The sequence below is a fragment of the Hyla sarda genome, chromosome 3 (assembly GCF_029499605.1).
Source record: "Hyla sarda isolate aHylSar1 chromosome 3, aHylSar1.hap1, whole genome shotgun sequence".
NCBI lineage: Eukaryota > Metazoa > Chordata > Amphibia > Anura > Hylidae > Hyla > Hyla sarda.
This window is the reverse complement of record NC_079191.1, coordinates 398,443,513-398,662,829: the sequence shown is the minus strand read 5'-3', so window position 1 is coordinate 398,662,829 and position 219,317 is coordinate 398,443,513. Positions and strand designations below refer to the sequence as shown.

At 43.2% G+C, this 219,317-nt stretch overlaps 1 protein-coding gene across 5 annotated transcripts; it reads left to right on the top strand.

The window, feature by feature from the left end:
- Positions 1 to 85,858: 85,858 nt before the first annotated feature.
- On the top strand, positions 85,859 to 213,632 carry STON1 (stonin 1). Of its 5 annotated transcripts, none has more exons than XM_056568061.1 (4): positions 85,859 to 86,102; positions 195,983 to 197,881; positions 206,153 to 206,355; positions 213,202 to 213,632. In XM_056568061.1, exons 2-4 carry the CDS (start codon positions 196,003 to 196,005, stop codon positions 213,274 to 213,276), a joined length of 2,157 nt encoding a protein of 718 aa, XP_056424036.1. In that variant the 5' UTR covers positions 85,859 to 86,102; positions 195,983 to 196,002; the 3' UTR covers positions 213,277 to 213,632. The 5 variants fall into 5 exon arrangements, with proteins under 5 accessions (XP_056424036.1, XP_056424038.1, XP_056424035.1 ...); XM_056568063.1 differs by lacking the exon at positions 85,859 to 86,102 and adding an exon at positions 129,991 to 130,055; XM_056568060.1 differs by lacking the exon at positions 85,859 to 86,102 and adding an exon at positions 141,133 to 141,226.
- Positions 213,633 to 219,317: the final 5,685 nt, after the last annotated feature.

Genomic DNA, 219,317 nt, shown 5'->3' with positions numbered 1-219,317 from the left:
CATCATGATAAACCACCCCCTGCCTTTATTTTTATTATTTTTTTCGTTTTCTACCTTGATATTGCTCGGTATTTTCTGCTCAGCCTCAGTCAAATTCACAGACTGGGAAGGGGCGTTCCCCAGCAGGCGTGACATCATCTGAAGCCATACAGGGGAGAACTTTCTCCCTCACTCTGCTACACACAGCCCAGAGCAGTTCAGTGTGAGATGAGCTATGATTGGCTAAGGCCGCGCCCCCCCCCCCCCTTATTGGGCAAGTAGGGAGACACCTTGTAGCAGCTTTTTTTTTTTAACACAATTAAACATAGAAAAGTAAATTTTGTTAAACAAAGTACATTAGAAAGATTTTTTGTAGCAAACGTTTTTTAATGAGAGTGCCCATTTAACATAAAAACCAGATTTAAACAATAGGTAATTTTCTGATGACAATTTTCCTTTTAACCCCTGAATGAAGCAGCACTTTTTTTTTTGCGCTTTCATTTAAAATCCATAACTCTTCCAATATTCAAACAATTTTCGTTAAATAGGGCTTGTTGTTTGCAAGACATTGTATTTTGTATTAACGTCACTCATTTGACAAAAAAATTTAGTCGAAATAAAGTAAAAAAAATTATTTGCATGCCATTGATCAGTGTTATCTGCGTTTTGCTGCTCTAGCCTGGCACAGAAGGCTGGAGCAGCAGAGCTAACATCCGTTGGCACGGAGACCTCCAGCCGTTATGTAAGCTGATTGGTACCCCGCGATTACCTTGTGGAGGTCACAATCAGCTTATCATACCAACCGCCAGCACCTAGCAACCAGCTTTAGGTCCCACGATCAACTTTGATTGCGGGATCTAGCCTTGCAGTGGCAGCAGGCTAGTAGCTGTGGCCCCTGGCTGACAATTCCAACCAGGGTCCGGACAGCATTAAAAAAAAAAAAAAGCTGAACACTTGAATGTAAAGTTTTGCACTGGACTCATGAAACTATAAAAATTCCTTCAGATACCAGAGGTTTAAATGGGTTCTCTATGCGGCTGAAATTTCAGTTGTTCAGGTGAACGGAATGAAAGGCCATCGATTTATAAATCTCAGAAATTGCGATTAGCTTTGAAAGGAAAAAAAATCCATCTACCTTCATATTAAATGAAATCATTACCTGGATAAGTCTGAGTGTATCTGTCACCAGGGGCAGCACAGGCCTCCATTCAATATTCATATCCGAATATTCATAAGAACTCAGTCTACAGGGAGAGGAACAGGAGAAATGAAATAGTGTAATGTACATGACATGACTCTGGATCTAGCTATTTACTGTATTTATCTAAGTTATCTATATAATCTGTCTCCATTACTATCTCTGCTAAACACCTAATCATCAATTCAGATTACAGGGTCAGAATTTGGTGTAAACAACATGAAAGTATCGATCCATCCTGCCTTGTATCAGCAGTTTAGCCTGGTGGTGGTGTAATGGTGTGGGGGACATTTTCTTGCACACTTTGGGTCCCTTAGTACCAATTGATCATCATATAAACACCATACAATACAGGACAATGAGGTCACTGGGCTCCAATGGCCTCCACAGTCACCAGATCTCATCCAATAGATCACCGCTGGGATGTGGTAAAATGGGAGATTCTTATCATGGATGTGCAGCCGACAAATCTGCAGCAACTGTCATCATGTCCATATTGGGGAACTGTGTGATGTCATCATGTCCACATGGAGGAACTGTGTGATGTCATCATGTCCACATGGAGGAACTGTGTGATGTCATCATATCCATATGGAGGAACTGTGTGATGTCATCATGTCCACATGGAGGAACTGTGTGATGTCATCATGTCCACATGGTGGAACTGTGTGATGTCATCATGTCCACATGGAGGAACTGTGTGATGTCATCATGTCCACATGGAGGAACTGTGTGATGTCATCATGTCCACATGGATGAACTGTGTGATGTCATCATGTCCACATGGAGGAACTGTGTGATGTCATCATGTCCACATGGAGGAACTGTGTGATGTCATCATGTCCACATGGAGGAACTGTGTGATGTCATCATGTCCACATGGAGGAACTGTGTGATGTCATCATGTCCACATGGAGGAACTGTGTGATGTCATCATGTCCATATGGAGGAACTGTGTGATGTCATCATGTCCACATGGAGGAACTGTGTGATGTCATCATGTCCACATGGAGGAACTGTGTGATGTCATCATGTCCACATGGAGGAACTGTGTGATGTCATCATGTCCATATGGAGGAACTGTGTGATGTCATCATGTCCACATGGAGGAACTGTGTGATGTCATCATGTCCACATGGAGGAACTGTGTGATGTCATCATGTCCATATGGAGGAACTGTGTGATGTCATCATGTCCATATGGAGGAACTGTGTGATGTCATCATGTCCATATGGAGGAACTGTGTGATGTCATCATGTCCATATGGAGGAACTGTGTGATGTCATCATGTCCACATGGAGGAACTGTGTGATGTCATCATGTCCACATGGAGGAACTGTGTGATGTCATCATGTCCATATGGAGGAACTGTGTGATGTCATCATGTCCACATGGAGGAACTGTGTGATGTCATCATGTCCACATGGAGGAACTGTGTGATGTCATCATGTCCACATGGAGGAACTGTGTGATGTCATCATGTCCATATGGAGGAACTGTGTGATGTCATCATGTCCACATGGAGGAACTGTGTGATGTCATCATGTCCACATGGAGGAACTGTGTGATGTCATCATGTCCACATGGAGGAACTGTGTGATGTCATCATGTCCATATGGAGGAACTGTGTGATGTCATCATGTCCATATGGAGGAACTGTGTGATGTCATCATGTCCATATGGAGGAACTGTGTGATGTCATCATGTCCGTATGGAGTAAAAATCTATGTTTCAGCACCTTGTAGAAAGTATGCGATGAAGAATGAATGCAAAATGGGGTCCAACCCAAGACTAGCAATGTGTACCTAATAAAGTGTACAATCATTGTGTATATTGCAATGAACAGCACAATTCAGCAGTCTGGCCGTATCACTTTCATTCTTTATAGGCCTGTTCTGATCTGAAATGTCAGGTGTCGGTAAGGGGAGAGAATACGGTAAATGGAAAGAATGGCTACTTTTATTTCTAAAGCATCTTCCTATCTTTTGAACTTTCTTTCTTATAAATGAAGCGGCTATAGTGATTACAATTACGTCTCTGGCGCTTTTAATGTCCACCAGTTCCACAAGGTGGCATAGAGAGACAATGCAACCTTGACAGCGGTTCTATTTCTGTGAAGCGGAGGCTCCAATGTTTCCATTAAGAAGTCTTATCTGCCTACAGTCCCCGCTCATAAATCATTTCTGTAATTGGTGTGCAATTCATTTAACCGGAGTCTTTCTCCCAACGAAATTGTTTGTTAAGCGGGAGGATAGAAAAACATTGCTTTGAAATGTACAAAATTGGAAAATTAATGAATCCAGGAAGGTTTTGCAACTTAATCTGCTTGAACTGCAGTTTACGGCTCATCACAAACACGCCATACCCCTTACAATTCCGTCTTATAACCTGATACAACGCAAGCTGAACTACGCCACGGAAAACAAACATTGTCGACTTATTCTGAGGAAACCACTGTTTCTTGGGTGAATTCTCACTAGTAATCCTGCTGTATGATGTCACCGCGGTTTCCGATAGGTTTCTGAGAAATAAAATTTCAGGTAGAATCTTGGTCTACAGACAACAATGTAGGAAATATACTAAACTGCAAATCTGCATGCTACTGAATTTCTTTGACAGAGTTGTCCAGAGCTCTAAAATGGTATGACAGCCCTAGCTTCCAGACCCTCCACTTCCGTGTCCATGCTGACAAGGTCCGCTTTCCTTCCAAACGTTTACTTTAAGGTTTTCACGTTATTGGGAAATGTAGTAAGTCGGGGCAGCACAGACACAGAATTGAAGGCCGGGTAGCAAGAATTGTCATAACGTGTTAAAGCCCTTCACAACCTCTTTAAAGAAAACCCCCCAGCTGTAGAATATGCCCAGAGCTCAAAGAGAGTCAAAGAGGCTGTGCGGAGTCCCAGCTTGCTCACCTACTACCCCCATGCCCCTGCCTTGACTGATTGACGTGCATGGCTTGATTTCCAACACTGACTTGTGCATGTCAAGGCAGGGAGGGGTGGGGGAGGGAGGAGGCAAGCATGCTGAGACTCAGCACAGCTTCTTTGACACTTGAGCTCTGGCCATGATCTACAGCTGACAGATTCAATTTAAAGCTATGGCTGCTTTCTAATGAGGATAATAATGATAATACACCCAATGGTTAAAATTAATCAAGTAGTGTTACAAAAAGTTTCAGCATAGCCCTGGCCTAAAACTGAGAGCTCTTTTACAGCTGCTTCCTCCTACACTTACATTTTCATGCCTTTTATCTTGTTTTTGTATCTGTAGGGGCAGACTCTTTTTTTAGCTATAGTTTATTGAATAACAGTTATTATACTTCTTCTGTGTCTGCATTTCTGCTCATGGTAAGAAGTGAGCCGTCTGCACTACCGCCCCTCGAATTAGATTACAGATTCTTAATACAATTTGGGACGAATTGCTTTTGTTGTCTTAACTAATTCTAGGACACTGGAATTCTAGTTGGGCAAATATCCGAGTCATATTGACACAGCAGCCAGATATACTGTATATATATATAATATTTATATAAAGCTGTTATGGAGGTTCCTTCTCTTTAAGATGTTGGGCATATGTCGGTGAAAGGGTTTATTGACAGGGATAACGGATTGGGGGGGGCAGTCCAAAATAAGTCAATCAGCGGCCAAGACACACATGTGCCCTGGGCTCTGTCATTTCAAGACTCCTTTGGGGTATTGAAATTCAACCTGATGAATCCTTCTTTTCCTCCGACATCCGTCATGTGGCTTCCAAACAGAAAACATAGACATCTTGCCGTAATCAGCTCTGCCAGTTCCGCCAACTTTTCTCTAATAAATACGAGGGCCCTAAAGGGGTTATCTTTAGATCAAATTTATCCTCTGTCTAATCAGTGGAACCCCCACTGATTCCAAGAACAGTTGCCAGTGGTCCCCTAAACTAATGGAGCAGGATGCAAGCATGGCCAGAGCTTCATGCATTCTTTATGGAGCTTCCAAACATGGCCAAGCTCAGCAAGGTGTAGTTTAAAAAAAAAAAAAAAATTATAATAAAACATTGTTGCTGCTTTAAAAAAAAAAAAAAAAAATATATTAGTTTATGTGCTTGTGTCTCCTAGTTCAGAGCTGTCTCTTCAGTAACCACGGCTACGGTGTCCATTTTAGGACAGCATCATCCGTCAGCTGTACCTTGCTCATCCTTCAGCGAAAACGGCGTTCTGCCTCCTCCCTCAGACAAATAGCTGTCAGTTCTCAGCCGTACCTCCCTCATCCTTCTGCGAAAACTGCGTCCCGCCTCCTCCGTCAGGCATCAGGCAAAACCTTTGTCAACCTAAACTTGGCTGCCAGCACAGATACTGTGATTGGTTGATGGGAGCGTAGGTGTGTGCAGTACCGCTCCACTGTTTAGACACACTTCTTTACAAACCCTAATCCTCTCATCTACCCAGCTTTTCCCGATTCCTGCAAAACAAACCTATTCTCTAAGCTTTTCCCCTATTCCTGCAAAACCTACAGTTATGTACTCAGCTTTTGCCGATTCCTGCAAAACCTACAGTTATGCTAGCTGTAGTTTTTTCAGGAATTGGGAAAAGCTGAGTACGTAGCTTTTCCCAATTCCTGAATAACCTACAGCTATGTACTCTGCTTTTCCCGATTCCTGAAAAACCTACATTTATGTACTTAGCTTTTCCCGATTCCTGCAAAACCTACAGTTATGCTAGCTGTAGGTTTTTCAGCAATTGGGAAAAACTGAATACATCGCTTTTCCCGATTCCTGAAAAACCTACAGCTATGTACTCTGCTTTTCCCGATTCCTGCAAAACCTACAGTTATGTACTGAGCTTTTAACAATTCCTGATTAACCTACAGCTGAGTACATAACTGTAGGTTTTGCAGGAATAGGGGAAAAGCTTAGAGCATAGGTTTGTTTTGCAGGAATCGGGAAAAGCTGGGTACATGAGAGGAGCGGGACTGCACACACCTACGCTCCCATCAACCAATCACAGTATCTGTGCTGGCAGCCAATCACAAACTGTGCTAGCAGGTCTGCCGAAGCTCTGCTGACTCAGCACTTTCATTTTCATCTGAGGTATGACAGACTTAAGGATGACAAAGGTTTTGGCTGACACCTGACAGAGGAGGCGGGATGCCGTTTTGGCTGAAGGATGAGCGAGGTACAGCTTGACAGCTGATGCTGTCACCGTACACAGCACTTGTGTCCAGCCTTGGCATCACAAACCTGGGCTACTGCCAGTGCTCTGTGCCCACTGACAAGGTAGTTCTGGACGAGAAGGCCACTCACAGAGGACTTTGCTGAGGTAAATGCATGGTGCAGAGAAACTGTCCATTATAATAAAGAGGACTGGGAACCTCATGACTGAGCACAGTATTCCATAAAAAGCAAAAAATGGTCAGCACATCCTACACAACTAATATATATATATATATATATATATATATATATATATATATATATATCACGTACACAGGAGCAAGCTGCTGCAGCTGAACTACAAGTACAAATGCTAAGCTAAGAACCTCTATTTTTCTCCATAGCAGTATTGCAAGGAATTGCAAGGCATATATCTTAGCGCTAGCAGCGTGCTGCTGTAATTCTTTTGTTTGTACTTGTAGTTCAGCCGCAGCAGCTTGCACCCGTGTACATATATATAATAGTTGTTGTGTTGGCTGTGCTGACCATTTTTTGCTTTTTATGTTACATATGTGGAGGGAGTGGCTGACTCCATCTTGGTTCTTGCACTCCACCCATTCCACTAGGTATTTTTAAGTAGGGAATAGCTGGATCTTACATGCCCAGATATTGATGCTCAGTCCTAGCCCCCTTCCATAGACTTGCACTGAGGGGGCGGGGCTGTGACATCACGATACTCCGGCCCCGTGATGGCGAGTCATCAGACATGGAGGGATCTTTGCTCTGTAAGGCTGATGATAGTGGGTGCTGCATGAGAGATTGTGGGGGTCCCCAGTGGTGGGACCCCCACGATCAGACATCTTATCCCCTATCCTTTGGATAGGATAAAGGTGTCTTAGGGCCGGAGTACCCCTTTAAGATCCTTTAACCTTTCCTGTTAAGTTTTGTCCTGCAATCCATGTACTAGTTTAGTATCTTCTCTGAACTCTCTCTAGAGTATCTATATCCTTCTGGAGATACGGCCTCCAGTACTGTGCACAATACTCCAAGTGAGGTCTCACCAGTGTTCTGTACAGCGGCATGAGCACTTCTCTCTTTCTACTGCTTATACCTCTCCCTATACATCAAAGCCTTCTACTAGCATTTCCTGCTGCTCTATTACATTGTCTGCCTACCTTTAACTGGTTAACGACAAGGATGTGTATACAAGTCCTTGTGCCGTTAACGGGGTATGGTGCAGGCTCCCAACTCGAGCCTGCATCATACTGTCCGGCGCCTAGCTGATTCATGTAGCCGAGGGCTGACATAAATAGCCGACATGCGGTAAACGCTGTGGCCGGCTATTAAACCTTTATATTGCCGCTGTCAAAGCTGGCAGCAGCATCTAAAGGTACCTTTAACTGCTCCCTGGTGGTCCAGTGGGGCGGATCGCAATGCCCGCAGCGCGATCGCGGGGGGCGGGATCCACTTCTGAGGTAGCCTGAGGGCTTACCTCTCCTCTTGTGTCGGCTGCTGCGCAGCAAATGATAAAGCTTGCCAGGACCAGGCTTTATCAATCGAGCGCAGAGCACACAGATGAAGGTGGTTCTGAAGAACCACATTGTTCTGTATGAAGAATCAAATGATTCCTCCTAAAAGTCCCCTAAGGGGACTAAAAGTGTAAAAAAAAAGTTTAAAAAAGTTTAAAAACACACATATTAACCCCTTCCTTATTAAAAGTTTAAATCATCCCCCTTTTTCCAAATTCCATATAAAAAATATATTAACATAATAAAAATATGTGGTATTGCCGAGTGCGTAAATGTCCGATCTATAAAAATATAAGATTAATTAAACTGCACGGTTAATGGCGTACATGCAAAAAAATTCCACAGTCCAAAATTGCGTATTTTTGGTCACTTTGTGTACTCTAAAGAAATGTATAAAAAGTGATAAAAAGTCAGATCAAAACAATCATGGTACCGATAAAAACTTCAAATCACGATGCAAAAAGTGAGCTCTCATACCACCCCGTATACAGAAAAATAAAAAGTTAAAGGGGTAAGAAGAGGACAATTTTAAACATACAAATTTTGGTGCATGTAGTTATAATTTTTTTTAAAGTAGTAAAATAAAGAAAACCTATATAAATTGGGAATCATCTTAACTGTATGGACCTACAGAATAAATATATGGAGTCATTTTTACCGAAAAGTAGAATTGGAAGCCCCCAAAAAGTTACAAAATGGTTTTTTTTTTCCAATTTTGCCCCCCAAATTTTTTTTTCTGGGTTCCCCATATATTTTCTGGTGAAATGATTGATGTCAATACAAAGTACAATTGGTGGCACAAAAAATAACACCTCATATGAGTCTGTAGGTGCAAAATTTTAAACATTGTGATTTTTAGAAGGTGATGAGGAAAAAGTGAAAGTGCAAAAACGGAAAAACCTGTGGTCCTTAAGGGGTTAAGTCTTCTGAAATAATTACTCCTAAATCCCTTTCCTCAGATACCTCAAATATTCTATATTCTGCCCGAGGGTTTTTATGCCCCACGTGCATTATCTTGCACTTATCCACATTAAATTTCAGTTGCCAGAGTTCTGACCATTCTTCTAGTTTCCCTAAATCCTTTTCCATTTGGCATATCCCTCCAGGAACATCAACCCTGTTACATATCTTTGTGTCATCAGCAAAAAGACAAAGACGTTACCATCAAGACCGTCTGTAATATCACTAATGAAGATATTAAACAAAATTGGTCCCAGTACAGCTCACCACTAAGCTCTTTTAATAATTTTTGGTGTATCCCATCAGGCCCCTGTGACTTATTTGTTTTAACTTTAGACAACAAACGTAGAACCTCTTCCTCTGTAAAGACACATGCATCAAACGATTCATTAGTCTTCCTCCCTGATTGAGGTCCTTCTCCTTCTGTAAAAACTGAACAGAAGTATTCATTAAGGCAGTCTGGTAGCCCTTTATTCTCTTCTACATACCTTCCTTCCTCTGTTTTTTATTTAGTTATTCCTTGTTTTAATTTTCTTTTTTCATTTATATATCTGAAGAATGTCTTATCCCTTTTTTTCAAAGACTGAGCTAGATTTTATTCTGCCTGCGCTTTAGAAGTTCTTATAACTTGCTTGGCCTCTTTTTGCCTAGTCTTGTAGTCTTCATTGCGCTTTTTTTTATTTTTTATTTTTTTTTATAATTACTAAATTGTAGCTTTTAGTTTTTTATGATTTTGGCCACTTCTACCACAGTGGTCTCTTCCTTTTACTGACAAGTCTAATGCAGTTTTCTGTTGCCTTCAATAATGCATCTTTTAAGTAGTCCCATTTCTCCTGGACTCCATGCAATTTGTTCCAGTCTGATAGGGACTCATTTATGACTAATCTCATTTTTGAAAAGTCTGTTTTTCTAAAATGTAAAACTTTTGTTTTTTTGTGGTGTGGCTCCTTCACTGTTCTTATATTAAACCACACTGACTGGTGATCACTAGATCCCAAGCTTTTGCCTACAGTAATATCATATACCAAATCACCATTTGTGAATACTAAATCCAAAATGGCCTCTCTCCAGGTTGGCTCCTCAACCACTTGTTGTAGAGATAATCCCAGTAGGGAATTTAGAATATCTGTACTCCTGGCAGAACTTGCTATTTTTGTTTTCCAGTTTATGTCCGGAAGATTGAAGTCTCCCATAATGATAACTTCTCATTCCATTGTCATTTTAGCTATTTCCTCAACTAGTAGATCATCTAATTCTTTAACTTGGCCAGGTGGTCTATATATCACACCTACACGAGTTACTGCATGATTACCAAACTGCAAGGAAACCCAGACTGACTCTATGTTTACCTCACTAACTTGTGTTAGGTTAGATTATCATCAATCATTTGTCCCTAGATGGACAAAAACATCAATTTCCCCTTCCTGCTTTGCTTGCTTAACAATATTAAGTATACACTGGAACAGGCACTGCTCGAATGAAGATCAAGAGGTGTTTAATGTAAAATTTGGTGTTTATTTATATTAAAATAAATAAAACATGATACATAAAAGCAATAACATGTTTCGGGATTAGCATATCCCTTCTTCAGATTGCAAGTGTAGAAGCCATCCTCTCTTTACCTTCAGCTTTTTCACAGATGGCATCAAGTTAGCATCCAAAATTTGCTGAAATTTTATTGAATCCATTTTTCCTTCTACTCGTGAGATGTTCCCTGTGCCACTGGCTGCAATACAACCCCAAAGCATGATTGATCCACCCCCATGCTTAACAGTAGGACAGAGGTTCTTTTCATAAAATTCTGTTCCCCTTCTTCTCCAAACGTACCTTTGCTCATTCTGGCCAAAAAGTTCAATTTTAACCTCATTGGTCCACAGAACTTGTTTCCAAAATGCATCAGGCTTGTCTATATGTTCATTTGCAAAGTTCCAACGCTGATTTTTGTGGTGAGAACGTAGAAGAGGTTTTCTTCTGATTGACTCTTGAAGACCATGTTTGTACAAGTATCTCTTTATAGTGGAATAGTGTACCACAACTCCAGTGTCTGCCACTGGAGGGATTGTGCAGTCAAACATGTGTTTTGAATTGTTTTTCTCACAATCCTGTGAGCTGTTCTGTCTGATATTTTTCTTAGTCTTCCAGATCTTGCTTTAACTTCCACTGTTCCTGATGACTGCCATTTCTTAATTACATTCCGAACAGAGGAAATTGACATCTGAAAACGTTTTGCTATTTTCTTATAGCCTTCTCCAGCTTTGTGAGAGTCAACTATTTTCAGTTTCAAAATTCTAGACAACTTCTTAGAAGAACCCATGGTGCTGATTGTTGCGGCAAGGTCAGATGAGTCTGGGCATTTAAAACTTTTGAGAATGACATCGCCTGGTCTTCCCAGATGATGATTGAGAACAATCCATGACACTGGCAGGTCTCAGCTTTGCAAAGGGGGCAGTGCATGCTATAAATTCTGCAGGGTGCCCAAACTTTTGCAGATGCCATTTTTTTGTTTTCTGTTATTTTGAAAGTGTAAATGATGGAAATAAAATCTAACTTTTTTTTTACATAATATAAGAATGTCTAATCTGTAATTTGATGCCTTTTAGAGATTTTTCCATCTTTCTTTGGCTTCTTTATGCACATTAATACAAATTCTTACCTGGGGTGTCCAAACTGTTGATCCCCACTGTGTAAATAAATATATATATATATATATATATATATATATATATGTAGTGTAGATTATTAGGATAGGTGGCTATTGGGGAATGTTCGTGGTGCGTGTTAATCTACCACACTCCAAGGAAAGCTGTTGCCGGTCCCCAAGTGCCAGGAAAATAATTCCTCATATGTTAGGTTATAGGTAACCACTTGAACTTCACTTGGGATAATTGCAAGATAACAAGGTAGACAGTACGTTCCACAGATTTAAGGCAGACTTTTTGGCAGTGGATGATAAAGAAACCACAGTTGCTCTTATGGGCTTGCTGAGACTTGTATTCTTGGCCGACTTGACTATGACTTAGACTTGACTAGACTTGACTATATAGGAACTAACTAACACTGACTGGAATGCCAGGGTGAACTATAATGGACAGATGTGGCCTGAGGATCTTCACACCTTTATCCTTTGGCACTAGGGGGCGCGTAAGATTTTTCTATTGTCGACAAAGCTTGAATTAGACTGGACTGAATGACAAGACTGACAACAAGGTCTGTGTGAGGAGTGTGTAGTCTTTCTGGAACCAATGTTTAGCAACTGACTTAGATTAAGGCCTGTTCCGATGTTTAGATAACACAGGAGAGGTCTAGTCTTAACACTGGTTAGGGCCAGACTAATCTACTGACTATCTGAAACTCACCCCTGTCTGGTCAGACCAGGGTGGAGGAAGGGCTGGAGGGCCCTGATTGACTGATACCGCTCATGTGGTTTCTTTACTCATTCTTACAAAGAAATATAGTTAACTCTTCACATGCCACCAAAGGTACAATAGCATCAAAAATGGGAAACACAATTAAAGCATTTTTTGGCATGAAATACATTAAGCCATTGAGTTGGTGTAACAGAAGCGGGCAACTTAAATAACATCTACCTGAGAGAGCAGGTAGACAAGGGTGTTCTACTCCGGGACACCACATATCTAGCTTCTGTATTTAGCTCACAAATCCCTCTATTCTGCTGTTCACTCATTCTGACATCCACTGCTCAGTAGAGGGGGTGTCCAAGGCAAGCACTGACCCCGCCCTCACTCACCATGTATTAACTCCCTCCCTAAATCTGCTGTGCTGTGCTGGGTCTCTTTATCCAATCATTGCAGGCTGGTCTGTAACCCCCTCCTCCCAGGCAACCCCCTTTTCAAAATTTCCCTCTTCCAATCAGAGTTGAGATAATTTCTCTCTCTCTAGAGGACCCAGTCTTCCAACAAATATTACTGCTCCCACAATGTGTAGGAGAAGAGACAGATGAGAGTAAGAGCAGAAGCGAGAAGAATTAGAATAAAAAATATTTTAAACAATGACCTTAAATCCATCTAGTATTTTATAATAAAGAGTATAATAATTACCTGCCGGGATCCAGTCGCCCGTGGCCCAGACTTCGGTGCCCTTATTCCAGCAGTAGGATATTTGATAGATACATTTGATACCAGCGCTGCCCACACTGGCGTGTCATGATAACCCTGGTAAACCATCAAGCGACAGAGCATTAGGCTTGAAATGTTCTTCTGAAAATAATGTGCACGTAGGTGTTTGTCACTGAATAAGTGCATGCATTAAATCCTGAGGTAATCACTTTTATTTATTCCCATTGAATGTCCTAAAGAGCGGTAGATGCGTAAATATAAGTTTTATTCAAATCATCTCTTCTTATTCTACAAAATCTAAAAAAGAAAATATTTTTGATACTTGAGAAATAACAGTTAAAGGGCTTCTCTACTCTGGACTGCTCCTGCTTAAAGTGGATATCCGGGAATAGAAAAACAAGACTGATTTTTTTCCAAAAACAACACCACACCTGTTTTCAGGTTGTCTGTGGTATTACAACTTGGCTTCTTTAACTTAATCGTCACTAAGCTGCAATTGTAAAGCCAACTGTTACTGAAAATGTACGGCCTCCTTTACCTGCTGGAGGACACAGGGAAACAGTGTTAGTCTACTCAGATACGTTATTTTATGAATGTTCCTCTCTGTACAGCATTGTCTTGTGAAAAAGATAGGAAGTCGGCACCACCACACAAGCTCCTTAACTGTGTACAACAGGCACCAACCTCCTAATGGGAGTCTGTAGTAATGTAGAAGAAAAAGGAAGACGGTGTACGGTGCCTCGTGTATCACCCTTAGACAAGGTGGCTAGAGTGGTATTACGGACAATAATGCCCCTTTTGGGTGGCCGCTCACCTCAATAAAGAGGTACACTGATGGAGTTTGCTGCTTGGCCAGATGGTCTGCAGGGATCAGAGTAATCTGTCCTACTGAAGTATGCAAAGCCAATGTAGAAAAAGACCTCACATTCCAGGCTCTGCCAACTCAGAACATCAGAGTCCAAAATGATTAGTGTAGAAGATCCAGGCTAGGATCACGTTTATTTAAACTATAAAACATTTAAATTACAGATGATGCGTTTCGAGGGAGGCACCCTCTTCCTGAGATCAGACGACCTCCTTGAGCAGTTTCTGACCAAAGTGGGGACCAGCCTAGAATGGACCCTCTCACTAAAAAGACCATATAGTAGCTGGCATAGAGCAGAGCTTTCAAACTTTTCATGTTAGTAACTAATCAACCCTTCTTCATCACCCCCTGTGTCATTTCATCCTCCCTTGATTCCACCCCCCTTGTGCCACTTCATTCCCACTTTTGATCACCCCCCTGTACCACATCATTCCCCCCTGTACCACATTATCCCCCGCTTGTTTTCCCCACCGTGTCATTTCAAACCCCCTGTACCATTTTACTTCCCCATCATTGCTCCCTGTGCCATTTCATTTCCCCCTTTATTACCCCCTGTGCCAAATCACTGCCCCTCTTGATCCTCCCCTGTGCCATTTTATCCCCTCTTGACCACCCCCTGTGGCAGATCATTACTCCCCCTTATTTCCTCCTGTGCCACATCATTCCCCTCTGTGATCCTCACCTGTGCAATTTCTGCTCCCTCCTCTTGACCACCCCCTGTGCCACATAATTCCCCTTCCCTTGACTACCCCCTGTGCCACATAATTCCCCTTACCTTGACTACCCCCTGTGCCACTGAATTTTCATCTGGCCTTTGTGTCTTGGTGCGCTCTGACAGGCACAGGTGGAGGCTTGGCATCTTGGCAGGTCTGAAGAGTGACGTCCTCCTACACAGCTCCTCTTTAGTCCCAGCAACCACTGCAGCAGGGCCATGCCCACTTAATAATAGTGACCAGTGGAGGCTGCTGCTGTGGGTGGGGATAGTCCCGCGATACACCTGGGGACTGCCACTAACACACTAATGTGTCATGGTACCCAGTTAGGAAAGCCCCGCCTGAGGCACAGTCTCTTTTAGTCTTGAAGGTTAAAATAATACACCATAAATGTCTTTCATGTTAAAACCCCTTTGGTTTAAGGTATTCTAAAATGTCTGGTACCTTGAAGGCTGATATTAGAACATTCTAAAGGCCATAAGGGGCCATTTCCTGTAATTATATAATACAGTGACCCCCCGACCTACGACGGCCCCGACATACGATCATTTCACCATACGATGACCTCTCAGAGGCCATCGCATGTTGAAGGCAGCATCAACATACGATGCTTTTGTATGTCGGGGCCATCGCATAAACGACTATCCGGCAGCGCTCACTGCTTCAGCTGCCACCGGATAGCCGTTTATGGTGCCCCGTGTGGTCCACTGACGATCACTTACCTGTCCTCGGGGCTCCGGCGCATCCTCTTCGGTATCCTCTGCATCGTCGGTGCTCTCCATCGTCTTCATCACGTCGCTGCGCACGCCATCCCGTCATCCAATAGGAGCGGCGTGCGTAACGACGTGATGGCGGAGACGGAGAGCGAGGATGCCGGGGAAGCAGAGGCCTTGCCGGAGCGTTGGGGACAACCCGGGGACGTGGCGACAGTGATGGACGGCGACATCCAGGGCAGCGGTGATGAGCGGTGACGGTCCGGAGCGGCGTGGAGAGGTGAGTATAACCTCCAATACCAGTGATCTTCAACCTGCGGACCTCCAGATGTTGCAAAACTACAACTCCCAGCATGCCCGGACAGCAGTTGGCTGTCCGGGCATGCTGGGTGTTGTAGTTATGCAACGTCTGGAGGTCCGCAGGTTGTAGACCACTGTCCTACACTGTACATTGCACGGATCACTCAACATACGATGGTTTCAACAAATGATGGTTCATTTGGAACGGATTACCATCGTATGTTGAGGGACCACTGTATAGGGAAATTGTTATTTATGGAAATCTCTAATGGGGGAACTTCACTTGGAATTGAACCCTGATTTTTTGCAGATCTTAGCAGTCCCCTTGCCAGGAACTTCACCTTTCCCAAAATGCTGGTAGAATTGCTGCTCCTAGGGAAAAACAAAGCATTACAGCCCATGAGCGCTGCATCTATGCGGAGTTTAGTAATCAGCATCCGGCACACGTCTGGCGATACAGTAACAAATACATAAATTGTAGAGCAGAATGTTAATTGTTACAAGAATATAACTTGGATTACATAATATATTCACAAATTGATATTCACACAAAGCCAATTTACCTTCATAGAACTTTTCCTGCTCCCTCGAGATCTGAGAAACTTCGAGTCACTGGGTAGAAAATGCTTTTTTTTCTCAGATAACTTTACAATTCTGATAATATCTGCATCGTGACCTGCAGGGGCTGTGAGCCAGGGGCCAGTGACTCAACCCATCCCAATCCCCCCCCCCCCCCCAGACTCTGGCCTATTTTTGGTCTTTTGTACTACAATTGAACAATAAAAACCTTTAACCCCTTAAGGACAGCCCATTTGGACCTTAAGGACTAAGACAATTTTATTTCTACGTTTTCGTTTTTTCCTCCTCCCCTTCAAAAAATCATTGATCTTTTATATTTTCATCCACAGATTAGTATGAGGGCTTGTTTTTTGTGCGACCAGTTGTCCGTTGTAATGCCATCACTCACTTTACCATAAAATGTATGGCGCAACCAAAAAAATACTATGTGCGTGGGGAAATTTAAAAGAAAACCGCAATTTTGCTAATTTTGGAAGGATTTGTTTTCACGCCGTACAATTTATGGTAAAAATGACATGTGTTTTTTATTCTCTGGGTCAATACGATTAAAATGATACCCATGATTATACACTTTTCTATTACTATTGCGCTTAAAAAAAATCGCAAACTTTTTAACCAAATGAGTACGTTTAAAATCCCCCTATTTTGAAGACCTATAACTTTTTCATTTTTCCGTATAAGCGGTGGTATGAGGGCTCATGTTTTGCGCCGTGATCTGTACTTTTTATTAATACCATATTTACTTATACAAAACTTTTATTACATTTTTTATTACATTTTTTGGGAATAAAATGTTATAAAAAAAAGCAGCTATTTTGGACTTTTTTTTTTACATTCACGCTGTTCACCATACGGGATCATTTACATTTTATTTTAATAGTTCCGATATTTATGCACGCGGCGATACCATATATGTATATAAAATAATTTTTTTACACTTTTTGGGGGTCAAATAGGGAAAATGGGACAATTTACGTTTTTATTGGGGGAGGGGGTTTTTCACATTTTTATTACTTTTTTTTTACTTTTATTTTTATACTCTTATAGTCCCCATAGGGGACTATTTATAGCAACCATTCGATTGCTAATGCTGTTCAGTGCTATGTATAGGACATAGCACTGATCAGGGTTATCGGTGATCTGATCGGTGAGGGGACCTCCGTCTGCCATGCAGGATGATCGGATCGCCGCGGCAGCTTTAAGTACCACATTACCAGGACGTACCTTTACGTCCTGCGTCGTTAAGGGGTTAAAAAAATTAAAATCATTGGTTTTTGCATTCACATTCTAAAATCCATAATTCAGTGTAGCCATATATTGGCTTATTTATTGCTGGCAAGTCATGTTATTGAATTAAACCATTTTTGGGTGCACATGAATTAGTGAGTAACCTTATTTTATTTGAGGCTAGATGTTGTTTTTTTTGTGTTTTTATGATGGTCCCAGTTACAATAACACATTAACTTGAAATGTTCACATTTGTTACAAGTGCTGCTATAACATCTGTGTAATTTTAAAACACTTTTACAGAATAAATCCACTTTAAAAAAAATACTCATTTTCTTTTAATCATCTCTATTAGACATTTTCTTTACTTTATATGAATTAATGAAATCCTTGGTTTAGCAGTAATGCTTGCTCATGTGGTCCAAGTGTTTAATAAATTCCCAGCACTCACCATTGCATATCCTTCAGATCAGTGCTGGGGCTTTATTTACACTGTTTCTGGACCTGATCCACCACATGCACCACCCCCAATGGAAGTGCCGACCAACTTATATACTATGGTTGAAGTGTTTGGCTGCAGTGTCACACGAATGACATGTATGAAATCATCACTGCACGACCGGCAAGGAGCAGCAAGGTGGCACTTTATGAAGTGCCCTATTTTACATGGGCCAAAGCATACAGTGTGATCTTGGCCTATTCTGTTGATAATCAGCCCATGTAATAGGGATCTAACCTTTACCTCTCTGCTTTGGCAAATATTCCTGCAGATCCATTTCATTTGCTTAGTGACTATGACTAGAGTCAAATTGTGATAGTAAAACACCTGATTTCAAACAACTTCCTAATGGTAGGTATTGTGGGGTGTTCCAAAAAGTTGTTCAAGGAAAGACAACTGGTGAACCAAGGACAGGGAGGAGGATTCCCTAGGATCATTGATGCTTGTGATGGGTAAGCCCATGTGGTCCAGTCCCTCAGAAGAGATACTGTAACAAAATGATGAAAATGTTATTACTGACTATGACTGACTATGTAAGAAAACACACAGTCCATCACAACCCTACTAACTGCAGACCGGTTAGAGCACCTATGTTGACCCCTGTTCACCACCAAAAGCACCTGAAAATGGGTCCTAACTCACAACTTACAAGACATAAAGGATCCGCTGGTAATATCTAGAGGTCACCTTCAGATGCAGTGTGCGTAACTTGTAGCTTCTGGGCCCCAATGCAAAATCTGGAACCGAGCCCCATGTGCCATTTATAATACTGGCAGATGTTGTGCCTTGGGACCCCTGAGACACTAGGGACCCGGAGTGACTGCTACCTCTGCACCCCCTAGAGTTACGCTCCTGTTCAGAGGTCTTGTGGGTTCCATGCCTCAATGGCTCAGAACTGTTTTGGCAGCACGAAGGTGACACAATAATTTTTGGGAAGATCGGTATACGTGCCTACTGTGTAGTATTTGGGAAACAGAGCTAAATATAACCGAGGCATTATCATCATGCTCCTAAAATATATACTTTGTTCTCTATAAAACATATCTCTTTGCCCAGCACTGGCAGGGTCTCATGTGGGCGAATCAGTTCCCCGCACTGTGCTGTGTTCTATACCAGTGCTATATAAATACCAGGAAATAAATAAAACAGATTCACCTCCGGGATCTCTCGACTTTCATCACCATTTTATTCAGTTAGGAAGCTTCTTGCGTTTTGTATTTTTCTTGTAGCTGTCAGAGATTCGCAGAGCAGCAGAAAACATGTTTGATTCTTGGCAAAATAATTAAAGGAATATCAGTGCCACTCAGGAAATAGGTTAAAGGGATACTCCAACCCTAGACATTGTATCGGATAGGGGATAAGATATTTGATCATGGGGGTCCCGCCACTGGGGACCCCCGGGATCTCATCTGCGGCACCCGCTGTCATCACTGCACAGAGCAAACTCGCTCTGTGCCTAATGACGGGCGATACAGGGGCCGGAATATCGTGACGTCATGACTTCACCCCCTCGTGACATCACTGCCTACCCCCCTTAATGCAAGTCTTGCCACGTCCCCTCCCATAGACTTGCATTGAGGGGGCGGGGTGTGACATCACACGGGGGCAGAGTCGTGACGTCACGATACTTCGGCCCCGTGGTCATCACGCTGCACACTCGGAGCCTCCAGCGCAGTAGAGAGCTCGCATAGGCGGGTGCTGAATGACAGATTGGGGGGGGGTCCCCACTGGCGGGACCCCCACGATCAGACATCTTATACCCTATCCTTAGGGGATAAGATTTATTAGGGCCGGAGTACCCCTTTAACAATTCACTGTCCTGAAGATAAATGGCTGTGAAAGAGGAGCAGAGCAACTTTTAGAAAAAAAATAATAATTAAAATTAAAAATCTGTATTGTGATAGCCTGGGGGAGTAGGGTATGGGGAGTGTAGCTGTGCGGTGACTTAAGGGTGCTTGTTAACCCTTGCTATTCGTGATGCCAAGGTGAGGGCTCCTCAGTAATGCTTGTCCTACCGCCACCCTTCCCAAGAGCTATAGGGAGGTAGATAATAATGGAATGTCCACAACCGGAAAGTTTGCTGAGACAGTTGTAACTTTTACTGAAGATTTTATGCAAGCTTCTTAACCGGAACAGTCTCTGTACGTGCAAGCTTTCTTTGGAGGTTGACAAAGGTTGAGACTTTAGCAATTTAGAGTCTTTAGGATAATATGCGCTGTTCCACTGGATTTAGGGGATTTAGTTGCAGTCCAGTAGTCACGCTAGCTATAGCGGGGGTAGTTTAGAACTCACGGTTTAGTTCTTCTGAGGCCGGTAGGTTTTCAGGCCTAGCATGTCTTTGCAAGTTGCGCAGATCCCTCCTGCTAGCCCGGCATCCATGAGAGCAGCAACCCAAGAGAACGATAATTGGCTACAGCTCCTTTATATGGGCAGGGGCTGGACTAGAGCTAATTGGTCCAATACTTGTGTCAATCACTATTAAAAAGGATTATGGGTAACACGTGACCCAAGTACCTCCAAAGGTCCTCCAACATACCATAGAGGATATTAACATGGTCACATGACCGAAGGTCCTGTGACGCTAAACAAGGTAAGTACTATACATTATATTAAATATACATTATTATTAAATCTGTACATATATTAAGACTGTAGAATTAGAGTAGAGAAGAGGTGACTAGGGGCTGTCCCACCTGGGGGACCCTACCTGAGTGTAGTTACTCTGACTTTGGGGACTGCCACACTAGGTACGGTATGCAATACGGTACCGCCGGGACACCACAGTATAAACTAATGAACAACTTTCAGTGTCAGGTTTAATGATCCCATTTGTCAAGGTAAAGGAACTCAAAATCCAGAAATTAATGATAAAAAAAAGAACACGATAAACACTGTCTGAAAACCCTGGAAAAAAAAACTTTAAACAAATTCACCAGCAAGTAAATTTTTCTTATGTTTTCCATCAGTTTTTTTTACAGAGGGGTGGGGCTTAGAGGAAGGGGTGGGTGTAATTTTTCTGAGGTCCTCATGTGCTAATTTTTCTTCTTTTAAATATACTGTCCTCTTTTACTGTATTTAAAAGTCTCTATCATATCCCCTCTGTCTCTTCTTTCTTCTATACATGCTAAGATTCTTTAATCTTTCCTGGTAAGTTTTATCCTGCAATCCATGTATTAGTTTAGTATCTTCTCTGAACTTTCTCCAAAATATCTATATCCTTCTGGAGAAAAGTTTTCCCCAGTTCGTAGGTGTTCCCCTCTAGGTGTTTGCCCTAGTTGGTAGGTCACTCACCCAGTTGGTAAATGCCTCCTGTAGCTAGTTTCCCCCAGTTGGTAAGTGCCCCCCTACAGCTAGATTTTTTTCTAGGTGGTAGGATCCCCCTGTAGGTAGTTTCTATCCAGTTGTTAGATGCCCCTCTGCAGCTAGTTTTTTTTTTCAACTACTAGGGGCTCCCATGTAGCTAGTTTCCCCCAGTTGGTAGGTGTCCCCCTCTCCAAGATTAACCCCTTAAGGACCAAGCCCATTTTTACCTTAAGGACCAGAGCGTTTTTTCACATCTGACCACTATCACTTTAAGCATTAATAACTCTGGGATGCCTTTACTTATGAATTTGATTCCAAGATAGTTTTTTCGTAACATATTCTACTTTAACATAGTGGTACATTTTTGCCGATACTTGCATAATTTCTTGATGAAAAATTTAAAAATTTCATGAAAAATTTTAAATTTAGCATTTTTCCAGCTTTGAAGCTCTCTGCTTGTAAGGAAACAAGACATACCAAATAAATTATATTTTGATTCACATATTCAATATGTCTACTTTATATTTGCATCATAAAGTTGACATGTTTTTACTTTTGGAAGACATCAGAGGGCTTCAAAGTTCAGCAGCAATTTACCAATTTTTCACAAAATGTTCAAAATTAGAATTTTTCTGGGACCAGTTCAGTTTTGAAGTGGATTTGACGGGCCTTCATATTAGAAATACGCCATAAATTTCCCCATTATAAAAACTGCACCCCTCAAAGTATTCAAAATGACATTCAGTATATGTGTTAACCCTTTAGCTTATTCACAGGAATAGCAGCAAAATGAAGGAGAAAATTCAAAATCTTCATTTTTTACATTGCATTTTTTTCATTGCATGTTCTTGTAGACCCAGTTTTTGAATTTTTACAAGGGGTAAAAGGAGAGAAATCCCCCAAAAAATATGTAACCCAATTTCTATTGAGTAAGGAAATACCTCATATGTGTACGTAAAGTGTTCGGCAGGCGCAGTAGAGGGCTCAGAAGGGAAGGAGCGACAATGGGATTTTGGTTTTTGGGGGACATTTTTGTGTTTTTATGATGGTCCCACAGCAGTTACAATAACACATTAACTTGAAATGTTCACATTTGTTCCAATTGCTCCTATACCATCTGTGTATTTAAAAAAAAAAAACTTTTACAGAATAAATCCACTTTAAAATAAAAATACTCTAAAATACTTTAATCTCTATTAGACATTATTTAACTGTATATGAATTAATGAAATCCTTGGTTTAGCAGTAATGCTTGCTCATGTGGTCCAAGTGTTTAATAAATTCCCAGCACTCACCATTGCATATCCTTCAGATCAGTGCTGGGGCTTTATTTACACTGTTTCTGGACCTGATCCACCACATGCACCACCCCCAATGGAAGTGCCGACCAACTTATATACTATGGTTGAAGTGTTTGGCTGCAGTGTCACACGAATGATATGTATGAAATCATCACTGCAAGACCGGCAAGGAGCAGCAGGGTGGCACTTTATGAAGTGCCCTATTTTACATGGGCCAAAGCATACAGTGCGATCTTGGCATATTCTGTTGATAATCAGCCCATGTAATAGGGCTCTAACTTTTACCTCTCTGCTTTGGCAAATATTCCTGCAGATCCATTTCATTTGCTTAATGACTATGACTAGAGTCAAATTGTGATAGTAAAACACCTGATTTCAAACAACTTCCTAATGGTAGGTATTGTGGGGTGTTCCAAAAAGTTGTTCAAGGAAGGACAACTGGTGAACCAAGGACAGGGAGGAGGATTCCCTAGGATCATTGATGCTTGTGATGGGTAAGCCCATGTGGTCCAATCCCTCAGAAGAGGTACTGTAGCAAAATGATGAAAATGTTATTGCTGACTATGATAGAAAGGTGTAAGAAAACACACAGTCCATCATAACCCTACTAACTGCAGACCGGTTAGAGCACCTATGTTGACCCCTGTTCACCACCAAAAGCACCTGAAAATGGGTCCTAACTCACAACTTACAAGACATAAAGGATCCACTGGTAATATCTAGAGGTCACCTTCAGATGCAGAGTGTGTAACTTGTGGCTTCTGGGCCCCAATGCAAAATCTGCAATCCATGTAATAGTTTAGTAGCTCTTCTCTGAACTTTCTCCAAAATATCTATATCCTTCTGGAGAAAAGTTTGCCCCAGTTCATAGGTGTTCCTCTCTAGGTGTTTCCCCTAATTGGTAGGTCACTCTGTAGATAGTTTCCCCAGTTGGTAAATGCCTCCTGTAGCTAGTTTCCCCCAGTAGGTAAGTGGCCCCCTACAGCTTGTTTTTTTCCCAACTGCTAGAGGCTCCCATGTAGCTAGTTGTCCCCCAGTTTCTAGGGGCTCCCTTGCAGCTAGTTTCCTCCAGTTGGTAGGTGTCCCCCTCTCCAAGATTAACCCTTTAAGGACCAAGCCCATTTTTACCTTAAGGACCAGAGCGTTTTTTGCACATCTGGCCACTGTCACTTTAAGCATTAATTACTCTGGGATGCTTTTACTTATGAATTTGATTCTGAGATAGTTTTTTCGTAACATATTCTACTTTTACATAGTGGTAAATTTTTGCCGATACTTGCATAATTTCTTGGGGAAAAATTCAAAAATTTCATGAAAAATTAGAAATTTAGCATTTTTCTAACTTTGAAGCTCTCTGCTTGTAAGGAAAATAGACATTTCAAATAAATTATATCTTGATCCACATATACAATATGTCTACTTTATGTTTGCGTCATAAAGTTGACATGTTTTTACTTTTGGAAGACATCAGAGCGTTTCAAATCCAGCAGCAATTTTTCCCAAAATGTTCAAAATTTGAATTTTTCAGGGACCAGTTCAGTTTTTTTAATGTCAAATATGTTTTTATTATTTTTTACAATAAGAACAGCAAATGAACATGTAATTGGCAGTCGCAAGCATAAAAAGATAACATTTAATGTAGATGTGGGTAGAGTGGGTGGAAGGGTGGAAGCGTAGCGGAAGAGTAATAGTGAGGGAAAAGGAAGAGGGAAGCGAAGGAGAGGGGGTAAGGTAAGAGGAAGAGAACGTATAGGCATGAGCAACCAGTTCAGTTTTGAAGTGGATTTGAAGGGCCTTCATATTAGAAATACCCCATAAATTACCCCATTATAAAAACTGCACCCCTCAAAGTATTCAAAATGACATTCAGAAAATGTGTTAACCCTTTAGGTGATTCACAGGAATAGCAGCAAAGTGAAGGAGAAAATTCAAAATCTTCATTTTTTACACTCGCATGTTTTTGTAGACCCAGGTTTTGAATTTTTACAAGGGGTAAAAGGAGAGAAATCCTCCCAAAATTTGTAACCCAATTTCTCTTGAGTAAGGAAATACCTCATATGTGTACGTAAAATGTTCGGCGGGCGCAGTAGAGGGCTCAGAAGGGAAGGAGCAACAATGGGATTTTGGAGAGTGAGTTTTTCTGAAATGGTTTTGGGGGGCATGTCGCATTTAGGAAGCCCCTATGGTGCCAGAACAGCAAAAAATATAAAAAATAAAACACACATGGCATAATATTTGGGAAACTACACCCCTCAAGGAAAGTAACAAGGGGTACAGTGAGCCTTAACACCCCACAGATGTTTGACGACTTTTCGTTAAAGTTGGATGTGTAAATGACTTTATTTTTTTTTACTAAAATGCAGTATTTTTCCTAAATTTAAAATTTTCACAAGGGGTAGTAGGAGAAAATGCCCCCCAAAATTTGTAACCCCACCTCTTTTGAGTATGGAAATACCCCATGTGTGGATTTTTTTTTTCCTTTTTTTTTTTTCAACTCCTACCTGTCCCTGTATTGGAAACTCACCCTGATCTATTGGACACTGGAGGACACTTCTTCAGCCCTGAGGGGCACAGATCTTGGCAGAGGAGGGTTACCTGGCTCCTTCTCTCAGCTCTGCCTGCTGACTGAACTCGGCGGGCTAGCAGAGCTGTGAGAAGGGGACATTAACCCCTCCTCTGCCAGTTGCCATTGACCACCTCCCCCTAGATGAAGGAAGTGATTGGCGGTGTATACTGTGTAGTACACCGCCGATCACCTTCTAATTCTACCTTCTAACGTGACCCGTATGACCGGAATTGCCACAGATTGCTGAAATGGGGGGGGGGGGGGGGGGTCTGGGCATTGTCACAGGATGCCTGCTTAATGATTTCAGTCGGCATCCCGGTCTAGTCTCCGTTTGACTCGCGGCAGGGGCTGAAATTCCCATGGGAACTTAAGTACCAGGGCGTCACACCCTTGGTCCCTAAGTGGTTAAAAATACATAAATAAATAAATAAATGTATGTATATTAATTAATTAATCAATCAATCATAATTACCTTCATCCCACACAGTGCACTGGCATCCCCTCTTAGGCATATAATAAATCTAGTCATTGTGAGCCTGAGCTGGGTGGAGGAGCACAAAAATGCCGGTGCCTCTGGAGGAAGTGGAGAGACAGAGAACATCTCACAGAGTACAGCGGAACAGGGAGAAATGATTTGGACTACCCTCTGCTTGCTTTAATACTACGGTGCACACCCAGCGTCAGGTAGCACTGTAGTAGTAAGTCACACAGGGGGGAGGGGAGAAATAAGTATGGAGTGTTTCCCCCTGCCCTTCTGTGCTATGTAAGATGCACAGTGCTCTGCAGATGATTCAGGGCAGTAATCCTTTTACTCAAACCTTTTTTGCAGAGATGCCCCTGGTGAGCAGCAATGCACACAGTACTGTATGCATCACCATTTAGTACATACAGGAATAAAGAGCCTGGCAAGACACAGAATTAATAATGCAGCGCTCCACAGAAACAGAGCAGAGTGCCACGATGTGTCTGGTGGCCCCTACATCTGTATTTAATTTTTATAGTTTCCTGTTGCTAATAAAAGGCCAATTTGAGGTGCTATGCAGAGATTGTTATCATTCACATCATAGGCACTTCTATAGGAAGCCATTAAGCTATCAGTTTTTGCAGCTGTCTCGTGAACTGTATATTGACAGTCCTGTGTAAAATGGTGTGATTGTATCTTTAAATAGATTGTCGTCCTCCACTGAAGACTCACCTCCCGCCACTCACACGCTTATCTCTCACGCTCTATAACAATGTATACAAACATAAATATTCCTGACTAAGTAAGAATAAAAAGGAATTTGGCAAAATAGGACCAAACTGTCAATCCTTATGTTCTCCGTCATTGATACGTTGAGAGACAGAGCTGCAGGCGACCAAGAAGCAGAACATAAAATCTCTCCCAGTCTATGTAGAAACATCTGCTCTGCTTCCTGTACACGGGCTGCGTTCTGCCAGCTCCACACCTTCTCACTAAGTATGGTCCTTGTTATTTTCCTCTTAATGTCACATTCAATTCTGTCTCTGATATCTAGATGTTATTTTCACCAAGCTGCGCTGGACTTCATTTGGTCTGTAATTTTCTACTTATTAAAATGTATTGTTGAACTATATACTGGCCCCTCAAGTTACAATATTAATTGGTTCCAGGGCGACCATTGTATGTTGAGATCATAACTCTATTGAAACCTGGTAACTGGTTCTGAAGCCCCAAAATGTCATCGAAAAATAGGAAAAAGTGAGGATTAAATAAAAATATGTAGAAAACTAATAAAGATAAAACAAGTCCTTATATATATATAAAAGTAAGAAAGATCTGCTGGGAGCTGTAATCACTGTCTATGTAGAGGACAGGAGCTTCTTCAGGGTCCTGTACTGTACACAGTGTCCTAAAAAAGTAACATGGAGCCGCCCTCACCTGGTGTTCAAAGGAGCAGCTAACCCTGGCACAGGTAAAGAGTAGTACAGAATATGTAGTACATCCTTATACTGTAGGGGGTGCTACCAGACACCAGTCAGTGCATGCACTTCAGTAATACAGGAGTTTTACCAGTGAATGCCCATTCTGATTGGTCAGTTCTTCCAGCCATTGACACGTTTCACAGATCTGGAATGTATGTAGTATTGTATGTTGAGTATGGATTCAACTTACAGTGGTCCAGAAAAGACTATTGTATGTTGAAACTATTGTATGTTGAGACCATTGTAAGTTGAGGGATCACTGTACCTGTAACATGGGGTGATACTCTCTCACAAGGTTTTGTGTCATGTCTGCATCCAGTTCTGCTGCTCCTGCAGAAGGACAACATGGTTTCCTGATGTACAGTACAGGCCACAGGTCTACTCCTTTTATACATGGGCGGCTGTATTTTTACATTAAAGAGTACCTGTCATGATCTTGATAAATTTTATAATCCTCCCAGTTCACTTCCCCATCACAATATACCATCCATTCCATTATTCTTATTATTTTTTAATTTCTACCTTGAAATTGCTCTGTATTTTCTGCTCAGTCAGCTCCATAGACTGGGAAGGGGCGTTAATCAGCAGGCATGACATCATCTGAAGCCATACAGGGGATAACTTCCTCCCCCATAGCCCAGAGCAGTTCAGTGTGAGATTTACTGTGATTGGCTAAGGCTGCACACACCTCCCTCAGCAAAAATATTCAGCTCTATAGACTGTGCTGAGCTAAGGTTCCACCTGCATTTTCTGACTATTGTCTCCGCCAGGCTGCTACAGGAGACAATCTGCAAGCAGGAGGACCCCTGGTGGCCAAATATTTAGGGCTGTCAGGATCCGGATACTGTGAGGATACTGGTGGTGGATCCTCTGTGTCAGTGGGGTGATGACGTGGGCCGTACCAGGGGAACGGAGTCTAAGGGGTTACTGGTTTTCACCAGAGCCCGCCGCAAAGCGGGATGGACTTACAGCGGCAGGTAACCCCTAGGTCGTTACACCCGATAGCGACTCAACCCCAACTGATGGCTGAGATAGGGATTAGGCAAGAGCAAGGTCGGACGTAGCAGAAGGTCAGGGCAGGCAGCAAGGATCGTAGTCAGGGGCAACGGCAGAGGGTCTGGAACACTGGCTTGGGACATACAAGGAACGCTTTCACTGGCACAAGGGCAACAAGATCCGGCGATGCTGGGAAGGGGAAGTGAGGTAATATAGACAGGGACACAGGTGAATTCACTAATTGGGCCAGGCGCCAATCAGAGGCGCACTGGCCCTTTAAATCGCAGAGAGCCGGCGCACGCGCGCCCTAGGGAGCAGGGCCGCATGCGCCGGGGCTGAACCGACGGAGGATAGGACTGGTAAGGAGACTGGGATGCGAACCGTGAGCGGGCGCGTCCCGCTTCACGGGTCGCATCCCCGCCGGTGACATTAATGCAGCGCTCCCGGTCAGCGGGTCTGACCGGGGCGCTGCAACAAGGTGAACGCTGCGAGCGCTCCGAGCAAGGGCTTAATTTAACACATAAAGTTACACAATTTTATTAAGAAGTATACAAGAAGGGTAATTCAAAAAGGATAACCTATAGTACATAAATTTTTTCTTTTAAACACATTTTATTTAAATTTTCATATATATATAAACAACAAAACAATGGTGCGCTGTCCAAGTAAAAAACAGAAGAAGGATGTGCACTTTGCATGAAAGCAGATCAGACAACAAGGTTATCACAAATAAAATGACCGCATAAATGACTGAAAAGAGAACAACATATCAGGGTCGGGAAGAGAGTTGTAAAGGCCCTAGTGAATTTCCCAAGACCCCCAGACAGTACCATTCTGTTAAACTAAACGGTTTTACAATGTCTTCTATTTCTGTGGCTGTGTAATGAGAGATAATAAACACCTTCCATTTAGCAAATAATTTGTCCGTGTTAGTGTTCTTATGATGTTCTGTGTCTAGTCTGTCAATCCCACAGAGTAATTTGAGTTATGTAATTACCATAGGAAGAGCGGGGGTGGTTAGGGATAGCCAGTTGGCAAAGATGCATCTAAGCGGGACCAGAAGAACAATGTGCACCATCTGGGGTATCCTGGGGGGATGCTGATCGTTTGAGTCAGGGGGTCTAAATTGATGGAAGAGTAAAGCCCTCGGTGTATGAGGCAGCGAAATTGTATGCTTGTCCCTAATGTAAGACAGGATCTGGCACCAATACGACTCAATATGAGAGCAAGTCCATACTCCGTGCCACAGATGGGTTAATGGGATAGAGCATTTGGGGCAGGCAGTAATGCGATCCAGGAAATCAGGGGAAGGAAAAATATAAAATCCATATAAAAGCCCTGTGGGCCAATTTGTAATAGGTTACATGCCACTTCTCATTAATAATACAGCGGCTAACAATATTCCACCCATTTAGTATGCATTCAGAGATGTCGTCACCCGGCACCCAAGTGGACCAAGAGGAGAAAACAGAGGTCGGGTCAAATTTAAGGAGTGCTCGTCTGCGGGATGGTTATATCATTGATATTGTTAATTTGTGGGGTCTGGAACCAGATTATCTAGCTCATGCTCCCTAGCCTCGGTAGTTAGGTCACGCAAACGATTAGTAAAGAAGGAATTTGATTATGGGGTAAAGCGTGAGGTGGAGGCAACTCATGTAGAGACAGCAGGGATTGCGGTGAGAGCCAGCGCCTATGTCTATAAAGTGCCAAGCTGTTGTCAGACCCTTCTCTTTCCAGAGGTCAAACACCTGTGACGGAATACTCTGAGGGAATTCAGGGGGTTTCACCAATGGGAAGTGTATGAATACCATAAATGGCAGTATGAATAATTTCCGGACCGCCTTCCATGACACCACCGTGTCTCTCAACAAGATGGAACGCTTCACCAAGGGGGGAAGTTTCGAGTAAGATTTATGCAGAAGGGCTGCCAGATCCCAAGGAGCTGCCAGTTCTCCTTCTAGGTTGCAGATGGTATGGAAGGAGGTAGATTCAATCTATTACAAAACGGAATAAACATGAAAAGTTATAACCCCGAATATTAGGAAAAATTATGCAAAAATTATGCAATTATGCATTTATGCAATTCAGCCTTGATTTTGGTAAAGAGGGGTGGATAGTTAAGATTGTGAATCATGTCAGGAGTCCTGCCTATATTAATACCCAAATAAGTGATAGAGGAGGTCGCCATGCTAACACCCATGTCTAGGACATCTGGGAGCCGATGCGGCCGGGTGGAGCCCAAGGGAAGCAGTTCTGATTTAGAAATATTGATTTTATAACCAGAAAATGTCCCAAAAGCGGCTAGGTGATCAAAAATGCCTCGAAGGGAGGCAGCCGGATCATCAAGAAAGAGCAGGACATCATCTGCAAACATAGTGAGTTTCACCTGTTTCTCTCCCACCTTAATACCAGAGTAAATGTCTGAGGACAGTAGGGATAGGGCCAATGGCTCCAGCGCCAAATCAAAAAGGAGGGGAGAAAGAGGGAAACCCTGCCTTGTTCCTTTAAATAAGGGGAAGGGGGCCGAAGGGACCCGGAGTGTGAATTCTAGCAATGGGGGCAGCGTAGACACCCGAGATATAATTACGAAAGGGTCCATGTAATCCTATTGTGTCCAGCACCAGCCCCAGCCAGTCCCAACGGACATTGTCAAATGCCTTTTTGGCATCCAAGGTTAACAATGGCGGCCTTTCCCCCGGGAGGGGCTGGTGCTGTAAACGGTCTAGAACCGCCATGACCGTTCTTAGATTCATAGTGGCCGATCTGTTCCTTATAAAGCACACTTGGTGGGATCCGATCAAGGCCGGCATGAAGCGAGACAAACGGTCCTCTAAAATCTTGGATAACATTTTTATGTCCTGATTAATTAAAGAAATGGGGCGATATGAGCTTGGGTCACTCAAGTCTTTACCTGGTTTTGCCAATAACTTTATGTAAGCTAAGCTTATTTTATGTAACCGCAGCGGAAGCTTTTATGTAAGCTTCCTTGGACAACGAACCTGAGGTCAAAATTTACTTAAATACATCTTGTAAGACTGGGGAGATCTGAGTTAAGAGAGATTTATAAAATTCTCCCATGAAGCTGTCTGGGCCCAGTGCCATACCATTAGGGACGTGCACACATAGGAGTGAAAGGGGGCTGGAGCCCCTGCCCTTTTCCTCACCTGCCCCTCTAGTGCCCTATCAAAAGGAGGTGCAGACTCTGGGTGACAGGAGCAGTAAAATGATCTTTTGTTGGGGAGATTTGTATGTGGTTTGATGCAGGGTGCTGCGCCCTCCCTGCAGGAAGGGGGCACCACTTACCCTGTCATAATCTGCCATTTCTCTGCTTCTCTCCACATGGAGGAGACAAGGGCAGAGGAGGTAGAGAGAAGTCCCGCCCACTGTCTGTCCGGCCAAGAATCTCCAGCCTGTGCAGAGAGGCATGGGGCCCTTACTGTAAGTGATTGTGTATTTATGTGAGTGATTGTATGTCAGTTTGTGTCTGTATGTTGTGTCTATATGGGTGTTTGTGTGTGTATGTGTGTCTGTCTGTATGATGTGTCTATGTGTGTGTGTGTATATGTGTCTGTCTGTATGATGTGTCTATGTGTGCACCTCTATGTATGTGCCTGTGCAGAGGGGGATAGGGCCTTACTGTTAGCATGTAAGCAATTCTGTGTATATATGTGAGCAAATGTATGTCAGTGTGAGCAAATGTATGTGTGTGTCTGTGTGTGAGCAAGTGAATCTATGTATGTCTATATATGTGAGCAAGGGAATATATGTATCTATGTATATGTGTGATTGAGATATATATATATGAGCAAGTGAGTCTATGTATGTGTGTATATATCTGTGAGTGATTGTATGTGTGAACCTGTATGTATGATGTGCCTGTTGGCTATATCTTTTTGTATATATTCCATGTTATATGTGTGTCTGTGTATTTATGTTTCTATATGTATATTTGTACCTGTATGTATGTGTCAAAGTGTCTCTTTGTATGTGTGTATATTACCTATGTACTGTATGTGTCTTTATGTTATGTGCTTGTATGTAATGTATGAAGCACATTATTAGGGAATTATTAGAGAAATGGAAGCACAATTATATTGGGAATTAATAGAGGAATGGAAGCATAGTATATAGGGAATTAATAGAGAAATGAAAGCATAGTATATAGGGAATTTATGGAAGCACAGTATATAGGGAATTAATAGAAGAATGGAAGCTCAGTATATAGAGAATTAATAGAGGAATGGAAGCACAGTATATAGAGAATTAATGGAAGAATGGAAGCACAGTATATAGAGAATTAATAGAGGAATGGAAGCACAGTATATAGAGAATTAATAGAGGAATGGAAGCACAGTATATAGAGAATTAATAGAGGAATGGAAGCATAATATATAGGGAATTTATGGAAGCACAGTATATATTTCATTTATATTGGAACATTATTTTTTATGTATGCTGGCACAATGTATAGATCATTAATGGTGGCACAGTATAGTTAAATAATAGTGGCACAGTATATAGTTCATTAATGATGGCACAGTATATAGGGAATTAATAGATGAATGATGGCACAGTATATAGGGAAATACTATTAAATACTGTGGAACCGCTATAACTTACAAAAATATCGTGATATGCATTTTTGGTCATACCGCCCAGCACTACTAATGGGTCAAGCACCGTGTTAAGGTCGCCCCCCAGCAATTTATTCGCCGTCCCATCATTCTGTAACATATCTGTAAGATCCACAAATAAACTTTTGTTCTCCCTGTTGGGGCCATAAATATTGTAGATACTAAGGAGCGCCCCATTATGTTCCAATTGTAGGTGAGAAATCCTACCCTCATCATCTGCAGTGTGGGGGATGAACTTATATGCAAATAACTTATGTATCAGTGTGATAGCCCCTGCTTTCCAATCTTTGGCCGGTGGGCCATAGACATGCCCAACCTATTGCTGCTGCATCCTATAGAAATCAGATTCAGGGAGATGGGCTTCCTGAAGTAGGACAATGTCCGATGGAATCGTTTCAGATAACGAAGAAAGAGTCGTCGTTTCTGTTGAAAGCACAGACCCTTAACATTCCACGATACTATGGTAGCCATAGGGACAACTTAATTTGGAACCTCCCAAGGGAGAGGCGAGCAGATTAGCCAATAGTAAGACATTAAGGATACAACAGGATTTGCAATAACATGGAATATGCAAGACAAAATAACGCACCATAAAACATACAGTAACCCATCCCTGATGCCAGGAATCAGACAGTGAAAACAAAAAAGAAACAGAAAATGAAAAGAAAAACAATACATTGAACAATGAAAAAACCCTGGATGTGCCACTGGAACATCAGCACTCCTTAATCGGCTAAAGGACCTCATTTTTTCAGACGACATAGGGAACAAGGAAGTACAATTCTCAGTAATTTAACGGTGTGAGATGGTCCCCCTTCCCCTAATGGAAAGACTACTATATGTGTGACGAACGGTAACCTTATGTGTGCTTATAGTCCAAAGAAATAAAGGAGACCCCCTTAGACCGTGAAGCCCTAGGCAACATACACAAACAAAGAAAAACCTGAACTGCATCCATGGGAGCTCAGTTCCACCAAGAGGAGTGCGAAGGCAACAGCATGAGTCTGTAGACTGAAGATCCTCAATCAGGAGAAGACTGCCGGTCCCTTCCATAACCGCATCTGGGAGAGCGATGACGTCTGTGACAGTCCCTCTGGCTAGGTGAGTATTCAGAGTCCCTGGTGACCGAGCGGGAGCGATGAGTTCCTCTTGGTGAACGGGATCTGTGGGCAGGGGTCTGAGCAGATTGCTAGGAAAAGGAAGACAGGAGCTGGTCCAACGAATATGAAGCAGCTTCTGGAGTTTTGTAAACAGAGATAGTCCCATTAGGACTAGTGAAGTACAAATAGCGCTAAAGGCCCTCCGGCTTTTCGCAACCTCCACAGAGAAGTTCTCAAAAAGTAACAGGCGCATGGCTTGAATCACCAGGGGTTGTGAGAGGCGGTGGTAGGCTGACAGTATTTCCATCTTGTCGTTGAAGTCTAAAAGACATAGAATAACCTGGCGGGGATAGTTCTCTAGCGCTGCTGGTAGCCCACATGACGAAGCCGGAGCGGGGCCAATTCTATGGGCACGTTCCATCCGGCAGGGGTGAGAAAGTCCAAGAGATTTAGGGAGACCACACTGCGCCACTGTCTCCTTAACGCCCACTATATGCAGGTTATTGCGCCTAGAGCGGTTCTCTAAGTCCTCAAGCTTTTCACTCATTCTGGCTAATTCCGATTCTGCAACCTGCAGGTGTCTGGTAGTCACTGTCTCACCATCTTCCAGGTGGGAAGTTCTTTGTTCCATTTCAAGTATACGGCTGGAGTGATCCTGCACTTCTAATTGCAGATTCTGAAGGGTTGCTTCAAGGACCTCCCCCAGTATGTGCTGCACGTTAGCCAAGCGTTGGTAATCAATATGTATAGATGCCTCTGTGGGCATGGGAGAGAGTGCATCCTGTGGAGCTGCTGGGTCATGGGTGCCAAGGGAAGAGGCTGGTACCTTATGTGTGAGGTCAGCAGGCATACTGACCTCCATGGCTTCCTCTGTGTGTGCCTCTTTCATTGGTGGCAGTGCAGGGGTCCCTGAAAAGGCAGGCTGATCTGAAGCCGGCACCATGCTGGTTGCGCCACGTGACGCCTGTGCAGAGAGCGCAGGTGGCACAGAAGTTGTAAACAAATATTAAAATACAGCAAAGGCAATGAATATTAACACAAAGCTTTTGCAATGCTCTGCGCTATACCAGTAATGCTACTGTACATGTGACTGCAGGTTTAAACTAGGGAAGTATATACGAAACCAATAAACCGTACAAAGGGGAAACACAGGAATGAGACGTCTTGTAAACTAATATTGGAAACATTTCAACAGCTCTGAGGTATGATCTTTACTCGAACATAATGTTATACATTCCTATGTAATTATATTTTGCCAGGAAATGTTAGAAAAAAAATGAATTTGTTTCCACTTTATCAGCTACATACTTTTATAAACAGAAAAATTCTTGGCATGTCCATTTTTTCATTCTTGGTTGTAAACATAGGAAGGTTATTCATTTGTTGTCATAACTTAATGTACTGTACATCTCGGGTTGTTTATACTTGATAAGACAGTGAATATGTCTATTCTCTACATGACCACAGACGCTACCAAAGGCAAAAAACCAAGGCAGTGAGGATGAAGGGTATTTTGCTACTGGGGCCAAGTAGGGGAGTTCAAAGTCAGCCAAAGCCAGCTGAGTCAACAATGAACTATTCCCATGGTAAAAGAATGGGTGTGAAGAGTCTCCGGTATATAGCTAGAGCTGGAGGATTTTGAAGCTTTAGTTATACAGAGATGAGTCTCTCCTGCATTGCATTAGCGTTAAACAATGTTCCAATCGCCCCTAGTACTAGGCCCTGTTACTCATTCTCTTCATGCACAATGTTAGTTTACAGTTTTGGTGGTTTATTATGGTTCTCAATAAGAAAAAGTTTAAAGAAGCCTTTTGGTTTCTGTAGTACTGGATTTAAATTTTAGAATTCTATAGACAAATGCTATTCCCAATCCACAGGATAGGGGATAACTAACTGATCGGTGGGGGGGGGGGTCCAACGACTGGAAACTCCATTGATCCATAGAATAATAGAAAAATGTACCTTGAACAAATGGAGCTCAGCTCTTAGCAATGTTCGGAAGGCCCAGAGAGCATGAATGGAGCATCATTATTTGGATCGGTGGGAGTTACAGCAGGCGGACCCCCATCAATCAAATAGTTATCCCCTATCCTGTAGGTACAGGATATAGAGGATTATTTGGGATCTCCTTGGGAATGTCCCTGATAAAGTGACTACAATGGAGGAGATTTATCACTGGCTGTTCAGCTACACACATTTTAAAAACTATCTAACCCGGCTGAAATTATGTGTACATGCACCTAATTTATCAAAAATGAATTTGACACGCGTGCGCATGTGTGGGATTTTTGCTTCTGTGAAGGTGTAAAAATGTTTTGTAAGTAAAAGGTTGGTGGTAAATTTTTTCGAGAAAAGACGCACATGATAAATTCACAATCACTGCAAAGTCAAAGGACAAAATTGCAAAAATCACTTCAGGAAAAAAAGTTGCAAAGCCATTGATGCACCAAGTTTGCGCTTTTTGTTGCACCAACCTATAGATCACCAAAGGTGTTCCAAAAATACCCTATTTCCCATATACTAAAATTATCCTTTATTGATTACTTCACACAAATAAACAAACAGTTTAAAAATCCAGTGTTAAAGGGGTACTCTGGTTCTTACACATCTTATCCCCTATCCCCTAAGATGCCTGATCGTGGGAGTCCCACAGCTGGGGACGCCCATGATCATGGATGTGGCACCCTGTTTCTAATCAGTCCCCGGAGCGTGTTCGCTCCGGGTCTGATTACGGTCGACCGCAGGGCCTTGCATTGAGGGGCGGAGTGTGAAGTCACACGGGGGCGGAGGCGTGACGTCACACGCCGCCGGTCCTGCGGTCGACCGTCCTGCCGGTCCTGCGGTCGATCACGCTCCGGGGACTGATTACAAACAGGGTGCCGCATGCATGATCACGGGCGTCCCCGGCTGCGGGACTCCCGCGATCAGGCATCTTATCCCCTATCCTTTGTATAGGGGATAAGATGTGTAAGCACCGGAGTACCCCTTTAATTCACTCCGTTCATATAGCTGTTTTGGTGCCTGTCCTGTCACCTGTACTGTAAACTGTAAGTTCCGCACACACCTGCAGTGTGCTGAGCGGATTGGGAGTGAACACTGTTTTAATAACGATTCAGGTAGATATTCAGGATAGGTAGATCTGATTCACTGACGTGTCCGCGCAGTGAACCCTGCGCCGACACTTAGTTCATTTGAACAGTGCTGCGCGATGACACCTGCGCTAGCACTTAAACTTCATGCAGGGAGCTCCGTGCTGCAGACCTCAGCTAGATCGCTCACACTGTGCTGCGCTGTGAGACCTGCGCTAGCACATAGTGTGAAATCAAGAGACTCCGAGCATACACATGAGTTCTCTTGTCCTGTTACGCTATATCAGTGTAGCAAGATAAGTATTAGTTAAGCTGTAGATCTAAATGAAGCCAGGAATTTTGCACTTCTTATATGTATCATATTGCATTTGCCCATATGTTTCTTATAATCATCTGAGTAATTTTGTAGGCAATATATCAGTCATATCAATAATATAGATTGGATTATTCTATAGATCACTGTTTCTGGTCGCATGTTAATCATCTCTTGATGGTCACCTGGATGGTTGATTCAAATAAAACTGTCATATGTGAATAATGTATCATCAATCACTGTATATTTTTGCTTTTATCAATTTTTTATTTTATATCCAGATAACAACTATCTATTTGTGTATTAGAGACCAGTGTATAGTTCCTTTGCTGTCATCCTTGCAATCATTGTATTGTGTTTTGACATCTCAGATTACATTGCCTGTCTTTTTATGCCTGGATTGGAAAATGTTCTTTCCTTTCCATATGAATACATCAATTAATTGGCTATTGTGTTAACTAGAATGAAGTGTCTGTTGTATTTATTATTGATGATGGCCGAATTTTAACATTTTTAAATAAATGCGGAAAAAGTGAATCCTTCATTTAGCCCCAAGGGGCTCAAGCTTTTGAGCCTCTGAATCCATTTGGCCTCCTCCCGGAGCAGTTTTTTATCGAGGTTCCCTCGTCATCTTCTGCTACATCCTATTCATCTGCCTTACAAATCACTCCTTTAGCTCAACAGCCAATGATAACCAAGGCGGTGCAGATGATAACACCAGGGCAGACACAGAACACTGTTTAGTCTTCTTTTTTAGGGGAGGGAGTACAATTACGCGACCGAGACAAGTAGTCGTATCCATCCAAGACCAAGTGAACAGTAACAGTGAGGACGTAAATAAAATGCAGATTTGTAATATGTCATCATATACGCTTACAAAGGAACAAGAAATCTTATTAAGGAAAGGATTGTCATATACCCCTACACCTCGGTATGACACCTTTGAATGGGTCAAAGATATAAATTTGTTTGCGAGGAAGCTTGCCTTGCACAAGGTACACAAACATAATGAACAATACCAAGTATCCAGATATGATGAAAAGGCATTGAGTGACATGTGCCAGTTACTTGAAGAAAATGAAAGTGGAGTCAGCAGACCCACCCCACCTATTTTCCAATTTAAAACCTAGATCTCGGACCTCTCCCAATTTTAGTCAATTTGATAATATTAACATCTTTGTACAGATGGTGTGTCAACAACTGACCAAATTACAACCCAGAAAGGGATCCAACAACTTCATCTCTGATGAAAAACGTGCTCTTATAGAACTAGGATAAACAAATTATCAAGCCCTCCGATAAGGGGGGCAATATTGTTATAATGAATAAGAGCGACTATGTGGAAATGGTCCAGAGATTGCTACAGGATACAACAACGTATAAGCGTTTGGAGTCAAACACCACTGAACAGTACTTAATGGAATTAAGAACAGTATTATCATAGACCAAGACAAAAGAATTAATTACGGATGATGAGTTCAAGGTCATGTTCAATTCAAAACCAACATTGGCACCAATGTATGTGTTACCAAAGATCCACAAAAAGAAGATTCCAATTCCAGGACGTCCTATTATTTCTGGGAATGAAAACTTAACGGAAGGGATTATTCTATATGTCAACCAATTGCTCTCTCCTTTTGTATGTACACTGCCCTCCTTCATCAGAGACACAGGTGATGCTGTCTCCAGGTTACAGGAGATCTCTTTTCTGTCCTCCACGTATATAGCAAGCCTCGATGTTAAGGCACTTTACACTAACGTTAGACATGATTTGGGTCTTAGGGCGGTAGAACATTTTTTGTGAACTAGAAGAACACAATTCACTGAGCACAATAATTTCATTTTGACACTTCAATTTCTTCTTACTCACAATTATTTTATTTTTGACGGTCACTTTTATTTACAGCACAAAGGCACAGCAATGGGCATGGCGTGGGCACCAAATTTGGCCAACTTATTTCTTGGGTAATGGGAGGATACTATAGTTTTCACTGACACCTATGACAAATTAACTAAGCACGTTTTATTTTGGGGGCAATTTATTGATGATATTTTGTTATTTTGGAATGGCACTGTCACTTTATTTAATGAATTTGTATCTGCACTTAACACTAACACTATCGGTATGCTTTTTAGTTTTGAGATACACGAGAATACCCTCAATTTTCTGGACCTGGAGATCTCTCTGGAACCTGGGGGCAGCGTCAAAACCTGCATATATCGCAAGCCCACATCAACTAATAGTTTCCTTGAGTGGGGCAGTTACCATCTTAGCCCCCTCAAGAGAGGAATTCCGGTAGGTCAATACCTCCGAGCCAAAAGGAATTTCTCAAATGATACAGAATTCCTACAAGAAAGTCAACTTCCATACAGACGATTTGTTCAGAGAGGATGTCCTAAGAAAGTCCTCCACAGGGCTTTTGCAAGGGCAAGAGACACCCCAAGACAACCATTGTTGATGAAAAAACTGCGGAATATTCAACAGCCTCAAGTGGTACCCTGTATTGGCACCTTTGATGAAAATAATAGGCTGGTGATGAACATACTATGCCAATACTGGCCGATATTACAAGCGGACAGTGACCGGAAAGAGGTGATCACACCTCAACCATCTGTAACTTACAGAAGAGGTAGGAACATAAGAGAGCATTAGGTTCACAGAAGGAATGTACCTGGTTACAATCCATAATTAAGGTATCCCCCCGTGTGGAAATTGTACATTCTGTAGGCTTTTACCTAGAATGAAAGAATTTATCAATCCTGTAGAGAATCGGAAATACGAGATTAGAGAGATTATTAATTGTCAAACAGCAGGAGTTATATGTATCGCCCAGTGCGGATGTCTCAAACTCTACATTGGGAAAACCACAGAACAACTTCAGAGAAGGATCTCCAAGCATCTGAGTACCATCCGCACTGGAGCAGATATGCCTTTAGCTAGGCACATACATGATGTGGAGGAGATGTAACAACCCTAAAATTTTGTGGGCTTACCAAAATGACCCTTGGCCCCAGACGAGGGAACCTCGATAAAAAACTGCTCCGGGAGGAGGCCAAATGGATTCAGAGGCTCAAAAGCTTGAGCCCCTTGGGGCTAAATCAAGGATTCACTTTTTCTGCATTTATTTAAAAATGTAAAAATTCGGCCATCATCAATAATAAATACAACAGAAACTTCATTCTAGTTCACACAATAGCCAGTTAATTGATGTATTCATATGGAAAGGAAGGAACATTGTCCAATCAAGGCATAAAAAGACAGGCAATGTAATCTGAGATGTCAGAACACAATACAATGTTTGCAAGGACGACAGCAAAGGAACTATACACTGGTCCCCAATACACAAATAGATGTGACCATCAAGAGATGATTAACATGCGACCAGAAACAGTGATATATAGAATAATCCAATCTATATTATTGATATGACTGATATATATTGCCTACAAAATTACTCAGATGATTATAAGAAACATATGGCAAATGCAATATGATACATATAAGAAGTGCAAAATTCCTGGCTTCATTTAGATCTACAACTTAATTAATCCTTATCTTGCTACACTGATGTAGTGTAACAAGAGAACTCATGTGTATGCTCACAGCACTGAGTCTCTTGATTTCACACTATGTGCTGGCGCAGGTCTCACAGCGCAGCACAGTGTGAGCGATCTAGCTGAGGTCTGCAGCACGGAGTTTAAGTGCAAGCGCAGGTGTCATCGCGCAGCACTGTTCAAATGAACTAAGTGTCGGTGCAGGGTTCACTGCGCTGACATGCCAGTGAATCAGATCCACCTATCCTGAATATCTACCTGGAGGTGGATCTGATTCGCTGAAATCGGCACTTCGTTCATAGGTGTATCTGCCTGTCAGCCTGAATGATTGGACTGAATGCAAACTGCCCTATCAGAATACAACCTTTTTGCACTTCCTCTCCTATGAAGTCATCATAGGAGGTTTTAAAACCCCTTATTTGGCGTTTTATTTCTCGGTGCCCGCTGTCCTCCTGACAAAGCTGCGATGGCAGCGAAACATGTCCAGGAGGGCTGAAAATCATTTTTAAAACAGTGTTCACTCCCAATCCGCTCAGCACACTGCAGGTGTGTGCGGAACTTACAGTTTACAGTACAGGTGACCGGACGGGCACCATAACAGCTATATGAACGGAGTGAATTAACACAGGATTTTTAAAACTGTTTGTTTATTTGTGTGAAGTAATCAATAAAGGATAATTTTAGTGTATGGGAAATAGGGTATTTTTGGAACACCTTTGGTGATCTATAGGTTGGTGTAGTTGACATTACCCACCATATACTGGTCTCCAGTGCAATTGCGCTTTTTGGTACACACCAAAAAAATGTGTAAAATGTTTGATAAATTCCTCCCTTTTGTGTCCTAAAAAAATTATCTATTTTTTAAAGTGTTGCTGTCATTCAGAACAACTTTTCACATTTGGTCAGTCATAGGTTTTTCCTTTTACCAATAGTGCTTGCCCTTGTCCCTCCCTGTGTCTAGTGGCCTATAACACACAATGGAAGCAGGTCACAGGCCACCATTATTTTCCAGCTCTGCCTTAAGCGTCTTGGGCAAGGATCACACTAAAGCTTCACAGGTTGTCACTGGAGTCCTCTTCCTCTCCTCCATGACGGCATCATGGAGCTGCTGAATGTTAGAGAACTTGTGCTCCCCCACCTTCAGTGTGAGAATACCCCACAGGTGCATAATAGGGTTTAAGTCTGGAGACATGCTTGGCCAGTCCATCACCTTTACTCTTAGCTTCTTTAGCAAGGCAGTGAAGGTCTTGGAGGACTTTCGTTGGGCTTCATCTGACGAAGATCCTTCCTTCTGGGACGACTGCGCTGCAAATCAATTTGATGCAGTGTGCGGCGTATGGTCTGAGCATTGAAAGGATGACACCCCCCCCCACACACACCTTCAACCTCTGCATCAATGCTGTCACGGTTTAAAAAAAGACATATGTCCATTGAGTTTGACCAAGGAATAAAGTGAGGCCTGTTCTGAGTGGAATCTGTCCTGTAAAACTGCTGTATGGACTTGCCTGCCATTCTGCAGCTCGGATTAAGGGTCCATCTTTATGTAGAGCAACAATTTTGTTTTTCAAATTCTCAGAGAGTTCTTTGCCACGGGGTGCCATGCCTAACTTTCACTGACCAAGATTAGAGAGTGTGAGGATGATAACACCAAATATAAGACACCTGCTCCTCATTTACACCTGAGACCATGTAACACTAATGAGTCACATGAATTGGGCCCAATTTGGATATTTCCAATTAGGGATGGACTCACTTTTTTTTCAAGGTTTAGACATTAAATGGGTGGTCTAGGAATAAAAAAAACAGAGCTTATTTCTTCTAAAAAAGTGCCGCCCCTGTCCTCAGGTTGTATGTGGTATTACAACTTGTCTCCATTCCCTTTAATGGAACTAAGCTGCAATACCACACACAACCTGAGGACATTGGTGACACTGTTTTTGGAAGAAATAAGCTCTTGTTTTCTATTCCTGGATAACCCCTTTAATGGCCATGTGTTAAGTCATATTGATGGGACACAACATTAACCCCTTAAGGACTGAGCCCTTTTTCACCTTAAGGACATTTTTTGCAATTCTGACCACTGTCACTTTAAACATTAATAACTCTGGAATGCTTTTAGTTATCAATCTGATTCCGAGATTGTTTTTTCGTGACATATTCTACTTTAACTTAGTGGTAAAATTTTGTGGTAACTTGCATCCTTTCTTGGTGAAAAATCCCAAAATTTGATGAAAAATTTGAAAATTTTGCATTTTTCTAACTTTGAAGCTCTCTGCTTGTAAGGAAAATGGATATTCAAAATAATTTTTTTTTTATTCACATATACAATATGTCTACTTTATATTTGCATCATAAAATTGATGAGTTTTTACTTTTGGAAGACACCAGAGGGCTTCAAAGTTCCGCAGCAATTTTCCAATTTTTAAAAAAATTTTGAAACTCGCTTTTTTTCAGGGACCAGTTCAGGTTTGAAGTGGATTTGAAGGGTCTTCATATTAGAAATACCCCATAAATGACCCCATTATAAAAACTGCACCCCCCAAAGTATTCAAAATGACATTCAGTCAGCGTTTTAACCCTTTAGGTGTTTCACAGGAATAGCAGCAAAGTGAAGGAGAAAATTCACAATCTTCATTTTTTACACTCGCATGTTTTTGTAGACCCAATTTTTGAATTTTTGCAAGGGGTAAAAAGGAGAAATTTTTTACTTGTATTTGAAACCCAATTTCTCTCGAGTAAGCACATACCTCATATGTCTATGTTAATTGTTCGGCGGGCGCAGTAGAGGGCTCAGAAGGGAAGGAGCGACAAATGGTTTTTGGGGGGCATGTCACATTTAGGAAGCCCCTATGGTGCCAGGACAGCAACAAAAAACACATGGCATACCATTTTGGAAACTAGACCCCTCGGGGAACATAACAAGGGGTAAAGTAAACCTTAATACCCCACAGGTGATTCACAACTTTTGCATACGTAAAAAAAAAAAAAAAAAAAAATTCCCTAAAATGCTTGGTTTCCCAAAAAATTTACATTTTTACAAAGGGTTAAAGCAGAAAATACCGCCCAAAATTTGAAGCCCAATTTCTCCCGATTCAGAAAACACCCCATATGGGGGTGAAAAGTGCTCTGCTGGCGCACTACAGGTCTCAGAAGAGAAGGAGTCACATTTGGCTTTTTTGAAGGAAATTTTGCTCTGGGGGCATGCCGCATTTAGGAAGCCCCTATGGTGCCAGGACAGCAAAAAACCCCACATGGCATACCATTTTGGAAACGAGACCCCTTGGGGAACGTAACAAGGGGTAAAGTGAACCTTAATACCCCACAGGGGTTTCACAACTTTTGCATATGTAAAAAAAAAAAAAAAATTTTACCTAAAATGCTTGGTTTCCCAAAAAATTTACATTTTTACAAAGGGTTAAAGCAGAAAATACCGCCCAAAATTTGAAGCCCAATTTCTCCCGATTCAGAAAACGCCCCATATGGGGGTGAAAAGTGCTCTGCTGGCGCACTACAGGTCTCAGAGGGGAAGGAGTCACATTTGGCTTTTTGAAAGCAAATTTTGCTCTGGGGGCATGCCGCATTTAGGAAGCCCATATGGTGCCAGGACAGCAAAAAAAAAAAAACATGGCATACCATTTTGGAAACGAGACCCCTTGGGGAACGTAACAAGGGGTTAAGTGAACCTTAATACCCCACAGATGTTTCACGACTTTTGCATATGTAAAAAAAATAATTTTTTTTTTTACCTAAAATGCCTCTTTTCCCAAAAATTTTACATTTTTAAAAAGGGTAAAAGCAGAAAATACCCCCCAAAATTTGAAGCCCAATTTCTCCCGAGTACGGTGATACCCCATATGTGACCCTAAACTGTTGCCTTGAAATACGACAGGGCTCCAAAGTGAGAGCGCCATGCGCATTTGAGGCCTAAATTAGGGACTTGCATAGGGGAGGATATAGGGGTATTCTACGCCAGTGATTCCCAAACAGGGTGCCTCCAGCTGTTGTAAAACTCCCAGCATGCCTGGACAGTCAGTGGCTATCTGGCAATACTGGGAGTAGTTGTTTTGCAACCGCTGGAGGCTCCGTTTTGGAAACAGTGGCGTACCAGACGTTTTTCATTTTTATTGGGGAGGGGAGGGGGGTTGTATAGGGGTATGTGTATACGTAGTGTTTTTTACTTTTTATTGTGTGGTAGTGTAGTGTTTTTAGGGTACAGTCGCACGGGCGGGGGTTCACAGTAGTTTCTCGCTGGCAGTTTGAGCTGCGGCAGAAATTTTGCCGCACCTCAAACTTGCAGCTGGATACTTACTGTAATCCTCCGCCCATGTGAGTGTACCCTGTACGTTCACATTGGGGGGGGGGAACATCCAGCTGTTGCAAAACTACAACTCCCAGCATGTACGGTCTATCAGTGCATGCTGGGAGTTGTAGTTTTGCAACAGCTGGAGGCACACTGGTTGTGAAACACAGAGTTTGGTAACAAACTCAGTGTTTTGCAACCAGTGTGCCTTCAGCTGTTGCAAAAGCTACAACCCCCAGCATGTACGGACAGCGGAAGGGCATGCTGGGTCTTGTAGTTATGCAACAGCTGGAGGCATACTACTTTGGCTGGGGATGCTGGGGACTGTAGTTATGCAACAGCTGGAGACACACTGGTTTGCTACATAACTCAGTGTGCCTTCAGCTGTTGCAAAACTACAACTCCCAGCAGTCACCGACAGCCAACGGGCATGCTGGGAGTTGTAGTTATGCAACCAGCAGATGCACTACTACAACTTCCAGCATGCACTTTAGCTGTTGGTGCAAGCTGGGAGTTGTAGTTACACAACAGCTGAAGGTACACTTTTCCATAGAAAAAATGTGCCTCCAGCTGTTGCAAAACTACAAGTCCCAGCATGCCCATAAGGGCATGCTGGGAGTTGTGGTGGTCTGCCTCCTGCTGTTGCATAACTACAGCTCCCAGCATGCCCTTTTTGCATGCTGGGAGCTGTTGCTAAGCAACAGCAGGAGGCTGTCACTCACCTCCAACGATCCTCGCCGCACAGGTCAGTCCCTCGTCGTCTGCGCCGCGGCCGTCGCTCCTGGGGCCCCGATCCCAACATTGACGCCGGGGATCGGGGTCCCCAGCACCCGGGGTGCACGTCCCGCACCCGCTCACGTCCTCCGGAAGAGGGGCGGAGCGGGTTGCGGGAGTGACACCCGCAGCAGGCGCCCTGATTGGTCGGCCGGTAATCCGGCCGACGAATCAGGGCGATCGTGAGGTGGCACCAGTGCCACCTCACCCCTGCAGGCTCTGGCTGTTCCGGGTCTGGAGACCCGATTGACCCGGAATCTGCCGCAGATCGCTGGACTGAATTGTCCAGCGATCTGCGGCCATCGCCGACATGGGGGGGCATAATGACCCCCCTGGGCGATATGCCCCGATGCCTGCTGAACGATTTCAGCAGGCATCGGGCACCGGCTCCCCTCCGGCTAGCGGCGGGGGGCCGGGATTTGACAGGACGTACTCAAACGTCCTGAGTCCTTAAGGACTCGGAAAAGGGGACGTTTGAGTACGTCCTGCGTCCTTAAGGGGTTAAACACTGTAATACAGACTGTTTCCATTGTAGCAGAGGGTCATTTCTTCAGTGTTGTCACATGAAAAGATACAAAAAATATTTGCAACGTGTTTTACATCATGAATATAGAGCATAATGCAAAATGTACCTCTCTAAGGAACATCTAAACATACTACATGTCATATAACAGAGCTCTAATTCATAGTTCTAAATACAGTTTAAGGACTTTGTGAACTTTGGGCAGGAAATCTGATGATGGATAGAAAATAACATTGCAGTTTTTTTTGCCTTAGAGGTCAAAGTAAACTGAAGGACAAAAGCGAGCTGTTCTCAGATCATCCAAGATATGAGATGTGCCGAGCAAAAATCTGAGTTTTTCCATTATTTGAAGTCTAGACAGAAAATTATTTATGAGTCATAAGTAAAGCCACTCAGTATGTACCAACACAGGGCACCTCTTGACTTGTTCGGTTCTCAACTTCTTAGAGGCTCAACAAACTGGAAATTTTCCACTACACACCAATAGCAAAAAATCTAAAATAAAGAACTGAAGTAGGCCAGATTTGCAGAAATGCTTATGTCTTCCAGAGAGTAGGTCAAGCCAGGTAACTCTTCAGTTTTCGTTCTCATATGCTGTAGCTATGTTATAACTCAGATTTTGTCAGGAGACTCAGAACCATAGAATGAAAAGATTTTTTGGTACTACATTTATAAAAAAAAAATTATCTACAGGACGGACTAGCTACAATTACCGGTGAGTTAGTCATTAAAAAAAAAAAAAAAAAAAAAAGGAGCATTTACCTGAGAACATTACCAATAAATATAATAAGAGGAGTTTTCTTCTTCTATTAAATCACAAATTGTAATTTGTTTGTACCCAGCTATGTATATTTCTGAGAAAATGAGGGGTCCTCTAATTTGAATCCTTTGCAGTTCCCATTTCAACACTAATGGGGTCTTTCTCAAGCTAGATAAAAAGTTTAGTTGGGCTTGAAAGGTTGCATATATGTTAGTGAATAAAAGCTTGTAGGCATTTTGTCAGGCCACTATATAGTGCTATATTTTGGAAATATTCTCCTCTAGAATACATCTATATTACAGCATCTGACAAAGAATGCCACAGTTTTTTTTACTGTATGGATTTGACTCCAAAACATCTGTCTCTCTCCATATTAGAGGAGCAACAATATTGTCCCATAGACCTCTTACATTCTCTTGAAAGGATGATCTGTAACTCTGTGATTGATGGTTTATTATCAGCATTGACCAACAATATCTGATCACTGGGGTGCCAGTCGGCAGACCTGATGCTCCCCGGTGTACACAGTGGACAGACCCAGAAGCACACGGCTTCATTTATTGAGCAGTGGTCTGCTGGGTTGGCATGGCCACCACATGATGGATGGAGCAATGTACTTACATTCCCTATGTACATCCAGGCACAGCTGATGTGCAAAGGTGACAAGTGTCAGACCCCCACCAATCAGATATGGATGGTCTTTCCTTAGGATTGGCCATCAGTCACAAAGTCCTGGAAAACTGCCTTAATATGGCATGTATGAGGCACTTATAGAAATAAATACATAAACTAATTTTCAACTATTTTCACATCTTTCCCAAATTTGAAAGGTAATTGGGTTTCATTGTAATACATCACGTGGTGCACTTCTGGTGTTCCTCCTGGCCCCATATCCTTTATAAGTGGGAATTTTCCACTTCAATGTTCCTCCTTTGACAGTCATCTGATAAATAAGACATAATTAATTTGCTGATCGTTCAATGACAATCCTTCATAAGACTCAAGAGACACCGCATCCCAACACTGATCCATGATTATGATAGATGCCATAAAGAGATGACAAAATGATCATTATACTTCACAAGTCCCCAATAACACCCTGTCTGTCATTGCCTTAACATAGGTCAAAGAAGTAATGTGCTTGATTGAGAGCGGGTAAGATGATTCGCTCTGAGGAAGGACGTGATAAACGTTTAATCTCTTCGCCCTTTGAACAGCATCATTCTTTATCTTATTTGCTTGGTACAGTTCTTTTAACTTCTTAGATCATTGATGTATTCTCTTAAAGGGCTTGTCTTGTAAAGACAAAACCCTTGGCTATTGTTACCCCCACTAACATCTGTAGATAAAATGGAAGGAAGGAAAGTATCTAGCTGATCTTTGTGTGGCTCTCCACTTTCTCATAGAAGTGCTCCTTAAAGGAGGTGTCTATTCTTTATGATGTCAAAATGCCTTAATCGGACATATGGAAAGGGGTTGTCTTCATTATTCAACCAGTGATTGATCCATTATTCTTAGGTAGGTCTATGAAGTTAACCAGATCTGTAACTTTGGGAATCATGCAGAAACCCCAAAAGAATGTATGGCCTACTGAGATCCCTGACTGGCAGGATGATGAAAGTCGTCCTCTGTCATGGTCTGTCCATGGTGACTGAGGTCTTCTCCACCTAACCTCCCACAATGCCAGGGTTGACACAGTAAAGAGGAGGTTACATTTAGGACGATGGTGGTAATAGTTCCCCTGGACCATCCCTGTTTACTGTATTGACTGGTGGTAGGCGGTGGGGGTTTTAGAGGCATGAAAGTAACATTGATTGAGTAATTCACAGGTTTCTTTACATGGCAGCAAATTCCAGAACAGTCCCAAACAAGATGGAGCCACAAAGTGTTAAATACAGTGGTCCCTTACCTTACAATGGCCTCTGGCTACAATATTTTCAACATACAATGGTCTTTTCTGGACCATTGAACCATGAAACCAGACTTAATATACAATGCTACAGACAGTCCGGATCTGTGAAACGTGTCAATGGTCGGAGGAACTGACCAATCAGATTGGGCATTTAACAAGTAAAACACCTGTATTACTGAAGTGCATGCACTGACTGGCTGTTTGGTAGCGCCTCCCTACAGTACAGAGGTATTACATGTTCTGTACTACTCTTTTCCTGTGCCAGGGTTAGCTGCTCCTTTGGACACAAGGTGAGGGCGGCTCCATGTTACTTTTTTTGGGACATTATTGCGTGTACTGTACAGGACCCTGAAGAAGCTCCTGTCCTCTACATAGACAGTGATTATAGCTTCCAGCAGATCTTTCTTACTTTTATAAGTAAGAACTTGTTTTATCTGCATTAGTTCTCTACTTATTTTCTCTTTAGTCCTCACTTTTTCCTATTTTTGGATGACATTTTGGGGCTTCAGAACCAATTACCAGGTTTTCATAGAGTTATGGGGGAGATTTATCAAAACCTGTCCAAAGAAAAAGTTGCTGAGTTGCTCATAGCAACCAATCAGATTCCTTTTTGTTTAAAACTAATGAAAGTAGCAATCTGATTGGTTCTTGCTATGGGCAGCTCAGTAACTTTTCCTCTGGACATGTTTTGATAAATCTCCCCCATGGTCTCAGCATAAAATGTTTTAAACATACAATGGTTATCATTAACCATTTATACAGTTTTACAACAAAGGCCCACTGAGATAGAGCAGGGTTTCCACAGATTTACCTAATTCTCAATTTCTTGTAGTCTAATTTAGCAGCCAGCTTTTCTAAGTACAATGGTGGAGATCAGTCATAACATCAAAACAGCATCATATTTTGTTGGTCCCTCTCATAGACTCAAAAGGACCTTTGATGGTGTTATGTGGTAGGTGGCACCAAGGTGTTCCATACTTGTCAAATTAACAATCACATGAATTCCAAGAAAATGGTCCCCTAGTCTTTGGACCAAACCATATCCTTTCATTGCTCTCTGGTCCAGTTCTGATAGAAACATAGAATGTGTCGGCAGATAAGAACCATTTGGCCCATCTAGTCTGCCCAATAATCTGAATACTATGAATAGTCCCGGGCCCTATTTTATATGAAGGATAGCCTTATGCTTATCCCATGCATGTTTAAACTCCTTCACTATATTTGCACTTCTGCAGGAAGGCCATTCCATGCATCCACTACTCTCTCAGTAAAGTAAATGTTTACGTGTCCATGGTAAGCACTATGGGCACGTCACTGAGGGCAGTAAGGGGAGAGTTATCGAAATCTGTTTAGAGGAAGAATGGTGCAGTTGCCCATAGCAACCAATCAGATTTCAGCTTTCATTTTTAAAAAGGCCTCTTAAATATGAAAGAAGCAAACTGACTGGTTGCTATGGGCAACTGCACCCCTCTTCCCCCAAACAGACTTGGTAAATCTCCCCTAATGCCTTAGTTGTGTGCGCATAGTGTTTACAATGGACATATGAACATGGACTGGACCAGAGAAACTGGGGCCCAGAAACTTCCAGTTTCTTTCTTAGCTTTTCTACGATGACTTTTCACCTCTAAAACTATTTGACCAAACACCAGTTCCTTCAAGTCTTCAAGTGATAAAAGTACCATGTGAACTGCAGTTATACAAATAATGAATGTATTCTCGCTGAGTCAGCATGCTTCCTTGCACAATGTTCCCCTTTCTACCGCAAATCTTGTTTCCTTTTCCCATTTTTCTTTTGTCTTGCAGTTTTGTGATGGATTTCTCACAGAATCTAATTACAGATGCACTTTGGTAACCTATCCGGTGACATGAGACCAAATAGATTGTCAGTCCAAAACAAGAAAAATTGTCCTGAGGGTACGTTCACACGGGTGGATCCACAGCATATTTTACGCTGCGGATCCGCCGCTGAAGGACCGCTACATGATGCCTTTAGATGTGCCTGCTCAGAGTGGCAATACACCGATACAAGCAGACACACAGCAGTGCGCATGCGCAGTGTACATCGCGGCGGCTCTCAGCCTAGCTCATGGAGCAGGGGGAGCGGCCGCGATGTGCGTGAGTACACCGCGCATGCTTGGCGACTCGCACATAGCTTCAGTGTGTCTGCTCACACGACCCAACAAAATTTGTCGGGTTTGCAATAGTAAATGAGGGCCATTGAGTTTTATATATAAATAGATTTTTATAGAATAGTGCGCTGAACATGTTCAAGCAGAACTGTAGCTGCAAGATGATGGAACAAACGCATGAGGACTGTGAAAGACAGAGATTACTGACCGGTACTGATTCCAAGACCATTCCGCTGATAACGTTAATCCATTCCATTGTAACAATCCTATGCTTCCCATACCTCAGCCATTTTTAATCTGACATATGTTTGCCCCTAGACCTAGTGCATTCATCTTATGTATTAATCTCCTATGAGAAGTGCTTGAAATGCTATAGCAGAGTGTACGGAAATGACATAAAATCCATTTTTCATGATGAGGACTTGATCAGATAATCCGCAGTGAGTGACCTATCAGACAGCCTGCTGAGGCTTTAGGGGGATTTTTATGAATATATTTTCCAGTTATCTCTTCAGATTCTATAAAATTTATTTTGTCCATTACTGATGTCAGGTTTACTGACTGGGAGGGGGGGTCTTCTAAAAGAGGCATTTTTTTTGGGGGGGAGAGGTTTTATTATATATGATTTTACTCCATTTTTGCTTATTTGGATCATATAGGCCACCAGCCAATGCAAGACCAGAATTCTCATGCTTTGAGAAACATTGATGCATGTATAACATAGTGAAACTAATCCAAGAGATGTAGATGAGACACACTTACTTATACTGACATACCGCCAAACAGTACCACAGTATGTCATTACAGTGTAGTGTGCAGGTGTAGTGAGTGTGCATATGAAAGCAAAACTGGCAATGACAGCCACAAGTACAGTATAACAGGTACTGTCATTATCATTGCCTGCTATGTGACCACCACACAACAATACCTATAACATGAACCCAAACAGTGCTGGACACACATACCTTGTAACAGTATCATCCACTGGACAGGGACAAATGGAGACAGCACGTTTCTGTCCTAGGCAGGATTAAAGAGCTCACCACGAGGCCTACATACTCAAACCGAACAGTCGCCAGATTCCAAGCAGAACCTGGATTGGCCAGATTGGCCTGGATGGTGGGCAGTTTCTTGAAACAATCATACTGCTTCTCCAATAATAAAGTCCAAAAATGAGCACTCAAAGTCTATCAACAGGGCATGTCTAGCAATCAACTATCGCTCACCAAGAGGTACACTACAAAAAGTAGCCTCTGAGAGTGAGGAAGCATTTTATGTCCTCTTGGGTCAAGACCCAGTGTCCAATCAGACCATACCTGTGATCATTTACATATCCACATGTTGAGATTTATCGCAATTCCACATTTCTATCTGAGTGCATATTTTGTCTATGCATGTTCTTAAAGGATTCCAATGAACGGAATTGAAAAAAACTAAACTCAGATCAGCATAGGATATTAACCTTGCATCTATTGCCGCGTTTTTCTGCCCCAGTCCCTTGGCCCCAACACTTGGAATGTTACTAAGCAACCATTCCCATCCTGCTTTCATCTGCCGTACTATATAGCAATGATTCACAAAATGGGGGCCTCCATCTACAAGACTACAACTCCCAGCATTCCCAAAAAGTCAAAGTCCATCTGTGCATGCGTGGAGTTGAAGTTTTAACATTTTTAAACAGCTGAAGGCACCCGTAAAAAAAAAAATATATATATATCATTTAACATGCTATATAAAAAAATACCATATTTTAGTATTGCTATTTTTTGTGTATTAGATAGATATCTGATTTTTAAAGAGTTTATTTGCAAATTATGGTGGAAAATAAGTATTTGGTCGATAACAAAAGTATTAGGTCAAAAACAAAAAATAAGTATTTGGTCAATAACATCTCAATACTTTGTTATATACCCTTTGTTGGCAATGGTCAAACGTTTTCTGTAAGTCTTCACAAGGTTTTCACACACTGTTGCTGGTATTTTGGCCCATTCCTCCATGTAGATTTCCTCTAGAGCAGTGATGTTTTGGGGCTGTCGCTGGGCAATACAGACTTTCAACTCCCTCTAAAGGTTTTCTGTGGGGTGGAGATCTGGAAACTGGCTAGGCCACTCCAGGACCTTGAAATGCTTCTTAAAGAGCCACTCCTTCATTGCCTGGGTGGTGTGTTTGGGATTATTGTCATGCTGAAAGACCCAGCCACGTCTAATCTTCAATGCCCTTGCTCATGGAAGGAGGTTTTCACTCAAAATATCACGATACATGGCCCCATTCATTCTTTTCTTTACACGGATCAGTCATCCTGGTCCCTTAGCAAAAAAAAAACAGCCCCAAAGCATGATGTTTCCACCCCCATGCTTCACAGTAGGTATGGTGTTCTTTGGATGCAATTTAGCATTCTTTCTCCTCAAAACACGACGAGTTGAGTTTTTACCAAAAAGTTCTACTTTGGTTTCATCTGACCATATGACTTTCTCCTAATACTCTTCTGGATCATCCAAATACTCTCTAGCAAACTTCAGATGGGCCCGGACATGTACTGGCTTAAGCAGGGGGACATGTCTGGCACTGCATGATTTAAGTCTCTGGCGGCGTAGTGTGTTACTGCTCTCCAGCTCTCTGCAAGTCATTCACTAGGTCCCCCCGTGTGGTTTTTACTCACCATTCTTATTATCATTTTGACACCACGTAATGAGATCTTGCGTGGAGCCCCAGACCGAGGGAGATTATCAGTGGTCTTGTATGTCATCCATTTTCAAATAATTGCTCCCACAGTTGATTTCTTCACACCAAGCTGCTTGCTTATTGTAGTTTCAGTCTTCCTAGCCTTGTACAGGTCTACAGTTTTGTTTCTGGTGTCCTTCGACAGCTCTTTTGTCTTGGCCATAGTGGAGTTTGGAGTGTGACTGTTTGAGGTTGTGGACAGGTGTCTTGTATACTGATAACAAGTTCAAACAGGTGCCATTAATACAGGTAATGAGTGGAGGACAGAGAAGACTCTTAAAGAAGAAGTTACAGGTCTGTGAGAGCCAGAAATCTTGCTTGTTTGTAGGTGACTAAATACTTATTTTCCACCATAATTTGCAAATAAATTCTTTAAAAATCAGACAATGTGATTTTATGGATTTTTCGTCTCATTCTGTCTCTCATAGTTGAGGAATTCCTATAATGAAAATTACAGACCTCTCTCATCTTTTTAAGTGGGAGAACTTGCACAATTAGTGGCTGACTAAATACTTTTTTGCCCACTGTATATTTATATATATATTATATATAATCAGTGTTTCCCAACCAGGGTGCCTCCAACTGTTGCAAAACTAAAACTCCCAGCATGCTCAGGCAACCAGAGGCTGTCCGGGCATGCTGGGAGTTGTAGTTTTGAAACAACTAGAGGCACACTGGCTGGGAGTCACGTTGTAAAGGAGGCCTGGCTTACCAGAGAGATGCTGCAGTAAGCCAGACCCAAGAGCAAGTTGCAGGCTCTGAGGTCCCAGCCTCAGAGTTAGCATGGTACAGGTCTCGGAGGTAACTTAGCTGACTATAGCTCTGTTTCATAAGAGACATAAACAAACAGCTCTGCTTTATAAGAGACACACACTGCTCTGCTACATAAAACACACACATACAGAGCTCTGCTTCATAAGACAGACACACAGCTCTACGTCATAAGAGACACAAACACTAACACACACAGCTCTGCTTCATAAGACAGATAGAGAGAGACACACACACACCTCTGCTTCACAAGAGACACAGTTTGTCTCATCACACATCAAGATCTCTCCTGCTTCCCCCACATTTGACACAGGATCCTCTTCTGTCTCTCCCCCGCTCAGCTAAAGATTTCTGCAGCCAAGTCCCTGGCCTCTAAACTCCCTCACTCCCTCAAAGTTGGCAGATCTTTCTTCTGTGCAGATGCTTCTAGGGGGCGTGGATTACATGAACTCAGAGACAGAACTGCAAGCCAGGCCCCATAGACAGCGTAAAAGTCACATGGTCTCTGTCTCCAAGGGTGGGGGTCAGAGGCAGTTAGGGGAAGAAAGACGAGACAGAGTGGACGCAGGATAGATCATTTTGCTGCATTTCACCTCATTAGTACATTATAAATCTCTGTAACAGTGCATTATTTATAAATACTTGCTGGGGAAGATATATTTATCATTATGTGGTGACCCACAGTGTATGGCTGGACCACGGGGTGTAGCGGTGTAGGTGGAGGGGCAAGATGGTAAAAACCCCATGGGGCAAGGTGTTAACCCCTAATATTCATGACAACAGAGTGGTTTTTGGGTACCGGAACCACACGAAGGGTATCTCTGCTATTCTATTGACTAGGCAGTGAAATGAGAGAGTCCACAACCAGGTTATGGTTTAACGGATGCTTTACTGAGGTCAGATAGATGTTATTATCTTCACATGTAGGCCAGAATCCCAGAGAGGTGGCCAGGAACACAGAAGGACCTCGCAGCTTGCTGGGACCAATTAGACTTGTAATAGACTTTAGATAAATGACTTGAGGCTTGACTAGACTGTAGATAGTAGTGACAGCAGACATAGACTTTGACTTACTGGAATGACTGTAGATTTGAGGCCTTCCAGGTTCTGGACACTAGCACTGAGATCTCTGGTGTTTGCTGGTCTCAGTAAAGTGTTGATGATACAAGAGCAAGAATTGTAATGGCCGCCCCCTTATATAGAGGGGGGCTGAGCCAAAGCCCATTAGTCAAGCTGCGGGTCATGTGTTAAGCTGGTGCCCTCTGGGTAACATGTGATAACATAAACACAACATGTGACATCTCACAGGTCCTTTAGATGACTTCTCACAGGTCCTTTATACTGACTATACATTAATACACTGACTACAATTCTATTACAATAAATGACTGTATAGTAAAGGGGAGACTCTGCAGGAGAGCCCCAGGTCACTGAGGGACTCAACCTGACAGGGCCTAAGGGTAGTACAGAACCATGTCCTGTACTGGGACATCACAATTACATGAGGGAATTAAATAAATTATATTTTACTTAACTGGACCACCCCTTTAAGGACTATTCTGATGAATTGGGAGCTGACATACAATGCTGGCGCATAAAGTAGAACTTAAAGAGTAACATTAGTACAGACAGCTCCATTTGTCTTCTATTACCCTTCCTAATTGTGCTGTTGTGTATATTGTGAGTTACTTTTTGTTAACCCAAGTTCCTTTTCTTAAGCATACGGCCCCGGCTCATCTATCTGAACTATATGCATGTAATCACCCTGCAGTCACCCATTACTCTGCTTATAATATACAACATGGAAAAATGCATTTGAAAATCTGCTCCAACAATATTAATGACCCCATTAGAAATGCATTTTATGTAGCAAATATCGCATAGTCCTTCCAGCTGTGTCAACACATCTCAGAGCCGCGCATGATAATAAAATCCATATTTATACGGTTTTATGAATATACCACATGTCTTAGTCTCATACCACATGAGGATAATACAAAGAACAAGCTTTTTCGATTCTTCATGCTGGCATATTTATTTGGTTATGTCGGTTGCCTATGCCAGATTTAGTTTAGCCTCCGTAAGAACAAATACACTGCTCGGGCCTCACTGGGGTTGTCTGTAAAACAGCATTAATTGTGGCAATGCCAGCAGGACCACATTGTTTCACGCACATGGCATGACACTTGAGACTTTACCAATTTACACTTCATTGTCATTTTGGCCTACCCATGGTATGGTAAGTGCAACAGTACTGTTCCTTCAAGGGACTGTCCAGCTATTTTTTTTTAAACATTTCCTGGTCGCCATTAAAAAAAAAAAAAAAAAAATTCTCAATACTTACCTCCCTTGGTGCCCCTGTAGCCTCTGGTATTGCTTCCAGTCCCTGCAGTGTTCCACTTTCTAGTGTTGAGTCCTGAGATGTCATTGTGCCGCTCAGCCAATCATCATATCGCTATAGGTATCGCAGATCAGTGGCACCACAGCAACATCCATATGGCCTCTTTCTTCATGCAAGACTTAAAGGGGTACTCCACTGGCCAGCATTCAGAACTAAATGTTTCAAGCTGTTTTCGGGCTGCGGGGGTCAGCCACACGTCTCGTGACATCACGGCCAACGTCACGCCCCCTCCCATAGGTTTGCATTGAGGGGGTATGGCTGTGACTTCACGAGGGTGTGGCCAACCCCCCACAGTGTGAAAACAGCGTTCCGAACATTTAGTTCCGAACCCTGGCCAGTGGAGTACCCCTTTAACTGGCGACAATATTTCTATGCCATTTCTTATTCCTTGTAGTAATGACAAGCATGGTCCTGGAGTAGAAAAAAGTTATTTGGCCCATACGAAAAAACAGCACCATGCCTCTCCATGGCCTTGTCTGGTATTGCAGTTCAGCTCTATTCACTTGAATAGATATAACCCCCTCTATGCACATATTGTACAATACTTGTCACAGTTTAGTCCAAACATTACAATTTTTATTTTTTACATGTAAAAATAGTCGGTATCAGTGTTTTTTTCCTGTTGCATGCCTGTCCAGCTATCAGATTAAAGCTAGCGCAGCCTTGGACCAGCTTCCTGTGCAGGTCAGTGAACTGTGTGAGTAAGAGGAAGGGCCATGATATATTGTTTTCCGGGACAGTGAGGGTCGGGGTCAGAGAGGAGCCCAACATTTATCTTTGGTAACTATTTGGTAGCCACATGAACAAATGGAGGTAAGAAATATAATATATATGGAAATCATGTGATTGCAGATATTGTTGATACAAATGTGAATGTTAGATATGACTTATACCTAAAGGGATACTCTACCCCCTAGACCTCTTATAACCTATCCAAATGAGGTGGCCCAGTGCAGGAATTGCACCCCTGTACCATTGCTGCCCTGTCAGGTGGACTCTATTTTAGTGACCACTGGGCCCCCCCTTCACCTATGTTCCACTTAGAACAAGAGAGGCGATAAGGGGAGGGAATTTTACATTTTTACTTTTTGTATACTTTTTGTATACCTTCTGTACACTTTCAATTATTATGTAAAGTGTATTATATTATAAGCAATCTTTATATGTCTTATATTGTTTAATGCAACTTTATTGGATTGTGTTTGGAAAACACAGATGAAGACACTGGACAGGCCATATTACTTTATCATAAGAGCAAAGGAAATTCAGATACAATGAATTATAAAATAATCCGGCTGAAGTACATAGAATTTTCTGGGGGTTCACTTAAATTTTAATAAAATGTAGAAGAAAATCTGTAGCGCTAAGATCTACAAAAATTAAGTTCTCAGGTGCTTGACTAACTTGGTATTAACCACTAAGCCACTATAGACCTTTGGGGATATTACGTGAAAACTACCGCTAACCTCTAAACTGCTGGCTAAAAAAATGGTGTGATATAGCCAAAAGAAGATGTAGAAACTTTGTGAAATGAGCTTAATCGGGCATTTTGCTAACTCTGTCGCTGGCACCAACACACTCAGAACCCCTCCTTGTAAGTTCTGTTTTTGCTCATCTCCAGTAATGCTCTTCATCTCATTGTCAAAACAGAAATGCAAAGAAATCCTTTCCAAGCCGAGGAGGAAGGAGAGAGGGAATACAGTTCACATTGTATGAGAATAAAAGTGGCGTGTAATGGAATATTTTGACAAATTGTGAGGTAAATGTCATTTATATCGCTGATGCGTAATACCTTGACGGCGGATTTCCCTGTATAATGTAATCATCTTCACGGGATGATGATGGATAATCCAGTGTCGAACGCAGCGGTGAGGTCCACACATGAATAAGAACACCACTTCATTATATACTACAATCCGTTCTATGAAGCGCATATACCTCCACACTCAGCGCACCTTGTTATGTATGAGAATAAATGATCATATAGTGCAAAGTAGATGTACTTCTACATACAGGATAAAAGGGAAACGTCATTTTTTTTTTATTACATTTAATAAATTAGATAACTTTTTTTTTTTTTGCATATTTTAGATGTCCACTAACTACAGCAGAGAAATAGTTGTCATGTGGGTGTAATGTGTTTTAGGGCCGTTCACATTACGGAATCTCCGCCCGGAGAACATGAACATGTTTATTCTTTTAGTGGAGTTACATCCATTTACCTATAAATCTATCTATCTATATATCTCTATTTACCTATAAATCTATCTATCAATATATCTATCTACAGTGGGGATCAAAAGTTTGGGCACTCCAGGTAAAAATTTGTATTAATGTGCATAAAGAAGCCAAGGAAAGATGGAAAAATCTCCAAAAGGCATCAAATTACAGATTAGACATTTTATTTCCATCATTTACACTTTCAAAATAACAGAAAACAAAAAAAAATGGCGTCTGCAAAAGTTTGGGCACCTGCAGAATTTATAGCATGCACTGCCCCCTTTGCAAAGCTGAGACCTGCCAGTGTCATGGATTGTTCTCAATTATCATCTGGGAAGACCAGGTGATGTCAATCTAAAGGTTTTAAATGTCCAGACTGATCTGACCTTGCCTCAACAATCAGCACCATGGGTTCTTCTAAGCAGTTGTCTAGAAATCTGAAACTGAAAATAGTTGACGCTCACAAAGCTGGAGAAGGCTATAAGAAGATAGTAAAACGTTTTCAGATGTCAATATCCTCTGTTCGGAATGTAATTAAGAAATGGCAGTCATCAGGAACAGTGGAAGTTAAAGCAAGATCTGGAAGACCAAGAAAAATATCAGACAGAACAGCTCGCAGGATTGTGAGAAAAACAATTCAAAACCTATGTTTGACTGCACAATACCTCCAGAAAGTTCTGGCAGACACTGGAGTTGTGGTACACTATTTCACTATAAAGAGATACTTGTACAAATATGGTCTTCATGGAAGAGTCATCAGAAGAAAACCTCTTCTACGTCCTCACCACAAAAATCAGCGTTTGAACTTTGCAAATGAACATATAGACAAGCCTGATGCATTTTGGAAACAAGTTCTGTGGACCGATGAGGTTAAAATTGAACTTTTTGGCCAGAATGAGCAAAGGTACGTTTGGAGAAGAAGGGGAACAGAATTTAATGAAAAGAACCTCTGTCCAAATGTTAAGGATGGGGGTGGATCAATCATGCTTTGGAGTTGTATTACAGCCAGTGGCACAGGGAACATCTCACAAGTAGAAGGAAAAATGTATTCAATAAAATTTCAGCAAATTTTGTATACTAACTTGATGCCATCTGTGAAAAAGCTGAAATTAAAGAGAGGATGGCTTCTACAAATGGATAATGATCCTAAACTGAAGGTTTTGACATGGCCTTCACAATCTCCTGACCTCAACATAATTGAAAATCTAGGGATAGACCTTAAAAGAGCAGTGCGTGACAGACAGCTCAGAAATCTCAAAGAACTGGAATACTTTTGTAAGGAAGAATGGTCAAAGATACCTCAAACAAGAATTGAAAGACTCTTGGCTGGCTACAAAAAGCGTTTACGAGTTGTGATACTTGTAAAGGGGGCAGTACAAGATATTAACTCTGCAGGGTGCCCAAACTTTTGAAGATGCCATTTTTTTTTTGTTTTCTGTTATTTTGAAAGTGTAAATGATGGAAATAAAATCTAACTTTTGTTGACATATTATAAGAATGTCTAATCTGTAATTTGATGCCTTTTGGAGATTTTTCCATCATTCCTTGGCTTCTGTATGCACATGAATGCTAATTTTTACTTGGGGTGCCAAAACTTTTGATCCCCACTGTATCTATCAATCAATCAATATACTGTATACATATCTATGAATTTATATATATATATATATATGTATATATATATATATATATATATATATATATATATATATAACACTCATATCTATCTGTCTCTCTCTAGCTGTTTATCTACTTTATCTATGTATCGCTCAGTCTAGTGTCTATCTATCTCACATATACAATATCTTCCATAAGTGAGTCCACCCCTCACGTTATACACAGTATCTCCCATAAGTGGCCTGACGAAGCACCGGAGGGTGTGATACGGTCTGTGGCCAGCGTCTGAGAACTCTGCCACGCGTTAAGGCTCTCTCCTGCTATGCTCCTTATGGATTGATGGTGACCCAAGCTGGGATCCCGTGGTGACGGCGATCGACTCCGGGTGAGTGCGTTCTGATCTCTACGAATGTACCCTTCTCCCATAAGTGAGTCCACCCCTCACATTATATACAGTATCTTCCATAAGTGAGTCCACCCCTCACATTATATATACAGTATGGTATCTCCCATAAGGGAGTTCACCCCTTACATTATATATACAGTATCTCCCATAAGTGAGTCCACCCCTCACATTATATATATAGTATCTCCCATAAGTGAGTCCACCCCTCACATTATATATACAGTATCTCCCATAAGTGAGTCCACCCCTCATATTATATATACAGTATCGCCCATAAGTGGATCCACCCCTCACATTATACACTGTATCTCCCATAAGTGAGTCCACCCCTCACATTATATACAGTGAGTCCACCCCCCACATTGTATACAGTATCTCCCATAACTGAGTCCACCCTCACATTATATATATATATATATATATATATATATATACACACACAGTATCTCCCATAAGTGAATCCACCCCTCGCATTGTATACAGTATCTCCCATAAGTGAGTCCACCCCTCACATTATATACAGTATCTCCCATAAGTGAGTCCACTCCTTACATTATATATATACAGTATCTCCCATAAGTGAATCCACCCCTCACATTATATACAGTATCTCCTGTTAGTGAGTCCACTCCTCACATTATATACAGTATCTCCCATAAGTGAATCCACCCCTCACATTGTATACAGTATCTCCCATAAGTGAGTCCACCCCTCACATTATATACAGTATCTCCCATAAGTGAGTCCACTACTTACATTATATATATACAGTATCTCCCATAAGTGAATCCACCCCTCACATTATATACAGTATCTCCTGTTAGTGAGTCCACTCCTCACATTATATACAGTATCTCCCATAAGTGAGTCCATCAGTGTGTGTGTCTGGAGCATTGGAGGCCTCAAGCCTAAAGTCTGCAGCCACTTGTCAATTGCAAGTAAGCCAAAGTCATCTAATTGTCAGTCATCAAGTCAGTCAAGTCAAGTCTTCTGTTTAGTCACTGTGGCCTGCACCAAAGTCTGTCTAACTACTGCAAGTCCCATCAAGCCAGCGAGGTTCTCCTGTGTCACTGGTAACCTGTCTAATCTCAGTAAAGCTACCGTTTGTCCACGTCATTGTCGGTGTCATTTCCACCGTGCCTAGGCCAGGACCAGCGGTATTACCTTCGGGTGGTTAAGACTAAACCATGCCCTGGCGTCACGACAAGAAGGGGTTAATAACATCTGCCCCTTGGGTTATCACATCTGCCCTTCGCCTCACACCCTGACGCCACAGCTTTTTGGCTTTTCCTGTCTTGTGTTCAGTGTGAACAGGGTTCTATATTTATATCCTGTTGTATCCGTTTTCTGTGTTATCACTCCATGGGGACATTCCTGTGCCTATTGGAGGCTCTGATCTAGATGTCGAGTTTACTTTTGTCCGTGGGGGTTTAGATAGTATTGTTATTCCTGTGTCTACTGGAGGGTTTTCTAGGGGATTAAGCTTATGCCTGTTTTGTTCTGGAGTCTGTTCAGACTAATCCGTTTTCCTGTCTGGTGTGTTGAACTTTATATGTTTTTTAGTTCTTTATTCAGATCTTTGGAGTTCTGTTCATGTCCGCTTGTTTATAGTGTCTTCTGTTCACCACCACTGAGTCCTCTGTTCATGTTTGCTGATATAGTGTACTAACTCTCTGATCTGTGTCTTCTGAACTTTATACTATAGAGTTCTATGTTCCTGTTATGTTTCTGGTTTGTGACCGACTATTTATTAGCATGTGTTTTTATTAGGCCCTGGCACTTTAGTTCAGGAAGGGACTGGCGCCCAGTTGTCGATCCACCGGTTAGGGTGGATGGGCAAGTATGCAGGGAGAGTGGTATTAGGGTCAGTTTAGGGCTCACTCTCCCTGTCCCCTGTTCGGTCCATGAACACTTTACTGGCCAGAAGGTATTCCTGTTAACCCACTGCGCACGTACAGTAAAAAAAAAATAAGGTAACAAATGTCTAGGGATGTCTAGTGATATACATAGAGTTCTGGGTAGAAATATGTCCCCCGAGGGAACCCGGTAGCCAAGGCATTGGTTAAAAAGCCTCAGGCAGCCCAATCCGTCAGAATAGCATCTAATGTTATGTATAATATCTTAGTCATATCCTTCAGTAGTCAAACAGTTAATAAGTCTTTTTATAGTTCAGAGCGTGTATGAACATTTTATAATACATGGACTCTTTGTCTTCATCTGCATCACACCTGGACATGGATGTTGTTTGAAATGCCCCAGGAACTGTCTGTGGCCCCTGTGGTCATTACGGTCCTCCGCCCTCCAGGACTGGGCGTCGAAGAATAGTGGAGTTTGTGGTGGCCCAGTATGGGATGGGGTTTCCCCGTACTTCTCCTGCCCTGTCAGGCAGAGTCTCTCCATGTCCTCAGGGCCCCCTTTATGTATTATCCCCTGTGTATATAAGTTGTGATATTAATAGTACTGTTTCTTAAATTGTTATACCATGTGATTGTTACCCAGGAGGCACTAGTGACCAGGTGACCCCCCCCAAGTGACCTATGGGCTCCTAGCACAGCCCCGCATATAACCAGCGGAGGGGGTGCAAACTCTTTCTTAGTTTCAGAGGTCCAGTGCAGTCAAGTTGTCTCAGTGTGTGTCCGGAGCATTGGAGGCCTCAAGCCTAAAGTCTGCAGCCACCTGTCAATTGCAGGTAAGCCAAATTTATCTCATTGTCAGTCATCAAGTCAGTCAAGTCTACTGTTTAGTCAACGTGGCCTGCCCCAAAGTCTGTCTAACTACTGCAAGTCCCAGCGAGCCTGCGAGGTCCCACTGCGCACGTACAGTAAAAAAAAAATAAGGTAACAAATGTCTAGGGATGTCTAGTGATATACATAGAGTTCTGGGTAGAAATATGTCCCCCGAGGGAACCCGGTAGCCAAGGCATTGGTTAAAAAGCCTCAGGCAGCCCAATCCGTCAGAATAGCATCTAATGTTATGTATAATATCTTAGTCATATCCTTCAGTAGTCAAACAGTTAATAAGTCTTTTTATAGTTCAGAGCATGTATGAACATTTTATAATACATGGACTCTTTGTCTTCATCTGCATCACACCTGGACATGGATGTTGTTTGAAATGCCCCAGGAACTGTCTGTGGCCCCTGTGGTCATTACGGTCCTCCGCCCTCCAGGACTGGGCGTCGAAGAATAGTGGAGTTTGTGGTGGCCCAGTATGGGATGGGGTTTCCCCGTACTTCTCCTGCCCTGTCAGGCAGAGTCTCTCCATGTCCTCAGGGCCCCCTTTATGTATTATCCCCTGTGTATATAAGTTGTGATATTAATAGTACTGTTTCTTAAATTGTTATACCATGTGATTGTTACCCAGGAGGCACTAGTGACCAGGTGACCCCCCCCAAGTGACCTATGGGCTCCTAGCACAGCCCCGCATATAACCAGCGGAGGGGGTGCAAACTCTTTCTTAGTTTCAGAGGTCCAGTGCAGTCAAGTTGTCTCAGTGTGTGTCCGGAGCATTGGAGGCCTCAAGCCTAAAGTCTGCAGCCACCTGTCAATTGCAGGTAAGCCAAATTTATCTCATTGTCAGTCATCAAGTCAGTCAAGTCTACTGTTTAGTCAACGTGGCCTGCCCCAAAGTCTGTCTAACTACTGCAAGTCCCAGCGAGCCTGCGAGGTCCTCCTGTGTCACTGGTCACCTCCTTGGGATTCTGGCTGCATTGCAGAGACTGTGTCATCTTCCTACCCTCAGTAAAGCTGCCGTTTGTCCGTAACCTGACATCGGTGTCTTCATTGCCTCCGTGCCTAGCCCAGGACCAGTGGTATTACCCTTGAGTGGTTAAAGCTAAACCACGCCCTGGCGTTACAACAAGAAGGGGTTAATAACATCTGCCCCTTGGGTTATCACATCTGCCCTTGGGTTATAGCATTTACCCTCACACCCCGATGCCACAGAGTCCACCCCTCACATTATATATACAGTATCTCTCATAAGTGAGTCCACCCCTCACATTATATATACAGTATCTCCCATAAGTGAGTTCACTCCTCACATTATATACAGTATCTCCCATAAGTGACTCCACCCCTCACATTATATATACAGTATCTCCCATAAGTGAGTCCACCCCTCACATTATATACAGTATCTCCCATAAGTGAGTCCACCGCTCACATTATATACAGTATCCCCCATAAGTGAGTCCACCCCTCACATTATATATACAGTATCTCCCATAATTGAGTCCATCCCTCACATTATATATACAGTATCTCCCATAAGTGAGTCCACCCCTCACATTATATATACAGTATCTCTCATAAGTGAGTCCACCCCTCACATTATATATACAGTATCTCCCATAAGTGAGTCCACCCCTCACATTATATATACAGTATCTCCCATAAGTGACTCCACCCCTCACATTATATATACAGTATCTCCTATAAGTGAGTCCACCCCTCACATTATATACACAGTATCTCCCATAAGTGAGTCCACCCCTCACATTATATACAGTATCTCCCATAAGTGAGTCCACCCCTCACATTATATACAATATCTCCCATAAGTGAGTCCACCCCTCACATTATATACAGTATCTCCCATAAGTGAGTCCACCCCTCACATTATATATACAGTATCTCCCATAAGTGAGTCCACCCCTCACATTATATACAGTATCTCCCATAAGTGAGTCCACTCCTCACATTATATATACAGTATCTCCCATAAGTGAGTCCACTCCTCACATTATATATACAGTATCTCCCATAAGTGAGTCTACCCCTCACATTATATATACAGTATCTCCCATAAGTGACTCCACCCCTCACATTATATATACAGTATATCCCATAAGTGAGTCCACCCCTCACATTATATATACAGTATATCCTATAAGTGAGTCCACCCCTCACATTATATATACAGTATATTCTATAAGTGAGTCCACCCCTCACATTATATATACAGTATCTCCCATAAGTGAGTCCACCCCTCACATTATATATACAGTAAATCCCATAAGTGAGTCCATCCCTCACATTATATATACAGTATCTCCCATAAGTGAGTCCACCCCTCACATTATATACAGTATCTCCCATAAGTGAGTCCACCCCTCACATTATATATACAGTATCTCCCATAAGTGAGTCCACCCCTCACATTATATACAGTATCTCCCATAAGTGAGTCCACCCCTCACATTATATATACAGTACCTCCATAAGTGAGTCCACCCCTCACATTATATACAGTATCTCCCATAAATGAGTCCACCCCTCACATTATATATACAGTATCTCCCATTAGTGAGTCCACCCCTCACATTATATACAGTATCTCCCATAAGTGAGTCCACTCCTCACATTATATACAGTATCTCCCATAAGTGAGTCCACCCCTCACATTATATATACAGTATATCCCATAAGTGAGTCCACCCCTCACATTATATATACAGTATCTCCCATAAGTGAGTCCACCCCTCACATTATATATAGTATCTCCCATAAATGAGTCCACTCCGCACATTATATACAGTATCTCCCATAAGTGAGTCCACTCCTCACATTATATATACAGTATCTCCCATAAGTGAGTCCACCCCTCACATTATATATACAGTATCTCCCATAAGTGAGTCCACCCCTCACATTATATACAGTACCTCCATAAGTGAGTCCACCCCTCACATTATATACAGTATCTCCCATAAATGAGTCCACCCCTCACATTATATATACAGTATCTCCCATAAGTGAGTCCACCCCTCACATTATATATACAGTATCTCCCATTAATGAGTCCACCCCTCACATTATATATACAGTATCTCCCATAAGTGAGTCCACTCCTCACATTATATACAGTATCTCCCATAAGTGAGTCCACCCCTCACATTATATATGCAGTATATCCCATAAGTGAGTCCACCCCTCACATTATATATAGTATCTCCCATAAGTGAGTCCACCCCTCACATTATATACAGTATCTCCCATAAGTGAGTCCACCCCTCACATTATATATGCAGTATATCCCATAAGTGAGTCCACCCCTCACATTATATACAGTATCTCCCATAAGTGAGTCCACCCCTCACATTATGTATACAGTATATCCCATAAGTGAGTCCACCCCTCACATTATATATAGTATCTCCCATAAGTGAGTCCACCCCTCACATTATATACAGTATCTCCCATAAGTGAGTCCACTCCTCACATTATATACAGTATCTCCCATAAGTGAGCCCATCCCTCACATTATTTATAAAGTATGTCCCATAAGTGAGTCCACCCCTCACATTATATATAGTATCTCCCATAAGTGAGTCCACCCCTCACATTATATATACAGTATATCCCATAAGTGAGTCCACCCCTCACATTATATACAGTATCTCCCATAAATGAATCCACTCCGCACATGATATACAGTATCTCCCATAAGTGAGTCCACCCCTCACATTATATATACAGTATCTCCCATAAGTGAGTCCACTCCTCACATTATATACAGTATCTCCCATAAGTGAGTCCACCCCTCACATTATATATACAGTATATCCCATAAGTGAGTCCACCCCTCACATTATATATACAGTATCTCCAATAAGTGAGTCCACCCCTCACATTATATACAGTATCTCCCAAAAGTGAGTCCATCCCTCACATTATTTATAAAGTATGTCCCATAAGTGAGTCCACCCCTCACATTATATACAGTATCTCCCATAAATGAATCCACTCCGCACATGATATACAGTATCTCCCATAAGTGAGTCCACCCCTCACATTATATATACAGTATCTCCCATTAGTGAGTCCACCCCTCACATTATATACAGTATATCCCATAAGTGACTCCACCCCTCACATTACATATACAGTATCTCCCATAAGTGAGTCCACCCCTCACATTATATATACAGTATCTCCCATAAGTGAGTCCACCCCTCACATTACATATACAGTATCTCCCATAAGTGAGTCCACCCCTCACATTATATATACAGTATCTCCCATTAGTGAGTCCACCCCTCACATTATATATACAGTATCTCCCGTAAGTGAGTCCACCCCTCACATTATATATGCAGTATATCCCATAAGTGAGTCCACCCCTCACATTATATATAGTATCTCCCATAAGTGAGTCCATCCCTCACATTATATACAGTATCTCCCATAAGTGAGTCCACTCCTCACATTATATACAGTATCTCCCATAAGTGAGTCCACCCCTCACATTATATATACAGTATATCCCATAAGTGAGTCCACCCCTCACATTATATATACAGTATCTCCAATAAGTGAGTCCACCCCTCACATTATATACAGTATCTCCCAAAAGTGAGTCCATCCCTCACATTATTTATAAAGTATGTCCCATAAGTGAGTCCACCCCTCACATTATATACAGTATCTCCCATAAATGAATCCACTCCGCACATGATATACAGTATCTCCCATAAGTGAGTCCACCCCTCACATTATATATACAGTATCTCCCATTAGTGAGTCTACCCCTCACATTATATACAGTATCTCCCATAAGTGAGTCCACCCCTCACATTATATATACAGTATATTCCATAAGTGAGTCCACCCCTCACATTATATATACAGTATCTCCCATAAGTGACTCCACCACTCACATTATATATACAGTATCTCCCATAAGTGAGTCCACCCCTCACATTATATATACAGTATCTCCCATAAGTGAGTCCACCCCTCACATTATATACAGTATCTCCCATAAGTGAGTTCACTCCTCACATTATATACAGTATCTCCCATAAGTAAGTCCACCCCTCATATTATATATACAGTATCGCCCATAAGTGAGTCCACTCCTCACATTATATACAGTATCTCCCATAAGTGAGTCCACCCCTCACATTATATACAGTATCTCCCATAAGTGAGTCCACCCCTCACATTATATATACAGTATCTCCCATAAGTGAGTCCACCCCTCACATTATATATACAGTATCTCCCATAAGTGAGTCTACCCCTCACATTATATACAGTATCTCCCATAAGTGAGTCCACCCCTCACATTATATACAGTATATCACATAAGTGAGTCCACCCCTCACATTATATATGCAGTATCTCCCACAAGTGAGTCCACCCCTCACATTATATATACAGTATCTCCCATAAGTGAGTCTACCCCTCACATTATATACAGTATTTCCCAAAAGTGAGTCCACCCCTCACATTATATACAGTATCTCCCAAAAGTGAGTCTACCCCTCACATTATATACAGTATCTTCCAAAAGTGAGTCCACCCCTCACATTATATACAGTATCTCCCATAAGTGAGTCCACCCCTCACATTATATACAATATCTCCCATAAGTGAGTCCACTCCTCACATTATATACAGTATCTCCCATAAGTGAGTCCACCCCTCACATTATATACAGTATCTCCCATAAGTGAGTCCACCCCTCACATTTTATATACAGTATCTCCCATAAGTGAGTCCACCCCTCACATTATATACAGTATCTCCCATAAGTGAGTCCACCCCTCACATTATATACAATATCTCCCATAAGTGAGTCCACTCCTCACATTATATACAGTATCTCCCATAAGTGAGTCCACCCCTCACATTATATACAGTATCTCCCATAAGTGAGTCCACCCCTCACATTTTATATACAGTATCTCCCATAAGGGACTCCACCCCTCACATTATATATACAGTATATCCCATAAGTGAGTCCACCCCTCACATTATATACAGTATCTCCCATAAGTGAGTCCACCCCTCACATTATATATACAGTATCTCCCATAAGTGAGTCCACCCCTCACATTATATATACAGTATCTCCCATAAGTGAGTCCACCCCTCACATTATGTATACAGTATCTCCCATAAGTGAGTCCACCCCTCACATTATATATGCAGTATCTCCCACAAGTGAGTCCACCCCTCACAATATATATACAGTATCTCCCATAAGTGAGTCCACCCCTCACATTATATATGCAGTATCTCCCACAAGTGAGTCCGTCCCTCACATTATATATACAGTATCTCCCATAAGTGAGTCCACTCCTCACATTATATACAGTATCTCCCATAAGTGAGTCCACCCCTCACATTATATATACTGTATCTCCCATAAGTGAGTCCACCCCTCAAATTATATATACAGTATCTCCCATAAGTGAGTCCACCCCTCACATTATATATACAGTATCTCCCATAAGTGAGTCCACCCCTCACATTATATATACAGTATCTCCCATAAGTGAGTCCACCCCTCACATTATATATATAGTATCTCCCATAAGTGAGTCCACCCCTCACATTATATACAGTATCTCCCATAAGTGAGTCCACACCTCACATTATATATACAGTATCTCCCATGAGTGAGTCCACCCCTCACATTATATACAGTATCTCCCATAAGTGACTCCACTCCTCACATTATATATACAGTATCTCCCATAAGTGAGTCCACCTCTCACATTATATATACAGTATCTCCTATTAGTGAGTCCACACCTCACATTATATATACAGTATCTCCCATAAGTGAGTCCACCCCTCACATTATATATATACAGTATCTCCCATAAGTAAACATGTGTCTAAAATATGGTGATTTTTATTTTTTTATTTATTTATTTATTTCACATAGCTTCAAAACACTGTAACAAATACAACCAAACAATTATAGAAAAAATGTGAGGAAATCCAAATCCAGGATAACCCAATATACATAGTTTGGGTTGCCCGGGAATTATATCAAATGTATCTCTAATAATTTTTAATACAGAAGATCAGTATTGCATTATGGCAGGACAGGACCATAACATGTGAAGCAAATCAGCCCTAATTTGAGAACAACGGGGGCACCCAAAAATTCTTTCTCCAATCTATTTTTCTAGAGAAAGGCGGGAGTCTGGTAGATCCTATATAATCAATATATCTAGGATAGATGTCCTCCCTCCCCCAGCGATTGATTCAATACAGTCTTTAGCACAAAATTCCTTAGAATTTCTTGGTGACACTTAGAGAAAATTGACATCAAGTAACGGACAAGAAATTTAGTAGGCAGAAGCTCGTACATTTTGGAAATAAAACCAGAGGAGTGCTTACAATAAAAAAAATAAAAATAAAAAAAAATCTGGTGTTATCGCTCTCACACTCTCTAATACTGGTCACAGGAAATTCAACATGGCACCTGATAAAGAACTCTTTTTTTCCACTTGTTTTCCCCCGGGGTTCCCCTTTAAAGCAGTGCTGCAAAAAAAAAAAAAAAAAAAAAAAAAAAAACGGTGGCCATACAAAATATTGACATTTTGGGCCCAATTTGTGGTGACCCAGTACAGGAGTTGCCCTCCTGTACCCTTTTCCGTCCTGTGTGGCAGACTCTATTTCAGTGCCCGCTGGGCCCACCTCTATTTTACAGACCCTTAAATGATTAACAGTGCCTAATATTAGTTATTTATTAATTTATCTTTCTGATGTTAATGTAACTTTAAATGTGGTTACTAAGTCCTATGTAGCCAGGGAAGGTGTCAGTGACCAGGTTACTTGTGGGTGACATTTGGGAGTCCTCCAAATTGCTCCCTTATATAGTAGGGAGGAGCTAGGAGCTGCAGTACAGTCAAGACCTGAGAGTGTCTGGTGTCCTAAGAGAGACCAAGGCATAGTCACACAGCCGCGCTTCCACCAACCGTGAACCCCTTTAGGTAAAAGTCAAAACCTGGTAAGCAACCACAGAGAAGTCTAGTTAGTCATAGTCAAGTCTAAAGTCAGCGTGGGATTGCATTATTCAGTCCAAGTCCACTACAAGTCCCAGCAAGCTCACAAGTCTAATAAAGTCACTGGTCATCTCCTTGGGCCTAACTGAGCTGTAAAGACTCTAACACCTGTCTTCCTCAGTAAAGCTGCTGTTATTCCGTAACCTTGCATCAGAGTGATTATTTGCCCCATGCCTGGCCCAGGAACCAGCGGCCATACCTCGGGTGGTGTAGAGGATAACCACACCCTGGCATCACGAACACAAGGGGTTAATGCCATCTGCTCCTAGGGTAATAACATCTGCCCTTCATCACACCCTCACCGCAAATTAATTAGATATGAGATTGATAGATGGAAGGATAGATAGATATTAGATAGGTAGATGGAAAGATAGATAGACAGGAGATAGATAGATAGATAGATAGATAGACAGACAGGAGATAGATTGATTGATAGATAGATAGATAGATGGATATGAGATGATTGATAGACAGATAGATAGATATGAGATGATAGATAGATAGATATGTAGATATATAAGAAATAGATAGATAGATGGATATGTAGATAGAAAATTATGGTGTGAGACCATCGAAATGTCGCTGCTGCACATTTGAGATGAATAAATAACCTCACCTTAGAGATAAATAAACACTCCAGACTTAAGTTATGACTCTTGATCTGTAGGGGGTTTATGAAGTGGCACAGGGGGGTAGCAGCAGCATTTGTAATGCTAATACTGGATACTGGTATCACGTTGTGTGTTGTATGCAGGGCCGTCATCAGGGGAGTACAACTCATACACCTCTAAGGGGCCCGGAACGTCAGGGGAGCTCGGCCGACCCTGTCTTTTTTTTTTTTTTTAGCTTGTCAGTGAGTGACGTCATTGTCATCGCCAGCGCCGCAACGCCAACGTCCTGTGCGGCGTGTGCGATGATGTCACTTATAGTGCGCACCTCTGCCAGGAAGTCCTTGCAGGCAGATGTAAGTAGCGCAGGCCATGTGAAAGTGTGAGTAAGAGTGTGAGTGAGTGTATGTGTCAGTGTGTGTGTTGTGGGGAGGGGGTGCTTCCTAATGTGTGGAATCTATGCTACACTACCTAATGTGGGGAATCTATGCTACACTACTTAATGTGGGGAATCTATGCTACACTACTTAATGTGGGGAATCTATGCTACACTACCTAATGTGGGGAATCTATGCTACACTACCTAATGTGGGGAATTCATGCTACACTACCTAATGTGGGGAATCTATGCTACACTACCTAATGTGGGGAATCTATGCTACACTACCTAATGTGGGGAATCTATGCTACACTACCTAATGTGGGGAATCTATGCTACACTACCTAATGTGGGGAATCTATGCTACACTACCTAATGTGGGGAATCTACGCTACACTACCTAATGTGGGTGTTACGTCGAGCGCTCCGGGTCCCCGCTCCTCCCCGGAGCGCTCGCGGCGTTCTCCTCTCCGCAGCGCCCCGGTCAGACCCGCTGACCGGGAGCGCTGCACTGACACTGCCGGCGGGGATGCGATCCGCATAGCGGGACGCGCCCGCTCGCGGATCGCATCCCAATCTACTTACCTGTCCCGGTCCCCGCCTGTCACGTCCTGGCGCGCGCGGCTCCGCTCTCTAGGGCGCCCGCGCGCCAGCTCTCTAAGATTTAAAGGGCCAGTGCACCGCTAATTGGTGCCTGGCCCAATCAGTGTAATTAGCTCACCTGATCCAGGCCTATATTACCTCACTTCTCCTTCCCTGCATTGCCGGATCTTGTTGCCTTGTGCCTAGTGAAAGTGTTTCTGTGATTGCCTTACCAGTGTTACCAGACCTTCTGCTGTTACCCTTGACTAAGAACCTTGCCGCCTGCCTTGACCTTCTGCTACGTCTGACCTCGCCTCTGTCTAGTCCTCCTGTCCCACGCCACTCTCAGCAGTCAGCGAGGTTGAGCCGTTACCGGTGGATACCACCTGGTTTCTACCGCCGCAGCAAGACCATCCCGCTTTGCGGCGGGCTCTGGTGAATACCAGTAGCATCTTAGAACCGGTCCACCGGTACGGTCCACGCCAATCCCTCGCTGACACAGAGGATCCACCTACAGCCTGCCGAATTCTAACAGTAGATCCGGCCATGGATCCCGCTGAGGTGCCACTGCCAAGTCTCGCTGACCTCGCCACCGTGGTCGCCCAACAAGGACAACAGCTGTCACAGTTGTCCGCCATGCTACAGCAGCTTCTGCCTCTACAGAAGCAACCATCTCCTCCGCCAGCTCCTGCACCTCCTCCGCAGCGAGTGGCCGCTCCTAGCCTCCGCTTGTCTCTGCCGGACAAATTTGATGGGGACTCTAAACTCTGCCGTGGTTTCCTGTCTCAATGTTCCCTACACTTGGAGATGTTGTCGGACCAATTTCCCACAGAACGGTCTAAGGTGGCTTTCGTAGTTAGTCTTCTGTCTGGAAAGGCCTTGTCATGGGCCACACCGCTCTGGGACCGCAATGATCCTGCCACAACCACTGTCCAGTCCTTCTTCGCTGAAGTCCGTAGTGTCTTCAAGGAGCCAGCCCGGGCCTCCTCTGCCGAGACTGCTTTGCTGAACCTAGTCCAAGGAAGTTCTTCTGTAGGCGAATACGCCATCCAGTTTCGTACCCTTGCCTCTGAGCTAGCCTGGAACAACGAGGCCCTCTGCGCGACTACAAGAAAGGCTTATCCAGCAACATCAAAGATGTACTGGCCGCACGAGAAATTCTGCTAACCTGTTTGGACTTATGCATTTGGCAACCCGCATCAACATGCGTTTTTCTGAAAGACACCAGGAGCTCCAGCAGGAAAAGGACCTTGATCTCTGGGCACCTCTCTCCCGGAATCCTTTGCAATCTACCCCTGTGCCTCCTGCCGAGGAGGCTATGCAAGTGGATCGGTCTCGCCTAACCCATGAAGAGAGGTCTCGTCGCAGAGATAAAAATGTATGCCTGTACTGTGCTAGTACCGAACATTTCCTAGTGGACTGCCTTATTCGTCCTCCGCGTCTGGGAGACGCACGCACGCAGTTCACGTGGGAGTGGCGTCTCTTGGTGTGAATTCTGCTTCTCCACGTCTCACTGTGCCCGTGCGGATTTCTCCTTCTGCCAACTCCTCCTTCTCAGCTGTGGCCTTCTTGGACTCTGGTTCTGCAGGAAATTTTATTTTGGCCTCTTTCGTTAATAGGTTCAGTATCCCAGTAACGCATCTCGTCAAGCCGCTCTACATTTCTTCTGTCAACGGAGTAAAATTGGACTGCACTGTGCATTACCACACAGAACCCCTGCTTGTGAGCATTGGACTGCATCACGAAAAAATAGCATTTTTTGTTCTGCCCAACTGCACCTCTGAAGTCCTCCTCGGTCTGCCATGGCTCCAACGTCATTCTCCTACCCTTGACTGGACCACCGGGGAGATCAAAAATTGGGGTCCTTCTTGTCACAAATGATGCCTCACATCTGCTCCCACTTGTCTAACTCCTGAGGTTCCACCCATACCGGTCCCTCCCAAGGTTTACCAGGATTTTTCAGATATTTTCGACAAAAAGCAAGCTGAGATCTTGCCTCCTCATAGCCCCCTTCCTGGTAACACTCTGCCCCGTGGCAAGCTTCACCCTCTGCCCCCCCTCCCCATTCCCACTTCTTCTGAATTGCCTGCTGTTGATTAAGTTACCCAGGACTTCTCTATCATCTGGAAGGAAACTCAAGAGTCGCTCCCAATGGCCTTGTCTCGTATGAAGGGACAAGCAGACAAAAAGAGGGGGAAACCTAAGGGGGGGGGGGTACTGTTACGCCGAGCGCTCCGGGTCCCCGCTCCTCCCCGGAGCGCTCGCGGCGTTCTCCTCTCTGACCGCTGACCGGGAGCGCTGCACTGACACTGCTGGCGGGGATGTGATCCGCATAGTGGGACGCGCCCGCTCGCGGATCGCATCCCAATCTACTTACCTGTCCCGGTCCCTGGCTGTCATGTTCTGGCGCGCGCGGCTCCGCTCTCTAGGGCGCGCGCGTGCGCCAGCTCTCTAAGATTTAAAGGGCCAGTGCACCGCTAATTGGTGCCTGGCCCAATCAGTGTAATTAGCTCACCTGATCCAGGCCTATATTACCTCACTTCCCCTTTCCTGCATTGCCGGATCTTGTTGCCTTGTGCCTAGTGAAAGCGTTTCTGTGATTGCCTTACCAGTGTTACCAGACCTTCTGCCGTTACCCTTGACTACGAACCTTGCCGCCTGCCTTGACCTTCTGCTACGTCTGACCTCGCCTCTGTCTAGTCCTCCTGTGTCCCACGCCACTCTCAGCAGTCAGCGAGGTTGAGCCGTTACCGGTGGATACGACCTGGTTTCTACCGCCGCAGCAAGACCATCCCGCTTTGCGGCGGGCTCTGGTGAATACCAGTAGCAACTTAGAACCAGTCCACCGGTACGGTCCACGCCAATCCCTCGCTGACACAGAGGATCCACCTCCAGCCTGCCGAATCCTAACAGTGGGGAATCTATGCTACACTACCTAATGTGTGGAATTTATGCTACACTACCTAATGTGGGGAATTTATGCTACACTACCTAATGTAGGGAATCTATGCTACACTACCAAATGTGTGGAATTTATGCTACACTACCTAATGTGGGGAATTTATGCTATTGTGGTAACGTCTCGGGGGTTGTAGGGTAGTTGGGGTGTTGCTGTTCTGAATAATAAAGGGTGCTGTTAACCCTTGTCACTCGTGATGCCAGGGTGAGGGTTAAATACTGTAATGTTGCTGGGCCTATTGCCACCCTTCCCAAGAGCGATAGGTGAGTGCGTAATAAATGGATTGTCCACAACCACTGTTTAACTGAAAACTTGCAAGAACTTTTACTGAAGATTTTCTGTAGCAGGCAATATCAATAACAGTCCAGATAACAGAGTCTATTTACAGTTGAGCAGCGATTGACAGTTGGTTGGGATCAGATGAGCTCAATTTAGCTTTTAAAAGATTCCGTAGCATAGATCCGCTGGATTTAGAGGTGCGTTTAGGTCCAGTGATCTTGCGGAGAGTAGCAGGGAATTGTAGAAGTACAACAGCTTTGGTACAGGCTGAGGCCGCAAGGCTTTGGCCTAGTAAACGTACTTGAAAGTTGCGGAGGTCCTACCTCATTCAGTGACAGCAACCCAAGAGAGAGCATAATGGCCGCAGCTCCCTTGTATGGGCAGGGGCGGGCCGTTTTGGATTGGTCCATAACAACTGTCACTCACCGTTACATGGCATTGTGGGTGAACACGTGACACAAGAACCACCTAAGGTCCTTCAACATACCATAGAGTTCTGAGCAACGTGTCACATGACCTAAGGTCCTGCAACGCCAAACAAGTGAGTAATGCAATATACATATTTACAATGATAATGTGGGGAATTTATGCTACACTACCTAATGTGAGGAATTTAGGCTACACTACCTAATGTGGGGAATCTATGCTACACTACACCTAATGTGGGGAATCTATGCTACACTACCTAATGTGGGGAATTTATGCTACACTACCTAATGTGGGGAATCTATGCTACACTACCTAATGTGGGGAATCTATGCTACACTACCTAATGTGGGGAATCTATGCTACACTACCTAATGTGGGGAATTTATGCTACACTACCTAATGTGGGGAATTTATGCTACACTACCTAATGTGGGGAATTTAAGCTACACTACCTAATGTGGGGAATTTAAGCTACACTACCTAATGTGGGGAATTTAAGCTACACTACCTAATGTGGGGAATTTATGCTACACTACCTAATGTTGGGAATCTATGCTACACTACCCAATGTGGGGAATCTATGCTACACTACTTAATGTGGGGAATCTATGATACACTACCTAATGTGTGGAATTTATGCTACACTACCTAATGTGGGAAATTTATGCTAAACTACCTAATGTGGGGAATTTATGCTACACTACCTAATGTGGGGAATTTATGCTACACAACCTAATGTGGGGAATTTAAGCTACACTACCTAATGTGGGGAATTTATGCTACACTACCTAATGTGGGGAATTTATGCTACACTACCTAATGTGGGGAATTTAGGCTACATTACCTAATGTGGGGAATTTCTGCTACACTACCTAATGTGGGGACTTTATGCTACACTACCTAATGTGGGGAATCTGTGCTAAGGCTACCTAATGTGGGGAATTTATGCTACACTACCTAATGTGGGGAATTTATGCTACACTACCCAATGTGGGGAATCTGTGCTAAGGCTACCTATTGTGGGGAATGTATGCTACACTAACTAATGTGGGGAATTTATGCTATGCTACCTTATGTGGGGAAACTATGCTACCTAGTGTGGGGAAACTATGCTACCTAATGTGGGGAAACAATGCTACCTAATGTTGTGAATTTATGCTGCCCAATGTGGGGAAACTGTGCTATGCTACCTAATGTGGGGAAACTATGCTACGCTACCTAATGTGGGGGAACTACGCTACCTAATGTGGGGAAACTATGCCACGCCACCTAATGTGGGGAAACTACGCTACCTAATGTGGGGAATCTATGCTACGCTACCTAATGTGGGGAAACTATGCTACCTAATGTGAGGAAACTATACTACCTGATGTGGGGGAACTGCTGCATCCCTCTATATGGGGGTGCAGCTCCATCCCCTGAAAGAAATCTCTCCCCTGCCAGGCTGGTCTATCACCCCCGCCCTATTGCCCGCTTGCCGCTTTAAAAAGAAGCCTTTAAGACACACACAGCATTCAATATGCACCGGCGGCTGGAGTGACAGGAAGGAGCCAGCAGCTTCAACCTGTCACTCCAGCCCAGGCTTCCTGTGTGGCAGCGGCTTAGCAAGAGACTGTCCGCACAGGAAGCAGAGAGAAGAGGAGCGACAGGCACTGCAGGGGAACGAAGGAGAGGTGAGTGATTTTTTTTTCATGCTATCAGGGGATAATATATGATGGGGGAAATATGAGGGGGATAATATAGAAAGGGGAGCAATATGAGGGGGATAATATACAATGGGGACAAAATGAGAGGGATATTATACAATTGGGGGCAATATGAGGGGATAATATACAATGAGGGCAAAATGAGGGGCATAATATACAATGGGTGCAATGTGAGGGGCATAATATACTATGGGGTAATGTGATGGGCATAATATACTATGGGATAATGTGAGGGGCATAAAAACCTATGGGGGCAATGTTTGGGTCTGCTAATTTATAGGGACAATGTTGGGGCCAAATACTATACAGCTGCACAGAGGGATCTAATACTATATGGGGCAGTGTAATACATAAAGGGGGTTTGTATAGATTTGAGGATTTTGCTGTAGCGAGAAGCCTAAAATGTTTGTCTGGCAGATTTGGTGAAGACAAATTGTTGTGGTAGCCCTTGGGGGGTGTATGGTAGTTGGGGTGTTGTTTCGGTAGATGAGGGGTTCGTGACGCCAGGCTGAGGGCTAGTATGCTGAGGTAATTCTCCGGCCTATCGCTGCCCTTCCCAGTAAGGATAGGTGCATGCATAAAATGGCTGAAGGTCCACAAAGTAGTTGAACTTGAACTTGGATAACTTTACTTAAATGCTTGCGGTACATCCAATGCACAACAACAGTCTCATTCCAACAGTCTCTATATAGTTCAGTGACTGACAGTTGTTGCGGACCTTGAATTGTATTATAAGTCTCTGAATTTAGGGTAATTTTGAAGATCCGTCCGGATTTAGGGGATAGATAAGGTCCGGTGATCTTGCAGGGTGCTTAGGGATTGATACCCTCACGGTTTAGAAGAGATTAGCCGTCGCCGCAAGGCTAGGGCCTAAATTCACTGATGACAGCAGCGCAGATCCTTCCCTGTCAACAGCATACGAGGAAAGAGAGCTAACAATGGCCGCCGCTCCCTTATATGGGCAGGGGCGGGGTTGTTCTGATTGGTCCGAATATCTGTCACTCACCGTCACAAAGAATGATGGGTGCAATACGTCACAGGGACCTCCAAAGGTCCTCAGGCAAAAACCACAGTGTTAACCTGATCACGTGACCTGCAGGTCCTGCTACGCTCCGTACAGGTAATTAACTATTTATATACATTTATACAATCCTTTATATATAAATCCTAAATAATTACTAGATAACTAATACCTAGATGAGAGGTGACTAGGGGTGGACTAGACAATAAGGACCTAGGGAATCTTGCTATGGGGACCTATACACACAGGTACCGGATAGGATGCGGTACCGGGACACCACAAACCCCCTTACTTAAGATAAGTCGACCTCGACGCCTGTCCCCTAAGACAGAGGGACTAGGACTAGAACAGGATGATCTATAAATTTGCTATACATTCTAAGTAAACATTGAACACATTTACATTCTCTGATACTCTTACCAGTATCTGGACTAGGCAATAGAAATCTATCTAGACATTGGTGCTATCTAGACATAAATGCTATCTAGACATTAACAAAGCTATCTATCCTTTAGTTTCTAGCTCCTTAAACATTTTATTAAGCTTACTATACACTTTAAAGCTTACTAGACAATTAGGCAGGTATCTGACATGTAGTTGCTAGCTCCTAAGACATCTTATTAGCTCTCTACACATTTTCATGAGGCTAACTAAACATTAGTACAGCTCTCTATACTTTTAGTTTCAAGCTGACTAAACACTTTTATTATCTCACACATTTTATTCACCAACAATGAGTTACCTGTTAGTACACAAAAGGTTATACTGGCTAGCCGGAAGCTAGGTCACAGTAAGGTTGGCTGCTAGGGTCTACCGGCTACATGCTATTTACCCCTAGAGCACTTTCAAAACAACCTAACTAGGTTATTCTTAGAAATACGTGTTTAATTCTATATTCGCAAAAGCCCCTACTGGCCAGGCAGAGCATCTCACACACGCAAAGAAGGAGAAGAAGAAGTATACCTAACAGTGGCAGGAATTGGATATTAATATGCTACAATTCCTAAGTGTTACTTGAATGTGAGAAATATTTTGTTTTTGCGTATGTACTAAAGACTGAGGTAGTACATTAAAGTCAGTAATTTAGAGTACTGAAAAGTGATAGGCAGAGCATTGAAGTGGGTTATCAAAGGTACTATGTGTGTAGGTACTATTTTGAGGGCAATCTTCCCTATTATATTTGTTGAGACAGGTGCTAGCGATGGGCGACAACAGTAATACTACCCACGGAGAAGCCGGGGTGTCACCTGTTGAGTTACCTACTAAACACCTTTAGCATTCTATACATTTATATGTACAAGAATTATTTATGTTTTTAGTGTTGAGTGTACACGTGCAGCACACCTGTTACGCCTAGCACTCCGGGTCCCCGCTCCTCCCCGGAGCGCGTACGGCGTCTCTCTCTCCGCAGCGCCCCGGTCGGTCCCGCTGACCGGGAGCGCTGCACTGTCATGGCCGTCGGGGATGCGATTCGCACAGCGGGACGCGCCCGCTCGCGAATCGCATCCCAGGTCACTTACCCGTTCCCGTCCCCTGCTGTCATGTGCTGGCGCGCGCGGCTCCGCTCTCTAGGGCGCGCGCGCGCCAGCTCCCTGAGACTTAAAGGGCCAGTGCACCAATGATTGGTGCCTGGCCCAATTAGCTTAATTGGCTTCCACCTGCTCCCTGGCTATATCTGATCTCCTCCCTTGCACTCCCTTGCCGGATCTTGTTGCCTTGTGCCAGTGAAAGCGTTTAGTGTGTCCAAAGCCTGTGTACCTGAACTTCTGCTATCCACCCTGACTACGAACCTTGCCGCCTGCCCCCGACCTTCTGCTACGTCCGACCTTGCTTCTGTCTACTCCCTTGTACCGCGCCTATCTTCAGCAGTCAGAGAGGTTGAGCCGTTGCTAGTGGATACGACCTGGTCACTACCGCCGCAGCAAGACCATCCCGCTTTGCGGCGGGCTCTGGTGAAAACCAGTAGTGACTTAGAACCGGTCCACTAGCACGGTCCTCGCCAATCCCTCTCTGGCACAGAGGATCCACCTCCTGCCAGCCGGCATCGTGACAACACCGACATTTTCTGTGTACAGCTCTGACTCACTTTTTATGTACATAGACATTAGACTATTTTTCTATGTACAACCCTTACCTATTTTTTATGTACACAGACACGAGGATATTTTCCTGTGTACAAGAATCATATACATATTTACTACACAATTTACACAATTATCAACACTCCAACATGGTTCAGGCGCATACACCTGATAAGTTCAAAATTTAGCATAAGAGTTCTTATGAAGCTGCTGGTATATACATAAAATACACATGTAAGGATCAGCAGTCCACTTATACTAGGAGTCCAATTAAAGGAAAATATACAAAGTGGCGTGTAAGGATCAGCAGTCCACCTACACTAGGAGTCCAATTAAAGGAGAATATACAAAGTGGCGTGTAAGGATCAGCAGTCCACCTACACTAAGAGTTCATGGGAAAGGTAAACACGCCATTACCACAACTCAGCCAGGTATAATCCTTAATGAATCTCCTACAGGCTAGGAGTCTCTTGACTTAATAGTCAGGCACAAGCTTAGTGATTACGTTGCTGAACTTGAACTGGAACAATCTTAGCACAGTCCTGCTAGGCACAATTCTTGAACTTGGTTGCTGCAAAATAAAAGTGGTTAACATAAGAAACAATAGGACATTACTTTAGAGTCTCTTTAGAGAATGTTCTTCTTCACTCTTCTAGTGCCTCTCTGGGTTCCTCTGTATCTGCCAACATCAGGGGCAGGATTGGATTTGACATAGCTTTGCCACACCACATTGGTGAGGATGGAGTGGTGGAAGGCAGCATTAACAGGGGGTCTAGGCTTACTAGCCGGGATCAAAGTGGGGCAATAGGGCTTGAGTACCATCCCCAAACTAGGATGGACCCATCACTCTTTCGTTGGTACCCTGGAAGCAGGCAAACTCTCCATGTCAGAAGAGGGATTGGTGGGAGTGGCTTCCCAGGTATTGGTTGAAGTACTCTGTGCATGTACTCGATCAGCTCCGGCTCATCTCCGAACACCCATTGCGGCAATTTTGGCAAGCTTGATCAAGGTATGACCTCATGGCTGGAGGAGGAAGAATAGGCCGCCTCTGTTGGGGCACTCACAGCAGACTCCTCCGACGGGTTCTCAGCCCACGAGCCCCAGGTTCTGTGGTGAGGGGACAATCTCACCGGTGATGCACCTCCAGGTGTCCCTGCGCTCTCCGCTGAAGGTGTCTCTGGCCAATCGTCGTCATCATCAGTGGGGGAAGATTGCAGGCCCCCTCTTCGTCTAATGACAACCGCTGCAGATGGTCAGCAAGTTCTTGGAAAAGTCAGGCTGCGACTGCCACAACTTTCTGCTTTTCCGGCGCCATTTTGCCAACTTCACCACGTGGAATGCTGCTCTCCGCCATGTCTGTACTCTCCGGCTCTCCGTGCAGACTGAAGAGGTGGCTCTGCGTCGTGTCTTTTATAATTGGGCTTCTCCAAAATGGCTACCGGCAGAAAGGACACTATCGGTGCAGCCCCGACTTCCGGTCCCTCCAGAGACGACTCCTGTATCTCTGAGTTCCCTTTCGGCTGCGACAGAGCAACTTGGTGGGCTTTCTTTGCGCACTTTTCCGGCAGCAGTTCGGCTCTGCCTGTGCCGACCAGACCAATGGATCGCAGCATGAACTCATTGCGCAGTTTACACATTTCAGTTGTAAATAAATCTTCACCTCCCCCTTATTTTTCTCATGGCCCCCTTGTATGGTGCACCACAGACACTGCTCCCGTACACAGCAACACGGTTTACAGCACATGAATAAAGTTCGTTTTCTGGGGGGGGGAGTGCACCTTCACTAGTGGCAACTGTAGTAGGCACACACCCGAATCCTGTTCGTGCAACGCCAAAAAGGCTTTGTGGTAGCCCTTGGGGGGTGTATGGTAGTTGGGGTGTTGTTTCGGTAGATGAGGGGTTAAGGTTAACCCTATAATTCGTGACGCCAGGCTGAGGGCTAGTATGCTGAGGTAATTCTCCGGACTATCGCCGCCCTTCCCAGTAACGATAGGTGCATGCATAAAATGACTGAAGGTCCACAAAGTAGTTGAACTTGAACTTGGATAACTTTACTTAAATGCTTGCAGTACATACAATGCACAACCACAGTCTCATTCAAACAGTCTCTATATAGTTCAGTGACTGACAGTTGTTGCCGACCTTGAATTGTATTATAAGTCTCTGAATTTAGGGTAATTTTGAAGATCCGTCCGGATTTAGGGGATAGATAAGGTCCGGTGATCTTGCAGAGTGCTTAGGGATTGATACACTCACGGTTTAGAAGAGATTAGCCGTCGCCGCAAGGCTAGGGCCTAAATTCACTGATGACAGCAGCGCAGATCCTTCCCTGTCAACAGCCCACGAGGAAAGAGAGCTAACAATGGCCACCGCTCCCTTATATGGGCAGGGGCGAGGTTGTTCTGATTGGTCCGAATATCTGTCACTCACCGTCACAAAGAATGATGGGTGCAATACGTTCACGGGACCTCCAAAGGTCCTCAGGCAAAAACCATAGTGTTAACCTGATCACGTGACCCGCAGATCCTGCTATGCTCCGTACAGGTAATTAACTATTTATACACATTTATACAATCCTTTATATATAAATCCTTAATAATTACTAGATAACTAATACCTAGATGAGAGGTGACTAGGAGTGGACTAGACAATAAGGACCTGCACGTCCTAGGGACTCTGGCTATGGGGACCTATACACACAGGTACCGGATAGGATGCGGTACCGGGACACCACATTGTGATCGGGAGAAATCTTCATCATGACCCAGGACAGATGGAGAAGAAAGAGAAGAGTGAACGACTCTGATCAGAGAAGACGCCCCTGTTAGTATGTAACTATAATGACTTATATGGTCTGCAGCACCTGTGTACAGCTCAAATCTACTTCTATATATATATATATTGATATTTTGTATAGTGGTTTTTATTCAATAACAATATAGCGGCATTAGTCAGTGGTAATGGTAGTGTTCATGATGTGGCGGAATTATATGCCCCTTGTATTGTGGTGTTATTAGTGATACTGGTCTGCATATAGTGGCTTTTATTTCCTTACAGTATGGTGGTATTATTTAGTCACTCTAGAACTAATATACAGTGACGATATTATTTTATGTTTCTAAGCCCGATACTGAGATAAAATCCAGCGTGTGACACAGTGAGCGTGTGCCGTGTAAGGGGCCCCAAAATTTCTGTTGGCATCCCTGGTTGTAGGATACGTGCAATTGGCAGTACGGCGAGGAGTGTGTCGCAAAACTATGCACGTCTAAAAAGTGCGTCACCAACATGAAAAGTTTGGAAAGCTGTGCTGCAGATAGATACCATTTAGAGATGAGCGAACTTACAGTAAATTCGATTCGTCAAGAACTTCTCGGCTCGGCAGTTGATGACTTATCCTGCATAAATTAGTTCTGCTTTCAGGTGCTCTGGTGGGCTGGAAAAGGTGGATACATTCCTAGGAAAGAGTCTCCTAGGACTGTATCCACCTTTTCCAGCCCACGGGAGCACCTGAAAGCTGAACTAATTTATGCAGGATAAGACATCAACTGCGGAGCCGAGAAGTTCGTGACGAATCGAATTTACTGTAAGTTCGCTCATCTCTAATACCATTAGACGTTATACTTATATTCTATCATACATCATTCTATTCTATCTACTCATACAGTGTAATAACAGACCGGAGTCTAGACTGTTCTCCGCATCCTCTGGTTGGACGCTGTAGACGCTGTCGTGCCGCAGGCTTCGAATATTGTCCAATCTGGAGATGACAGTGTTAAAAATTAAATATCCCCCTTTAGCCTGTGAAGCGCCTATTAAGGGAGGAGTCCTCACCAGAATGTCCTTTTAACTCTTTCCTGTCCAGAGCACACAGCTTAGAGGGAACATGAGCCTGGGCCTGGAGCAGACACACAGGGGCTGACATCACACGGCTCCTGGAAAGTCTCCGCTTCCTGCACAGTTCTCTAAGTTTTTTTTTTTCTCCCCTCTTTCTCTTGTTGTTGCAGAAGTGAACTTCCTCTGTCAGCCTCCCCCTCCACATCACAGACAGCAGCATCAACCGGACCCCCAGGGCTCTGAGCAGAACACCCAACAGACCCCAATGCACTGACCCATCCGGATCCTCTCCAGCCACCGGCTAAGAACAAGTGAGTCCTCTACCCCATAATTACAAAACCCATAGGCACTCCACTTCTTGTGGATGATATTTTGCGACATCCTGACCTTACCTACAGGTAGAGCAAAGCGGAGTCTAAGAATTGTGCCAAATCACAGACTCAGCTCTGCTCTACCTGTAGGTAAGGTCAGGAGCCTATAAGACAGTGTTCCCCAACCAAAGCACCTCCAGCTGTTGCAAAACTACAACTCCCAGCATGCCCGGACAGCCAAAGGCTGTCCGGGCATGCTGGGAGTTGTAGTTTTGCAACAGCCGGAGGCATCCTGGTAGTGAAACACTGTCTTATAGGCTCCTGACCTTACCTACAGGTAGAGCAGAGCTGAGTCTGTGATTTGGCACAATTCTTAGACTCCGCTTTGCTCTACCTGTAGGTAAGGTCAGGATGTCGCAAAATATCATCTGTGGTTTTACATAGGACTGCAGGTAAATCAACAGTTCATGTAACAGCGCAGAATCACTGCAGCTCCAAACAATTCTTAATGCAGCTTTGCTCCGTTATGTGTAATTGTGAACAACAGCTGTACGCTGATGTTATTCTTTGGTTTACATAGGACTGCAGGTAACTCAATGGTTCATATAACAGCGCAGGATCACTGCAGCCCCAAACAATTCTTAGTGCTGCACTGCTACATTATGTGTCATTGTGAACTACAGCTGTACGCTGATGTTATTCTTTGGTTTACATAGGACTGCAGGTAACTCAATGGTTCATGTAACAGCGCAGGATCACTGCAGCCCCAAACAATTCTTAGTGCTGCACTGCTACATTATGTGTCATTGTGAACTACAGCTGTATGCTGATGTTATTCTTTGGTTTACATAGGACTGCAGGTAAACCTACTGCATTGTCTTAGCACAATGTAGCCCAAAGCCGTTACATGATCTCTGAGGCACAGAGTAATAAATGCTGCAGAGCTGAACTTGTTACTTGCCAAGTTCTTTGCAATATCACAGTGTGTTCCTGTCACTTTACATAGGACTGTATTAAGACTCCTATATTATGTCAGTTTTTCCTAACCAGGGTGCCTCCAGCTGTTGCAAAACTACAACTCCCAACATTCCCGGATAGCCAGCGGCTGTGCAGGCATGCTGGGAGACTTAGTTTTGCAACAGCTGGAGGCACCCTGGTTGGGAAACACTGTCTTATAGGCTCCTGGCTTTACCTACAGGTAGAGCAGAGCACTGTCTGCTATTTGGCACAATTCTTTGTAATATTGCGATGTGTCATTTGTGGTTTTACATAGGACTGCAGATAAATCAACAGTTCATGTTACAGCAGCCCCAAACACTTCTTAGTGCATCACTGCTATTATCTGTAATGGGTAACTACAGTTGTATGCAGATGCTATGCTGTGGTTTACATAGGACTGCACGTAAATCTCCTGCATTGTTTTAGCACAATGTCAATGTTTCCCAACCAGAGTGCCTCCAGCTGTTGCAAAACTACAAATCCCAGCATGCTGGAAGTTGTAGTTTTGCAACAGCTGGAGGCACCCTGGTTGGGAAGAACTGCATTATGTGGTGCACTCATATGCCCAAAGAGTCAGGTGCTAAATACACCTCTGCTCCATTTTTATAAATGAACCATAAAGTGCCAAGTTTTGTCGCAGATCTAAGAAACATGTATTGTATTTCAGCAATCTGAATTGTTCTTTTACTTTTCTACTCTTTTTGCAGTTGGTTTTGTTTTTGTCTAATATACCATTTATGTATGCAATCGTTGATATTTAAAGTGAATGTAGCTAAGTTGTAATACCACACACAACCTGAGGACAAGTGTGGTGCTGTTGTTGGAGGAAATTAGCTCTGTTTTTCTATTCCTGAATAACCCCTTTAACCCAGTGCTGGGCAATGGCAGTGCAATCCCTGTGAAAGTTCATTTTTTTTATATATATATCAACTGGCTCTGGAAAGTTAAACAGATTTGTAAATTACTGCTATTAAAAAATCTTTATCCTTCCAATAGTTATTAGCTTCTGAAGTTGAGTTGTTGTTTTCTGTCTAACTGCTCTCTGATGTCTCACGTCCTGGGAGCTGTGCAGTTCCTATGGGGATATTCTCCCATCATGCACAGCTCCCGGGACGTGACATCATCATTGAGCAGTTAGACAGAAAACTTCAGAAGCTAATAACTATTGGAAGGATTAAGATTTTTAAATAGAAGTAATTTACAAATCTGTTTAACTTTCCGGAGCCAGTTGCGATTATATATATATATATATATATATATATATATATATATATATATATATATATATATATATATATATATATATTACCCTTAAAGTAGAAGCAGAGCTTCTAGTATAAACAATATCTTTTTACATCATTTTTTACTTTCATGTGCCCCCCGCCCTTGTTGCAGCAGCTAATCTCTACTGCTAGGGGTTAGTGAGAATCAATCTCCTTCCTCTTATGGCAGCTAGCAGTATAGCTTCTTTTTACTTCTGTTAGCGGCTGGAGGAAGTGGATCCACTGGACCTGTGTGAACTATGAGTGAACCGTACCAGGGAGCGGCACGTGCTGCAGCAGGTGGCACCCAGGTCGCTACCCCTGACTCGATTCGTCCACACAGGCTGCCTAGGTGAAACTTTGCACTGGAGTACACTAGAATAGTCAGTCGTAGCAGAAGGTCAAGGGCAGGCAGCAGAGAAGCTCAGTCAGGTCACAGGCATGAGATCCGGAGGCAGGCGGTAAAGGTGCGAGGTCAGGTCACAAGCAGAGGGTCTGGAACACTAGTAGGCAATACACAGAAGAATGCTTTCACTAGGCACAAAGATCCGGCAGGGAACAGTAGGAAGTGCCGGAATTAAAAATGGTTGGTTTCTGACAAGCACCAATTATTAATGCATTAGTCCTTTTCAGTTTAGAAGAACCGGTGCGCACGCACTGGCAGAGACACGCAGGAGGAGGGCTCGTAAGCGGGCATACCAGGTCGTGAGCGGCAGTCCAGGGTTTGCATGCGGGCACGTCCGGCAATGTGACCCGCAGCACAGTTGGGAGCAGAGGGGAACATAAGAGAACGCTCCCGGCCGGAGCGAGATCCCTGACAGTACCCCCCCTTTGGTCTCCCCAAGGAATGGAAACACACTTTTGCGAGAACAGATTGATCACAACTGGCTTGAGAAGGGAGGCGAAGAAAGAAGTCTTCGTGGAGGTATATACTTCAACAGGCATGGTCAAACGTGGAGAGGTACTATTTACACCAAGGGACGCCTCTCCTACGTGCCCTAGGTGTGAGCATCTCCCGAACGCTGCGGACGTATTGGACAGTCCTTAAAGCGTACCCATCAGATCCAACAAAAAACTTTTTTTTTTTTAAATCTATCACTCAGTACCTAATCCTGACCATTTTATGTGTCTAGCACCTTTATTTTTTTTATTACACTTTTTTTAATTTAGCTCACTAGTCTGAATTCCTCTCAAAGGGTGGGGTGTGGCCTCACTGTGCAGGTCTCCGCCCCCTCCCTCAGTATACTGTCTGCTCACATCTCCCCTAGCATTAGCAAGACTACAACTCCCAGCATGTCCTCACTGATAGTAGTCGGACACAAGCTGACAGTGGGAGGATTTTTCCTCCTGCTGTGAGCCCTGCACTCACAGCTGTCAATCAAGGAAGTAAGTCCGTGACATAGCTGATGATGCATGGACACAGCAGGACTAGTATGTGTCCAAGCAGGCAGAGGGGCTGTTGTATGACTGGCTTTTTCAGTATTTCATACTTAAAATTTTCTAATGACAGAAATTACAAAACCTATTGGGTTTGCATGCTTTAAAACATATCAAAAGTTTTTGTATTTGACAGTGCCTACTGACACAGTAGAGACACAAATTCTCCTCACGTCGACGAGACCCCTCCTGTGAAGACAATCTAGTCCAATCCACCTGCATGGGCTCCTCCACAGGTGGCATGGGAGATGGATGAGGCGGACGCTGGAACACAGGTGCCAGGCGAGGAAACCGACATGTTCGTACTGATTCTCTTTCGCAACAAAGCTCTTCCTGTCTCTCAAAAAACTAGACATCAGTTTGAGTGGCCAAGTTGATTAAGTCACTCAAGGGAGTCAGAAGGTCTCGTGCAGCAAGGGCATCTTTTTAATTCTACTAGAAAGTCCTTTTTTGAAGGTAGCATATAAAGCCTCATCATTCCAAGCCAGTTCGGAAGCCAGGATGCCCCTACAGAAGAGTTCCCTTGAGAGAGATTCAGCAATGCTGTCTCAGCCAAAGAAGCCCACACCGGTTCTTCAAAGACATTGCGAGGAAGGACTGGAGGCTAGCAGACACTGGATCATTGCAATTAGAGATGAGCGAACTTACAGTAAATTTGATTTGTCACGCACTTCTCGGCTCGGCAGTTGATGATTATCCTGCATAAATTAGTTCAGCTTTCAGGTGCTCCGGTGGGCTGGAAAAGGTGGATACAGTCCTAGGAGACTCTTTCCTAGGACTGTATCCACCTTTTCCAGCCCCCCGGAGCACCTGAAAGCTGAACTTATTCATGCAGGATAAGTCATCAACTACCGAGCCGAGAAGTTCGTGACTAATCGAATTTACTGTAAGTTTGCTCATCTCTAATTGCAATCCCAAAGGGGAGTAGCCCAGGCTAGGGCTTTGCCAGACAGAAGACTGATGATGAAGGCCACTTTAGCATGTTTCGTAGGGAGATGGTCAGCCAAGAGTTCCAGATGCATAGAGAAAAACCTCTACACAACTTTGGATCTCCGTCATACTTGGTAGGCAAAGATAAAGGAATCTTGAAGCCTCCAGTAGCCACTGGAGCTGATGACACCGAAGTTTCCGCTGGAGCCGGTTGTGGCTGTTGAGTGGTAAGAAACTGCTGCATCAGTGCGGTAAGCTGAGACAACTGCTGTGCTTGCTGCTCAATCTGCACGGACTGCTGTGTGACAATAGCTGAGAGATCGGATACACTGGGCAGTGATCTTACTGTAAGCGGCTGGAGGAAGTGGATCCGCTGGGCCTGTGTGAACAATGACTGAACCATACAAGGGAGCAGAGTCTAAGGTGCAGCTGGTTTTCACCAGTGCCTGCTGCAAAGAGGGATGGTCTTGCTGTGGTAGGAGGCACCCAGGTCGCTAACCCAGACACAGGCTGCCTAGGTGAAACTTGGCGCTGGAGTACACTAGAATAGTCAGTCATAGCAAAAAGTCAAGGGCAGGCAGTAGAGAAATGTAGTCAGGTCACAGGCATGAGGTCAGGAGGCGGACAGCAAAGGTGCGAGGTCAGGTCAGAGCAGAGGGTCTGGAACACTAATAGGCAATACACAGAAGAATGCTTTCACTAGGCACAAAGATCCAGCAGGGAACAGTAGGAAGTGCCAGAGCTAAAAAAGGGTTGGTTTCTGACAAGCACCAATTATTGGTGCACTGGCCCTTTAAATTTAGAAGAACCGGTGCGCGTGCGCCCTAGTAGGCGGGGACGCGCACGCTGGCAATGACTGGCGGGAGGAGGAGAACAGAGCGGAGCCCGCAAGCGGGAGCACCTCGCAATGGGAGGAATAGAACCCCTGGGAGAAGAATAGAATGGGGCGGAAGGTGAGTTGCAGTCTGGGGTTCGCATGCGGGCACTGCCAGGAGTAGAGGGGAACATAAGAGTATGCTCCCGGCCAGAGTGCCTGGCCGGAGCGAGATTCCTGACAACTTCCCTGCAGATGAATTATTTTCATCTATATTGCCATGCTGTTGTAGAGGCTTTGGTCCTTTTTAAAGAGTGCCTGTCACCAAACTAAACTTTTAATATATATTGTTCCTTATGTTATTATAAGACACTTTGGTATTTACTTGCTGTTAAAATTCTCAATCTTTTTTTTTTTTATATGTTTTTAAAGTAGTTGAAAAAATGACCACTAGGTGGTTCTCTCCTGTTCCCTGCCGCAAGTCAAACAGTTAGATTTGTCTCCTCCCGGCTTGGCAGGAGACCATACTCAGGAAGTGCGTGAAGGGCATGGCGAGGCACAGCTCTCACAGGCTTCAGTGACGTCACGCCTGCTGGGGAACGCCCACTTTCTCCTGCCGGGAGCTCACACAATGTGAGCAAGGGGAAAGGTAAGATACAGAGCTTTTTAAAGTTCAGAAAAATATTTTAAGGGCAGGAGGGGTGTTAGGAGTAGTTAGGGGATATAATCTGAGTTAGTTTAGAAAATATGGTTTGATGACAGGTACTCTTTAACAGACAAGCAGGCAGAAATGTATTCCCTTTTTTGCTCCTCTGAAGTAAAGCGAGGTTTACTATGCTGAAAACTGGCTGTGGGGGAGGGGGAGTAATTGAGCATGTGTGTCCACTAGAGATGAGCGAACTTACAGTAAATTCGATTCGCCATGAACTTCTCGGCTTGGCAGTTGATGACATTTCCTGCGTAAATTAGTTCAGCCTTCAGGTGCTCAGGTGGGCTGGAAAAGGTCGATACATTCCTAGGAAAGAGTCTCCTAGGACTGTATCCACCTTTTCCAGCCCACCGGAGCACCGGAAAGCTGAACTAATTTATGCAGGAAAAGTCATCAATTGCCGAGCCGTGAAGTTTGTGACGAATCGAATTTACTGTAAGTTCGCTCATCTCTAGTGTCCACCATGGACAAGCACATTGCTATACACTGTGAACACCAAGTGCTATAATGCAGTGGTCTCCAAACGGTGGACCTCCAGCTGATGCAAAATGACAACCCCCTGCATGCCCGGACAGCCAACGGCTGTCCGGGCATGCTGGTGGTTGTTGTTTTGCAACAGCTGGAGGTCCACAGTTTGAAGACTATTGCTATAATGCGTAAATAAATATCCTAACTCTTCAGTGGATCCTCATGTAAATAGCAAACATTGTTCCTGTCTTATCTGCTGTATACAGTAGATGGTTTATTTGCTTACACCCTGTTCACACTGCTTCACACAGCTCATCTGTACATACGTGCTGTGAGGGTCACTTCCTATGCGCGTCTTGTATCCCCGCATAGAATCTATCAAATAAGCAAACTCTTCCTGTCAGTAAAGTTCATGAGATCATGGGCTGAGATTAACTCCTCATCTATTAGAAATGAGAGGACCACCCATGACCACTGATGTAGCCATCGTTATAGGACCCACTTTGTTTATTAACCAAACTTTCCAAGAATTCGAAATGGAAAATCTGCCCAATTATGTACTGTAGAGATATAGTAGCAAGGGACTCTGGGAAAAGCAGCATGCTCTGTAGTCTAGTTCACCAAACCCTGGGCCTCCAAACCGGTCTTAAAGGGGTACTCCGCCGAAAACATCATATCCCCTATCCAATGGATAGGGATAAGATGTCTGATCGCAGGGGTCCCACTGCTGGGGACACCCGCAATTTCTGGCGCGCCACCCTTGTAATCCGTGCATGGAATGAACTCTGCTCCCTGCCGGATGACTGGAGACTATAGCCGCCACACTCCCTCCATTCATATCTATGGGAGAAGGCATGATTGTTACATACTAGCCATCACGCCCCCTCCCATAGACATGAATGGAGGGGGCGTGGCGTGACGTCACAAACACGGAAGCTCCAAGCTTCCGTGTTCTGGATGCCGGCCTGAAGATCAGACCTCTTATCCCCTATACTTTGGATAGGGGATAAGATGTTTTTCTGTGGAGTACCCCTTGAGGTCCAATGTTTGGAGACCACTGCTCTATAGTAACAGGGCTAGAAGAACCCTTTAAAATTCATCATGTGCAAAAGTAAATGGGTCACCTCTTGGATTAGCGATAAATTGGTGACTGCTGAGTTTCTAAAAAAGTAGAACCCTACTTGTGCATCCATGCTGGAGATGGATTTGTAAGGATCAGCAGACGGGCTTGTGCGGTATTGCTCCTTCTGCTGTCTGTTTCACCTTTTCAAGTCTGGACATCTTCCACATAACCTCTTTAATGAGACGGACCTCCTTTATTAATCTTTGAAAATTCATTAAAGTTTGATTTGATCAAGGTACACCCCCTCCCCCCCCAGGACCCCCACGGATCAGCACAATGAAGGGGCCATAGCACTTCAAAAACATAGTGGCCCCTTGTTTACACTGGTGCAATAGATGGCTTGTCTGTCCATATGTGCAGCTGTGTCTGGTACTAAAATGTCTGTCAGATTTAAAAACTTTATATGTTGTACATCTTGGCCAAACATTAGTCTTCCTAATATACTTTATTAAAAAAATGATCTCGTTATTATAGAAATCTTGGCATATATAATATATATATATATATATATATATATTATTTATATTAGTTAGGAGTAGCCGTAATAGTCCAGTAATGCCCTCCCCCTCACCCTTATCTGTATCTATGGTCCTATAGCTATACAATTTATGGCCCAACTTAATGTCCATTCTCCACATATGTTGTTTTAACCCCTGCATATTTTGTGAGATAGAACGTGTGTTTTCCCCTTGTGAGCTCAGAAATGCTTATGACTTGATAAAGGGAGGAATCCCGAAAGCTTGTCTCTACAAAATCTTGTTAGTCCAATAAAAAAGGTATTACAAGATACTGCAACTACCGATGATTTAGCATTATATATATAATATAATATAATGACCACTAGGGGTCTCAATACCATACAGAGCATAATCCTGTCTGGCTGAAGCATCATCTTTGCCCCAGCACAAGGTCAGACAGGGACAAAGTACAGAAAGAAAGAGGTGAGACTAGCGCTCCTTTGTACTCTCTCCTGTCCTATCAGACTGAAGCATGAAAAACAGAGAGGAGGGGTTACAGAGCAGACTGCAATGATTGGATGAAGAGACTCGGCACAGCACATTAGACTCAGGGAGGAAGTGAATGCATGGTGAGTGAGGGCGGGCTCAGTGCTTGCCTCGGACACGCCCCTTCCTGAGCAGTGGGTGTCAGAACGAGTGAGCAGCAGAACAGAAGGATTTGTGAGCCAAATGCAGAAGCTATACACATAAAAAAGACATGTAAATAATCTGCATGACCTAGAGAGACATTTATTAATGTTTGCTTATTATTATTTTAATTTTTTTTGTAATTTTTCCTTACATTTTTTTTGCTTATGTGTAACTTATTTATCAACTGGTTTCCGCCTGTTGATAATTTTCTTTCACGTAAGCAATTTTTTCTTTTTTACTTTGGTAGTAGCTTTTTCTGCTCTATGTTTGAGCTGGAGTAAATTTAGTCAATTTTTTACCTTGTTGCGACTTTTTTTTTTGCGCAGTTGCAACTGTCGCAGTTGATAAATACCCGACTAAAGCAAATCCCTTATGAAAAATTTACTACGTAAGCAAGTTTGAATTTTCTTGCTTTTCTAGTTCTTCATGCAAATTGTCGTACAAAACACACGTAGTCGCAGTTGCGACAATTTTGCGACAATTATAGTAAAGAAAACCTGACTAAACCCGTTGATAAATGTCCATCTTAGTGAGTAATATATCAGCAGAATTTTTCTGTGATATGACAGGTTTGCTTGAAGCTCAGCCCCATTCTTTTAACTCTTTTTCTGCTTTGCTGATTGATGAAGGTCCTTAGGGTTAGATATTGGTGGCCCATCTTCAATACTGGTTTATAAGCATTAAAGGAGTAGTCCAGTGGTGATTCAGTGGTGAGCAACTTATCCCCTATCCTAAGGATAGGGGATAAGTTGCAGATCGCGGGGGGTCCGACCGTTGGGGCCCCCCCGAGATCTCCTGTATGGAGCCCCGACAGCCGGCGGGAAGGGGGCGTGTCGACCTCCGCACGAGGCGGCGGCCGACACGCCACCTCAATACAACTCTATGGCAGAGCCGAAGCGCTGCCTTCGGCAATCTCCGGCTCTGCCATAGAGATGTATTGAGGGGGCGTGTCGGCCGCCGCTTCGTGCGGGGGTCGACACCCGCTATCTCGGCGGAGAGCCGGGGCCCCGTACAGAGAGATCGTAGGGGGCCCCAGCGGTTGGACCCCCCGCAATCTCAAACTTATCCCCTATCCTTAGGATAGGGGATAAGTTTTTCACCACTGGACTACCCCTTTAAGTAGCCATATGCACTGCAGATAATGTATGACTAGTATTCCTGAATATTTGATATTGGCAGGTGACAAGGACAGCTGTCAGTGGTGGGGTATAGTAGGCAGCAAGTAAACATTCAGGGGGAGATTTATCGAAACCTGTGCAAAGGATGAGTGGTGCAGTTGCCCATAGCAACCAATCAGATCGCTTCTTTCATTTTCCACAGGCCTCTAAAGAGGCCTGTGGAAAATGAAAGAAGCAATCTGGTTGCTATGGGCAACTGCACCACTCTTCCTCTGCACAGGTTTTGATAAATCTCCCCCTCAGTTCTTGAAGCTGATGTTGGAAGCAGGAAAAAGACAAGTGAGGGACTATGGGGGAGATTTATCAAAACCTGTCCAGAGGAAAAGTTGCTGAGTTGCCCATAGCAACCAATCAGCTCACTTCTTTCATTTTTGAAAAGGCCTCTGAATAATGAAAGCAATCTAGTTGCTATGGGCAAGTCAGCAACTTTTCCTCTGGGCAGGTTTTGATAACTCTCCCCTTATGTGTGTCCGTTGTCTGAGTGTCTCTGAAATGGCAGCTGTACAATGTACAGTGCCCCCCTTCATTGCAGGAGGATCCCCTTACAGATGTTTATTGGTAGCACGAGGGGGACCAGAACAACATTAGGCAATATGATATATATTATAAGGCACAATAGGCAAAGCGTTCGGCACAGCCACCGTAATAATAATATTGCTTCAATATGATTCAGCTATAACGAACACTTGACACAGTTACAGTCCACCTGGGTGTTAAATCAGAAGAACAAACATGATATCCAGCATAGGAGAATAAAGATGGCACTCACCAGTGACGGTGCAAGAACGGTGACTCTTTATTTACAGCAATGCAACCAGCAGACAAACAGCACCTGATGCTGTTTGTCTGCCGGTTGCATTGCTGTAAATAGTCACCGTTCTTGCACAGACACTGGTGAGTGCCATCTTTATTCTCCAATGCTCGAGATAAAAAAACAATAAAAAAATATAAATATATAGTGACCCACGGGGTATAGCGGTGTAGGTGGAGGGGGCAAGGTGTTATTAACCCCTAATGTTTCTGAGGCCAGAGTGGTTTTTGGTTACCGTAACCACCCAACCAGTATCTCCGCTATTCCAATGGCAGTGAAAATGAGTCCACAACCAGGTTATAGTTTAATGGAGGCTTTACTGAGGTCAGAAAGGTGTTATTATCTTCACAGCTGGACCAGAATCCCAGAGAGGTGGCCAGGAATACAGAAGGACCTTGCAGCTTGCTGGGACCTATTGTACTTGTAATAGACTTTTTAGATAATTGATTTTAGGCTTGACTGGACTGTAGGCAGTGACAGCAGACATAGACGGGACTTACTGGGAGTGATTGTAGATTTGAGGCCTTCCAGGTAGTTGGACACTAGCACTGAGATCTCTGGTGTTTGCTGGTCTCAGTAAAGTGATGATGTAAGAGAGAAATTGCAGCACCTCCCTTCCTTATAAAGGGGGACTGTACTAGAAGCCCATAGGTCAAGCTGCGGTTCATGTGTTAGGCTGGGTTCACACTACGTTTTTTCCCATACGGGAGCGCATACGGCAGGGGGGAGCTAAAAGCTCGCGCTCCCGTATGTCACCGTATGCGCTCCCCCCTTTTAGCTCCCCCCTGCCGTATGCGCTCCCGTATGGGAGAAAACGTAGTGTGAACCCAGCCTTAAGCAGGTTCTCTCTGGGTAACATAAACATAACTTGTAACATCTCACAGGTCCTTTAGACAATTACTTTAGTCCTCCAAAGGTCCTTTACACTGTCTATATATTAGTATACTGACTATACATATAAAGTAACAGCAGGGGACACACTGCAGGAGAGCCCCCTGGTCACTGAGGGACTTAACCTGACAGGGCCTAAGTGTAGTGCAGGACCATGTCCTGTACTGGGACATTACATATACATATATATTCAGATATGACCAGCACGGAGCAGTACACTCTTAGATTCATCAGGAAACTTGGGGTTGATTATCCAGTAAATTATGGACAACTAGTGGGTATTAGATAAAGCTGCTGTAGGCGAGGGAAGGATGTACAGAAACTGGTGGTGGTAGATTATTCTATTTGCTGCCCGGTGACATTAAGCAGTAAGTGGTAGATTGTACAGAAAAAGTGGGAGGTGAATTAAAATATACTAGTAATAATATTGGCTGTAAAAACACAATATTCAACCCTGGGTACTAAGTCCATAGTTCCTTGGGTTGGGAATTACCTACAGGGGCACGCTACCCCCAGACTGACCAATGCAAACCCATACCAGCTAACATCACATGACCAAAGAAAAGAAAAGCTGCTCCAGCCATCTCATTAAGGGTTAACTAATTGAATGCTGACCAAATGTAGCAACTCATTTTTTAAGTTGATAATGTTTTTATAGCCCATGAATGATCACACAAATATCCAAAAGGCTCTTGGTAGAGAATAGGTTCCTCACCCCTGCTCAAAAGTGTATGAGGACCTCCTGGCTCTCCCGCGACCAGATGATGTTAATAAGAGATAAGCTACTACCAAAGAAGTCTGGCAGCAGCTTACCCCGTCACTGTCTCCACTAAGAATACATAAATGTGCGACTGCGCCAAACAAAACAAGCTATAGATGCTTGCTGGTGGTTCGCTTTGCTCCAGGCACCCAGGGCTTGCAACCTCTTAGCTATGTCTCCGAGCAGGTGCACTTTAAAGCATACCTGTCATTGTATTACATAAGAAAAATAATGCTTCTATATCTTACTCATGCAGACATTTTCCATGTCTTTTTAGGTGTCTAGCTTTCTGTATTTAGCTCAAATATCCTGTTCTGCTGCTCACTCATTCTGACATCCACTTCTCAGAAAGGGGTGTGTCCAAGGCAAGCACTGAGCCCAACCTGACTCACCATGCATTTACTTCTTTCCTGAGTTTGCTGTGCAGTGATGGATCTTTTCATCCAATCACTGCAGGCTACTCTGTAACCCCTTACTGTTCTAGACAGGAGTCTGATAGACAGGACAGGAGTGAGCACAGAGGAGTGCTAGTCTTGGCCTTACTTACTTGACTTTGTCCCAGCCTGTGCTTCAGCTGGGACAAAGATGATGCTGCAGCCAGACAGGATTATGTTCTGGATGGCATGGCGTCCCCTAGTGGTCTTTTTATAAACCATGATTTCTATAAAAAGGAGATTAACTTTTTTTTTTTTTTTTTTTAAATAAAGTATATTCAAAAGGTTAACATTTTGCCAAGATGTACAACAAAGTTTTTGATTCTAACACTGACCATTTGAAGGGAACCTGACGGTGCCCATTAAAATATATATCATATACTCAATGTGTGTATGTTCCAGTATCATGTCCAAACGGCTAAAGATATTAACATGAAACTTGGCACACATGTTATTTATATGTCAGCAACAAACTTAGACTAGGTAATTTAACTCTTACTCACCCCCATTTGCCAGGGTCGGGGTTTTTGTTTAAGGTCCCATACAAGTCCATGGGAAATATATGTTACTGCATAACTTCCAAACGGCTGGAGATATTTCTATAATACTTGGTCACATGTTACTTATATGTCCACTTAAAATACAGGAAAGATTTGTGAGGGTCAGGGTTTTTGTTTAAAGTCCCATGCAAATCAATGGGAAATGTATGTTCCCACATAACTTCCGTCCGGCTGGAGATATTTCAATAACTGGTGCACATATTACAGGTCGGGATAGGAGGTCGGGATAGGAGAACGGGATATGAGGACGGGATATGAAGTCAAAAGTTTCCTCTGAAGATTTTCCTCCACAACAAGGATTAGGAAGGAAAAAATGGGCAACACCGGGTACTCAGCTAGTATTTGATATAAAAAGGTCATGAATAACTGGAAATTATTACCAACATTCTTTCTTTTGATTTATTTACTCATCCTTGAAATCAAAAAATACAGCAGGGTTTTCTTTGATACAAATGTTATTAGAATTACCTAAAGTCCCTCATCCTGTATCCAGAATTGACTTTTGAAGGACACAATAGAAACATTATGGGCTCGGAGTCGTTCTTGTCCAAGAATGTAACTGTCTCTTGTTTTTGCCTGTGGGATAGATGATGCGTTTTTATTTTTTTTGTAAAAGGGAAGTAATTTTGTTAATAGCAAAGCGTTAATAGTCATTGCCACTATTAATGGCATGGTTGTCAGGATGTCTTCACTTACTATATGCAATCGCTCAGCGAGCCCTACATACAATACAGGACAAGTCATTGTTGCAGGAAGGCGGCTGTCTTCAATCTTAGCAACTAAATGTTCTTCACATTTCCTGTCTGGAGGCCGGAATGAATGAATTTCACTTTCTATGGAGTTTTAACTTTGCAGGGAGAGCCATGCAGGATCCGATTGGTCTCCATAGAACAGTACTTGGACTTTTTCCCTGTCCTGTTCCAATGGAGTAACTGGAAAAAACTAAAATGGTGGGCTTTGAGGACTGGGTTGGGGATTATTGTCATAAAGGATCCGCCTAGGGGTACCAGACTGTGACACAATTGCGCAAAAAAAATTCCGAAGTCCAAATTTGCATATTTAATACATCAGATCAATACAAAAATGGTACTGCTGAAATCTTCAGATCACGGCGCAATAAATGAGCCCTCATACCTCCCCATACGCGGAAAAATTTAAAAGTTATAGGGGTCAGAAGATGACAATTTTAAACGTATAAATTTTCCTGCATGTAGTTATGATTTTTTTCAGAAGTCCGACAAAATCAAACCTATATAAGTAGGGGATCATTTTAATCGTATGGACCTACAGAATAAAGAGAAGGTGTCATTTTTACAGAAAAATTTACTGTGTAGAAACGGAAGCCCCCCAAAATTACAAAATGGCGTTTTTTCTTCAATTTTGTCACACAGATTTTTTTCCCGTTTCGCCTTAGATTTTTGGGTAAAATGACTGATGTCATTACAAAGTAGAATTGGTGGCTCAAAAAATAAGCCATCATATGGATTTTAGGTGCAAAATTTTGAGGTATGATTTTTTAAAGGTAAGGAGAAAAAAACAAAAGTGCAAAAAACGGAAAAACCCCGGGTCCTTAAGGGGTTAAGGGTATGTTCTTCTGTACTTAAATGGGCACTTCCATTAAAACTATTTTTTGCTATTGCACTCCTTATGGTAAATAAAAAGATTTCGAATATACTTTGGTAAAAAAAAAAAAAAAAAAGACGTTTTCTATGTTTTTTTTTTGTGCTTAAAAAAGCTCAAGAGCACATTTTCCCCCCTCTTATATACAGACTTAGGACCGAAGCCCAAACACAGGAAGTGCAGCCTGGAGTGCTGAGGATATGGCAGTTAAAGAGGTTATCCAGGAAAAAACACTTTTTTTTTAATTTTTTTTTATTTTTTTTTATATATCAACTGGCTCTGGAAAGTTAAACAGATTTGTAAATTCTATTAAAAAATCTTCATCCTTTCAGTACTTATGAGCTTCTGAAGTTGAGTTGTTCATTTCTCTTTAAGTGCTCCATGATGACACGTGTCTCGGGAACCGCCCAGTTTAGAAGCAAATCCCCATAGCATACCTCTTCTACTCTGTGCAGTTCCCGAGACAGACAGAGATGTCAGCAGAGAGCATTGTTGCCAGACAAAAAACAACTACTCAACTTCATCAGCTGATAATTATTGAAAGGATTAAGATTTTTTAATAGAAGTAATTTACAAATCTGTTTAACTTTCTGGAGCCAGTTGATTATAAAAAAAAAAAAAAAAAAAAAAAAAAAATTTTCCTGGAATACCCCTTTAAGTGTGAGAGGAGCTATGATTGGATGAAGCTGAACACACCCCCCCCCCTCAGCACACCAGGCTGCACTTCCTGTGTTTGGGCTTCGGTCCTAAGTCTGTGTATGAGATGAGGGGAAATGTGCTCTTGAGCTTTTTTAAGCAAAATAAAACATAAAAAGCTTCATTTTTTTTTAAACAAAGTATATTAGAAATATTTTTTATTTACCATAAGGAGTGCAATAGCAAAAATGTATTTTAATGAGTTACCCTTTAAAGAGGCACTATGCCCCTAATCATCTTATCCCCTATGCAAAGATAAGATGTCTGATCAATGGGGTCCGGGTGCTGGAAACCCCGCGATCTCTGGCATGGCACCCCAGTCATTTGGTGCTCGATGTGAAGTTCGCTTCATGCTTGGTGAAGGACGACCACAGCCGTCACGCCCCCTCCATTCATGTCTATGGGAGGAGGCGTGATGGCTATTTACTAGCGGTCATCCCCCTCCCATAGAAATAAATGGAGGGGACATGGTGTGATGCCCATGAATAAGGAAGCTCCAAGCTTCCGTTATCAGAATCCAGTGAGGTCAGCACAGAGATTTTTTTTTTTTTTGGGGGGGGGGGGGGGGGGGGGGAGCTGGACCCCCCTGCGATCAGACATCTTATCCTCTATACAAAGGAACAAAGGATAGGGGATAATATGTCTAGTGGTGGAGTACCCCTTTAATGCAGCTGGAGGTCCACGGTTTAGAAACCACTGCCCTATTAGAACAAAGCCACAATGGTCCAAAAGAAGGTGACATGTTTTGGGGCTGACTTCTTACAATATGGATATGTTCAGACAATGAATTTTATCTGCCTGAAAGATCCTTTGCAGATTTGCTCTGACATATCCTCTGGCTTTTCTATGGATTTAGATGCGGATTAGTTTTATTCACTTCGTCTAGTCTGCAATGTAGCTTCCTAATAATGCTGCAAGAAGGGACCAGAGAAAGGGTTCTTCAAATCTTCTAATCCAATATTTTATTACGTGGTTCTCTGCTGACTTATTCTACAGCATTGTTATTAGCACAAGATCAGCAGCGAACAGAACGCTCCCTAGACAGCAGACGGGAAGAGAAATCCGCGTGTGTCTTAAACAAATTAGTTTAATAAGTTTTCTATATAAAATGTTACTTTATGTTCCGTTGTTCTGTAGTTTCTTATTGAACTTGTTAATTAAAGTCTATCATGAGATGCTCCCCGACCAGATGCGAAGCCATCCTTCTGCTACGTAAGCGGGACAACTATGAGAACTTTGTTTTACCAAGTGTTTGACCCACTTTTTTGTGTGAAAAAAACGCTGTGGCCAGATGTTAGCTGAAGTCAATGGAAAGCCAAACCGACTTGGCGTTTTTTTGTTTTGGCATTTTTCTTACTCATCTGCTACGGTTTTGGGCTCAGTGGTAGTTTTTCTAAAATCGCAACATGTTGAGACTACATTGTTTTTTGGAAAAAATCTTGGCGTTTCTCTCCAAGGGAAGTCTATGGGAGCAAAAAACATTTAAAAAAAAAGCCATGTGTGTGGTGGTGGCTCACGGTTGGAAATTATACTGTTAGTGACTCGGAGTGCTTAGATGTATCCCATCATGATGCCAGGGCACCGTTAACCTTCAGGGTCCGAGGATAGGACAGATTCTCCTGGGACAGGCACGAGATAATGAATACGCTGATTCCAGGTCAGGAATAACTGCCACTTTACTTTGCTGGAGGTAGCAGAACTCAAACGATACAGTTTTAGGTTTCAGAAGGATGGGCAGGGTGGAACTGGGGAGCCTGTTGCATTGCTGGGAGTGTTTTAGTGGCTGTTGAATGCAGCTTTGAGACTAGTAGCAGCACACGCTGACTTGGAAGACTTAACTTGACTGACTGAAGTAAAGCGTTTTCCCATGAGCATTGCTTATCACCAGGCTGTGACAATTCACTTGAGTGCCGGGGTCTTTTCCGAAGAATTGGCGTGGCTGTGGAATTTTGAGGACTTCTCCTTAGGCTTCTCCTCAGCTTGCTGGCTGGAACACACTCTCCTTCTCCTCACATCTGCAACTCCTCAGTAACTGAACTCTCCTCCCCCCTACACTATGTTAAGGGCTAGGTCTGGGGGTCTCCCATTGGTTGTCAGGGCCACCTGGTCCCCCTGCCACAATCCCTTTAAAGGTACATAGCATAAAGTAACACATAACATGACAAAGCAATAAATCACATCCTCACAGGTTAGTCAAGGATGCAGTGGGCCCAACATATAGACAGCAGGGATGCCCAAGTCAATCTTTAGTCCACAGGACAGCCTTTGGTGCTGGGACACCACATGTGCATTTAGCATTGGCATTTTTTTCAGGATCCCTCCCCCAGTTCCTAAATAAATAAAAATCCTTAAGTTACATGATGAAAGAATCACATGACTTTAAATAAATGTGTGGTGTCCCGGGACGGGACTTGGTCCCGTACCTTAGTCGTGGGTCCCCATAGTCAGAGTTCCTCTGTGCTGATAGGGCTCTCTTGGTGGGTTAACCCCTAGTCGCCTCCTAGTGTCATTAAAACTGTATATATTTAATATATTGTAATTAATGTACAGGACCTTAGGTCATGTGATATTTAATAATTCTGTTATGCTAAGGTTAAGGACCTTTGGGTCACGTGATAGGTCATGCGATGTACCATAATGCTTTGTACTAGGACTGACAGGTTTGGGGAACCAATAAGCTTTGATCCTGCTCCTTCAGTATATAAGGGTGCTGTTAGCCAATGATCGCTCTCTTGTATCTTGGCTATGAAAGCAAGCAGATCTGTTATTGCATTGACAAGATAATCTAGGCCTGAAGCCTACCACTTAAGCACCTTGTTAAACCGTGAATTAATCCAACTCCATCCTACCAAATCCTGCATGACTACTAAACCTAAACATACCCCTAAATTCAGTGGAACAGCATACAAAGACTGTGGTTAATTGCAACCTGCATAAAATCTGCAGTAAAGTTATTTCAAGTTTATTACAAATCTGGCTGTGGACAATCCTTTATTCCTCCCTATCGCTCTTGGGACGGGTGGCGGTAGGACATATATAGTTAAAGGAAGCCCTCACCCTGGCGTCACGACAATCAAGAGTTAATACTATACCCAGCAACAATACATTGCAACAACCCTGTTCATTCCTTCATTCACCAAGCTCACCACATATGCAGGGGAACAAAACTCCAAAGAAAAGAAGCGCAAAGTTAAACACACTATTTTTGGAAAAATCCCACAAAAATTGTAACTTGGAAGTGTGGAATGACAGGGCAGTTTTTTCATGGCAGTTTTTTCAGGACAAAAATATGCCAGTAAAGAAAGAGTGGAAACTTGGCCTTATGGTGGTTTTTACCCTATAATATTACCCTGCTATCACCTGCTCTTCACTTATTTCATGCTCAAACCAGGTTGTATGTGTATGTGTATTGGACCACCTGTGTATGGTGGGACCACGGGTGTAGCGGTGTAGGTGGGATCAGATGGCATTAACCCCGGGGGTGAGATGTTGTTAACCCCTAGTGTTCGTGATGCCAGAGTGGTTTTAGGTACTGGAACCACATGAACGGTATCCCCGCAATGGCTAGTTAAGGAAAGGAGAGTCCACAACCAGTTATGGTTTAACGGAGGCTTTACTGAGTTTAAGACAGATGGTATTATCTTCACAGCTAGGCCAGATTCCCAGAGAGGTGACCAGGAACTCAGAAAACCTTGCAGCTTGTTGGGACCAATTATACTTGTAAGTGACTTGAGACAATTATCTCGAGACTTGAATATATATGCAGGGCTTGACCACTTGTAGTGACAGCAGACATAGACTTTTGACTCACTGGAATTACTGTAGCTTTGTGGCCTTCCAGATGGTGGTCACTTGCACTGAGATCTCTAGTGTTAACTGTTCCTCAGCAAAGATCATAAGAGAGAAGAGAGTGAATTGTAATGGCCACCCCTTTATATAGTGTGGGCTGGACTAAAGCCTATTTTTCAAGCTGCGGGTCATAGGTTAAGCTTGTGCTCTCTGGGAGAACATGTGACTGCATTGACATGACATGACATGTGACAGACTTACAGGTCCTTGAGACAACCTCTCACAGGTCCTCTGCTCTATCTATACATTAGGATCCTGTCTATACATTAAAGCAGTATACACAATATTCTGGAGACAACAGGGAGAGACCCTGCAGGGGAGCCCCCAGGTCACTGGGCCTAAGGGTATTGCAGGACCATGTCCTGTACTGGGACATTAAAAAAAGCCTAATTAACATAAGTCTTCCTCTACGTAGGTGCTGTCATAGTTGAGGGATGAAGTGGCCGCGGGACCAGGTGCAGTCCTGAGGCATTTTGGGATAACAAACATCCATTTCAGGCTGGTGAAATAACGGATAACATTAGAGTCTTTGTATAAATTGGATTAGTGATGACATATAACTTTTCTTTAAGGACCTTTTGACTGCATGTAACATACTATGCATGACTAGACTATATTCTAGACATTGTATAGATGACTAGACTTAGAACTTTAAACTTAGACATTTTTGGATTGGGTTGTCTGAGGCTCTCTGCCCAATGCCTTGGCTACTGGGGTCCCTTGGCATTTAAAACAAATCTCCCCAGAACTCTATTTTTAGTTTTTTCTAGACATATTTATGCTAGGCAACTGTTTTATAGATAACATTATGACATTACTCTTACCTTGTATTGACTACATGCATTAGTTTAGTCTCAGGAGTACTTTCTGGCCAGGAAAGTATTCTGCTCACGAACATAATGATATGACATTAGATACATTTGACATACGACAACAAGTAGACTGTGAAATTTTGAGGGCTACAGTACTACTGTATGTGACTGAGGTATACACTACTTTTTTATGTGAACCTTATGTGTCCTTGGTAATGTGTGCACTAGTCTTTGTATCTGGCGGGTATCTGCCCTTGCGTGGACTGTTGGGACCTACGCAGCACCATCTCTTGGGACTCAGGAACAGCAACCTCTTCAGGAGTTCTTGACTCAGCCGAAGTAGGTGGTAACTCTTGACTGACAGAACTTGGACATGGAGGTTCGATCATGGGTGAGGCAGGTGATCTGGAGACTGGAGTATATTCTTGTGCCAACGGTGACAGAGCTTGAGCCTGTGTAGTGACTAGAGTTGGATGCACAGGCCCACAGGTTGTAATGAAACAAAAGATTGCAGCTCTGCCAGGAGGGAACATGGGAACCTCCATGGATGGGTGAATTCCCTTTCCGGGCACATACTCCCTTACAGGTTTGACTGGTGGTGAGGGAGGTATCTGAAGCACAGGCAAATCCTCCTTGTGACACAACTTGGTTCGATTGCGATGAATGACTTGCGGTTCGTACCTGGACTTCTGGATTGCATACATATGAGTCAGGATAGGGTACTGCAATCACTGTATAGGGCTCTGTTTCCCAGATTGAGTCCAGTTTGTGAGTTCTCGGGAACTTCCACAGGCAGACCTTGTCACCTATTTAGAGGTGTTTGGCAGATGTAGGATGGTTGTAGTCTTACTGCTGCTTCTGTTGAGCCGCACCCATCTTTCTGTCGACAATCTCTTTTGTTTCTTGAATTCTTCTTTGATGATCGGAGACCCATTCCATAGAAGCTTGCGGAGAGTTATTTAATGGAGCTTGTAGTCCAAACGTGCGGTCTTTTGGTAGTTGACCATGTCGGCCCATCAAATAGAATGGGGGTGTATCCAGTGGAACAGTGCACAGTGTTGTTATGAATCTCCAAGAGCTCGGGTAACAACCCGGGCCACTCTTCGTGCCTGGACACAGACACTGCTCGCAGCATGTGAATGAAGACTTGATTTGATATGTTGTAAAGCATACAAAACCAATAGGTTTTGCAATTGGTTTCATTAGAAAATTTTCTGTATTTCATACTGAAAAAGCCAGTCAAAAAACTGCCCCCCCCCCCTGCCTGCTTGGACACATACTAGTCCTGCTGTGTCCATGCGTCATGGACTTACTTCCTTGATTGACAGCGGTGAGTGCAGGGCTCAGCTGGAAGAAAAATTCTCCCACTGTCAGCTTGTGTCCCGCTACGGTCAGTGAGGACAATCTGGGAGTGGTAGTTTTACTAATGCTAGGGGAGATGTGAGAAGACGGCATAATGAGGGAGGGGGCGGAGACCTGCACAGTGAGGCCACACCCCCTCTCTTTGAGAGGCATTCAGACTAATGAGCAAAATTAAAAGTATAATAAAAAAATTAAAGGTGCTAGACACATACAAATTAGATGTACATGGTCAGGATTAGTTACTGAGTGATAGATAAAAAAAAGTTTTTTTGTTTGATCTGACGGGAACACTTTAACCCCTTAAGGACCCCGCCCATTTTCACCTTAAAGGGGTAGTCCAGTGGTGAAAAACTTATCCCCTATCCTAAGGATAGGGGATAAGTTTGAGATCGCGGGGGGTCCGACCGCTGGGGCCCCCTGCGATCTCTCTGTACAGGGCCCCGTCTCTCCGGCCTGATAGCGGGTGTCGACCTCCGCATGAAGCGGCGGCCGACACGCCCCCTCAATACATCTCAATGGCAGAGCCGGAGATTGCCGAAGGCAGCGCTTCGGCTCTGCCATAGAGTTGTATTGAGGGGGCGTGTTGGCCGCCGCTTCGTGCGGAGGTCGACACGCCCCCTTCCCGCGGGCTGTCGGGGCTCCGTACAGGAGTTCGCAGGGGGCCCCAGCAGTCGGACCCCCGCGATCTGCAATTTATCCCCTATCCTTAAGATAGGGGAGAAGTTGTTAACCACTGAGTCACCACTGGACTACTCCTTTAAGGACCCAGACATTTTTTTTTTTTACACATCTGACCACTGTCACTTTTAAGCATTAATAACTCTGGGATGCTTTTACCCTTCATTCTGATTCAGAGACTGTTTTGTTTGTTTTTTCGTGACATATTCTACTTTGTTAGTGGTAAAATTTTGTCAATCATTTCTTGGTGAAAAATTCCAAATTTGATGACACATTTGAAAATTTAGCGTTTTTTTATTTTTTTATTTTTTTTAACTTTGAAACTCTTTGCTTTATAAGGAAAATTGACATTACAAATACATTTATACATTGATTCACATATACAATATGTCTAATTTTATGTTTGCATCATAAAGTTGACATGTTTTTACTTTCGGAAAACATCAGAGGTCTTCAAAGTTCAGCAGCAATTTTCCAATTTCTCAAGGACCAGTTCAGTTTTTAAGTGGATTTGAGGGGCCTTCATATTACAAATACCCCATTATAAAAACTGTTCCCCTCAAGGTATTCAAAATTACATTAAAAAGTTTTGTTAACCCTTTGGGTGCTTCACAGAAATAGCAGCAAAGTGAAGGAGAAAATTCTAAATCTTCATTTTTCACACTCTCATGTAGACCCAGTTTTAGAGCCATTTTTTTTAATTTTTAAAAGGGGTAAAAGGAGAGAAATCACCCAAAATTTGTAACCCAATTTCTCTCGAGTAAGGAAATATCTCATGTGTATGTAAAGTGTTCTGTGGGTGCACTAGAGGGGTCAGAAGGGAAGGAGCGACAATGAGATTTTGGAGAGTGAGTTTTTATGAAATGGTTTTTGGGTGGCATGTCACATTTAGAAAAAAAAAAAAAAACACATGGCATACTATTTTGGAAACTATACCCCTCAGGGAACGTAACAAGGTGTCCAGTGAGCCTTAACATCCCACAGGTGCTTGATGACTTTTCGTTAAATTTGGATGTGTAAATTAAATTAAAAATTTTTTTCACAAAAATGCAGGTTTTCCCCCAAATTTTACATTTTTACAAAGGGTAATAGGAGAAAATGCCCCCCAAAATTTGTAACCCCATTTATTCTGAGTATGGAAATACCCCATGTGTGGATGTCAAGTGCTCTGCTGGCGCACTACAATGCTCAGAAGGGAAGGAGCGCCATTAATCTTTTGGAAAGAGAATTTGTTTGGAATAGAAGTCTGGGGCCTTGTGCATCTACAAAGCACCCTGTGGGGCCAAAACAGTGGACCCCCCACCATGTGACCCCATTTTGGAAACTACACCCCTCACAGAATTTAATAAGGGGTGCAGTGAGCATTTATACCCCACTGGAGTTTGACAGATCTTTGGAACAGTGGGCTGAGCGACTGAAAAATTTTATTTTTTTTTCATTTTCACAGATCACTGTTCCAAAAATCTGTCAGAGACTTGTGGGCGTAAATGCTCACTTTTCCCCTTATTACATTCTGTGAGGAGTGTAGTTTCCAAAATGGGGGCACGTGTGTGTGTGTGTGTGTGGGGGGGGGGGTCCATTGTTCTGGCAATATGGGGGCTTTGTTAACACACATGGCTTTCAATTCCGGACAAAGTTTCTCGCCAAAAGCCCAGTGTCGCTCCCTCTCTTCTGAGCGTTGTAGTTTGCCCGCAGAGTGCTTTACATCCACGTGTGGGGTATGTTCTTACTCAGAAGAAATTGGGCTACAAATTTTGGGGGGATTTTTTTTTCCTATTTTACCTTGTGAAAATGAAAAATGTTTTCGTTGTTCCATCCAACTTTAATGAAAAATTTGTCAAACACCTGTGGGGTATTAAGGCTCACTATACCCCTTGTCACCTTCCGTGAGGGGTGCAGTTTCCAAAATGGGGTCACATGTGGGTATTTTTTGGCCAGAACCGCTGTAAAATCAGCCACCCCTGTGCAAATCACCAATTTAGGCCTCAAATGTACATATGCCCTGCTGTGCATCTGCAGATCATTTTACGCCCACATATGGGGTATTTCCGTACTCAGGAGAAATTGCGTTACAAATTTTGGGTGTCCTTTTTTTTTTTTTTTTTACCACTTGTGAAAATAAAAAGTATGGGGCAACATCAGCATGTTAGTGTAAGATTTTTTTTTTTTTTACACTAACAGGCTGGTGTAGCCCCCAACTTTTCCTTTTCATAAGGGGTAAAAGGAGAAAAAGCCCCCCCCCCCCAAAATATGTAGTGCAATTTCTCCCGATTTATGGAAATACCCCATATGTGGCCCTAAACTGTTTCCTTGAAATATGACAGGGCTCCGAAGTGAGAGAGCTCCATGCGCATTTGAGGACTAAATTAGGGATTGCATAGGGATATTCTACGCCAGTGATTCCCAAACAGGATGCCTCCAGCTGTTGCTAAACTCCCAACATGCCTGGACACTCAGTGGCTATCCGGAAATGCTGGGAGTTGTTTTGCAACAGCTGGAGGCTCCGTTTTGGAAACACTGCCGTACGATACGTTTTTCATTTTTATTGGGGGGGGGGGGGGGAACAGTGTAAGGGGTGTATATGTAGTGTTTTACCCTTTTTATTATGTGAGTGTAGTGTAGTGTTTTTAGGGTACATTCACAAGGGGAGTTTATGGTGAGTTTCCCGCTAGGAGTTTGTGCTGCAGCGGAAAATTAGCCGCAGCTCAAACTTGAAGTAGGAAATTCACTGTAAACCCGCCCGTGTGAATGTACCCTGTATGAATGTTCATGATATTCATCCCAAATATGAATTCTGCAGATCCCTTATCAGACATATCAGATACAATCACTCCTTTATGCACGTTTCCCCACTTGAATAGTGGGCTCCCAATATCCATGCCTGGTTATTGGTTTCCTGTGCCACTACCTTGACATCAACACTGTGGGGTTCACACAACAAATTAACATTCCAGTACTTGTAATACAGTTCTTTAGATATAGTGGACACTTGTGACCCTGTATCAGTTAGTGCCTCCAATGGGAAACCTTCCACAACGACTTTTACATAGGGGCGGGGGGTGACATATAGGGAGAGTCCGGACTTAGATTGTTCTGGGCTCGGACCTGATATGTCCTTTCCTGAGGGCCAGTCTGAGACCTCGGGGGGGAAATCCATTTAAATCCCAACGTTGTACCCACCAATGTCCCGATTTGTTGCAATAGGTACAAAAGGGCCTTTGAGTCCCTGGGAGCCTATTGAGCGGATTATGGCAGGGGTTAGCTTGACAGGGGTCAATTGTTCAATGTCCTGTTTGACAATCTGAATTTCTGAGGCTGTGGAGGCTGGTAGGTTATTAGACACTAGGGCGGGAGCCAGTGGTGGTGGTAGTATGGGGCTGGCTGCCGCACCCAGGGGTTCTGGCATAGGGCATAACTATCCTCGGACTCAGTCTCAGGCTCTATAACCTGAATAGCCAGCCTTTTAAAAGCAGAGAAAGACAGACAGATTGGGATTTTGCACTACTAACATCCTCAACTGAGCTTTGTCCCATTTATGAGCCCCATCAATAAACCTGTCCATCAGTAATCTGTTACCCTAGTCGGGAGTGATACCGTCTAACTTTTGAACAGTCTCTAGGGCATTTTGCAGGGCTACAGCATAAGCTCTGAGTCTCGTCTGGCTTCTGTCTCCTCTCGTACAACCTGAGGCGTACCGCTTATGGGGAATGTGACTCAAATACCTGATATAACCCCTTGAAGATCTGCTCTACCGTCGCCTTCTCAGAGGCTGGCCAGGTGCGCAATTCCTCAAGTGCTGGTTCTTGTAGTTGTCCTGTGAGCAGCGGGACCTGTTGGTTAGGAGGGAGAGAGTAAAAGACAAACAAGCTCTGAATATTCTCTTTGAAATCCCTCAGGGTGAAGGGGTCTCCGCTGTAGGTAGGAAGGACAGGATTCCCCAGAAAGCCTGGGGCAGCTGCTGGGGGCCCCCACAGTATTGACATGGACTGCAAGTGGGACTGGCAGGACTCCTACCGCTGGTGCCGCAGGGACCTTCACTGTGGCTGTGCTCAGGGAGCTTCTGGTTTGGTCCGGGTGGCAAATTCTTCCCCTGTGCAGCACAGGACAGATTCTTAGTTCCGGCTTGCAGTTTGTGACGGCTGTTCGTGATGCCAAAGTTGCGGTGGACCACCGGTGTATGGCGGGACCACGGGTCTAGCGTTGTAGGTGGTGGGATCAGATGGTATTAACCCTGGGGGGGCGAGATGTTATTAACCCCTAGTGTTCGTGACGCCAGAGTGGCTTTTGGTACAGGAACCACATGAACGGTATCTCGGCTATTCCAATGGCTAGTTAAGGAAAGGAGAGTCCACAACAAGTTATGGTTTAACGGAGGCTTTAATGAGTTTAAGACAGATAGTATTATCTTTACAGCTAGGCCAGATTCCCAGAAAGGTGGCCAGGAACGCAGAAAGACCTCGCAGCTTGCTGGGACCAATTATACTTGTAATAGACTTGAGACAATTATCTTGAGGCTTGAATATATATATATATATATATATATATATATATATATATATATATATTATAATATTCAGGACTTGACTACTTGTAGTGACAGCAGACATAGACTTTTGACTTAATGGAATGGCTGTAGATTTGTGGCCTTCTAGATGGTGGTCACTTGCACTGAGATCTCTGATGTTAACTGTTCCTCAGCAAAGATCATAAGAGAGAAAAGAGTGAATTGTAATGGCTGCCCCTTTATATAGTGGGGGGCTGGACTCAAGCCCATTGGTCAAGCTGCGGGTCATAGGATAACTCCTTGGGGACGGAGCCCATTATAACCCTAGGGACGGGAAAATTTTTTGCAATTCTGACCACTGTCACTTTAAAGGGGTATTGCAGGAAAAAACTTTTTTTTATATATATCAACTGGCTCCAGAAAGTTAAACAGATTTGTAAATTACTTCTATTAAAAAATCTTAATCCTTTCAGTACTTATGAGCTTCTGAAGTTAAGGTTGTTCTTTTCTGTCTAAATCCTCTCTGATGACACCTGTCTCGGGGAAACGCCCAGTTTAGACGCAAATGCCCATAGCAAACCTCTTCTAAACTGGGCGTTTCCCGAGACAGGTGTCATCAGAGAGGATTTAGACAGAAAAGAACAACCTTAACTTCAGACGCTCATAAGTACTGAAAGGATTAAGATTTTAAAATAGAAGTAATTTACAAATCTGTTTAACTTTCTGGAGCCAGTTGATATGTATATGTATGTGTGTGTGTGTGTGTGTATGTATATATATATATATATATATATATATATATATATGTATATGTATATGTATATGTATATGTATATATATATATATATATATATATATATATATATATATATATATATATATATGTATGTGTATATATATATATATATATATATTATTATAGACTGACGAACAGGGAACCTTTTAAAATTGCTTTTATTATTAAAATTATGAACACTTGTCGGGTATATATATTTTGTAGATCGCACCTTAGCTGCCTTCTTCTAGCCTTCAACACAATTACTGTAAAGAGACATGTATCTTGCTTCTGTCTTCTATTGTATAATGTCAGGCAGTGTTCAAACTGTGCGTATATCGTGCGTTTTGTTGCTGTGCACAGTTTAGTTGCAAAAGTGGCTATGTGCAAAATGTCTTCTTAACTTTGGCAATCAGTGTATCCATTAGTGTAGTGCTTTTTTTGGTGAGTACATTGCGTGTACTGTCCTCATTTACTCATAGCATTGAAATGTTATTGCACTGTCCACAGTCTCTTATTGCACTATTAATTATTGCACATGCCACTTAGCTTTTTTTCTTCCTTTAGGAGATAAGGTGCGTCTTTTTTGTCCTTGGAGCTTGAGTGTGCGTATTAAGCCGATCCTATGCCGATCCTACGCGTTTCCTCTATGCGATTCTTCAGGGACCTTGTTGCGGCTTTTCAAATCTTGGCTTGCATCCTTTTGTGTAAGCGGCTCCTTTCATGTGTGCGGCTCTGATGCCGGCCGTACTCCATTTGATTTTCCCGCCGTGCTTTATATCCAATAACTCCTCCTTCGCTCCGCCTATTACTCTGGTCCGCCAATCTCCAGCTTGCGCATAGAACCTGCGCTCTCTATTGCCGTGGCTGGACTCTCACAGGTATGGCTAGGAGGGGAGTGTCTTCTATACTCAGGTGTGCTGTTCAGCCCTCGTTCTAAGCTCTGGACAGTCAGTGGACAGGTAGCTTTTCTTGCGTTCCAGCTGTATTTTAACTCTTTTATTACTGGATTGCGTGTTCTTATGTTTCCGTTGCTTGTATTATTTGTTTTTGTCGTATTATTTATTTATAGATGTTATGTTGACTACTGTTATATTTAGTTTTTTTGTTGTTTTGCTGATATTTTTGTAAACAGCTGTAGGTTGTATTATTTGATGAAACATGCGTAGGATATAAAGTCATTTAAACCCTCCGGTTTTACCGCTTCCAAAGTGAAGGTCCAGAAGGCTTCTCTTTGAAGGAGCATGTTATCCCAATCTCCTCCTCTATTTGGTGAGGGTATAACTTCAATGATCTGTGCCTGTAGACCTTGTACATCACTTTGGTGATGGGAGGCAAAGTGGTTTGCTACCGGGGTGTCTCGCATGTGCACTATATCCCCTACATGTTCTTGTAGCCTTCGTCTGAAGTTTCTAAAAGTTTTGCCCACATAATTTAGTGGACATGTGCAGGTTAGGAGGTAAATTACCCCCTTTGTTTCGCAATTGGCGAAGTGTTTGATCTGATATTCCTTTTTTGTTACTGCACTACTAAATTTTCTTCCTTTTTTAATATACCGGCACATTGTACATTTACCACATTGGAATGTTCCGTTTGGTTTAGTTGTAAGCCATCCCTCTCTGGGGATTCTCTCAAAGTTGCTATGGACCAGTTTGTCCTTTAGATTACATCCTCTTTTGTATGTGATGTGAGGTTCACTAGGGATCAGTTCTTTTAAAGTATCATCTAGCCTTAATATGCCCCAATATTTACTGAGGATTTGTTTTATCTCTCTAGCTTTGTCATTGTATACCCCTATTATTCTGGATCTTTCTTTTCCTTCTTTACTGTCTTTTTTCTTTGGGGTCAGAAGTGAAGACCTATTTGCTTTCAGTGCTCTATGATAAGCTCTTTTTATTATTTTGTTGGGGTATCCCCTATTCCTGAGTCTGGTGCGAAGCTCACCTGCTTTACTTATAAATTCATCCAGGGTGGAACAATTTCTCCTAATACGGAGGTACTGGCCCGTTGGGATTCCCTGCTTCAGTGGGCGTGGGTGGCAGCTGTCCCACCAAAGCAGGGAATTTGTGGCCGTTTCTTTACGGAACACAGTAGTTTGTACATTTCTGTCTTCTGTAACCCAAATTTTTAGATCTAGGAATACCATACTTTCAGAACTGATGGAACTCGTGAACCTAAGTCCTAACTGATTAACATTGAGTTCCCTCACAAAGGTCTCAAATTTTTCTTTGGTGGACGACCAAATGATCAGGATGTCGTCAATGAATCTAAGCCACAATATTATGTGGCTAGTCCATGACGACATCCTGTCACTAAAGACCACTTGGTCCTCCCACCAGCCGAGGTACAGGTTTGCGTAACTGGGGGCGCAGGGGCTCCCCATCGCTGTACCTCGGCTTTGGTGGAAGGACTCTCCTTCAAATTGAAAATAATTCTTTGTTAGAACGAATTTTAATAGTGCCATTACCAATTTGTTATGAGGGACAAATTGATTCCCCCTTGATTTGAGGAAGAACTCCACTGCCTCCAGCCCCTTATCATGGGGGATGGAGGAGTACAGAGCCTCAACATCCAGGGTGGCTAACAGCACCCCCTCTTCTAATTTTACATCCTCGAGTCTTTTTAATACGTCGGTTGTGTCGCGGACATGTGAAGGCAACGCGTACACGAACGGGCGTAATACGCTGTCCACATACTGGCTTGCACCTTCTGTTATGTTCCCAATTCCCGATACTATGGGTCTCCCCCGTAACGGGGGGTACCCCTTGTGGATTTTAGGGACTGAATAAAAACACGCAGCTTTTGGTGTGATCGGTTTGATGTAATCAAATTCTACTTTGCTCAGGAGGTTTAAACTTCGCCCCTCTTCCAGAATGCACATAAGATCTCCTAGAAATTCTCTAGTTGGATCTATTTTAAGTTTTTTGTAGCAGTCTTTATTATTTATGATTTCAAGACACATCTTCTTATATTCCTCCCTGGTCATCAAGACAATGTTTCCTCCTTTGTCAGAGGGTTTGATGACCAGGGAGGAATCATCTGCCAATGTTTTTAATGCTTGCCTCTCAGCCCAGGTGAGGTTTTGATCTTTAATTGTTTTCTGCTCTAACATTTTTAATTCTTTTGTAACCAATCCTACAAATATATCAATATTAGAATAGTCTCCTACTGGGGGTGGTTTTTTACTTTTTTTATTTAATTGTGTAAATGGGCCTTCCCCGTCTATTCCCTCACTGTTTTCCCTAGAGAGACTGTCCAGGTCCCTAAAGAGTGACATGTCTTCCTGATCAATTCCCAGGTCATGCCCCAATCTCATATCTTTTATATGGAAGTATTTACGCCATTTGAGCTTTCTGTCATAAAGACTTACATCTCTAGCCCATGAAAATGAACTAAACTTGACTGTGGGCACATATGACAGTCCTCTTGCCAGGAGGTTCATCTCTGCTGGACTTAGTATTTTTGGGGTTAAATTGATAATTTGTAATTCAGCTTCATTAATTTGAGTAGGTTGTGTTTCTTGTATTTTTAGGGTGCACTCCTGAGCGGGTAATTGTTCATGCTCGGGGTTTTCTCTAAAAAACCTCCCCTTCTTCTGGAGCCCCTGGGTCTGCCTCTTCCTGATCCCCTACCCCTGTTATTCCCTCTGTAATTATAGTTGTAGTTGTGATATCCTCCCGTCTTCTCAGATTCACTTTCTTCACACTCCGATGAGGATATATCTGTTTCCTGAGATGCTACTTGTGTCTGTTTTAGAATGTCATATTCCTGCTTATTTTTAAAGTCCTGTAAATCTCTTTTAAATTGTAAATTTTTCCTTTCTTTTAGAAATGCCACAAATTTAGAGATAGTTTCTTCCAATATCTGCTCTTTTTTTGGGAAGGTTGGATCTGTTTTAAATGTATTGATCTGTTCTATGGCTTTATTGAGGTTAATCGTTACAGTCTCTAGTTGGATCCTCTCCTCTTCTAGCAGGATCTGCATTAATTTTAATGAGCTCTCTGTTGCTTCCTTTTCCCACCGTTCTTTCACATGTGGAGTCTGAATTCTTGGTGAGGGTACTAGGGGAATCGGGAGGCCCCTTGGGACTTGTCACGATGCCGGCTGGCAGGAGGTGGATCCTCTGTGCCAGAGAGGGATTGGCGTGGACCGTGCTAGTGGACCGGTTCTAAGTCACTACAGGTTTTCACCAGAGCCCGCCGCAAAGCGGGATGGTCTTGCTGCGGCGGTAGTGACCAGGTCGTATCCACTAGCAACGGCTCAACCTCTCTGGCTGCTGAAGATAGGCGCGGTACAAGGGAGTAGACAGAAGCAAGGTCGGACGTAGCAGAAGGTCGGGGCAGGCAGCAAGGTTCGTAGTCAGGGTGGATAGCAGAAGTTCTGGTACACAGGCTTTGGACACACAAAACGCTTTCACTAGGCACAAGGGCAACAAGATCCGGCAAGGGAGTGCATGGGAGGAGGTCAGATATAGTCAGGGACCAGGTGGAAGCCAATTAAGCTAATTGGGCCAGGCACCAATCATTGGTGCACTGGCCCTTTAAGTCTCAGGGAGCTGGCGCGCGCGCGCCCTAGAGAGCGGAGCCGCGCGCGCCAGCACATGACAGCAGGGGACGGGAATGGGTAAGTGACCTGGGATGCGATTCGCGAGCGGGCGCGTCCCGCTGTGCGAATCGCATCCCCGACGGCCATGACAGTGCAGCGCTCCCGGTCAGCGGGACCGACCGGGGCGCTGCGGAGAGAGAGACGCCGTACGCGCTCCGGGGAGGAGCGGGGACCCGGAGCGCTAGGCGTAACAGGACTATTTTATGTTGTAAATAATTTTCCAAACTGTAAATTTCCCAGTTAGATCTCACATGGTCTTTGTACAGCTTAGTTACATTTTTAAAGGCAGATTTTATTGAGATGGTCTGGCTGCAAAAACTGACTTCCTTTTCTGAGAACACGTCTTGTATATCTTCTAGCCACCTTTTGTTGTCCACTTTACCAGATAATAGTTTAGCCATTCCCTTATTACAAAAAAAGGGGGGGGGGGGGTTTATAATATCACTGATTGGTTAGCCCGTTATTTTAAGTTTGGAGGTCTCCCAGGTTTTAATATAGACTGACGAACAGGGAACCTTTTTAAAATTGCTTTTATTATTAAAATTATGAACACTTGTCGGGTATATATATTTTGTAGATCGCACCTTAGCTGCCTTCTTCTAGCCTTCAACACAATTACTGTAAAGAGACATGTATCTTGCTTCTGTCTTCTATTGTATAATGTCAGGCAGTGTTCAAACTGTGCGTATATCGTGCGTTTTGTTGCTGTGCACAGTTTAGTTGCAAAAGTGGCTATGTGCAAAATGTCTTCTTAACTTTGGCAATCAGTGTATCCATTAGTGTACTGCTTTTTTTGGTGAGTACATTGCGTGTACTGTCCTCATTTACTCATAGCATTGAAATGTTATTGCACTGTCCACAGTCTCTTATTGCACTATTAATTATTGCACATGCCACTTAGCTTTTTTTCTTCCTTTAGGAGATAAGGTGCGTCTTTTTTGTCCTTTGGAGCTTGAGTGTGCGTATTAAGCCGATCCTATGCCGATCCTACGCGTTTCCTCTATGCGATTCTTCAGGGACCTTGTTGTGGCTTTTCAAATCTTGGCTTGCATCCTTTTGTGTAAGCGGCTCCTTTCATGTGTGCGGCTCTGATGCCGGCCGTACTCCATTTGATTTTCCCGCCGTGCTTTATATCCAATAACTCCTCCTTCGCTCCGCCTATTACTCTGGTCCGCCAATCTCCAGCTTGCGCATAGAACCTGCGTGTTATACGCCGATAAATACGGTGTATATTATATATAAATATATATATATATATATATATATATATATATATATATATATATATATATATATATGTGTATATATATATATAATATATAATATGTATATGTGTGTGTGTATATATATATATATATATATATATATATATATATATATATATTTATTTATATATATATATATATATATATATATATATATATATATATATATATATATAATATACACCGTATTTATCGGCGTATAACACGCACTTTTTAGGCTAAAATTTTTAGCCTAAAGTCTATGTGCGTGTTATACGCCGATACACCCCCAGGAAAGACAGGGGGAGAGAGGCCGTCGCTGCCCGCTTCTCTCCCCCTGCCTTTCCTGGGGTCTAGAGCCCTGCTGCCGGCCCTTCTCTCCCCCTGGCTATCGGCGCCGCTGCCCGTTCTGTCCCCTTGACTATCTGTGCCCCATTGCCGGCGCCAATAGCCAGGGGGAGAGAAGCGGCGCCAACAGCCGGGGGGAGAGAAGGGGCAGCGGCACCCATTGCCGGCGCCGCTGCCCCGTTACCTCCCGCCATCCCCGGTGGCATAATTACCTGTTGCTGGGGTCGGGTCCGCGCTGCTGCAGGCCTCCGGTGTGCATCCCCTGCGTCGTTGCTATGCACTGCGCGGTGCACTGACGTCATGCGCCGTGCAGCGCATAGCAACAATGCAGCGCCGATAGCCAGGGGGAGAGAAGGGCCGGCAGCAGGGCTCTAGACCCCAGGAAAGGCAGGGGGAGAGAAGCGGGCAGCGACGGCCTCTCTCCCCCTGCCTTTCCTGGGGGTGTATCGGGGTATACACGCGCACACACGCACCCTCATTTTACCATGGATATTTGGGTAAAAAACTTTTTTTACCCAAATATCCTTGGTAAAATGAGGGTGTATGTTATAGGCCGGTGCGTGGTATACCCCGATAAATACGGTATATATATATGTTTTTTTCCTGGAATACCCCTTTTAAGCATTAATAACTCTGGGATGCTTTTACCTTTCATTCTGATTCTGAGATTGTTTTTTCGTGACACATTCTACTTCATGTTAGTGGTAAATTTTTGTCGATACTTGCATCATTTCTTGGTGAAAAATTCCAAAATTTGATGAAAAAATAGAAAATTTTGCATTTTTCAAACTTTGAAGCTCTCTGCTTGTAAGGAAAACAGACATTCTAAATTAATTATGTTTTGATTCATAAATACAATATGTCTACTTAATGTTTGCATCATAAAGTTGACATGTTTTTACTTTTGGAAGACACCAGAGGGCTTCAAAGTTCAGCAGCAATTTTCCAATTTTTCACAACATTTTCTAAATTGGAATTTTTCAGGGACCAGTTCAGTTTTGAAGTGGATTTGAAGGGCCTTCATATTAGAAATACCCCATAAATTTCCCCATTATAAAAACTGCACCCCTAAAAGTATTCAAAATGACATTCAGAAAGTTTGTTAACCCTTTAGGTGTTTCACAGGAATAGCAGCAAAGTGAAGAAGAAAATTCTAAATCTTCATTTTTTCCACTGGCATGTTCTTGTAGACTCAGTTTTTGAATTTTTACAAGGGGTAATAGGAGAAAAAGCCCCCAAAATGTGTAACCCAATTTCTCTCGAGTAAGGAAATACCTCTATATGTGTATGTCAAGTGTTCAGAGGGCGCAGTAGAGGGCACAGAAGGGAGGGAGCAACAATGGGATTTTGAAAGTGAATTTTTCTGAAATGGGTTTTTGAGGGGCATGTCACATTTAGGAAGCCCCTATGTGCCAGCAAAAAAAAAAACACATGGCATACTATTTTGGAAACTACACCCCTCAAGGCATGTAACAAGGGGTCCAGTGAGCATTAACACCCTACAGGTGTTTGACGACTTTTCGTTATATTTTTTCGTCGGATATGTAAATGAAAAAAAATTTTTTTCACTAAACTGCAGTTTTCCCCCCCAAATTTACCATTTTTACAAAGAGTAATGGGAGAAAATGCCCCCCAAAATTTGTAACCCCATCTCTTCTGAGTATGGAATTACCCCATGTTAGGGTGTAAAATGCTCTGCGGGTGAACTACAATGCCCAGAAGAGAAGGAGTCACATTTGGCTTTAGGAAAGCAAATTTTGCTGAAATGGTTTTTGGGGGGCATGTGGCATTTAGGAAGCCCCTATGGTGCCAGAACAGCACAAAATACCCACATGGCATACTATTTTGGAAACTATACCCTTCAAGGAACGTAATAAGGGGTACAGGGAGCCTTAACACCTCACAGGTGATTGACAATTTTTCGTTAAAGTGGGACATGAAAATGAGAAATTTGATTTTTAACACGGAAATGCTGGTGTTACCCAAAACTTTTCATTTTCACAAGGAGTAATAGGAGAAAATGCACCACAAAATTTGTAACTCCATTTCTCTCGAGTAAGGAAATACCTCATATGTGTATGTAAAGTGCTCTGTGGGTGCACTAGAGGGCTCAGAAGGGAAGGAGCAACATTGGGCTTTTGGAGAGCGAACTTTGCTGAAATGGTTTTTGCGGACATGTCGCATTTAGGAAGCCCCCATGATGCCAGAACAGTAAAAAAAAAAAAAAAAAAAAAAAACACATGGCATACTTTTTTGGAAACTACACCCCTCACAGAACTTAATAATGGGTGCAGTGAGCATTTATACCCAAATGGCATTTGACAGATCTTTGGAATAGTGGGCTGTGCAAATGAAGAATTACATTTTTCATTTTTACAGACGACTGTTCAAAAAATCTGTCAGACACCTGTGGGGCGTAAATGCTCACTGTACCCCTTGTTACATTCCTTGAGGGGTGTAGTTTTCAAAATGGGATCACATGTGGAGGGGGTCCACTGTTCTGGCACCATGGGGGCTTTGTAAACACACGTGGCCTTCAATTCAAGCCTAATTCTCTCTCAAAAAGCCCAATGGCACTCCTTCTCTTCTGAGCATTGTAGTTCGCCCGCAGAGCACTTTACTTCCACATATGGGGTATTTATATACTCAGAAGAAATGGGGTTACAAATTTTGGGGGAGCTTTTTTCCTATTACCCCTTGCGAAAATGAAAAATTTGGGGTAACGTCAGCATTTCAGGGGGAAAAATTTTTTTTTTTAATTTTCATGTCCAACTTTAATGAAAATTTGTCAAAGACCTGAAGGGTGTTAAGGATCACTTTACCCCTTGTTACGTTCCGTGAGGGGTGTAGTATCCAAAATGGGGTCACATGTGGGTGTAGTTTTTTTATTTTTTTTATTTTTTTCGTTCATGTCCGAACCACTGTAACGATCAGCCACCCCTGTGCAAATCGCCAATTTAGGCCTCAAATGTACATGGTTCTCTCTCACTTCTGAGCCATGTAGTTTGTCCGCAGAGCATTTTACGTACACATATGGGGTATTTCCGTACTCAGAAGAAATTGTTACAAATACCACTTATGTGGCCCTAAACTGTTGCCTTGAAATACGACAGGGCTCTGAAGTGAGAGAGCACCATGCGCATTTGAGGCCTAAATAAGGAATTTGCAATAGGGGCGGACCCGGTTACCTACAGTAAAACCCTACAGCAGTGTTTCCCAAACAGGGTGCCTCCAGCTGTTGCAAGACTCCCAGCCTGCCAGGACAGTCAAAGGCTGTCCGGCAATACTAGGAGTTGTGGTTTTGCAACAGCTGGAGGCTCCCTTTAGGAAACACTGCCGTATGTGACTTTTTTATTTGGGGGGGGGGGGGGAGACGTGTAAGGGGGTGTATATGTAGTGTTTTCCTGTTTGTTATTTGGTAGTGTAGTGTTTTTAGGGTACAGTCACACAGGAGGGGATTCACAGTAAGTTTTCCGCTGGGAGTTTGAGCTGTGGCGGAAAATTTGCCGCAGCTCAAACTTGTAGAAGGAAACCCACTGTAAACCCACCCGTGTGAATGTTTCCTGTACATTCACATGGTTGGGGGCACCCCAAACGTTCAGCTCTTACAAAACTACAACTCCCAGACAGACCGTAAATGCTGGGAGTTGTAGTCTTACAACAGCTCTAGGCACACTGGTGGGGAACCACTGAGTTAGAAAACAGACTCTAGCTCAGTGATTCCAACCAATGTGCCTCCAGCTGTTGCAAAACTAAAACTCCCAACATGTATGGCCTGTCAGTGCATTCTGAGAGTTGTAGTTTTGCAACAGCTGGAGGCACACGGGGTGGAATCACGGAGTTAAGAAACAGACTCTACCACAGTGTTTCCCAACCAGTGTGCCTACAGCTGTTGCAAAACTACAATTCTCAGCATGGCCAGATAGTCAAGGATGCTGGGCATGTAGTTCTGAAATATCTGGCCCTTCATATGTTGCAGAACTACAACTCCCAGCATGCCTGGACAGTCTGGGCATGCTTGGAGTTGTAGTTTTGCAACATCTGGAGGGCTACAACTCCAAGCATGCCCAGACTGTCCAGGCATGCTGGGAGTTGTAGTTCTGCAACATATGAAGGGCCAGATATTCCAGAACTACATCCCCAGCATCCTTGACTGTCTGGCCATGCTGGGAATTGTAGTTTTGCAACATCTGGAGGGCTACAGTTTAGAGACCACGGTATAGTGGTCTCCAAACTGTGCCACTTCAGATGTTGCAAAACTACAACTCCCAGCATGCCCAGACAGTCAGTGCACGCTGAAAGTTGTAGTTTTGCAACATCTGGAGGACCACAGTTTAGACCCTCCAGATTTTGTAAAACTACAACTCCCAGCATGCTGCTCCATGATGCCGACTGCGCCGCCGCCTCCTCCGGTCCAAGTAAGTTGGGCCGTGTTCCCCCGCTCTTTACCAACTTCCGATCGGTGGCCAGAGTGAGGGAAATGAACTCTAACCCCCCCGCTCCTCTCCTGCCATTGGTGGTCAGCCTGACCGACCAATGGCAGAGGATAGGAGGGGGTGGCAACACTGCCACCTCGCTCCTATCCTTTAGGATGGTCGGAGCTGTCACCAATGACCCGAATGGCCCGGATCGCGGGCAAATCGCTGGTCTGAATTGACCAGAGATTTGCCACGATCGCCGACATGGGGGGGGGTCTCAGGACCCCCTAGGCATTGACATGGGATGCCTGCCAATAGGTGTATGGATATGCCCTCCATCCTTAAGTGATGGGATGTGAGGGTGTATGCATACGCCCTCCGTCCCCAAGGAGTTAAGCTGGTGCTCTCTGGGACAACATGTGACTGCATAATATAACATGTGACAGACTTACAGGTCCTTGAGACAACCTCTCACAGGTCCTCTGCTCTATCTACACATTAGGATCCTGTCTATACAATAAAGCAGTATACACAACATTCTGGAAACAGAGGAAGCAGGGGAACCCCTAGGTCACTGAAGGTCTCAACCGGACAGGGCTTAAGGGTAGTACAGGACCATGTCCTGTACTGGGACATTACATATGACTGCCTTTTTAGTTTCCTTGCGTAATTCGCAGAAATAATAGTCTATTCTTTCTGCTGACCCCAGAATTGGAATTTTCGCTATGTAAACAGTGCACCAGAATCCCATTGAATTCAGTGGGATTGTTTTCCAGCAGCAGAATGTTCGTGCCAAGACCTACTGAGACCTACAATGCTCTATCTATCTAACCAAAGAATAAGTTGGCCAGCACTATTGATTCCAAACTATTATATAAACCTGGCTTACAGGTGCAGGCTGCTGGGCTAAATATACAGCAACAAGAGAATACAGCAGCACACTGCTAGCACAAAGATATAGATAAAACATGACTATACAGATGAAACATGAGTATATAGATGAAACATGAGTACATAGATAGAACATGAAAAGCTATACAGCTGTATTGCAATAAATGAAAATATGAAATTATGAGGTACTTAGCTTGCAAATTTGGCGGCCAAATGGCTTGGACCGTCCCACCACGGTAAGGTGTCCTCATTTTCCGTCCGTCCCAAAATGAGGTCACCTTACCGTGGTGGGATGGTCCAAGCTATTTGGCCGCCAAATTTGCAAGCTAAGTACCTCATAATTTCATAATTTCATATTTTCATTTATTGCACTACAGCTGTATAGCTTTTCATGTTCTATCTATGTACTCATGTTTCATCTATATACTCATGTTTTATCTATATCTTTGTGCTAGCAGTGTGCTGCTGTATTCTCTTGTTGCTATCTATCTATCTATCTATCTATCATCACTGACAGAAAAGGAGAACCACTGGGGCCCCCTTGATCTTGAAAATAGAGACCAGAGTACCAGCCTTGGCTGTTTCCACGCCTACATTAGAGAATGTAGTGACGGTGCATATGCACGACCTGCCTCTCCATTCAGGAGACTCGGGTCCCCGTTCTCAAGGTCACAGGGTGCTCCAGGGGTAGGACCCCTCACAAACGGTTAGTTATCCTCTATCCAATGATAGATTATACAGTAACTTTACAAAATGGGAAAACCCAAAGGCAGGCTGATAAATTTATACACATAAATAAACCATGGCTATTAATAGATCTGCTAAAACTCCTTTGAAGTCAGTGGTCTTGTAAAGATTTATTTTCAGCCTTATTGCCATGTGTGGCTATTGAGGCCAATAATCTGTCTGTTTTGTTTGTTGCGCCTAGCTCTGGATACTGTTAGGCTTGGGTGATTCATTTCCTATGGCAAAGAATATAGTTCTGCAATTATTCTACGTACACCCACATCACCATTTATCAGGGACTTAACACATTTCCAAAGATTAACCATCAGTTTATATTCTTAGTAAGGATAATTCTGCAGAATTTCCTATTACTATTATTTTTGCTAGAGCAAGATTCGTATTTTCAAGCTTCATTCCATTCCTCATACGGCAGAGCATCATCTGTCCTGATCTCACTTCATGGGAAAGTATGTTCTCTCTTCATGTTTTCTACCTCATGCTGCCAGTACTGTCAATGAAAAGTCTCCAAGGGCTTCTGCACACATGGTGTTTTTGGTGGTGCCAATAAAAAAAAAACAAAAAGAAAACAGAAACACATGTCACATAAACAGTTGTAGTTTCAATTAAAATTAAATATGGAAAATGCCCCTTGAAACACCACAAACAAAAACCACAGAGTGCAGAGGCCAATATAGTCTACTAACTACCAAACATCTGCCCACTGTTTTTGCCTACAAAAGAGCCGACAAAAATCTTTTATCGCCAGATAATCACTAAGTGCTTATACTACTGGTATACGGCATGAAGCATCTGCTCACAATAGAGAAAATATTCAGCTAAAACTGCTGTCTGTCCTGGGCCACAGGTTCCCTGAAAAAAAAAAAAATCCAAAGTGAAAATCCGCACCACAGGTAACTTTTTGCATGAAAAAATATCATCCATTTGCCCAGTACTGTAGTCCACTGCATATTTTACTAGGGCAAATCTGCAGCAATTCCATCTTGGATAAATTTACCATAGGGATGCATTGTCACATGCCAGGCAGTCCTTTGTCATAACAGAACATAACATAATAACATAGTTCATAAGGTTTAAAAAAGACCATAGTCCATTATGTTTAACCTAAATCCCTACTGTGTTGGTCCAGAGGTAGGCAAAAAGAACCCCATAGTAACAAAACCTGTTAAACCTGTAAAGTATATGGATAACTAAAATAAAAACTAAGGAAGGTATGTAGAAGAGAATAAAGGGCTAGCTGACTGCCTCAATGAATACTTCAGTTTTTACAGAAGAAAAAAAAAAAGGAAAAGGACCTCCATTAGAGAGGAAGACTAATGAATTGTTTGCTGCATGTATCTTTACAAAGGAAGAGGTTCTACGTTTGCTGTCTAAAGTTAAGACAAATAAGTCACAGGGGCCTGATGGGATACACCCACAATTATTAAAAGAGCTTACTAGTGAGCTAGTAAAACCGTTAACAGATTTATTTCACCAATCACTGGTAACAGGAGTCGTCCCGAAAGTTTGGAAATTGGCAAATGTCATGCCAATTCACAAGAAAGGTAGTAGGGAGGAATCAAGTAACTATAAGCCAGTAAGTCTGACATCAATAGTGGGGAAATTAATGGAAACCCTATTAAAGGATAGGATTGTGGAACATCTAAAATCCCATGGATTGCAAGATGAAAAACATGGGTTTACTTCATGGAGATCATGTCCAAGAAATCTTAATTTTTTTGACTGGGTGACTAAAATAATAGATGGCGGAGGGGCAGTAGACATCGCATATCTAGATTTTAGTAGGGTTTTTGACACTTTCCCACATAGAAGACTTATCAATAAACTACAGTCATTGAGCTTGGACTCCCATATTGTTGAGTGGTTTAGGCAGTGGCTGAGTGAAAGAAAACAGAGGGTGGTAGTCAAGGGAGTATATTCAATGCAAGGTCTTGTTACCAGTGGGGTACCTCAGGGATCTGTACTGGGACCAATTTTGCTTAAAATCTTCATTAGTGATATAGCAAAAGGTCTCGATGGTAAGGTGTGTCTTTTTGCTGATAACACAAAGATATGTAACAGGGTTGATGTTCTAGGAGGGATACGCCAAATGGAAAAGGATTTAGGTAGGGGATTTAACTAGAAGAATGGTCAGAACTCTGGCAACTGAAATTTAATGTGAATAAGTGCAAGATAATGCACGTGGGGTGTAAAAACCCTCGGGCAGAATATAGAATATTTAACACAGTCCTGACCTCAGTATCTGAGGAAAGGGATTTAGGAGTAATTATTTCAGAAGACTTAAAGGTAGGAAGACAATGTAATAGAGCAGCAGGAAACTCTAGCAGAATGCTTGGATGTATAGGGAGAGGTATAGCTAGTAGAAAAAGAGAAGTGCTCATGCCGCTGTACAGAACACTGGTGAGACCTCACTTGGAGTGTTGTGCGCAGTACTGGAGACCGTATCTCCAGAAGGATATAGATACTCTAGAGAGAGTTCAGAGAAGATACTAAACTAGTACATGGATTGCAGGAGAAAACTTCACAGGAAAGGTTAAAGGACCTTAACATGTATAGAAGAAAGAAGAGACAGAGGGGATATGATAGAGACTTTTATATACATAAAGGGAATCAATACGGTAAAGGAGGAGAGCATATTTAAAAGAAAAACTACCACAAGAGGACATAGTTTTAAATTAGAGGGGCAAAGGTTTAAAAGTAATATCAGGAAGTATTACTTTACTGAGAGAGTAGTGGATGCATGGAATAGCCTTCCTGCAGAAGTGGTCGCTGCAAATGCAGTGAAGGCGTTTAAGCATGCATGGGATAAGCATAATGCTATCCTTCATATAAGATAGGGATAGGATTCAAGATATTGGACAGACTAGATCGGCCAAATGGTTCTTATCTGCCGACGCATTCTATGTTCTGTGATTGCCAAACCACTGGCATGCTGCATATTAGTATGTACCCTTAACCAAAGAATATCCTGTAGGGTATTAAAATGGCAAGGGGATACTATCTCTAAACAATGTGACAAAATATTTATAGTAGCGAGCAGGATGGGACACGTTGCGGGAGCAGGCTGGATTGGCACACACACCTTGCAGGAGCGGGCGGGAGCAGGATTAAGAAAACATTCCTGTGCAGTCCTAGTGCCTAGCACATTATGCCAGCTGCTCGCAGTGTCCATAACGTCCGCACGGAGATTCTCCATGTGGACATTCCATCGGGTGAACATAGGCTAAGTTTACAAGGCCATTGTGCTCTGACCTGTTCATGGGCAGTTCAGCTCTTTTCTTTTTGTGCCGAGTGAACCCTAACAGATTGGAGCACAATTGATTTAAATGGGGTAGGTCTGTGGTCCGGCCGGTATTTTACAGGAGTTGAGTGGAGAAAAAAAATAGGACATGCAGTATTTTTTCTCTTCACTCAGTTTCTGTTCTTATGGCGGCAGTGTAAACGAGCCCTTATCATGTAGTATTAAGAATATACATATTCTGCACCAAACTGTTAGAAACTGCAGTCACCAGAAAGTATAAGGTCATTATACATATTGTAACAGTGAACAGGCTATAATGATGAAAAGGCGCAGTGATGTTTTTTCTGGCGCCACCAGCTTTTTTTTTTTTTTATAGATGGGTGTCAGAAGGCACAGCAATGTAGATCGTAAAGCCTCATCATCTCCATAATCTTCTTGGAACATTTTTTATTTAATAGATTTTAGATGTAGAAAATGACTTCTTGTCATATAGCTACCAGCTCTGCAGGGTAGGAATTGCTGTCAGTAAGTCAGGAGCGCCGTCTTACTTATCTGGGCGGTTTGCAGAGAAGAAGCTAAATTAGAGTTTTTTTCCAGACTTCCAAGAGACATGATCTCTGCATTCGGGGGAGAGCACACAAGGTTATTTTACATATCTTCTTAATATATTTGTACAGATGACTTATTTAATATTACTCTAAATGACTAGGATACCCAATGAAGAAGTGAAATCCTATTTTTTGCCTTCCTTTGTAAGTTTTGGATATTGTGGATATTGTTTTAGTATTGTGACCATTTTAGTACTATGAATATTTGAGATACATATTTTTTCCAAATACTGTTATTAATGCATACTATACATACTCTACATTTATGTATTTATTTATTATTAGTTAGTGAGTAACTTTCATTTGGTTGCATGGTACATTGCTCTATGCTTATCGCTTCATTCAGGAATGCCTGATCTTGCTTATTCACTGCTATATTCAGGTGTTGTGCGTGTGTAATTGATTTTATATATTTGTCTGGTCTTTAAAAAAAAAAAAAAAGTTGTATACATATTTTTATGTATATTGGCAGTTGTGCACTATTGTCCTTGTTGCCTTTTTCTTTTGTGATTCTATTGATATCAGTGAACACAACTGGCCCCCTCTTAAACATTATTTGAGCATATTTCTCAAAACGGCGGCTGACCAGACCCTTTAACCCTACTTCAGTGGTTTGTGAGGGTCCCATGACCTTTAGTATTTGGTGGCCCAGACCATTCTCACTTGTTATGTTGTGCGGCACCTGAGATAGTATGGCACATAGATTCCCTATGGTTCTGCAGTATGAACTCTGTCATATGAATGAGGCCTTATATCTGAGGTCTATAGTGCAGGCACAGATGTCACATCTTGCAATACATAGGAACATACCTGGGCAGTGACTGAGCGCAGGGAAAGAATCTTAGCTGACTGCTCAAGGCTCTCTATACCATAGACAACTGAAACCTGCAGACAGCTCAAGTGAATTTAGGTCTGAGACCTTTTTAGGAGATGATAGGGATTATCTATTAGCAATGTCAAATTCTGACATCCACTGCTCAGGAAGGGACTTGTCCAAGGCAAGCACTGAGCCCGCCCTCACTCATTATCCATCCACTTCCTCCCTGAGCCTGCTGTGCTGGGTCCATTCTTCCAATCACTGCAGGCTGATCTGTAACCCCTCCTTTTTTTGTGAGCACAGAAAAGCCCCCCCCCACCACCCTTTCACTTCCTGGACTTTGTCCCAGCTTGTGCTTTAGCTGGGACAAACATGATGCTGCAGCAAAATAGCAATCTATTCTGGAAACCCCTAGAGGTCTTTTTTTTAAAGGCCAGAGGAACACAACTGGGCAGGTGACGAAGCATAGGGAAATAAACTTAGCTGCTTGTACAAGGCTATGTATACCACAGACAAATGAAACACGCAGACAGCATCAGTGAATTTAGGGCTGAGACATTTTAAGTAGACGATGGGGATTAAGCTATAAATGTGAAAATATGCAAACCTGCCATGTGAAGCCAATTCCTCTTAGTTAGTGATGGAATAGGCCTATTCTTTGCGTGGTTGAACATATTTCACAGACAAGTGAACCAATTATCTTGACTAAATGTTACTGGGTAATTGTCAATCAAATAGTATCAGTGCAATGGACATTTACATGGAATGAAAATTATAATTAACATAAATATATATAGTACAGACCAAAAGTTTGGACACACCTTCTCATTCAGAGTTTTCTTTATTTTCATGACTATGAAAATTGTAAATTCACATCGAAGGCATTAAATACATAACAAAAAAGTGTGTGAAACAACTGAAAATATGTCATATTCTAGGAGGTTCTTCAAAGTAGCCACCTTTTGCTTTGATTACTGCTTTGCACTCTTGGCATTCTCTTGTTGAGATTCAAGAGGTAGTCACCTGAAATGGTTTTCACTTCACAGGTGTGCTGGTGTGGAGGAGGAGGTGTGATGGTGTGGGGGTGCTTTGCTGGTGACACTGTTGGGGATTTATTCAAAATTGAAGGCATACTGAACCAGCATGTCTACCACAGCATCTTGCAGCGGCATGCTATTCCATCCGGTTTGCGTTTAGTTGGACCATCATTTATTTTTCAACAGGACAATGACCCCAAACACACCTCCAGGCTGTGTAAGGGCTATTTGGCCAAGAAGGAGAGTGATGGGGTGCTGCGCCAGATGACCTGGCCTCCACAATCACCGGACCTGAACCCAATCGAGATGGTTTGGGGTGAGCTGGACCGCAGAGTGAAGGCAAAAAGGGCCAACAAGTGCTAAGCATCTCTGGGAACTCCTTCAAGACTGTTGGAAGACCATTTCAGGTGACTACCTCTTGAAGCTCATCAAGAGTGTGCAAAGCAGTAATCAAAGCAAAAGGTGGCTAGAACCTAGAATATGACATATTTTCACACTTTTTTGTTATGTATATAATTCCACATGTGTTAATGTAATAGTTTTGATGCCTTCAGTGTGAATCTACAATTTTCATAGTCATGAAAATAAAGAAAGCTCTGAATGAGAAGGCGTGTCCAAACTTTTGGTCTGTACTGTATATATAATATATAGTGATGTCTCGCTCTTGCAGACAGGTGCAGTTGCAGTACAGAGGCACGGAAACAGGACTTTTCATATCAAAGTTCAGTGTTTTATTCACACTTGGCAAACAGTCTTTAAATGCAGAACAAAGGAAAAAGTAACAACAGTCCACCTGTATTCCTTTAGGTGTTTGTTTACACTGGAGTTCGTGCCATGTGGCATCAAGCTAGTCTTTTCCAAGCCTCCAAGCAGTCTGCTGACCAGCTTCCAAACTCTCAGGGAAGATCTTTACACTCAGCTCTCTCTGGCAGTGTGAGCTGCAACTAGCAAATGATCCCCCAGCTGGTGAAGCAAGCTGCCTTTAAAGGGGTACTCCAGCCCCAAGACATCTTATCCCCCTATCCAAAGGACAGGGGATAAGATGTCTGATCGCGGGGGTCTGCTAGCATGCAGCACCCACCTGTAAGTACTGCCGGAAGCGCTGGAGGTTCGCAGTCTTTTGCCTCCCGACCACGGGGACGAATTATCGTGATGTCTCAACTCCGCCCCCCTAATGTTATGCCCCACCCCTCACAATGCATCTGTGGGAGGGGAGCGGCAGGATCCTTTGGATAGGGGATAAGATGTCTTGGGGCCGGAGTAACCCTTTAAGGCCATCTAAAGGTGGCCTGGATTGTGGGGAATGGCCCCCACCCAACACTTGACCATTCCCAGTAAGAGCCGTCCTGCATTAGCTTTGCAGCTATAATACAGCTGCAGTGTCAGTCTGCAACATGCAACACGGACACTGGAAAAATTACCGGCTCTCATTTCAATGAGGCCAGGAACCTCGGTGACACATATCAACAGTCCACTATTATCCCTTCCATCTTCTCATAAAATAATGAAAAAATAATGCTTATATATGTTACTCGCTAGGTCATGCAGAGCGTTAAAGCTTTTATGTGTCTAGCTTCTTTATTTGGCTAACAAATCCCTCTGTTCTGCTGCTTACTTATTCTGAAATCCACTGCTCAGAAAGGGGTGTGTCCCAGGCAAACGCCACGGAGCCTGCCCTCACTCACAATGCATTCCCTTACTCCCTGAGTCTGCTCTGCTATGATGGGTCTCTTCATCCAACCAACTCTATGAGACCAGTATATGGAGGGTTAAATAATTTGCTTCCAATAGATCACCTTAGGTGATCCAATAATGCCCTAAATTTACCTTCTACTTATTTACAATTGCTTATCTTTATTATTTATCACACCAAAATAAAGTGAGTTAAAATTTCTGGTCTATACCCTCTGTAATTTTCCTCTTATGGTGCACGAAGAGTGTTACCTATCAAAAGTGAATAGCTGTGGCTGCAGTCCACACGCTGTATTATTTGGGAATTAGACCATTATTAAAACCTAACCCCATGCCCCCTCAACATGTTTCACCACTAGACGTGGCTTTGTCAAGAGGTAGTAGGCATAAGGTGGTGAGAACACAGTCTCAGGGTTTATAAAGCCTTTCCCTATGACATCATTGTATTTCCTGTTTGCATCCATTGACGAATCCTCCTCTGGCTTCCATAAGATTCCATTGGGATCCTTATTTTTATTTTTTTTTTCTGATTTGATTGGAATCTCCACCAATAATATTTCCATTAGACTTACCAATCCCATACCATGGGAGGAACTTTTACTTTACCATTGGTCCATATCTCTCTGACATGTCTGCGCATCGAGACCTGCGCGATCTGTTTGTTTTTCTCCACCGCGCTGGTCTGACCTTAGCTGGAAGTTCATCCAGTCACTGCAGGTGGCTCTGTAACCCCCTCCTCTCTGTTTTCATGCTACAGTCTGGTAAGACAGGAGTGAGCACAGAGAAGTGCTAGTCCCACCCTCACTTCTTGGACTTTGTCCCTGCCTGTGCTTCAGCTGGGACAAAGATGATGCTGCATCCGGACAGGATTATGTTCTGGATGATATGGGGACCCCTAGTGTTGTGTTTTTTATTTTTTTTTTATTTTTTTTTTTATAAGCCACATTTTCTATAAAAAGGTGATAACATTTTTTTATGAAGTATATCAGAAAGGTCAATGGTTTTTCCAAGATACACAACATATAAAAAGTTTTTGAATCTGACAGGGCCCATTTAAAGAACCCTGCTTCAATAAGAGACCCGGAAAAGCATGAAACTCAAAATGTTGTGATTTGGATTTCTAAGGCTATATTCATACTTGTGCAGACATTTTTGCAACAGGAAGCCCTGGAGGGGATAGAATGGGACTGGAGGGGCACATGACAGGGGGATTATGCTAGGAAGGGTTAAGGGCCAGGGTTGCAGCAGGGTAGGAGTGGAGTCAGAAAGAGGTTAAAAGGCCAGGGTTAGGGGGAGGGTCTTCAGTCGGAGCGTGGCCAGCTGAACGTTCCCTCCTGCCCCTTTTTTTTCTTAGGACTGTCACAGCAGTGGGGTCAAGAGAAGGATCTGTAGGCACCATTGGACGGTCATATTGGATGGAGTGTGGAGGTTGACTGGAAGCGGTTCCCAGCCCGATGGTGAAGTCCATGTGGACATGGGCACAGGAATTTTTGTGCGCTTCACAAATGGTGCTCCTGGGCAGGGGAGTTACGGCTAGGAGAAAGTGAAGCCCCACCCACTTTGTTCCAGTAATGGTGCCTTCAGGTTCTTCTCCTGCGTTAGGGATACTTTATAAGTTGTTGTGGGTTCTGGTTCTATATATGATCATACAACTGTTATGTTTACAATGCTTTAATTGGTTATTAAATAAAGTGGGCTGCTGTGGCCTTTTTGCCCCAACACCTTGTCTTGTCCTGTTTTGGGAATGGGAGTGCCTATGGTGAAGTAAGGGATGGTGTAGATGGGTGGTTAAAGGTTCATAGCAGCTATAATATCCCCTAGTCATGTCGACAGATCTTGAAGAAATCTGTATGTTAACGAAACAAACCCATTCGGATAAATAGAACTGTCAGTGGCACAAATTTCTGCAACATATCTGCCGCATTTGGATATACGGGGAGAGATTTATCAAAACCTGTGCAGAGAAAAAGTTGACCAGTTGTCCATAGCAACCAATCAGATCTCTACTTTCATTCTGAAAAATTGAGAAATCTGGATGTTATGGGCATCTGGTCAACTTTTTCTCCGCAAAGGTTTTGATAAATCTCCCCCACTATTCCTATATACTATTCCCCTACACAGATATTACTTACAAACTACTTTAAAAAATACATAGAAATTCTAATTTCGGAAAAATCTGAGAAACGGAAATCTAATACCCCAAAAGGAAAGTCTAGAGCTTTGGCACTAGTGCTAGTAAAGATTTATACATTATCACATTACACTACGGATATATGTATTTACCTTTTTTTTACTATTCTCTCTATTAATTTACAGGTAATCTTCTATAAAGGGCTTTATACCATAATGCAGTGTTTCCCAACCAGGATGCCTCCAGCTGTTGCAAAACTACAACTCCCAGCATGCCCGGACAGCCTTTGGCTGTCCGGGCATGCTGGGAGTTGTAGTTTTGCAACAGCTGGAGGCATCCTGGTTGGGAAACACTGCCATATTTACTAACACTATATATGTTTTGAAATGTATAAGAACAATTCAAATGTTAAATACTGTCATACTGTGCGTGCAGCGAAAATACTTTTTTTTTTTAATGTGTGCGCAGCGTAAAGACTAGCAGGGTATGCCACTGCTAGACATCTTATAGATAAGTTAGTTATAGATAGATAATATGTCTGATCTCTCGCAGCACACGGGGTTCCTGCAGAAGTGGTCGTGACATCACGGCCACGTCCCCTCAATTCATGTCTATGGGAGGGGGCATTTGGCCGACATGCCTGTGGTGTCCCGGTACCGTATTGCATACAATACCTAGTGTAGAGGTCCCCAAAGTCAGAGTAACTACGTTCAGGTAGGGTTCCTCAGGTGGGATAGCCCCTAGTCGCCTCTCTTTAAGTCTAACGCTAATGTTAATGTGTGTCTATATTTAATAATAATATCTATATTTCATAGGAATGTATAGTACTTGCCTTGTTCAGCGTCGCAGGACCTTCGGTCATGTGACCATGCTAGTAACCTCTATGGTATGTTGGAGGACCTTAGGAGGTCCTTGAGTCACGTGTTACCCACAAATCTCTGTAACGGTGATTGACATCCATATGGACCAATTAGCATTAGTCCAGCCCCTGCCCATATAAGGGAGCTGCGTCCAATTATCGCTCTCTTGGGTTGCTGCTCTTGTGGATGCCGGACTAACAGGATGGCAACTTTCAAAGACATGCTAGGCCTCAAAACCTATGGGCTCAGCGGAGTTCAAATCTAAATTCCTGCTAATGCTAGCGTGACTACTGGACCACACCTAGTTCCCCTAAATCCAGTGGAACAGCGCATTAGACTAAAAGACTTTGAATGCTAAAGTCCCAACCATTGTCAATCTCCCAAGGAAAGCTGTTGTTATGCTAAGAGACTGTTATGTTAATGAAGTGCACAGGAAATCTTCAGTAAAAGTTAACACTGTTTACAGAAGCTCTCCGGTTGTGGACAATCTATTATTCTCTATCTCAAATCTATTATTATCTACTTCCCTATCGTTCCTGGGAAGGGCAGCGGTAGGAAAAGCTTTATTGAGGACGTCACCCTGGCATCACGAATAGCAAGGGTTAACAAGCACCCTTTGATTACCACACAGCTACACTCCCCATACCCTACACCCCCAAGGCTATCACATGCCCCCTTCCATAGACATGAATTAAGGGGGCATGGTGTGACGTCATGAGGGGCGTGGCTGTGATATCACGGCCTCTGGCTCAGAGCGTTCTGAACTAAATTTTCAGATTGCTGGAGCACTGGAGTACCATTTTAAGCAAATTCCAGCCCATGAAGAAGTAAGGTAGCAGACCTGTACTGAAAGACTAGAACTTAGGCTATGTTAACATGGTCGAATGTCCGCCGAAAAAGTTTCCTGGTGGACATTCCGCAGACAGCTGTGCCAGCAGAACATGCCAGCACTAGGACCGCTCCTAAATGTGCCCCCTCCATAGATGGCAATGCATTTCCTAGCGACATTGACATGCCAATTCTTTCTAGGGAGGCTGGAATTGGAAATTCCGCGGCAGATGTTTCCTCCCTGTGCACGGTACAGCACAATCTCAATAATGGGGGAGATTTATCAAAACCTTTTCAGAGGAAAAGTTGCTGAGTTGCCCATAGCAAACAATCAGATCGCTTCTTTAATTTTTCACAGTTCTTTTCAAAAATGAAAGAAGCGATCTGATTGGCTGCTATGGGCAACTCAGCAACTTTTCCTCTGGACAGGTTTTGATAAATCTCCTTTGAGAACAGAATTTTGGAGTGGAATTTTACTGCCAGATTACGCTCAGAAGTTCTGCTGTGTGAACATGGCCTTTTAAAGAGCGGTTATTGACTGAATAGGTTGCTTTAGGCTGAGGCACGTAGGCTCTGTAAATGAGTGCTGATCTACAAGATCGGGGCTTGTTTACATTACTCAATGATGCATGTAATCTGTGTCAGTAAACTATGGAATTTTATAAGGCAACGGCTCCGCTGTTAAGCCTGTTTCTATCCACATCAGATGTTTTGCAGATGTCACATTTTCCAATGGAATTGGGGCCTGTTTGCAGTTTCATCACCTAGCCGTAATTGGAACCTGAAGACCGTGAACGTAGGGACTGTGGTTGCATAGTTGAATATTAGGAACAATGTAAAAGAATAGGGGCATAAATGGGCAGACTAGTGGTAGAAATTTGCTGCATGCGAGTGCCCAGAATAGCGTGCACAGTTCCGCATAGTACTTTACGGACTAAATATTAAAACTGATTATGATAAATTGCAGCCATCGCGGTTTCCTCCACTTTGTATATTTACAGCACAGGTAAGATGAAGAAAGTTTAATGGGGACTTGTCACAAATTACAGTGCAATCTCCAGGCATCATGTGTGATGTACCAGTATGGGATATGCTCCTACAGTCCTGTCAGGTTGAGTCTCTGTACATCCTCAGGGCTCAACTGCAGTGTTCCCCCATAATGTGTATAAGTTATGTACTAAGGGTAAAGGACTTTTGATATGGTCACATGATTGTTAGTCACATGATAATTGTTGTCACATGTTTAGGTCATATTTGTTTTGTTTCCCAGAGAGCACCAGGTGATCGGATGAACTGCAGCTAGCCTATGGGCTCCTTGCTAAGCCCCCCCTTTATAAGAGGGGGAGGTACTACAATCTCTCTCTTACACCACACTTTCTACTGAGGTCAAGTCCAGTCCAGACATCTCTGAGCCAGTGTCCAGCACATCTGGAGGCCTTAAGGGGTTAATACCATCTACCCCTGGGCAACACCATCTGCCCCTACACCTCACATCGCACCCCATGGCTCACCACACATGTTATAGAGCAGGAGGAGCTGAGCAGACTGATACACAGCAGGTGAAACAAGTATTGAACTTATCACTATTTTTCTCATAAAATATATTTACAAAGGTGTTATTTGCATTAAATGTTCACTGCATGTTGGTTACAACCCAAGTAATCCATATACACATATATATGCCAAAACAAATATGGGTCATTTTTCCATCACCTACCCTACTTTTTCCCAACCTACAAAAAATAGTGCCATAAGCAGGCAGCACAGACTGCTCCTTCTGCCCCTTTCTCACATACTGCTTCTTATGCCACTCTTTCACTGACTGCTCCATCTACCCTCTCTCCCTGACTGCTCCTTCTGCCCCTCTTACATATTGCTCCTTCTGCCCCTCTCTCACACTCTCACATATTGCTTCTTCTGCCCCAATCTCACGGACTGCTCCTTCTGCCCCTTTCTCACATACTGCTTCTTATGCCACTCTCTCCCTGACTGCTCCTTCTGCCCTCTCTCCCTGACTGCTCCTTCTGCCCCTCTTACATATTGCTCCTTCTGCCCCTCTTACATATTGCTCCTTCTGCCCCTCTCTCACATATTGCTCCTTCTGCCCCAATCTCACGGACTGCTCCTTCTGCCCCAATCTCACGGACTGCTCCTTCTGCCCCCAATCTCACGGACTGCTCCTTCTGCCCCCAATCTCACGGACTGCTCCTTCTGCCCCCAATCTCACGGACTGCTCCTTCTGCCCCCAATCTCACGGACTGCTCCTTCTGCCCCCAATCTCACGGACTGCTCCTTCTGCCCCCTTTCTCACAGACTGCTCCTTCTGCCCCCTTTCTCACAGACTGCTCCTTCTGCCCCCTTTCTCACAGACTGCTCCTTCTGCCCCCTTTCTCACAGACTGCTCCTTCTGCCCCCTTTCTCACAGACTGCTCCTTCTGCCCCCTTTCTCACAGACTGCTCCTTCTGCCCCCTTTCTCACAGACTGCTCCTTCTGCCCCCTTTCTCACAGACTGCTCCTTCTGCCCCCTTTCTCACAGACTGCTCCTTCTGCCCCCTTTCTCACAGACTGCTCCTTCTGCCCCCTTTCTCACAGACTGCTCCTTCTGCCCCCTTTCTCACAGACTGCTCCTTCTGCCCCCTTTCTCACAGACTGCTCCTTCTGCCCCCTTTCTCACAGACTTCTTCTTTTACCCACACTTTTTATAGAGTGTTTTTTTTATGTCCCATTTTAGATATTTCATTATCCCCCTTCTCTCACAGACTGCTCTTTATGTCCCCATCTCTCACAGATCACTCCTTACGCTCCCTTTCACAAAATGCACTTTATGCCTACTTTCTCAAGACTGCACCTTAATGATCTCGGGGGGTTTAACTTCCCAAAACTCCCAAACTCCATAAAAGCCTGTATGACCACTGCTCCACTCACTGGTAAGAGACTAAGTGCGATTACTGAGCACAATCTCCGTCAGCCCCCAAGCAGTGAATAAAGTGGTGGCCACACACAAGGTCACTGCTGCTACATTTACTCAGAAATTGTTGCTCTCTTCTCCTTTGATACCACTACACAACCTATAGAATGGTGCAGTGTTGTTTTGAAAGAAAGCAGCCATGTTTTCCCAATCCTGTACATTCCCTTTAAACTCAAAAACCACTAAAGTGTAAAGAAATGCTTATTTATTCCATGCAACAATGAGCACGCACGGACATTAAAATGGATTACCATTACCCAAAATCTTGACATTCCTATTTAAAATACCGAAGTGGTAAACATGATCTATTATATTTTAAGTTCAGGGGTTTGAAATCCCATTTAAAGTCAATAAAAATTTAATTTCTGAAACAGCTTTAGTGTAGTAGACGGAAAGTGTCGCCAGGCTATTCGGAAGAAGGGGGGAGGAGGATGTTAAATTAATTCAGGGCCGGGAAAAAGAACTTAAAAAAAACCTTAGGAGTTATCTAATTTTTTGGTGGGTATCATATTGTGTGTATTGAAAACACTATAAATATGAAGGATTGGAGAACTGAGAGATTTAATGAAGTGTGTATCTACTGGGAGCATCGATGGCTCGCAGACGAGAAGGATGTATTAATCCATGCATACTGGGTAATGTGAAGCTCACCACTAAGCCTGGCAGTGCTTTATAGCCCCAAGGCCTAAGATGACCTTCCCACTGGTACGGCCTTTCTGCCTGATTTAGCTTGCTGATAAAACTCCTGTTCCTTTTGCCATTTTACGAAGCTGCGCTGTTTATGTGATTCATGGTCACAGCTGGGGAACTCTTGTATCCACGGGGCTGAACATTTTCGCTGGAAGGGTGTGCATGCAAATTAAATGCTTGTGTAAGTTCGAGAGCACTTTTTTTTTTTTGTACGGAGCCTTGTTTATAACAGATGTTCAAATTGTTTGGATTTGTTAAATGCCTTAAAGTTAAGGATTTTACTTGACTATTCCATATTCATGCATAATACATCCATCCATACAGTCTATATGTGCCTATAGTGCGCTACGTTAGTACTCTACGTGGACTGTAGGCAAAGTTGCGTTATCTTGAAACGTGATCATAGTGCACAAACTATGCAACCAATAAAGTGACTGGCCCGGCTCTTCTACATCGTGTTTTGGTCACCGCAGATTTTATAAATAGACTATAACAATCTACCTGTAACAAGTGACACCATGGGAGCTTGTAGAGTAAATTATTTTGATGACTACGAAATCCGCAGTTTGTTTAGGAAGTCGACCTTGATGGGTTTATTGGTGGCTATAAAAGTGTTTTGTTTGTTGTGTTTTTTTTTTTTAGTTTTTTTTTCTGGCTAAACTTTCAGATCACTATATTAGTGTTTTTATATTTTTTTTGTTTTTCAATGTGCAAGCACAAAACTGTAAATAACAATATACAGAGATTATGTGATGCATAGTCCATGGTTTGCAGGGGCAGATTTAGATTTTACCACTGACAATAATTTTATTTTTACGTGGTGCGAAGATGCAATAAATCTGAATAGGATGCATGTATTTTTTCAGGTGAATAGGGCAGTCACAAAATTTGTGAATTGCCAAATCACTTGTACAGGAGCAGAGACTCCTTTCAAAGACAAGAGTACCTGCTCCTGTACACTGAGCAGTGGGGCAAACCCTGTATGCTCAGTCTTAGGGTGCGTTCACACGGAGTAATTCAAAAGGAATTTACTCAAGTAATTCCTCTTGAATTCTCCGCTACAAACTAATGCACATCTCCTCTGCCCATTGACTTTAATGTTATTTCTGCTGGCCTGTTCACACTGCGGAAATTCTGCTAGCAGAATTCCGACACTGAATTCCGTTCTGCTCGAAGAAAGAACATGTTCATTCTTCAAGCGGAATCCGCTAGCAGAAATCAATTGAAGTCAATGGTAAAAAAAAAATTCCGCCTGACATCGTTTCTGCGTGGAATTCGTGCGCAATTCGTGGGCAATTTGCGTGAAATTTGTGCGCAATTTGTGCGGAAATGGCTGAAAAACCCTTCATTCTTTCTCCCCCATGTCCGCGCGCAATTCTGCATGAATTGCGCACGAATTTCGCGCGAAATAAAAAATATTCCGTCCGTAAATTTTTCAGCGGGAATTACTCTTCATTTACTCCATGTGAACGCACCATTAGTCTCCACACTGTGGTCTTTCAGATGTACTGAACTGGTCCACTGTTATCAGTGGGTGAGGTTTTGGTTATTATCACAGCTGAAAATGCTGCTCTGGCGCATATGGCAAGCCAGACCAAGGGGAGTGAGAATGGACAAAATAGCCTTCTTGCTTTGTACCAAAACCTTGCGAGTTGTCCTTCTTTGTGTTGCACATGTTGAGTAGAGAACATCACAACTGCTACTCTTTCAGGATTATAGTGTGGGGTAACATAATTGTCAGGATCCGGACTGGTATGCAGCGAGGACACTGGTGGTGGATCCTCTGTGTCAGTGGGGTGATGGCGTGGGCCGTACCAGGGGAACGGAGTCTAAGGGGTTACTGGTTTTCACCAGAGCCCGCCGCAAAGCGGGATGGACTTGCAGCGGCAGGAAACCCCCAGGTCGTTCCACCCGATAGCGACTCAACCCCAGCTGACAGCTGAGACAGGCGCGGTACAAAGGGACAAGGCAAGAGCAAGGTCGGACGTAGCAGAAGGTCAGGGCAGGCAGCAAGGATCATAGTCAGGGGCAACAGCAGGAGGTCTGGGTACACAGGCTTGGGAACACACTAAGCGCTTTCACAGGGCACAAGGCAACAAGATCCAGCAAGGACAGGAAGGGGAAGTGGGTTTTTATACACATAGCGCAGGTGTAGGTACTGATTGGGCCAGGCACCAATTAATAGTGCACTGGCCCTTTAAATTTCAGAGAGCCGGCGCGCGCGCGCCCTAGAGAGCGGGGACGCGCGCGCCGGGACAGAACAGCAAGAGGACGGGGCAGGTGAGGAGATTGGGATGCGACCCGCGGGCGGGCGCGTCCCGCTACGCGGATCGCATCCCCGCCGGTGATACCAGTGCAGCGCTCCCGGTCAGCGGGTCTGACCGGGGCGCTGCACAGAGAAGAACACTGCAAGCGCTCCGGGGAGGAGCAGGGACCCGGAGCGCTCGGCGTAACAATAATCTGCCAGAATTTTGGTGCAGTCTTAGCAAACCTTGCGCCAAAAACTGTCTTAAAGGACTTCCTCCACACATAAAAGGCATTTGACCCTTTTTGTCCAATAATCTGCCTCTCTTGCCAAAGGGGCCATGTCTTTGTTAAAGAGGGGCATAGCTTCAATGAAATATGGTGTGATTTAAGAACCACCCAAAAATTTACGCTTAGTTGCACATGTAAGCAAAATAATAGATGGTGTAAACTTATACTTGCAGTCTTCAGATTCATCAGATCAGGGGATTTAAAGTCTGTTCATCTGTCGCAGACATATTGGTAAATCTGGGCTATTATATGCGAGCCAGACTTCTCTAGTCTTCTTTCCAGGTACATGGATGGCATTACATAGATTTAGTCATTGAACCAGTGGATACGGCCATTTCTCCAAAGTGTCTCAGGAGCTGTTTCTCAACAAGACACCAGGCCACATGTTGCTTAAGTTACTGTGAGCAACCTGCATGGCCTAAACACGTTACCATGGCCTGCTCCAGATTGGAGACCACCAAGTACATTGGGACATCATTGGTCAGCAATTGCAAAAGGTAGCCAGCCGCTTGCAACAGATTTTGATGATCTGCACGCCCATGTGCATTCAGTGTGGCAGAACATTCTTTAGACGACCGTTGATACCCTAATTGATAGCATAACAAGGCGTGTAAGTACATGTATTTCTGCGTATGGTGCTCCATACTTGATTCCCAAAAATTTTTTTTTTTTTTTTCATCATTACATTAATTCCCGTGGAGGGAGCCTGAACAGTGATACAAAGTCTTTTTACAGTTCAGTATTATAGACCACAAGACACTATGTTATCTCAATGAGGCAATGCATCTCGTGGGAGAATACCTCCATAACTTTGTATATTTAATGCATCTGTATATTATTTGAGGTACCAAGGGTACAGTATGGGTACAGTTACATCATCTAAAGGCTAAACTTTGGTGACAGGACTGTGGGTCTGTGGGCCCTAGGAGTGGATATTTGGACGCCATTGCACAAAGCTTGCTGTATGGATAAAATGAAAAATTTTTACAAGTAAACAATTTATTTTGACTTAACTTTCTTTATGATAAACAGAGCAATTAAAAGTATTGAAATTAAAGAAATTATGTCATGCCTTGCCCAGGCATGGCTGCCCCAGCACTTGTTCGATTTTCTGTTTAATTAGTGAGATCCTGGAATTGCATCATTCAATTAGTGCCCTCTAGGATACGGGGCAGCAGGAGTAAGCGTGGGCTGGTAATGAATAGATGTTGATTAGTATCAATTAATCGGTGAGATCTGGGCACATCTGCTGGAATTCTCACAAACTATAGGGTGTTAGTGAGGTTTTGACGTTCTGTGCACACATATGGTGGAAGATAACACGCATGTGCTCAACCCCAGGGTAATTTAATTATTATTACTGTCCCTGTCTAAAGTGATGGGAAAAATAAGACAGAACGAAATATGGGTCAGCACAGTATTTTTTTAAAATTTTTTTTAATTAAGAATTTACTTTTGAAATGTAATTATACATTCACTTGTCTGTGAATGTCATTGACAGCAGCAGCAGCGGAGTGTGCTGATCCTATGGGGGTCAGTTACTGCCCTCCAGGGTGATCATGTTTTGTAAGGAGAAGGCTGTGTGTGACGGAAAGTTTTTAATATAGTGGCCTAGTAAAGGTCAACCTTAACGTTAAAATGAGTGTGTTGATCTTGTGACAGAAAGTGACCTGTTTTCATATTCATAAAAAACAGGGCTGTATGTGAGAGGAAGGCAGATAAGGACCAATCGGCCAGACCGTGAAAGGATAAGGGTCCTTTCATTTAACAGCAGAAAGTCACCTGTCCAGATAATACCTTAGATTAAGGCTGCATGTAGCAAGGAGTGAGGATTAAAGGCAGCAAGAAAAGAACAACCTGTATGTAAATGATGAAAACAGCAGCAGAAATGTATGCTGATCTGGCGAGAGAAAGTGACCTGTGAGAAAATGCAGGATCAAGAGGAACGGATAAAGAAAAACTGTATGTGACAAGTTTTTGCTAAAAGCAGGAGGATAAGAGGTATGTCACTCCAGCACAAGAAAGTAACTTGCACACTTGTTTGAATTTGAAAGTGAGAACAGGGCAGAAAGATTGAACTGGTTTAAGTGAGCAGATGTGTGTTGTTAAAAACAGGACCTTATGCTAAAGGAAGATTGAAGTATGGGGGTAAATAACAACTAGTCATTATGTGAGCGATTAAGGTAGAAAAGTGACCTGTTAACTGAAGGAGAAAGTAACTGTCAACTTCTCTAGATATCTTTAGTGAGAATATGGCTGTGTGAGTAGTGATTGGAGTAGACAGGTAAAGGACAATTAGTATGTGAGTGATAAAAGCAACAGCATAGGAGTGTGCTAATCTAGCAGAAGAAAGTGACCTATACACTTGTGTGAATATCTAAGAACAATGCTGTGTGTCGGGAAGTAAGGAATATGGAACTAAAGGGAATATGGAGGGACAACCTGTAAGAGCCAGCATGTGAATGATGAAAACGGCAGCATAAGAGTGTGTTTATTTGGCAGGAGAAAATGACCCAAAAGAACGGGGAAAGTGGATTGAACTGAGCAGGTGTATAGATATATTAGTGAGGACAGGGATTGCCCAATACAATAAAAGACATCATGATGACTGTGAGGAATGTGCTGATATTGTTTCTTTTGGGGGGGGGGGGGGGGTGTGGATGTCCACATGCAATTATGTTCTCGAGGACAGGGCTGTGTGTCCGTGCATTGTCATACAGTATGAAAATAAAGTTTTTCTGCTTCTTCTTATCACAGCATGTTCATGGATGTAGATCCTCTGAGCCTAGTGCTGCTGCCGGTTCTGCACATATAGTAAAACAATAGTTTCTATGGGTTTTATTCAACACATAAGCTGATAGAGAGACGATTAATAAGGTCAGAATGAGATCTCTATAGCTCATGTGACTTGGCTGGTGATCCTTTAAATAAGGGATTGTTGGAACATTCTCACAATAACACGTTTTCAGCTCTCTTCCAGACAAAAAGGAATGTGCTGACTGACAGCCTGCTTGTTGTGGTCGCCTAATAACCGGGTTTACCATCCACGTTGCATTAATAGTTTCTAAATGAATTCCACTTATGTTCAGATGGGAGAAAAATAAGCTCTAATTACTGTGCCCTTAAAGAGTACAATAAAAAAAAAAAAAATACTGCCTAGAAATATAGTAGAAGTCTTTGGTTCTACACGAACAGTGTGTGACAGCTGCTTTCCATATAATCCCCAATCATGTTTTAAGGCTCTTTAAAGGGATATACAAGGCATGCTGGGAGCTGTAGTTTTTCAACAATTGGAGGCTCTCTGTTTGGGAAGACCTTGCCTTATGGGCGCTCTACCCAGCGGAGAGTGCCAAAAATGTCCTATTGTTTTCTTTTTTCTTCTCTTTTCAGATTAGTGTATGCAGAGGATTACGGCGGATTTGGAGGACTACTGCGAATGAACTAGTTTTTTTTTTCTTTTAAAAAATGGCTAACGAGGGCTGTGGGGGAATATTTTTTTTAAATAAAATTTTTCCAATGTGTCGTGTTTTTTTTAAAAATTTTTTTATTGAATTTTCAGGTTTAGTAGTGGAAGCTGTCTTTATAGACTGAATCCATTACTAAGCCGGCGCTTAGCATTAGCCCCAAAAACAGCTAGCGCTAACCCCCAATTATTACCCCGGTACCCACCGCCACAGCTGTGTTGGGAAGAGCTGGTACCAACAGGCCCGGAGCGTCAACAATGGCGCTCTTGGCCTAGGCGGTTACAGTTATTTAGGCTGGGAAAGGCCAGTAACAATGGTCCTAGCCCTCCCTGGTGACTTTAGGCTGTTGCTGCTTGGTTTATATCTGGCTGATAATAAAAATGCGGGGAACCCTATGCATTTTTTTAAATGTATTTATGAAAAAAAACACATAAGGTTCCCCATATTTTTATTCACAGCCAGATACCAAGCAGCAACAGCCTGACCTTACCAGGGTGGGCTAGGACCCTTGATACTGGCCCTCCCCAGCCTAAATAATGCCAGCTGGTTACCGCATAGGCCTAGGAGGGCCATTTTTGAAGCTCCGGGTCTGTTGGTAACGGCTCTTCCCAGCACCCTTGTGGCGGTGGGTAACAGGGTAATAATTTGGGGTTAGCGCTAGTTGTTTTTGGGGCTAATGCTAAGCTCCGGCTTAGTAATGGATTCCGTCTATAAGACAGCTTCCACTACTAAGCCTGAAAATTCACATTGGAAAAATTATTTTATTTTAAAAATACTCCCTCTTTGCCATCTTATTAAAAGAAACAAAACCCAGTTCATTCACAGTACTACTCCAAATCCGCAGTAATCCTCTGCATACACTGATCTGAAACGAGAAAAAAAAAATTGGTTAGGGCAAATGTTGTTACCCTATGCACAGATGGTATTAACCCCTTGTGTTCGTGATGACAGGGCAGGGTTAAGCCTTAACCACCCAAAGGTATACCACTGGATCCTGGGCTAGGCACTGGGGCAATGAAGACACTGACGCCAAGTTTGGGACAACGGTAGCTTTACTGAGGGAAGACAGTTATTACAGTCTATGCAGTACAGCCAAGGCCTGAGGAGGTGACCAGTGACACAGAGACCTCACAGGTTTGCTGGGACTTGTAGACCGGAGAATTTTTAGTGCAGGCCACGCTGGATAGACAGAAGACTTGACTTGACTGACAGGACTGTGACTTTAGCCTACTTTACACTTGACTTGTGACTGCAGGACTTGATTTAAGGCCTCCAATAGTCTGGACACACACACACTAAGACGATTTGACTGTACTTGACATCAGGAACAAGAGAAAGAAGCTAGGTCCACCCAGAGTTTATATGGGGGAGACTAGCAGGGAGCCCATAGGTCACCTTTGGGGTCAGCTGGTCACTAGTACCTCCTGGGTAACAATCACATGGTACATTTATTTAAGATACAACACACAATATAATACACAACATATTTACATGGGAAAAATGGCAGGGGGCCCTGGGGACACTAAGGGACACTGCCTGTCAGGGCAGGAAAGGTATGGGGAAACACCTTCCCATACTGGGCTACCACAAACTCCCCCTCTTAATTACAGTCACCCTTAATGCCCAGTCCTGGAGGGCGGAGGACCGAAGTGCTCACTGGGGCCAATGACTGTTCCTGGGGCATTTTTGCCCAATGTCTTTTCCAGGTCTGGGAAACAGCAATGAGTCCATACATGTTCTAAACGTGGGTGGAGATTTTTGACCTTGTAATCTCCTTCTCAACACTTTCCAACAACTATAGACATAACAAATTTACAAGACTTTTTGAATTGGGCTGCCTGAGGCTATCTATCCAATGCCTTTGCTACTGGGGTCCCTTGGTTTGACACAGTTCCCACCCCCTCAGAACTCTATACATAGGCTCCAAACATCATGTTACATTTACTTTTGGTTAACTCTGTCTCTACACGTGTTGTGAAGCTATCAGGAATACCTTCTGGCCAGTAAAGTATCCTGCACACTGGGACAGGAGAAAACATCAGACATACTCATTATAGACATGGGTGGACTGTAAGTACACCTTAACCTTTTCTGTAAAAACACATACACATTTTATTACATTATACCAACATAAATTTTTACTTGTGCAAAAATTATGGACAAAATACAGGGTGGGCCAAATATATGGATACACCTTAATAAAATTGGAATGGTTGGTGATATTAACTTCCTGTTTGTGGCACATTAGTATATGTGAGGGGGGGGGGAAACTTTTCAAGATGGGTGGTGACCATGGAGGCCATTTTGAATCCAACTTTTGTTTTTTCAATAGGAAGAGGGTCATGTGACACATCAAACTTATTGGGAATTTCACAAGAAAAACAATGATGTGCTTGCTTTTAACGTAACTTTATTCTTTCATGAGTTATTTAAAGGTTTCTGACCACTTATAAAATGTGTTCAATGTGCTGCCCATTGTGTTGGATTGTCAATGCAACCCTCTTCTCCCACTCTTCACACACTGATTGCAACACCGCAGGAGAAATGCTGGCACAGGCTTCCAGTATCCGTAGTTTCAGGTGCTGCACATCTCGTATCTTCACAGCATAGACAATTGCCTTCAGATGACCCCAAAGATAAGTCTAAGGGGGTCAGATTGGGAGACCTTGGGGGCCATTCAACTGGCCCACGACGACCAATCCACTTTCCAGGAAACTGTTCATCTAGGAATGCTCGGACCTGACACCCATAATGTGGTGGTGCACCATCTTGCTGGAAAAACTCAGAGAATGTGCCAGCTTCAGTTCATAAAGAGGGAAACACATAATCATGAAGCAATTTCGCAATTGAATGGCCCCCAAGGTCTCCCGACTCAACAGTAATAATTCTTCAAATGCTGTGGCCTGGCAACTTTCTATCCCAACCTCGATGGTCACCTTGCTTTCTAGGCTGGGACATGTACCTAGGACCACGAGACTGTGCCCCCTCCATGGGGCTGACATGAGTGCCCCATGACACATGGGACAAACTGGATTCAGTGATGGTCGGTCTCACGGTGACCACCACCTGGACAGCAACAGCTTGCGCCACTGGGGGAACCATGTGTAGGTGCCTGTTGGGCAGGCCAATCCTCCTCCTCCTCCTCAGCAGGAGGAGGCCGAGGCACTTTAGTTGGTGCCTGTTGGTTAGGCCAAACCTCCTTGACCACAGGAGTAGGCCTGGGCATATCTGCAGTGGACCCTTGAGGCAAATACTTGGAGTCCAGAGCAGGTGTCTCAGGATACCATTCTTCTTGGACGACCTTCCCCTTGATGCTCGGTTGCAGGAGACCAAATGGATCTGAGTCCCAATCTTCAAAGGGGAAATAGGCTAAGGGGATTTGCGTAGGATTCTTGGGCCTGGTGACGGCTGCTGCCCATTCCCCTTGCAGGCTCTGTACAGAGGTGTATTCTACAATCTCCCCGCTCTATAGGGAGTGTAGAGGTGGAGGGAGGTAGTCTCTCTTCATCGCTCTCCTGTTGACCAAAATAGTATCGGAGTGGTGGCAGTCCATTAACGTGCCATACCCCGTCACTTTGTTAAACTTTACGACTGTAGCTCTTCACCGTTCTAGGGGTGGCTCCCCCTCTTGGCGGTTTTTCTAGCCTCCTGATATAGAAGGCCTCCAGGCACTTGGTGTCCTGTTGTGGGAACTTGACGTATTTCATAAGGCATAACTTTAGGGCCATACTCCCTTCTCCTCTGCTCCCTTAACTCTTCCATTATGGCACCCACTTCAGTCTCACTTTTGGCCTTCTCGGCCTGGGCTGCTGGGATGGGAGGATGGGATTTCCCTGGCAGGGGTAGGAGATGGTCCCTCATGAATTGGACTAGTGCTGGCTCATTGCCTAATAACCACTTGGATAGTGGTGGTGACTGGGGACATGCTGGGGGCTGCGGGACCTAGGGCACTGGCTCTGGACTGGGAGTAGATGGAGGGGTAGAAAATGCGGCACTCACTTCTGACTCCTTTTTATGTACATCTCCGCCCAGGATCCCCAGGTCCGGTGGTAGGGTGATGGCTCTCTTGAAGACTTTGGCATACCTTCCGCTGGGGTTGCCATTATCCGTCGTCCTCGGGCAGCGGGACTTGATAGCAGGCCTCCTCGGCCCCGATGGAGATCTTCTGGAGACGGTCTGCTAACTCCTGGAACATGTGCACCGTGGCAACTCTCCAGGTCTCTGGCCCCATTTTTGGACTCTCTGCATGGGTAGTCTGCTGCGCATCCACCATCTTCTTGCTCTCACCAGGAACTTCCACAAGACTGAAGAGGTCGACCTCCGCGCCGCTTCTTATACCTGTCTCCAGCAAAATGGCCGCTGGCCGGATCTTCGTCATCAGCAGGTCCCGGGATCGGAAGTGACTCAGTGGTGCGTCCTCTTCTTCCGCCTCCTCCCCCCCCCCCCCCCCGGCAACAAGGGGCGGACTTTGCAAGATCGACTTGGGACTAGCAACTACTACTTGGCTTGGCAGATTAACCCTTTCAGCTATGGTGGCAGACATCTTGGGACATGACATTACTTCAGTGCGAATTTTGCACATGATGTTCACGACTTCAGGGTTTTCTTCAATAACAAGTAACAATCTTTTCTTCATCTCCTCCTCTATTTCACAAGTGCCACGAGTAAAACACTTTTTCATAGACAAAGTCCCGTACACTTTCTGCCGCAAACCTTATCCGCATCGGCATGCGATTTTCTTGTAGACAATATTGGACACAGTTCAGACTAGGGGGGAGGACTTGTGGCATAAGGCACACACCCGTATCCTGTTCGTGACGACAAAAGTTGGGGTAATGGCGGGGTGTGTGGTGCAGGACAGATGTTGTTACCCTAGGGGCAGATGGTATTAACCCCTTGTGTTCGTGATGCCAGTGCGTGGTTTAGCCTTAACCACCCCAAGGTATACAACTAAATCCTGGGCTAGGCACGGGGGCAATGAAGACAAATACTCCAAATTACGGACAACGGTAGCTTTACTGATGGTAGACAGATGGTACAGTCTATGCAGTACAGCCAGGGCCCAAGGAGGTGACCAGTGACACAGGGACATTGCAGGTTTGCTGGGAATTGTAGTAGACAGGAGAATTTAATGTAGGCCACGCTGGATAGACAAAAGACTTGACATGACTGACAGGACTTAGCTTACTTTGCACTTGACTTGTAGCTGCAGGACTTGACTTAAAGGGGTACTCCGGAGAAAAACTTTTTTTTTTAAATCAACTGGTGCCAGAAAGTTAAACAGATTTGTAAATTATGTAGTAGACAATAGAAAGAAGTTGTAACCAGGCACTGCACTGAGGGCAAAATAGAATCCAATGGAGAGGCACGTGAATGTGCTGATCAGACTACTTGCGATTGAATACTCCAGTCATTTAACCTGCTGTATATGGGGGTGCCGACTTCAACAAGAGTCCAAGTGGTATATAAAATATCACAGTCGAAGAAAGAGAAAAGTCGCACTCACCCGTAAATGCAGCTACAAAAGCGTTTATTGCAAAATTCCCGCAGTGCACGAACAAACGTCCATGGCGGGGAGCAAGAGTCAGCCGACTCTTAGACGCGGGACATACCTGTGGGAGCTCCCACAGGTATGTCCCGCGTCTAAGAGTCGGCTGACTCTTGCTCCCCGCCATGGACGTTTGTTCGTGCACTGCGGGAATTTTGCAATAAACTCTTTTGTACCTGCATTTACGGGTGAGTGCGACTTTTCTCTTCCTTAGACTGTGAGATTTGTAAATTACTTCTATTAAAAAATCTTAATCCTTCCTGTACTTATTAGCTGCTGAATACTACAGTGGAAATTATTTTCCGTTTGAAACACAGAGCTGTCTGCTGACATCATGTGCACAGTGCTCTCTGCTGACATCTCTGTCCATTTTAGGAACTGTATTCAAGAGTACAGTAGTTGGCAGTATTATATTCAGGGGTACAATAGTTGGCAGTATTATATTCAGTGGTACTGTAGTTGGTAGTATTCAGGGGTACAATAGTTGGCAGTATTATATTCAGTGGTACAGTGGTTGGCAGTATTTAGTTCAGGGGGGACCAGTATTTGGCAGTTTTATATTCGGGGGTACGTGTGTAGCGATAATATATTAAAGTACAACTGCAGTGGTAAACATTTATATATGCCTGTGCTCGGGCCTCAAAAACAAACAAAATTAACTCATACATACCTTCCTACGAGCCCCCGTTGGTCCGGCAGTGCTGACGTCATTCCACTTCCTGGGGACGCCGCAGAGCCGTAGGCGTATCACCGGCCGTAGCGATGTCTCGCCCCGGTCATGATAGGCTGAGGCCACTGTCATGTAAGAAGCCGGCCAGAGCTCCTTACATGACAGTTGGCTCAGCCTATCACAGGCCGGGGCAGGACATCGCTACGGCCGGTGATACGCCGACTGCTCTGCGGCGTCCCTGTCCCCAGGAAGTGGAATGACGTTAGCACTGCCGGACCGTGAGGCCTGTGCCGGACCAACGGGGGCTCGTAGGAAGGTATGTATGAGTTCATTTTGTTTGTTTTTGAGGCACAGGCATATATAAATGTTTACCACTGCAGTTGTCCTTTAAGAGGGTGCAGTGGTTGGCAGGGTTATTTTCAGGGGCTACAGTATTTGGCAGTATTATATTCAGGGGATACAGTGTGGGGCAGTATTATATTCAGGGGGTACAGTATTGGGCAGAATAATAATGATTATTGTCTTCATATAGAGGATAAGTATCTGCTATCAAAGCGAGGAACTAATGATGTCCGGGCGTCAGACTCTGTAGAGAAGAAGTCCTGGTATCTGGACCAGATGAAAAAGAAAAGACAACAGAGAAGACGTCACTCAGGTCACTGATATCATTGTGTGTTCTCCTGACTGTCCCATCTCTGTTGTAGTCACTTGTAAAATCTGTAGTTATGATGGGTGACTCTGTATCCCAATCTGTAGCTCTCCAGCTGTTGCAAAACTACAACTCCCATAATTCCTGAGGCTCTTCAGACATCTGGAGAGCCACTTGAAACAAGGGGATTGGTGGGGGTCCCATCAGTCAGACCCCCACCATAAAAATAGGCTGCTTATTTCAAAATGAGCGGGCCTATTTTTGGTCTCAGTCCGGCCCTGCTTGTTAGTCACTTAAATCGCTGTGTATTCTTCTGACTGTGTCCCATCAGTACTGTAGTCACTGATATCTTTGTGTGGTAGAGTAAGGGGTCGTCCAGAATTGGGGAAGCAGGTTGTTGGGGGGGGGTGGCTAAACCACGCCCTGGTATCACGAACACAAGGGGGTTAATACCATCTGACCCTAGGGTAATAACATCTGTCCTGCACCACACGCCCAGTCATTACCACAACTTTTGGTGTCACGTACACAGGGCCGTTTGAAGGAATTTGGGGGCCCCAAGCAAAGTGGACATGGAGGCCCCCCCCCCTCCCCTTTGATGTTCACGCATGTCACTCTCTAGGGCCGGCGTCAGGACATAGTAATGCCGGCCCTTGAATTCTGGGAGTGCAATGTGAGCGAACGTCGATATGATGCACATTAGGTGCAGCAGAGTTCCCCCCACATTAGGTGCAGCATAGTTCTCCCCACATTAGGTTGGCAGTGTTCCCCACATTAGGCAGGCAGTGTTCCCCCTTAGTAGGCAGGCAGTGTCCCCCCCCCACATTAGGCAAGCAGTGTTCCCCCACATTAGGTGTAGCAGTGTTCCCCTGTCCACCCCCCCCCCAGGGCCATTTTTTTGGACGGGGGTCTGACTGCTGAGACCCCCCACGATCACCGAAGTGGTTCTCCAGCTGTTTGAAAGCTAAAACTTCCATCATGTCTGGAGAGCCTCTGGCAATGGGAGTTGTAGTTTTGTAACAGCTGGAGAGACACAGATTGGACACAGTTTGACCCATCATCACTGCAGAACTTTCAAGTGACTACAGCTCTGATGGGACAGTCAGGAAAATACACAATGATATCAGTGACCTGAGTGCCGTCTTCTCACTTGAGTGATATCTTCTGTTATCTTTTCTTCTTCATCGGGTCCAGAGACCAGGTCTTCCTTCAGCTCCATCTTCTCTGCAGAGACTGACATCCAGACATCATTGGCTCCTCACTTTGTCAGTAGAGCCTCATCCTCTGCATGAAGACAGTAATCATTATAACCCTGCCAGAAAGTGTACCCTAAATAAAATACTGCCCCACACTGAACCCTGAATATAATACTGCTATACACTGTACCCTGAATATAATACTGCCAAACACTGTACCAACTAAATATAATACTGCCATACACTGTACCCACTAAATATAATCCTGCCACACACTGTACCCTGAATATAATACTGCTATACACTGTTCCCACTAAATATAATCCTGCCACACACTGTACCCTGAACATAATACTGCTATACACTGTACCCTGAATATAATACTGCCACACACTGTACCAACTAAAATTAATACTGCCACAATGTACCCTGAATATAATACTGCCACACACTGTACCAACTAAATATAATACTGCCCCACACTGTACCCTGAATATAATACTGCCCCACACTGTACCCTGAATATAATACTGCCCACACTGTACCCTGAATATAATACTGCCCACACTGTACCCTGAATATAATACTGCCACACACTGTACCAACTAAAATTAATACTGCCACAATGTACCCTGAATATAATACTGGTATACACTGTACCCTGAATATAACACTGCTACACACTGTACCCACTAAATATAATCCTGCCACACACTGTACCCTGAATATAATCCTGCCACACACTGTACCCTGAATATAATACTGCCACACACTGTACCCTGAATATAATACTGCCCCACACTGTACCCTGAATATAATACTGCCAAACACTGTACCCTGAATATAATACTGCCCCACACGGTACCCTGAATATAATACTGCCCCACACTGTACCCTGAATATAATACTGGTATACACTGTACCCTGAATATAACACTGCTACACACTGTACCCACTAAATATAATACTGCCCCACACTGTACCCTGAATATAATACTGCCCCACACTGTACCCTGAATATAATACTGCCCCACACTGTACCCTGAATATAATACTGCCCCACACGGTACCCTGAATATAATACTGCCCCACACTGTACCTTGAATATAATACTGGTATACACTGTACCCTGAATATAACACTGCTACACACTGTACCCACTAAATATAATCCTGCCACACACTGTACCCTGAATATAATCCTGCCACACACTGTACCCTGAATATAATACTGCCACACACTGTACCCTGAATATAATACTGCCACACACTGTACCCTGAATATAATACTGCCAAACACTGTACCAACTCAATATAATACTGCTCCACACTGTACCCTGAATATAATACTGCCCCACACTGTACCCTGAATATAATACTGCCCCACACTGTACCCTAAATATAATCCTGCCCCACACTGTACCCTAAATATAATCCTGCCCCACACTGTACCCTGAACACATTACTGCTATACACTGTACCCTGAATATAATACTGCTACACACTGTACCCACTAAATATAATCCTGCCACACACTGTACCCTGAATATAATACTGCCACACACTGTACCCTGAATATAATACTGCCACACACTGTACCCTGAATATAATACTGTTGTTACGCCGAGCGCTCCGGGTCCCCGCTCCTCCCCGGAGCGCTCGCAACATCCTCGCAATTGCAGTGCCCCGGTCAGACCTGCTGACCGGGTGCGCTGCGATACCTCTCCCAGCCGGGATGCGATTCGCGATGCGTGAGGCGCCCGCTCGCGATGCGCACCCCGGCTCCCGTACCTGACTCGCTCTCCGTCGGTCTTGTCCCGGCGCGCGCGGCCCCGCTCCTTAGGGCGCGCGCGCGCCGGGTCTCTGCCATTTAAAGGGCCACTGCGCCACTGATTGGCGCAGTTGGCTTAATTAGTGTGTTCACCTGTGCACTCCCTATTTATACCTCACTTCCCCTGCACTCCCTCGCCGGATCTTGTTGCCATTGTGCCAGTGAAAGCGTTTCCTTGTGTGTTCCTAGCCTGTGTTCCAGACCTCCTGCCGTTGCCCCTGACTACGATCCTTGCTGCTTGCCCCGACCTTCTGCTACGTCCGACCTTGCTCTTGTCTACTCCCTTGTACCGCGCCTATCTTCAGCAGTCAGAGAGGTTGAGCCGTTGCTGGTGGATACGACCTGGTTGCTACCGCCGCTGCAAGACCATCCCGCTTTGCGGCGGGCTCTGGTGAATACCAGTAGCAACTTAGAACCGGTCCACCAGCACGGTCCACGCCAATCCCTCTCTGGCACAGAGGATCCACCTCCTGCCAGCCGAATCGTGACAACTGTAACTCACTGTACCCTGAATATAATACTGCCATACACTGTACCCTGAATATAATACTGCTATTCACTGTACCCACTAAATATTATACTGCCATACACTGTACCCTGAATAAAATACTACTATAACCAGGGGGGGGGGGGGGCACCTCTCATCACCCCATAACACCCCTCCCTGCACCTCTCATGACCCCCATAACACTCCCCCCTGAGCCTTTCATCACCCCCATAACACCCCCCATAACATTCCCCATAACACCCCTGCACCTCTTATCACCCCCATTACACCCCCCCTGCACCTCTTATCACCCCTATAACACCCCTGCACCATTAAAGGTGCATTAAAGGGAATCCATGAGGTTGGAAAGTCAGTCCAATACATGAGGAGCATGTTATAGAGCAGAAAATGTTGAGTAGATTAATATACAGTGACCCCCCCCCCCCGACCTATGATGGCCCCGACATACGATCATTTCAACATGCGATGGCCTCTCAGAGGCCATCGCATGTTGAAGGCAGCATCAACATACGATGCTTTTGTATGTCGGGGCCATTGCATAAACGGCTATCCGGCAGCACAGACTGCTTCAGCTGGGGACGCCGCGACAGCGATGCAAGGCGACATCCAGGGCAGCGGCGACAGTCCGGAGCGGCGGGGACAGGTGAGTACAACTTCCTCTGCCAGAGGTCTTCAACCTGCGGACCTCCAGATGTTGCAAAACTACAACTCCCAGCATGACCGGACAGCCAGCGGCTGTCCGGGCATGCTGGGTGTTGTAGTTTTGCAACATCTGGAGGTCTGCAGGTTGTAGACCACTGTCCTATACTTTACATTGCACGGATCCCTCAACATACGATGGTCCGTTTGGAAAGGATTACCATCCTATGTTGAGGGACCACTGTACATATTTTTGGGGAAACATTTATGTCTCTACAAGTGTATGTATTTAAACCTCCTGCTCTTTCTAGGTTTGTTAGTCCAGTGGGCGGTCCTAATCAGTGACTGACAACATGTATGTGTGTACAAACATAGCTGTCAATCACTGTGTAGGACCGCCCATTGGACTCATAAAACCAGATTAAGTACTCGTTTACTGAATAATTTACGAATTCTGCTGAATATGAATATCAGTCAGCTTAGCTCCTCCTGCTCTACAATACGATGCCTGCAGGTTGGATTGTGTTTTTTATGTGACAGGTTTACTTTACATTGCTTTTTTATATATGTGTGTTTGGTCAACTCTTTGTGTGGGTAATGGAAAAAGATGTTCTTATGGGAAAATAAATGGTTTGCTTTCCCGGTCATTCAATGTGTTGGTTTCATATCAGCAATCATTACAGGAATATGTGTAATAGGATATATATATATATATATATATATATATATATATATATATATATATATATATATATATATATGTATATATATATATTATATTATATTATATTATATTATATATTATATTATATATTATATTATATTATATATTATATTATATTATATTATATATTATATTATATTATATTATATATTATATTATATATATTATATTATATATTATATATTATATTATATATTATATATTATATATTATATATTATATATTTTATATTATATTTTATATTATATTTTATATTATATTTTATATTATATTTTATATTATATTATATTTTATATTATATTTTATATTATATTATATTATATTTTATATTATATTATATTTTATATTATATTTTATATTATATTATATTATATTTTATATTATATTTTATATTATATTTTATATTATATTTTATATTATATTTTATATTATATTATATTATATTATATTTTAATTATATTATATTTTTCCCAGATTCACCTGGACCTGTCAGCACCTCTGCTCTCGCTTTCCCCACTTGTTTCCCAGCTGAACTGACCTGGATTGGATGAAATAATTGATTTTAAATGTGTTTTCAGACACAATTTCTTAATTCAGCCAAAGGTTAATCCAATGGGGAAATAAGTGTTTAAAGGGAGTAAAGTAATCAATATGAGGAATGAGTTATATGGCCTGAAATATTATGAACGTAAGAAACACTTTAACATAATGGGAGTTTAGCTCGGTAGAAATAGGCATACGGCAATAAACAGCAGTCTGAGAAAGTGACAAAGTATAAATGTGGGACTTTTTCTGCTCTTTATTTTCATACTCAAAATACAGCTGTATTCACATTGGCACTAACTAAACATGTTAACGTGTTCTCAATATTCATGTGGCTTACTACCAGCCGCCCTATAAAACAAATCTTCACAAAGTTCATAGAGTTGAAAAAAGTCCATCAAGTTCAATCTATATCCTTACTTTGTTGATCCAGATGGAGACAAACACCTCTTATGAAGCACATGCCAATTGCCCCAAATGAGAGGGAAAATTTCCTTCCTTACTCTAAATATGGCAATTAGAATGAATCCCTGGATCAACTTTCTATTCCCATAAATCTAGTGTACATAACGGTCAATATGTTACCTCACACAAATGGCAATTGTTCCTGGAGAGGTCAGCACCTCAGGACTTCTGGTCAAGTCCCCCACAGCCTCACTTGTAGATAGATTCTTACCTAGTTTTAAGGATCAGTGTCTAAAGCACCTGTGATGATCTGCGCTAGTCTAAAAACTTGGAGTGGCCAACGTAGGGGATGCAAGACCCCACTACCAAGCCTGCCTTTCATTCCATAAAAATCCAGGTCCAATAACGGGACTTAAAAAGTTCTTATGGCTTGCCAGTTATTTAACTATTTCATGGATTTCCCATATCTCATCAAGCTTTTCCCTGGATGAGATGTTCTCCTCCTAAAATGAGGTATCTGCATACAATAGGTGCCTAGAGTAAATATAGTGATACCTGTTGACCATTCCTGTCACTGTCTCACAGTATGTTCTGGCTCTAAAGGATATATAATTAATCTGTTTTCTTTTCAGTTTTTTTGTTCTGTCATAGAAACAAAGCTGAAAATTACAGAGTTCTGGATCTGTCGCACAATGTTCACCAACAACACAAAATGGACCCTATTGACTTAAATTGGGGTTAGTCGTTTTTCGGTGTAAAGCCTTATATTGAATCTGTATAGTAGGTCAGCTTAAAGGGGTACTCTGCCCCTAGACATCGTATCCCCTATCAAAGTATAAGGGATAAGATGTCTGCTCGCGTGGGGTCCCCATCTCTCCTGCAGCCCCCCTAGTCATCTGCAGCATGGAGACGAAGTTTGCTCCATGCCTGATGATTTACGAAACAGGGGCAGTCGGCCCTGCCCCCTCATGACGTCAAGTCACCACCACGCCCCCTCCCATAGACTTGCATTAAGGGGACAGGGCGTGACGTCATGAAGGGGCGGGGCCGTGATGTCACGAACCGCTGGCCCCTGTATCATGAGTCATCAGGCATGGAGCAAAGTTCAGCTCAGTGCTGCAGATGACTAGGGGCTGCTGAGGAGCTTGCGGGGGTCCCCAGCGCCAGGACCCCTGCGATCAGACATCTTATCCCCTATCCTTGGATAAGGGATAAGATGTCTAGGGGCGGAGTACCGCTTTAAGCTGATTTTATCTAAAAGTTAGATCTACTCTTTCCTATAATAATCACTGACTCAGAGAGACCCCCTAATATAATACATCCTATATCCATGGACATATTTAAACGCAAACTAGAGAAAACGTATATGAATAAAAAACACCAAACTTTATTAAAGACATCCAAACGGTAAAATGAATTGTCAAAGTTCCAAAAAGCAGCCACAGCTGCAACAGAAAAAGCAGACAACCTCCTGCGAGCACAATTGTATACGAACAGTACCTCTAGAACATGACAAAAAACAATTGGTGCTGGAAAATAAATAAAGCAACCAATGGTATAAAGTAGAATGAAGGCACTTGGAAAAGATTGGTAGGGAGTAAATAAACATTAGCGATAAGGCATGTACGAAAATAACCGAGCTAGAACAATGAATACAAACACAAGGCTCCAAATGTATTAGGAGGCCATAGGCAGTGGTGAGTGCTACAGTAGGGGTGATCTACCTGATGTTTTACCACAAAGGGGCTTCTTCCAGGGTCATGCTGAGTATGTTTGTTATGATGCCAAAGTCGGACCTACTCTTTTATTTGTTAAAAGCAATCAAACATTTCCCTTCACATGCTGAGGTCCGTTCCTATTTTCGACTATGAAAAACAAATAGAAAAATGAAGTCTAATTTCTTGGGTGGATATTTCCAGAAATATCTTGGGCGGCTATTTCGTAGTGTGAATGCACCCTAACAGTTAAAGGGGTACTCCGGTGCTCTGAACATTTTGTTCATGACAACGGCCTCCAGCTCTGATTGCTCTGATGTCATGGCCATGCCCCCTCAATTCATGTCTATGGGAGGGGGCGTGTCAACAGACACGCCCCCTCCCATAGACATGAATTGAGGGGGCGTGCTCGCGGCATTACGACCACTGCCGCAGGAACCTGGCGTTTGGTTTAGAATGCCGGGTGCTGCAGGAGATCATGGGGGCCCGAGCAGCGGGATCCCACCATCAGACATTTTATCCCTTATCCTTTGGATAGAGCATAAGATGTCTAGCAGTGGAGTACCCCTTTAAGATAAGCTCCTATAAGGCAACGAAAAATTTAGTGCATAAGACTAAACTTTCCAAAAATAAACTAGCAGTTGTTGTCTGCTGCACTTTTTTATATGGTCGAGGCTAAATGTCACATCCGTAGATCCTTGCCTTATTATACAAACACGAGCATTAATATGGAATTATTTCCTCTTCTTTTTTTTTTTTTTTTTTATACTAAATTCCACTTAATTCCACTTTCCTGGGAAAAGCTTTTCACTAGAGTTTAGAACAAGACAATTGATTCTCATCCATTTTTTGATGGTGTGGAGGTCAGAGCTCTGCTTGGCAAGCCAAACCTCTGCATGGGGAGTTGAAATGTTAACACTGAAAAGAGCCTTTCCACCATATTTGGCGGAAAGTTGGCCGCACACAATTCTTCAGAATGTAATTTTATACTGTAGCATTATGACTTTTCTTCTTCAGAACTAAAGAGATGAATACAATTCATACAGCCATGGACCAGAATTCTTTCTCTTTCAAACTTTGCAGTTGGCTTTATGTATTCAGGCAGGAATTGCTTAGGATTGTTTTAAGGTTCAAACTGAGTTTCAGCGGTATGTTGGTGATATAAGTCTACATACTGTCAAAAAATGATGTTATATGTGTACCGTTGTATACTTACTGTGGGACTACTGAGTTTATTGGATCAAGCACTGTCTACTACTGTCTAATTTCCCATATACTTTTTGTTTTTGGGACTCAAAAGCATTGTAAGGTGGACTTTTGAGTCCCACAAAAAAAGCATATGTTCTGGAAATGTGATAAAAGGGATAGTTCGCTGCTCGGTGTTTGGAACAAACTGTTCTGAACGCTGGAGCCGGCGCCGGGAGCTTGTGACGTCATAGCCACGCTCCCTCATGTCACACCCCACCCCCTCAATGCAAGTCGGCTGTCATTTCCCCTCACATGGACTTGCATTTGGGGGGGGGGGGGGGGGGGGGACGCGTGATATCATGAGGGGGGTGGCTATGATGTCACGAGCGGCCGGCTCCACGTTCGGAACAGTTTGTTCCAAAAATTGGGCAGCGGAGTACCCCTTTAAACCCCTTAACGACGCAGGACGTATATTTACGTCCTGCGCCGGCTCCCGCGATATGAAGCGGGATCGCGCCACGATCCTGCATCATATCGCGTCGGTCCCGGCGCTCATCAACGGCCGGGACCCGCGGCTAATACCACACATCGCCGATCGCGGGGATGTGCGGTATTAACCCTTTAGAAGCGGCGGTCAAAGCTGACCGCCGCTTCTAAAGTGAAACTGAAAGTGATCTGGCTGCTCAGTCGGGCTGTTCGGGACCGCCGCGGTGAAATCGCGGCATCCCGAACAGCTGATCGGACACCGGGAGGGCCCTTACCTGCCTCCTCGGTGTCCGATCGACGAATGACTGCTCAGTGCCTGAGATCAAGGCAGGAGCAGTCAAGCGCCGATAATGCTGATCACAGGCGTGTTAATACACGCCAGTGATCAGCATAGGAGATCAGTGTGTGCAGTGTTATAGGTCCCTATGGGACCTATAACACTGCAAAAAAAAAAAGTAAAAAAAAAGTGTTAAAGGTCATTTAACCCCTTCCCTAATAAAAGTTTGAATCACCCCCCTTTTCCCATAAAAAAAATAACAGTGTAAAAAAATAAAAAAATAAACATATGTGGTATCGCCGCGTGCGTAAATGTCCGAACTATAAAAATATATCATTAATTAAACCGCATGGTCAATGGCGTACGCGCAAAAAAATTCCAAAGTCCAAAAAAGCGTATTTTGGTCACTTTTTATACCATTAAAAAAATGAATAAAAAGTGATCAAAAAGTCCGATCAAAACAAAAATCATACCGATAAAAACTTCAGATCACGACGCAAAAAATGAGTCCTCACACCACCCTGTACGTGGAAAAATAAAAAGTTATATGGGTCAGAAGATGACATTTTTAAATGTATAAATTTTCCTGCATTCCCCCCTGAGCCTTTCATCACCCCCATAACACCCCCCATAACATTCCCCATAACACCCCTGCACCTCTTATCACCCCCATTACACCCCCCCTGCACCTCTTATCACCCCTATAACACCCCTGCACCATTAAAGGTGCATTAAAGGGAATCCATGAGGTTGGAAAGTCAGTCCAATACATGAGGAGCATGTTATAGAGCAGAAAATGTTGAGTAGATTAATATACAGTGACCCCCCCCCCCCCCCCGACCTATGATGGCCCCGACATACGATCATTTCAACATGCGATGGCCTCTCAGAGGCCATCGCATGTTGAAGGCAGCATCAACATACGATGCTTTTGTATGTCGGGGCCATTGCATAAACGGCTATCCGGCAGCACAGACTGCTTCAGCTGGGGACGCCGCGACAGCGATGCAAGGCGACATCCAGGGCAGCGGCGACAGTCCGGAGCGGCGGGGACAGGTGAGTACAACTTCCTCTGCCAGAGGTCTTCAACCTGCGGACCTCCAGATGTTGCAAAACTACAACTCCCAGCATGACCGGACAGCCAGCGGCTGTCCGGGCATGCTGGGTGTTGTAGTTTTGCAACATCTGGAGGTCTGCAGGTTGTAGACCACTGTCCTATACTTTACATTGCACGGATCCCTCAACATACGATGGTCCGTTTGGAAAGGATTACCATCCTATGTTGAGGGACCACTGTACATATTTTTGGGGAAACATTTATGTCTCTACAAGTGTATGTATTTAAACCTCCTGCTCTTTCTAGGTTTGTTAGTCCAGTGGGCGGTCCTAATCAGTGACTGACAACATGTATGTGTGTACAAACATAGCTGTCAATCACTGTGTAGGACCGCCCATTGGACTCATAAAACCAGATTAAGTACTCGTTTACTGAATAATTTACGAATTCTGCTGAATATGAATATCAGTCAGCTTAGCTCCTCCTGCTCTACAATACGATGCCTGCAGGTTGGATTGTGTTTTTTATGTGACAGGTTTACTTTACATTGCTTTTTTATATATGTGTGTTTGGTCAACTCTTTGTGTGGGTAATGGAAAAAGATGTTCTTATGGGAAAATAAATGGTTTGCTTTCCCGGTCATTCAATAAGTGTTGGTTTCATATCAGCAATCATTACAGGAATATGTGTAATAGGATATATATATATATATATATATATATATATATATATATATATATATATATATATATTATATTTTATATATTATATTTTATATATTATATTTTATATTTTATATTTTATATTTTATATTTTATATTTTATATTTTATATTTTATATTTTATATTTTATATTTTATATTATATATTATATATTTTATATTATATTATATTTTATATTATATTATATTTTAATTATATTATATTTTTCCCAGATTCACCTGGACCTGTCAGCACCTCTGCTCTCGCTTTCCCCACTTGTTTCCCAGCTGAACTGACCTGGATTGGATGAAATAATTGATTTTAAATGTGTTTTCAGACACAATTTCTTAATTCAGCCAAAGGTTAATCCAATGGGGAAATAAGTGTTTAAAGGGAGTAAAGTAATCAATATGAGGAATGAGTTATATAGCCTGAAATATTTACGTCCTGCGCCGGCTCCCGCGATATGAAGCGGGATCGCGCCACGATCCTGCATCATATCGCGTCGGTCCCGGCGCTCATCAACGGCCGGGACCCGCGGCTAATACCACACATCGCCGATCGCGGGGATGTGCGGTATTAACCCTTTAGAAGCGGCGGTCAAAGCTGACCGCCGCTTCTAAAGTGAAACTGAAAGTGATCTGGCTGCTCAGTCGGGCTGTTCGGGACCGCCGCGGTGAAATCGCGGCATCCCGAACAGCTGATCGGACACCGGGAGGTTATGTAGTTATGATTTTTTCCAGAAGTGCGACAAAATCAAACCTATATAAGTAGGGAATCATTTTAACCATATGGACCTACAGAATAATGATAAGGTGTAATTTTTACCCAAATATGCACTGCGTAGAAACGGAAGCCCCCAAAAGTTACAAAATGGCGTTTTTCTTTTCAATTTTGTCGCACAATGATTTTTATTTCCGTTTCGTCGTGCATTTTTGGGTAAAATGACTAATGTCACTACAAAGTAGAATTGACCACGCAAAAAATAACCAATAATATGGATTTTTAGGTGGAAAATTGAAAGGGTTATGATTTTTAAAAAGTAAGGAGGAAAAAACGAAAGTGCAAAAACGGAAAAACCCTGAGTCCTTAAGGGGTTAAAGAAGTCACAAGTAGGCTATGTTCAGCCAATAAAACTTATGGGTCTACTGCAAGTACTCAGTTATATTTGGCATACCATTTTTATAGGATCATAGTAACATAGTTCATAGGGTTGGGAAAAAAAAGACAAAAATCCATCAAGTTTAACCTATACAGTGACCCCCCCCCGACCTACGATGGCCCCGACATATGATAATTTCAACATGCGATGGCCTCTCAGAGTCCATCACATGTTGAAGGCAGCATCAACATACGATGCTTTTGTATGCCTGGGCCATCGCATAAACGGCTATCCGGCAGCGCTGACTGCTTCAGCTGCCACCGGATAGCAGTTTACGTTGCCCCGTGTGCTCCGGTGATGTTCTCCTACCTGTCCTCGGGGCTCCGGAGTGTCATCTTCGGGATCCCCTCCATCGCCGGCGCTCTCCATCGTCGCCATCACATCGCTGCGCACGCTGTCCCGTCATCCAATAGGAGCGACATGCGTAGTGACGTGATGACGACAACGTGAGAGCGACGTACCCGGGCAGCAGAGATGTTCTGGAGTGGCGGGGACACCACGGGAACGCGGCGACAGCGATGGAGCGCGACATCCAGGGCAGCGGTGATGAGAGTTGACTGGTCCGGAGCCGCGGAGACAGGTGAGTACAACTTCCTATTCTTTACATTGTACGGATCCCTCAACATACAATGGTTTCAACAAATGATGGTTCATTTGGAATGGATTACCATCGTATGTTGATGGATCACTGTATCTGTATTGTGTTGATCCAGGGGAAGGCAAAAATCCTTATGAGGCTGATGCCAATTGTCCCATACTAGGGGGGGAAATATTCCTTCCTGACTCCAAATATGCATCAGGAAAAATCCCTGAATGAACTATCTCTCCCTATATATCTAATATCCATAACCTGTAATGTTATTACACTATAGAAGTTCATCCAGGCCCCTTTTGATCTCTTTTATTAAGTTCACCATGACCGCTTCCTTTGGCAGAGAGTTCAATAGTCTCAATGCTCTTACAGTAAAGAACACTGCTCAGTTCTGGTGTAGAAACCTTCTTTCCTCTAGACGTAGAGGATGCCCCCTTGTTACAGATACAGTCCTGGGTATTAACCTGTTAAGGACGTAGGGTGTACCTGTACGCCCTACGCCTGGTCCTAGTGTTTAAAACAGGGTCACACCGCATCACACCGGGTTGGTCCTGGCTAATAGCGTGCGGCACCGATCGTTGTCGCGCGCTATTAACCCTTCAGACGCGGCAATCAAAGTTGACCGCTGCGTCTGAAAGTGAAAGTAAACGCTTCCCGGCAGCTCAGTTGGGCTGATCGGGACATCGCGATAAAATCGCGATGTCTCGATCAGCTAGGACGCGAGTGGAGGTCCTCTTACCTTGCTCCATCCCGTTCGATCGGCTTTTGATTGCTCCAAGCCTGAGCTACAGGCTTGAGCAATCAAGCCCCTATCTCGCTGATCCATGCAAAGCTATGGCTTTGCAGGGATCAGAGTAAAAGATCAGTGTGTGCAGTGTTATAGCCCCCTATGGGAACTATAACACTGCAAAAAAAAAAGAGGAAAAGAAAGTTAACAAAGGTCATTTAACCCCTTCCCTAATAAAAGTCTGAATCACCCCCTTTTCCCATAAAAAAAAAAATACCTGTGCAAATAAAAAGAAACATGTGGTATCGCCGCGTGTGGAAATGTCCGAACTGTAAAAATATATCGTTAATTAAACCGCGTGGTCAATGGTGTACGCGCAAAAAAATTCAAAAATCCAACATAGTGTATTTTTGGTCACTTTTTATATCATGAAACATTAATAAAAAGCGATCAAAAAGTTTCCCCTACTTGAGCTGACACCGCTACCTGTAAATGGCTTCATAGATTTTTTACAGAAGTGGGTTTAGAAATGTTGGCACTGTGTGGAAACGCAAACAAATGGCTTATGTGCCCATTGCCTCATGACAAACTCAGTGGTTTGTTATTAAAGGGGTACTCCTGTGAAAACCTTTTTCTTTTAAATTAACTGGTGGCAGAAAGTTAAACATATTTGTAAATTACTTCCATTAAAAAATCTTAATCCTTCCTGTACTTATTAGCTGCTGAATACTACAGAGGAAATTCTTTTCTTTTTGGAATGCTCTCTGATGACATCACGAGCACAGTTCTCTCTGCTGACGTTATTATAATAATAATAACGCTTTATTTATTGTTGTCCTTAGTGGGATTTGAACCCAAGTCCCCAGCACTGCAAGGCAGCAGTGCTAACCACTGAGCCACCATGCTGCCCTTAGCATACATCTGCTATGCATCTGCTATGCATGGTTGCTAAAATGGACAGAGATGTCAGCAGAGAGCACTGTGCTCATGATGTCATCAGTGTTCCAAAAAGAAAGGAATTTCCTCTGTAGCATTCAGCAGCTAATAAGTACTGGAAGGATTAAGATTTTTTAATAGAAGCTATTTACAAATATGTTTAATTTTCTGCCACCAGTTGATTTAAAAGAAAAAAGGTTTTCACCGGAGTATCCCTTTAAACATGTTGAGGGGGGACTGAGTGAAAAAAGTGAGACATATTGATCTGGAGTGGTCAGATGACGACTGAGATAGTTGCTTATCAGTTCTATTATTACAGGGGAGACTTAGAGTATGTGTGTGTACTCTCAATAAAGCTTATGGGATTTTAGTATATGGGAAACCAAGGGTTCTTTTGGATCCCACCTAGGAATGACCTATAGGTGTTTACATAGTAGTTGACCCTCCATATACCAGTCTGAAGAACTGGTTGAATGGCATACTTTTGACCCTGGCGTTGACCCCCATATTGTCATCATTATATTGTACGCACAGGTAAGTTTCCCCTACTTGAGCTGACGCATCTACCTGTAAATGGCTTCATAGATTTTATACAGAAGTGGGTTTAGAAATGTTTGTACTGTGTGGGTTTTGAATGAATGTTCTGCTTTACTGGAACTTGTGTCTAGGGAAACAAAGGCAGTCATACATTAATGACCCTGCGAAACACCATAGAAACTTTCCTTGTTTCACTCCTACTGATTCCACAAAATGTCCTAGCAGAGTTTGTCATTTCATAGCCAATTAACAGGGCACCGTTTTGAGAAATGAAGCACGCAACAATGGCAAAATAACTGATGTTGTTCTAGTGAAATAAATGACCTTTAAATGGATGTGGAAAGCCGGTCACATTTATCTCTCCGCAGCTCTTTTTCCCATTAACTAGCACTATGTGGCCTGAACTTATTGGATCTATTCTGCAATAATACTAATTTTAGCCATACTAATGTCTTTTTACTTACTGGAAAGTTTTTACGAGGCCAGACCCATTCTTATACGTGTAGTGTTAACATGGGAAAAATTATGTTACATTTTTATTACATTTTGGGACACTAAATGGGTTGTCTCAAAATGACAACCTCAGTCCAAATGTCCCCCACTAGGGCATTTGGACATGATCTGGGTTCTGTCGTAGAGCCCTGGGATCCTATGGGTCCCATGGGAATCAACAAAAAACTTGCGGGCGTGGGTGGTGATAGGCTTGTTGCAGGTGGGAGCGGCGGTCACAAAAAATACAGCGGGTCTCACAAAATCACCCACAGTCCAGCAATCCTCTGAAATGGCACAAGAGGGTGATGAAATGGCACAAGGGGTTCATGAAATGACATAAGGTGGTAATGACATTTCTTAAAGCTGTGACAGTGTTTGTGGGAGCAGGCGGATTGGACACAGATGTTGCAGGAGTGGACAGAAGTGGAACACACACCTTCTGGGAGCAGGCGGTAATGGTCAGAAATCCAACGGGAGTGGAGGGTAGCACTGCAGGATTAAAAAAAACAGTCTGGCGCAGCATTCTAGTCTGTGGCTCAGGACTTCCTCTATGGGTCTGAGCTGCTTCCATTCCGGAGGACTCAAGCTGTCCTTGTATTACATGTGTTCATTCATCTGAATAGTCACTGTGTAATTCCACATTTCCCCTGCAGTGGTCACTGCAGAATAAATGTCTAGCTGGTCAGGATTCTCTGCAGCAAAATCAGCTGTTTGCTGGGGGTGCTGGGACCAGGACCTAGGGCAATAGAATGATTGCCCAGACAGCTGCTTTTAAAAAAAAGTTATTTTTTTTTTTTTTTTTTTTTTTATGTGACAAGCTCTTTATTAACAAGAATTGTTTTTCTTGTTTAGTAAATCTGCCAAGCATAAGAAATAATTAGGAATTAGACCAGTTTAGCCTTTCTTGGTCTCCATTGCAGACAATACAGTTTGGAAACAGTACTTTTACAGGAGGATGCCTCCTCAGAGATAAAGCAGACAAGGTTTCATATTTTTGTCCACATGGATGTCCTAAAAGAGGTCCTCCACTCAAAAAGAGAGTCGCTCTATGAGAATCTGCTCTGGTGGATCTTGCTACAACATGCTTAAAGGGGTGCTCCGGTGAAAACCTTTTTTCTTTTAAATCAACTGGTGGCAGAAAGTTAAACATATTTGTAAATTACTTCTATTAAAAAATCTTAATATTTCCAGTACTTATTAGCTGCTGAATGCTATCGAGGAAATTCCTTTATTTTTGGAACACTGATGACATCACGAGCACAGTGCTCTCTGCTGACATCTCTGTCCATTTTAGCAACGATGCATAGCAGATGTATGCTAAGGGCAGCATGGTGGCTCATTGGTTAGCACTGCTGCCTTGCAGTGCTGGGGACTTGGGTTCAAATCCCACTAAGGACAACAATAAATAAAGCATTATTATTATTATTATAATAACATCAGCAGAGAGAACTGTGCTCGGGATGTCATCAGAGAGCATTCCAAAAAGAAAATAATTTCCTCTGTAGTATTCAGCAGCTAATAAGCACAGGAAGGATTAAGATTTTTTAATAGAAGTAATTTACAAATATCTTTATCTTTCTGCCACCAGTTGATTTAAAAGAAAAAAAGGTTTTCACCGGAGTAACCCTTTAACCCCTTAAGGACGCAGGACGTAAATGTACGTCCTGGTGAGGTGGTACTTAACGCACCAGGACGTACATTTACGTCCTAAGCATAACCGCGGGCATCGGAGCGATGCCCGTGTCATGCGCGGCTGATCCCGGCTGCTGATCGCAGCCAGGGACCCGCCGGCAATGGCCGACGCCCGCGATCTCGCGGGCGTCCGCCATTAACCCCTCAGGTGCCGGGATTAATACAGATCCCGGCATCTGCGGCGGTTCGCGATTTAAATGAACGATCGGATCGCCCGCAGCGCTGCTGCGGGGATCCGATCATTCATAACGCCGCACGGAGGTCCCCTCACCTTCCTCCGTGCGGCTCCCGGCGTCTCCTGCTCTGGTCTGTGATCGAGCAGACCAGAGCAGGAGATGACCGATAATACTGATCTGTTCAGGAGATGACCGATAATACTGATCTGTTCTATGTCCTATACATAGAACAGATCAGTATTAGCAATCATGGTATTGCTATGAATAGTCCCCTATGGGGACTATTCAAGTGTAAAAAAAAATGTAAAAAAATGTAAAAGTAAAAGTAAAAAAAAAGTGAAAAATCCCCTCCCCCAATAAAAAAGTTAAACGTCCGTTTTTTCCTATTTTACCCCCAAAAAGCGTAAAAAACATTTTTTATAGACATATTTGGTATCGCCGCGTGCGTAAATGTCCGAACTATTAAAATAAAATGTTAATGATCCCGTATGGTGAACGGCGTGAACGAAAAAAAATTTAAAAAAGTCCAAAATTCCTACTTTTTTTAATACATTTTATTAAAAAAAATTATAAAAAATGTATTAAAAGTTTTTTATATGCAAATGTGGTATCAAAAAAAAAGTAAAGATCATGGCGCAAAAAATGAGCCCCCATACCGCCACTTATACGAAAAAATAAAAAAGTTAGAGGTCATCAAAATAAAGGGATTATAAACGCACTAATTTGGTTAAAAAGTTTGTGATTTTTTTTAAGCGCAACAATAATATAAAAGTATATAATAATGGGTATCATTTTAATCGTATTGACCCTCAGAATAAAGAACACATGTCACTTTTACCATAAATTGTACGGCGTGAAAACAAAACCTTCCAAAATTAGCAAAATTGCGTTTTTCGTTTTAATTTCCCCACAAAAATAGTGTTTTTTGGTTGCGCCATACATTTTATGATATAATGAGTTATGTCATTACAAAGGACAACTGGTCGCGCAAAAAACAAGCCCTCATACTAGTCTGTGGATGAAAATATAAAAGAGTTATGATTTTTAGAAGGCGAGGAGGAAAAAATGAAAACGTAAAAATTAAATTGTCTGAGTCCTTAAGGCCAAAATGGGCTGAGTCCTTAAGGGGTTAACATGATAGTCTTCCCTGTAATGCTATATCTAGCCAAATGCAACTTCCTCTTGAGATTAAAGCTTCCATTTAGATGGGACAACCTCTTTATCACTTCTTAATCAATTTATGAAAGGAGAAATAGGGAGACACAAAAAGGTAACCAAAAAAATATATTTATGAGGGGGTAAAGAAGACAAAAACCATCCCATTGAGTTGGACAGTTGCAGTTCGATAACCTGTCACGTGGTTGAGTAGGCTGATGTTGGATTATGGAATATGCGAGAATTTTTACCTCTGCTGCCCTTTTGCTTCCTCTGTGTATCTGGAATATATCTGTAGGTCCTAAAACATGGATCAGTCCAGAATGGAGACACCCACTATCTTCAAGAACTGATTGATTGGTTTTGGTCCTATTTGCAATGGGCAAGAGTGCTGAGCATGGTATCCACATGGGCACAAAATGTTTTTGTTACGGTTTATCGCAATGGGAACTTTATCATACATTATAAAGGGGAATTAAACCTGTTACGTTCCTGTGATATTGGAAGGTTCAAATGCTATAGTTATAAACACTGTGTTGGATAAAACCTATGAAGAGAGATTCTGGGACTCCTAAATTGACAGCTTTTCCATAAGGGGCACTCCAATGATTGACTGGTGGGTTCCAGCTGCCAAGACCCTGATGACCAGCAATATAGAGCAAATGCACGGTCCTTGTCCACCTCAGGGTTGGCCCATACTAATGGTCCTGCTGCTTATCCCTCAGGCAGGGACTGTGTAGAGTGTGTTAGTTTTCGTAATTACAGACAGATGATTCAGTCGAGGAGAATATAAATGTTGTTCTTGGCTTCTTTGTTGTCCTTAACTGTGGAAACTACAAAGTTTTGATCTGGGCCAGGCGATGGAATTTAGGTCACATGCCCCTGCGCTAAATATAAGAGACTAAATCTGTGCTGTCTGAGTAAACACATCCATTGAGTAAACTACAGCTTAAAACATTTGACATATACATACAATTGTTCTAAATCCAGAATGTAACTCAAAAAGGTGTTAAAGGGGTATTCCAAGCAAAAACATTTTATCCCCTATCCAAAGGAAAGGGGATAAGATGTCTGATCGCAGGGGGCCCGCCACTGGGACCCCCCGTGATATCCCTGCAGCACCCGCATTCTATGCAGGTGCTGCAGGGAGATCGCGGGGGGTCCCAGAGGCGGGCCCCCCGCGCGATCAGACCTCTTATCCCCTATCCTTTTGGATAGGGAATAAAATGTTTTTGCCCGGAATACCCCTTTAAATAGGACAGAGCTTAAAAGGGACTGTCTTGTTTAAAAAATCCATTTAAAAATACCCTATTTGGGAACTCTGCATTGTCGGGGATCATTTATTGCTTGACCAGAGTAGAGAGCTGTTATAAAAAGCACCTGCAGTGTTTCGGTACACGTGTCCCCGCTACAATATAAGTGAGGTTCTGTGGCTGAGAAAACCCTTTCCTATCTGTTTACATCTGTATATGAAGTACTGTGAATTGACCTGCAGAACTGTTTTGTGTCTTACGTAACCGTAACAGCATACACTGAGGTATTCTGGGAGTGTAAGAGTTAAAGGGATATTCCAGTGAAAAACAATATTTTTTCATATCAACTGGTGCCAGAATTTACAAAAAAAAAATCTTAATCCTGACAGTACTTATCAGCTGCTGAAGTTGAGTTTGACAACAGTGCTGTACTGTCCAGAGTAGGAGCAAATCCCCATAGAAAACTTCTCCTGCTCTGGACAGTTCCTGAGACAGACAGAGGTGTCAGCAGAGGGCACTGTTGTCAGACAGAACAGAACAGAACAACTCAACTTTAGCTGCTGATAACTACTGGTAGAATTAAGATTTTTTTTTTTTTTTTTTATAGAAGTAATTTACAAATTTGTTTTTAACTTTCTGGATATGAACTTTCCAGTTGATATGGGAAAAAAAGAAAGTTTGTTACTGAAATACCCCTTTAAGTATTTGAATAAGCTATATCAGAGTGATTTATTGGTCACATGACATTCTCCCCAACTAAGCTTCTATGCAGAAGTTTCCAGAAAAGGCTGTGGGAATAGTTCCTAGGCTAACCCACTTTCCCCAGAGGGCTGAACCCAAAAGAAGAAAAAAAAACAGTCTGTGTCTGGCAAAGTTCAGAGCAACATCTCTCCTGGCTCTGCTCCTGCTAGACCAGCGGTCTTCAAACTGTGGCCCTCCAGATGTTGCAAAACTACAACTCCCAGCATGCCCGTACAGCCAACGGCTGTCCGGTCATGCTGGGAATTGTAATTTTGCAACATCTGGAGGGCCACAGTTTGAAGACCACTGTGCTAGACAGACATACACCTAGTCTAGAGTGTTTCTCTTGGGTCCTCTATCCTGTTTAAGTAAAAGCCTGCTTCATGCAAGTTCTGTTCCAGTTGCAATTGCCATCTTGCTGTCTGGGCTTGCTGGGAGTTGTAGTTTTGCAACAGCTGAAGACACAACTGTTTGGAAAACTGCTGTAAGTGAATAAAGCCTCATACAGCTATGGCAAAAAACATAAATAAACAAAATGTACAAATAAATAAATAAACAAACATAAATAAATACATTAATCAATTAATTAAAGGAAATGAAGCTATGACCACTGGAATGCAAAGCAGAATGATCCTTAGAGAGGTACTCCAATGGAAAACATTTTCATTTAAATCAACTGATGCCAGAAAGTTAAACAGATTTGCAAATGACTTCTATTTAAAAAAATCCAAATCCTTCTAGTACTGATCAGCTACTGTATAATACACAGGAAGGTCTTTTCTTTTTGAATTTCCTTTCTGTCTGACCACAAGTGCTCTCTACTGACACCTCTGTCCATGTCAGGAACTGTCCAGAGCAAATGAGGTTTGCTATGGGGATTTGCTCCTACTCTGGACAGTTCCTGACCTGGACAGATGAGCCAGCAGAAAGCACTTTGGTCAGACAGAAAGGAAATTCAAAAAGAACTTCCTGTGTATTATACAGCAGCTGATAAGTACTGGAAGGATTGGGATTTTTTAATAGAAGTAATTTACAAATCTGTTTTTAACTTTCTGGCACTAGTTGATTTCAAAGAAAATGTTTTCCAGTGAAGTGCTCTGTTTTCCAGTGAAGGGGTACTCCGGTGCTAAGACATCTTATCCCCTATCCAAAGGATAGGGGATAAGATGCCTGATCGTGGGGGTCCCGCTGCTGGGGACCCCCGGGATCTACCATGCAGCACCCACCTTTAGCGGCTTCCGGAACCGCTGGAGGTCCTCAGGCTGAGTCCATCTCAACCACGAGGACGGAGCATAGTGACGTCATGGCTCCGCCCCCGTGTGATGTCACGTTCTGCCCCCTCAATGCAAGTCTATTGGAGGGGGGTGGCAGCTGTCACGCCCCCTCCCATAGGCTTGCATTGAGGGGGCGGAGCGTTACGTCACACGGGGCGGAGCCATGACGTCACTACGCTTCGTCCCAGTCCGTCCCACGCTCTGGGACTGATTCTAACTGGGGGCGGCGTGGAAGATCACGGGGGTCCCCAGCGGTGGGATAGGATTTAAGATGTCTTAGCGCTGGAGTACCCCTTTTAATTGTACTGTCCTCCTAGGCCCAAATTTGGTAAGAAATTTCTGGCTACCCATGGCCACCACTACATGGAGCTAGCTGCACACTGCTTATAACTTATGCCCCGCCACCACCAAACAATTTTGATGCTTCCATTCTATGGATATACAGAATTTTTGGAGCTTAGTATCAGAAATATATTAGTGAACAAAGAACATTGGTGCTACAAAATAATTACTAATTCCAACGTTCTAATATCCTTTATATTGTAGGACATTTCACTGCACAATTTACAAAAACTGGAAAACCCCTGACAATCTCCATTTTCCTTGTGTTTCTTTTTATTCCTATAAATAGGAGCTGGCTACATGATGGGAAAGAGTTCTTTTCTTTTCCAGGGCAGATTTTGTCTTCAGATTTTTTCAAGCTGTGTAAATGGTATTTCCTGTCGCATTTCTCAACCAAATACCGCACATGTTTGTGATTAGATGGTTAAACACGAACATGGAGACGTTTTAGGCTGAAAGACTGGACCTTTAGATGTAAATCTCCCAGAAATGTAAGTTTATTAAACTATATGTCAGCATTTTTCTGGTCTTTTTTTTTTCTTCCTGCAATTACCTGGATATAAAAGCGATTCAGAAACCTTTCAATTAAAAAGGTGATCTGAATGTCTGGAAGCCGGGCAAACAGAGGAATTTAATCATAAAGACTAATGAATATGTATAATAAAGATGTCACTGGCAATGGGTCACATTAAGGCTAGCGATCTGTACAGAAAGTCCTGTCCTCACTGTTCCTAAAATTGAAGCATTAAACATCAGTAATCCCAGCTTTACCAAAGAGAAGCCATTCTAGCTATCACATTAGGGATGAGTTCATTAAACGTTTGACCAAATATAGTGGCAAGTTGATAATTTTGGATGGCCAGAGAATAATGATTGAGCCATGTAAAAGCCTCCTTAGAAGACCTCTGATCTACTAGATTGGCACATATATTGGGCAGTGGTCTGCTTATCTAAAAGGACTGAAAGGCACTCAACTTTTAAAGGTTCCTAGCTGTAAACCAACCAATCTGATGTACTATAACCATGTAGAAACTTACACGTCTGAACTTACAGAAAGTGTCAATCATTGACCAATTTTTGAAATGTTTAAAAAAAAAAAAAAATTTTTTTTTATTTCCAGCAGGCAGAATCGGGGCTAGTGCAAGGATTTTTGACTACACAGGCATTTTGGTACCCCCATCAGACCCCACCACAATCACCTGCCTCTCCCTCACCCACTATGGCCATACGGCAATAATGCGCAGCCCTGCAACCGGTCCACATCCCCCCCTCTGTCCTTGTTAAAGGGGTATTCCAGCAAAAAGATTTTATCCCCTATCCAAAGGATAGGGGATAAGATGTCTGATCGTGGGGGGGGGGGGGGGCCCACTGCTGAGACCCCCTGCTGAGACCCCCTGCGATCTCCCTGCAGCACCCGCAGTGCTGAATCTCCAGTTTCGGAAACCTCCGGGTTTCCGGGACTGTGGACGTGACGTCACGTCCATTCATGTCTATGGGAGGGGGCGTGACGGCAGGGTGATCATGGGGGGTCTCAGCAGCGGGCTTTTGGATAGGGGATAAAATCTTTTTGCCCGGAATACCCCTTCAACAAGGACGGAATGGAATCTTATACTGTAAATGGATATCCTGTATTCTGCCCAGGGCCAGTGCTACTATAAGGCAGCTGCTAGAGCGCCAAGATGGTAGGGGCAGAAAACTCTGAATCCTCAACCACTCACTGGAAGGAGAATTGGACACTTTACAATGGGCGGCATAGGGGGAGCCATAATGGATTAGGCTGGGGGGGGATGTGGACCGGTTGCAGGGCTGCGCATTATTGCCGTATGGCCATAGTGGGTGAGGGAGAGGCAGGTGATTGTGGTGGGGTCTGATGGGGGTACCAAAATGCCTGTGTAGTCAAAAATCCTTGCACTAGCCCCGATTCTGCCTGCTGGAAATAAAAAAAAATTTTTTTTTTTTTTTAAACATTTCAAAAATTGGTCAATGATTGACACTTTCTGTAAGTTCAGACGTGTAAGTTTCTACATGGTTATAGTACATCAGATTGGTTGGTTTACAGCTAGGAACCTTTAAAAGTTGAGTGCCTTTCAGTCCTTTTAGATAAGCAGACCACTGCCCAATATATGTGCCAATCTAGTAGATCAGAGGTCTTCTAAGGAGGCTTTTACATGGCTCAATCATTATTCTCTGGCCATCCAAAATTATCAACTTGCCACTATATTTGGTCAAACGTTTAATGAACTCATCCCTAATGTGATAGCTAGAATGGCTTCTCTTTGGTAAAGCTGGGATTACTGATGTGGCTACACGCAACTGCTTGTTAAGGTTTTGCGTCCTTCAGACTGGAGGAGGTTTGAGTAGGACCTTCCCTGAAGGTAGCTTGCCCCCATATATAGGACCCCTCTATGCAGGTAGTTTAAGGACCCCCCGCGTAATTAGCTTGCCCCCTGTCGGTAGTTTTAGGACTCCTGTGTAGTTAGCTTGCCCCCTGTAGGTAGTTTTTACATCCTCATGATGTTATCTTGCCCCCTGTAGGTAGTTTTAGGACGCCCGTGTAGTAAAGGGGGTACTCCGGTGGAAAACTATTTTTTTTAATTTTTTTTTATTAACTGGTGCCAGAAAGTTAAACAGATTTGTAAATTACTTCTATTAAAAAATCTTAATCCTTCCAGTACTTATCAGCTTCTGTATACTACAGAACTTCCTGTTCTTTTCTTTTTGAATTTTGTTTTGTCTGACCAAGCACCTAGAGCAATTGCGCGCTGGCTACGATCATTCAGAAATGTGCAGTCAAAAACAATCGACATGTTAAAGGGGTACTCCCGTGGAAATTTTTTTTTTTTTTAATTTTTTTAAATCAAGTGGTGCCAGAAAGTTAAACAGATTTGTAAATTACTTCTATAAAAAAACTTAATCCTTCCAGTACTTATTAGCTGCTGAATACTACAGAGGAAATGGTTTTCTTTTTGGAACACAGAGCTCTCTACTGACATCATAACCACAGTGCTCTCTGCTGACATCTCTGTTCATTTTAGGAACTGTCCAGAGCGGCATTTGTTTTCTATGGGGATTTTCTTCTACCCTGGACAGTTCTTAAAATGGACAGAGATCTCAGCAGAGAGCACTTTGGTCATGATGTCAGCAGAGAGCGCTGTGATCCAAAAAGAAAACAATTTCCTCTGTAGTATTCAGCAGCTAATAAGTACTGGAAGGATTAAGATTTTTAAATAGAAGTAATTTACAAATCTGTTTAACTTTCTTGCACCAGTTGATAAAATGAAAAAAGTTTTCCACTGGAGTACCCCTTTAATTCTTACTGTGGAGGTCGGAACTGGGATTTCCGCCGCAGATGTTGAAAACCATGGGACTTTGCTGCAATGGAATTTCCAAGTGGAAATTAAGCTGTGTGAATGAGGCTTAACAGTCCCAGATAGAAATCATCAGGCTATCCCCCCCCCCCCATTAACCCCCACTTTAGAAAAAGGGGGTTAAATAAGGGGGCCCTGTGATGGTATCCCACCCACACACCCACCGGACCTACCAATCAGGATGAAACAAAAACCTTAAAAGAGGCATTTCAGCTAAAATAACTAAAAAGGGATACAGAGAAAAAAAAGAGAGAAAAGTGAAAGAAAGAAAAGGAATACATTCTCCCCATCCAAGTTTCTGGTACTTTAATATCTATAAAAAATGTAAACAGCAGGGGTTTGACTTCTGGGGCCCCCATTAATGCATTCCCTGTATTGTTTATACAGGCACAGTTACACATCTGGACAACTTGGTCCCATATTGCCTTAATCCAGTGTACCTCCAGCTGTTGCCAAAACTACAACCCCCAGCATGCCCGGACAGCCAAAGGCTGTCCGGGCATGCTGGGAGTTGTAGTTTTGCAACAGGGGAGGCGTACTAGTTCGGAAACACTGTCTTAATCTCTATGCCAGTCTCAATCTCTATGCCCACCTGGCAAAACTACAACCCATCTTTCGGGGGACATGATGGGAGTGATAGTTTTACACCAGCTGGGGAGCCATAGGATGGAGAACACTGCTTTTCCCAATGCCATTCTGCATACAGTACAGTATCTGCAGCATGTTCACACGACATAAAATGTGCGAAATATCCGTCCGTACGTTTAAATAATCCGGCGGGCACTAGGACCGCTCGGAAATGTGTCGCCTCAGAGACTGCAATGCATTTCCGAGCAAAATCCGCAGAAAGTATAGACACGACTATTCTTTCTGCGGTCGCCGGAATTGGGAAATTCCACCGTGTGCTCAGTGCGTTCATCAGTGAATCCCAATGAAATGAATGGGACTCTGGTGCAGCCGAATGTAAGTGCGGTGAATTGCATCGGAATTCCGCGCGGACCTTCTGCCTTGTGAACATACCCTTAAAGGGGTACTCCGGTGGAAAACAATTTTTTTTTTTTTTTTTAATCAACTGGTGCCAGAAAGTTAAACAGGTTTGTAAATTCTATTTAAAAATCTTAATATTTCCAGTACTTATCAGCTGCTGTATGCTCCAGAGGAAGTTCTTCTTTTCTGTTTTAATTTATTTTCTGTCTGACCACACTGCTCTCTGTTGACACCTCAGTCCATGTCAGGAACTGTCCAGAGTAGGAGCAAATCCCCATAGAAAATCTCTCCTGATCTGGACTGTTCCTGACACGGACAGAGGCGTCAGCAGAGAGCACTGTGGTCAGACAGAAAAGCACTTCCTGTGGAGCATACAGCAGCTGATAAGTACAGGAAGGATTAAGATTTTTTACTCTTTAACTCTCTAGCACTAGTTGACAAAAAAAAATTTTTTTTATATAGATATAGATATATAATATATAAATATATATAGTTTTCCACTGGAGTTCCCCTCTAAACGGATAGTATAGAAAATCATGGCTGCTATTTGTCCAGAAACTGAGCCTCCCCCCCACACTCTTTGTACTCTCGTGTGTTTGTGTATGGGGTGGGGTGTATTCCAAGTATGGCTTTGAGTTGTGTTAAATTCTAGTTATGCCCATTGTGGCATCTGTTTTCCATTTGACTAAACTGCTTTGTAGAGGTCATTCTTCATGCTGAGCCATAGGGTGCGGGACCAGAATATTTTTGCCAGATTGTGCGTCCTGTAATAGACTCCCTTAGAGAAGTGTAATGCAAATTCTTGGTCTGCTAAAACTGTAAGACTCACTTATATGCAGAGACATGTGCGTGCAGTGCAACCTTAACATCAGTAGTCTCCATACTGTGGACTTCCAGCTGTTGCAAAACTACAACTCCCAGCATGGCCGGACAGCCGTTGGCTGTCCGGCCATGCTGGGAGTTGCAGTTTTGCAACAGCTGGAGGTCCACAGTTTGGAGACAATTGCTCTACATCATCATCATCATCATCATCAGATAAACTGGAAGAATCACTATTGTTGTTCCTTTTCTAGCCACTAGCTGGCAGTAGAGTGCTACATTAATGTCATTGGGATAAGAAAAGAATCTCCCAAAAAACTATGGAATATGGAAAAATCTACAGAAGCAAAACATTATTATTTTAGGTCAACACAGGATCAAATGAATTTAAATATACTACCAAGTGATGTCCCCAATATGTTTTTGTAACACTTTTTTTGTCACTTTGTTATTTTACTGTTTTGTTATTTAAATGTTATATTTGTGAAAACATTATTAAAACTTTATGATAAAAATAGAAATGTAATAGAAAAAAAAAAAAAGCATGACTACATTTTAAAATTTAGGTTCTTGCAGGTTGTAAACGGATTAAAAACGGTTTAAAAAAAAAATCCCATTCATGTCCGTTTACATCCGTCTGTACCTGTCTGCACTAATTTCTGCAGAATTGCACATGCAGTATTTTTTCTTCCTTCAAAACGGAAGAAAAAACGTACACAGTAAATTTAACATTGAAGTCTATGGAAAACGGATGAGCCTTTAATGTCATCCGTTTGCATCAGTTTTTTCAATCTGTTTTTTGATCATTTTTTACCTCTTAGCATGCTAAAAACATATATTTTTTTTCTTGTTTTATTAACTGAACAATAATGGATACAAACGGATAACAGTCCTTTTTTATTTTTGACGGGAGAAGAACGGGACAGGTCTAGACGGCCGTGTGAATGCAGCCTTAGAATGTGAGTGTAGCTCTTCTTCTTTTTGGGCTATGTTCAGATGGTGGAATGTCTGCACGGAAAATTTCTGTGCGGACATTCCACCGTCAGCGGAGCGCTGCCAGAACATGCCGGCGCTAGGACTCCGCAGAAAGAATACATTACTTTTTTCTGCAGATGCCGGAATCTGAATGTCCACAGCAGAATCAACTGGTGCGGAAATTCTGCCATGTGAATAGTGCAGCAGAATCCCATTGAAATCAAGGGGACTCTGCTGCAGCGGAATATCCGCACAGAATAAAAAGAGCGCGAGAGAGATAAGACATGAAGTACCCCTCTGCATAATTAAACATTAAGCTCTCATATACTCCTTTGGCCGGGTTCACACTGCAGAATTTTTCCGGCTGGAGATTCCGGTGCCAACCAGTGGCGACTAAATCAGCGATAGGACCGCACAGACATTGTCTTCCCCATACATGGCAGTGTCTGCGGAGCAGAAATCAGCCCCAATATTGAACGAATGCCATGTGCACTGTGCAGCAGAATCCTATTGCCAGCAATAGGGAATTTTGAAACCGAATCCTGCTCGGAAAATCCTTAGTGTGAAATCGGCCTTTTTCTTAAAGGAAATCTGTCATCAGTTTCACCTGTACTACCGGTCAGTACCGACAGGTAGTGCAGGTGACACTGATGAAAACAATATTTACCTGATCCCGCTCTGTGCTGCGGTTCTCCAGCTATGCTGTTCAGTATCTTCCGGGCCCGACTTGGAGCATGGGCGGAGCTTAGTGATGTCACCGCTACTGTTCCCTGCTGGGTCCGGCTGCTAGCAAATGGCAACAGTGACGTCTCTAAGCTCCGCCCTGCTAGAGAACAGGAACAGGTAAGTATGGCTTTCATCAGTGTCACCTGCACTACCTGTCTGTACCAACAGGCAGTGCAGGTAAAACTGATGACAGATTTCCTTTGAAGCAGAACTACCTATTCTGAAATCCATACCAACAGGATGTCCTTTTTTGCTTTATGCTCTGTAGGAGTCTGTGTATAATTGCTGGGTACGCTATGTCGCCACATATTTTCTCTTTATTTGAATGCAAAATTCTACATAGGAATGGGTTTTGTTTGTTCTGGAGCCTTCACACCATTCACACCACGTTTTGTACATACGGGTGCCGGAGCCGGCGGGGGGAGGGACAAACCGGGCGCTCCCGTACCCCGGCCGGATCAGCCCGTGACTCCATTTACTTTAATGACCCGACCGGAGTCAAACGGTGACTCCGGTCGGCTCAGTTTTGACCTGTATGCGGTTTTGGACCGGACCTAAAACTGTAGTAAACTACGATTTTAGGTCCGGTCAGGAAACCGCATATGGGTCCAAATTGAGCCGACCGGAGTCACCATTTGACTCTGGTCGGGTCATTAAAGTAAATGGAGTCACAGGCTGATCCGACCATGGTACGGGAGCGCCCGCTTTGCCCCTCCCCCCGCCGGATCCGGCACCCGTATGTACAAAACGTGGTGTGAATGCAGCCTTACACTAAAGACTTATGTTTGCATTGTTGCTTTAAGATCATCGAGCTGTAATTCTCGTTGCTGTATGCAAAGTTTTCAAAGTCACAACATCTGCTGTGCGTTTTAGGTCTTTATATTTAGATTTAATTATTCTTCTTATTATTACTTTATTCTTATACTGCACTGATGGCTCACAATTAAAGCACGGCGGATCGTGCATACTAATGCGCCTTTTGAGAAAGCAGTGTTATTTGTTATAGCGGAGTTTATTCTTTCAGAACATCTTACTGCACAGAAAATAATGTGCCGCCTACAAAACAGGCAACTTTGTGAAGGCTAGTGGTGGAAAACAGATCGCTGTGTGGTGAAATTATGTATAAAATATATAGCAATTAACCTTTTAATAAAACATAATAACAAACATCAATAAAACATTTTTAAGAATTTGTATGAATTGGCAGTCCTTGTAAGAAGCAGCCAATGGAACGACTCCACCTTGATAATACGGCAGTAACCACAGGGCTTCTTTCTTCATACACTATGTACCGTAATGAGGACTTTTTGGGGACTCACTGTGTTATAGTTACATCAAATGCATTTCCCCCTATAGGAGACAAACCTACCCTGGTGGATCCCTTACAATCCACAATATAATATGTTTTGCTACACTTTACTCAATTCATTACTTTTTCTCATGCTTCATTTCATTTACCACCCACCCACCTTATGACATGTATTTTCATAATGGGCGGGAATAGGTTAACACAAAATGATCCATATTTACGGCATGCTGCGTTAACTGTCTATGAAGTGACCACAAGAGCTGCGCTCGCTTCATAGACGGTGTCCTCCATTAACCCTTTAGATGCCAGGCTCAATGTCAACCACTTTAGGGTCAGAAGTTACCAATCACGACATCTAAAGTCGAAAATGACAAGTGCCAACAGTTTGTGGCTCTTACAGGACTCCCGCAGCATGATCGTTTGGGGTGGCTCAATGTCTTTCCCTTAGCTTAACAAATGATTGCATATATTAGTGCCCTATGGGTACTTATAAAGTGTAAAATAAATGATAAACAAAATGTTTCATAAATTTGTAAAATCCCTCCCCTAATAAAATGTTTAATCAACCCCCTTTTCCTATTTTAAAAATAAAAAAAGTCTGTGTGCATAATTCTCCGAAATATTAAAATATAATGTTTATATTACCCAGTGAATGGCATAAATAAATTAAAAGATGCTCATCTTAGGTCGTTTCATATATCAGAAAAAAAATTTATATATACTGATCAAGAAGTTGGGAATCCACTGCTAATGGCGGCAGACTACAGCATCTGAAGTATTATAAGGCTAAGGCTGCATTCACACTTCTTTTTCAGCCTACGGTTGCAGGATCCGGCTGGGGGAGGGGGAAAACCGTCTGCTCCCATTCCCCAGCTGGACCGGTGCTGAAATCCATTTACTTTAATGAGCTGACCGGAGTCAAATGGTGAATCCGGTCAGCTCCTTTTTGAACCAAATCCGGTTTTGTGATCGGACCTAAAACCGTACTACACTACGGTTTTAGGTCTGGTCAGGAATCCGCATACAGGTAAAAAATGAGCCGACCAGAGTAACCGTTTGACTCGCTTCATTAAACTCTATTTAGTGCGGTCCAGGCTCCAGGGCATCTAAGATGGTGGCAAAATTGCACTCTCTCTCTCAATCCCTCTACCTTTACTATCAGTGTTTCTAGGCTGGATTTGGGCTCGAGGTGAATCGCTGCTGTAAAAAATGCTTTTCTGTGCAACACACACTGCTCTCTGTCCCTCTCTCTTTGCAATAGAGGCATCAGAAAGAACTCCTGGGGGTGCTAATCAAATGTCCAGAAAGAGTATATGTAATTTGTTTGTAGAAAAAGTAGATTGCACTCACCCAATGGAGAAGTAAAACGTCTTCTTTATTAGATGAACACTTTAAAAAATGCTGAAGTGAGGGTAGAGAGATGCGGTCAGCGTTAGCAGACTGACTGGCCGAGGTGAGGCAGCGCTTTTTTCGTGGTTCAGCCCGCTTTCTCAAGCCTCTGAGGCTTGAGAAAGCGGGCTGAACTGCAAAAGGAGCGCTGCCTCGCCTCAGCCGGTCAGTCTGCTAACGCTGACCGCATCTCTCTACCCTCACTTCAGCATTTTTTAAAGTGTTCATCTAATAAAGAAGACGTTTTACTTCTCCATTGGGTGAGTGCAATCTACTTTTTCTACAAACGTATTGAATAACAGTATTATTTCACTAACCCAGCACACACCCTATGCGTGTTACAGCAAGGCAAAGTGTTCTACACCCCTATTTTTTAATACAGATTCACCGCGAATAAATTCGGACCAAACCAAATGTTTTCGAAAAGTATACCAATGATACTATACTGCCCCACTATAAGAGACTATACAGTGCATACAAGAGTGAAAAAGACACTAGAACAAATAAATATTCACTGTGGTATTGTGATGAATATTGCACTATGCCCTATATGCTGTTTTGAACTACAGTACAGATGCACACAGACTTATGGCAGGTGCTTAGCATACACAATGCACATCTGGCAAATGTGCAAAAAGTAAAGAAATGCATGACACAGATAGGAGATGCCAAAATTGGCTGATACTTATGTCTCTGATATCCGTGATGCTGTATATCTCAACGCGTTTCTTATACCCATATCTTAAGGAGATAGATTAGGGTATCTGATAAAGAGCATGCTATAGTGGATCACACACTGTTTGTGATAGAACAACTCAGGACTGGATGGGCAGGCCAGAATGCCACAATTACAGGCTGATGCTGTAGATGGAAGCAGAGCTAAGGGAGTCTGGGTCGCGCACTAGAGAATCGGCAAGGTACAGAGGATTAAAGGGGTTCTCTGGTGCTTAGACATCTTATCCCCAATCCAAAGGATAGGGGATAAGATGCCTGATCGTGGGAGTCCCGCCGCTGGGGACCCCAGTGATCTTGCACGTGGCACCCCGTTTATAATCAATCCCCGGAGTGTGTTCGCTCCGGGTCTGATTACCGGCGACCACAGGGCCGACGGCGCGTGACGTCACGCCTCCGCCCCCTGTGATGTCACGCTCCGCCCCTAAATGCAAGCCTATGGGAGGGGGCATGATAGCTGTCACGCCCCCTCCCATAGGCTTGCATTGAGGGGCGGAGCGTGACGTCACACGGGGGCGGAGGCATGACGTCACACGCCATCGGCCCTGTGGTTGCCGGTAATCAGACCCGGAGCGAACACGCACTGGGGACTGATTATAAACGGGGTGCTGCGTGCCAGATCACGTGGGTCCCCAGCGGCGGGACTCCCATGATCAGGCATCTTATTCCCTATCCTTTGGATAGGGGATAAGATGTCTAAGCACCGGAGTACCCCTTTAATGCAAGGTCAGGATATCAGGCTCAGGTCAGACACAGGTAAACAGGTACAATAACAAAACCTTCATTTTTGCTTGTAGAAGCTATAATATTGCTAAGGCACCAGAGGACAGACTAAGCATGTTTATATGGGTAGTGCCTGAAGGGATTGTGTGGAGATGAGAATCAGGGGCAACCAGGGACCCTTAAAGAGATGGTACACGCAAGACCCCAATAGGGTGCACCGGAAGCTATTTTTGTCTGAGAAAGTACAGAAGAGGAAAAGGCAACCGGCACCATTAGCGAGGTGGGGGAGCCAAGCATGTGGCTTATAGGGTTTGGCTGGCTGTTTACCCGCCGGCATTACACGTATCTTGTACCAATTTTGCCCATTCAATTAAGAGCCCCAAAAAAGAGATTTCGAAGGTTGGCCGTTGAGTCCATCAAACACATGTCTAGGCTTTGGATGTGTAGAACAGCTGTTCTAGAACACAGACTTACCATATGTTGAATTAAATTAATGGCTTGGTCTTTGTATATTACTGTCTGTATTCAGAATAATAACTTGATAATCTATATTTACTGTAGCACTTATAACCCTTATGACAACACTATATAATATTGCAGGGACAATTTAGTATCTGTATTTCATATGGTTGTTGCCAAGGCAACGTTTTGTTTCTTTTGAACATTCTATACTTTGAATCAAATGAGGATGATGTGTATATTCACCTAGTCTTGTAATAGCGGTATAGAGCACAGTACGGCATTATTCATTCACGGCATTGCCATCCATCATCTGCACCTTGTCCCCTATTGTCATGCTGATGACATCAACGTTGAATTATATGCCTCACCTTTATCTCTATCTTGATGGATGAGGCTGTATACTGTCCTAATGATGTATGATTGGCACTTGTGGGTTCCAGGATATGCGCTTGAGGTGGGTGTAGAAATCAGAAATATTAATGGCTTAGGATTGTATACATTATAATATCATGCTGCCATTAACAGCAAAGTCAATGGGGGAGGTTTGTGTATATCTCATCTATTAGAGGGAAGATTTAAATAGATACCCCCCCCCCCCCTTCTCCGTGTTTTTACCAAAATAAAGTGTACAGGCACAGATTTACTATGGTGGTCACACCACAATTCTAGCTTTAAATGTGCCAGAATTTTGGGACACTGCAAATTAGACACATTTATTATATAGTGGGGATCAAAAGTTTGGGCACCCCAGGTAAAAATTTGTATTAATATGCATAAAGAAGCCAAGGAAAGGCATCAAATTCCAGATTAGACATTCTTATAATATGTCAACAAAAGTTAGATTATATTTCCATCATTTACACTTTCAAAATAACAGAAAACAAAAAAATGGCATCTGGAAAAGTTTGGGCACCCTGCAGAGTAAATATTTTGTACTGCCCCCTTTGGCAAGTATCACAGCTTGTAAACGCTTTTTGTAGCCAGCCAAGAGTCTTTCAATTCTTGTTTGAGGTATCTTTGCCCATTCTTCCTTACAAAAGTCTTCCAGTTCTTTGAGATTTCTGGGCTGTCTGTCACGCATTGCTCTTTTTAAGGTCTATCCATAAATTTTCAATTATGTTGAAGTCAGGAGATTGTGAAGGCCATGGCAAAACCTTCAGTTTACGCCTCTTGATGTAATCCCCCGTGGATTTCGAGGTGTGTTTAGGATCATTATCCTTTTGTAGAAACCATCCTCTCTTTAACTTCAGCTTTTTCACAGATGGCATCAAGTTAGCATCCAAAATTTGCTGAAATTTTATTGAATCCATTTTTCATTCTACTCGTGAGATGTTCCCTGTTCCACTGGCTGCAATACAACCCCAAAGCATGATTGAGCCACCCCCATGCTTAACCTCCTGAGCGGTAATCCCGAGCGTGACTCGGGGTTAATTTTCCCTGCCAGGATCGGTAACCCCGAGTAACGCTCGGGGTAGAATTACAGAGTTCCCGGCCGGGCTGCACGATATATCGCAAAAGCAATGCGATATAGCGATACGGTCCCCGGGAAAACATGCGATTATCTGCTCTGGTCGGCTCCCGTTGCGGGGGCCGGCCAGAGCAGGTAAAGAAAAATACTAAAAGTCAGTGTTTCCCTACCAGGGGGGCCTCCAGCTGTTCCAAAACTACAACTCTCAGCATGCCCGAACAGCCAAAGGCTGTCCGGGCATGCTGGGAGTAGTAGTTTCACAACAGCTGGAGGCCCCCTAGTAGAAAAACACTGAGCTTAGTGTAAAGGGAAGAAGTGGTAAAATAAAAAAACCTTTTGCTCACCTAGTCCCGGTCCCTGCAGATGTCGTTCCCCCTCCGTGCGGTCCGGGGTGTCCTCTCTTCACTATTCATCTTCTAGGACCTTTCACTTTTCAGCCAATCACAGGCCGCAGTGGTGTAAAGCCTGTGATTGGCTGAAGGGGAAAGGGCTTGTTCTGCAGCAAATACACTAGGTTTGAAATCTGCCGGCAAACCCAGTGTATACTGCTGCAGAACAAGGTGACAAGGGGGGGGGGGATGAATGTGACAAGGGGGGGGGGGGAATGTGACAGGGGGGGGGGGGGGGAATGTGACAAGGGGGGGGGGGGGAATGTGACAGGGGGGGGGGGGAATGTGACAAGGAGGGGAATGTGACAAGGGGGGGAATGTGACAAGGGGGGAATGTGACAAGGGGGGGAATGTGACAAGGGGGGGGGATGTGACAAGGGGGGGATTTGACAAGGGGGGGAATGTGACAAGGGGGGGAATGTGACAAGGGGGGGATGTGACAAGGGGGGAATGTGACAAGGGGGGAATTTGACAAGGGGGGGAATGTGACAAGGGGGGGATGTGACAGGGGGGGGAGGGGAATGTGACATGAAGGGGGGATGTGACAAGGGGGGGGGATGTGACAGGGGGAGGGGAATGTAACATGAAGGGGGGAGAATGTGACAAGGGGGGAAGAATGTGACAAGGAGGGGGAGAATGTGACAAGGAGGGGGGGGGGAGAATGTGACAAGGAGGGGGGAGAATGTGACGGGGGATGTGACAAGGGAGAGGGGAATGTGACGGGGGAGATGTGAAATGGGCGGGAGGGAGATGTGAAATTCAGTTAAAAAAAATTGTACCGCTTTTGGTACACATTTCCAGACAGAATCATACCGGCAGGGAGGTTAACCCCTTAAGGACTCAGCGTTTTTCCGTTTTTGCATTTTCATTTTTTCCTCATCACCTTCTAAAAATCATAACGCTTTAATTTTGCACCTAAAAATCCATATAATGGCTTATTTTTTGCGTCACCAATTCTACTTTGCAGTGACATTAGTCATTTTACCAAAAAATCCATGGCGAAACGGAAAATAAAATCATTGTACGACAAAATTGAAGAAAAAATGTCATTTATAAATTTGGGGGCTTCCGTTTCTGTGCAGTGTATTTTTCGGTAAAAATAACACCTTCTCTTTATTCTGTAGGTCCATACGGTTAAAATGATACCCTACTTATATAGGTTGAATATTGTTGTACTTCAGAAAAAAATCATAACTACATGCAGGAAAATTTATGTGTTAAAAATTCTCATCTTCTAACCCCTATAACTTTTTTTTTTCGCGTACGGGCCGGTATGAGGACTCATTTTTTGCGCTGTGTTCTGAGGTTTTTATCAGTACCATATTTGTATTGATCGGACTTTTTGATCACTTTTTATTCATTTCTTCATGATATAAAAAGTGACCAAAAATACACTATTTTGGACTTTGACATTTTTTTGCGCGCACGCTATTGACCGTGCAATTTAATTAACGATATATTTTTATAGTTCGGACATTTTTGCACGCGGCGGTAGCACATATGTTTATTTTTATTTTTATTTACACAGTTTGTTTTTTATGGGAAAAGGGGGGTGATTCAAACTTTTAATAGGGAAGGGGTTAAAGGGGTATTCCAGGCCAAAAATTTTTTTTATATATCAACTGGCTGCGGAAAGTTAAACAGATTTGTAAATTACGTCTATTATAAAATCTTAATCCTTCCAATAGTTATTAGCTTCTGAAGTTGAGTTGCTGTTTTCTGTCTAACTGCTTTCTGATGACTCACGTCCCAGGAGCTGTGCAGCTCCTATGGGGATATTTTGGCAGGCTGCCAATTCCCTGTGGCTTTCCCTGTTAGATAAATAGATACATAGATATGAGATAGATAGATATGTGATAGATATGAGATAAATAGGTAGATGGCTGTCAGGTAAGTGCTGCTGACCTTGCCACCTGTCTGTATCATCAACAGGTTAGTAACCTTTGTCCCACACTTTATCCCAACCCCCCCTCCCCCCGCGCACGCCCCTGTGTGGAACCCCTGGGAAGATCCTGATAAGTGATCTATAAACTGGTCTTGAGCTAGAGAACCACTAAACCCTAATTCCAAGTTGAGCTATCCCCTAAAGGGACAAAGGTCAAAGGGGGTGATATATCAAATTGCTGAGTTACCCATAGCAACCAATCAGATTGCTCCTTTCATTTTCAGAGGCCTTGCTAAAAATGAGCTGTCATCCGGCACGGAGCGAAGTTCGCTGGAGTATTGGGTGCCGCAGCCAAGATCACGGGGGTCCCCAGTGAAAGGACCCCCGCGATTGGACATGTTATCCCCTATCCTTTGGATAGGCGATAAAATGTCTAGGGGCGGAGTACCCCTTATAAGAACTGATTCTTGTCTCCTCACTTCCCTGTGTACGGTTTACCTGCACCCACAAGACTAGGGCGCGTCCCGAGGATCTCACTACACTAGCATCACGTGCAGGTCCTCCATTGAAAAGGTTGTGTATGGGTGTTAGGGGAGATAACATGGGACTGCACCACCACTCGTAGCATCATTGACATACCCACCAGTGATATCTGTGAAGTACTACAAATCCCAGCAACGCACCCCTGGCTCACCACACATGCCCTTTTATGCAAATAAATGTAAACAATAACCTAAAATAATTTTATATTATTAAACAGGATCCATACTATGGTTAGATAAGTATTTTATGAACTATATGAGCTCTGACTCTCTTTCCATCAGTGCCGCCCATAGCCATAGGCCTTTAAGCAAAACCATTATTAGTCCTAGCCAAAGTACAGAATACACGGTGAAAAAATATCACTATTAAGGGAAATATTTCCAAACTTTTTAAAGAGCTGCAGTTCTCCTTAGCAGTAAGACCCGACACATCTGTTCACTTACGCTTTCACTGTTTGATATATAAGAGACTCGCATCTAAATTATTGACAGTACAGAGATTTCATATGGAAAGGTAAATGCAAGAATCATACGAAGAAAGATGTATTTGGCAACAGCCTGGCTTTTCTGCTCATGAATCATGATTTTATGTATGTGAAAGTAATGACACCCGATGGCATTATAATATTACGGCTCGGAGAAAAATCATCATTTAGGCCATTAATGGCGCTGCATTAGGTACGTTAATATTTATGCATATGGCTATGTCTGATGTTGGGATGTCTGGGCCATTTGATTATTGTGTCTGTTCCTTTTCTATTACAAAGAAGTGATAAACAGGTTTTTGTAAATGGAATTCCCCTCGCTGTCTACATATAAACACGCTCTCCAGCAGGGCTGAAAATTATTCCTTTGAATTTCGATATCCGCTATATATTTTAGTTTTCTATATAGCAATCTTGGTCAGAAATATCCAACTGGTATTCCAGCCAAAGACATCTTATCCCATGTCTAAAGGATGAAATGTCTGATTGGGGGGGGGGGGGAGGGGGCACCATTGGGACCCCCAGCAATCTCCGTGCAGCACCCGCATTCTTTTGTCTCAGAAGCCTCTGTGTTTCCGGGACATCACACCACGTCCCCTCGTTACGACCCACCACACCCCCTCCATTCATGTCTATGGGAGGGGGCGTGATGGCCATCACGCCCCCTCCCATAGACATGAATGGAGGGGGCGTGGCATGATGTCACCTCTTCAGTGCAGGTGCTGCGTGGAAATCACGGGGGGTCGTAGCAGCGCCCCCCCCCCCCCCCGCGATCAGGCATCTTATCCCTGATTCTTTGGATAGGGGATAAGATGTCTTCAGCCGGATAACTCCTTTAAATACTAAAGGCATATCATTACAGCAGAATAACTGATTGTATACGTGGGCTCATAAGTGAATACAGCCCATCTTTGGAAATGGTTAATTTCTCTATAAACCAGTTTAAACAATGCAAAGAATTTGTATTGGATTCCTGGGGAAAAAAAGGATTGTTCATTAACAATAAAAACTAAGAAATACTTTGCCCTAAATTGTACGGCACGAAATAAGCAGCTATAGTCATTTTGCCTAAGCAGCAAGTCTGTAATAAGACAGACTGAAGAAATGGCCTGAGGCGGTAGAATTCAGGACTGAAAGTAATATAGGATTGGAAAAAATGTAATGTTAAAGAGTATGCCGCCCAAAACTAAATACATTACCCATAAACATAAGTCTGAGTGTCACCTTCTGCTGAGCTGTTCAAAATGTTATTTGGCTGTTTCATCATTATGTTTTGTGTTTGAAAGGCTGGGTGACATTCAACATGGCGGTCATTACCGCTCCATTATGTGTAGTCACCAAGCTTTTCTATGCTTAGTACAAAATTTAGTTATGTCCTCTTTTGTAATGTTGTGTAAATAGTAGTATTTTGACAACTGTTGCATGATTAGCTGATTAGTTTCATAACTTTATATGAGTTTTTTTCATCTGACCGCTCCAATGCTCATCATGAGTTATGTAAATTATAACATTCTGGCTTCCTGCAACCACCACTAGGGAAACTGTTAAAAACTTACCTGGTCGTATTCTCATGTCTGCCAGAGCGGTTGCTGGGCCAATCAGATGGGGCATTGGCATTCCATGCTGACGGTGCCAGAATTAAACAGGTGTCTGTCTGCTACTGTCAGTTTTTGTGCCGTCACTCGTGTTCCTGAGTCTGTACTGCTGTTTGCCTGGATTCTGACCTCATTCGGCTTTTGGTGTTGACAAGACCTCCTCTTCTAATCCAACTTGCTTTCTGGCACTGATTAGGATTTTGACTTAGTTCTAATGTTGCCCCCTGGTTCTATATGTTGGCTTATTTCTGATTTTCCCCATGACTCTTGAGTCTGATTTGGTCCATTTGACTATGCCTTTATAGTTAAGCCCTGTGCACTCAGTTAGTATAGGGACCATCGTCCAGTTGGAGGCAGCCAATTAGGGAGTATTTTCCAAGTAGGAAGGGACAGTCAGTGGTGTTTAGTTTAGGGCTGCACTTTTACCGCCTACTCATAATAGGAATTTAAAGAGGGTGTTTGGAAATTCTACATGGTTGAAAATGGTGTAAAAATGGAGTGATACTTCCCTTTCCTGCTTCTGTTCAGAGGCTCTTTGTAACCACTTACCAACTCTTTTCAATGGTTCCAGTGATGCATTGTCCGTGCAAAACTGTCTGCTCAGTCAATCACTGACTGAGGTAGGTCATCCCATTTTGTGAATGGGGCATTTCCTGCAGGGATGACACATTACAGGAACCAGGAAGAAGCAGTGAGGACTAGAAGCCTTGGGGGATCATGGTAGGTGAGTATCCCTTCTTTATTTTCAATCTCCGGACCCCATTTGCAAAGGTTTATATAGCTGCATTTGCACTCAATTATAAAATCTCTTTTCTAAGATCCTAAGTTGCCTTTTACAGATAAGGAAAAGGTAGAAAATGAAATTGAAGCTTACAAGGGCTACGATACACCTAGTCATACAAGAAAACATCACTGCTGAGCTCAGCAATGTGATTGTTACAGGAATGGCAGGAATCCTTCAAGTAATGGGGGAATTATTGGTTATTTTTTCAGGTTATTGGTCATTTTTTATGATTTATTTAAAGGGGTAATCCGCTGTAAACATCTTATCCTCTATCCAAAGGATAGGGGAGAAGATGATAGATCGTGGGGGGGTCTCGGCGGCCTATGGCATTCGTAACATCACACCAGTACATAGCTGTCACGCCTCCCCCATAAACGTGAATGGAGGGGCGTGGTGGCCAGCATCGCCAGTTATCGGTTATGGAGCGAAGTTCGCTCCGTGCACCGAATTACAGGGGTGCTGCAGCGGATAGGGGATAAGATGTTTAAAGCGGAGGACCCCTTTAATGTTGTTTTCTTAAGGGTTATTAAGTGAGAGAGTTGTTTTTTAGGAGTATGCACATTGTGAAGTATATGCCTCCGGTGTCCTGCCCTGCTCCGCTCCCCGGTGTGGTCTTCTTCCTGCTTCTGAGGCCCCTCACATCATGCTACTCCTCAGCTAGTCACAGTGATGTCCGACCTCAGCAAGTGATTGGCTGAACGGCAGTGTGATATATTGGGCCTGAGCACCAGGAAGATTACTGGGGCCAAGGCCTGTTTTGTCATATTGCCGCTCAGCCACCACTGTGGTAAGGGAGTAGCTGAGCTACAGCATGATGTGTCAGGCCCTAGAAGAAGAAAGGAGACTGCACTGAGGACTGGAGTAGGACACCAGAGGCACCATGGGAACGCTGGAGGCGAGTAGAGATTTATTTTTTTACATACTACACAATGGGCATACTTCTAACTGCCCCACCCCCTCCCCCTTCAGCCAAATATCCCCTTTGAAATCTCAGACAACTCAGAATGATAGATTATTATTACATGTTATGAGAAGTGGTAATAGTATAAACTAATGATATTTTTTGTTAATTATTATTTTCCAGACCATTCAGAATTGAGGAAAATGTTTTCAGCAAGTCCTGACAACTGGGTAACATTTGATGATGACAATCCATTCCAGTCTCCACAGAAATCCTTGATCTATGGTCATGACAATGCACATAGCACGAAACCAAGTGACCTTAAACTAAGCCTGTCTCATGAACGAATGAGAAGCCCTTCTTACTCCAACTCCACCACGCCTCACACATCTCCAATAATTGACTTCTTCATGAGTCCTGGTCCTCCAAGCAATTCACCTCTTTGTACCCCCATTAAGGACAGTCCATCCACACCGTGCACTCCCAAACAAGGGTCTTTTAACTTGTACCCTATAGCCGAGAGGCCTCAGAACCACCATCAGGCATTCTCTGAAGGATCCACTCCATTGCCACCTACTATTTTATCTCCTGCAGATACAAATGACACAAATCAGAATTCTTCAGCATACAGAAGTAATAATAGTTTAGGACATCTTTCCATTTTCCATTTAGATCGTTCTCAAAATGATTGTGCTTTCTCAAGCCCATTTTGGAACAATGATGCCACAAGTTCTTCAAAGGATCTGTGCACTGCAGCTGAATCCCACACAAATGAAGGAAAGCCAGCAAAACAGGAATATGACATATCGGAAAAAGAAGCATCTAATAACCAGAAAAGTCTTAACCAGTGTTCTTTCAGCTATGTGTGCGAAAGGCTTCAGCATTTAAAGATTGACCCACCTGAAAACTCTAGGCATCAGCCTGTCTGCGCTGAAAGTGAAAACCCATCATTTATTCCACAAAGTCTCTTTAGAAGTCAGCGGAAAGATGGGTGGCCTTTCATGTTGAGGATACCGGAAAAAAAGAACATGATGTCTTCCAGGCAGTGGGGACCTATTTACCTGAAAGTTGTATCTGGTGGAATTCTGCAAATGTATTATGAAAAGGGCCTTGAAAAACCGTTCAAAGAATTTCAGCTTCATCAATTCTGCAGGCTTTCTGAACCGAAACTCGAAAACTTAGGAGTTACAGATAAAATACACACTGTTAAGATAGAAAATATAACTTATGCAGAAAAAAGAAAATACCATCCGAAACCTGAAGTGGTTCATGAGGCAGAAATCGAACAAATGTTAAAACTGGGAACCGCTGAGTATTCGGATTTGATGGACTTTATAACAACAATGGAGGAGGAGCTGCTGTTGCTCTCACCAGTTTCAAAACCAAAGAAAACTTATGAAGAGCCTGAAATGTTGGTGGAGATAGTGGACAATTTTTGGGGCCAAATCTCAAAGGAAGGGAAGTTAAGAAACAAGTCAGTGGTTTGCCAGTTATATTGTCTTAGTTTTATTAATAGCGGTATGGAGTGTTTTTTAACGTTAAATGATGTTGAACTACAAAAGCGGAACTATTTTGAGAAAAAGAGTGAGAAAAACGTCATCGATATCTCAGAATTTCATTTCCACAAATGTGTTAAGCAAAAAGAATTTGAAAAGACGCGTATTATTAAATTCACACCCGTGGATGCTTGCCGGTTTGAGCTTATGCGCTTTAAGGTTCCTTGTGATGTGAAAGAACTTCCGTTTTCCCTGAAGAGTCTGGCTGTGATACAAGGAGCCTATGTGGAACTCCAAGCTTTCTTGAACATGTCTAGTAGTATGGTGGGTCCTTCTCAGATGAAATACTGTGAAAATATCACTATCCATTTCCCTGTTCCTGCACAATGGGTGAAAGCACTTTGGACTGTAAGTCTACAGAGGCAGAGGTCTTTGAAGACGAAGATGAATAGAAGAGCTTGTCTTAGTACTGGATATGAAATAGAATCAGAGCCGGTAATACAAGTCACAATTGGGGCGGCGAAATACGAGAACGCCTATAGGGCTGTTGTGTGGAAGATTGATCGACTCCCAGATAAAAATTCTAGTAAATATATACTTTTACATATTTCAATGTTTATAGCACTGTTGAATGGTTTTTAAGCTGCTCATCGTGTAACATGCTGTTGTTTAGCTATATAGTACTGTAAACAAACTGGAAATCTGAGATTACTTTGTAATGATTATAATATACTAGCAGAGTACCTGGTGTTGCCCTTTCTTCCTACCTAAACCTTATGGGAGAGGAAAAGCCGCAATGACCTATCTGTACATCCCATCCTTGTATGCTGACCTCATATCCCAACCTCATATCTCATCCTCATATCCTGACCTTATATAATGTCCTTACAACCTGTCCTCATATTCTGTCCTCATATCCTGTCCTTATATCCCAGCCTCATACCCTGACCCCATATCCTATATTCAGGTGGGGCTTAGCTGTGATGAAGAGATTATAGGCCAAAAATAGAAGGGGACATGGCTTGTGGGAGGGGGCAGGGCTTGCAAGCTGGACCGACATTCATCTGGAGATGCAGAGCTTGTGGAGTAAGGTGGGGCTGAGCTATGATAAAGAGATTGAGGTTGAAGGACCTGTAATGTGGGTGTATCAGGTATGTATGGTGTTTTCCACCTGGAGCCGAGAAAAAAAAGGGCTGAAAAACAAGGTGTGCGGTTTGTGGCATGGGTGGGGCTTATGAGAGGGGCATAGCTTGGAAGCTGGACTGACACACTCACCAGTAGATGCAGAGCAGAGTTTTTGGAGTAACATAATGGAAGTCTCATAGACTTACATAGTACCTGACACTCACAAATGGGGCAGGGTTGGGTTAAAATAACTATCCTATATTTTTAGTTGACATACAGTGGGGAAAAAAAGTATTCAGTCAGCCACCAATTGTGCCAGTTCTTCCACTTAAAAAGATGAGAGGCCTGTAATTTTCCTTATAGGTATACCTCAACTATGAGAGACATAAAATCCATAAAATCACACTGTCTGATTTTTAAAGAATTTCTTTGCAAATTATGGTGGAAAATAAGTATTTGGTCAATAACAAAAGCTCATTTCAATACTTTGTTATATACCCTTTGTTGGCAATGACAGAGGTCAAACGTTTTCTGTATGTCTTCACAAGGTTTTTATACTCTGTAACTGGTATTGTGGCCCATTCCGCCATGAAGATCTCCTCTAGAACAGTGATGTTTTGGGGCTGTTGCTGGGTACACAGACTTTCAAGTCCTTCCAAATTATTTTCTATGGGGTTGAGATCTGGAGACTGGCTAGGCCACTCCAGGACCTTGAAATGCTTCTTATGAAGCCACTCCACTGCCCGGGTGGTGTGTTTTAGGATCATTGTCATGCAGAAAGACCCAGCCACCCATTTCATCTTCAATGCCCTTGCTGATGGAAGGAGGTTTTCACTCGAAATCTTATGATACATGGCCCTGTTCATTCTTTCCTTTACACGGATCAGTCGTCCTGGTCCCTTTGCTGAAAAACAGCCCAAAGGCATGATGTTTCTACCCCCATGCTTCACAGTAGGTATGGTGTTCTTTGGATGCAACTCAGCATTCTTTCTCCTCCAAACACGACAAGTTGAGTTTTTACCAAAAAGTTATACTTTGGTATCATCTGACCATATGACATTCCCCCATGATATGTACTGGCTTAAGCAGGGGGACACGTCTGGCACTGCATGATTTGAGTCTCTGGGAGCGTAGTGTGTTACTGATAGTAGCCTTTGTTACTTTGGTCCCAGGTCTCTGCAGGTCATTCACTAGGTCCCCCGTGTAGTTCTGGGATTTTTGCTTACCATTCTTGTGATCATTTTGACACAACGGGATGAGATCTTGCATATAGACCCAGATCATTGGAGATTATCAGTGGTCTTGTATGTCTTCCATTTTCTAATAATTGCTCCCACAGTTGATTTCTTCACACCAAGCTGCTTGCCTATTGCAGATTCAGTCTTCCCAGCCTGGCGCAAGTCTACAATTTTCTTTCTGGTGTCCTTCGACAGCTCTTTGGTCTTGGCCATAGTGGAGTTTGGAGTTTGACTGTTTGAGGTTGTGGACAGGTGTCTTTTATACTGATAACAAGTTCAAACAGCTGCCATTAATAAAGGTAACAAGTGGAGGACAGAAGAGACTCTTAAAGAAGAATTTACAGGTCCGTGAGAGCCAGAAATCCTGTTTGTTTGTTTGTAGGTGACCAAATACTTATTTTTCACCATAATTTGCAAATAAATTCTTAAAAAATCCGACAATGTGATTTTATGGATCTTGTTTTCTCATTATGTGTCTCATAGTTGAGGTATACCTATGATGAAAATTACAGGCCTCTCTCATCTTTTTTAAGTGGGAGAACTTGCACAATTGGTGGCTGACTAAATACTTTTTTCCCCACTGTATGTGCACCAAGTTTCTTGAAAGATCTACAGTCATTTTAAAGTGATCCTGAAACACATACATACATATGAGCATTGATATATATATATATACACAGTATAATTGAAGAAACAATACATTAAAAAAAATAATGTGCAGCTCACTACAATATGCCAACCGATTGAGGTCAATAGTAATCTCCTACAAAATCTAACAGCCACAATAAAATCCTAATGAGTTCTCAAGGTCTGTATTACAAGACAAAATTAATCCCATCAGATAAAAGACAATATTTACCATAATAAACAATTAGGGTAATACTAAATGCTTGCTGCAGGGCCCTTACAGCAGAAGTCTAAATTCTTTAAAAAAAAAATAGAGGATAGATGTTACGCTGAGCGCTCCGGGTCCCTGCTCCTCCCCGGAGCGCTCGCGGCGTTCACCTTCATGCAGCGCCCCCGTCAGACCAGCTGACCGGGAGCGCTGCATCAGTGTTACCAAGAGGGATGCGACCCGCGTAGCGGGACACGCCCGCCCGCGGCTCGCATCCCAATCCCGTCACCTGTCCTGTCCTCCATCGGCTCAGTCCCGGCGCACGCGGCCCCGCTCCCTAGGGCGCGCGCGTGCCGACTCTCTGCGATTTAAAAGGCCAGTGCGCCACTGATTGGCGCCTGGCCCAATCAGTACTCACACCTGTGCCCTCATTATATAAACCCACTTCCCCTTCCTTGCATTGCCGGATCTTGTTGCCTCAGTGCCAGTGAAAGCGTTCCCTTGTGTATGTTCCAAGCCAGTGTTCCAGACCCTCTGCCGTTGCCTCTGACTACGATCCTTGCTGCCTGCCCTGACCTTCTGCTACGTCCGACCTTCTGCTACGTCCGCTCTTTCCTATCCCTTGTACCGCACCTGTCTCAGCCGTCAGTTGGGGTTGAGTCGCTATTGGGTGGAACGACCTTGGGGTTACCTGCCGCTGCAAGTCCATCCCGCTTTGCGGTGGGCTCTGGTGAAAACCAGTAACCCCTTAGACTCCGTTCCCCTGGTACGGCCCACGTCATCACCTCACTGACACAGAGGATCCACCACCAGTATCCTCACAGTGTACCCATCCGGATCCTGACAATAGAAATTACCAACAATTGGTCACACAATAATTAAAGTCCATAAAATGCACCATCCAAGCCCGCATGTATGTGTCACGGATAAATCATGGTGGTACCACTGCTACCAGCAAGTCCAAGGAGACTAATGCAACATACCGTATTTTTCGCCGTATAAGACGCACTTTTTCTTACCCAAAACGGGGGGGGGGGCGGCCATCAATGGCCGGCACCCGCCGCTAATACAGGACATCACCGATCGCGGTGATGCCCTGTATTAACCCTTCAGATGCGGCGATCAGAGCTGACCGCTGCGTCTGAAGCGAAAATAACACTAACCCGGCTGCTCAGTCGGGCTGTTCGGGACCGCTGCGGTGAAATCACGGCGTCCCGAACAGCTTACAGGACACCGGGAGGGACCTTACCTGCCTCCTTGGTGTCTTCTCCGTGCCGGGATCCCCTGCGCTCTCCTTCGACGTCATCACGTCGTCACGCACGCCGTCATCCAATAGGAGCGGCGTGCGTAGCGGCGTGATGATGGCGACGGAGAGCATGGATCCCGGGGAAGAAGAAGTCCGGAGTGTCGGGGACACCACGGGGACGCGGCGACAGCGATGGAGGGCGACATCCAAGGCAGCGGTGACGGGTTCGGAGAGGCGGGGACACGTGAGTACTACCTCCTATACCATTGGTCTTCAACCTGCAGACCTCCAGATGTTGCAAAACTACAACTCCCAGCATGCCCAGACAGCCGTTGGCTGGGAGTTGTAGTTTTGCAACATCTGGAGGTCCGCAGGTTGAAGACCACTGTTGGGTTCAGAATCTTAATTTTTTTTAGATTTTGCACCTATAAATTGGGTGCGTCTTATACGCCGGTGTGTCCTATAGGGCGAAAAATACGGTATTTAGACTAATACATGACATTGATATAATAACATCTATCATGTAGAATAGACATCAAGCATGTAGAAATATGTCTGCATATAAATGGTGCCTTGCACCAATCCAGAGCAATGCTCAACATGAAATCACACGAAATGATTTTAAAAAAAGTTGATCCACCCGAAATATGGAAGGCTAGTAAAGCACTTATGACATAACTTGGCATCACAGGCACGATGGTGAAAAGTTGATAAAACCTGGAAAATCCCATTAATAACATCTACATCATGTATATCTAAATATGTTGCATAAACTTCTGCAGACTTGCTGGGATTAATAGTACCACAGTGATACATCAATGGTACATACATGCAGTCTTGGTAGGTGCATTTTATGGACTTTTAATATTCTGTGTGACCAATTTTGCATAATTTTCATCCATTATTTTTTGTATTCATTTATAACATTAATTACAGACATTTAATAATGTTATTTCAACTATTGGTATTGACTATGATTATCATCTCTGCTGTAAAGACCCTGCACCAAACGCTGCACCCTAAATGTTTATCATGGTAAATATTGTCTTTTTATCTGATGGGATTTAATACATTTTACTTATTTTCAGGGCCAGCCCAAGGCATTGTGCTGTCTTGGTCCTAAAATGAAATGCTGCACACCATACATATCACCATTATATGGTTACTTACTATACATGTAACAAATTATACCACCACACAAAGACTGGATAATACCACCATACTAAGTAAAAGCCACTATACACAGACTAACAATACCAATAATAGCAGTATACAAATAACACCAGTGCATCATGAACCGACTATACATGACACAGTGACTGACTAATGCACTATACTGTTACTGAGTATTCTCTCATACACTGACCATATAGAGGTAGAAACCAGCTGTACACAGCCCAGTACCCCCCCCCCTCCCCCCCATACAGTGACCATATAGTGGTAGATACCAGCTGTACACTGCCGCTGTGTACCATATAAGTGATTACAGGTACAGTTATATCCAGTGACTCACAGGTGGCGTCTTTTCTTATCAAAGTCGTCCTCTTTCCTTTTTTTCTTTGTTCGGCTCAGATCACCATGTTCACATATTTTTTGCCAATACTCATCTGCAGGACAAACATCTTAGATTCCATATTTTTCGGGGTCTTCCTCACCGCTACACAATCTCCCCATCTATAAGTTCCCAAACTAATAATAATGCCCCCCCCCCCTCCTCCTTGGTTTCCTGCACAGCAAAAGGGGGTAGGTTAGTAGGTCCCCTATTATGTAAGTATATCCCCCACATTAAGCAAGTAGTTCCCCTATTAGGTAAGTTATATATTCCCCTTATTGGGTAGTTACCCCCATAGGCAGGTATGTCCTCATTTAGGTACTGCGCCCCAGGGGTCAAGTCCTGGGGGAAAAAAGTGTGGGAACGCACCCTAGATTTCCACTTAAAGGGGTACTAGACATCTTATACCCTATCCAAAGGACTGGTATCCATGACGTCACGGCCCCTCAATGCAAGTCTATGGGAGGGGGCGTGATGACTGGCACGCCCCCTTCCATAGATTTGCATTGAGGGGGCATAACTGTGACGTCACAAGCCTCTGCCCTGCATCACCAGTCATCCGGCACGGAGCAAAATTCGCTCCGTGCACCTGATGTCTGGGGTGCTGCAGCCGAAATTGCGGGGTCCCCAGCAGCGTAGGGAATAACATGTCTAGGGACGGAGTAACCCTTTAAGGGCTTGTCCTGCAGGACTCCTGCTAATGGGAACTTCGTTCCTGTTGTGGAAAAAGTGCAGGAACTCCGTTCCCATGAGTTCCTGCAGGACTTGAGCCCTGCTGCGCCCCCAATAGGTAAAAACATCCTTAGGAAGGTAGGCAGATTATCTTCCCTCAGGAGGTAAATATGTTGGGAGGTAGCCAGGCAGGAAGATGGCTAGCTAGGTAGGTATCCATAGGCAGGTAGGAAAGTAGGTAGGTAGCCAAGTAGGTAGATAGCCAGATAGGTAGGTCAGTAGCCAGGTTGAGGTCAGTAGACAGGTGGGTAGCTTGCTAGAAAGAGATAGGTAGGTAGGTAGGTAGACACCCAGGTATGTAGGTAAGTAGAAAGGTAGGAAGGTAGTTAGGTAGGAAAGAAGCCATAGCCAGATAGGAAGCTAGGTAGGGAGATAGCCAGGTAGGTAGGAAGGTAGCTAGGTAGATAGTTTTCCAGCTAACTAGGTAGCCAGGTAGGTATCCCAAATGGTAGCTAGGTAGGTAGTCAGGTAGTTTGCTAGCGAGGTAGGTAGCCAGGTCGGTAGCCCAGAAGTTAGGTAGCAAGGTAAGTAACTAAGTAGGAATCTAGGTAGGCAGACAGCTAGGTGGTAAGCCAGGTAGGTAGGGAGCCAGAATACATTTTTTTTTCTTTATATTCTTGTGGACCTTGTACGTCATTCCGTTCCCACTCCTGACGCCATCCTGTCAGGTGTCAGGACCGGGAATGGATTGACGTTCAAGGATTACGAGTGTAATAAAGATTATTTTTGTCAGTGATAATAAGATTCCTAGTGGGAAGAGAAATCAAAGAGAAGGGAAATGTTTTTATTATTAGCCTAAAAATTTCTCCCTGTATGGAGGGGGAGGATGGAATTCTGGCAACTGATTCTGGGAAAACTGCAAATTTGAGATGAAGCTTGCAGAGCAGAAATCTGCTGAAAAATACCACATATTAGATATATAATGGCCAGAATTAAATTCTACTTTATTAAGTGTCTTGCAACCTAATATTGTTTTACCCCATCGCTGCTGGACAGTCCTATAATCATCTCTTCTATAAACCACTGGGCGCACTGTAAGTAGCAGCAGACAGTCCAATAAGATATGGTACATGTAAGATACCAGCAGATGTCATTTCTTCACTGTAGAGGTTCTGCATTGATTTGAGGCTGTAGAGTAGGCTCTATACTCAGCAATCATTGCCCCCACTATGTGGTTTCTGGCCACTAATGGATTTGATTTATGCTGTGCTGGAGCCTTGTTAACTAAAGGCACTTTACATATTTGGCTTGTGTCGGAGGATTTTGGAAGGATTGGTTACCCATCTAAAATGTATAGGGGCCTCCCAACTCTTCCCTGATGCTTAATGTCAAGAAAGATTTGGACATGTTTAATTTCAATTCCCCAATGCAGAGGAGTCTGACAGTGGTTTATCCCCTTCTCCTTTCGAATACAGTGGATCGGGAGATCTTGGCCCTGATTTACTAAGAGTGGAGTGGAGTTTTCTTTGTGGGTTTAAATTCCCTACAATTTTTTCAAACGGTATTTACTAAGGTTTCCCTTACATTTGGTACTTTTCCCTACATTTAACTTTTTTTTACACATGCTCTGATCTGTGGGGTATTCCTCAGCTCAAATCCACTAAATTTTCTGTGGAAACCTTAGTAAATATGTCTTTTTTTTTTTTTGTGAAAATATCAAGGACATGCCCTTTTCAGTGACCACACCCCTTCCCCCAATGGACACACCCCTTTCCCGATGGTCATGCCCCTGTTTTGTCTGGTTGCGCACCAGATTCTGGCGCATTGCGCCAGAATCTGGTGCACAACCAGACAAAACAGGTCGGGTTTACAATAGTAATTCAGGGTCCTTATGTGTAAGGCATAAGGTCACCTCGAGTTGTAAGGACATTAAAAACACTACATTATAGAGCCATGGCATAATGTCTATCTATGTATTTGTCAATATGTATAGATTACTTTGTTAATTGTAGATGCACCATTTTCTTTCTTGTGCAAAAAGTTTGGTCCTAGTGAGTATGCCGACGTGTAGAACTAGCACCAAATGTTCATTCTTTCATGCTGTCCTTGCACTAAGAACAAATTTCATCAATGGCCATCAACCTCTGTTTTTAACACATTCTCTGCTGCTCTTTTTTTTTTATTTAAAGGTCCTTATCAACCGCACAGTTTATCCTGTAAGCTTGAGCTGGGCTCTGACCAGGAAATACCCTGCAACTGGAATCCAATGGCACACGTGCAGTTTGTCATGCCATTTACATGCGTCTCTGGGGCAGAGGTGAAATCAATGGGTGTCGAGAATGATCACCAGCCCCATAAACACGTCACCCAGAAAACTTGCTACAACATCCAGGTATTATTGATTTACACATTTGGTGTGAATGTTTTACCTTACATATAAAGTGTTATTGAAGGACTTATAGGGTACTGCGGTGGAAAACTTTTTTTTTTTTTTTTTTTAGAGAATTGGTGCTATAAAGTTAAAGGGGTATTCCAGGCAAAAACATCTTATCCCCTATTGAAAGGATAGGGGATAAGATGTCTGATCGCGGGGGGCCCATCGCTGGGACCCCCCACGATCTCGCTTCAGCAGCCCAGCATTCTATACTGCATCTGTAGTTTCAGAAACCGCCGGGCATTCATGTCTATGGGAGGGGGCGTTGCGGCCGTTACGACCCCTCCCATAGAAATTAATGGAGGGAAGCCCGGCGGTTTCCGAAACTGCAGACGCAGCTACGCATAGAATGCGGGCTGCTGCAGGGAGATCGCGGGGGGTCCCAGCGGCGGGCCCCCCGCAATCAGACATCTTATCCCCTATCCTTTCGATAGGGGAGAAGATGTTTTTGCCTGGAATACCCCTTTAAACAGATTTGTTAATTACTTCTATTTAAAAATCTTAATCCTTCCAGTACTTATTAGCAGCTGTTTGCTACAGAGGAAATTCTTTCTCTTTTTTAATTTCTTTTTTGTCTTGTCCACAGTGCTCTCTGCTGACACTTCTGTCCTTGTCATGAACTGTCCGGAGCAGCATAGGTTTGCTATGGAGATTTTCTCCTACTCTGGTTAGTTCCTGATACGGGCATCAGGTGTCAGCAGAGATCACTGTGGACAAGACAAACAAGAAATTAAAAAAGAAAAAAATTTCCTCTGTAGCATACAGCCGCTAATAAGTACTGGAAGGGTAAAGATTTTTTAATAGAAGTAATTTACAAATCTGCTTAACTTTCTGGCACCAATTGATTTAAAAAAATAAATAAATAAAAAAAATATATATATATATGTGTGTGTGTGTTTTTCATCGGAGTACCCCTTTAAGGAGACCTGATGGAACATTATACATTCGATTAGACACGGACAGGCTAGACTTTATTGCTTTTGGGGCTTTCAGATCAATCTGGAATTCGGTGACAGCAACATCTAAAATAGTCTATCTGGAGCAGACATTGCTATATAGCCTTCTCAAACATGAGCCATCTACTTTATGTTGTGCATAAATATATGCATTTTATCATCTGCAGGGAATTGCAGTGTCAGCTGTTTTTGTGCTCAAAACAAGAGAAAAACATATAGTTCAGCAAATGCTTACAAACCTCACAAGACTGTCATCCATAATGTACTCATAATTTTAATGCATGCAGGTATACTTCAACCACCGCTCCCCAGACTGTTACTCAGTCGTAAAAACCATCTTTAACATCAATCGGGACAGTTTGTCCTACAAACATATGGCTTGTGTCATTTGAATGGTGCAGTAAACATAAACCGTAAATGTAACATATATAAAAACTACCGTATATAGATTCTACAAATGTAATAAATAGAAAAAAAAAATTTTAAGTTAGAAAATAATACTATCAGAGTTGAACTATTGGGAAAGAATAGTTTTATGGGGGCAAAGTGGGAAATGTTCCATGGTCCTTGTTTTGTAGACTGCTCCCAAAGAGAAATCTGGCATTTTTCTAAAATGCATATTCTGCTAGGGCTGCAGGGAAAAAAAACTGAAATGGGTGTATTAAAATAGGTTTTCTTATATGGCTGTCCCCTTATGCACCCTCTAACTCACCCTTTGCAGGATATGAAGCCCTTTCCAACTCAGCATGTGCATGTACAGTAGTACATCATGGTGATGTATGGAGTGAGTTACGAGATGAGCCTACTCCATACATGGTGGGTGCTGGCTGCTATCAGCAGCCAACACTCGTCATCAATAACTAGGAGTTCAGATCAGCAGATAAGATCACGTTAGTGCATGTAACCTGACGAACAATCTGTTTCAAGTCCCGAGACGCATTTTGTTCTGTGCGTTTCAATAAAGACTTAAACCTTTTTTAAGCATCCAAGATATTATATTAGAATTAGCGCCCATATGTAAGACTACTTTTTGCTATCAATTTATATAAGAATATGCCTCAGCGGTAGTTTAGGGTTCTGATTGGTACCCTTGCATTGCAATGTAATCGTGGGGCGCCGATCAGTTGTCATGGTAGCCTGAGGTCTTTTTGGAGAGCCTCTATGGGCAGACTGTACTAGTAGAGTGCCAATTGAATAGATCAATGAAATATATAGTGATAAAAAAATCCTTGCAAAGACACACCCACCCTTGCAAAGACACACCCACTCTTTAAGCCACGCCATTTTATTTTCAGCTTACAATGTCTTTACCACAACGCAGCCCCACCTGAGGGTAGAATATTAGGATTAGAAATGAGGATTAGATATTGGGACAGGATATGAGGAGGGGATATGAGGTAAGGATATGAAGGCGGGATATGAGGACGGGATATGGGGATTGGATATGAGGACAAAATATAGCAGGATATGAGGTAGGGCTATGTGGACGGGATATAAGGTCAGAATATGAGGATGGGATATGAGGTTGAGATATGAGGACAGGATATGAGGTCTGAATATGAGGAGGGGATTGGGGGTCGGGATATAATTTAATTGGAAATATCTGTGATCGTGGCAGGGACTTGCACGCCCAAATATTTAAGAGAGGATGCGGCCCAGGGAAAACCTGCCAAGTCTTTGAGTTCCGTCACTATTGGGTCCGTGAGTGTGATGTTCAGTAATTCTGACTTGGAAATATTAACTTTAAAGTTAGATACACATCCAAACTCCTCAAACAGCCGAGCCAGGCAGGGCAAGCCCCTGTTGGGATCACTAAGCATGAAAAGATCATCCGCAAAGGCTAATACTTTTAAGTTTTCCCCCTGAAGTGAGGAACCCCTTAAGGACTCAGGGTTTTTCCGTTTTTGCACTTTCGTTTTTTTCCTCCTTACCTTTTAAAAATCATAACCCTTTCAATTTTCCACCTAAAAATCCATATTATGGCTTATTTTTTGCGTCGCCAATTCTACTTTGCAGTGACATTAGTCATTTTACCCAAAAATGCACGGCGAAACGGGAAAAAAATCATTGTGCGACAAAATCGAAGAAAAAACGCCATTTGGTAAATTTTGGGGGCTTCCGTTTCTACGCAGTGCATATTTCGGTAAAAATTATGCCTTATCATTATTCTGTAGGTCCATATGGTTAAAATGATACCCTACTTATATAGGTTTGATTTTGTCGCACTTCTGGAAAAAATCATAACTACATGCAGGAAAATGTATACGTTTAAAAATGCCATCTTCTGACCCCTATAACTTTTTATTTTTCCAGGTACAGGGCGGTATGAGGACTCATTTTTTGCGCCGTGATCTGAAGTTTTTAGCGGTACCATTTTTGTTTTGATCGGACTTTTTGATCCCTTTTTATTCATTTTTTAATGGTATAAAAAGTGACCAAAATACGCTTTTTTTGACTTTTGAATTTTTTTGCACGTACGCCATTGCCCGTGCGGTTTAATTAATGATATATTTTTATAGTTCGGACATTTACGCACGCGGCGATACCACATATGTTTATTTTTTTTTTTTTTACACTGTTTTATTTTTTTTATGGGAAAAGGGGGGTGATTCAAACTTTTATTAGGGAAGGGGTTAAATGACCTTTATTAACACTTTTTTTTTACATTTTTTTTGCAGTGTTATAGGTCCCATAAGGACCTATAACACTGCACACACTGATCTTTTACACAGATCACAGGCGTGTATTAACACGCCTGTGATCAGTGTTATCGGCGCTTGATTGCTCCTGCCTGGATCTCAGGCATGGAGCAGTCATTCGCCGATCGGTCACCGAGGAGGCAGGTAAGGGCCCTCCCGGTGTCCGGTCAGCTGTTCGGGACGCCGCGATTTCACTGCGGCGGTCCCGAACAGCCCGACTGAGCAGCCGGGTCACTTTCACTTTTGCTTTAGAAGCGGCGGTCAGCTCTGACCGCCGCTTCTAAAGGGTTAATACCGCACATCGCCGTGATCGGCGATGTGTGGTATTAGCCGCGGGTCCCGGCCGTTGATGAGCGCCGGGACCGACGCGATATGATGCGGGATCGCGGCGCGATCCCGCTTCATATCGCGGGAGCCGGCGCAGGACGTAAATATACAGCCTGCGTCGTTAAGGGGTTAAAGGGGTACTCCCGTGGAAAACTTTTTTTTTTTTTTAAATCCACTGGTGCTAGAAAGTTAAACAGATTTGTAAATCACTTCTATTAAAAAATCTTTATCCTTCCAGTACTTTTTAGGGACTATATTATAAAGAGAAATCCAAAAAGAAATTAATTTCCTCTGATGTCATGCCACAGTGCTCTCTGCTGACCTCTGCTGTATATTTTAGGAACTGTCCAGAGCAGCAGATGTTTGCTATGGGGATTTTCTCCTGCTCTGGACAGTTCCTAAAATGGACAGCAGAGGTCAAAAGAGAGCACTGTGGTCATGACATCAGAGGAAATGCATTTCATTTTTGGATTTCTCTTTAGTATACAGCCCCTAAAAGTATTGGAAGGATTAAGATTTTTTAATAGAAGTGATTTACAAATCTGTTTAACTTTCTGGCACCAGTTGATTTAAAAAAAAAAAAAAGTTTTCCACGGGGAGTACCCCTTTAATGCTCTTGGCCTGGCACACCCTCTGTAGCAGGGTCTCCATGACCAATACGAATAAAGTCGGAGATAAGGGGCAGCCCTGCCTGGTTGGGGTCGGGATATGAGGAGGGGATATGGGGTCAGGATTTAAAGACAGGATATGAGGACAAAAGCTTTCTCCTTTGTTGCTTTTCCTCCCCCACAAGGATAAGGAAGGAAAAACCGGGCAGCGCCGTGTACTCAGCTAGTTAAAAACAGATAAAACCCACGAAAAAAACCCAGATAAAACAAACCATAATGTTATTTATTGTGCAGAGAATAAATAGAACAATCCTGAAATACAGGAGACCTTTCGAGCATCATACATAACTTTTCAGGACAACTGGGACATTGTTGAATTGGACGGAATTTATTTGTATTGAAACGTATCTGACTGACGACCAAGAACAAAGGGCTAGTAAGCACAGCGTGGCCAAAATCAATTAGTTAAAATAAAATAGTAGCGCTATTCACAGCGTAGCCATACGTATGCCCAAGTCATCTGAGGTAAAGGTAAGACATTTTATTAATAGAAACCCCTGTGACTGGTACAGGCCAGACTAAATATAATGGTGGGAGCGCGAGGAAAACACGGCTCACCTAATGTAACAGGATAAAATAGCTGGAATCATCACTTCTTGAAAGATGATATCATTCCGCAGAACTGCTGGCGGTGGAGTATTCAGCCCAAGCTGCTTAATGATAACCAGAAATGTGATGAAATGTTAGTGCTTAACCCTTCGAAAGGCTTACGAGAAGGCTTCAGCTACACTAAAATGTTTTATTTTTTTGTCTGTCTATACAGTAGAGTTGGAGGGCATTGTCCTTCTGTGTATAAATGCTGATAATGGAAAATGACTTAATTGGCAAATGGTGTCACGCCGAGTATACATGAATTACGAGCTTCATGCTGTGAGATATGTGAATATTAAGAGTCCAGTGTAACAATGCGGTATGGTTCACACACGGTGCAATACTTCGGAATGACCTTGCAATCTACAAATTAACACAGTGGGATAGATAGATGATAGATAGACTATGCACTTTATTCTATTCAGTTTTTTTTTATTTTTTGGTCCCCTAACCATGCAGGAGGCATTAACTTATAATGCTTTAGTAGTGATTAGAGATGAGCGAACTTACAGTAAATTCGATTCGTCACGAACTTCTCGGCTCGGCAGTTGATGACTTTTCCTGCATAAATGAGTTCAGCTTTCAGGTGCTCCGGTGGGCTGGAAAAGGTGGATACGGTCCTAGGAGACTCTTTCCTAGGACTGTATCCACCTTTTCCAGCCCACCGGAGCACCTGAAGGCTGAACTCATTTACGCAGGATAAGTCATCAACTGCCGAGCCGAGAAGTTTGTGACGAATCGAATTTACTGTAAGTTCGCTCATCTCTAGTAGTGATGCTTGGGATATTTCGAGTTATAGCCCAGGTCACATGATTGGCCCCTGCTTTCTTTCAATGTATGGGGAATCATCAACAATGAGATGTGCAAGGGGGCTGGGAAATCTATTTGCTACTATGTAAATGGGTAGGTCCTGGTGTGTTTACATGTCGGAAAGTCTACCTATGTTAGGTACAACGACTGTTTAAGGAGGTTTTTTTCCCCCCTTTTTTTTAAACCTGAATTTTGTTTTTACTCTTTTTTTGTGGTTAGGGATGTTGTTATGCAGCTGCAATGAACTATTTAAAGATGTCCTAATTTATGGAGAGTTCTTGTAGGACAAATCACACAGGCTGAAGAAAGCAGATACAAGGCCGTCTGCAGGGGAGAATCATATAGACTGTGTGCAAATGTAGAGAGGCTGTAGAAGAAAAACCTAAGCAAAAATTTAGTTAGGTCTTGCACCATAAAGAGTACAAAGTAACAACAATCTTAAAGGGCTACTCTGGTGCTTAGCGTTCGGAACAAGCCCCTGCCGCCGGCTCTAAGTGGTCGGAACATCTTGTTCTGAACGCTAAGCACCGGAGTACCCCTTTTAGTATGTCCTTTTGAAATAGAATATCAGCAGCAATCATGGGGCCAGCATGTGGTGATTGCATTCATTTATGATATTAATGTCCACTTTTTTATTGTTCTGTCTCCACTTAAGGGGTGGACATTAGGTAACCATTTATGTTGGGTCATGTAATAGAAAGACCTTGCCATACAAAAATGTAGTTTACTCACTTACTCACTTGTATATTATAGGTGGAGATTGATAGAAAACGTATCCCCACTGATGGCGAAGATATGGATAAGACCAGAGAGTGCAGAACACAGTAAAAAAAAATAATTATAAAACCTTCCAGAGAAATATATATGGGAATGTAACCTGTGTAATGAACTATATGGCTCAGCATTCTCAGTCTACTGAGGTTATATGGTTATTCACCATTGCTGTCTTATGTATACAGATGTAAAAATTCATAGTAGATGTATATTATTCTTTATAACTGAACATTTTCCATGACTTTCATTCTAATATACAGTACATAAAGAGAACCAGGATAATATGATTTACATTTATTTCCACGTAATCTCGCAAATGTGCAGCAAATGATTCTATTTGTTTTGGTGATTTATTTGTAAAACCATATTTGACAATAAAACTTTAAGAATAAACTATTTAAAACTCTAAAAAATGTGTATCTGGTTCCTGTTTTCCTTTATTCAACTGTAAACAGATACTGATGGGGAACCGATATTTCAGCAATGGCCGAGCGAGCGTAGATTTCATCTGTCATTCACACTAGCAATTTAGCGTAAATTGTATTAATCTGGTGTTTGGAAGCCACACCCTTTTCTGCCCTTTTCCCAACAAGCCCTGCCCACTGGGCAAGTGCTGTCTAACGTTTAACCCCTTAACCTCTTGCTGCATATGGACCTTTTATATGGGGGCTATAACATTGCAAAAGAAAGTAGGGAAAAAAAAGTTAATAAAGATGATTTAACCCCTTCCATTATAAAAATTTTCCAACAAAATTTTTTTTTAGAAAAAAAAAAATGTTGTAACATTTGGGGGCTTCCATTTCTACGCAGTATATTTTTTGGTAAAAATGACACCTGATCTTTATTCTGTAGGTCCATAAGATTAAAATGATACCCTATTTATATAGGTTTGATTTTGTCATACTTCTGGAAAAAATCATAACTACATGCAGGAAAATTTACACGTTTAAAACAAAAGAGGGAAAGACCGGGCACTGCTTGCTACATGCACAGGTTTTTGTATGGATAGTAAGGGGGAGGGTGCAATAGATACGCAGTCTATAGCGGTGCTACACGTGGAGTAGTAACTGAATCCAATGCACTATAGAGACAAAAAGACAGAGCACACACCTGTATTACTTGCTGGTGAGGTTTATTCCCGGATAACATCCATATACTTCAGAAACCCATCACCCTGTATTCCTAGCAGAGCTTGGAGCGGCAGGAGCTACACATCCGGACTACAACGCTGTTTCACGCTCAATGGCGTTTCTTCAGGTCCCTGGTGACGTTTAACATTGTCATCTTCTGATTGTTGTTATTCTCCAAAAATGCATCCAGACCCCTTTTTGAATTCTTTTACTGAGTTCACCATGACCACCTCCTCAGGCAGAGAATTCCACAGTCTCACTGCTCTTACAGTAAAAAAACCCCGTCTGTGCTGGTGTAGGACCCTTCTTTCCTCTAGACGTAGAGGATGCCCCCTTGTTATAGATACAGTCCAGGGTATAAATAGATCATGGGAGAGATCTCTGTACTGCCCCCTGATATCTTTATACATAGTTATTAGGTCTCCCCTAACCCTTCTTTTTTCTAAACTAAATAACCCTAATTCTGATAATCTTTCTGGGTACTGTAGTCCTCCCATTCCCCGTATTACCCTGGTTGCCTGTCTTTGAACCCTCTCCAGCTCCACTATATCTTTCTTGTACACTGGTGCCCAGTACTGTACACAGTATTCTATGTGTGGTCTGACTAGTGATTTGTACAGTAGTAGAATTATTTCCTTGTCGTGGGCATCTATGCCCCTATTGATGCACCCCATGATTTTATTTGCCTTGGCAGCAGCTGCCGACACTGGTCACTACAGCTAAATTTACTGTTAGCTAAGACTCCCAAGTCCTTTTCCACGTCAGTCGTCCCAAGTGTTCTCCCATTTAATACATAATCCCAGCCAGGATTTTTCCTCCCCATGTGCATTACCTCACATTTATCAGTGTTGAACCTCATCTGCCACTTCCCAGCCCAAACCTCCAACTTATCCAGATCCATTTGTAACAGTGCACTGTCCTCTATAGTGTTTAACACTTTACAGAGTTTAGTATCATCTGCAAAGATTGCTAATTTACTATTCAACCCCTCTTCAAGGTCATTAATGAATATATTAAATAGGACCGGACCCAAGACTGACCCCTGTGGTAACCCACTAGTAACAGTCACCCAATCAGATCACACAGATCAATGAAGTTCTATGGAACTTCTTGATTTGTATAAGGAATCTACTAATTCCTCCTAAAAGTCCCCTAAGGGACCAATAAAGTAAAAAAAATAAAAAAAAGTTTAATAAAGTTTTTTTTTTTTAAACACATTAACCCCTTCCATATTAAAAGTTCAAATAACCCCCCTTTTCCAATATTTTTTTTATTAAAAAGACATGTAAACATAATTAAAAAAACATTTGGTATCGCTATGTGCTCAATTATCCAAGCTATTAAAATATAACATTATTAATCCTGTACAGTAAATGGCGTAAAAGTAAACAAATACAAAACCCCAGAATTGTGCTACTTCACTTCTGGACCTGGACAGCACAATGTCTTGGGCCGGCCCTGATTATACACACTATCAGGTAGTATTCTCTGACTGTATCACAAATGGAAAGCATGAGTAACCAATCGCACTTTGATTCTTAAAGAAGTATTCCGGGCAAAAACATCTTATCCCCTATCCAAAGGATAGGGGATAAGATGTCTGATCATGGGGGGCCCGCTGCTGGGACCCCCGTGATCCCCCTGCAGCACTTTCATTCTATGCTCTCATTCTATGACGGCCATCACGCCCCCTCCCATTCCGAAACTGGAGAAGCAGCCCCACATATAATGTGGGTGCTGCAGGAAGATCTCGGGGCAGTCCCAGCAGAGGGACCCCCACAATCAGACATATTATCCCCTATTCTTTGCATAGGGCATAAGATGTTGGTTTTGCCTGGAATACCCCTTTTAAATACTTCCATACACCTCTACTACTTTGGTGTATAGGTGTTCATTCATTGGATGGGCTTTTTTTTTACGTAGAGGTGGATAGTGATGTCAAAGGCAATCAGGGGAGGAAGAGGATTAGACTGCTACCTTTAAACACATTCAGTGTATCATATATGTGGAGGGGGTGGCTGCCTCCATCTTGCTTCATTCCACTAGGTGTTTTTATGTAGAGGATAACTGGATCTTATGTGGTGGACCACCGGTGTGTGGCAGGACCACGGGTGTAGCGGTTTAGGTGGTGGGATCAGATGGTAATAACCCCTAGTGTTCGTGATGCCAGAGTTGTTTTTGGTACCGGAACCACACGAACGGTATCTCTGCTATTCAAATGGCTAGTAGTGAAAGGAGAGTCCACAATCAGTTATGGGTTAACGGAGGCTTTACTGAGTTTAAGACAGATGGTATTCTCTTCACAGCTAGGCCAGGTTCCCAGAGAGGTGGCCAGGAACGCAGAAAGACCTCGCAGCTTGCTGGGACCAATTAAACTTGTAATAGACTTTAGACAATTATCTTGAGGCTTGACTATATGCAGGACTTGACCACTTGTAGTGACAGCAGATATAGACTTTAGACTTACTGGGATGACTTTAGCTTTGTGGCCTTCCAGGTAGCTGGTCACTTGCACTGAGCTCTCTGGTGTTAACTGTTCCTCAGCAAAGATCATAAGAGAGTGAATACTGGACTAAGGCCCATTGGTCAAGCTGCGGGTCATAGGTTAAGCTGATGCTCTCTGGGAGAACATGTTACTGCATAACATAACATGTGACAGACTTACAGGTCCTTGAGACAACCTCTCACATATCCTCTGCTCTATCTATACATTAGGATCCTGTCTATACGTTAAAGCAGTATACACAACAGCTGGAAACAACAGGGGGAGACCCTGCAGTGGAGCCCCCAGGTCACTGAGGGTCTACACCTGACAGGGCCCAAGGGTAGTACAGGACCATGCCCTGTACTGGGACATTACACTTACATGCCCAGAAACTGTAGACTCAGTGCTAGCCTAAGGGAGACATTTCTATAGTTAAGAGCATCTCTATTTCTTATAGAACAAGCTGAAAATCCCGCACTGTACTGTACACCTTCACCATATGTTACTTACCATGTTATTAGGAATCTACACAGTTCGGCTATTTTTACCCTTCATTAAAAGCAACCTGTTGTTTGTGAATCCATATAATGTATACGTGTTTGTGCACTTCTGTGTGCAGCAGCGTAGAATCATTGCCTTCCGCTAATTCGACTGAAATTCTAAAAATGTTCTTTCCTGTTCTTGAAGCAAATAGTGTCAGCAGGTGCGACTCATTAGCGGAGAAGAGCCATATTGTGACAGGTAGATAAAACCATCACATACACCGCGTCAGCACCTCACAGGTGTTTGTAACCTCTGGGCTTAAGTCAAATGCAACAAATAAGACCATCCAGATTTCCCATACAGTCTGCTGTGAAAAATAAGCAGAAATAAAAAATGGTGCCCACTCTTACGGAGGGAATTGAATCATGTGCAGATCTTACTTCCCGGAGGGTGAAGTCTATTTTAATTTACTGTCATTTACTTAGACAATATGTGGTTAATATATAAGCAGCAGTGACTATGAGGAGCGGAATTCAATGTAAAGCTTCATGATTGGAAATAAGATGTTATTGTATTGTGAATTAAAGTAACTGTGGGACGAGTCGACCGACAAGGATGTAAAAAAAACCTGTACGGTGACAAATTAAAGGGGTACTCCGGCGCTAAGACATCCTATCCCCTATCCAAAGGATAGGGGATAAGATGCTTGATCGCGGGGGTCCTGCCGCTGGGGCCCCCGTGATCTTGCACGCAGCACTTTGCTAAAATCAGTCCCCAGATCATGTTCACTCCGGGTCTTATTACTGTCGATCACGGTGCCGGAGCAATGTGACATCACAGCTCCACCCCCATGTGATGTCACGCTCCGCCCCCTCAATGCAAGCCTATGGGAGGGGGCGTGACAGCTGCTGCCCTTTCTCTCCCCCTGGCTATAGGCAATGGGGCAGCGGTGCCGATAGCCAGGCGGAGAGAAGGGGCAGCGACACCCATTGCCGGCACCGCTGCCCCGTTGCCTCCCCCATCCCCGGTTGTATAATTACCTGTTGCTGGGGTCGGGTCAATGCTGCTTCTGGCCTCCGGTGTGGCATCCCCTGCGTCGTTGCTATGCGCTGCGCGGCACAATGACGAGTGACTTCACTCTTCATTGCGTCTCGCAGCGCATAGCAATGACGCTGGGGACGCCACACCGGAGGCCAGAAGCAGCGCGGACCCGACTCCAGCAACAGGTAATTATACAACCGGGGATTGGGGAGGCAACGGGGCCGCGGCGCCGACAATGGGTGCCGCTGCCCCTTCTCTCCCCCTGGCTATTGACGCCGCTGCGCCGATAGCCAGGGGGAGAGAAGGGGCAGCGGCGCCGATAGCCAGGGGGAGAGAAGCGGCGGCAGCAGGGCTCTAGACCCCAGGAAAGGCAGGGGGAGAGAAGCGGGCAGCGACGGCCTCTCTCCCACTGCCTTTCCTGGGGGCTTCTGCGGGGTCAGAAACAGTGTATCGGGGTATACACGCACACACATGCACCCTCATTTTACCAAGGATATTTGGGCAAAAAACTTTTTTTACCCAAATATTCTTGGTAAAATGAGGGTGCGTGTTATAGGCCAGTGCGTGGTATACCCCGATAAATACGGTAAGTAGGGTATCATTTTAATCGTATGGACCTAGAGAATAAAGATAAGGTGGTGCAAAAAATAAGACATCATATGGATTTTTAAAAGGTAAGGAGGAAAAAATGAAAGTGCAAAAACAGAAAAAAGCCATGTCCTTACGGGGTTAAAAATCTGATTTTGAAATTATTTTGAAAATTGCTGCTAAACTTGTGAACCTTCTAACATCTTAAAAACGTAAAAGGATGTTAAATAAATGATGCCAACTTGAAGTAGACCTATTGTAGATGTGAATGCCATGACTTTTTGTACAAGTAAAAAATTCCAAATCTAAAAAAAAGCTAATTTTTCCATTCTTTAAAAAAAACTTTGGAGTCTTTCAGAAAAAAACTC

Excerpts from the sequence above, each read along its gene's own strand:
- STON1 (XM_056568059.1), top strand. The coding sequence starts at position 153,881 with ATGAAAAAGAAAAGACAACAGAGAAGACGTCACTCAG. Across the intron at positions 197,882-206,152 it reads ACTCCCAGATAAAAATTCTA|GTCCTTATCAACCGCACAGT; the intron begins GTAAATATATAC and ends TTTTATTTAAAG. Across the intron at positions 206,356-213,201 it reads AAACTTGCTACAACATCCAG|GTGGAGATTGATAGAAAACG; the intron begins GTATTATTGATT and ends TGTATATTATAG.